The 288,358-nt window shown below is 42.4% G+C and overlaps 1 protein-coding gene, 2 long non-coding RNA genes and 1 pseudogene across 7 annotated transcripts; 1 reads left to right on the plus strand and 3 right to left on the minus strand.

Moving 5' to 3' along the window:
- Positions 1-81,421: 81,421 nt before the first annotated feature.
- On the minus strand, positions 81,422-94,291 carry LOC150003989 (uncharacterized). Its single transcript, XR_016512254.1, has 3 exons — positions 94,091-94,291; positions 82,167-82,239; positions 81,422-81,495 (listed from the first exon to the last, which is right to left on the minus strand). It is a non-coding gene; the product is annotated as an uncharacterized LOC150003989 (long non-coding RNA).
- A 13,520-nt stretch (positions 94,292-107,811) lies between these two features.
- LOC150003990 (uncharacterized) lies at positions 107,812-239,677 on the plus strand. Of its 5 annotated transcripts, none has more exons than XR_016512255.1 (9): positions 107,812-107,907; positions 113,552-113,754; positions 152,208-152,281; positions 153,690-153,773; positions 173,444-173,613; positions 183,370-183,477; positions 187,435-187,521; positions 204,484-204,688; positions 207,625-208,304. XR_016512255.1 is itself a non-coding variant. In XM_090282729.1 (8 exons), exons 6-8 carry the CDS (start codon positions 183,427-183,429, stop codon positions 234,755-234,757), a joined length of 333 nt encoding a protein of 110 aa, XP_090138855.1. In that variant the 5' UTR covers positions 107,812-107,907; positions 113,552-113,754; positions 152,208-152,281; positions 153,690-153,773; positions 173,444-173,613; positions 183,370-183,426; the 3' UTR covers positions 234,758-235,144. The 5 variants fall into 5 exon arrangements, 2 of the variants coding, with proteins under 2 accessions (XP_090138855.1, XP_090138857.1); XR_016512256.1 differs by having other exon boundaries at positions 204,484-204,629; XR_016512257.1 differs by lacking the exons at positions 204,484-204,688; positions 207,625-208,304 and adding an exon at positions 239,621-239,677.
- LOC150003991 (ribosome production factor 1 pseudogene) lies at positions 130,685-131,877 on the minus strand (annotated as a pseudogene).
- Positions 239,678-270,449: 30,772 nt separating the features above from the next.
- LOC150003992 (uncharacterized) lies at positions 270,450-270,995 on the minus strand. The gene is made up of 2 exons (XR_016512258.1): positions 270,809-270,995; positions 270,450-270,716 (listed from the first exon to the last, which is right to left on the minus strand). It is a non-coding gene; the product is annotated as an uncharacterized LOC150003992 (long non-coding RNA).
- Positions 270,996-288,358: the final 17,363 nt, after the last annotated feature.

The raw sequence follows: 288,358 nt of genomic DNA on the forward strand, positions 1-288,358 counted from the left end.
TTAACTTGAATGTCATCTGAATTAAAGGCATCACCCTCATCTGCTCCCTTTACCAAGCCTGCAGTGATCGAGACTATTGCAGTGGGGAATTCATAACACCATCGTACACAAAAACAACAGAGAAATTCCACTTGCATGAATCCTATCACTGTCAATGTAAAAGATACTCTCAGGGCTTTATTTCTTCAACTCCTTTTGATATAATGTCATCATCTACCCACACCCTCACATAGTCTTCATTCCTGCATTTATTCGTTCAATAAACACTTATCAGACGTGTGTGCCAGGTGCAAGGCAAAATGTAAGGTGCTTTAGGGTGTAAAACAATAAATCAGGCATGAGCATCTAACATCTAGATTTTAAAAAAATCAAACATCCACTTACTTAGTATACATATATATGAAACCAAGTACCCAAGCAATTGATTTTTGTTGTTGTTATTTGATTCATTTGTTTGCTTGTTGCCTCCATGCAGCTCCTAGATGCTTCGTAGACACAGCTAGTACGGGTGCAATTCCTGGAAACATCTTTTCTATCACAGTGCCCGAGAAGGATAGATAACACACTAGCTATGAAAGACCCCCAAAGAAGCTGTCTCTCTTGCTCCTGAAACATTTCCTATGATGGTACAATGAGAATTAGTGGTTATTCCCCAGAACTAGTTTTAATCTTTATTTGTCTCTGGTCTAAAATGAACTTTGAGAATACAGATGAAACGCTTTTATAGAAACTTTGAAGCACAGTAAAAAAAAAAAAAAAGAAAAATCTATTGAAGCGCAACAAGGTGGAAAAAGAGGGGAGGAAAAGGGGGTAGTAACCAAAGGAAATTTAATCATTTATATTAGTATTGCAAGGAATAACCCATGTTCTGTGCCTGCCGATTGCTCATGTACTACCAAGATAGATGAGGATGGCCTGTTTAAATCTACTGATGCTAAGATTCATGAGAAAATACTGATCACGAAAGATACTCAGGGAAATAGCACATCTCTTTTTAAAGTTCAGAGGAGAGCCTATGTACTACCTGGCAGCAGGTAATTTGACAGGTCAATGTACATAACACGAGAGCACAGCCCTTTCGGACCCTCTAGTCTGTGCTAAAGAGAGGCTATCGCCTCTGATGCAGAGCTGATGTTCCAGGGAAGATGCACATCGCTGCTTCCTAAGCTCCTTTCACTTTTATTTCCTTTGCAGAGCTATGAGTCAGTTACTTTTTCTCTTTTCCCTAACAACGGATTGTATTCCCAGGTCTGGCTATATCCCCCCTTCCTCCATGCCCACATACCAGTTTGACAATTTCGATCCCCAAAGATTAGAGGTGTGATGAAATGGGAGTGGCGGTGAAGAAAACATTGTAGCTGATGCAAGAAAATCCACCATATTAACACAAAATGCAGGTGAATTTATTTTTATGTATGACGAGCAGTTGTTCTGTTCAAGTATTTTGTGACATTAGCACTTGCTTGGTCCAAAGATAAGGACTGGGTGTTAGAGGAGACCCGAAAATCAAGTGCGATGGAGTTTTACTTGTTTGGTCTCCAGCCTCTTTTTTCCCTCATGAACCTATGCCAGTGCCCAAGGAAACAAGATATTATAACAAGCAAGGGAAAGAGTTTCAATAAGACTTGAAGGATCCAAGGTGGGCCTTCTTTGCACTGTATGCTCATGGGCACCAGAAATATATTTGAGAGAAATCCTTTCAGTGCTTCTTGAACTTGTGGGTAGGTGATATACACAGCAATAGACATTTGACTTCTGAATTCAGCCGGACCTGGGTCTGAATTAAGACCCTGGTTTTTACTTTATGGCTGCGTCACCGCACGCATATTACTCCTTGCTGTACCTTGTTTTACTCGCCTGGGAAATGGGATCACAGTCAGGATTACATGTATGAGGCAGAAAGGCGTTTTTCTTTATTGTTTTCTCATTTTCAAATCTATCATGACAAAAATTATTTCACCCCCAAATCTGGGCTTTAAAAAAAAAAGTTATTCTGAAACTTTTAGTTTGGGAACAGAATGCAGACTGATATAAGGGAAATTAGGTGATTTATAGTTCATTTAGTTCCATTATTATAAATGGGTTATATTCCAGAGAGTTATTTGTATGTTAGCCATCTAGCATGTTCCAAGCACTGAACAAATGTGAACTGCTGGGTGCCTTCCAGATGAAAATGGCATCTGGCGTTGCAGCCACTCCCACGGCAGATTGTCCGTTCTACCAATACCCGTGAAGACAGTGAATGAGGCAGAAAGTCACCTCTCCTAAAACTGACTCAAATTTTAGAAAGGTTTTTAATAATTTTAAATGCAAAGGCATATACTGCAATAAAAATTCAAAAAACAGTCTTCAGCAAATACGCTCATGTGCAAAATATGCCTTAAGGAAGATTAGAAGAAAATTCTCTCATCTCAGGTTGTTGTTCTGATGAAGACACTCAGGTTTATACTGTATTAAAACTAGGCATGGATTTTTTTCAATCAATAAATTACCTTTCCTATGTCCTCTATTCCCAAAGAATATAGCAGAGCAGGAGGTGTCAGGAGTCAGGCAAGACAGCTTGGGAAGTATGATCCTCGGTGGTAAACCAGGAAAGCAAATACAAAATATACATAGAAGCAGTGCATTTTGGAGATGAGACAGAACCTGTATATACAGTAGAGATAGTAAGGTTCCCTGTCCAATACAACAGATCAATGTTATCTAAATATCTTACAGAAATCAGGAAATGGGTGGGGAACCTTGCCCAGCACTCCCATTGTGTATTGGAGATGAGATTCCAGCATTAGACAAATGAGTATCAGAGTTAAGAAAAATCTATACATTATTGGCAAACACCCAGTCTGAAGACATCTTACTTCATTCAAGGCGGAGTAAAGAGAATTTTTAAAAATGGACATAAAGAATTACAGGAGAGGAGAATATAAGAAGAACATTTTTTTAAGTGATATATTGTAATCCAAAAGAAAATGTTTAAATTGAATATTTGATCAAATAAAACAAGAAAAGAGAAGTATCCATTAAATAGAAGAAGTAGCCTAAAATAAAAAGAACAATAGAATGGGAAGAAAAGAAAGTCGAATGAGTTAAAAATGCAGAAATACCAAAATTATAGTAGCAACATTACAGACCACGGTGGATGCATAAGAAGGTGAGAATATAAGCATATGGAAAATCAAATAGGGACAGTGGAGGAAAACCTGAGAAAACAAAGACATGAAAATAAAGAGAGAGAACAGGAGAGAAGATGGTCACTCAAGATCAGGAAAGAGAATAATCTACAGTTTTTGGATACTTGTTATACCTGAGAAAAAGAAATTTACAAATGCAACAAGAACAGTGATGGAGCCTTGAAGCAAAGAGATCTTCACTAAGCTAATGATTAAGGATGCAGATGGAAACAAATGTATGCTAAGCAAAATCAAAGAGCCATACATGTTAGACACATCCTGGTAGAAACATGGATTCCAAGTTCAGGGGGAAAAAAACCCTACAGACAGCTACATGGAAATTATGAAAAGGCTTCTTCCCACAGGGACAAAAAGTAAACTAGCTTATTTTTATAATACAATCGTCTTTTAACAGGGCACTGATCTATAAAATACAAGCTAAATACTACTAAGGAAATTCAACCATGAATAAAAGATCAGGTTTGGGGACTTGGGGAAATTAAGTGCTACGCAAAACGAAGTTCATGAGTCAAATACTTGTTTCACCCTAAAGGAAAAAAGACATAGATTGTTTTTGGTGCAATCTCATGACGCATGCAAACAATTTTAAGATAGCCCCTGTGGCCTCACATGCTGCTAAGCTGAGCTATACTTAACTTTAATTAAAATTTCCTTTTTCTTCCTCCCTCATCTGTATTTCAAAGATGACTTGGTTACATCTTTTTATTGAATCCATATCATCTTGAGCATCTCCGTGCATAAACAGAAAGCAAATGCCTCTGCTAATAGTTCCCCAACGACTCTTTCACCAAAAGGTTTTAATAAATTCGGAGACTGTTAATGTCTCCAAGATATTTATTAAGTCTTCCCTTATGTTCGGGATCTTTACGGACAGTGTGTTGAGTCCTATCTACTCGTTGTTCCCCGCAGCTCCCATTCTTATCCAAATTGGATGAATGTTCACTTTTTGGTTCATCGTCAGACAATGCTGTCTCAATTCATTATGTTTTGTCCACCTCCTGGTTTTCTGGTGGGCAATACTTGAACTGAATTCCATCAAGTAATCGCTCAAAGATGAGCCTGCATTATGCCAGGGTTAATGAGAGAGGCCAAGGTCTCTTTACAGCCCTGCCTCCTAGGGCCTTTTCATCTAACTACAGAGACTCGGTTCTCTTTGGGAGAGAATGCTGTGTGCAGATTACATGCCCTGCTGTAAGTCCTGAGCTGAAGTGGGCCTTTCCTTGCATTAATGCACTGCACTAGGAGAAAAATAATCATGATCAGCTTCACAGCACATGTCCTTAATGGCTTGATAAAGGACCACAAGGGGCATCGTGAAGAAGATGAGTGTGGAAAAGATTCCTTTTTATTAAGCTTAGCAGGGGAGGGAGGCTTAGGATATTCATTTCCATAGATAAACAAACAAGGCAAAGCAAAGGAACATCTGCTGGAAAGGGCCCCTCCAATGTGTAGCAGATGTGTTTCCACAACACGGTATATCCTAGAAGCGTTTTAGGGTTTAATTATTTAATTATTTCACCGAGCTGAGGAGCAAGGGGGTGGGAATAGGTGGAGGAGGCATATTGTAAATTTACTAAGCCTGGGAATTCAATTCTGAATGCAGCTTAAGCCTTCACATGCTGAAGTTTCTCTCGGAACATATGCTAACTGCTTTTTAATATACAGACCCCAACTGCGTTCATCCTATTGCATGTGTGGGGGTATTACTCTGAATCATCCTCTCCGCTTCATCCCCTCAACCATGCCCTCAGCTCTCCGTTGCGTCTTTGTAACAGCTTCCCATCTCTTCTGTCTGCCTTTAGTTTCATCCTGCTCAAAACTGTCGTCCATGTAACAGTCTTTCTAAAATGCAAATCTGATCACTGGAGCTATAAGACAAAACAGGAGGGGCCTGGAGTGAGAGATTAGGGAAGGCTTGGTTCAAAGCAAAAGGAAATTGATCCAGGCCAGGAGGGAGGAGTGAAATAAAGTAATGACAGCAGAATGTGTCTAGATGGTAGCCACGGGGTTCAGCAGAGAACAGTTTGAATCACGTGCAGTGTGCATGGAATTGAGGGTCCCCCACCCCGGGTGGTACCTTCTCCCAGGAAGGCACAGGTGCTACAGGAGGATGTCAGTGGAAAAGGCTCTGCAGGTTTGCTTGAAAAGCTGGTCAAGGAGAGAAGAAACATCTTACAGTGGCCCAGCAGGAGCCAGAGCAACCTCCTCTGGATTCCTTCTCACAGTCCACCGTTGCCCACAGGATGGAAGTCCAAGAACTGTAGCGTGGTTTACCAGAACTCCCAGTTCTCTTTCTCTAGACTCTTCTTCCAAGCTTCTCCAGTGTACTTGGCACTCTAGCAAGCATTTGCATTTCTGCAAGGATCTGTCTCTGTGATTTTGTAAGTCTTCCCTTCTCAGGCTTCACCTTAATGTCTATACTAGACAATAACTTTCTGCCAATACCCTAAAAGTTAATTTCAATCTTTTTCTTTCGGAGGCCTTCCCTGCTCACCTTCAAACCAATCTTTGTCAAGAATAGGCCCCACAATTAGCTTTCAGAAGGCCTGGCATTCTGCTCTATGTTCAGCAGTTATCATTTCATTTTTTAATCTTTTCCTCCAATAGGATACAAAATTTTTGAGGTCATAATGTGCTCGATTTACGTGTATTAAATGAATGAATGGCATGCCAGTATTGCATAGTATTACATGCTATGTAACCAAGTTACAGAGCACAAGAATTGAATGGGGTAGCTGAGCTATTCAGGGACATACCTTCCCTTCTCACCTATCAGAGTCAACAACTGTGGCCAAAAGCAAAGTAGGCTGAGGATTAGAAAAATAACAAAAATATCCCATCTTTATTATTTCACTTATGTTTCTCAGTCAATATTTCAGTTGCGATGCTTTCAATCACAAATGTCAAACAACTCATCTAAGCAAAGACATCTAGGGTTAGTTTAGCTTCCGAAAAGGCTTGATCAAGGACTTATGATGAATGATTAGGACTCAGTTCCTCCCATCTGCAAGTTATGTCTTCTTTCATGTTGGCCTCATATTCAGGCTCCCTGGAGAAGCCCAAGGCAGCTCAGGGTATAGAGCATCTTCACTGTTGTCCAGTCTGGGAGAAGACGCTGTTTCTCATTTAGGCATCCCAGGGTAAGGTTTATTGTACTGTCCGCACCATGAACCCATCGCCAAAGTGATCCTTATTGCCAAGTGAAAGTGATGTTCTTGTTATCCAGGCCCAACTTATATATCCATTTCTGTAACCTACTTCATTCTGAATGCATAGACAGAAAGTACAGGACAAAGTTGTCACTTACAGGTAGAGAAACTAAATAAACCAGGACACTTTTGAGAATGAGGGGGTTACTTTTAAGAATTAAACCAGGGCACAAGCATAAACTGCGCTGTCCAGGCAACCTACACATAGGAAAAGCAGGGCACCATTACCAGATACCATATATGTATACAATATATATATATATTACCATGTGTATACACATGGTAATATATTTTTATGCGTGTTATACATATGCATATGAGGTCGGTCCGGAAAAAGTCCAGCCAGTGCTAATATAACAAAAACAGTTTGTACAACATTGATGTACCCTGTCAGCCAAGGAGAGTGGACTAGAATGCACATGTGTGAACAATGACAACTTCACTGTACTAGTCAGTGGGGGTGGCAGACGCCATTGAATGGGCATGTGTACTGTGTGGCCATAGCATTCAAAATGACTGAGCAAGTAGAGCAATAAATCTGCATCAGATTTTGCACTAAGCTTGAACATTCCTCCATGGAAACCATTTACATGATTCAGAAGATTGCAGCTATGGGCAACTGGTGATTGGCAGCTTCATCCCAACAATGCGCCCATTCATGCGTCATGTCTCATACAGAGTTCTTTTGCAAAAACATCAAATCACCCAGGGGACTCAGCCCCCCTACAACCCAGATTTGGTGCCCTGCAACTTCTGGCTTTTCCCAAAACTGAAGTCGCCTTTGAAGGGAAGAGATTTCAGGCCATCTGTGAGATTCAGGAAAATACAACAGGGCAGCTGACAGTGACTGGGAGAACTGTGTGAGGTCCCAAGGTGTCTACTTTGGAGCGGACTAAGGCATCATTGTCCTCTGTACAATTCTTGTATCTTCTTCAATAAATGTCTCTATTTTTATTTATTTATTTATTTTTTATTTTTTAATTTTTTTCCTTGTATTTTTATTTTATTTTATTTTAAATATACTTTATTGATTATGCTGTTACAGTTGTCCCAATTTCTTTTCCCTTTGATCCCCTCCACCCAGTGAACCCCCTCCCTCCAGTTGTCTCCCCCTTAGTCCATGCTCATTGGTTGTGCGTATAGTTCTTCTCAACATCTTCCTGTCTACTCCACTCCCTCCTACTATGCTTGTTAATTCCTGCACCATCTCCCTCCCTTTTCCCCCTTCCCCCTCCCCATTGACCTCCCCCAAAAATGTTCCCCATATTATAATTCTTTTCCCACTCTTGTTGCCTACTTAGTTTGCCTTTGTTTCGGTTCCCTCGCTTCTGTCGTTGGTTGTTATGATACAGTTTTCATTTTCATGTTCATAGTTTTGCTCCTCTTTCTCCTAAATAAGTCCCTTTAACATTTCATATAACAGTGGTTTGGATCTAATGAACTCCTTCAGTTTTACTTTGTCCTGGAAGCACTTTCTCTGCCCTTCTATTCTGAATGACAGCTTTGCTGGATAGAGTAATCGTGGTTATAGGTTTTTGCTTTCCATCACTTTGAATATTTCTTGCCAGTCCCTTCTTGCCTGCAGAGTTGCTTTTGAGAAATCAGCTGATAGTCTTATTGGGACCCCTTTGTAAGTAATTCTCTTCTTCTCTCTTGCTGCTTTTAAGATTCTCTCTTTAGCCTTAATTTTTGACATTTTGAGTATAATGTGTCTTTGTATGGTTCTCCCTGGGTCCAGTTTATTTGGAACTCTCTGTGCTTCCTGGACCTGTAAGTCTGTTTCCTTTCCCAACGTAGGGAAGTTCTGCTTCATTATTCTTTCACATAATTTTTCAATTTCTAGTTCTTCTTCTTCACCTTCTGGCAACCCTATGATTTGGATGTTGGCCTGCTTATAGCTGTCCCATAGTTTTCCTCATTTTTGTCACTTTTCATTTCCTCTTTCTGCACTGCTTGACTGTTCCTTCCATATGTTCCGCTTTGTTAATTTGATCCCTGGTTTTCTTTCCCTCACCACTAGTTTCATATGTGTTTTCATTCATTTCAGCAGGGCTAGCCTTCATTCCTTCCCTGTCTTGTTTAAGATCTGCTGTTAGGTCTGTAAGCATTTGTATAACCAAAGCTCTGAACTGAGCCTCAGAAAGATTTCTTATCTACTGATCCATTAGATTAGATATTTGCTGTCTGGTCAGCTGTGTCACCAGGATCTCTATCATAATGTTTGCCATCATAACAGTTTTGTGTTTACCTTTGCTTCCTGTGTGGGGCTGTCACACATCCTATGCTATAGGGGGCAGAGCCCTGTGCACTCGTCACTCCCGGCGACCCTTTTCACCACACTGTGGCATTTTGTGTGGAGGCAGGGGTCCAAGATGGATTTCTGCCATTCACTCTCCACTGAGAGACCGGGAGCTTCTTCCTCTATCTCCACCCCTATCGTCCCTCATAGTCCAAGACAATAGGGTCTGCCTTCCCTGGCATTGGAATTACGAGCTGAGGGGTTTGGTCTGCAGCCAGGTGTGCTCCCCAGGTGTTTCTTGCCTCTCCTTAAACACGGGCATCTGTGCTTACTGCTGTCCCGCCGCTGTCACCGCAGCTGCCACTGCCAGCACAGCTTGACCTCTCTCTGCCCCAGCTTTACCCCTCCTACCCGTCTGGATGAGCACCACTTCTTTATAACTTCATACGTTGGACTTCAATGTAGTTCTATTTTCCGGAACTTCTGGTTATTTCTGGTTTTGCAGTAGATATATTCCTTCTTAGTTGTGGAGGGAGACAGAGCGTGTCAGCCTAGGCCTCCATCTTGACCAGAAGTGTCTCTATTTTTCCTATTGCATGGCTGGATACCTTCTGGGCAGACCGTGCATATGTGTGTATGTGTGTGTGTGTATGTGTGTCTGTCTGTCTGTCTGTGTGTGTGTATGTATTTACATTTGTATATATGTGAAGTTATACGTTGTTTTAAGACTTATTTTACATAATTTCACAGAAAGAACTCTGAACTACTTTAATGAAATATGTTATTAGTTTTACCTCTTCAAACTGGTAGATTACTTTGGGCAAATCTATTTACTTCTCAGGTTCCCATTTCCTTATTTTTTGAACATGGGTGCTTTACTGGGGATTTTTAGCATCCTCTCTGGCTCTAAAATTCTCTGAGATGGTATTTAGATTCCAAGGCAAAGACAAGACAAAACCCAGGTGGAGTGAGGGATGACAGACTATTGAGACAGTCCGATCACATAGTGATAATGTTTTAGGTTCCATGTGGCAGATTTGATATTTTCAAAGCCATAACAACTAAATCAATAAAAGCAACAGCCATGTATCAGTGCTTCTTATCTGCCAACAACAGCACTGAGCTCTTTATATGTTATTTCATTTGTCTTCACCCAACTCAATGAGAAAAGCATCATTACCCCCATTTTATAGATAAGGAAGCTTATCGCTCTCATCAGTCATTCACCTAATAGTTATTGAATGCTTACTCCATGCCAGACCTTGTTCTAGATCCTGAGGAAATGGTGATGGATATGACAATGTAGGTCTCAGACTTCATAGAATGATATTCTATGAAAGTAAAGCCATTAGGAGTATGCCTAACTCCTATTCCTTTACCATTCAAGGGCAAGGCCAGCTCCCAGAGTACAAGTCTATGGAAGGTTGTTGGCTGCTCATGGCTCCATCTCTGTGAGTTCACAGACAAGCCTCTGGCAGTGGGCTGGTGGTCATTACTGGTCAGCAGGCTGGAAGTCAGCAAGGAGCCCTGGACACGGGGTGAGGAAAGTGAGGACAACCTGGAACCTGTTAGCATCTCTGTATCTGTCCCTCACCCCCTCTATGCAGTGATGACCTTCAGAGAACAATGACTGCTACTTTGCTCCCACCTCTCAAATCTCATGCAAACTCTTCTGAAGGCCAGCCCTAACCTGATTCCATAAAGGAAGGGCATCCTGAGGAATTCAGCTCCCTCTTAGCTAAATTGACACAGCACAATACCACCAGAGAGGAGATAGGGTGGATGGTGGTGAGTTAAAGAAAGACAGACAATAAAAATTTTAAAATAAAATGAAAGTGTCAGTGCCAACATGTAGTTAATTACAATGGCATACTGCGCTATAGTCACTGGGGGAAAGTTTAGATGAGAGTTGGGAGTTTTCTCAGAGTTGGCAAGTAGAGAAGCAGAGATTCAAACCCAGGCAGTGTGGCTTTGAAGACAGTAATTTTATCTCCCACACAAATTCTTTGCAAACTTGAATAATAATTTCCTGAGGCAGGGGTTATATCTTAAAAATGCAAATTCTCAGGCACCTTCACCGAGCAATGGGATCCGATTCTCCAAGTCCTAGAACCTGTGGTTTTAACAACACCCGGGGTGGGATTTAGCAGACCAGTTTAGAGAATACTGTACCAGTACTTCAAAAAGAACAACGGGTTTCTAAAATAAACTGCTCATATAATTCAGCAAAATCCCTGGGTTAGTTTGAACCATGAGCCTTTCCATTAGCGACTACCTGTGCTAACCCAGTGCACCACAGAGACGGCTGTGCAGCTGAGCTATGACTTCAGCTACAACATGAAGTCTCCTCTATTTGCCATTTTATCTGTAACACACACGAGCCCCACAATGCACACATCTACACACCATCAAGTGTCCTGATCTATCATAGAACTCTGTGTGTGTGTATTCAGGAAGCAGAGCAGAGCCTTTTAACTCCTTGAAGACACTTGAAAAGCACTGTGTTTAGACATTTCAGCAACTCCTCATACACGTGGGAGGGATGGGGGTGAAAGTGGGCTTCGCTTCTATGGAGAGGCTTTCAGGCTTTAGAAGCACAGTCTGAAAGGGGAAACTTCACCAACAGAATAGACATCAGTCAACATTAATGAAAATGTTCACTCCCCTCAATGCTGAGGGCTTCCATAGGGGATTAATTGTTTAATATTCACAAAGGACTCTGAGGATGAAAAGACTCGCACAAAGACTGAAAATGAACACTTACTTTGTTTGCTTTTCTCATCCTGTGGTTGAATCTGCAGGGCCACCATGTGTTTGAAGTAGCTCCAAGATTATAATAATGATGAGCATACTTGGAGTTGGGAGAACAGAGTGAGCGTGGAAGAATAATTTAAACTCAGCTATAATTCTAGTAACTGCAAAAGCAAGAACTTTAGTATTAGAGTCCTGACCCTCTACCACCTGCGAGCTGTGTGACCCTGGGCAAGTTACAGTCCCTTTGTGAAATTCTATCTCCTTAGCTGAAAAATGGGATTATGTATCTCCTCGGTTATTGTCAAGTTAGAGGTGTTTTAAAAGACTTGGGTAGCGCTTGGCACATCGCTGGCAGTTGTGCAGTTATAACTATTGTGGCTATTGCCAATGTTTGAGGAGTATTTTAAATAAGGTTTCCAAAGCCTGATGCTGCAGAAGCCAACATTGATCCTAAATGAATTAAAAAGTGGCAAAAAGAGAAGCAATGAACCAGACCGACAGGCAAGAAATCTTTAAAATTATTTGTGTGTATGTGTGTGTGTGTGTAATAGAGATCTCTGTTATTATTTATTCAAGCTTAAATAACTTTAAGTCATTTCGTTCATAATAGCTTTATTTTTTCTTTGAATACCCCAACTAATTTCTTTAACATTGTTCTACTGTAAACTTCTGCTCAGAACCCACCTGCCACCTTTAATTTTTATTGCAGTTTGTCAAAGGTGAGGATTTAAGGACTTCTGTGAGTTGTTTGAGCAGCTGTGCATTGTGTAGTTTCTTGATATATGTATAGCGTAGCTCTAAGATACTAGGGAAGAGACACCTAGACTTAAAACCAACCTTGTCTCCATTTCATTTGGACATTGGGGATTATCTCCCTACTCTTCCCAAATTGGGAGCACTTCAGGCAATAAGGTGGGAGTTGGCAGGAAAGGGTAGGAAAACCCCAGTGTTTACTCTGCTTTGAATTCTACCCAGATGTCCTCCAGGTGGGGATTCACTGAGTACCGTGGCCCAGCTCCTGTTCACTGTCCTTTTGGGTCTGAGGCTGCTTCTCCAATTTCAATAAAGTAATGACTCCGGCGTGGGATTCATCTCCCTATAATGACCGCAACAACTCTATAAACATGATAGTGTGCATCTATGGATATTCAACCGTAATGCCATAGAGAGCAAAAAAGAAAACCAAGGATCTCCAAAGGGTCCATTTTCTCAAATTTAAACCGCATTGGTCTGTAGAGCACTGGTTTATAGTATACACCATCTGGCTTCTCTGATATGTACAAATTAGGTAACTTGGAATCCTAAAAACTGGAGTGTCGGAACGTAATGCCTGTAAGTTTGTGGCAGTGTCAGTGGCCTTTCTGAAGTCAGAAAGGACTTACGAAAAAGAATAGAAGCCAAGAGTGTCTGTTTTCCCTTGTATTAATTACCATGTTATAAGAGCAAGGCTTAAGAAGATAGCTTACAAAATCTTTAAGAAAAATTTCTCTGAGCCTGTTTTAGAAAAATAAAAAAAAAACACTACAGGGCCACAATAATTAGATTGGCATGGGGAGGGAATGGTCCCCACTCAAGAGCAATATCAATAATAAATAGCTCACCAAGAGAACTACCTTTAACATTAATTAGCTCTGTGATGTTAGGAAATTCAATTAAACTTTGGTGGCCTTTTTATTTTTTTCCCTTGCTTGTTTGTTTGCTCTTTTTCCCCTCTAAGCGAGATAGCAAAAGAACTTTTAATGAGACAAGTTACTAAATGTTGACAGGAATTTCTCTGCACATGAATATATTTCTCCAAGGACAAAACTCACCGTTGTCACTACTTAATTTCTCATGTCCTTCGTTGGGAGTGCAAGTGAGCTGAATCCTCACAACCACACACTGCTGGGGACAGATCAAAGGCAGAGAACTGGCAATAAATATTTGACACAAGTGTTCATAACAGTATAATAAACTGTCTTGCTTTGGTAAGAATTGATACCCACGGCTTTGCAAACTGGGGGTATGTAACTTGTATCCAGGAATACTCGGTCTGGAAATAATGAATAAGTTACGTAAGGAAGGCCGGAAGAAGCCATCCTGCATCAGCTGAGCACCCAGCCACAGCCCATCAGGACTGCTGATCACAAGCACCATCTGTAAGGTGTGGAGCCTGGCTAGAAAGAGTAGGACTCACTCCCAGTGGCTGCCGAGGAGGGTTCTACTAGGAATGCAGACGTAAGGAGATGGAAGCTGGGGCAGAAATCCAGGCAAAATAGTAGGGAAGGTATCTGTTAGTGGGAATTTAAGCTCACCTGTGTTTGGGAAAGCATTGACTATGCCACGACCCCTTTTCCCGAAGAACCAAGACTGTACATATCTAAGCTGGGTAGACCTCACAAATGAGCTCCCCAATTTCTGCTTTTAGCCAAGATGGAGTGATGCGGATCATATTTACCCCTGCACCTAAAACAAATATGAAATTAGACAAAATAAATAAAGCAATGATTCAAAGACAGTAGAGATGGGTAATGAAGAGCAGTGATTTCTGAGACGTGGGAGACCAACATTTTGGTGAACCCTACAATATCAGTAAGAGAATTTTTAAGCTCGGTTGGTACATAGGGTAAAGACATAGGCAAAGCTGAGTAGATTCCTTGAACTGAAGAAACAGAGCTTGGGAACACTGGAGTGGCTGTATTTTCAAGTCCTGGAGAGGAGACAGCTGCACAGAGAGAGAACTTCACACACCTGCGGAGACTCTCCATGGAATATCCAGCAGACCACTGATGAGTGAACACCTGTGAGGCAAAACACCTGAGCCCAGGGACAGACCCAGCCCAAAGGGTCTGAGGAGGGAGTACTTGGAACTCACGCAGAACCACGAATGCTGCCTTGTGCTATGATCATCCTGAGGTTAAAGAAGAACCAATAAGGAGCCTGAAGGAGAGGAGTGATGTGGTCATATTGACCCTTTAGAAACACAGCTTTGGGTACAATGTGCAAAAGTGATTGAAGGGAAAGAAACCCAAATCAAAATAAATGCACAAAAATAATGAGAAGCTATTAATTTTTTTCTTTTTAAACATGAGCGATTACTGTTCCAGGCACGGCACTAGGTAGAGTACCTGCATGGTCTTACCTTATCCAACCACTAACGAAGGTCAGACAAAGCAAATAAATTGCCCAAGGTCACAGAGTGGGTAAATAGTTGAACCCAGAGTCAAATTCAAAATCTGTACCTGGTCCGTACATCTTGCTGCTTCCTTCCTTGGTGATGGTTAAGTCAATCCTGACACTATAAATCCAAGTCCTGTATTTGTCCTAGGAGTAGAATTTAGCAAAGCCCTTGGCTTGACGCATGGCAGTACATAAAACAGTATTCATCTGACAATAATAACTTGCATGTGCTTCCTATTTAGTATCTATTTAGTCCGTGTGTTATACCTGCTTCTATGCATTTAATGCTCTCAACAAGCAAGAAAGGAGTCTATTTATTTTCCCCTCTGAAGAGTCCAGCTGCCAGAGCCAGTATATTAACCACCCAGGCCTTCACGGTTCACTGCCCTTGCATCAACGAGGCCTTGGACTTCAATGCAGAGCGGACATTAACAGCACACCGAAGAGTAATGTGCTGAGAAGAGGCAGTGCTCAGAGGAAAATAACATCACAGCTAATAAACTAGCTTCTCTTCAACAACTTCAAGATCTTTATTTAATGTACAAAATGCAGAGACCCAAAGTGATTCCTTAAGACTAAGAAATAGCTGGAATCTTAGCCAGGATAATGAGAACTTTGATTCTCTTTTCCTAAGAACTGCAGAATTTAAGTATCACGTGTTGAGACGTATTCTCCTGCTGACTTACTGAGCCCCGTGTTTAGTAAGATACACTGATCCTGTTGGGTGCCGCGCCCCATGAATGAGCCACTAGGCACTCTGAATCCGCAGCTGCCTGGCATATCTTCTGTCCACAGTTGTCAGCCCACTTCTCTTCTTTGCTGTGTAAAGTAAAAATCAGTCATGAATCAGAATGTGCCAACTTTTATGAAGCCACCTACTCTCCAGTTAAAAGAAGGGAGAGTGGACATTAAATTCTTCTTATTAACTCAAGAAGAAACAACAAAAGAAGAGTTTCCAGACCACGTAGCAGCCAATGAGGAGGCTGCATTTTAACGAAAGAAATGATAGTCTCCTTATTAAGACTCTCATTTTGTAACGTTGTGTGTGTGCGTGCACTTGTGTGTGTGTGCATGTTCAAAGACAGTATGGAGCATTACTGCATATTTTATTCAGTCCTATGAAATTTTCTGACAAACACTAATACAATGATCCCTCACTTATCGCGGGTTTTACGTTCCAGACCCCCCTGCGAAGTAGGAACCTTACATTTATTCTACATTCTTAAACCTACGTAACTTTAACAACATACATATACAGTACCGCAGAATCCCACGATGTAGTGAAAAATCCGCGATAAATAATTAAATATAATATTTTTTAAAATCTCGCGATACAGTGAGGCCATGACAAGTGAACCACGATATAGCGAGGGACTACTCTAATTGATTGTATAATGTTTTTTTCCTTGTCCCACATAGATCTCAGACTCTCTGTGAACACAGCTCAACTCTAGGAATACTCCACCAATTTATCTATTTTATATTTAAAGTGAATCCTAATAGTTTTCCATGTACCTGCCTTTCAACTTGAACATTCTCAGGTTGTTTTAATTGTTTGAAGTTCTTTCTTTTATTGAGTGAAAATCTACCTTCAATTTACTTCTACCCATAAGTCCTAATTATGCTTTCTGGTCCCAATAGAAAGATCAGCGTATATTACTTTATACCCTGAAAATGGCTTCAACATTCCTATCTGCAATTACCTTTATTTGATTCAAATTTCTTCATTTTTATTTATGAATGAAGTCTTTCAAGGAACAATTATCCACTGAGCACTGTGTTTGGTAGTGGAGATAAAACAATAAGGAAGCAAACTTTGTCCTGTTCTCATGTAACTTTCTATGCAATAGAAGAGCCAACTAAATGGCAATCGGAGCAGAGTGTGACATGTGCTAAGAAAAGGAAAGCTCAGGGGGCTGTAAGAGCATAAATGAGGGGCCAAGAAACCCTGAGCTCTGGAGCAGGGGTTGTCAAGGACAGCTTTCAAGATAAAGTAAAGCCTAGAAGAATGAGCAGGACTTAGCAGGCAGAGGGGTGTGTAGAGCAGAAGTTAGAACCATGAAAGTGATTCAGTAAAGAGAATAGAATGCCCAGAGGATGGGAGGTAAGAATAAGCAAGATCCATCTGTGGAGTGAGTGAGTGAGTGAGTGAGTGAGTGAGTGAGTGTGTGTGTGTGTGTGTGTGTGAAGCAGGAAGTGGGTACTAGAACCTGAGGACTTTTGAAGCCTTCTTAGGTGAGCTCAATGTCATTCCAAAGGCTTTGGGATGAACTGCAGCCAGGTGCAACATCTGTCATTTAGAAAGATCACCCAGCAAAGTCAGGAAACTATTACTCTAACTACAAAGCAAGATGAGGTAGGCAGAAATCAGGATGGTGTTGGAAGTTTTTATCCCTTCGTTGTGATGGTCACTCGTCTCGTTAAGTTCAATTTTTCAAAGTTCCTCAGAAGACTTAATACTCCAAAATTGAATAAGAATTCCAGTTATGACCTGAGTCATTGCAGAATAAAGATGAGTTATCACCTTGCTTGTTCTGGACACAGCAGAAAATGGTCACATTTATCTTGGGTCGCTGGACCACACTGTTTATTAATGTTATGATTGCAATAGACTGAAGCACATAGATCCTTTTCTGTGCTATATAGAAACATATTTCTTCCTCTGATAATTATACTATATTTCTTAGTTCAGGTACAAAAACCTTGCATTTATGCTTGGTATAATACATATATCTTAGGTTTTCCCCAGTATTCCAGATTGCTGAGAATGTTACAGATTTTAGCTCTGATATCCAGATGGTAGCTCAGATTAAAAGACTACAATCTATAAAGTCAGACAGACTTTGGTTAAAATCCTGCCCTGACAACTTAATTAGGTTTTTGGTGCTAAGAGACTTAACTTTTCTAAACGTAGTACTTTAAAAAATGCCATCTAAGATTGATTATATTATTGCATTGCATATAAATATATGTAATACCATTGTGAGGATTGATAGAAATAATACACATAAAATGCCTGCCACGTAGTTATTAAATGCTGGTTATTAAACTGTGGCCTCTTGGCTCCAAGCACATGCTCTACTTCTAGCTTTGGGATATTGGGCCAGAGTAACTTGTGTTTTCCAGCAGGTACACTTACCCTGTCTTCATAAACAAAACTTTATTAGCCCTTATGCTCTCTTGACTTGGGTTTTATTAATAGGGCTTTGGCTTAGGTGACCAAGAGCAGAAATTAACAGCTATTCAGAAGTTAACTCCCCATGAGAGCAAATACTGTTTAGCAAAGAATATTACTTACCAGGAACCCTTAAGTGCTTTACATGTATAAACACATTTTATCCTCAATAAACTTATAGGGAAGTTTGCTACTGTTATTATCATTAGCCCCATTATAGAGTGAAGCAGACAAAATATTATGCAGTTAAAAAATTGCATAGGTTTGTTGTAGGGAGTTGAATGGTGGTCCTTTAAATAATATGTCCACCCAGAACCTGTGGATGTGACCTTATTCAGAAAAAAAATCTTTGCAGATGTGATTAAGTTCAGAATTTCAGGAAGGATTATTTTTTATTAAGATGTACCCTAAATTGGATGATGTGTCTTTATAAAAGATTAAAAGGGAAGAAAAAGGATGTGAAGATTGAGGCAGGGATTTAAGTGATATATCTACATGCCAAGAAAAGCCAAGGACTACCAGTAACTGTCAGAAGCTGAGAGAGGGGCATGGAACAGAGTCACCTCAGAGCATCCAGAACTCAACAATATGACACCCTGAGTTTGTACTTCTGGCCTTCAAACTGTGAGATAGTAAATATCTGTTATTTTAAGTCACCACACTTGTCTTAATTTGTTATAGCAGCCTGAGGAAGCAAATACATTCATAGGGTTCATAAGCATAAAAGCTGGGAACTTGAACCCAGCTAGTGTGGCTTCCAGAGACCAGTTGTTCAACTATTAAGGTTTATTGCCTTCCTGTTCTGCAAAAAAAGCAGTTGAAAAGACTTACGCTAAATTCTCCCAGAAAGTGAAACAGAGGAGGTCAAAGCTGTAGGAGTGGAGAAACCTTATAGAGTTTCTCCCCTGGGAGTAGGAATTGAATTGGCAAGCAGGGAACTCAAGGTCTGACTAGTCAGTAGCAGTATTCTCATTGTCATGTATGATGACCATCCTTTCTTTCCCCTCGAGGTGACAATATTTCCAATGGAGTGCCTTGGTGATGTTGATGTGACAGAACCCTTGGAGGAGAGCTTGTAGAGCCGCAGGGAAAGATTATGAATCCAAGGTTGGCAACAGGAATTTTGTAGCCCTGGACCAAGCATACATCAGCTAGTATAAACTAGTTTAAACTCTCTAGGTGATCTACACTATGTAAGACCTCAGGACTTTTCCATAATCCTGGGGGAATGGATGGAGTAGACTTCTCAGTTGAGATTGAGATGGGCTTTCCTTTGGTGCCAGGGTAAAGGACCTAGGTAGATAAAAGTAAATTTGGGGAAATTGATGAATTAATGAAAGTGGCATTTTAAAGTTATAAGGAATAAACTTCATAGCTGATACCCGTACATATTTGTTAGCTCATACAAGATTTCATTAATGAGCTTCCATGGTTGGGTGAGAGGACATAGATGTCCTCTAGGGAATACTTGAACCATTGAAATTATCTGTAAAATGTGTGTGTGTCCATAACATTAAAAATGTACTTTAAAAGGTCCACATCTCTCAACATGGCAGGAACCACTAGCCTACATGAATTGAGAGGCACCTTCCAGCCCTGACATTTTATGATTCAGTTACTTTTCAATGGGATAGAGTAGGAATCGCATAATGCTTAACCTCAAACTACCAGAAAGGTAAATCGATGTTAAAAATGCACCTTCTATGCTCATTCTTGTTGAATAAAGAATATAAAGACCTATTCTGCTATTCCATTGTTCCTGTTCTTCTACAGCTGAAAAACCCTCCAAATTCACAATTTGTTGAATTGACCTGTTTTCTGACCTCAGGTCTCATGGGTTTTCAAGGTTGGTAGTTTGTTTAATCCAAGATTAAAACTAACAATGATTAAATTTGAAAATCAGAAGTATTCAGTTAGGTAACACCATTCTTCTAATTAAATAAATAACATAACTCAGAGTAGGAATTGAGGAAGATTTTATAATGTGCCCATAAAAACATCTCACTTATGTTTATTCCTCAGGATGTTGTAAGCGTCACTGCCATGCCAAGGCCAAAGTTGTGGGTCATGATGGAGATAGATGGGACTCAGGGGTCAGACAATTATGCAGAAAAATGGGGAATAGTGGGAGGGTTGACATTTAGAAGTCTCAAGTTAAAACTTCAAGTAGATGAGAAGATAGCTGGAGTAATAAGTTTGGCAGAAAATAGTGGGCATTGGTTAAAAATAGTCAAGATTCAGGAACAAGATTTTTATCATGGGAAGGATGGGGAAGGAAAGACGGACTAGGCAAGACCCTAATTCCAGTCCATTCCACTCAACCTTGTATGCTTTCTACCTAATGGCACTGGTGACAGAGAGGTAAATGAGACCCCCACCTCTGTCCTTGTGAAGCTCATGTTTTAGTTAGAAAAAGAAAGGGATGGGGGTTGGTTGGGAGGGGAGCTTCATGAACAAATAACTCATCCAATTTGATAACGGCTGCCACAGAGATATAAACAAAGTACATAAACAAGAAACTACTAATTCTATACGAGTTAAGAAGGACAAGAGGAGGGGATATTGGTTAGGAATGTGCCGGGTGCTGTAATAAGTAGACCCTGGTTGTAAAATAGCTCAAAACAAGTTTATTTTGGCTCATGTAATAGTCCTCAATGGCTGAATGGGTCAGTAGATTGACTTTGCCCTAAGGAGTGTTTCAGAGACTCAGGCTGATAGAGAATTTGCCATATTCAACACACAACTCCCCAAATCATCATGCGTTTCTCCTTATTGGCAGACAGAAAGAAAAAGAGCATGGATAAGCCAACTTGAGAGATTGTTATAAGCCATGCGCAGAAATGATATCACTCTTGTTTATATTGTATGGGAACATGGTGTACATTTCTTCTTCTCTGTTACCTGCCAACCACCCCAATACCTCTGAAAATTTTGTTTTTACAAATACTCTCTAAACACATTCTAGTAAAAGGAGAAAAGTAAAGACTTATTCATGTGCCCCCAGTGTTACATGTATTTATATCAAGGTAAATAATTGTGTGGCTGAGTTTTTGATGCTCTAGAGTATCACAAGGGCAATCAGTCTTTTCCAAGGGTAGAGGGTCAAAAAATTTAGAAATGTTTATGCTTTCTTTCATGCAGAGACAAAATAATTTGACTTGCTGATTCAATAAGGGTCCATCCAGGTAAACAAAAAACATGCCAGGTAAATTAAATGGAGAGACATTAATACAGAAAACCAGTTACAGAAATCCTGGCAGATACGAAAGAACAAAGGGAGAAGGTGAAAAAATTAAATTAGAAACCCTGGGAAGTCGCTCCTATCCCTAGGCCTGGGGGGGAAATGGGTAGGGGCTGGGCTACCGGAGCAGGAGCCAGGATAAAACATTGGGAGCGGGAATCAGAGTCACTGGCAGATGGGAACTGAGCCCATGCAGGGAGGAATTGGGGCGTGGGAGGGCAGGTGCTCAAGTCACAGAGGCACACTGTCCAAGGCAAAGAGAGGGGGGAATACCTGGGCTCTTCTCTTCTGCTCTTTTTATTCAGCCTCCGTTCCTACCGGCTCTTCTAACTCCTCCGTGGTGTTCTGGAACCTGTCCTCGCAGAAGCAGAGCAAAGAAAGGGCAGGAAATTCATCTGAGAGCAAGCAAGCAAATGATCGGTCACCTGCCTTACCTGTATTCAAAGTAGTTAATTCTTCTATCTAACTCAGTGATGAAGGATAATTTTTATTTCCTGCTTTGAAGGTTATAATGGCAGTGTGTGTGTGTGTGTGTGTGTGTGCGTGTGTGTGTGTGTGTTGGCACGTTGTTGTTGTTAGTTTCCTGAAGTAGTGGAAGCTTTAACAAGCTAGTTTAATAGTAAAACAGAGAATGGAAATTTTTCCTTTATAGGGTCTGCTGCTAGGTTAGGAAAAGGATAGAAACTTACACTTGAGAAATGAAATAGCCATTTGATGTCCTCAACCTGTATTTGAAGACTCTAGCTTGCAAAGACAGGAAAATCAAAATAATTAGATGGGTTTATATTTTCACAGTCCACTATGACAATGGATTGAATACTTCCAGACTTATCAAAACATTTCACAACTATTTTGTTGCCAGATACTCATTATCCCCTTGAACATTAGTTGATTCAGAGAAATGACTCCCCTTTTATAGGAGGACAAAGGTCTGGTAGGGAGTAAGTGTCTTAGTTTGGGATGGTGACATGTTGGAAATGGGATCCTTGCTCTCTCTTTTTGAATCCTTACATTCTTTGCACCAAGCAGGTATTTGGGACCCTAGAGAACTCCCCTGTTTCTCTCAGGTCAACCTTACTCACATTTGCTAAGAACTTTTCTCTCCTGGTGGTCTAGGGAAACCAATACTCATCAGGGACCATTGAGTTGATAATGGAACTAGAGACTCTCTCTAAATAGACCCTATATTAGCTTCCAAGGGCTGTCCTAACCAATGGGGTTTTAGAGGCTGAAAATCTGAATTCAAGATGCTGGCAGGGTCATGCTCCCTCTGGCTTACAGGAGAGAAATCTTGCCTCTCTTCTAGTCCCTGTGTTTGTAGAAAATTCTCATGTTCCTTGGCTTCTAGCTGCATCACTCCAATCTCAGCCTCTGTTTTCTGAGAAAATTAATATAAATGAAGCCAATTCAAAATGGAGTCAGAGCTGCCATCCCAAAGGAAAGGGCTTGCACATCTTGCTTCTTAACCCTTTGGAATGTTTGAACTGGGCAAAAGAACCTTTGAACCGGGCCCCACCAGCATTGTCTTACAAATCATGTTTATAGAGCTAACTGGAAGGCAACCCTCTTGACGATAAGGACTGATAATTAAGGACATTATTTAGAATCAGTAACCAACCATGTATAGCTAAAGAGGAACTTAGCTTATTAGCACCAATAGAAATTCCTTCCTTCTCTGCATCTAATTATTTCCCTTCCCATCATCATAAAATTAGCCCTTGCTTTTACCCCATAACTGTGACATAATTCAGGTTTTTTATGCCTGAACCTATGCCCCAAATCGCAATTATTTTTTTAATTTCAAATAGACACTTGTTGTTACTGACTTTGGTTTTTCATTTTTAGGTTAACACATCTCTCGGTCTTCCTCCCTGTGTGTGTTTCTATGTCCAGACTTCTCTCTTCTTATAAGGGCGCAGGTTTTATCGGATTTAGAACCCACTCTCATTCAATATAACCTTATCTTGATTATATGTGCAAAACCCCTATTTCTAAATAAGGTTACAGTCACGAGTTCCAGACAGACAAGAATTTGGGGGGAACACTTTTCAATCCAATACAAAACCTATGTCATGGCAAACTACACTTAGAAAATCCTTAAGATCAAGATAGGTTTTAGAAGTTTTAAGCATCAGCATTCTGTTTTTTATGCCCTGTTCCTAAGCTTTTTGAAGACGTCATTGTAGTTACTTTAAAGTAAAATATACTAAGCTCTTGAGATGGAGCAGTAAATATCAAGAATGCCGAATTTGGAGCGACATGAACTTGAGTTGGGTTCTTAGCTTGCTACCACCTGGTTCCATTGTTCTCTCAGTTTTTCATTTGAAAAACAAGAATCCTATTAATTGACATGCCTTCATCCCAAGTATGTTTGCATCACTACAAGAGTTAAGTGCACTGAAAATTCTATATGGTACAGAATTATAGGCTCTACCAGCATTATGAAAGGCTTTCATCACTTACTATTTTCAAAGATAATATAATCGGGATAAAAGGCAAATATGACATATGCTTCTGTTCGATCTCTTCAAATTCCAAGAAATCTTGAAGTTAAAAAAATTTGTGTAAATATTGGCATGTCCACCAAAACCTTATGGGAAGACACAATAAGCCAACTAGATGAATATGCAACTACTTTGGTTGAAGTGACTGTGCTGGGACAGAGCCACTGTGTTTTACCTCCACTGTTTTATCAGCCCAGACAGCCTTCAAGGCAACCCTGCAAAACTCTGGGGTTCAACGGAGCACATATTGGATGTCATTCAGTGAAAAGACATTGTAGATATTATAGTATTATCTGTTGACAATATTTTGATTAGAGCTTTTGATATTGCAGTCTTGGGAATGCAGAAATTCTCAGGCTCACATGTATGTTCAATGGGCATTGGCCCTCAGTAATAAAGAAGTTATTTCTGGACTCTACTCTGTCTCTTTGATCAATATGTCAACCTTGATGCCAATAGCACATTTTTTGATGCGATTATAAATGGGGTTGTTTTCTTAATTTCATTTTTGTATTGCTCATTGCTAGTATATAGAAATAAGATTGATTCTGTGTGTTCATCTTATATCCTGCAACTTTGCTGAATTAATTTGTTAGCTCTAATAGTTTGAAAGGATAAATATAATTTTACTTCTTTCCAATTTGGTTGTATTTTGTGTGTGTGTGTGTGTGTGTGTGTGTGTGTGTGTGTGATTCCTAATTTTTCTGGCTAGAACCTTTATATGATGTTTAGTATATGTCATAAAAGCAGCTATCTTTGTCTTGTTCCTGACCTTAGGGTGAAAGGTTTTACTTTTTTACCATTGAATATGATGTTCCTTGTGGGTTTTTCACAAATACCCTTTAACATTTTTGTGGCTGTTTACTTCTTTTTAAATTTTAAGTAAAAATATTTTTTAAAATTGTTAATTATAGTTGAACAATTATACTAGTTTCAGGTGACCGGCATAGTGGTTAGACTTTCATATAACTTACACAGTGATCACCCCAATAAGTTTAGTGCCCACCTTTAACCTGTAGAGTAAGTTACATTCTACTTTTAGTTTGTCCCATTGGATGATTTCTTGTTACAACTCTCACTATCTGGAATAAACTCCACTTAAATAAGATGTACAGTCCGTTTAATCTGCTCCCAGATTTGGTTTGCTAGTATTGTGTATAAGGTCTTTCCTTTTTAAATGAAATTAAATCAACTATAATTATATTGTAATGAAACTCATATTTGTCGAATGGCTTGGTATCAGTTAAAGAATATGAGTCAAAACTTCTCACTTAGGAAAATTTCAGTTTCTATTTGACCTTGAAAGTAATACCCCTACAGTCCTTTGAAATATACTATAATTTAGATCGTTTATGCACCTACACTTCAATTTCCCCAAAATTAGTCTGAGATCTACAGCCTGTCTTGCCCAGATGCGGATGATTTCATTAAAAAATGTACTGTTTGCCTTTGATATTAAAATTTCAGCTGTACCCATTTAAAAATCCTAGGGAGTGTCAGTTAAGAGCTTTAAGTTTGTTTGAAGGCCATCTTCTCAAATTACAGTGTCATAGACTTAGGTTCTAGAGTCAGACATGCCTGGATTTAATCAAGATTCAAACATTTGTGAGTTCTTAGACAAGTTATTTTAACACCTCTGTGCAGCTATTCCCTCACTGACATTCACATTATAACAATGGTATCTATGTAATGACATTCTCGGAAGCACTGAGTGAGAAACTGTAAGTAAACCATTTGGAATCATGACTGGCACACACTGAATGCTTAATTAATGATGGCTTTTATGATAATTATCCTATTGGATTGCAGATAATCAACTTCTCTATTCCCACTCAGGTTTAAATCTATTTAGGGAGCATTGGTTTCTTACTGAATTACCTGTGTCTGTAAAGTGTCTGTACACATCTCTGAGCAAATACTAAATAGAAGGAAAGGGGAAAAGAGGGGGATTGGCAAAACAATGATGCAGGAATAATGCTCTACTTCCTCAGAACTATGTGATGTAACCCTAAGCTGTGATGTCAAGGTAGCCCAAAAGTTTCTTGACTGGAATCAAGAGGAATGAGGTTGGGGAGGGACAGAGACAGAAGCAAGGCAAAATGAATGGGGTACCTTAGTATTGCCCACGAAAAATGTATTGTACATTAAATTAATTCTTCTGGTTTACAAATTGACACATCATTCTAAAAATGGTCATTTGAAGAGTTATTTAGTATATGCGATAGATTGTATTATGTTAAAAATAATTATATCCCCCTTTCTATGGTACCCTCTTTCTGGGAGAACTTTTTCGTTCTGTTGACATCAGTTTTGTCCATATGTCTGGCTTTCGCCAGTGAAAACTGAATGGCCATGACATGTGACTTCTCAGCAGAAATTGAAGGCGGTTTCATCTCTCTTTCTTCCTCTGTTGTAAGACTTGCACTGTCCAAAATAGAGGCTGCTCCTTCAGGCCATGTCTGAAAATGAAGGCAGTGCGGAACAGAGCTACAATCAACTTGCCATAGACAAATAGCCTGAAAGAAAATAAGACTTTGTTATTATAAGCCACACAGATTTGGGGGTAAATTATTGCTGCAATATAATTTTGCCCAAGGAAAAAAAAATGTCTTTCCAAAACAGCTAAAAAGTCATCCACAGAAAAATGATATTTGAGTGATGCAAATATATAATTTTCTAAGATTAGGACAAACCAGTATATGCACCTTTAAATGTGCTACATACCACATTCTCTTGAATTTTTAACTACAGAAAACTGATTCTAAAATTCATATGGAAATGCAAATAAGAACAACAACAAAAAAGCATCCAGAATAACTTTGGTAAAGAACAAAGTCTAAGCATTTAGACTCCCAGATTTCGATACATGTCATAAAGCTAGAGTAATCAAGATAGTCTGGTTTTTGATTAAGATAGGCACATCAATGGAGCAGAGCAGAGCATCCAGAATTAGACTCACACATATTTAGTCACTTGATTTTTTTTCAAGTATAGAAACAATCTTGTGGATGAAAAGTAGTACTATCAACAAATCATACAGGAAAAATTGAGTGTCGCTTGTAAAGATACAAGCTTCAATTCATTCCTTGTACCATATGCAAATATAAGTCAATATTGATCATAAACCAAAACCTAAATCCATAACATTTCTATAAAGACACATTGAAGAAAATTTTATGGCTTTGGTAAACCAAAGATTCTCATATATGATTCCAAAAATACAGTCTATGAAAGAAAAAAAAGGAGAAAAATGTGGATTTCACCAGAAGTTAAGAACTTCTCTTAAAATATAATGTGAGAAGAATAAAAAGACAAGTCACAGACCTGGAGAAAATATTTTCATATAAAATAGCAGATAAACAATGTATTTCCAGAATATAACTTTGTTCTTTAAATTTAGAAACTCAATAATAAGAAAACAAAAGGATGAAATACTTGAACAGACTTTTCACCATGGGAGATATATGAAAAGATTCTCTACTTTATTAATCATAAAGGAAGTGAAAATTGAAACAATGAGATCCCACTGGCCACTTACAGAAGATCTAAAATTAAAAAACTGACTATCTCAAGTGTTGACAAGGATGTGGAGCATCTACAACTTTCACTCACTGTTAGTGGAAATGTAAAATAATCCATACACTTCGGGAAACAGTTGGAAGTTTTTGAAGACATTGAATATACACTTACCAAGGGATCCAGCCATTTTATTTCTAGACATTTACCTAGAAGAAGTGAAGACAGATGTCCATAAAAACACTTGTACACACATGTTCACTGAAACTTTACCTCTTATTGTCATACAATGGAATATTATTCATCAGTGAGAAACAATGTACTATTGATGCACATAAATAAATGGGTAGACATCAAAATAATTATGCTGAGCGAAAGAAGCCAACCAAAAAGGAGTATATACTGTATGATTTTATTTATTTACAATATTGACAGAAATAAGATCAATGGTTACCTGAGGCCTGGAATGGGACAGGTGGGTGGGAGAGATTCCAAAGAAACATTAGTAAACCTCTGAGAGGATTGGATATTTTCATTATCTTAATTGTGGTGATAGTTTCACAGGTATATACATATTTAAAAATGCATAAAATTTTCACTTTTAATAATCCAGCTGATTGCATGTCACACTTCAATAAAGGTGTTTAAAATTTCTCACTTAATCTCCAACCAATAAGTTAAAATCTAAAAATGCTCACCTGAGGCCTAGACTACTAAGCAGCCAAACTCCAACATACAATCAGTATTTAGCAATTTCTGGAGTTTTTCATTATGTCCTATATCCTTTTAGGCATTATTTTACTCAGGAATAGTTGGCCCACTCATAACAGAGATAGTTTGGGGAGGACAAGTGACCTGTAGCTATCCTTGCTGACCTATAGGTCCATCCATCCATCTGTTCATCCACCTAACCATCTGTTGATCCATCTACCTCCCTGCCTTCCCTTATACACATTTACCCATAGACATGTAATATGTACCAACCATAAACTGCTCATTCTTCTATTCCTTAACTGTGGATGTGAAAACACAGCAAAACACAACAAATAGACAAAAATACCTTTGCTCTTTCTCTGGGAGCTTGAGATGTAGTAAAAACATGAAAAATTATCTTTATAATTACATTATCTTATGGATTCCCCAAAATGTACTTTCCTGGGGAGGTAACATTGATGTTCTTTTTCTAGAAAATCACTTAGGTAAAATTTTCCTATATACTTGAAAATAACCATTATGATCTTGACCAATAAATAAACAAGTAAATAGATAAATAAGTAAAGTCACCTATTATTCCAAATTCTTTTTACTTTACTCTCAGTTTGGGAGAAGTTTCCTTATACTGTAGTCGGCAACATAATGAAAAGCAAAGCATCTGACTGTCCCGTTTCAGGTCACTGACCCCTGCCTCTTGTTGCAAAGTATATGTCTTCTACCTCAGTAGGTTTCTACCTCCTGACAATGTAGAAAGTGGGAGAAATAAAAAGGCCACCCAGACCAATGATCTTTTTAGTGGTACCCCAAACTCCAGTGCAGTCTGCTACCCGATGACATTTACTGGTAGTTGGCAGAACGGCTCTCAGAAATGACCAAGATCCCCATTATGGTCTCAGACAGCACCTCCACATTAGAGAGAAACATGAGCTGCATAGATATGTGTTGAGGTCCAGCTGTAGGCGAGGCACTGTGCAGGGTTTTCAAGGTGAAGAACAAGGACATGCTTTCTTCCCTTTGAAAATCCAGCAGGGAGTACAGTGTGATAAACTGATGGGTTTTGCCCCTTGTTAGACACAGGGAAGGGCCTCCTTCTGCAACCCAGAGGAGGAAGTGCAGATTCTCTGGATGCTACTGAGGAGGAAAGAGCAGAAGGAATAGCCCCTTTCCCTTCTTTCCTCCCATTCCTAGCTTCTTTATGTGGGAGCAAAGTCGTCGTCAGCAGCCGTCCGTCTCGAGAGACGATGGCGTAGCTTCCTGAGAGTCTATCTGCACCACCGAGAATGGCTGTGCAGTCCGACTCGGGAGTGACAATCCCTGCCGCACTTGGTACAGGTGAAGGCAGATGGCCGTTGTTGCTGCTGCTGACGCTGCTTCTGCCTCGATCTTTTCTGGGCCGCCTCCTCGTTGCGCGCAGCCTCCGCGCGTGACGTACCTTGCCTGACCGCGAGCCTCCAGGCTAGGCGGTCGTCTGCTTGAACTTCCCATGTGTTGAGATTGATGAAGCATTGTGTCATGTCCTTTTTGCAGATGTCTTTGAACCGCAGTTTTGGGCGCCCTGTCATCCTCTTGCCTTCTGCTAGCTCGCCGTAGAGGAGGTCTTTGGGGATACGGCCTGCATCCATTCTTTTGACATGGCCGAGCCACCTGAGGCGTCTCTCGCTAAGAACTGCATGCAAACTGCTCATATTGGCTCGCTTCAGCACCTCGGTGTTGGGGACCTTATCCTGCCAGGCGACATGCAGGACGCGTCGCAGGCACCTCATGTGGAAGCTGTTGAGTTTCCTTTCGTGCCTTGCGTAGGTGGTCCACGTCTCGCTGCCATAGAGGAGAGTGCTGAGTACGCAGGCTTGGTAGATGCGCAGTCTGGTTTTCTCAGTGAGGCTGGAATTGTTCCACGCTCGCCGGTTCAGTCTGGCCATAACTGTGGCTGCCCTGGCGATTCTCCGGTTGACCTCCAAGTCGACTGACAGAGAGCTCGAGATGGTGGACCCGAGGTAAGTGAAGTCATTGACAACCTCCAGGGTGTATCCGTCGATGGTGATGCATGGGGGAGTCCCCGTGCCTTGAGCCATAACATTCGTCTTCGTCAGGCTGATGGCTAGTCCGAACTCCTTGCATGCGTGGGAAAGGCTGTAGCTTCAGTTTCACTTGGGAGCAAAGTAATGGGCTGGTATCTCTGGGTCAACGTACAAGATGATTTGGGGGGGTGTTATGGATGGTTGCACTTCAGAAAGCCTTAGCAATCCACTTGCCCAAACTCAAAGAAAGTTTTGCTCTTTCCTGCCTTTCTGGTTTATGATACACCTGTGAACTATAGCACAAGTCGAATAACTTCTTCCTCCCGTGATTTCTCTAACTGATGCTTACTTCCCCTTCAATTCACAAATCTGCAATATCCATCATCTCTTATGCCAACAAGTAAAAACAGAAGGTTAAGATGGAGGCTGGAGGTATCAGGTATGCTTTGGGACCATGAGATGGTCGGGAAAAAAATTAGTTATTACTCTGTTCGAACCACTTTATATGACATTATTGTGTAACATGATATAAATTATAACAGATTCCTTCTCACAGATTGGACTTAACAGGTGACCCAAATGGAAATCCTATGTGAATTGGAACTACTGTAACAGCATAATCAATAAAATATACTTTAAAAAAAAAAAAAAAAAAAAGAAAAAGAAATCCTATGTGAAATCAGCCAAAAAATAAAACAACAGGGGTGGGGAAAGATAGATAACGGAGATGAGGCTGGGATTTAGCATCTATTGGAGAAGTTTCTAGAGAATCAAGTCAGTATGCCCTATTGAGAACAGTGGCCAAGGAGCTACCTTTATCTATGAAAACAAAGGCCAGGGCTGCACCGAGTCTGTACCCGTCAAGTAGCTGGGGAGAGTGAAGGTTCTAATTCCCACATTTGGTCCAGCTCGGGGAGTAGTATTCTCCTCTAAACCTGCTTTCACTCCATTTCTGTTGAAGCCACGCTGGCCTTTGGCTCTGAGGTTATTTACTGCCTCCTCCTCTGCTGCCCACCTGGCATTTTCCTTTACTTACAGGAGTCCTAAGGACCCGAAACAGCAGCAAGCTGATTAAAAATTAATAAGAGCCTCAGAGGGAAAGTACCGAGATGCGGTTGGCTCTGTGATCGACAATTTTTTGAGGTTCTTTAAATACCCAATTATTTTCAGGACACCTACAGAACAGAAACCACAGGACATGGGAAATCAGTTTTCAGGCCAGAGGGAATATATTGTTAAGCAATATTCTTTTAACTTGGAGAATAGAAGAATTATATTTGCAGTACTTCTCTTTATTAACTCCCCCCACAGCCCCCCACCCCCCATATCACCACCTATTTTTTTTCTCTTTTATAGTTTTAGTGACTGCCCCAGCAGGAGTGAGAGGAATTTATCTTCAGTGTAAACTTCATTATTCTACAGTGGTTCTTCATCTGCCCGGGAGGTAACAATGCTATGTTGAAAAACAAAAACACACACACAAAAAGCTGTGAGTGAATTAAAATCAGGCGTGGGAATATTTGATGATATGTTACATCCCAACTCAGCCAAGACGAAAACTGAAACCTGCTATGGCAAGGAATTGAGATGCTCAGGTTTCTATTCTTATGTTTCTTTGGATGAGAAAGTGTCTTAAAGTGCCCAATGAAGGCACCTAACCATAAAATGCCCTCCAAATACTGTAACGATGAATCTGTCGGAAATCTTCCCCATACCACTTTCATTCTGCCATTTCCTAAAACCTGTATTGTGGTTAGTAAAATATTTATGTGTTACACTCCAGAAACATATTATTTACAATGCTCAGACAGAAAGGAGTACACACGATGGCCACATTTTCATTCAGCCATGGGAGGAAGCCAACTGCAATTGAATTAGGAACACGGAAATGAATCAGGCAAGGTGCAAATGATTTGTTTAGCCAGAAACAGGGCCGTCAGGAAGCTGTGCTGTAATGTGGCTCAAAGGAAAATCTGTGTATCAGTACCTTGCAACAGGTTGTCAACAATCCGCAGGCTGAGGGGGAGTTGTCAACAAAGGCAGGAAAGAGAAAGCAAAGAATGAGTTTTTAAATGTAGTGTTAATGGGATGTTAAATTATTAGCATTGCAGAAAAAAATCAAGCTACATTTTGGTACAGTCAATTGCACTGTGGCTTTCTTATAATGTGAGTGTTATTTTTCAAGCAAATCTAATGTGCCTTTCCACCAGTAACTGTTAACTTTGAAGAAGCAGAAAGCTCAGGAGATCTGAATTATGTTTGCGGAGTTGTCTAGCAGGTCTTACTGTAAATCAGTTAGCTGTCTGAAACAAATTCTTTGCGCTCTGTTCTCCTGCTGGAAGAAAAAAATTATTATGTATAGGTTCTGACATGCTACAATTACAAATTGGATGGTGAAATTACTTAGAAGAGTAAAACTAAAGAATAAGGAAAATTAACTATGAAATAATATGCCACTTAACGTTTACTGACCATTTATCAAGAGCTTTTATAAGGAAGATTTCTTTGGAACTCTGGTTGGCTATGATTTATGTGACTCATGCTTCTTAATACTATCATTTTATTTGTTTATTTGATTTGGTTTATTTTTATACATTTATTTTCTCTCTCTTTCTAAAAAAGGATTTGAGCAGATTAACCACAATATATTTCTCCGCATGGGACAAAAACAAATCAAATTTATTAGTTAAAAAGAGATTACCAAAAGATAACAATATAATATCAGTCTATTCCTCAAAAAATGTCAGTGACTCCCTGTTGCGTACTGAATAGAGTCAAAAATGCTTTTAGCACAGCGTTAAAGAACCCAGAGTCTGTCTCTAACCAGCATGATAGAAATCACGGGGAGTCTTGGAAATCTTGAATGTTGATTCCACCACTGGTCAATTGGGTCAGATTTGTCAATATACTTAGTCTTTCTGCATCTAGGAAACAAAGCACTAAGTTTCTTTGAGGAGTATGGTTCACGTTTCTGCGAAGGATATGGTTCAATCTGGCATTTTCTGATAGTGACCTCAACTCCAAAGCATTATCCTGACTTTCTAGCTTCTGTCACTCTTGTTATTGATCCTTGGTCTCCTTATTGCTGCCTTTCCAGGTTATCAGAGAGGTCTGACTTTCCTTTCTTGGGATTCCAAGCATCTAGCATGCTTCCTGGCATGCCTTGAAATTTGTGGACTCCACTCTTACCTCCTGCCTCGTTCTTGGGTTTTCCCACTGTTCATGCCAAGTTCTGCTTTCTCTTAGTATCTTCCCTTTCCAATATGCTAGAGTCAGACTAGGACTTTAAAGCAAGAAGAAAGGGAACTATGCTGGGTGCAGACACATGCTCAGCACAGTGATGCTCTCAAGTTGAGGTCTAGCCTCCACATTCAGGACTTCGGTTGTGGCGTTTTGAAATCAGCAGCCGTCTAAGGGATGCCGTTTGCTGCTTAGACGTTTAAGTGTCTACTCAATTCAATAACTTAGACTTTTTCTAAGCACAGCCTAGAATAGAAAGAATATACATGTACGAGAGTGTGTATGTATATAAATATGTTTGGGAAATGGTAGGCACTAGTCAACTTCCTTAGTAGTCCCCTGGGTTTACGATGAGTGTGTGTGTGTGTGTGTGTGTGTGTGTGTGTGTGTGTGTGTTTTCTGTGACTTCAGCAGAACTTCCCCTTTTAAAACTTAAATGTGATTATACATTAGAGACAAATGAAAAATGCTTTTATTTTTCTGTTATTCCTATTTGTCACACACCTGCTTTCACTGCCCGCTTATTTGGCCTAAGTTCCCTCACACTAGTTTTAAGTAAGAACAGACTAGGAATGAAATAAGAGTTGGCTTATCATTTTTGAGAAAAAGTTGCTCAGATAGTATCAATCAAGTCAATCTTGGGATTAATGACCACTTGGTGCCTGAGCTAAGATCACTGTTGTTATGTGCCTCTGGCTACCTGGGATCTAGAATGTTATTCTTTAAAGAGAACTCTAAAGGTGGGGATTCGGAAGTGCTTCAGACATTCATTTTTTGTGTAATGTTTCCACCGGCCTCAGTAGAAGAATTACAGAAAAGAGTCATTTCTGAGAAGGGATGGGTGTCACCACGGCAGTCTTTACAGGAGTGAAAGTGGAGTCTAGGAAAGGATGCTTTGGCCGAAGACAAAGAAAGGACAGATACATGCCAGGCACTCTTGTAGATGCCGAGTGTGCATTATATCATTTGGTTCTCACAATAACCCTACCCCGTTGGCATTGTTCTTCTTTGTGTGACACCTTAAAGCTGTTAGTGACTTACTAAAGCTCAGTTTCCTGTGGGTAGCAGAGCCAGGATTTATACTAGGCATTGTTAAATCTCAAAGGCGAGGTTCTTTTTCCCTGTATTGTTTCCGTAGCTAATTTTTATGAAGCCTTAGACCGTTCTGAGAACCAAATGGAAGCAATACTGTCTTTTCTCAGAAAAAAATGTGTACATAACCACAAGTGCATATGCATGCACACACACACACACACACACATGTTCCTGTATCATTTTCAGGGGCTCTTTGGCACCAAGAAGTGGTGTCTATGACATTTCCTGTTCATTGGAGGCAGCGTGTTCTAGTGGTTTAGGGAGCCATCTCTACAAATGTTCGCGTGGCGCTCCCTTGCTCTGCCATTTACTACATATGACACCTTAGGAAATTACTGACCTTCTCTGTGCCTCAGTCTCCTCACTTATAAAGCAGGGAGAAGAGTAGAATTAACCTCCTAGTGTTGCAGGGGAATTGAAAGAGTTTTTACATTATATGTGGAGTCCAAAGAACAAAATAAATGAACAACAAAACTGAAACTGACTCATTGACACAGAGAGAGACTGATGATTGGCAGAGGAGATGGGGTCTGCGGGACTGGGAGGAAGAAGCGAAGGGGTTAAGAAGTACGAATAGGTACTTACAAAATAGTCACGGGGATGTAAAGTACAGCATGGGGAACACAGTCAATAACATTGTGATAATTATGTACAGTGCAGGTAGGTACTGGAAATATCAAGGGGAACACTATGTAAAGCGTATGATTGTCTAACCACTTAGCTGTCTCCCTGAAACTAAGGAAAATTATATTGAAAGTAAACTGTAATTAAGAAACTTGAAATATTTAAAGCATAGAGAAGAACTTAATAGCCTGTTAAAGAAAGTAATAAAAAAATAACAAATAAGATAATGTTTGGTAATGTTTCAAAAACAGCAGCATTCACTTCACAAAAATTGCCATACCAAACATCCATTAAGAAATTATAGCGTACACAACTTATATTCTTTGTGACAAACTGTAAAACATCTGTATTGCAAAATGCTATCATTGATTTTTTTTAATTAAAGTGGAAATATATTTGTAAAATAAAGAAAAAGTTTTTACACAAAAGCTTTTAGAAGAGTAGGTACTTGAGAGTATTTAAATAAATGCTTTCTGATACTGTGATGTTGACTTCTGAGCAATACTTCTTCGAGGATAACCACAGGATGATAAGATGCAGCAGGACAAGTCCGGAGCATCCGTAATGACAAACTTGGAGGAGAAAAATCCATGTTTTGGACAATGCCCCTGCCAGGCTATAGAGATTGACTCTGAATAACAGGTCAGTAGAGACTGAGGAATGAATGCATTTTTATCTATCCAAAACTATTTTCATGACACTTGTCTCCTGAGAGCCACAATGCCGAGAAAGAGAGAACTAGACAAAACATCAGACACTTGTGACTTATAACTTCAGGGGAGAAAACATTTCAGAACACCCAGCAATTAATGATGAAAGAACATGTCTGTGAAGCTCCTTTGGGATGGAACAGGAAGCCTTCAGAAGGCAGCTGGTGTGTTTCCCTTTATAAGAAAAAGGTAGACAGGAAAAACTAGTGACACTTTCATCAGCTGGGAAAAAAGTAGTTCGGCAGTCATAATACTATGTAAACATAATGTGAGTACATTACTAAGTGTCTGTGCTAATAAATTTTACAGTAACCATGGTGATAAAAGGAGAAATGTCTAAGTATAGGAAAGTCTATATGTTACCTGTTTCCTGTATTATACAGTTTTTCCAAAACATACAGAGATTTTCCAACATGAAAAAACATAGTTTTATGTTTCTTGGACAGAGCAATTGGTTACTTTAGCCACAAGGTTATTGGAATAGATTTTTTTTCCACTAAAATGTTGCCTTAAATTCTCATACTATTTTATTTCTCTATTCCTTCTTGTATTCTTTTCCCTGTCCTCTCTTCCATCTCTTCATGTATTCAAGCAACCATGAAACATGTATCATTTAAGGCAGCATTGCAGGTGTGTGTGAGAGAATACAGCTGTTCACCTGGTATGCCCACTTAAGGGAGAGACATACCTACCAAAGTAAAGGTAATTCAGTTCTTCAAGAATTGATTCATAAGGATACCAGAAGGATTCTTTAGTCCAGGACTTTATGAAGACAACGCAAGGATTTCTTGGAAATGGTTGAAGTTTTGTACACTTAATCACTCATATTGAGTTCTTACTATGTGTCCCAGCTGGTCAGTTGTGAACACTCGGGCAACATAAAAAGATGATAAGGCACTGTTCCTGCCTTCAGGAGGTTCCCAATTAGCAAAGTAAAGCTGGAACGAGAGCTAGGATTTCTGAGGATAAATGCAGGGCTATTTAGAACTGCAAAACTTCAATGAAATATTTGTTTCACAAAATTTTTAAGGGAATCGCTGGAGTGCCCATTCAGAATTATTGTTTTACTATTTCAACACCAGGACGTCCTGAGCATTCGGAAATATCCATCTTGCCCAGAATACGCAGATGACATGTCTGGTAGATGAGAGACCTCACGGAGCCCATCCCACATGACTGCTTTATGACTAGTGCTATATATACAACAGCCTATGAAAACAAATAGCCCGGCAACTAAAAAATAATTAAAACAATCAAAATATTTGGTGTAGTATGTCTCAAAAAAGGCAATGGAAGCAGAAGTGGCAAAAGGGCTGGCTGTATTCTTGGAAGCCAGCAAAACTCTTTTTTAAAATTCCCTTTCTCCTTAGCACTTCCTTTCAATTTCTCTTTCACCTTCATAATGGTTCTAAATCTATTTCCCCACTACATTCACCTCAAAAACGTCCCTTCTCCCCATCCTCAGAAAGCAGCTGTCTCTCCCCTAACACTGGCCTCTCTGGCTCAGGTCTTTTGCTTTGTTCTGTGTGATCCTTGGCCTTTTGTTTTGATTTTTATATAAACAAAGGAGGATTCAGAGTTGACCTAGGAAGTCCTGTCTCTGTCCTCTAGGAGAAGCGAGAGACAGTGTAGACGCTTATGATTTAATGCCTCTCCTTTTATCCTCACACACTGGGATTTTTTAAATTGGAGTTAATGTTGCATGTCCTAGCTTCAGGAAGGTGCTAAAAGGCCCAATCTGCTTTTTTACTCACGTAAGAAATTGCTGCTCTGAGTCCCCGAGAGCATACCCATTATGCCTGGGTGTGCAATAGATTCATCGGGAGTTTAATACCTTTAGTAGCAGCAGAAATTTCCCCAGTAGATCCAAGCTCATGAACCTCACAGTATGGATTGCACAAGTGGGCTGGGAGGGGGTGGGCCAATGAGAGAGGACTTCCCTTCTGTCTCCCCCTCCTCTCAGAAGGAAGTGGGGAAGGTGAGCGTTGGAGAGTAAAGGTTTAGAAGGGTCTGGACTGAAAATAGACGGTTTTAATAATCGGAATGCTTGAAATGGCCGCTAACCCGTGGGAAAGGAAGATTCCACAGAGCAGTTAACAGTGTTGGTGGGAAGAACACATTAAACGTTTCTGGACCTCGCAGAGTTGAAGCTGATCTGTCACCAGGCAAAGCGTTCTCCCGACTGCACCGTTGTGACTTCTCTGCGTGTGTATGTACACGCATGCGTGCACTTTGCGGGCCAGAACCTCTCCTATTTTTTTTTTTCCTGCCAGCTGAAATTCATAATCATTTTTCAAGTTCCAAAACAAAAATGGCAATTTTTTTAGTGGAAATGCTATAAATTCGTAGATTATTAGAGAATTTAGAATCTTTACGATGTTAACTCCTTCCATCCAGAAATATGTTAGTTCTCTCCCTGTATGCAAATCTCTTGATATTATCAACAGAATTTCTTTTTGTTTCAGCTACATTCTGCATGTTTGAAGAGTCATTTATTCATTCATTAAATATTTATTGGACATTTATGATGTGCTAAGCACTGTTTCGGATATTGAGGTTATAGAAGTGAGGAAACCAAACATGATCTTTGTCCTTCTGGGGCTTAATTCCTACTGAAAAAAGAGAATGAAAGAAAAACAAAGAGCTGTTTTTAATAATCACGTCTTAGAATTTTACACACCTTGGCACTGAAATACCTGTGTGTACATTGTAGATTATTTCCTTAGGATAGAATTTCAGAAGTTAAAATCCTAGATAGATTATGAACAGATACGAAGTTCAATCCGTTTCTGAAAAGGCTCAGATTTATTAATATGTCCTTGGAGAAGTAATCAGTTTTAACAAGAGACAGCTCAATGCCACCTTTGGCACTTGTTAGCTTTTTATTCCAGTACACGGATCTTGGTTTTCTTACTTGTGAAAACCTGTAGTATGATTCTAAGGATCACAGTTTCACTCGTTAGCATAGGATTTTACCAGATAACATTTGTGACCCAGATGAAGCTCTTTCACCCTTGAGAAATAATAATAACAATGAACAATCCTAACAGCAACCAGTATTTCTGAGTGTTTCCCATGTTCCTTGTAAGGGCTTTTTACCGGATACCCATTTAATCCTCACATGAAAACCGTAAGACATGGTTATATACCGGGATGGCAGCCGAAATACTCATCAAGTGGTGCAGCCCAGGTACAGATCACTCAGAAATGAAAACTGTTGAAACAATTGTGAGCATAAGCATTTGATCATACCCATCTTACAGACGGGGAAACTTCCAATAGCTGCCTAAGATCACAAGGCCTGCAGGTGGCAGAGATGAATTTAAACAGTTTGCCTTCATAGACTGTAACAGTAAAGGATTTTTCTACACTACCTCCCAATCTCACGATCCAGCGGGGCTTCTTTACGCGTTTAATCTTATTTCCTTTGAAAGCGCTAGGCCTTGCTGACCTGGCAGTCTACCTGTGATCCACCAGGCCAGGCCATCATAGCTGTTCTCGTACTAACAGCGACCAAGCCCTTCCACCAAATACAGTTGCCAAGGTTTATTGGACTGAAGGCTAAAGTTGTGAGCCACTCTGAGTCAGAGTGATTATTGTCATTATAAGAGATAATAGCAGTTATTAAGAGTGATTTTGGTAAAAGCAAGCAAAAAAAATGAATTTATTTAAATAGTTCAATTAGGAGCAACATTAGAATCCAGATTTGGGAGGAAAATGACTCTGAGAAGGTCTGCAATAGAGCGAGGGTGATGTTAATGACAAAGAAACCCTCCCTAATGAAATGACATAAAATGCCATGACCTTGTCAACTCCACTTCACACTGGCTCTCTCGTCGGCAGCCGTCCGTCTCCAGAGACGATGGTGTAGCTTCTTAAGAGTCTATCTGCACCGCCGAGAATGGCTGTGCAGTCCGACTCGGGAGTGACACGGTATCTGTCTCCTCCCGTGTTGAATCGACATCTTGCGATGACGCTGGAGTGTCCTCTCCAGTGAAGCTGAAGCTACAGAGCCTGGGCAGGGTGATATGGAGGGTCTGCTGTTGCCCATGCAGCAGACCCCCCCTCTCTTCGCAGCTGAAGGATCCAAGGGAAAGACGGAGTCGATACAGCTTGGCTTCAGGTGCGCCGCAGGAGTTGCCGGTGTTGACTACAACGTCAAACCGCCTTAGGGACTCCGGCTCCGGATTTTCTGTCGGGGTTTACTCCCTTAGCCTTTCCCCTGAAGAGGTATGCCGCAAGGCAGCGGAGGTTTTTTGGAGTCAGAGTTTTCCTTCTCTGACAATGGGAAAACTAACTATGACGTCTGTTTCCTGAGGCAAAATAAATTGATTCAAATGCAGGCAGCAAAACAGATCATTATGATAGAGACATGGAGTGAGCCTAGAAACAGAGGCACACTTGTCTTTGCTTTTGACTGCAAGCGGCATAAAAATGGAATTCCTAGGGAGGAATTTCTGAAGCCACTCCAAGAGACTCATGCCACTATGATCTTGTGAAGTATAATCATGGTGTGTGTGTGTGTGTGTAGTGTTGTGTGCCTATATGTAGTGTGGTATATATGTGTGATGTGGTGTGTGTCTGTGTGTATCTGTATGTAGTTTGGTGGTGGTGAAGAAAAATATTTAATTTACCTGTTACACTTCTCAAACACACATACATATACATGCATCTCATAAATCCCTTATGAAAGAATGCAGATTCGGGAGAACAACATCCATGAATCCTCCCCTGGCAAACCTCCATCTGTATCTAAGCACTGACCTGCCTCTTCCTGTTCTAAGTCCAAGCACATCCTGTACTTTCTTTGTTTGCTTTGACTTTTACTTGTGCCTCTGATCTCCCTCAGTCAGCAAGTTATCTCTTGTTCGTGCCTTATCTGCCCCCATTAATATTTCAGAAAATGTAGTCTCCAGCTCCTGGCCTCTCTGGCTGACATCAGGACGCTAACAAGTGTTCCTTATTCTTAGTCCAAGTTGATACCCTCTATTGATCTTACACTGTGCTCATACAAGCCAATCAGGCACACGCACAGATCATAATAAAGGCACTTTTGGGACACTTCAGTACTATTCATGGTTATTACCCCTTTATTCGATCTATATTTATCATCCACCCAATAACTCAGGGGAAAAGTAAATATAAGAATTCTACTTCTGGATATACATCCAAAAAAAAACCCCAAAACATTAATTCTAAGGAATATATGCACCCCTATGTTTATTACAGTGTTATTTACAATAGCCAAGAAATGGAAGCAACCCAAGTGCCCATCAACAGATGAGTAGATACGAAAGCAGTGGTACACATGTATAATGGAATATTACTCAGCCATGAAAAAGAAGAAAACCTTACTATTTGCAATGGCATGAATGGAACTAGACAGTATTATGCTAAGTAAAATAAGTCCGTCAGAGAAAAACAAATACCATATGATTTTACTTATATGTGGAATGTAAAGAACAAAGGAAATAAACCAACAAAACAGGAACAAACTCATAGATACCACATGGAAGGGGGGGTTGAAGATCTGGGTAAAAAGGTGAAGTGATTAAGAAGTACAAATTGGTGGTTATAAAACAGTCACTGGACTGTAAGGCACAGTACAGGGAATGTAGTCAATAATATTGTAATAACTGTGTGTGGTGCCACATGAGTACTTAAGATACTGGGGGAGCACTTGGTAAAGTATTTGTTGTCTAACCACTATGCTATAAACCTGAAACTAATACAAAATAATATTGAATGTAAACTGTAATTGAAAATTTTTTTAAAATAGAATTCCAAGGTGACAAAATGTTTGGCATGTCCAAGAAGCAGAACGAAAACCAGTTTGACTGGAATATAGTCATTAAAGGGAAGTCCTGAGTGAGGTGAAATTGACGCAGACAGAAGAAAGATCAAGTAAGCTCTGCAAGTCATGGCACAAGTTTGCTTTTATCCTAAGAGAAATGAGAAGCCATTGAGTCATGTCAAACATGGCTGTAAAATATTCTGCATTAGTATTTAAAAGTCATTTGGCTGTTGTGTAGCAGGTGGTAGGGTGGGCTGTCTGTCATCTGAGCGCCACCACCGTGTCCTTCTAAGGTTGGTAAGTTTTCCTCAGAGTCACCTTCTATGTTAGGTTTGGGGCTAGATTATGCCAGGGGTGCCATGTCTGTGATCTCTGGAAAACGAAAGTGAATTGGGAGCTTTATTCTCTAGCGGTGAGGGCAGACAGATGAATATGCAGATGTGAGCCTCACGAAGCTTCCCAGCAAAGTCCTGAAAACTGCCTGCTTCGTGGCTGCAGGCTGAGACTGCTGGGGAGCTTCTCAGACACTCTGAGAACTGTAGCAACTCTCAGGAAAGCTTCAGAACACCATCAGATTTGATCATCCAGGCTGAGGTCTTCAGCATTGACTTGAACGGCTTCAGCATTTCTCTGGCATCTGCCCCTGCCCCTCAAATTTTCCCTTTGTTTCTGCGATGCATAGAGTAGTTTCTGTTTCCTGACTGATATAAAAAATACTGGAAAGCATTAGAAGCTGTGAAAAGACATAGGACATGATAGAATAGTGAGGAATGATGATGGATTTGAGATATAACTGGTAGAAGCACAGAAAATATTAACAAGTGGATGGGATGGGACAGTGAAGTAAACAAAGAATGGAAGATGTCTTTTATGTTTTTAGCTTGATGATGGTGCCATTTAATGGGATGCTCAAGTTTAAGACTGAAGAAGTTATGAAGATAGATAACCTAAGAATGGGGGAAAATCTTTGAGAGGGAGATAGCAGGCAAAGACCATGGACTTTCTGAAATTACATTGGGGCTTCTGGGCTTGAGAGGGATGCAGGGGGCTTTGGGGTCAAAGAGCCAGTTGGGTGAAGATATATTTTGACATTTTTATGCCTGAAGAGCTAAAAGAACCAAAATGCATTGAAGAAAAGGAATCAGGAAGCTGATTTGAGCAATCTCAGGAACGGTTCATTGGTAGGGAGATTAGGTTATCTTGAACTGAAGGAAACTGAGTTCAAAACCCAACTCTACCACATACTAGCTATGTGACTCAGGGGAAGTTAATCTCTTTGGGCCTCAACTTCTTCATCTGAACATTAAATACCTGGTCCTTAATTATATCCTTCATCCATACTGAGCAACTGCTAAATACTAGAGACTGAGCCAGGAAGTGTGTATATACATGCTCCTAAAGAGCACAGGTTGCTACTAATCAGATTGTGAGGGGCCCTGATCCACCCTTGGGAGTCAGGGAGAGTGTCCTATGCAGTGATGTTGGACATGAGCTCTGGAAGTTGAATAACAGTCCATTAGATAAGCACAATGGGAGTTTTTGTCAGCTGGGTAGGGGGCAGAGATGAAGAGCATCCCAGGTCACAGGCACGACATCTCTAAACACACTGGAACAGGATGCAGGAACATACATTTGGTAGTCATAAGGACCAGCGTGGTTGCTGCTGAAGGCCTGAGGGCAAAGAGAATAAGAAGACTTTTGGATTTCTTCTCCCTAGTCCCATACAACTCCCAAGGGTTAAGTAAAGACAGTAATTTAAAGTGGATATCTTTAACCAGCCAAAATCACACACACGACTTGGAAAGCACTTTCGGCCAAAAGTCCGTTACGGTTTTTTTCACATGATGGCTGTAGTGGTACTTAGTTGTCTTTAACTTCATTTGAAACAATTTTGTTAGATTGTACTGTGACAGCTGTCATATCAGTGTGCATTAAAAGAAAAAACGTATCAAAATTGGTGAATTTTTGTGTAACCATCTAATATTGCAGATGGAAGAAAATGTGCGACATCTTTTGTCATATTATGCTTTATTATTTCCAGAAAGGTAAAAATGCAACTGAAATGCAAAAGGAGAAAAGAAAAAGATTTGCTTAGTGTATGGAGAAGGTGCTGTGACTGATCAATTGAATGTGTCTAAAGTGATTTGCAAAGTTGCATGCTGGCGATTTCTCACTGGACAACGCTCCACGAACGGGTAGAACAATTGAAGTTGATAGCGATCAAATCAAGACATTAATTGAGAACAATCAATGCCATACCATGCAGGAGATAGCCAACATACTCAAAATATCCCCATCAGTAAAGTTATTGGTGAAAATGTAAACTGTGTCTTTTATTTTATGGAAAAAACTAAACGGACTCTTTGGCCAACCCAGTATTTGCCAAGTACTGCATTCAGCATCTACACTTGTTAGGAGGTGGTTGAACGCATGACACCCAACACTGGACAAATTACAAAGGCAATTTTTTAGTCACAGAGTCACAGATCAGGGGAGGACACCGCATGCTACTCACGGGTCCTGCGTGCCACGCAAGGCCATATGAAGGGTTACACTCAGAAACCCAGTGAACGAGTAGGGGTTGTGGGAGGCAGACTGTGTAGAATCAGGAGGGTGGGGTGCCCCCTAGTTCCTGTGGAAGGATGTGAGTGGCTTGTTTGAATAATTTCATGGGCTGGCATGAAGCTGAAACCTGCTGTCCAGAGATGAGCAGAACCGTGACTGGTCCTTTAATAAGGAGGATTATTTAGCTAAGGAACTTGATTCACAAGAGCAGAGCAGGGAAAGAAATTCGCGGTTAGGCCATGTGAGCCCTCCTGATTTTACATCATATAATATTAAATCTTAATTTTAGATCGTATACCACAACTGATTATTGTCCCACTGGAGAGCTACAGGTAGGCCAGGCAAGAGTGGGTTTTATGTTGGATTGTCTTATTGTGCTTCCAATTTATTACAAGAGTCTCTCCTTTTCCATTTCTCTACATTCCAATGCCCAGGGGAAGTGATACAAACTCGGTGGGATTGTCACAGCATAATGGGTGCATCTTGAAAAAGATTATCTGATGGATGACAGTAAATCATGAGCTAATATTCTGAGCATTGTGCTAAGCACAGTGAGAAATCCACAGGGCCTACTCAGCTGAACTTGACACTCTAGGAGGGGAGAAAAATCTTACACATGTGAGATGATCAGCCAAAATGTGTTTATAGTAGGAAGAAAACTAGAATCAGGCAATGTATCTGATCCTAGCTTGGCCAAATAACAACTGGGTGAATTTGGTCAAGCCATTTCAACTTCTGAGCCTTGGTTCCCTGGCTATGAAGGTAAAGAGACAGAGAAAATGTGAGCTGCATAAAAGTCTCTAAATATGTTGCCCAACTTGACTTGAAATAGCATCTTGATTCCTAAGAATCCCAACATTTATCAAAAAGCCAACGTGACCCTGTGTCTCTTGGAGATATATATTTTTATATGTTTGTTTTGTTATGTTTTTTTCTCAAATTTTTCCTAATCATGAAAATAATTCCTTAGGCAATTCAATAAAAATACAGATTTCTGGGCACCTCCCACTGAAGATTCTGAAAAGTGGGTCTTTAATGGGAACTTGTAAATGGCACTAGACATGAACTCACAAGGCCTGAGTTCAGTCAAGCCTCTGCTTCTAATTAGATCCATGACATTGGACAGGTCATTTGGCTTCTCATCCTTAACATGGAGATAAATAGGGTTGATGGGAGAATAAAATGACAGCATATACCTAAGTCAGCCGGCAACCAACCCAGCACAGTTCGGGTTTTTACTGAGCCAAATCTGAGCTCATAGTATTTGGGCTTAGGTTAGCATAATAAGTCCTCCATTTTCCTGTAGGAGTCATCAAATAACCATGGACTTGAGCGCCCTCCCCCCCAATGGGTATATAGACAGCATTTCAGCTCTGTAACTGACAGCCTTCTCTGAACTTGATTTCTCTGCTAGAATTCTTATAGCTGGAAAGGTTTTCCATCAAAAACACTGACTTTGTTGCTTCTGAGAGGAACGCAACTTCCATTACGCCATGAAGGAAGAAAGTTCACTGACAGAATATCTAGAAAAAAAGAAAGGGAATCTCTGCCCAGTCTCAACACTGGGCATTTTGAAGAGGCAATCTCTCCAACAATACCAGTTGCACCTAAAAATGATGAAAAAGAAAGACCATCTGCTGAGCTCCAGGTATCATCATTATATCAGCCCAATGTTACAGATAAGAAAAGCTGAGGCTTCACAAGATTAAATAAGTAGGACTTCAAATGTGATTCTAAAGGACACAAATGGAAAGCCCAGTATTGGGGCTAGAACCTTAGTCTCTCTCATTCCCAATCGGACATTCTTTCCAGTATGTCAGGATGGCTGTAGCAACCTTGTTTTATTGTAAGCGCTCAATGTTCAAATACTGATCTAGACCAAAGTCCTATGATGTGGGTGTATTGTTCGCTGACAGATGATGTGGGGAAACAAAGAATTGAATTAGAATTCATGATATAAACTGCAACTGACATCTGGAGCTGCTGAACCTTTGTCAAACAACATTTGACCCACCGGACAGCTTGACGTCTCCTAGCTGATGTCATTGGCATGAGGGACTTCATCAGAAGGGAGGAGAAGAGTGAGGGGTATAAATAACATGCATGAGTTACTGGTTGCTCAATAGCTCATGAAGAACAAGCCTTTGTGATATGTGGTGTCCCTCATCTGAGACCATAGGATGGTCATAAATGCCACGGAGTGACAAATGACTATAAAATCTCCAAGCCAGTGCTTCACGAAGCCAAACTCCTGAGCTTCAGCAGGAGGAAGGTCGAGCTGCAGAAAGACAGAGGGCAGCTGACTGCCCGCTGTGCGAACTCTTCACTTCTTCTTCAACACACTCCATCCTCCAGCATCCCCAGAGGAACTGCTTTATCCCAGGTGCCCACCGTTTATTTCACCTTTTGTCTGTGCTGTCCCCTGGCCTAGAATACTCTCCCCTTCTTGTCATTATAGCTGGAGTGACATGCTTTACTATTCAGGGCAAGCACCTCTTTCCCAATTAAGCTTTTCTCGCTCCCTCCAAGTTCGTTGTCTTCATCTGTACTTTCCTACTTTCTCATGCGTATTTTCTCTGTGCACTTACAGTGCACAAATAAAATGTGATTATAATTGTCTTTATGTGCTTGTCTTTTCTGCTAGCCTCTGAACTCCCCGAGGTCAGGGAATCTATCTTCTCTGTTTAAATCCTGAGTGCTTAACATGCAACCTAGACACTGGTGATTCTCCCATTTGAGTGTCTGCCTGAATCCCCCCAGACCCAGAGTTTCTGCTTCAGCCAGTCAGTGGCAGGGCCTGAAAACTTGCATTTCTAACAAGTTCCCAGGTAATGCTAATGGTGCTGGTCTGAGGACAAATTTTTAGACCCTCTTGCCATGTACCCCAGTTCGTTCTTACTAACTCCACTTCTGTTATGTTAAGTGGTTACAAGCATCCGTGACAGAGTTACCCAGATCTTGGGCTGAAATCACACTTCTCCAAGCTACAAGACCTTGGACAAGGACGTAAGCTCTGTGTGCTGTGGTTTCTTATTTAATAAATGGGTGCAATAAGAAAATACTAAAGCATTTATTAGGATGTTCCATGTGGCTTGAAGCTCCTGCTGGTTCTGAGTGGGATGTGGAAGCACCAGGAGGAGCAAGAGAGAGAAGGCAGGATGCAACAGTTCAGTAGTCCCTGAACGAGGGCCAGCCTCACACAAGGAGCCCAGCAGTGCCTTTAATTAAATACTACACACATTTACTTACTGAAGGATTTTATTTGCTTAACATAAACTGATAAGAGATCAGTAGGGCATGACAGCCTCCAGGGCCCTGGGAAGAATGTTTTGAATTTTTATACATCAATCATGCTATTCATACACTCCCCCTCTTCAATGAAGGCTTGCAGAATTGAGTCTGGTGGGTTTTCCACCAGGGCTTACTACTAAAACCCTCTCATTAATAAGTAATCAGCCTCTACTCATCTGCTCCTACGCTGCCCTCCAGAGCAGCTGTTTCCTCCGGTGTTGCGATTTAAGCTCTGCTATCAGTGATGAAAACAGATTTGTGTTGCTTCTTTCCTCATTAACCTTATTATGGAGTTTGGCTCCCATGATACACCCTTCAAAAAAATGTACCGTATTTAGAAAAGGGTGAAAACTTTTTTTTTTAACCTTGGTTGGCTTGATATTACTCAATATCTGGACAAAGAGTAAATGGAGTCGGTCAATTTTCAAATGATGGGTTCTAGAGGAGGGGATGCATGATCTATAGCCCAGCCTCTGATTCTTCCTGAGTGAAGAGAGAGAAACTTCAGAGAATAATAACGTAGAACAGCAATTAAACTGTGACTGTATAAAGCCAGGCATGAGGGTTTGTGTGTGGTGGGTAGAGACCAGGGATGCTGCTATACCTCCTACAATGCACAGCCCAGGCTCCCCTTCTCCCACCCTCTCCACCCCTCCCAATGCCCATAGTGCTGAGGAAAACCTTGATCTAGAGCCGGAACTCTTGATTCATAAAGTAAAGGATCTACAGCTTCATAGGGCTATCAGCACTTCAGTAGTCCATGCTCATTCGAAATGATCCCTATGGGCCACAGTTTGTCCTATGGGGACTCGGTGGGTGAGTCTCACCTTTTGGGGCATTGTGTTGGCTGCCTGAGACTTCTCTAGGAAAAAAATGGGAAGTACTCTGTCTTCCTGCTGCTCCGAGGAGAGGTTATAGCTTCGTATAGGAGGTCATGGAATGGGAGAGGGTAGGAATATTAGAGCCAAATCCTAAAAGGTAGGAGAAGTTAGTACAAGTGGAAGAGAAACCACCATACACATAGATCCAGGAGAGAAAAAGAACCTGGTATGTTTGAGGAACCAGCTATGATTTAATGTGACCAGAGTGGAAGAATGATAAGAGCTGAGGACATATCAGGAAGCTCTTTGTGTCCAAGTAAAGATCTTGGGTTTTATGCTGAGACCAATAAGAAATCAGTGAACACTTCTAAGTTATCCAAACATGGGCTCTTTCTCTGCAAACCTACCTAGAAACCCAATATCCTCACCCCAGGAATGTATCCCCGCCTAGTATCATCATTTCTTTCTTTAAGGATTGAAGTCCTTCCCTAGAGCCTCAGCCCAATGTGAATCCTGCATTCCCACTCCACCTAAGGCTGTGGGCTACCTGCTTGCACTTACAAGTATTAGGTCCTGGATCCTTGAGGTTTGAGGCCAGTTTGTTTTTTCCTAAAATCCTTCTGACTGGCTATTTCCATGACTCCTATAGCACTGTGCCCACCAGTGTAGGCTGATCCTCACATCCCTATCCCATCTTTTGGGGTAGCCCTCACTCTCCCCAAATCATCAGTCTGCCTCATGGGTCTTGCTGACCTACAGCCAACCAGACCACCACCCCTCTCTCTCTCCGGGGTGACCAGCTGTCCTGGTTTGCCTGGGACTGGGAGTGCTCTAAAATTGGGATTTTCCATTTTGAAACCAGAAAAGTTCTGTCAAACCAGCATGAGTTGGTGGCCACCCCTACCTGTCCCGAAATTGCAAGCAGCCACCCCCATCTAGTCCTGAGGTCAGGACTGTTGCCAATTCACCCTTGACTTTCCTGCAGTGTTTAACTCAGGCAATTTTGAGTTTTCAAATAGCTTTTCATCACCCTCTCACCCCCTGTCTCAGCGTCCCAGGCTGGTGGCACCACCAGGCAAATGTATAATTAATTAAGCACAAAGGCAGGGTGAAGATAACCATGAATTATTTTAAATCCAGCCTGGGGGAACCCGTTGTCAGTGGTTCAGGAAGGGAGGCAGCAGCATGGGGGTGGGGATGACACTTCCCCAAACATATTTCTTAAATATTGTTTTCTCTGTCCTCTCATTTATTTTTTTAGTTTGAAATAATATATACATCCTGATATCACCTTCAGCCTTGTTATATTATTTCAGTGCCTACAGCTATTTGAACTCCAACAGGTACATAGCAGCTAAACTTTTGTCTACATATTTCAACTTTGAAGTGAGTCAGCCTCCAGCAGGATGAGAACATCAAGTGAGATTTGTTTTCTTACTTGATTTCCCTGCCTGGCTTCCAGCTTTCACTTCTGGGGCTACATGAAGCCTGACTCAGCGGTGGACCAGGAAACATACAGGGTTAGAAAGGCAGAGGATGAAAAGCTCTCTGTCTCTTTGTGGCAGCTTGAAGATACTTTGCTCAAAACTGAAATGTGTCCAGGTAACCTATTTGAAAACATCCATTCACATCCCTACCCTCTTCACCTCCCAGGTATCTTCTCCTTGGACTGTACCCTTTGAAGAAAGATAATTCCAAATATACCTACAAAAGGAGCCCAATAATAAGTTTGAAATGGTTGTAGCTTGGGCCAACACTTTGGAAGTGAATGTTCTCCAAGAGAATTGATGGGACCCTAGGTTCATTACAATCTGGCCAATATCTGTCTTTCCAGACATATCACCCCTACCCACATACATATTATGCTCAGCTACACAGAATAATTCTCCAAAACCCATTAGGCCTTTTCATGCCTCATTCCTCTTTGTACTTGCTATTTTCATAACCCAAAATATCCTCCACACCCCCTTCCTTGCCTGCTAAATGCCTACTGATATTTTTAGGATGCATTTCAAATAGTATCCCTAAAGATTTTCTGGACTTCAGCGAGAAATTACTTATTCATGCCTCTTTGCTTTCTTAGCATGTTAAACATGCCTCTGTGTGCCAGACCTCAACCGTAAGCTTTGGAGCTTGTGCCAAACTGGAAATGTCTGGGAGCCCGTAAGGACATAGTATGGCAATGAAATGGAGTGTTGGCATAGGGGACCTGAAACTCTGTGTGAAAGGGGAAGTCGGGCTACTTTGGGACTGAAAAAAATATCTAAGACTCCTCAGAGGAAAATTTATTTTCTTCCTTTCACTTGCTAGTCAATCGTCATAGCTTATATTTTTGCTTCTCTAGTCCCCTTTCCCATGAGTCTTTTCCCAGGCGCAGGTAAACTCAGTTGCTAGTCACAGTGGTGGGAATGTCCAGTCATTGAACCTCTTCTCTCTAGAAGCAGTGATTGGTTCAAGGTACGGAAACATGACTCAAGCAGTCAATCAGAATCTTCCCTGGGACTGATACATAAAGAGTGGGAAGAGCCACAAGGGAATCTGGTTCAGAGTGTGAAAAAAGACCCAAGCCAACTAATGCTGCAGGAATTGCGGGCTGTTGCTATGGTAACAGTGACAGGCAAGACAGGCAGACACCAAGGAGCGAGTTCCTTGTCTCTAAACTTCTGCCTGTCTATCTCCCTCTAGTGTCCCCTGGCGGCAGAACCTAAGAGAAAGCCAACTGGCAAAGGGGACATTTAACTGGCAGGCTTCGCTCAACCTTACAGAACAGAGTATGGAAAGGTGATTTAGAGCTGAGATGAAGTAACTTGTCCAGAGAACAGACAAATTTGCTTTTACGTTAATGACTTAAATCCTCAAAGCAGTCCTGAAATAGGGTATCATTGTCCCCACTTCGTCGTAGGCAGCCGTCCGTCTCGAGAGACGATGGTGTAGCTTCTTAAGAGTCTATCTGCACCGCCGAGAATGGCTGTGCAGTCCGACTCGGGAGTGACACGGTATCTGTCTCCTCCCGTGTTGAATCGACATCTTGTGATGACGCTGGAGTGTCCTCTCCAGTGAAGCTGAAGCTACAGAGCCTGGGCAGGGTGATATGGAGGGTCTGCTGTTGCCCATGCAGCAGACGCCCCCTCTCTTCGCAGCTGAAGGGTCCAAGGGAAAGACGGAGTCAATACAGCTTGGCTTCAGGTGCGCCGCAGGAGTTGCCGGTGTTGACTACAACGTCAAACCGCCTTAGGGACTCCGGCTCCGGATTTTCTGTCGGGGTTTACTCCCCTAGCCTTTCCCCTGAAGAGGTATGCCGCAAGGCAGCGGAGGTTTTTTGGAGTCAGAATTTTCCTTCTCTGATGTGCCCTGACTGGAAGATCAAACCAGCGACACTTAGCTCGCAGGCCGACGCTCAATCCACTGAGCCAAACCAGCCAGGGGTTGTCCCCACTTACATTGAGAGAATAGAGTGAGTTACTTCTGAAACAGGATATAAAGCGGGGGGAGGGAGGTTCTCAAAGTCCCCGCCCATGGTTTGGGGGGTGGGGAAAGAAGATAAAACAGCTTTTAAGGTACTTTGCATATTCTGTGGCAAGCTGATAGCTAGATAATAGCTGAGCAACTGCCCAGGGCAAAAGGTGTACTGACTTGCAGGATTTAAAAGGAAGGGCAGGCAGCCTTGAGAACAGGAGAGAGCATGACGTAGGTGAGCCATGATGCAGGAGGATGCTGTAGCAGCCATGTGGGAAACAGCAGGCAGCTCCAGGCTGAAGTGCACCCAGCAAACCGCCCCCACCTCCACCCTCCTTTGGAATATGGTAAATAAAGACCTGTTTTCCTCAACACTAATTGTTGGGTCAACACCAAAGGCACCATGTGAATGAGCCCCACTTTGTTCAGTGACACTTCACCCTGGTCACACTATGAGTGAGAGGTGGTTCCCCCAGGCCAACCGATGCTGTTTTTGTGCCTTAGGCAGAGTTGATGCCCATTTGTGCAGAGTCATTTGAGATTTCAAAGTCACTGGTCAGTCACCTTGTCATCACCTTTAGGGGACATCAACTGTGAGACCCGTCCTGGGACTGTGTGATTTAGTGTGCTGAATGCACTAGGGTACAAAGTCCCCCAGGAAGTACCTACCCTCGTCCTCCAGGCCTCCCACCTCTCTGCCCAGAGAGGGGTTATCTCCATGATGAGTGTCTAAAACCTCGTGAGATAAGATAAGTTCAGCTGAGAGAGAGCCAGAGATACATTACTTTATAGGGCTTAAGTCAATTTCAGTTGTGTTTCCTCTGCCTCACAAGATAAGAAACTTTAAGCTATATAAGGGAGAAAATTAAAGCTACAGACCGGTTGGCACCAGGGAACTAAAAAGATCAAAGCCCCTAGACACCAAGAAATTGATGATATCAAGGGGCTTATGCTAATAAAATGGTTCAACACAGAACAGAGACCTTTGCGAGTGAAAGGTGTCCCGGTTGCCCGGTTATTACCAAGATTTCCCGATGATGTCGTCTGTGCTCTATAAACGTCTGTGAACCCTGAACAGGGAGCAGTGTTGCGCCTCACACAGGAGGCTTGCCTGGGAATAAGGATTTTAAATAAGGGCATTCAATCTCACTTTGCTCAACCATTTTGGTTTCCTAGAAATTCACTAGGAAGGCTCATGTTAGCCCAGCCAAAACACCATAGCCTACTAGTAACGTGGGTCTGTTTTTAACTGGCCACATGGAATAAAACTGCCCTTCAGAGGTTTGTCAGCTAATGTAATCTGGAATTCATTGCTGCCTAAACAGTTTTAAAAAGGTTACGTTTACATGATGTAAATTCCATCACAGTTTTTTTAAAAAAGGAAGAAAGTGTCGATACATGCTACAACATGGTTGGACCTTAAAAAGAATCAGTGACGTATTGGACCAAGCTTGTAAAAAGCCAAGAATTTAATATAAATTGAGAAAAAAAAATGTATTAAGTTGAATGGTAAAAGAAACTAGGAAATACATACATGAAATAGAACTTCTCTTTTACTCTGAATATTTTTTGTTACAACACTTATTACCAGCTAATGTTTTGTGTAATCACTGTATATTTTTAATAGACTTCATTAGACAAAGTCTAGACTTCAGTAGACTTTTTTAAGAGCAGTTCTAAATTTGTGGCCTAACCCTATCCACTCCTTATCTAGTCCCAAATCTAGGTCTCATACTAGTGCTATGGACTGGAACAACTTAAATCATATCTCTACCTAGAGCCACAGGAAGGCTATAAATGCATTGTGGGGTTTTATAGTTTCTGAAATATGGAAGGTATTCCAGAAGAAAGTATGAATGAAAGTTGAGCCAGTCAGCCATTTTCCAGTTTCACTGTATGGATAAGGATTGGAGAGAAGTCAGGTTCTGAATCATTGACCAGGCAGGATCTGTAGCCCCTTTTATTCTTTTTGATCACTTGACTCAGTCAATACATTACTCTATAGGGCTTAAGCCAACTTCAGGTGTGGTTTTTATGTCACTTGCCAGGGTCCTGATCCAAACCTTAAGCTTCCTTACAAGTCTAATATTCTATGATTCATTTTATTTTGTCCAAGAAACTTACCAGAAATGATTTTGGTGGGAAGGGAATGTAATATTAAACGGGAACGACCAAGGTCAATACTATGAATAACCTGGAGTCTGTCTCTTTCTTTCCCTTTTAGTCTACTATCTTCCTCAAACTTATTTTGGTTTACCATCCCTAGAGGAAGCAGAGTGCCCTAAATGAGCCATTTGGCAAGCTTAGAAAAGGTTTAAGCATTTTCAGTACCCTGGTAAGAGGACTCTAGGCCTAACAATTAGAAGTTCAATAGAAGAGGTCACAGGGTGTAGACAAAGGGATAAGTTGAGTTGAGCTTCTTTTCCTTGGGTGACATGATGGAGGTAAGATTTTGGGGGGATAGATGACCCAGTGGGAAAGGTGTACTAGATAAAAAGGAAACATGCTCTTTCTTTCAATGCAGTATAAATGCACTTTTATTAAGTTCTGGAAATACAAAGGCAAGTAACATAGAGCTATTAAAATAACACAAAGAAGTAGTTCCCCCATGTAGGGAGAGAACAGTAATGTTTTAGAAAGCACATTGAGGACAAACTTCGAATTTCACATTTTCATTGGGGATGAATCTTTCTTAAAAGAGTAGAAAGCTATGCTTTTGTTTAGATTTTCTCTGTTACATATTCTCCAAACACAGCGTCATTTCTCTTATTAGAATTTTAATAAAGTTGTGCATAATTATTTGTATAACTGCTTGGTTAATGTTCATGTCCCATGATGAACATCAAGTTCTATAGGGCCAAAGATGCTATCTAACTTGTTAACAGCTATATTTCCAGAGCTAGCACAGAGCTTGGAAAATAAGAAATTAGATAATTATTTTTATGTAGCTGAATGAAAAAATTGTCCTGATTTCAAAGTCAGAACAATTGCAAAACTTAGAAGCCATTACTTTTCAAACTTCCTTCCCATTCTCTACCTTCTAAGCAAAATCTTCCCCAACTTCCAAACTCAAGATTAAACAGAATAGCATCTTTCACCTCTAAAAATTCAGAAACTTAAATATCTGGAAAGTACTATGCTTTCTGTCATACTCATATTCCCTAACTACCATAATGTGATTGCATCTGCTGTGTGTCTGATACCCACATATTGGCTTTAACTATATGATTCAATTTGCCCTTTATCATTACCTTATAAGACTATCTTCTAAGATAGACACCACCACTTTGCAGATATGGAAACTAAGGCCCAGAGAATTTAAGTTAGAAATTGATAGAGCTAAGATATAAATTCAGCTCCTTTTAATTCCAAAGTTGGAGTCAGTCCCAGGCCGGCTGGGCATATCATTTCCCAAAATGAATTAGGCCACAGCTTCTTCTCCTCCTGATTTAACTACAGAGTAGCTGGTATAAAGTGTACTTTATCTCTGGCCCTAGTCGTTTTCCAATGTGATTTCTAGCAGCGCAATCATTGTCCCCAAATCCCATTACAACCAAACAGTTTGGACAAATGGAAGAGGTTTATTCCCGGTGGGATTTTACGGGTTGTAGGAAAAACCAACCGCTCTCCCTTGGAAGGCAAGACTTATGGTACACATTCTGGTGATAGGTCCCACACCACTGTTTGTAGCAGCGGTGTTTTATTTTAACTCTAAATCTCTAAAAGCTCCTTGGTGAAGTCATGGCAAACACTCTTGGATTTGTTTTGTCTTCGGGGTGGAATGGTAGCCCGCGCTTTCAAAGTTATGATCTCTCAGAGGGCTCCGCACCCCTCCACGATGTGACACAGTAAGAGCTGAACATTTTTATTTTTAATTTCCCAGTGACAATGACAATCTAGGCAACTCAGATGAAATATGCCTTTGAATTGCTAGGTAGTTCCACAGGAGGTATAGGGGCATGTTATGTTTTGATGCAGACATGTTCTTTAAAGGCAAGATGCAGCAACCCCATTTCCTTTAAATACCTGGTGAGAAGGTAGAATAGAATTGTAACTTTTCAGACACTATAATGAAAAGTGAAGGCCACAGTCAAAGACCTTTATTTTTCTAGCCTAAGTTTTGCTCTGCTTTCTATCGTCTGAGGCTCACGGGGTAGAATTCCCAGAGCTCTGTCAATAATGCGGCTCACTAGCAAATTTGATATGTTTTCTCAGCTGTAACAGAGCATGTTTGCACACAGTTCCCCAAGGGATCAGAAGAAGCCTGGGGGTTTATATTAGCATTTGGGAGACTGTGGTTACTATAAAATTTTCTGAGAAGGCAGAGAACACTGAATGAGAACCATCTGAAGCCTAAGTAAGCTTCCACCCAATTATTTCATCCAGTGTGCAGCTGCGCAAAGGTATTCCTCTGCAGAGGTGCCACAGAGACTTGGAAGTAAGAATAGTTTCAGATTCATCTGATCTGGCCTCCATTTTATAGTCTCATGTGGTCTGACCTAGACATGAAGTAAGGCCACCTATGGCATCCACTAAGAGGGTTTTATTTTAAAATCTATCATGGTTAAGGGATCTTGACTTTTGGGAGCTGTCTGTCCTATATTAAAGACAGGGGCGCATATTTGTAAATGACATGTATGACACCTACATATGAATGAAGCTCAGGTATCCAGCTTTCCTAAACCTTGGGATATCTAAGTATCTAAGTGTGTCCTCACCTTGGGAGACATCAAAGTCTATGAAAATTCTACTATCCTTTAGGAAAAACACGACACAGCCCTTGTCCTTTAGAACACTGTGGTACTTGATCTTTGGGTAATAATGCTGTATACTCTATAACTGTACCAATTTTCTAGCAAAAAAACATATCAGAGTATATGCTAGTATATTTAGGGACCAGGAAAGAAGCAGTGTAGAGTCAGGGTTAAAAACACAGACCTTGAAATCGACAGACCACAGATTTCATTCCAGTTTTTCAGCTTATTTTTATGCAACCTGGGACTTGAAGCTTGCCAAGGCTCAGTGCCCACATTTACAATGCAAGGATTTTAATACTATCTATCTTATGGGACTCTTGTTGGAATCAATCGATATACGTATGTAAAGTGTTTAAATGATTACTGTCTTGTTGCAGACCTTTAATTTCTGGTAACTGCTGTTGCCCTCACTTAAAGAGTCAAGATCAGTGCTGCCAATTGAAATAAGCCTTTGCCTACCTCCAGAATGACTGACAATTTTCTAAGTCCATCGTGAGTTTTTCTATGTTGCAATAACTTCAGGTATGACTACTTCCAAGGGGAAAGGAATTTACATGAATCTATCATTCACTTAAAGAACTACCTAAATTAAAAATACCACCAGATTTAAATAACTGAGGGATGATCATACACCTTCTCAGAAATACAGATTGAAAAATGCCTATTAAGATTAGTTTCTCTGATGTCCTAGCTAGCATTTTGCTCAAGAGGATTTTAAATTTCTCAAGGGATTGAGAAGAGAGAAAGAAAGTAGAGGGGGAAATCCTTTCTGCTCTCAGGCAGAAATTCCAAGAGGAAAACACCCGTCCTGTGTTGATCTTTTACTCTGGCTTTTCATGAAATGGACTTAAAGATCCCCTCTAGTTTTTATTTTACTATTTTCACCTACTGGGAAGCCAGGGAAAATTGCATAAGCAAGCCCTGATGCAAACTTCAAGCTATGTATCAAGAAGAATTAGAATGAAGACTGCAAATAATAGGCCTTCTCAGCTGCCTACCTCTCCCCTCAAGGCAGAATCAAGATTCTATGATGGGTTGCTCATGCTGTTTTATCAGTTTTCACTGTTTTCTCTATGGTGTTCCAAACCATTGTTTTTCATTTGTTTGTTTGTTTTTTTCTCAGCCAAAATAGCTGTTTGTCACACTGGCCTGGGGGACTTTCTAAGGTTATGATTATTTGGCCCCAGCTGTCTTTGAAGAAAGAATAATATCTAGAGCTGTGGTTATCAACCAGGGTGGTCTCCCCGCCTTCCCTCACCTCCCGCCCCAAGGGACATTTGATAAATATTCAGACATTTTTGATTGTCATGACTGGGTGTTGCTACTGACATCTAGTGGGTAGAGGCCAGGGATGTTGCTAAATATCCTACAATGCACACAAGAGCCCCATAACAAAGAATTATGTGGCCCCAAATGTCACTAGTACCAACCAGGTTAAGAATTGTGGTCTGGAGTGAAGACTTGCTCATGTCTGTGGTTAAAGAAATGTACTCAAGCTAAGGCTTTTAGTGCATTTAACTATTTCAGCCATCTTGCAGGGCAGCGGATGCCACACATGGACAATCAAGGCTTTCACACAATATTGGTCTAGATGCCCTTCTAAGGTTAAATCTCATTTGGTTAGTCAACAAACTTTCTCATGCTACCCCTGGGAGAATTGATTTGGAATCCTTAGAAATTAATTCAAACTTCAGAAACTTCATTTCTCAGTTCTCTTTGCTGATTCATGGAAGAGGCCAGCTTTCTGATTTTGTTTCTTTATTTCTTCATGATAATTTTATTGCTGGGCCAGCTGCTTCTCCATGACTTTTGGTGAGGGCTGCGCTTGGTTTTGCTAAATCTGAATCTCTGAGAAAATAGTTTAGGGACTTATTGCTTCTCCTTGACGTGGGTTCCTTAGGAAAACCAGTCCACTCCCTTTACAGGTCTCAGAGTTCCTTAGGGAATTAGAAGGTATACTTTTGCTGAAGAAGGAAATTCTCAAGTCCTATTATACCTTTCCCTGGGTCATAGGCAAAGATATCATTGATTCTTGCCATAGTCACCAAAGTCTTCACTAACATCACTAAAGTAATTTCTAAATATCTGCCACACATGACATCCCATTTACAGAAACCTCCAAAATAAAAGCATTTTAAGTAGGTAGCTTCCAGACCAGGTGCAGATTGAGTTTCCAGTTTTGACCCAGACATCTTCTGCTACAATAGCATGAATGCACTTGAGCAAGGCATTTTCTGCTTACACATATTTAGAACTTGGTACATATTATCTCACTTACCTACCTCACTGCTCACAAGAAAACGTATCCATATGAAGCCTGTTAGTCATTCATACCTCAGGATAAGGAAATACAACACTCACGTCAGTTAGCTTTTCTTTAATATCAAGGATACTATTAGAATCAAGGCTGAGGAGAAATCTCCCACTTGGCATTGCTTGAAATCTCACTGATGAATCAGAGTTAATGAGACAAGGAAGGAAAGAACAGTCTACTTTTCACAGAGGAAGAGATGATCATTTGGGGCTAGAAAGGAGAAAAAGTGAAAAGAAATGGAGGCATGGCTAGTAACTGAGTGAAAAACACAGAAGATGGAGAAGAGGAAAATTAGGATAGTTTCCCTTATACATAACTGTTATTCATGACCTCTTTCTACAGGATTTGCTTTCTCTAGTACACATTCGATTCTCTAAACCACTTTCCATACCTAGAATCTCCAGAAAAGGCAGAGAAGGGGGGCAAACAAACTATTTTTAAGCCCAAAATCCGTTCTGTTAAATTTTCTAAAGCAAGGTCTATTCTGAGAAGCATGATTAAGTATTTGCCAGCAATACTTTGGAGGCCTCTTCGGGGCAGCCAAGATGTCAAAATTCTAAAGATACCGCATCATTCTTAGCCTGTGACCTTCAAGGACATTGTCGCTCCTGTTCGTCCTTCCTTGAAGACATTCCAAGACTTCAGATTTTTGTGGTGTTTCTGGCAGCATCTAGCTGAATTTTTAGATTGTTAAATCTTAGTTGAAGACTGTCAGTGTGAAATGAGATTTATGCCAGCTTGTCTAATAGGCCTGACAAGCAACTCAAATATTATCCCAACCTAGAGGCTCTCACATCTACCAAGATGAAAATTAAGTACCACATGGGCTCAAGATGAGTATTTCCAAGGCGAAGTCTACCCCAGCTCCCATTCTCTTTTTCTGTGTTTTCCATAATCAGATAATAAGCATCCTGCTGAGAGAGAACATTTAAAATTCTAAGTAATGGGGTGCATAATACAAAAATAAAGGGAGGATCATCAAATGTGTCATATCAGTCATTTTAATATTCTTACAATGCTCTATTTCTGTACTGTTGTTTCCATTCAAAGCTGCAGTGGCAGTCCCTTAAAAAAGTAAATTTATGAAGCACCTTGTATATCCCAGGTACTTTGTTCATTATTAATGAGAACACAGGATAAAAACGGATATGATTCCTACCATCAAAATGGTGCAAAGTATGGTTTCAGATAACAATGAAAGACACTTGTCAGGGGAACATGGAAGTTATTACCAAAAATAAGCCCCAACAATCAATGGTATAAAAAGTTTAGGAACTGAGTGGATGTCTAGTATACCTAGCTGTTTTAGAGGGTTCTTTGAAAAGAAGATAAATCTTTTCTTAGGAAACAAAGGCAACACTCTGCTTTTTTTCTGCATGACTGTTACGCTTTTGATTTAGGAGGTTTAGATTATGAGACCTGGCATGACACAAATTATTGATGGTTTTGCCCATTGTTAAGTTAGGTGTACAACCCTGAACAAATCTTTGAACCTCAGCTTCTTCATTTATAAAATCGCAACAATGATACCAACTTTTGAGTTTCTTGGGAGACTACTTTGAACAAAATAACATCTGAAAAGCTCTTTTTCGCAGTGCTAGGCTCAGTCTCTATGTTGACTCGGTGGCCTTCATTTTGCATTTATGGTCTTAATCACCAGGTTTTTCTTAAGAGGGCCAAAAAAATTGAATAACCTTATTTAATTGCTTCTTTTAAAAGATCGCTCCATTAAGCTAAACAAACCCAACTGTAATAGATGTAACTATCGCTCCCCACAACTTTTGGGTCTGGCTGTGGGAACAAATGTGACGTGTGGCACTTCCAAGTGGAAAATACAGTTGTTGGTACTTCCACCTTCGGCGCACCCCCTCAGCTGGGGTGACTGTGGAGGTCGGGCTTGCTATGGAGACTCTGTGCTAAGCTGTAACAAGAAAAAGAGCTACACTGGAGAGGGCCCCAAATCTGTAGCAGGCTTTTTGCACAAGTAAGAAATAAACCTTTGTGATTTTAATTTAAAAATGGAGATTACCATAATAAACCTCAAACAATAACTCACATTAGTAATCGGTTTTCAGATGAGATTAAGAAGATTAATATAATATTATTAATAAGGGACTTCATGCTCAAGCTAAAAATAGAAAAAAATCTGCATGCTACCTGGAGACTCTTAATATGTTCCTCTCCCAAGCATGACAATATCTGACTAAAATCTCAAATAATAAACATCGATCATCTGAATTCTATAATGAAATGTAAGGTCCTTCTCAGATGGTGCTCATTAGATATCAAAAGATAAGGATATGAAGCCTAAAAGAGAAGAAAAAATTGGACTGTGGCACCCCATTCTTGCCAACAATGCCATCTGGTTTGGTAAAATTAATTCCTGAGTGAGAAACTCATGGAATTTCCAAGATAAACTTCTTGGAATCCTTGGGCCACCAGGACGCATCCTTGGCCGGAACGGTGATCTGAAAGTGCTCCAACAAACAGCGCAGCTTTCAATGTCAGCACCGTGGGTTACCTCCGCGGCTCGTTCCCGTAACTTCTACGTCTCTGGATGCAAGTTTCCCAGCCACAAGAAGGAGGTAATGAATCACTGATATCCAAGGTCTCTTTTAACACCTTATGCACCTATAACCTGTACTTTCAAATGAGAAAATAAAATATAAACCTTTCTCCCCATAAGCTAGAACTTGCTACTCTGGAACAGTTAAAACCCAGGATGAAATCAGAACATTTTTCTCACCTTAGACACTAACCAACCAATCACTGAGGAGTACTGTGAATTACCATTAGTGCCTATTGAGTAAAAAAGTATGAAAATACTCCAAGATAAAACCATCTTGAGGATAAGTTGTCCTCCTCATCTTTTTACATCCATGTATACTGTGCCCACATAGTAGACTGTGTTCCAAAATTATTTATTGAGCTGATAGATGGCTTGGTAATTCTGTGAATGGTTATATGGAAAGGGTGAATATTGAAGATATTTCCTTGGCATTTTTTTTTGTCCTATGTATGTAAAATTTACCATAGAGCATGCTCTTTACACTGACATAATGAGTATAAATTTTAAAATGCTCGAATAAGTCAAATGCAAATAGAAAGATGTAGGATTCAAGAGATCTTAGTTGTATTAATTCATGAGGTGATTTTGCAAAAATCACTTCACCTATTGAACCCCAGTGAGAGTTCCTGTGAATGTAAAATAGATGAAACATGAAGAATCTTTGAAAAATGAAATACATATTATAATTATTGGTAATCAGCCAAAGAAGAGCACCTTATAGTTATGAGAGTTAAGGCTCTTTCTCAGAAGCAGTGACCCCAAGCATCTTTTCTGGAAGCTGGAAATAATCTTGCAGGACCTTGAAACTTGCATTTTATTAGGCTTTCTGTTCTTCCTTGAGAAAAATTGCATTTCGGAATATCCCTGTCCTCCAAGTAGACATTGGTGTTACATTTTCTACTAATAACGTTGTGTGTGTGTGTGTGTGTGTGTGTGTGTGTGTGTGTGTGTGTGTGTTTCCCCCTCTCTTTAAAATTATTCATTCAGCTTTCACTTCCCTTACCAGACTCTAGATGTCAGTGCGTCCCCAGCCCCAATCTATGGGCTGTTTGTACACACTCACTCTATGCCAGGTCATCCCGACCTATTATTTCAGTAAGCGGATCACTCCCAAGTTTAGGTCCATCTTTTACCTTGACCTGGAATCTAGACTCTCATTTCCATCCACTTACCCAGGGTATCCAGTTGTGTGTGTAACGGGCACCTCAATCTCAACTAACTCAACCATTTGGCATGCCCATGTCTTTACTCGTCTTTGCAGAAAGCACCAGGTTCCCAATACCTAAGGCCCCAAACTCTGAAATTCTCTTTGATGTCTATTTTTCTCCCACACTCCACATCCAGTCTAACGATAGCATTTGGTTTAATTGCTCATCTTCCCTGTTTTCTCTCTCCTTGATGACTACACAAGCCACCCAACTGGTCTCCCAGCTTACATTCTTACTCTACTGTCAGAATATTTTTCACCATGGACATACACCTCTTTTAAATATGTTAGCCGGACCAAAGCATGAGCTTTGCCTGAGGTTACACCTCTGCTTGGCTTCTGCCTCTTTCCTCTCCTGTCTTCTGCACTCCTTGCTGGCTTTCTCTAGCAATACTTCCTTAAATTCTGCACAAGAATCCTTCGTTTGGGGTCAACTTCTAAGGAACTCACTGACTTGCATGGCCGTGAAGTCTACCTCCTATTCTCTCAAGCAGGAATAATGCCCTGAATTCTGGGTCCCCAATACTGACTTAGATGCCAGAGAAGCAGGGGCATGCAGTTCTCAGGCAGCCCTGTCTGGAGTCTCAGACCGCCTTCTTTCTATTATCCTGGCCTTTGGGGGTTCCCCATACTTCCGTCTTTAAAATGAAGGGATTGCACAAGACAGTTACTAAGATTTCTTCTAGACCCAACAATCTATTGTTCATAGAACAATAATAGACACAGTACCATCCAAGGGGCTCACAATAACCCAGAGTTTTCAAGAAATTAATATATTGTGCAGTTTAATAGAAGCATTTAGTGAAACCAAGCTTTTTGTTTGTTTTGTTTTGTTTGTTTGTTTTTTAGCCTTACAAAGGCTGACCGATTACCCAGACAGGTATGCATAGGGAAGAAAATCTTACAGAGGGTCCTATAGTTTAAGGCCTAATTTTCATCCTTCTCTAGTTAAAATAAAATTACTAATATATCCAGTGATATTGGAGCTCTTAGATATTGGATACCATTGCTAAATTTATGTTAGACTGGCCTATAAATACTAGAATAACAATGTATTCAATTACAATAACAGCAAAACAATTAAGTGACGGCCTGGCCTGTGCCCTCTGCTCACTGCATTCTCTTTCCATGGATAATTTAACAATATAGACATATTTATTTTCAGAATGTGGCTTAATGAGCATGGGAACAGAGCCAAGATATCAAGATATAGATTCATTCATTTGTTCATTCATCCAAATGTACTGATTTAGAGTATACCATGTGATAGGAACTTCTGAGAAATTAAAATATAAGGGTGAGCAATTTTTTAATTTGAAGAAAACTGTACATATAGTAAAATGCACAAATATGAATTATTTGGCTCAATGAATTTTTCAAGTCTGTATCTGTATGACTACCTTCCTTATTAAGAAATAGTATTTCCAACAACTAATAAAGTTCTCTGCTGCCAATATCTGCCCCAAATTACTTGACCATTATCCTGATGTCTATACTATTAGGTACATTTTGTCAGTTCTTAAACTTCATATTCAAGAAATTTATAGGCTTTATTCTTTTGTGTCTATCTACCTTTTATGAAAGCATGTTTTAAAGACTCATTCAATACTTTAATGTGTATAAGTTTATTCCTTTTAATTTCTGAGTAATGTTCCATTGTGTGAACATAGCACCATTTGTTTATTTATTTTCCTGTTTTTATAGACATTTAGTCTGTTTCCATTTTTCATACAATGAATAAAGCTACTATGGATCTTCTTGTAGAAGATTTCATGGACACATGCACTTATTTATCCTTGCTATATATCTATGAGTATACTTTCTTAGTCATAGAATAGGTGTATCTTAATTCTTCTAGAAACTTCAAAAAGTTTTCCAAAGTGATATTGATATTTTAAAGTCCCACGAACAACATAAAAGCGTTCTAGTTTCTCTCCGTTATTTATTTATTTCTGCAGTAAAGTTTTAACTCAGCAGGTGTGGGGTGCTCAAACCCTGCCCATTCCAAAAAATCAACTGATCCTTGACCAACACCTGGGACCTAACCTCTGAATCCTCAGAATCTGCTGCCTAAAAAAAGTGACTGTACACCTGTGACCTTGGACCATGCCAGGCAGTTTATGCTAACAGTCTGCTTTTTGATGGGGATCTTGACCTGTGCGGTATCAATTTGACCCCTTGAAGGGTCAGCCGCTTGAACACAATATGCCTAAGAAACCAAACCCCAGTAAAATCTCTGGACACCCATGCTTGTATGAGCTTCCCTGGTTGACAGTATTCCATATGTTTCATCACTCATTATTTCTGGGAGAATTATTCACTCTTCAAACAGTTCAAATGGGAGAGGACAAGCGGGAGCCCGTGCCTGTCCTCTGCTGGAGAGACCTATGTGTTTTTGACTTTGGTTAATTTTAATCTGTGTCTTTTCACTGTAACAAATCATGATCATGGGTATAGCAGCTTCTCTGAGTTCTAGAAGTCCTTCTAGCAAAGTACTGAATCTGAGGGTGCCCTGGGAACCCAGGACACAATATTTTAAAACTTAGCTTTTTTGGTAGTTTTGGTAGTTTACAGAAGTGTCTCATCATGGTTTTAATTTGCTTTTCTCTAAAGACTAATGATGTTCTGTATCTTTCCATATAATTATAGACCATTCTGATTTGTGCGTGTGTTTGCGATAGCTGTTTAAATGATTTATTATTTTTAACTGGATATTCCTCTTTTTTCTTTTTGATTTATGGAAATTCCTTATGTACTCTATGTGGGAGTTCATATCGTCGGCAGCCGTCCGTCTCGAGAGACGATGGCGTAGCTTCCCGAGAGTCTATCTGCACCGCCGAGAATGGCTGTGCAGTCCGACTCGGGAGTGACAATCCCTGCCGCACTTGGTACAGGTGAAGGCAGATGGCCGTTGTTGCTGCTGCTGACGCTGCTTCCGCCTCGATCTTTTCTGGACCACCTCCTCGTTGCGCGCAGCCTCCGCGCGTGACGTACCTTGCCTGACCGCGAGCCTCCAGGCTAGGCGGTCGTCTGCTTGAACTTCCCATGTGTTGAGATTGATGGAGCATTGTGTCATGTCCTTTTTGCAGATGTCTTTGAACCGCAGTTTTGGGCGCCCTGTCATCCTCTTGCCTTCTGCTAGCTCGCCGTAGAGGAGGTCTTTGGGAATACGGCCTGCATCCATTCTTTTGACATGGCCGAGCCACCTGAGGCGTCTCTCGCTAAGAACTGCATGCAAACTGCTCATATTGGCTCGCTTCAGCACCTCGGTGTTGGGGACCTTATCCTGCCAGGCGACATGCAGGACGCGTCGCAGGCACCTCATGTGGAAGCTGTTGAGTTTCCTTTCGTGCCTTGTGTAGGTGGTCCACGTCTCGCTGCCATAGAGGAGAGTGCTGAGTACGCAGGCTTGGTAGATGCGCAGTCTGGTTTTCTCAGTGAGGCTGGAATTGTTCCACGCTCGCCGGTTCAGTCTGGCCATAACTGTGGCTGCCCTGGCGATTCTCCGGTTGACCTCCAAGTCGACTGACAGAGAGCTCGAGATGGTGGACCCGAGGTAAGTGAAGTCGTTGACAACCTCCAGGGTGTACCCGTCGATGGTGATGCATGGGGGAGTCCCCGTGCCTTGAGCCATAACGTTCGTCTTCGTCAGGCTGATGGCTAGTCCGAACTCCTTGCATGCGTGGGAAAGGCAAGTGACTAGCTGCTGGAGTCCCTCTTCGGAGTGTGATGTCAAAGCTGCGTCGTCGGCGAAGAGCATCTCACGGATGTGCACCTCTTTGACTTTGGTCTTGGCTCATAGACGGGCCAGGTTGTAGAGCTTGCCATCGGATCTGGTGTGAATGAAGACACCCTCGCTGCAGTCCTTAAAGGCGTATTGGAGGAGCATGGAGAAGAAGATTCCGAACAGCGTAGGCGCGAGGATGCAGCCCTGCTTTACTCTGCTGCTGACTGGGAAGGCCTCAGAGGTTGCGCCGTTGTAGGACACCGTGCTGTGCATGTTGTCGTGAAAGGACATGACCACAGCAAGCAGATGTGGTGGACAGCCAATCTTCCGTAGCAAGCTGAAGAGTCCGCTTCGACTGACCAGATCAAACGCCTTCGTGAGGTCGATAAAGGCGAGGTAGAGTGGTTTATGCTGCTCGTGACACTTCTCCTGCAGCTGGCGTAGGGAGAAGATCATGTCCACTGTTGATCGGCCAGCTCTGAAGCCACACTGGGACTCTGGGTAGACGCGGGAAGCAAGGGTCTGCAGGCGGGCAAGAGCGACCCGGGTGAATACTTTGCCGACGACGCTGAGGAGAGAGATGCCCCGGTAGTTGTTGCAGTCGCTGCGGTCTCCTTTGTTCTTGTACATGGTGATAATGTTGGCGTCTCTCATATCCTGGGGGATGTAACCCTCCTTCCAGCAGAGACAGAGTAGATGGTGGAGCGGCTGTAGCAGGACTGGTTTCCCGCTCTTTAGGATTTCTGGAGGGATTCCGTCGCTTCCTGGTGCTTTCCCGCAAGCGAGGCGGTCGATGGCTTTGCCGAGCTCTGCCGCAGTAGGTGGGGTGTCTAGCTCCTCCATGACTGGTAGGTCTGGGGTGGCGTTAAGAGCAGTGTCTGTTACGGTGTTCTTCGTTGCGTACAGCTCGAGGTAGTGCTCGGTCCACCGCCGCATTTGCTGTTCTTGGTCAGTGATGACCTCACCTGTCTTGGACTTAAGGGGGGTGATCTTGGAGGGGATTGGGCCTGTTGCCTTCTTGATACCCTCATACATTCCTCGTGCGTTGCCTATATCGGCGGCTTCCTGGATGGTTCTGCACAGGTTTAGCCAATAGGTGTTGGCACAGTGGCGGGCGGTCTTCTGGACTTTGTTCCTGGCAGCCCGTAGAGCTTGAAGTGTACTGGGAGTGGGCGTGGCCTTGTAAGCCAGTAGGGCCTTCCTCTTAGCCTCGATCACGGGTTCCATTTCTTCCCAGTGAGCCTCGTACCAGTCAGCGTTCTTCCGCTCTTTCTTCCCGTAAGCAATAATGGCGGAGTTGTATATGGCGTCGCGGAGACGTGGCCAATTGGATTCGATAATGTCATCTGCCGCCACTCCCTCGCCGAGTGCATCTTCCATCTTGTTGATGAATTGCTGGGTCTTAACTGGGTTGCTGGCACAACTGGTGTTGATGCGTGGGCGACCCTTCATCTTGGAGTGGTGCAACCTCTTCGGCATTATGCGCACCTTGCTTACCACGAGGGCATGGTCCGTGTCACAGTCTGCACTGTTCATATATCTACGTATATTTATTTATATATACATATATATAAAATCTTCTCTCATATGCTATTCAACCCTCTTCCTTTTCAAGGGTTTTGGCCAAGATTGTAAAAACAAGATATAAGACATATAAGAGCAGCAATATTTGTCCTTTTTTTTCACTAATGTACACTAAGGACCTAAAATAGTATCTAAAAAAATAACAAGTAATTTATAAATTAGTAAAATGATTTGTAAAGAATTAGCTATATATTACTTAGTATATTTAGTAAATAAAAGGGAATATAATTGAATGCATGTGTTTATGTAAATAGTAACTTAATTTACTTTACTATTAAATGAGTAATTTGAGCATCTGGGCTCTGTTTTTTTAATCTCTATTTTACAGATGAGCAGACTAGTCATAAAATAGTTAAGTAGCTTGCCAGAATTATAAACTAGTAAATATCAGATCTAAGATTCAAACCCAGATAGACCAGCTCTTGACTTTATGATTTTGAACAGTATCTTTTACTGTTTGTCAATCTATCATTCTGATTAGTTATTTTTCTGCTACTTTTTATTTAACATATCATTTAATTGCATGATGATAAATTACCCTTTTAAGAGAATTAGTGCACATGCCAAGTTCTATTATTTTCTCATAAATGTGGATAAGAAACTCTATTTATGCTCTTTCATTACTAAAATTATGGTGTGCTTTTTTATTTTTTTCACCTATATTCAGATCAACCCAAAAGCAAAGTAATAAAAATACTTAACACATTCTTCAATTGACTGGCAAGATATATTTAGGTAAAAAATATATCTTCTAAGATAAATATTCTTCTTAAATTTGTTTTTCTTTTTAAGTCCTAAATTTATGCAATGTCATATGGACTAAGATAGGTAAAAATATTTTGAGGTTAAGATTTCTAAACCTTGGAGATAAAGTCTTAATCCAAACAGGTCAAGTACTGAATATTTCAGTTAAATGATTTTCTATTCCCCTGCTGGGCTGGTATTTTTTTCTATTACTCTCTTTTGTGCCTTCTGGATTTTCAGCCTCCTCGCTCTTTTATGTCATTTTCTATAAGAACAACATTTCACTCGCTTTTATCTTTTCAGTTTGAAGAGTTCGTATGCCTTGTCATTGTAATTCTACATAGAGAAATCACTAAGTTCTTTTTTAAACACCCCTTAAGCTCTATTTCTCTAATTAACAGTGGCAAAAAAACCAAAAAGTGCTGTAATGCATTTCTAAATTATAAGGGATAGAAGTCAGGACATTTTAATCACTTTCACCATTATCTCATCCCCTACAATACATATTTCCCAATGTTCATAGAAGTAATCTGGAATTGTAAATTGTTATTATTGTTATAGTCTTTTGTATTATTATATTAAATATATTGGGCTTGCAAATGGTACAAAAATTATAGAAGCACCAGTGTGCTCTTCCCCCAGTTTGGGAAACAAATCTTTATGAAGAAAAATGAAGGTTTTTCTATGACCATCAAAGTTAACTGCTATCCCAAATTTGTTTTTCCTTCCCTACATTAAAAATGGTTACTGCATATACACTTCACTATAACGTGTGTATATATATGAACATATGTATGTATACATATATGTATCTATAAACTACATATATTGTAGTGTTTTGTATGTTTTTAAGCCTTATGAAATGATATATTCTACAGACTACTCTGTGACTTAATTCACTCAAAACTTGTTTTGAGAGTATCTGCGCTGGTATATGATTTTTCATCTGGATCGTTTAAAAGAGGCATTGAATAGACTGGCCCTAATCTGATCACCTTCCTGAAAATGAACATTTAGGTTCTTTCCTGATTCTTGCTATCACAGACAGCATAGCTGTAAAGATTCATGTATATGCTTTCTTGCGAAAGGAACTCCAGGGTCAAAGCCTGAAATGGATCACTGAGCCATGGCTTTGACTTCATGTAGATTTTGACTTTACTGGATAGTGCCAGAATTTTTTTTATTTCTGCCATTCTGTTGCATATAAAATATTTCTATTATGAGTTTTATTTTTACTTCCCTGGTTGCTAGCCAGCTTGGACATCTTATTTTTTTATTGGCTATTAAGATTTATATATATATATATTTTTTTCTTTTTCTTTTTGGTTGCCTTTTTCTTACAAATTAACAGAATTTATTCTACTATTTATTCTAGATTCAAAATCTTTACAGTTACATGCATTACTATAATCCTTTCCAAATCAACTTGCCATTTTTATAATGCCCTTTTCTGAAAGAAGTATAAGATTGGAAAATAATCAATGTGTTCTTTTTTTCTTGAATGACTTAGGTTATACTGTGTCTTAAGATATTCTTTCCTTCCAAAGGGCATAATATTGTCTTCAAAAGTTTTACTTTACACATTAAGATATTAATTCACCTAGAAAGTATTTTTGTGTATTATGGGTGGTAGAACTACATCATTTTTATATGTTCATAACAAATTATTAAAGCAACATGATTGAATAGTCTACTCTTTCTCCATTGGGTTTAGTGCCTCATTTGTTATATATCACATTTCTGTGTATTTGTGGGTATTTTTCTGAGTTCTTTATTATATTCTCTTACTCTAGGTACCTATCAATTTCTAGCGCAATATTATATTTGCTTAATTATTATATGTCAAAATACATCTTGATGTCTGATAATGAGGCTTATATTATGGAACTTTGTAATCCAAAAAATTAGAAATATCCATTTTCTCAATTTTGATCAGACCCTTTTCATCTGAATATTGGGGTTTGGGGGAAATTCAGCTCAGAAAGATTTTCTTACATTAAGTTGTTTATTATTAATATTTCATAACATTTACCAAGTTGAATTTCCAATCTTAGTCCTCTCTGTCTAGTGCCTTTTGTTTTCATCCATTTATCTTTTTCTTTACTATTTCTAGAAAGTTTATCAATTGTGTTTTCCACATACCTGATCTGATATTTTATACTTTGAATTTGGCTTTTACTTTCCCTTTCTCTTCTGCCTCTTTCTTCTCCTTATAAAAAATCTAATGATTACAGTGGGTTCAACTGGGTAATCCAGGATAATCTCCCCATCTCAAGGTCAGTTGATTAGCATTCTTGTCTTATCTGCAACCTTAATTCTCTTTTCCATGGAACCTCACATATTCACAGATTCCAGGAATTAGGATGTAGACATCTTTGGAGGATCATTGTTCTGTTTGCTGCAGTCTCTTAGATGACCAAGACCTAATTTTACAAATCAGAAATTTGAGATCAATAAAATTAAGGTGATCAGCCTTCAATCGTAGAGCTAACTCTAATCTTGCTTGAACATGGATTGAAATTAAATATTACTGTCTCTCAGACCCAACTAATCTTCATAGAGCAGACCCAACACACATTTATACTATATAGACCATTTAAAAAGTTGAATACACAATATAGAAATTCTACATTCATTTCTCCTTTTAAATTCAAAATGCAATGCCTAATAATATTTTTAGTATACTTAGTGGCAGGAAATTGACAGCAAAAACAAATTATGAGACTGAGATTTTAATGAATATTCCTGACAGTAAAACTTGACAACCTAAACACTGATATAAGAAGGAAATTGTTCTTCTTATTAGATGCATATTGAATTTGCACACATCTAAAGGGACTTCCTGTCTCAGCCCTGAAATTCAGCGTTCGATCTTCAGGTTCAAGTTGAAACTGACACACTGCAAATACCCCTCTTTTTAAAATTAATCCGTGTCTAAGCTTCTTTTTCTTGGAAAGGTCAGCATTCAGTAATAACACTGAAACGCCTGTCTCTTTTTCAGGGAGGTCAGCTGAGGGAATGGCAGCTCTTGGAATCGTGGAGATCGGGACACCTGAAGCGGCCAACACATTGGTCAATGTGACACTCAGGTACTGACTTACTCAGTCACACCCCTTCAGGGATTTCTTTTTTCCTTCTATTTTGACTCCAGAAAAAAAAGGTGCTGTCAACTTCATGTAGAAGGTTATTCCATATTTCTACTTATTAGGTACATTTTTCATTCAATTCCTTTTTTTTTATTATACTCATAGATAGAAAGTGGGATGATAGCTACGGGGGAGGGGCATTAGGGGGTGAAGGGATAGAGCAAATTTTTCTTTTTTTTAAATTAGAACCCAACACTCTTAGTTATTATCATTCACTTCCAGTCATACATTTTCTCATGAACTTGTCTGGATAATTTTGATCTGTGAAAAGAAACAATTAGCTTCTGTATGCTCTGAAAAGCTCTTCAGCCTCTTTGGAGAAAGATGAGGAATGCAGAGGAGAGAGAATTAAAAGACGAACTCCATAGCTAAGTTTGAGGCCTGAGGTTACGACAGACCAGGATTCTTCTCACTGGAAACCTCAGCATCCCTCTCTTCAGGGCGCATCCAGGGAGCAACAGACATGGACAGGAAGGTTTGAAAAGGATGCTCTTGGGCTACTGGGGAAAGTCAATGCAATGTGATTCTACTGCAGGCCGTGAGGTGCTTTTCTAGGCACTGAAGACATTTAGCTAATAATGTACTTAGAAATATAAGTCTATTCATTCATTCAACAAATATTTATAGAATAGCTAGTACAAGCAAGGCAGTGCATTAAGTGTTAGGTGAGTAAACTTGAAAATTTTGTCAGGACAAGATGGTATAAATGTAGTTTTATAGATTTCCATTTTCATGTTTCCTAGCTTATTTACTCATATAGTTAATATTTTAAACCATGTCAGGTCCATATTATCCCTATTTTATTGATGAGGACATAAAGGCTCATGAAAAGAAAGAAATTTCTCAAGATAAAACAGATTGTAAAGAAGACAAGCAGAATCTGAACGATAAATTTAAAAATCTGTGCTCTGACCAGTGTGGCTTGGTGGATTGGACATCATCCTGCAAACCAAAAGGCTGCCAGTTCGATTCCCAGTCAGGGCACATGCCCGGGGTTGCGGGCCAGGTCCCCAGTTGGGGGCATGTAAGAACCAACCCATCGACGTTTCTCTCCCTTCTCTTTCTTCCTCCTTTCCCCACTTGCTAAAAATAAAGAAATAAAATCTTTAAAAATCTGCAAGTTCTGTTTCTCTTTGGCCTTTAGGTTAGAAAATATTTTCATCTGTATCCTCGCTAATAAGTCTTGTAAAGATACTTATGTTATCAGAGGTATTTTCATTTAAGTGACATTTAACCAAACTTTTAAGGATTCTTTTCTCCCCTCCATCAGCCATAGATGAATTTCCTACACTAGCCAGGGAACAGTGAATGACACAGTTGAGCGATGCAGCGCCTGAATTTTTATAATTATTTCTAGCCTAGAGTTTTCCTCCTTGGGAGGTTCAGAAGCATTATTTATACATGACGTTTTGAGGTTGGTAGCCCTCTTCAGAAATGTTCTTTTCTTCCAATGTCAAGGAAAAGAAAATCTCTCTGCATAAATTTTCTTTTTAATCTCAAGAACTCTCAGACATGTAATCAATTTTGACCCATTTAGAAAACACGGTCTCTGCGACCTTGGTAACCGTTGTCCCAACTTTCCCATCAGAGCCAAAGAAGGTCTTAATGACTTAAACCTCTTGTCAAAATGTTCTCCCTCATTATGCTGGTCTGGCTGGACGGTGGCCTAATTACAAAGGAGATTTTTTGGTCTTGTGTTTTGTCTTCTTGGGTTCCAGTGTCAAATGAGAATGCCATGCTTCTGCCAACCAAGGACAGGATGATAAATCAAAGGATAGGAATGTGCCCTGAGATAGCTTAAGGAGACTGTCCCTTTCTCCTCCGGATTCTCTCCTCATGTGAGGTCTTCTCTCAGAATTCTGGCTCTAACACCCAGCACTGCTGGGTCTCCTGAGTTTAGGTGCCTCTTCTGTCTTTCTCTAGCGTTGTCTGTCTTTCCTCAGATATTAAGGGCCACCAGGTCAAGTGTTCGTTTCTGCCTGGGAGACTCCTGATAGACTCTCCGATACATCTCTCTGTACTGTCTGTCGGCTTACACACCTCTTACACACCCCTCCCCCCAGCACTCACCACACTGTTGTCCATCTTCCTGAGTCCTTTTTCCTTTTTGCTCAATCTCTCCACCCCCGACCTCCACCCCCACCCCCCACTAGCTGTCATCTGCTCTGTTTCTAAGGATGCAAATAATTGTAAACACAGGCAAAGCAGAGAGAGGCCCAGGACCCAAAGCTGATCACCAGGTCTTTTCTTCCCACATCTGATGAGCTCTGGTCCAGGTTAAAAGATGCAATTTCTAAGATGTGCCATCACCTCGCTAACTCCTGAAGCTTCTCTGTTTTTGACCTAACTTATCCCACTTCTTCTAGGGAAGCACCCTCGTAAATTCATACATTCCAGATTTGTGGGCTATCAGCAATGCTAGACAACCAGGCACAACCTGCTAAAAGCATTCTTTAGATAAGAATTCTCCTGCTAGCAGACACCATTGAGTTTGATTGACAGGAGGTCGAGCATTAGTATGTCAAAAGGAGATTAGACAGGGTCACAGGCCTCTTTCTTTCTCAGGAGTGTCTCCCTGTCATCGCTCCACCACCACCCTCATAAAAGTGAGGGAAAGGATGGGAGACTTGCTGTTTAACTCTTTCCTTCCCGGCAAACAATCAATAGAAAATCAATTTTATCTTCTAAAGGCCACTACTGCACTCAATTCTAATTCAGTACACTAGTAAGAAACTGAGTAGTTGTTGTTTTGAATTCTTTCCTCCAATTCTCTGAGAATTAAATTGGAAATTCAAATTAAAAGTATAGAAATAAAGCAATTAGGAGGATCATTCTTTCTTGGTGTGCTAAATACATTTTGCAAAGCTTCTAGTTGGCTGCCTTGCCCGTACTGTACCATTAAATATGTACAATTCTAATTGTTAACATTTCACTCTTAAAAATGAAGGTTTCTCATCTCTCTAGAGACAAACTGGTCATTTTTTAAGTCAGATGAAGAAAAGATGTCCCATTTAGCTTGTCAGCTCCTGCTCTTTGATGGTTGTCTCTGGAACATGATGCTGGTCACGCCACCTTCCACTGTCCCCATTACAACCTTTTGCGGAACAAAAAGCCAGTGTATGCATTTATCAGCTCACAACAAGGTCCTACTGTCTGCTGTTTGGCCTAATCTTTAACCACCACGGGAAGGCAAGGGGAAGAAAAATAGATGCATAGTACAAAACCTATTCGGGGGTTCTAGTAAACAAACTTTAGGGTGGATCCTTTTTTAAAAAATGATCTAATTTGTTTTTCCAAAACAGAAATTATGCCCAGCATTTATAATGGCTCAGGCCTTGCTCAAGCCCCTTTCTCATACGTTTTAACGTTAGCATCCTCGATGCGATGTAACTGCAGGTAACAGGTGTTTTAAACCACAGTCTTTTCCTGGAGCTCATTAAAAGCTCTCATTCCTCTAATGATATTTGGGCCTCGAGTTATTCTTATTAGCATATACGGAGCAATAGATGCTTAAATGTCAGGTCTATTTACCGGCTGGAAGGATGGCTGCTGGAGAGGCATTTGTCTTCCGTGCCACATACTCACTGTGGCTAGTTAATTGTACGGCTCCTGATATCGGGGGCGGAGTTCTCCTGAATCCAGAGCTCTTTAGTCCAACCCAGCTTCAGCGTGGAGGATTCTGCTCTGGGTCACGCAACTTCCCAGTGAGTTCCTAAGTGGAGTGATTACTGGTGTTTCTGTATGGTCTTCCCCGCTGGCCAGGGGCACCTCCACTCCCACCCCCGGGGTGGGCCCTAAACCTGTGTTTTCCTGATCCTTGTGTTTCTGGCACTTGTTACAGAAGCTGGAAGACAGGGGCTGTCTAGTTAAGGTTTGTCTGCTTTAGTCTTCCCTCCCCTTGCTCCTTTCTATATCATCTGTTTCTTTTTAATCAATGTGTGAAAATTTTAGATTCAGCCTCCTTAATAATTCTCAAATCCAGCCCCTCTCAGCTCCATTCTCTTGTCACCTGAGTCAGGCCACCATCATCCTTCAACTGGATTTTTGGGCAGCTTTCTAAGGAATATTCTCCTCCTCCTCCTCCATCTATGCTCCACACGGATGCCAAATGGAAGCAAACTTTGCTGCATTTGCTGAAAACACTGTAACAATTCCACTTTGCCCAGCTCTTACCACGGGAAAAATTAAATCTATAAATTCCTCAGCAAGCACACAGGGCGCTTTTGAATCTCGCCCCTCAATATAGTCTGGTCTTATTTCTTACTTAACATCTCTAGGCAAGGCGTGGTTCAATCAAGCCAGGCTCCTCGTTCCAAGAATACTTTGCGTGCTTTCTTTCCTTCATGATGCCTTACTGCATGAGTTTTTTTTTTTTTTCTCCCTGAGCCTGGAATATTTTTCCTGTCATCTTGGCTTATCAAAATTCCACTCTTCTAGCCCAGTAGAAATGCTTTTAACATTTCCAAATTCTTTCCTACATCTTTCCTGTTTAAAAGAGTTGCCTCTTCCTGTGTTCACACATTGCATCCTGTGTATTCTGTTGGGGTTTGGCAGGAAGGCAGCAGAACAACAGGGTGAAAAACCCAAACCTGAAAACCGCCTGCTGGGTTCGAACCCAAGCTCTGCCACTTCCTGGCCTGGTGACTTTAAGTAAGTAACTTTATTTCGCTTCCTCAGTTTCCTCATCTGTTACATTGGAATGAGGACAGTATGCATCATAGCAGTGCTGTGATAATTAAATGACTTCATTGTCCAATACATTGAAAGTGCTCTGTAAGCATTTCTTCAATTAAAGAAAAAATAGCAGCGGAGGAACGGAAGAGCACTGATCTCTTAACTCTCAGATTAGTGGTTCTCCAAGTGTGATCCAGCAGCATCCGTCTTGCCTGGGAACTTGTTGGAAATTGAAATGATCAGATCCCACCACCGCCCCGCTGACTCCAGAACTTTGATCTTGGGCCCGACACTGTCTATTTGAACAAACTGTCTGGGTGATACTGATGCCAGGTTGAGTTTGTGAATCATTCCAAAGAGGATCTTTAATTTGAAATGCCTTTCAGTCCTCACCACCTACAGACGGATTACAATTCTCCTGTTCACAGCCATTGAAAAACAGACCGTGCCATTGAAGACAATTCTAAAAGGTTGCAGAGGGCAGTAAGGAATTAGGTCAGAAAGCTGGAAATGCAATAGAAGCAAAGTGTCCATTTGCATGAGGGAGCAAAGGATGCAAGACGGAAAAGCATTATGGAAAAAACAAGCCAAAATGTTTTATTTTAGTTCTTCTCTCTTAAAATCAGGGAGCTTCACATGGGTTAATTGTTGTAAAGATTACTTCATGACTTTTAAAAAATATTTCTATAGTTATTTCTATATTCTACATACTCTACATTTCTATGTATAAAATATTTTTACATTTCTTATAATATGTTAATAAGAAATTTTAAATGATCAGAAAAACGTTTTTGTAAAACCCTCTTCTCCACTTTGAACAATTAGGGATTTTTTAAAAAAGAATAACGGGAAATTTTACTGAAAGATACAACCAATTTAGTAATTCTCTCCCAGCAAAAATATGTGTGGAAAACTAAAATAAGGCGCAAGAGAGGCTGAATGTAGCACCAAGACGCAGCAGAGTTCTTTGCAAGACTGAATTCATACAGCAAATACTGTTGCCAAAACAAAAAGAATTATGAAATCTATTAGACACAGGAAAAGTATGGAATAACAAAATAAGTATCTGTACATGCCCCCACCACCCAGCTTAAGAAGTAATTTTTAAAGGGGTCAAAAGAGTCTATGCATTCAAAATGCCCTCTGGCTGTTAAAAATTTAACAGAGAAAGCACAGCACAGGGCTTCCCACAATAAATGTGTTCCCTTCCCTGCAAAGAGTGCAAACAAGCTCTCTGGCAGTGGGCGTTTCCAGACATAAGAGGTGTTTCTGGGTAAGTTTGGGGATGGTGACATTGTTACAAGTGAGGGAAACACTTATCACTGTTGTCTTTTCCAAAGGAAGTCCTGTGTTCTTACGGGAGACTTGTTCTCCTCTTTTATAAATAAAGATTTTGTCCTGAAAATGCTTTGGAAAGCTCTCAGGGATAATTCCATTAGTCAAGGACCGTACTCGAGATTCTGAGGGTGGAGGATGAATGGTAATTAGCTGTGCTGATTGTGAAGGTTTTGTGATCTCCACTTTTCATTCAAGCATCGGGGGACATACGGCCATGTGAACCTATAGAGAAATTAGCCAAACGTGTAAAATCAACGAAGTCTACTTTCTAGGTGCTCTTTTCTTGATTTCCCTGGAACTCTGGATTAATAAGTTAAATAGAAAGAACATAAAGGGACATAATAATCATAGCTACTTTTATTGATCAGCTTTCAGGTGAGAGTTATCAAGCTAAGTACTATAAAATATTAGTTTGTTTAAACTTTTTACTGACTCAAGTGATGGGTGTATTTCATCTACTTTTTCTCTAAGGAAATCGATCATAAGAGAAGTTGAGTAACTTACCTAGGGTCACAGAGTTGGGGAATAGCAGTATTGAGGTTCCAATTTGTGTGCCACCCAGAGTGTATTGTCAAAGACCAGGGATCCCCAGTTGTGCAGGGAACGGTTGACCAAGCGATAGCTCATCTAGTCCAATCTCTTCCTTTAACAGGGGAGCAAAGTCAGGCTGAAACGGGAAGGGATTTCTGCAAGGTCGCAGAGCTGAGGCTAGAATTCAGGATTCCTGGATCTCAGTTCAGCCGGTGCATGTCCTCTTTTTCTCATGTCTAAAATGGAAAGGCTCTTCTCTGCCTCTAAAGCCTGTTTGTCCAACCATCTTCCAGATCACACGATCAGCACCAGCATTCTTGGCACTGGCTACACTGTCATCTACGGAAGAGTAAAAAATGACCCAGACTATCACTCAAGAGATTTTTATATCATTGGTTCTGGGAGAGGGCCAGGCGTCCACACCGCCGCCACATTTGAATGTACTGTAGGGTTTTCAAAATGTACGAGAGCATGACTTGCTCTCCTCATTTCTATGTCCTGGACCTCAGATCTGAATCTTTCCCATCTTCGTAAACAGCACCACTGGAGGTTGCTTCAGCCAGAAACCTAGCATCCTTCTTTTATTCCTCCCCTTTTCCGTCCATCTACACTCAACCCATCAGCCTGTGTCAGCTGCTGGGTAACTATGTTGTTAAGAATGTGATGCATAGCTTATTATACATACATTTAGTCATGGCAGAGTAAATGTTCATGCTATATAAAATCTTGAAACTGTTGGATGCTGAGTCAAATTCAAAAATGTCTAAGATATCTCCTTGTTCAAGTCCTGTTTAAGCCTTTATCATCTCCAACTATCCTTTTTTTAATTTTTTTTCATTTTATTTTTTAATTCCAATGTGGATGCACCAATCTGCATTTCCACTTACAATGCCTGATTCTTCCCTTTACTCCACATCCTTTCCAAGGCTTGTTGACTTATTGATGGTAGCCATTCTGACAGGTGTGAGGTGATACCTCATTGAGGTTTTAATTTGCATTTCTCTGATGATCAGTGACGTTGAGCACTTTTTCCTATGTGCCTTGGCCATCTGTATGTTCTCTTTAGAGACCTGTCCCTTCAGGTCCTTTGCCCAATTTTAAATTGATTTATTTGTTTTTTGATGTTGAATTGTATAAGTTTTATATAAATTTTGAATATTAACACCTTTCAGATGTATCATTGGCAAATATAGCTTCCTGTTCAATGTGTTATCTTTTCATTTTGTTGATGGTTTATTTTCCTGTTCAAAACTCTTGTTTTTTGTTGTTGTTCTTGTTTCCTTTGCCCAAGGAGATATATCAGAAAAAATATTACTAAGAGACATGGCCAAGATTTTACTGCCTATGTTTTCTTCTAGGATTTTTATGGTTTTGAGTCTTATATTTAAGTTGCTAATTCATTTTGAGTTTATTCTTGTGTATGGTGTAAGAAGGTGGCACAGTGTTATTTTATTTTCTTTATCTGTCTAATTTTCCCAACACAATTTATTGAATAGACTATCCTTATCCCATTGTATGTTTTTGCCTCCTTTGTCAAATATTATTGACCCTACAGATGTAGGTTTATTTCTGGGCTTTCTATTCTGTTCCACTGATCTATATGTCTGTTTTTATGCCAATACGATCCTGTTTTGACCACTATGGCCTTGTAATACAGTTTGATAGCAGAGAGCATGAGTCCTTCAACTTTGTTCTTTTTTCTCAAGAGTGCTGTGGTTATTCAGGGTCTTCTGTGGTTCCATATAAATTTTTGGATTATTTGTTCTAGTTCTGTAAAATATATCATTGATATTTTGATAGGAATTGCATTGAGTCTATAGATTGCTTAGGGTAGTATAGGCATTTTAACAATATTAATTCTTCCTATTTGATAGCAAGGTATATGCTTCCATTTATTTATATCTTCTTCAATTTCTTCCTTCAGTGTCTTACACTTTTCTGAGTACAGTAGACTATTTTATTATTCTTCTTAATACATTTTGCCTAAGTTCAATCTTTTCCCTCTTGACTTAATTTTCCACACTGCCTTCAGAGCCATCTTTCTGAAACTCAGACTGGCTATATAATTTCCCTGCTATTCATAACTTTCAGAGATGGTCCAATGACTAAAGGATAAAGTCCAAAATTCTTATATATTGTGAATGATATATTATTTGATGTGCAGAACTCCTCCTGTCTCAGTGAGTCATAGTTATACTGTAATGTGACTTTGACTCCCATCCAGCTGTGAAGTTTGTGTCTGCATCCTCTTGATCTAGGCTAGCCTATAACTCATTTTGACCTGTGGAAGGTGACAGAAATGACAGAATGCAACTTCTGGACTCAGGCTTTAGGAGTCCTTGCATCTTCTGCTTTGGCTCTCCTAGAAAACTTCCCTTGGAGGCAGCCATGAAAGGCGGATGAATTAGCTAACTTGAAATGAGAGGCCATGTAGAGAAAATCAAGAATCTCAGCCACAAGCCAGCTGCCAAACACGTGAGTGAAGTATTTTGCACCTTCCAGTGAATCCAGGCAAAATCAACATGTATTCTCGCAACCGATCCACAGAATGATCAGAAATTTTAAAACTCAGAATTAGATGAAGATCTAACTCAAAAATAATTATGAAAGTGGCTTTGGGGCATAGAGTGAACCTCTCATCAGATTCCTAGAAAGCCCACAAAATTTTTAAGAGTCACATTGTTGAAAATGTTGGCAGTTTGAATTCAAAGAAACAAAGATAGTTCAAGATGGGCTCTCAACTTCTTATGTTCCATAAACAGGCTTCCAAAGAGCTAAACACCTGCAAACATGGGTCATCTGGGGTTTTTTTCTGTTTGTTTGTTTGTTTGGGGGAAACAGTTTTATTGAGATCTAATTTACATACGTTACAATTCACTCATTTAAATGTGCACTACAATAATTTTTATTGCAATTACAAGTTGAAACCATCACTACAGTCAAGTTGGAAAACATTTTCATCACCTCAAGAAAAAAATCCCATCCTTCCCAGCCCTAAACATAAGGCATTTCTTAAGCATTACTGTTTTCCAGGAATACGGAACGTAGGTAAGGTTCAACATAGTCAGTCCTTCCTTCCTTTTGTTCAGTATTAATGAATATAATAAGTTCCTAACAATTAAGAGACAAGTATAAAACTCCTGAATGAGATTAAGCAGGATCTAATTAACAGTCTTTCCAGGACTCTGGGTGGTGTTGTTTCTGTAAAATAAGTTGGACCATCTATTGAAAGGTCGTAGCACAAGTCAGTTGTTTTAGAATTTTAAAGTCTGTGCATATTAAATGGATTCCTGAAATGAAAAAAAAAAAGAAATATTAATATAAAAGTTTGAGTCATATCCTGTGGAACACAAGTCTAGTGGATTCCAAGAGGTTAGTATGAAAAAAAAAAATTTTTTGACTAAGCAGCACTGCTGTAAAAAGAAATAAAAACCACCCTTGTAAAAATAAGCAAAGACTATTTATTTATAGCTTGCTATACAGCAAGGGAGTCAGACACCAACACTTACATTTGGCAGAGTCTGAAGCAAACAGAACCAGGCATTTTGGTCACAGAAAGAGTAGTACTCAATAGGGACACTTGGAGATCTAGGAAAGAAAGGAGGTAGGTATGACATGAGATCAGAATTACACAATGTATGATCAGTAGATTGTAATAATTGGTAAAATAATTTGCCAGTTGATTTGTTTAATATCATTTTCCATTAGGTTCAAGTAGAAATGCCATCAGCTATATCTCCTTATGGCCCCATCTGATGATATTGGAATTGCCCAGAATTTTTATAATGGGATCCAGTGATGGATGGCATATCCAGCCAACAGTAAGACTGAGGACAGTGGCTACTGTTTGGTTTAATTTAAGAATGGCATTAAAATAAATATGTTCTGACCTAACAATTATGCAAGGAGGGGAAAAAAAGAGAGACATTGCTATTATATGTGGTTAATAACCAAGGGTCTATACAAAATGAACAGAAGAATGATGATTAGCAGATAGATTCAAAACAAAACAGGAATCAGACAGAGGTCCTACTCCAGCATCTTGGGCAGAAGCTGTTCAGTGTCTGAAGTCATCTGCTTGTTCTAAACACCAGCTGTATCTACAAGGTCTCTGAGTGTCCTCAATTGGAAGTGCCCTGCTGGAGTAGCCTTCCAATTGTGTGGAACTCTTGAGTTACTTCTTCAGCTGTTAAACACAAATCCAAGCATTGACTCTGGCATTTCACTGCTGCATTTGCTACATTTGTTGTTTACAGTACCTGATAAGGTCCCTTCCAATGAGGTCAAGAGCAGCTGTTTTCCTATGATGTCTCTTCCAATAAATGAAATATCCTATTTGAAGATGATGAAGAAATGGTTTAGGAAAATATCTTGGAAAGGTATCCTAACCCCACTGGTGAAAGAACTGGATATGGTACAAGGGTCCCTTGCAATATTTTTTCCATATAGCCATGCAGTAGAGTGGTGTCTAATACTGGAGTGTAATCCCCAAATACATGGACCTTCTAGTCTCTAATTCATAAAGGAATAATCAATGTGTCCGGAGAGAATGGCCATGAGAGCTAGTGAGAATACTTTTGGTCAAGGGAACTCAAGGGTTTCTGACAGTTTTGTTAATTTTTATTTAAGGATTGCCATTGGTCTTTTCAACCTTTTCAGGAAATTTCAGGTCATAAGGACAGTACAGTTTTTGAGTAGGGAGTAATGTCTCAACAGAATTACATCTTTTGTAATGGTTTCTGTTAATTGTGTACTCCCAATCACTTGATATAAAAGTTGGGGTTCCACGAGTTGAAAACACAAAATGAAGCAGCTTTTTATTGCTCAAAAGGGCTGTAGCTTTTCAGCAAGAAAACACTTCAGCCCACCAAGAAAATGTATATGCAATAACTAAAACATATTCAAGTCCCATAGATGTTGGAAGCTGGATGAAATCCATCTGCACCTGTTCCAAGTGCCATTGAGGCTTTGGGTCCTACCTTGACAGTTTTTCCAGGACTAAGTTGTGGCAGAAATTCAAATGCATGTAGAGTAATGAGAAAGCTCTAGTAGGAAAAAGGGAAGGCTTCAGGTAGGCCCTACCTGGAGTCCATTGGCCTGCAGAAGCTGGAAGCAGGCTCACTAGAAGTGGGTCCTATTATATAATTTGTAAGGAATGCATAGTTGGCTTTCTGTGGTGGTCCTAAGTTAGAAGTAGGGGCAAAAATCAGGGAAGCTGGCAATTATTGACCAGGTCATGATTTGAGGTTGTAGTTGGATTGTTAGACTGGTTGCTATAGAGGATGTGTGTCAGAGTTTTATTTTTATATGTGGTCTTGCCATTGCCTGTTTGTATATTTAGTCTCTTACCATTCACAGAATTTTTTGAAGTTATGATGTCAGCTGCATAGGCGATATTGTCCAACGATTGGTTACTTCTTTAATCAGGGCATGAGTGACCCAAGGATTTCACCAGAATTGTCCACTGAAATGATGAATCTTAGTTCTAGGCTTCTAACGAGACTTCATGTTTGAGCTTGCAATGCCTCTTCAGATCCTGAGCGCAAGGACCAGCTACAAGGCAATCTTAGAGTCCCAATAAGGCTCTGGAAGTTAGGTTCTAGTTCTCAGTGACTCCACATCAAGAAGGGAGAAAAATTGGAAAGCTTATTTTGGAAGCTTAGGTTAGTTTGTAGTCAGATATTGAAGGAGTCTGGAAGAACTGAAACTCTTGTAAGGATGGACCACCCCTGCAAGGGGAGAGAATCCAGTTCAATACAAAAAATAACATTTTTCCACAGTGAAAGAGAAAGCTTGGTTACCAGATAAGACAAAGTTTGCATATGGATCGGTCAACTGCAATTTACAGAGACGTGCATGATAGCTCAAAGACAATGAACAGGATCAGAATCTGATCATTCAGAAGAGCATGCTAGAGTTTCCCATTGAAACACAAAATTTCTCTCTATGGTCTCTCTGCCCCTTCGGGTCAAAGAAAATCTAAAACAAGATTATTCTCGATCACAAAATAAGGCTGGTCTCATTGGATGTGGCCTGGTCATTTGCATAGATGCACCAAGAATGACAATTCACCACATAGGTCTTAGATTTGCTTTGCTGGAAATTCCCATAAAGAATCTCAGATTGGACTTTGCAAAGCCTCTTAAGGATAGGAAGCCAAGCCAAGCGTTCACCATCACTCTTCACCTGCAGTACCCAGGGAAATGGTGGGAATTCCTCTCTTCCTGAGGCCCCCAAAAGAGCTTAAGTTTCCTGAGCCTGCCAGGAACTGACTGACCCTTCTTCACTCACCTGTGAGGCTGGGAACTCTGTGAAGCCAGTTACCAGGCCAGTCTTCCCAAGAGAGACTTTGTAAGCATTGGCCACACCAAGTCAAACTTAGTTCCTAGACGCATCTGGTCATGTGTGATTAAATGAGCATCATTCTCAAATATGACATTATAGGCAAAGCCTTGGTTGCATAACCAATGTTTCCTGTTATGTCCTATTAACAAGGTGGATGGTCTCCTGTTGAATCTATGCAAATAACTACGTTGCCATGAAAATAAGAAGACTCAGTAAGAGTTTCAGAATTGTGGGAAGGTGAGTCAGGGTAGAACAGATGAATGTTTCATTTCTGTTTATAAGAGCACAGTCCGTTAAACTATTATGAGTGATAGATCGCTTAAAAGAAAGCAGTTCCTTATATCCAGAATATAGAATGTTAATGGATCTGCACTATTCCAAACGAAGTTCTTATTCATTTAGTTCATTCAGTCCTATGTAATTAACTCTTGTTCCACTTGAGCTCGGGTCAGTCGTTTCATGAAGACATCTGCTTTCCAGTAGAGGTTTGGAAGTCCAGACTTGGTCCACTGGCATGATTTTATAGTTGTTTAAGCAATGCCATCAGAAGCCGGTACCCAAGAGCACCCAGCACAGTCCTTTCCCACCAGGCTCTAAGATCAGCTTTCTTTGTTGAATATGGAACCCTCTGCCCTCTAACTGATTGCAAGCGACATTGTGGAGGCATCAGGAATAAATAAAGCAAAGCTCACAAACAAGATATCTGTAGATGTCAAAAGACTAAAAATTGCGATTGTTTACTTACTGATATTTTTCAAAAGAGTGTTTGTTACAAGAATAATACAATTAACAAGTGTATCTGGTTGTTTCCATGACATGCACAATAAGGTCAATCTAATACAATTTTATACAAAATATCTATAAACATAAATATTTAAGTATTTTCAAAAAAGGTGGATATTACATCTAGTTTATGAAAATGGAAGAACAAGTCTTCACAGAGAAAACATGTTCAGACATAATACATAAAAATCCTGAGACTCTAGATGTCATATATATTTAGCACATTGTTAGAATATAATGAGAATATATCAAGATTATCAAGTAATGAGGGAGCAGCCAGGTGTCCCAGGAAATGACAGGCAGTGTTTTCCCCAGAAAACACTTTCTAATCATCCTTCCCATCTTCACAACCTCATTCCTCTTTGCTCATTCATCTCAAAGAACATATCCCACCGTAGATTTTTTTAACCTACAAGAATAATAAAATTTTGCACTGTATCTATGAAAAAAAAATTATCAAGTAAATTGATTCAGATTGATTCAGTACATCTGGAATTGGTTTTGAACATCAATAGATTTATGAAACTCCACAGATAAGTGTTGCCAATTCCCAATAGAAAACTACTGGCCTGCAATATACTAGATTCAACTTAAAAAAGTTACAACTAAGTTCATGGTTTAAAAAGTAACTGAAATTGTGACTAATAACACTATACTGCATTTGTCTTATAGGCAAAGCAACACCAGGACTTGAGTAAATAGAAACAAATCATGTTCAGCAAAAACATTGACAATTCTCTAGAACTTTCTCATACAAAATACAAGTGTTTAAATATTTATGTTAGTAACATTTTACCCATACACATTTAATCTAGGACAGGAAGCATTTCTTTTGATTTGAGAATATCTTTAATGCAACTCATCATCGGTAACATAGTAACCCTATTTCTAACATTTCTCTTTTTACAACGTGAAAGAACAAATCTTGGTGATTTTCCAGGGACCCTCTGGGAAATTGCAAAGGCAATTTTAGGTGGGACAAGCCTAATGAAACTTTGAACTTGACAACCATTAGGGCAGCAAGGCCCTCAATTCTATGAGAACTTCCTGCCTTTGAACTTGTTTGCTGCATCTTAGGTACAGACCCAGCCCTTGTACCTAACCACAACCAACATTTCCTGTTTTGACTTTTTTGTTCAGGAGGCTTTTAAAGTGTCAAAATACTCCTCCCACCTCCAGCCTTACCACCATCCCCCTACCCACATTCTGCAGCCATCTCTGCGTTTAAAAGACTTGCCCAACCATTGCTTCCCTGTGACATTTCTGACTTAGTCTCTGGGCATCTTTCTATTATAACACTCCCCCTCTCCTATTGCACTGTATTCTTTTACTGAAGTCTTTCATACTAACATCCAGATTGCTTTTTTTTTTTTTTTCTTTAACAGTAATGACACCATGACTGATGGAGTGATGACTAGCCCTCTGACCCTGCTTTTTTCGCCCAAGCATTAAGGCCATTTTATTAGTTCCTTTTCTGGCTGGGAGATCGGGATTCACACTGGTAAGTGATAACTCCTAACACAGCGTTCCAAGTGTTTGTCTGTTGTAGCATGGTAAAGACTTGGCTTTATTTTCCTTTATTTTTGTCTTTTTTTGAGTGTGGTTGAAGCCCCCGACTCTGTCCCCGGAAGTTATACCTGCGCTTAAGTCTTAAGGTCTTAGTGCCAATAGGTGTTATCGTGGGAGACTGTCAATCTAATCACTGCCCCTCAGATCCCTTCATTCTTGGGTGTGTCCTCCATCAGTATAGTTCTAATTTCACCCCGTTTCTTCAAAATGGCAGAACTTTACTAATGACCACTTACAATTTCAATGGCCTCTTTGGGGACCTTGGCGTCTCCTCCTTTCGTTTCCTTTCCTGAAATGTAGTCCCTCATGGCTCATTCTGAGCGCAGCTGCTGAATGCCCTGACACCAGGATCTAAGCCAAACAATGAACTGCTTGTAGTGTCTGGTCCGAAGCAACAGAGAAGTGTCTCTCCCACAAGAGTGTCTGTTGTTTCTCTCGAAGACCACTTTCCTGCCTCGACAACGTCTGAGACCTATCTTCTCTCATCTCCCACCCTCCCAGCTTCTCCTTTATCCTCCTTCCCACCCTTAAGCTCCTTGAATCCTTTGGTCTCCCGCTTTATCACCTCTAAATACCCCCCTCCTCTGTCCATCCTTGCCAGATCTTTGCTTTTTCTTTCTTACTCCAGCCCTGCACCCGCCTTGTATCACTCAAGATTTCAGCTCCTCTAACACTGTTAGGGCCCCCGAGGGGCTCAGAGACACCGAAAGCAACAGTCTGAGGTGGCAGAAGATATCAGGAAACGGGCTGGGTAACGTTTCCACTCAAAGGGACTTTGGGGACACCAGATGGCTGCTTGATCTCTGCTCTGTCCCCCTCCTGAAATTTAGCCCACAACCTCCATAGGACTGCACATCCTGGCAAAGGACATCTTAAAGGGCTCCTCCACAAATACTGGCAAAGATGCTTCAGCCTCACATTGAGCAAGCTACTTCAATTTGCCCCATCTGCGAGGAATATCATCTCTGTAAAAATGTAAAAGGGAGGCAGGGATGAGAGTCACCTCTTTTATAGGAGGCAGAGTTGTGTATTTTGGGGTTATGCCTAAACTGTGGCTAAAATTTTAAAATTAAAGCTATAAGTTCTCTATCTGTGTCCTTAGTGTGTGTGTGTGTGTGTGTGTGTGTATAATGCATGTGTGATATTTTTCTACCTACAAATTGTATTACCACATTATACTATAAAATTCCTTTAAAAATCACCTTTTATAATGGCTAAGAGATAAATAAGAGGCTCTAATTTTAAATACTCCTGAAATTCTCAGAAATTAAGAAAATTAAATTTCTATATATATATATATACAATGTAAAAGAAAAAGTTTTCTTACATAAAGATACCAAAATGTTTTAAAAATTGAAGCTCACATGAGATAAGTAAATCTTTGGCAAATGAGACTAGTTTGATATTATTGATTTCATAAATACATCTATGTCTTCTGAATTATCAACCTCACAAAAATATACTTTTATTCTAATTAGATATGTTTTTCTTAAATTTATACAGGCTTACTGAAACTCTTTGTTTTATAATCTAGATATATCGTTGCTTTATTCAAACTATAGGCTTGATATATGGCATATTACATTTCAGTATTATTACATCTGACATTTTTTCTGTAAAGAATATGTACCTCTATTTTTATAAATTGGATGTCATATCTGCTCTTCTTTGAAAATAAAATTAATCATCACATTTGTGCTTATTTTGCTTAAAACTCTTTGGCCTGACTCTAAGGGTCACATTTCCTTATCTATTGTATTGTTTTTATAGCAAACTGTCATCAAACTTTTCACTTTTGAAAATTGTCAAACATCCGTTAAGCGTGATCATTTTAAGTCTTCTGTCATCTACAGATAGTTTAGTGTTTTACTCGGATGCTTCGCAAAGAGCACTTGCAGATCAGCAATCAGCCTGAGTGCTTCGTCTTCAACCAGAAACTACAGTCTTGGAGTCCCAGGATCCCGATGGCATTGTTTAACTAACTTTGATTATTAGTAGGCTAAGTCAGGATTTCCAGAACTTCAGTTGAGAAGAAGAAAAATTTATGAGACTGCTAATCCAAGATAGAGTGAGGCAGGTTTGATGGCAGAGGACTGAGTGAACTAATTAAACTAAATGAATATGGACTTTGTTTGGAATAGTACAGATGCATTAATGTTCCATTTTCTGGATATAAGGAACTGCTTTCTATTAAGCAATCTATTACTTATAACAATTTAGCAGACTGTGCTCTTGTAAACAGAAATGAAACATTCATCTGTTCTACCCTGACTCACCTTCCCACAATTCTGAAACTCTTACTGAGTCTTCTTATTTTCACGGCAACGTAGTTATTTGCATAGATTCAACGGGAGACCGTCCACCTTGTTAATAGGACATAACAGGAAACATTGGTTATGCAACCAAGGCTTTGCCTATAATGTCATATTTGAGAATGATGCTCATTTAATCACATATGACCAGATGCGTCTAGGAACTAAGTTTGACTTGGTGTGGCCAATGCTTACAAAGTCTCTCTTGGGAAGACTGGCCTGGTAACTGGCTTCACAGAGTTCCCAGCCTCACAGGTGAGTGAAGAAGGGTCAGTCAGTTCCTGGCAGGCTCAGGAAACTTAAGCTCTTTTGGGGGCCTCAGGAAGAGAGGAATTCCCACCATTTCCCTGGGTACTGCAGGTGAAGAGTGATGGTGAACGCTTGGCTTGGCTTCCTATCCTTAAGAGGTTTTGCAAAGTCCAATCTGAGATTCTTTATGGGAACTTCCAGCAAAGCAAATCTAAGACGTATGTGGCGAATTGTCATTCTTGGTGCATCTATGCAAATGACCAGGCCACATCCAATGAGACCAGCCTTATTTTGTGATCGAGAATAATTTTGTTTTAGATTTTCTTTGACCCAAAGGGGCAGAGAGACCATAGAGAGAAATTTTGTGTTTCAATGGGAAACTCTAGCACACTCTTCTGAATGATCAGATTCTGATCCTATTCATTGTCTTTGAGCCATTTTGCACCTCTCTGTAAATTACAGGTATTTAATTGATATGGAAACTCTGTCTTTTCTGATAAATACTTAATTGACTTCCTCTTCGCTATGGATAAACTAGTTTGGATACCTATTTAAATTGGATCTGGATCTGTTAACATTGCATACATTGTTAACTCTTACAAAATCTTTCAATTCTTTCAATTTCCTTCAATACCTGGCTTCAATCAGTCTACCTTTTCTCCCTTTTCTTGACTTTAAGTCATTGAGATCTGAAACCTGACTGCCCAGAGCCTTACTGGGACTTTGGATTGCTTTGTAATTGGCCCTTTCCCTCAGAATTTGAGGAAATGCTACAGGCTAAAGCCTGAGAACTCATTATAAACCTAAGAAGGACTTATCACTGCAGTAGACCATGGATGGGTCAATTTATCCCTTGGCAGGCTGCTGTCTGGGTCACTAGGAAGTTTGGTGAAATGCTCCGGTCATGTATACCCTCATCAGAGAACTAACTTAGATGCTGGACAGCATAATATGGTGCAAAAAGCTGTGCTCCATAATTAATTGGTTTCATCCGCCAAGCTCTTGAAATTCCCTGGACTAGATAGCCTTAGGGTTCAACTTCAGGCTCTTTACTTTACTACTTCTCTTTGTATTAACATTTTTTTAATTTCTTTTATTTTAGGGATCCTAGTTTTAAGATGCGTGGCCTAATGGACACTGAAACGACTGGCCTTTGCCAACACACAAAACGTAGGGTTCACTGGTCCTCTAGGGACATCACGGAGAAATGCTGATGATTCAGCATCTCTTGTGTGACATATTTCTTATCTCCACACTGTTCAAGGGCAGTCTCTCTGAGCCTGCCTTGGACAAGAAGAGGGACTTACAAAGCTGATTAAACTTCGTGCTGGACACAACTGTGGGTGACTCTGTTGAGGACCACCAAGCCCTCAACTCCGTGTGAACTTCCTGCACTTGAACTTGTTTGCTCCATGTCAGCTCCAGAATTTCAGCGCCACATACGTAATCACACACCAACTTTGCTGCCTCTGCTTTTCCCTTCGTGCCATATTTGGTACAGTTTAAGGACCCCTCCCACGTACCGGCTTCAGCATTACCCCTCTCTTCCACGTCCCCTAGGCACCTGGCCCAGGCCTCTGCATCGGAAACTTCGCTGGCCCACACCTTGCCTGAAACTTGTCCGGCTCAGGCTTTGAGCATCTCCCTGTTGCAGAACTCTTGCTTATAGTGTCTTTCCTTGCTCACCTCTAGATTTAAGTTGTTTTCCTTGACAATACAATAGATATTTGATTTTTGAAAGGTAAAATATAGAAAGGTGTCAAGAAGTCTGAACACTTCACTCAGTAGGATTATGGATTGCTTGGAAACAATATTTTGTATCTATTTAAACAATACAATAATACATATCTTTAAAAGTAGACATACAGCAGTAATATGATTATAAAGAACTTGAGCTCTTTTAAGTGAAAATCTTTGTTCTCTTAAATTATCAAGGATATGACAAGGTTGACACAAAATGTAGAAAAGTATTCTGATAAGACCTTGAGTAGTTGTCTTCTAGATAGAGTAATCTAAAGGTAAAGAGAAATCTTTTACAAGCTTTTATTAAAAACCAATAATCCAAGGGAAAAAAGTCATTTTTAATAGAAAAAAAAATTAAGTTCCAGTTTTGAAACTAAAGCTCTTATTTAAAATCTAGTAAGTAAATTATTAAACCTAAGCCAATTTTGACTATAAGAAATAAAATTTCTTTTCCATGAACTATTTACAACTTTCTCTGTCAAGGAAGGTCTTTTATGTACTTTTCTCTTTCTCAGCTGGAGAATCTAATCATTTCACTTCAGAACAAAACTGTTCTCATCTTCCTTAACAAAATACACCCTGCTCCCTTGGCACGTGCAATTTTTCTCTCCGCTGCTATTGCTCCTATTAAAGTCTAATTCACATATATATCAATTATAATTTTGTAACTACAGTAACTTCGGTTGCACAGAGAACACCAGGAGGTGGTATTAAGAAACATTATGCACTGGATACTTGTGGAAGTAGCAAGACAGGTCTTACTCGAGCTACTACAGGAGGGAAAAGAGACTTTTTAGTAAGCAACTGAGCTCAATTTCCAGTCCAGCAAAGACAGCTGGACACACACAGCCAAGGAACAGAGTGAGGGGTCAGCGGATGGAAAATTACTAAGAAGAACTTGATTCCATATCAAGGATGTGGGGGTTCTTGCTAAACTGGCTTAACAGGACTTTAACAGGCCAGGGTCTTAGATATTCAAGGCAAGGGATGAGTAGCTTGATCAAATATGACGGGGTGGCATTCTTAGGATTATTTGCTAAAACTGAGTTTAGCAGCCTGAAGTCAAGACCTAGTCTACAGCAGGGCTCATAAGAGCCTGACTGAAGTTTGGTCAAGGAGGAAGTCTCTGTCAGTAGAAAATTGTAAACTATCTTCATACATCAGTATTTTCTAGCAGACTAGCAGAGCTTATAAATATCTGTCTCAGAACTTTCTGTAGCTACAAATATCCCTTATAGTATAACTTCTTAATGTGGCAGAAATGAACATGTCCCTTAACAGATCCAAATATATAGCCTCTCTGTAGAACATAAAAGTAGGAAGTAAAAAGTATGAAAAAGGAAATGATATTTAGTAATCAATGCTTTGGCATTTTATCTTACTTAGATATGTTCTAAGTATCTGACTAATTAACTCAATTTAGCATCAGTCCAAGGTTTTAAGTTACCAAAGAATTTTTAAAACTATCTTCAAGTTAACATACTATAAACATAATTACTTTTTAAATAAAATTTGTCAAAATGAGACAACTGCAGTAGAACAACAATTTAAAAACACGAAAATAAATAAAATGTGTCAGAAAAATGATATTTGACAAAATACAAATTTACATTTTTGGTATCTTAAAAATATAATAACTGAAATGACAGCTTATTACATCATCAAACTATCATAAGTTGGGAAAGAATGTGTCCAAGTAGAATAAAAACATATGTTTGTATTACACCTAATGATGATAACTCAGAAGATATAGCTGTTTTTATTACATCAATAATATTAGTTTCATTTGCCAAAATTTACTCAATTATGTGAACTTGAATTCTTAGAACCTTTAAGTTAGTGCCTATAAGAATATTTTCAGCACACTAAAAGTATTGGAAGTTTAATTTTTCATATCTGGAAGTCTTAGGAATATTGCGTCTGCCTAAGGCCTTATTTAACTCTAAGTCAATTAGAATAGTGCTATTTAAAAATGTTTATAGCGTCGGCCTGCGAACCAAGTGTCGCTGGTTCGATTCCCAGTCAGGGCACATGACCAGGTTGCATGCCAGGTCCCCAGTTGGGCGTGCGTGAGAGGCAACCACACATTGAGGTTTCTCTCCCTCTCTTTCTCCTTTCCCCTCTCTCTAAAAAAAAAAAAAAAAAAAGGTAAATAAATAAATAAAATTTTTAAAAAATGTTTATAATTTATAAGATCGAATACAGCTCAGCCATAAAAAAGAAGGAAATCTTTTCTTTTGCCACAGCATGGGTGGACCTGGAGTGTATTGTGCCAAGTGAAATAAGCCAGTCAGAGAAAGACAAATACCACATGATTTCACTTAAGTGTGAAATCTAATGAACAAAATAAACAAACAAAATAGAAACAGACTCAGAGAGGACAGACGGACAGCTGTCAGAGAGGAGAGGGCAGGAGGGCTGGGTGAAAAGGGGGAAGGGATTAAGCAAAACAAAAAAGAGGCAAACAAACAAGAAACCCTCTCCTAGACAGACAAATCTATGATCATTACCAAAGGAGATGGGGGAAGGCAGGTAGGAGAAGGTGAAGTGAGGACGTAAATGGTGAAGAGAAGAGACATGACCTGGGTGGTGAGCACACAACGCAATATGCAGCAATATACAAATGATGTATTATAGGCTTGTATGCCTTAAGCCTATATCATTTTATTAACCAATGTAACTCCAATAAATTCAATGTAAACAGTTTTTGCAATCTAATTTAGTAATACCATCTGACAATAGGAAAATATTACATACCCAAGACACATAAATATACATAGAGGCAAAGAACTTATAGCTTCAATTCTAAAATTTTAGCCCATAGGTCTGGCATAAATCCAGAAATACAAAATTCACTTTTCTTATAAAAAGAATTCTTGTCTCCCTAAAGGATATAAGTTCTTGATTGATTTGAGTTCAAAATAGGGAAAAGTAGATAAACAAAAAGTAAAAAGTAACAAACTTGATTTTCTGTCATCTTTTACCCAACAGGGGTAGGATATCTGTAAGCCATTTAATTCACTTATAGAGATTACCAAAAGATCAGACTATAAAACAAAAACAAACAAATAAAAAATCTTGGACCAGATATCAACTAAGTATTACAAAAAAGTCAAAATCAAATTCTTACCATGCTACCAACAGACAAGAGGCTGGCACATAGGACCAGAATCAGAGCTTACCTTTAGATCCCTGAGTTATCAGTCAAAAAGGGGAACACAAAAATCTCCAAGTGGCCTTACTACCTGACTGAAGCAGACTAGAATCTGAAGGCAAGTTATGATCCTGAGTCTTGGCACCAAAGTGTCAAAGACAAAAACAAAAACAAAACAAAACAAAAACAGACAAGTTAAGAGACCAATATCATTGAGACTGTTGCAGTAGGGAGCTCACCCCAATATGAACATCTTCAGTAATGTTCAGCTTTTTATAGGGAGCAGTGATGAAAATATGCAGATTGGTGGTTTGCAGTGTGGTTATTGCAAGCTGCTGTGGCAAGTGCATTAGTCATTTAAACAGGAAGTGGTTTTGAGCTACCTTAAGTGTGCTGGAATTTCAATTGCAAATGAAATCAATCATGAGACAAAGAACAGGAAGCAGAAGTGTCGATGTTTTGCTTTGTGGACAGATTCAGGCAAAGGGGGGAAATTTGTTTAGTTTTGTCAGTTTCAAGCAGAAGTAACAACAAAACTAACGATCTTATCTAGTCTAGTTTCTAGTCTTCTAGCCCTGAATGTAGGGTAAGTCTTGTTTGCTTCCCCAGCCCAGCTGGCTCTTCTGCATGGAATGAACTTACTTTTCATGCCCACTGCAACCTCTTTATATGTCGCCTCTCTTCCTCCCACTTCCTACCTCTATCCACATCTCTCATTTGGTCAAGATGCTGGTCCACTACCTTCCTAAATGGTCTTCTTCCTTCCAGTCTTTTCTCACAATCCGATCTCCACAGAGCAGTCGGAGAGAACTAAAACGAAAGTCTGACTTGGTTACTCATCTGTTCAAAATGTTTACTCTCTCCCTATTGCCCTTCAAAACTAGTGTGCACTGCACAGCATAGCATCCCAGCTCTCATGCTCAAGCTCGCTTCTTTCTTTTGTCAGCCTTTTGTAGACTCTGCAGTCTAGCTCTGTTGAACTGAAACTGGAAAAGTCAGCATTTGTGCTGCCTGTCACTACCAGAACCAATAAGTAGAGACAAGGATTAAATCTTTATGGGTGCTTGATTCAGATGCTGGCAATCTGAGAAGACAGTGAGCTCTGTACCCTAAAAACCATCTTAACATCTCAAGCCAAACTTTTTAAGAAGTAAAGAGTAGGTAAGGGGTTCGGTAAAAGGATAATAAGGTAAGAGTTTCAGTCCAGCAGTGATTTTCCTCATCGTCATCGGCAGCCGTCCGTCTCGAGAGACGATGGCGTAGCTTCCTGAGAGTCTATCTGCACCGCCGAGAATGGCTGTGCAGTCCGACTCGGGAGTGACAATCCCTGCCGCACTTGTTACAGGTGAAGGCAAATGGCTGTTGTTGCTGCTGCTGACGCTGCTTCCGCCTCGATCTTTTCTGGACCGCCTCCTCGTTGCGCGCAGCCTCTGCGTGTGACGTACCTTGCCTGACCGCGAGCCTCCAGGCTAGGCGGTCGTCTGCTTGAACTTCCCATGTGTTGAGATTGATGGAGCATTGTGTCATATCCTTTTTGCAGATGTCTTTGAACCGCAGTTTTGGGCGCCCTGTCATCCTCTGGCCTTCTGCTAGCTCACCGTAGAGGAGGTCTTTGGGAATACGGCCTGCATCCATGTAGCTTCACTGGAGAGGACACTCCAGTGTCATCAGTGATTTTCCTACTCTTTCTATATTTACTAACCAATACTTATTTATCTGTGTCAACCTCCTAGAGTCACATAGGTCATGTATCTCAGTTCCTGAAACAACAGCTTTCCACGTGCATTAATCACTTAAACCTATCAACTATAACTAGAGCTAAAATCTTTAACTTTTGAGTTCCCCTATTATTCCCTACTGTTAGTTTAAAATCATCTTATTACTATGAGATTAGTTTCATAGGGAAGCAATCATTTTGCTGTTGAGCATGTATGAATAAATAGCCCTTTCACATAATAGAAATCATCCTGCAGGCAATTTGACATGCCTGAAGGCATAAGATACATTAGTTGCGTTGTAATGCATTTCCACATCTGTTGAAATCATAAAACAATTTTCATTACAGTTGACAAAGGTTGCACACTCTCCAGCTGGGCTACATTAGTGATTTTTAAAGAAAAAATTTCCCTGTCCTTTAGAGTTACCATAGGTCCCCCATTATATTAATAATTTGGAGGCTTTCCAGGAGAGTACAAATGCCTATCAGACATGAAGCGAAAGTTTGTTCAACATAGGTTCCTCCTGCAAGACAAAAGTCAGAATTATTTAGAACATTTTTACTAAATATACCCCAATATTTTCATCTCATTTGAAAGGAATAAGTTCTCAAGAAGATGGGAAAAGAATATGTCATTGCTTACAAAAGATGACTTTCTGGTCTTCTTGTGGTTTGGCTGTCTTTGAGGACCTTCTTTACTCTGGGGTGATGAATTCAGTATTTTTATTCCTGCTAATTTTACCACAGTTGGAATGGTAAGCAGTACATCTCAAGGTCCAGTCCACTTTTTTTTAGTTGACTTTCTGGGAATTCTAGCCTCCAAGTAGCGAGTAGCAACTTATCTCCAAGTTCAAAGGAATGTAGTGAACCTGCAGGGGAGAGGTCTCTTATACAAGCAAGGTCACTAATCACAGCTAAGTTCTGACTTAGATGTTGTACATAGGTCTTTACCTTCACTTCTTGATCTATCTACACATCTCTCACCCTAACTGTAGCCTGAAATGGTCACCTATACACAATTTTGTAAGAATTCAATTGAATCTTACTTCAAGAGCTACCCTTATCCTAAGCATAGCAATAGGTAAAACTTGATCCCAATGGAGATGAGTTTCTTGACACAGTTTGGCTATTTTTCTTAAGGTGCAATTCATCTTCTCTGCTTTCTGAGAAGTCTGAGGTCTCCATGCCATGTGGAGTCTCTACCTTATTCCTAAAAATGTACTAATTTTCTGTGTAATTTCTGAAACAAAAGCAGGTCCATCATAGCTCTGTATGCTGCCAGGTAGGCCAAAGAAAGGAATTATCTCCTTCAGTAGAGCCTCCCATACCTATGAGGATTTCTCAGTTCTAGTAAGATAGCCTTCTACCCATCCTGAAAAGGTATCAACAAAGACTAACAAATATTTTCATCCTCGGACCCTCAGCATCTGGGTAAAGCCTATTTGCCTGTCCTCAAATGAGCACTCTCCTTGGTATTATTCCCCTTCTTTCTTCTGATGGGGATCTTTCTTGGGTTGTTCTTCTGGCACACAGCACATCTAGCTATTATTTTTCTGTTGCGTACCTAATTTTCTTTTTATTGGAGGTTAGTAGTCCTCTTTTCTTCTAGATAGAACTGTGTGCATGCAAAATTACAAGAGCATACCTTGAGTCAATATACACATTGACTTTCTTTTCATATGAAAATTCCAGTTCTCCTGTCAATGTAATCAGTTCAGCTTTCAGAGGTGCCTGGGGGTAAGGTCTTGGTCTCTACTCTTCCTTCAGGAGTCACAACTACATATCCAGCCTTTTTTTCCCTTTTGTCCATATAACTGCTTCCACCTACAAATAGAGTCCAGTCTGCCTCTCCTAGAGGATGGTCCTGTAAATCAATTCTGCTAGGATTTAACTTGCTTACAGTTATGAGGGAGATGGGGTTGTCAAGAAGAACTGCTTAGTACCTGCCCATTCTTCCAGAAGAAGCCACAAATTTCCTTTTTGCTCTAGAAGACTCAACACTTGGTGGGGTACATAAATAGTAATAGGCTGATTCTCAATTTCTTCTTGCCAGGGTCACTTTTCTTCTTCTTCCCATGGTTTCATAAGGAACTGCCAGGTGTGCTCTGGAGTTGTTGTTCTGCTGGACAGAAAGTGATTTGAACATGAAGTTTGGACAGCAAGTCCCTTCTCAGAAAAGGAATTGGACACAAATATATAAAAATTGATTAGTTAAAACTGTATCTTCCACAGTACATGCTAATGGCTTTCAGGGCTTCCAGAAATCCCAGTTATAGTTACAGTCTGCTGCAAGTACTCAGAGTTCTACTGACCACAGAATATGTTTCTCTGATATCAATTTTAAAAATTCTACAATGTCCCCCCACTGATAGTTTTATCCAAGTTTCCTGGAGGATGGCTTTAATAGGTCATAGTAATGATTATTGTTGGAGCCATTTCCTTTTCCAAGAATAATTCTTGAGTTCTCAGGCTCTGAATACCTTTTTCCTCACTTGGGACACTCATTTTTCCAGTGCCTCTTTCCTTTGCGATACGTGCATTGGTAAATGGCAAGCACTTTAGACTTGCCTGCCAATGGAATTGCCCTGAGGACTATTCCAAGAACATAGGGGCCACTTGGGCTTTTTTCTGTTCTCTATTATTATAAACTCTGAATATATTGCTTCAGTAGGTTGGGGAGCCCCATCTGGACTTTATTGGTGCAGTCTCCAAGCCTCTTCATTCACCTTATCCAATACCAACCTCCTCTCATCCCTGAGTAAAATACCCAGTAAAGCTTGTATGTCTGCCCAGTTTGGATGGCAGGTCACCAAAACTGATATGACTAAGGCAATCATTTTAGTAGGAACCCTATAAGAAGGATTTGTACTTTTCTATTTTAACAGGTCTGATGTAGAAAATGGAGCATGTGCCCAATAATATCCAGTGGGCTGGCCCTCTGGCCCTACTCCCACTGTAAGTCTTTGTAGGGACTATTACCCTGCCCTGGTAGGAGCTTGCCTTCTACCAAATTTGGTTCCCTGATGGATTCAGGATGGAGAGACTAGTTCAAGCTTACCCACTTTGGCTCCCTCAGCCAGTTAAGGAGAAGAATCCCCCAGGGCTTGAGGGGCTCTGGGACTCCTGACCATGATCACAGCAACCATGACATCCTGATATCCGTGATCCCTTTCTTCTGAGTTTCTGCTGTCTACCACAGGTAAAGTCCCTTTTCTCTGGGCCATCAACTTATTTTCTTTTAATCCAGCATTGTTATCTTTATTATGTAAAATCATAAAAGCTTGTACAGGAGGTATTTCATCCCATTTCCCTGACCTTTGACAAAAATACTCTAATTGAAATATAGTATAGTATAGTAATTTAAAGACCCGATCAGCAACCATTGCTCTCCTGAGTCCAGATTATATGTAAGCCAAGCAGTATTGTAATAATTTTTTTTTCTTTTTTAGTTATAGGTTCATAAGCATAAGTGGACCAATCAGCCAGAATTCTTCCCAAAGGGCTATTTCCTAGAATGGAGGCTCCCAACCCATTCTACCAGACAGAGTTCTATAACATCACACAAACCAGAAGGCGCCCTAGTTCTTGACAACCATTCTAAGCCATAACCCAGCACTATAATCCTGAACCAGAAAGCACAACAATTCAATCAAAAGGGAAGGCGATGAGGAGTGCCAAGAATCACCCTAAGGCCCTCCAATCCAGGCAGCCAGCAGGACACCCACTAAATATTTAGACTTACCAAAAAGTCCCAAAGGTATCCCACCAGAGTTACCAGAAAATAAAACTGGAAAAGTCAGTGTTTGTGCTATGTGTCATCCCCAGGACCAATAAGTAGAGACAAGGATTGAACCTTTATAAGTGCTTTATTCAGGTACTGGTGATCTGAGAAGATGGCGGGTTATTACTCTAAAAACATCTCAGCTCAAGCCAACCTTTTTATAAGGGGAAAAAGGTAGATAAGGGGTTTGGACAAAGATTAATCAGATAAGAGTTGCAGTCTGGTGGTGATTTTCCCAGTTTTTCTTTATCTACTTATCAACAATCTTTTATCTTTGTCATTCCCTCCCTGGAACAAGACGGCTCAGATACCACTTAAGATTCTTGCACACCCCCCGGGGCACAAAGGTTGAATTGCTTGTCAACCTTCTGGAGCCAAGTAAGTCAGGCATTCCAGTACCCAAAGCCTATTAACTACAATTAAGCTAAAATCTTGGACTCCTGAATGCCCCTGTTAGAGCCTCTTGCGGTTCCTCCACGCCCCATGCTTTTCTCTGTGACTAGACGCTTGCTTGTATGTTTTCTTCTGCCTCCAATGCCCTCTCTCCATCGAGCTAAGTCCTTAATGTGTGTATCCATGAAGTTTAGGTGATACCTCCTCTGGGTCCATCCCAGGCCCCACCTCCCCGCTCAGCCTTCCCAAGTCTGAATGGGCTGAAATTTCTCTATTCCATATTCTTGTCTTCATATTACTTACCACACCATTGGGGAACTTTATAACAATTTGAAGAGAGAGGTACAATTATTATCTCTGTTGCGTAGATACATAAATTAAGGCTCAGGGAGGCTGTCATTCCCAAAGATCATACAAGTGCTAAGTAGAGAAGCTGAGATTATGTTGCACAGAGGAAAGAGCCCTGGCTCGCTCCTTAAAGATGGTCGACCAAAGTTGTATTCTCAGCCCTGGTCTCATTAACCAAGAGATCGAAAGTAAATCACACTCTTTAGTCTTCAGTTTCTTCATTTATTGAATAAAACCCCTGATGTTCACATTGTTTATTTCTGTCTATCTGCCTGCCCGTTTGTCTATCTTGGAACATTTAACATACCCTGTTTTATTATTTTCTTCATAAGAGCAGTGACTCTTACAGCTCTAAAAGAGTAGAAAGTATGTATACATATCTCAGCTTCATTTCCATAGTTCCAGGCCACTGTCCTATATGTTTTTAATGTAGTAACTCATTTAATCTTTACAATACTCTAAGGGAGGTTTTACTTTTATCCTTACTTATTTCACACTTAAGGAGGTTACTGGCTCTAATCACAATTATATTCATGATGTCAGGTGAATCTGAAATTAGGTAGCCTGGCTCCTGAATCCATGCTCTTAATTGCTATGCTTTAAAGGAAGTAATTTAATTTTCTTCTTTAATCTGGGTCTAGTTTCAGAATGGATTTTTATATATTTTTTTATCTCCTCTTTCTCTTGACTCTAACTCTTGCTCTTATTCTGTGATCTGCATTTATTTTTGTGAAATAAAATAGTTTTTATTGCACTCTAAAAATTTCAAATATTAAATCTCATTTATATGTTAATATTAATTTATCACTGAGGAGCAACATGGAAAAAGTCAAGTCTTCTTTTAATTCTCAAGTTTTACAATCTTAAATGTGAAGGGTAGTTTCTCCAGAATATGTCTCTTTGGCAAAAGAATTACTATGAACTGAGGCAATTAAGGAGGAGCTATCAAAAAACATTCTCTGTCCACCCCCTATTTGCCTAAAAGCAAGATATAAAATGTCCCCTCTCCCCTCTCTTCCAGGAAGGCCCAAAGTTAAATCGCCAGAGTTGAGTTTAGACCTTTACCAGCCTGAAGGTGGCAGCAGAAAAATCTACGTAACAAACTTCACTAACTATCCTTCATCTACCATTAGCTTTGGTGGTGAGAAAACAGCTCTTCTGAGTTGCTGCCTAGTCATTTCACAGTGTGACAGCTGCTCACACCGACTCTGGATGTTTACGTAAGAACATGAATTTAGGATTTCCACCCCAAGGTCTCTGCTCTGCTTCTTCCAGGGAACCTTTTAAAATAACCATAGCGTTGAGCGTAGCTACCCAAGTGAGTGACCTTCACCCCAGTGGTCACCTTCTAAGTAATAGGTGCTTGTTACCCTGCTCTGTCTCCTGCTGGCTTGTGACATGGGGCAGAGGACTGCTCACTGCGCCCCCTCCCAGCCCTGTTTCTGGAATCTATAAGAAATAAATCTTGTGACTCCCCTTACTTTGTTCGAGTGTGTTAGAATTGCACCTTCTATCAAAATGACCCCCAACCCCCAGGGTTTCACTTCCCTAAAGCGAGAGCACAGATGCCGACCGGAATAGGTGGCTGGGGCCCCTCATTAAGACCATAATCTGCACATTCCTAACTTAATACACCCGCTGAAAGCCCGCAACACCCTTTTCTTTATATTATATTTGCTCTCACACAATTCGCTGCCCCTGGAGACCCAAAGTTATTTCCTTTGTCCTGTCATTTCTCTAAAAATGTCCTGTTCCCCTGCTCAGCAAGTTCTAGCCAAACCTTTGAGCTCCTCATCCCTGAGTTTCTCCCATGTATTTATGAGATATGGGTGTTAGCAAACATCTGTTTGTTTTTCTCTGATTAATCTGTCTTTGCTACGCAGCCCTCGCTGGAACCTAAAAAGGTTAAAAGAAAAGATTTTTTTTTCCTTCCCTACAAATTCAAGGACATAATCTCACACAGGTCCAGGAGGCAGTAAGTACAGTAATATTAAAGATACAAGCATGGGACTGACACGTTGTCTCTTAGACCTGGAGAAGTCAAGGGTTTAGATGGAAAGCAACATAAATCTAAGATGAGCAAAAAATTAGGCTGAGCATGGGGCCCCAAATATGCTCACATTGGCCAGCGGGACACAGAAAACATACAACACGTAGGGGTTAGAAGGGACTATAACTGAGTCCCTCACATTAAAAAAATAGAAGTAATTTAACAATTCAAGACTAAAACTAAGTGAAATATTAATTTTTAAAAGTAAACACTATGATTTTTAAAAAGAAAGCAGTAAAATATTCGAAGAAAAGTGGTCAATTAGGCATTTCATTGTGAAAATCTTAAGGTATAATGAAAGAATAAGGGAATTTCTGACAATCAGAAGGTGACCCCCAGAGATTTATACCAAGAAATAAAGGAGAGCAAGCCTAGAATATAAAAAGATTCACTCTTTAATGTGACTTTTATCATTTACTTAAAAACCTACAGTCAAGAAATACAAAGTGAACTGCCAAAGCCATTGCTTTTAAGCAAGTGTTTTCGGATTCATGCAATGGAATACAATACAATACAATACAATACAAGCATACAGTTTGAATTATGGGAAAAATAATACACATGGTAAAAAGAAATAATAGATGATAGATAGATAAATTTCAATAAGTGTGTGTTTAAAAAGATTAGTCACAATATTCCCCCAGAATATTTAAATTTGGAAAAGTGCTACTTCAAATCTGTCTCCAAACCAAAGGAGGCTGTGAACTTCTTGTTATCCACCTATGACAAGATGAGTATAGAAATTGAGAACGAGTCTTTAGATACTTCTATAGCAGTCCGACAAGGAAACTGAATGTCTGTTTCATCTGGTAATACAGTTTAGAGTTTCACTTTATACCTTTTTGTAATCTTTCTAGTAATTAATTTTTGTTATATTTTATAAAAGAAATATAGATTAGAATTTTTTTTTTTAAATTGCCCCTTTCCTATAGGCAGTTTGAGAAGCAAGTAACAAAATTATATTTGGTTAAGGCCGATGCTGTAGATTCTTCCCCTCTCTGCAGTTGTACAAATGCTTGTGTTCAATTCAGCTCTCATTTTTACCTTTCTAGGAATTATAATTGTCCACCCTCACAGAAAGAGAAATTAGAAGTGACCTGAGAGAAGGGAAAGACAACCTTTCTGCTTAGCAGCTATAGGCTAGAACTGTGAGACAAGCAAACACATTATGACTTCCACAGTCAGAGTTAGGTCAGTAGTTTGCCCATTTTTTACCAATTGTGCTAAGGTTATTATTATTATTATTATTATTATTATTATTATTATTATTATAACATATTTTGCCTCTTCACATAGTTTCTTCAAAACGTGTTGCTGGGTATCATTCAGTCACTCACAGATACCACAGGATAACTTCTTTCTATAAGTTCTAGGCTAAGAGGCAGCGAAACTGTGAGGACCCATGTCGACTCTGGGGAGGTGAAGTGGTGTCTGTGATTTGGGCCAGTCCCCCCACCCCTAGTTTTAGCGGCACTTATGTGGATGTGGATTGTCATTCGTGCAGGGCAGAGCAGACTTCCACGGGGACAGGTGGATACTGGAGGCCCCCAGAGTGCTGCAAGCCTGAAGGTTGCACCACCCTGTCACCTTCCATAGCTGCAAACCACAAAATGTACAGAAGATAATATCAGATTTGTTTGCCTTTTGGCCATGTTTTCTGAGATGAGACAAGGGCTAGCTTTCGAATTCACTTCTCAGAAAATAGACAAAAGGTAACTGACCTTAGAGAACATCTGCCTGGCCCCTCAGAGCACATTCTCGTGTGTTGGTCCACTGGTCTCGTGGCCAGCATCAGGACCCATGGGACCTGTAACGCACAAAATCTCTGCTAATTGCCAGACGTCAGGGCCATCTCGCTTTTAGACTGATCCTCTTACTAGTAGCAAATAAAGCCTTTTCTTCCCTCCAAATCTTTCAACAAGAGATTTTATCAGAATTCAGTCCGTCTTGTCATCAAGCAGTTGTTCCTCTAGGATTCTGTTATGTCCACCCTGCCCGTGAGCTGCAGTGTATATGCTAATGTTGAGTTCAGTGATGTGCCCTCCAGGTGTTGGGCAGAAGAACCTGAGGAGAGCTTGGTCATTATCTAAGCCCCACTTTCCAAGGATCCATAGCTCAGCACGTCTATCAGGATGTGTGGACGGGCCTCAGGACTCTTGTAGCCAGTTTTGTTTATTAACCTGACATCCTCTGCTAAAGAGGCTGAGGCCAGAAGGTTGCCCAGATTCCTGTTTTTCAGAGAGTAGGAGTAATCTGCTCATTTAAAAATACCAATGACAATCAAAATAAAAAGGTAAGTAGGAAGAGTTCTAAAACCCATATTAATATTTTAAAGTACGATGAAAATTAGAAGAATTTAAATGAGGTTAAAAGGGAAGAAAAAGTTTTAAATCATCTATTGCATATATAGATGCATGAAAAGAGAAAAGAACTCTAGTAAAAGCAAAAGTAAATTTATAGAATAGTAGAGAAAATCCAAAATGTGTCCTATATACAAAAGTATTTAATACCTTCTCAGATCTGTTAACTTTTATGGCACATTTTCTGAGAAGAGACAAGGGCATTGTGAACATCCTGGTAGTTTCTATTGAAAAGAATCTTTTCTGACTTTCAAAATAAAATATAACAAAATAGAGCCTACAAAGATATGTTTAATATAACAAAATGAATAAGTATATTCAAGCACTGGAAATAGTACCAAAAGAGTAATTAACTAGCTAAAATATAGTAATTCATGCTATTACTATTACTAAAGGAATAGCAACACAATAAGCTTACCCTCAGATATGTATTAAATAAATATTTAAAAGGGAAAAGGATGATGACAACATACAGTCATGAATAAAACAACAGAAAGATAAAATTGATATCTGATAATAGCAATACTACTAGTGCTTTGAAAAAAATTTATAAATTTATATATTTGAGTTTACTCAAATTATCAAAAATTGAAAAATATAGCAACTAACAAAACTTGAAATAAGAAATGAGAAATATAGTAATTTGCTTATACCTGTATGATATCTATTAATATTTTATTATGTCTACATTGATTTATATCAGGATCTGTCTCTGCAAGTGGATTGAGACCTTCATAGAAATGGTGGATGGGTTATGTCCAGGTATTCATAAATGTTTTTAAGGAGATGAGAATGTAAAGAAAAAAGAGATCTTTAAGTTACAAGATAAGATCAAGAGAATTAAAATATAGAATGTTAATAGTGACTTATTTACTAGATTTTTCCAGACATCTGAAAAAAGGAAGATAAGAGTGAACTAGGACTTTTGGAGAGATAATATGGGTCAGGCAACATGCCCAGATTTTTAGATTTTCAAAAAGAAGTATAAGAACCAGCAAGGAAAACATTGAAACACCAATTGTTGTGAATGATGTGCTAGTGTAACTAGAAAATAAGAGAAAAATGAATCCTAAAACAAATTAAGCTTTTTGTTGTATGATATAAGAAAACCCCAAGCATTGCAATTAAATTCTTAAGTACCAGTGACAGCTAGAATGTAAAGTTAATGGACTCTGTACCTGACAGCAAAAACTGAGTATTTATGAATTAATGCATTAAGAAATATATATTTATTTCTTACACACACACACACACACACACCACCACCACCATAAATGTACAAGAACACACATATCAATGGCTAGGGAAACTCTCCATGAGGTTGAAAGGCTTTAAAATACCTGTACTATTCTAGGTAACAATTTATTGCAGTGGTATTAGAATTTCTGAGTCCTATCCTTCCCAGCCACACTTCATTCTAACTTGTCCACCAGATTACTATATTGATTGTCCTAAAATAGAAATTTATGAGCCATCCAATGGTCCCAAACATCTTCATCTACCAGTCAGAGCACAGCAAAGGGTCAAAACACAGTCATGCACAATAGTCTCGTCCATTCTTGACGTAGCTCCACTTCCTTGTTAAAATTCACAATTATTGGGACTTTATTTTTTATTGTAGGAAGAACATTTACCATGAGACTCTTTTAATAGATTCTTAAGTGTACAGTGTAGCATTGTTAACTGTAGACATGATGTTGGCCAGCCGATTGTTAGAACTTCACCTGTGGAACTGAAACTTTGTGCCCTCTGAATCGCGATTCCCTTTGTTCTTTGCACCCCCAGCCCCAAGAGGTTTCAACTCTCTGCTTCTATGAGTTTAGCTAATTTTAGATGCCTCACATAAGTGGAATCATACACTGATTTTTGTGTGTCTGGTCTATTTCACTGAGAATAATGTCTCCGAGTTTCATCCATGTGATCTCACTTACTTTTATACCGTGTTTGGATTCCTCTGAAGTTGCCTAGGTACCGACCTCCCGCGCTGGTGCCACAAGCTCCCACCCTGCATTTTTTCTATTTGTGTGCCTTTCGTGGAGCTTTTCCAGATTCTTCCAACTTAGGCAACCTATCCCTTTATTATACAGCAGCAAGTCTTACAATATATGCCAGCCGTTTGCTGAAACCTTACCCCTCATTGTGACATTTCTGCAGGCTTCACTTTCACTACCATTTAACAGTCCATGTGCTTCTGCCTAACATTTCTAATTCGATTAAACGTGTCTGATACAATATTTACATCCCTCATAATATTTAACAGAATGTCTTACACATAGTAATTATGCAGTAAATATTGTTTAATCGATTGAATGGTAACAAACTCCTTAAAGGAACATTTTATTTACCTTAGTACCCCCAAGGCGTAGGAAGTACTTGACATGTAGTGAATGCTCAATGAATAGCAGGTCGTGTATGGAGAAAAACAGAGAGAAGGAAAGAATGAGATGATTTGGCTGAGACTATCCTGCTGAAGACAGAGGTCAAGTCTCAGTTTTCTTCCTTTGTAATAATTCTTTTTATTTGTCAATTGCACTTGACATACAAAGTTAGTTTCTCTCAGTTGACCTGGCAGCAGCAGTTGACTCAGCTGGCAGCTACTTCCTGCTGGAAACGTCTTTTACCAGACTTCTCGGACTCTCACTCTCTTGCTCTTCTCCTGAGCCACTGATTGTCCCTTCTCAGTCTTTTTTGCTGTCCTGGTCTTCTCCCAGCCTCTTCACCTTGAAATGCTTCAGGGATCACTCCCAGGGGTCCTTCTTCTCTGTGTTCTTCCTTAACACTTATTCCCTTAGGGGATCTCATTACTTCCTGGCTTTAAAAAAAAGTGTGCTGATAACTCCCATATATACATCTCCAACCTTGACACCTTCACTAAGTTCAAACCTATAATGTCCCATTGTCTACCTTCCACTGGGAGGTCAAATAAATGCTTCAAATTAGATGTATTCCTCTCAATCTTCCTTCTTGAGCCGGCTCCTCCAGCAGGATTCCTCATCTCAGTTAAGAAAAGAAACATCATTCTTCCAGTCTCAGGCATTCTTAACTATTTTGTTCTCAACCCATTAGGTAACACTTCTTTGCTCTGCCTATACAGATACCAACAACTGTTCACCTCCTGGCTCTGTACCAGCTGGATCTGAATTGTCATCATCACTCACCTGCACTGTTACAACAGCCAGAGACATCCTTGGAGAATGTAAGTCAGAGTCTCTCACTTTTCTTTCAAAACCTGCAATGGCCCTCCATTTCACTCATAGTAAAATCCGAAGTTGGTATGAGGAAATATCCAGCTGGACTTCCCATGTTTGGCTCTGACTTTATCTTCTACCATTTTCCCTCTTGCTCACTCCCCTCTAGTGACAAAGCCCTCCTTGCAATTTATTTCAGCCATTCATTGCTCCTTAACAATCTACCCCAAAACTAAGTGACTTAAAACAACGGTTTGTTCTCCTTGTGTCTCTGTATGTTGACTGTGACAAGCTGGGTAATCTTGTTTAAGGTTACTTGTATGGTCGCAGTCATTGTCAGCGGGGTCTGAAGTTCTCTGAAGGCCCAATGGCCTAGCCATCCCAGACAGCTCACTATCATGACTGACGCTGATGCTGGGCCTCAGCTAGGGCTGTGGACCCGAGTGCCACCAGATGGCCTCTCCATGTGCCTTGGCCTTCTCGCAACGTGGCAGCCAAGGGAAGACAGTGTTCTGAGAGTCAATGTCACAAGGGCAAGTATTAGAGGTTGCAGGAAGTAGAAGTTTCTGGGCCAAGTAAGGCCCACACCTGGAATTGGCACAGTGACACTTGAGTCATATTCTACTGGTTTAAGCAGTCGTAGAGCCTGGCAGAATTTAAGGACATGGAGAAATAAACCCCACCAGTTCATGGGAGTGTGGCTAGGCTGCAGTGCAAAGGAGCGTGTGGGGTGGGAGATATTATTGGGACAATCTGAAAAATACACCCTGTCATGCTATTTTACAAACAGGGCAGCTAATGTCTTACGCTACTAGCGTTGCCCTCTACCAGGAAGGTTTTTCCCCAGTACCCTCGTGGTTTTCAAGTCTTTACATTCTAACTTGTTTCAGCTCTGCTAATATGTCACCTACTCAAAGAGCCCATCTTTGATGACCCCATTTAACATCATACATAAACATTCCTCTTATGATCAAGTACTCATGATTGCCCATGACTTATTCATTGAATTCTGGCTTCACCAGCTTTATTCAGGCTCCTTTCCTCTCCAAAAGCCCCTAACATTTGTCTTGCCCTCAAGTTTCAACAAGTACTAAGCCACTAAGGTGCAAAACATCCTCCCTTCACAGCTAATTCTGAGAAATGAATTTGCTAACAACGAAGAAAAATATTTCTTCATTCAACCATCCAGTGATGCCACATGTTTGCCCCACCTGCTTGCCCCACTCCCCACAAACTTCCTGCTAAAAAAGAAAGCTATTTTCTTCTGTTTAGTGGTGCACTCTTCTGAGATGAAAGCATTCTCGCTATTGCATTAGTCTTTTTTTAAAAAGGTCTTATGGTAGGTGCTCAGAAAGCATTTGCTCATTTAATGGAAAAACTCTCACCTGTGTGTGATGAAAGCCGTCCTACTTAACACATAAAGATATAGAATAAAGTAATAGTCGCTACTGATCTTATGGGGTCTTATTCTCCACTCCAGATAATTGAGTCTCTGACATGTTCCTTGAGCCAAAAGCTTGTTTCGGTCATGTGGTTCCTATAAAACTCTTAGTAATGCTCTGCCGTGTTTTTCGTATCCTTCCTCACTCATTTCCCTCTCTGCCCTTGGACTTGGCTCAGAAACTGGAGCCCGGTTATTTGGGAACAGTGTTCTGTGATGCTGCTAGCTCGCCAGATTTCTAACCACTTTCTCTTGGCACACCCTTGTTAACTTGTATCGAGTTTATATCCTGTGTATTCTGACCCACTCGTCTAGACCTTCCCTGTAGCCTGCTACATGCTCTCAGCACGATATGGTCACCTAGCTGCTCCGGACCACCCTTCTTCCTCTCCAGCTGACCTGTCCCCGCAAGCTGGCTCTGACTCACTGGGCAAGGTGCCTTTGCTGATTTTCACTCCTCCTGGTTGTCCATATCCTTCTTTAGTAAATTAAGTTCCTTCTAGACTCGTCCTGAGGCAGAAGAAATAGAAACTTATTTTTTGCTTCCTGATCATGCATAGGTGATCATACCAAAAAAAAAAAAGTAATATTGGGCTAAAATAGTAGTTCTCAAAGAGACTGACAGCACACTGGTTTTTATGTTCTAAGTTCTTCCTCCATTCCTAAAGTCTAGGCAGAGAGAGGCAAAGGTGGGGACAAGTCAAAAGTTTTATGGTCATAATGAATTTCCATTCATGGGTCCATAACTCACCTGTTACTATATACTACTGCTCCTTTAAATAAAGTGTCAGAGCCCTGTTGGGATGAATGAGATACCAGGGTCTTGGAGCCTCACCCAAGCGTCGCCAATAAAGGGGCAATCTTCAACTAGATTAGAACTGCACAAATCCCCTGAGGTGCAAGGTTGAGCTGGAAATCAGTTGAAGAAAGTTGATGGGATTTCTGGATTTATGGAAGTTAGGACACTCTAAAACATGGGGAAAATATTCCGTCTCATCAAAAGATGAAAGTTCTGCTTTCAACGCTGCTTTTAGGAAATGCCTCATGCCGTCTTTTATATCTTCGTGTCTTGTTTCCCAGTTTTAGACTTTCAGACAAGGCAGGAGGAGAAAGAAAAGGCCCCTAGGGTCCAAGTAGTCAGCCTGGGTGCTCCCTTCTTCCATCCAACTGTCTATGGGTCTTGTCTATGAAATGTATTATACACCTACCCCATTGGGAATATATAGGTTAAACAAGAGGACAAATTGAAAATAGTTTTAATAATAAATTCATAACCAATTGCAGGACTACATGGTAATTTAGAGTGTAAAAAAAGAACTTCTGTAACTGAAAATATGCCTATATTGGATAATTAATATTTTAAATGCCATTTCTCCCAAATTAATATATAAATTAAATATATTTTAAATACACTTGAAAATGAACCTAAAATTCAACTAAAATAGTAAATGTATGAGAATACAGCTATGTTTGAGAGGGGGAAAAAAGGAATAATAAGAATTTGTTTGTTCTAGCTACTATATAAAATGTAATATTGGGCTAAAATAGTAGTTCTCAAGTGAGGACAACTGTATCCCCCAGAGGATTTTTGATAATGTAGTTGAGACATTTTTGCTTCTTATAACTGAGCTGGAGTGGGGGTGGGGGGTGAAGATACTGCCAGACATCCTACCATGCCTAAGACTTTTCTCTACCACAAAGAATTACCCAGTCCAATATGCCCATCGTGCCGAGGTTAAGAAACTGAGCTTTTAATGTCAGCTCGCTAGTCAAGCAGTCCATTAAGAGGTGAGAAAGGGGAGAATTAATGGGGATAAAAACTAACACTGCAACTTGCAGCCTCACTCAGCTGGGCTGGGTTTACTCGGACTGGCAAAAGCCCCCTTTCTCGGGCTTGATTGCCTCCCCAGCGCTGTTCCTTGGAGCTGACTGAAGCGGTTGAACCAGATTTTCTTGGGCCAGAACTCAAGGACAAGTGAACCTATAGAACCATTTCCCACCAGAGGAGAAATTTTGATGGAAATCAGAATAAAACTGAAATTTTAATTTTGAAATTGAAAGAAACTTTCCCTTTTAATTGAAATCACTGAGAAAAAAATAACAATCTTGTCATTCCTCAAGTAGGATCAGGAAATGATCCAATTTTAGCATCTGGAGTCCAAAGGCGGCCGAAGAAGCTGGAACTATTGAAACTATTAAAGGAATAGTAGGAGATTCAGGAAGAGAGTGATTATAGGGACCAGCACCTGAAAAGGCATAACATGATCTATCTCCTATGCAAATAAAATAATAGCAAGTACTTATATGTCAGGATCTGTTCTAAACACTTTATAAAATAAATATAAATTATTTAGTCCTCACAACAACTTTGCGACATAACTACTGTCCTTACCCCCATATTTCAGATGACAAAACTAAATCAAAGGCAGATTAAGTAACTTACTTAAATTCACAGGGCTAGTAAGTGGGGACTCAGACTTCAGATCCCGCTATCTAAGGTCTGTGCTAGCCATGCTATACCGTGCCTGCGCTTCTGGAGCCTACAGTCAAAAAGGAAAAACAAGGCCCTGGCTGCTGTGGCTCAGTGGATTGAGCGTAGGCCTGCGAGCCAAGTGTCGCTGGTTCGATTCCCAGTCAGGGCACATGACTAGGTTGCAGGTCAGGTCCCCAGTTGGGGGCGCAAGTGAGAGGCAACCACACAGTGATAAAAAAGAATAAGTAAATAAAAATTTTTAAAAATAAATAAATTTAAAAAAAGGAAAAACAAATATTAATCAACTGATCCATCAGAGAATGTCTAGCTGCAAAGTGAGTGGGGTGCTCTGAAGAAAAGGAGGACAGGCCTCTGTCAGGGATCCCCAGGAAGCTGACCTGGCCCTGGAGCACCAGTGTAGCGTGCCTTGAGTGAGGTGTCAACCAGTGGTCGTTGGCACCAATTTAACTTCAACAGGAATCTCCGATTTGACATGCAGTGAAGAAGAAAACTATTCGGTGCAAAACAGCTCAATTGTGATACAGCCGGCAGTGAAACACAACGGAGCGTGGCTGTGAGGCAGCCCTGGGGGCTGGCAACCCTGCGGCCAGTCCCCTCTCTGGCTACATGGTTCTAGTCTCCTGCTCGCTGACCTGCTCTGCTCTGCTCCGGTCTGCTACATTCTGTGCCAGCCTCTTCTGGCCTGCACAGGTCTGCCCTGCTCTGCCCTGCTCTGCTCTGCTCTGGTAAGACATCTCTGGTGTTTCAGCTCAGCCAGGGGAAACACAGTCTTCAGTCTCAGTGGAAAGGGAAAGTATGCTCACAGAGCCAGTGGGGAGCTGACTTATATAGACAGAAGTCTCGGTCCCTGATTGGTACCTGATTGGTCCATGCAAATGAGGACTCCAAATCCTCAGCATTTGATTGGTCCAAAATGTACTGTCCTGATTGGTCAGAATGAAGCTGCTCCAGTTGGTCAGTGAGGATGCTGACGGAGGTATAGCTGTGCAGCTCCAATGAGATGGGGAAAGCCTCAGTCCTATTGGTTGGAATAGGATTCCAGGAAGAGCCAGATCAGACGGCGGGAACACAGTGCAGGCAGGCAGGGAGTTCAGTGTGGGCTTCTCCCTGAAGTGCAATTTGCATGGGAGGCCCCTGTGTAGAAATGGCAGCTAAGCTCTGTTTTTAAAAATTTGAACCCAGTATGTATCTTCTTTCTCAGGATCCACAGAGGCGTAGGCTGAGAGTCCAAGGATGAAAAGCCTTTAGTGAGGTGACATAGGAGGGATGAGGGGGCACTTCTGGGCAGAAGGAGCAGTATTTGTAAAGGCAGGAAGGAGCAGACACTGAGGCTGCCAGGTGTGCTGAGCTCTGAGGCAGAAGAGCAGGGTGGGGGTGCATTGAGGCAGGAGCAGGAGGCCGTAGCAGACCAGGCAACCGATCACATCATGATCATGGTGCACAGGGCACTAGGAAGGCACTGAGGCCCAGGCAGTCTTTGATGTACAACTGGATATTTGGACTCTGCATAGGCCTTATATCTGGGTAACCTCCAGCAAGTTATCTCTATAAGCCTGCATTTCCTTAACTGCACAAAAGGCAATTGTAGTGCCAATTGATTTTTAAGATAATAGATCATGTTCCCAATACCATATGCAGCCTCTGATATATGCACGATGTGACCATATCTTTCTCCCATTTGATCCTCACAATGTGACATAGTTATTATTCCCCCCAGCCCATTTTGCAGATGATGAAATAGCCAGAGCCCAGACTACTTAAGAAGCCTAACAGTTGCCAGCAAGCGATGGAACCGTGACCCAAGCCCACTTCATTCTGCTTGCAAACCAAGCGACCTGCCAGACTCTGCTCTCAAAGGTGGTGGAGAGAGGCCCCATTTGTGCCATTGGAGACACACAGATCCAGAGGAGCCCCAGGCAGGTAAGAGAAATATTAAGGAAGCAGACATAGTCAGCGTGAAGAAGCCCTGCCTTTCCCAGCAGGCAGGGTGGGTGAGAGGGAAAGGGTGGTTCCCTGGACCAGCCCTGCTATGGAGAGAAGCCTCATGGTGGCTCCTGTACCTCTACGAGCTCATGTGGCTGAGAAGCTGGCATCCTGTTAAGGGCATACGATGATGGTTAAGCCAGTTCACCCTGCAGGGGTGCTCTGGCAGAGACAGTCCCTGGCACACATTAGTGCAGCTTCTTGGGTTGTAGAACACTTCAGAGACTGGAGCAAGTGTGTCATTGCTTTCCCAAAAGCCTTTTCCTCCTTCCCTTCTTTTTGCTGCATTCATCACAGTTTGGTGGGGGAGGGGATGGGCTGAGGTTCTAGAGACCACACCCTGGCTGATTTTGTCCCCTCGGCCGCCATGTCTACAGAATCTACTTATGATCTTGGAGTCCAGATTGAGCACAACCCTGTCACAGTCTATAAGCTCCATTCGCCCCCATATTCTTAGTGAGCATGTCATAGGTGTGTAATCAATAATTACTGAAATAGTATAGAGTTCGTGGGTGAAGCTCAAAAGGTGTATATTAGGTTTGACTGAATGGAGTTATATTTCTAAACAATAAGGTCTGACTCAGAATCCTCTTGCAATGGAGTGCGTTGTAATGGGCTTCTGCTGCAACTCTGAAGTCCTGAGTAACACTAACTATGCCGAGGAAATGACTAAAATGTGCTTGTTCTGAAGCCTCTCACACACACACTTCTCTTCAGTTTCCTCTTACGAGTTTTAGCAAGCTATGGAGCATTGAATAATTTAGCAAAGCTACTGAGTGACTTCTGATCTGCTGTCCAAGTAGGTAGACACTAAGGAACATGCATGGGCTTTGATTTTGTGTTATGGCCCCTGCAACCTCTTGGCAAGTCGTTTGGTGCTTCACTTAACTCTGAAACTATATCTTCTTCAGCAAGTTAGAACTGATAAGAGCCGCTGAATGGCCAGGGGAAGAAGTGCTGATGCAGTTGTAACGGGTCACACTTCCCGAGTTCAAGTCCTTGTACCATCACTGTGCTGATTTGAAACTCATTCCTGCAGCTGCTGGGCGTGTGCAGTGCCAACAGCTCACAGCCGAGTTCCAGCCCAGGAACTGCCCTCCGCTGGCCTTGCTCAAAGTCACAGCCCTTTCTGTGGGACAGTTTGCACGTGCTCAAGGGCTTGGCCCTCCTTAATTCAGAACAGCTCTGAAGGGCCATTCCAGCTCCAGAAAGGCCCGGGGGATCAGCTTCCACTTTGTTACAGCGGCCTTTGCCCGGTCCTGCTTGGGCACTCCCTGGCCGATGGTGGTACACAGAACACTGCCCAAGACTTTCTGCCTTCCACAAGAAAATCTTCATTTCAGAATCCATTTCCCGGAGTCCTGCCCATTCCTATGAAATTTACAACTCAGAGTGGAGAGTTCTTCAAAAGCCAAAGAGTTACAGAGATAATTACATGTGGCGGAATTGGGATTCTGATAAGAATCTTGTGATTTCAAGTCTAAGCCTCTTCTTGTCTCTGTCATTCTCTCCCGTGCACATGAAATGAGGCGGGAGAAGTCACAACACACCCAACCCGTGTCCTTTAGCTCCTCAGAAATCACCATATTCTGATGTTAGTGGCAATTTTTGTCAAGATGTTGGCCACCCTTCTGTAATGAATGGGATCTATCCAGTTTTCCCACCATGAAGGACAGATAGTCTGGGCCTCCGTCACATACACTAGGCTTTCTGAAAACTTGAGCTTAATTTCTATTTTTTTTTTTTTTTAATTTCTACTGAACTGATACTAAGGATAAGCTTGAGTGAGAAGAATTTGGGGAGTAAATAAGTTCTGAGGAGGTACTGTACAATATGATGACTATAGTTACCATTGCTGGATGGTGTATAGAAAAGTTACTAAGGGAGTAAAGCTTAAGAGTTCTCATCACAAGGAGATATTTTTCCTTTTATCTTTTCTTTTCTTTTTTTTGTATCCATATGAGATAATGAGTGTCAGCTGAACTTACCATGGTAATCATGTATCACATTTGTAAATCAAACCATCATGCCATTTGCCATAAACTTATACAGTGATATATACCAATTAATTCTCAATAAAACTAGAAAAAATAATGTGTGGAGGTAATAATACAGAAGAGCAAAGGTATCTGCCATTCATTCATTATTCACACTTTTTTTAAGGCACCTACCCATCCACCCACTGTCTGTATATTTTCTATGTGCCGTGAAACATTCTAAGCACTTTCCATACATGTTCTTCTTTCATCTTTACATCAACAACGTGAAGCATAGGAGGTGCTTGTCCAAGATGGGCTCAACGGGAAGAGGCAAATTGAGAAATAATCCAGGTGTCTCCAAGGGCCATTGTATTATACTGTCCTCCCCACGGGTCCATAGTTAAAGTAAAAGTTAGACTATGACAGTGATAGAAAGTAAAGATGCATTTAAATAAATGAGTCCGCAGGTTTCTTGGGAAGGCACAAGTTGGCCTTTGCAGATACCAAGACTCACTTTCAGAGCAAAAGCTCAGCAATTTCATTTGAGAGAGAGTGGCCTGGCCACCTTGGACTTGAGGCCTGTATTTATTATGTTACTAGCTTGTGACCCAGGCTACTTTACTTAACTTCCCTAAGCCTTCATTTTATCAACATGAGATACTTCATTGACTTACTGTAAAGCTTAAAGAAAGTATGAAATATGCCTATTCCATTACCTGATAAAATCATAGACGTTTAACAAATGATCCTTGACTTGAGCTAACTCAAATCTCTAAGTTGAAGTAAGAAATGTAGAAAAGCTTATCAATCACCTTCTCCGGTTTGTGTCTAAAAAAAGACTAAGTCAAAAGAGGACTTTGCTCTTGTCCTCATAACTCATGTTACACTACTGATCACGAAACACACACTTGCACATGTGCATCTATAAACATACACATGCATACACACACACCTACATGTGCACAGATACTCAGGCAGGAGTCACAGACTCACAGGGAAGAAATGCTTACAACATTTAGACACCATAATAAACTTTCACATGAAGTACGGTGCTGTTGTGTTCTTAATTAAAATCTCTAAAGAACTCCCGTTGACAATATCACCACTCAAAGCTGTTGTAAATTATTCAGGATACAGTGACTAAGAAACAATGCCCAGGCTTCCCATAAAATTTCCAAAGATTAAACCAGGAAAATGGGTAATAACTGGCATTTGAAATGGTACCGATGCCAGTTACCTGCAAGACAACCGTAAAATATTGGGGCGTGAGGTGCTTCCACAATGCCTCATTAGTCACTCGGTGTTCATTTTCTTGGTCAAAGTGGCAATTACATGGTGCAAACACTTAGCAGTCGTCATCAGAGGCCCTTTACCAGTATTAGCTAATTAATCTTCCCCACAACACCCTGGGCAGAGGCAGCGCAAGTCCTCATGGAGAGAGTGAGATGCGGAGGCCAAGAAGTAAGATGGCAAATTCTCTTCCTGCTGCATCGCCGGAGTGCAAGTTGATGCTCTCAACCTAAAAGCACCCAAGGGGATCCCCAGACAAGGGGAGAGACTTGCTGGGTGATATATGAGGCTAATGTGGTGAATTCTTGGATTCCTCCTGATCTCCAGCCATGTCTCATATACTGGCTGCACATATCAGCTCTTTTCCTTCTCATCAAGAAAACTTTTTATTTCAAACACATGAAACCAAAGACAGGCAAGGAATGATGCCTCTCTCTTTCAGCAAAGCCACACTTATTATATTAGAACTGGTCCATCACTTTTGGTTTCAAGCCAACTAGGAGGTCAAGAATTATTTCTGGATGTGATTGATTTGGGTTAGATGTAAATATAAAAGAGGAGTGAATTATATCTTTAATGTGGATTAAATTAGCAGGCCCTAATTTAATTCACATTAAAATTTTATAATAGCAATGAGAAAAGGAAGAAGAAAGGGGAGAATGAAGAGGAACAGAAAGAGGAAGAAGAGAAGGGAGAAGAATAAGATGGTGGGAAAGGGAACGGAGGAGCAAGAGCAGCATGTGTCAGGCATGAAACTCGGTGCTTTATCCACATTAGCCTTTAATCTTTACAGTAACACTATGAAGTGGGTGTAATTACCATCCCCATTTTATAGATAATGAAACTGGTGCATGGAGAGGTTGAATGGCCTCCTAGGCCCTATAAGTAGCAAAATGCTGAACCAGGCCTTGATCTTAAATTCTTCTTTTTTTTTTTTTTTTTTCCCACAGTACTGCCCTTAGGATGAGTTTCTTTGCCACCTTCTATCCAGCTCCCGACCAATTCCCCAGTTTCCTTCAATAGCAAGGAGCTCTTATGTAAAGACCAATACCAAGGATTTTACCATGGTATTGGGAATTTTAAAAATTAAAAATTACAGCAAATCCCCTAATGGTGACTGCAGCCTTGTATAAACCAAGTTCATGAACTATTCTAATACAATATAGAAAGTGTCACAGGTAAAGTGTGCCCCAAATTGGGACTGGCAGGAAGGTTTCATCTAGACTGTCAACTCTAGTGAATTAGTAGTGGCTACCTGGAATGACTTGAGAAGAATTCCAAAGTGAATCCAGGCTCAGCCAAGAAAGTACACTGTCATTGACTAGTAATGTGTGCCAGGATGGTAAGGGACAGGACCGTGATGAAGGCAGTACTGTGGGAGCAGAGGAATGGCGATGAACACAACCTTGGGAGTCACGGATGACTTCCTATGAGAAATGATGTCTGAGGTGATCCCCAAAGGAGAAGCAGAAAACACAGAGGTGAGGTGAATAGAGGTGCCAGTGGAGGAACAGAAGGAAATAGTTCTCCAACATAGGAACAGCCTAAGCAAAGAGTATGATAAAGAAGTGTATGTTCTGCAAACTTCCCGCAGTTGGGTATGACTCAAGTGTAAAAATGTAAGAGGTCAGGGTCAATATGACGTTGACAGGTGAACTGGAATCAGTTTGTGTGGGATCCTTCGTCTCCTGAGCTACTTCCAACACCCTGGCTCGGTTGGAAACTTCTCTGTCCAGCAGAGGTTTCAGGACCATGGTAGAACAAATTTATCCAGGATGCTGTATTTTGTCTGGGGGAAAAGAAGGTGGCTGTTCCCTCTAGTGGAAAAAGCACAAGACTTCCATTCCTCATGCCTTTTATTGAGAAGGGTAAGCATGGGAGATACAAGGTCAAAATTCATGAATCATCAATTAGCTTTTAGGCTCCTGGATTACCATTGACAGTTACTGATTACAGATATCAATATAGAAGGCACAGTGACCAGTCTGTGTCAGGGTCTATTAAACATCTTGATTCCATGCTGGCATTCGGTGCAAGCCTTCATACTTTCTTTGCTACAGTTGTTTATAGTTAACTAAGAGGTAAGAAAAGCAGGGCAAGTGCTAAAGCATAATATGTACTCTTTACACCCACTTCCCATGGGAACCCTCTGAATGGCCTTCAGTCCTGTCTGCCTCAGCCTTCCAGTTTTCTGTTGAGACTTAGAGGCCTCCTGGGAAGGTCTGACTCATGGCTTGGGCTACAACTCCTGAAATCACAAGGAGCAGTTCCTCACAGTTCCCCTTTGGTACACAGCTGATTTGACATGAGAAAAATTAAGTGATACTCTACATACGCTCATTTACCAGGGACTAGTTGAATGTTTTATATACCTACAAGTGTGGGTAATGGATTACCTGACCAATTCACATTCATGGCTAATTTTTAACATCAATCAAGTGTTTTCCACCACCTGAGAAAGTAAAGGCCAATGACATAGACAATATGATAAGCATAATTAGAAACATGAGGGTTAAACTATCTTTCGGTGGATATCCAGAACTCTTGAATATCCCCAGGAAAGGTTATTAAAACCAACTTCTTACTCAGTTGAGGAATCCCTACTTTCACATTTTTAACATAGCGTTTTTGAACATCTCTGAATAAAAAGGTTTGTGGAACTACTGCTTCCATTACTTAATAATTCAAACATTCTTTCCTATCAGGGTAAGCTGATATTTGCCCCCTTGTCACTTCCAATGCTGGTCATTGTCCTTTGCTCTGGAGCTAGACAGATGAACTTTATTTCTACAAATAGATGTTTTTATATTTGAAGAATTTGTTTCTGAATCTTTGCTTCTTTGGCCCAAAACTTGAAAGGTTCTCAACTGTTCCTCTTTAAAATTACCTTCATATTTCCCATCGTGTGAATGTCTTCTCCTTGATTTCCTCCAATTTTTTAGTGCTTCTCTTAGGCTATGGGCACCTAAATGTGGACAATCCTCTAGCAGTTGTTAAAAAGGATAGATAATTCCACATCCCTGTGGTGGGATTTTCTGTACCAAAGTCTTCTGTGCAATGGAAAGGCCACGGGTCCTCTGGGAATCAGTCACTTAGTGGACAGTCTGCTCTTATGAGGAAATAAAATAGTGGCCCAGGAATATCTACAAATGTTTATTGACCCTGAAGGATTCTAATATCACTTGAGTCTGCTCACAAGGAGAATATACATCCATATCAGTCAACTCTGCAAATTAGCCATAAGGGTAGTTCCTAAAATATGTTCATCATCAACTATCTTATGTGCCAGTCCTAATCCAGATGGCATTTGGCTTCACACTTACTGGTTGACAGAATGGAGATCTCTGAAAATGAGATTTGTCTGCCTTTTCTTCTTTATATGCATTTGGACTAATTTCCGGTCCCCTAAGTAAACCTTTCTGTGATTGACAAAGGCTTATGACAAGCAGATCTGCTGATGGAACTCAATATTTTCAGTTTTCTCTTCACGATGGTAGACATCCAGAACAATCTTAGAGATCAGAAACTTGGTGAACATAGGAGGATATCATATAAAAAAGGATGTAAGCAACATGGGTGACTCTCGAGAGCATTATGCTAGAAGAAACAAGTCAGACAAAGACAGATAATGTATGGTCTTAGTGGAATCTGAAAAAAGCCGGATTCATAGGAACAGATCAGATTTGTGGCTACCACAGGCAGGAGCAGGGAAACTGGGTGAATATATTGAAAAGGTAAAAACATTCAGTTATAAGCCCTGGGTATGTAATGTATAACATGTCTATAGCTAACAATATCATTTTGTATATTTCAAAGTTTCCCACAGAGTAGACTTTAAAAGATGTCACCACAGAAAATGGATGAGGTAATGGATGTTAACCAACTAAACCAAATATGGTAATGCTGCCACAATACACACATATATTTTCATTTTTGTACCCCTTAAAGTTATACAATGTTATAGTCAGTTATATCTCAACAAACAAAAAAATTAAAGAAATATGAAGGAAGGAGATAAGCATGAAGCCAGCATCAGAAGAGGCCTCTTAATGGTAGAGGAAGGAGGCCAGGAAATGTGTTGATAGACTTCATCCACTACTCACTCTCCAGAAACTAAAATTCCCAAGGCAAATACACACTTGGACAAATACAATTACTTCTGCAGTGGAAATCAACCACTCTTTCCTGATCCCACAACACAGCATGGAATGAAGCAGTGAGCACTGGCCACATAATCCACAGCCTTGGGCGTGAGGACTTAACTCTGCTTCTTATTGACAAAGCATACCAGTGCCCTCTCTGAACTTCAGATAATGGTAATTTCGGATAATAAAGTTTATCTCCTGAACTTCAGATAATGATAACTATTGGGTGAGCTTCAAGTTGTATAGGTTGGTGAAAATATTTGGTGCCGCTATGAAATGTTACAGAAAGGCAAGGCGTTAATGATACCCAGGTCTGCCTCATATAATTATTTGTGCATAAGGCCTGCTAGAATGTAAGTGCTAGACATCAGGAATTGCTATTATCTCAGCCCCATCCGTATCTAGCATAGTACCTGTCACGTAGGAGGAGCTTGATAAGTGATCTCTGAATTAACTGCCATTGAGTTGAATTACTAACCTGCATGACCTTTGAGGCACCAGTAGAATCTCACTGTACATCGTCACCATCACCTTGCTCAAAGCGACATGAGGAAGCGTGCAACAAACGATGAGTGAACCAACAAATGCTTTGAGAGGACTGGAGAAGGTGTTTCTCTTCTTCAAATGCACTTTAGAATCAGACTGGTTTGAATGTTCCCCAGTATATTCTAATGTATAATACAATCACGGTTGAGAGCCAATGACTTCAAATAATAGGAAAATAAGGAATAGCCCCACCCCCACCCCACCCCCGCCACTCCTTTTAAAACTCTGACTACTGTATGTTTTAGATTCTTGTGTGGAATCAAGCATTCTGAAATCTATCGGCACTCAAAAATAAAAGAACAATGTTGTTACTGCCTTTTAGAAAACACTGTTGAGAAGTGGTTTCCTAGTTGGCTGGCTGATGGAACCCTTGGCAGCTATCGCCTTGGCAGACACTTGACCTCAATATGGCCGAGCCATGACGACAAGATCAACCGCCAAGGCACTGGCTCATGACTTGTGCTCAGCCCTGCCTTTCTAAGAGACTGCCACCTTGTGGTCATTCTGCAGCAATGGTTATAAGCAGCTTCCTTGAAACAGGTTTAGCTCAGATGACCATATCTTTTATTCTTTCAGAAATTACATGCAAAGTCTAACAAAATATATTCTGATATTTCTGGGAAATTAAATGAGGAATAAAAGGTTCTGGATTCTCCATGGTGAAGAGAATGCTTCAAATATTAACACCAGGCATGATATAGAGGTTATATGTCGTGTCGTGTCGGCAGCCGTCCGTCTCGAGAGACGATGGTGTAGCTTCTTAAGAGTCTATCTGCACCGCCGAGAATGGCTGTGCAGTCCGACTCGGGAGTGACATGGTATCTGTCTCCTCCCGTGTTGAATCGACATCTTGCGATGACGCTGAAGCTACAGAGCCTGGGCAGGGTAATATGGAGGGTCTGCTGTTGCCCATGCAGCAGACGCCCCCTCTCTTCGCAGCTGAAGGGTCCAAGGGAAAGACGGAGTCGATACAGCTTGGCTTCAGGTGCGCCGCAGGAGTTGCCGGTGTTGACTACAACGTCAAACCGCCTTAGGGACTCCGGCTCCGGATTTTCTGTTGGGGTTTACTCCCTTAGCCTTTCCCCTGAAGAGGTATGCCGCAAGGCAGCGGAGGTTTTTTGGAGTCAGAGTTTTCCTTCTCTGAGAGGTTATATGAGTGGGTAATTTATTTATCACTATTGAATAGCAAGTGACCGAGATCAAGAAAAGAGTATTATCAGTAATAAACCAGGTTTCATTACCAAGGTCTAAATATTGGTTAGATCAACCCATTCATAAAGTATTACTTCCATGAGAAAAAAAGTAGATGAACAGTAATATGGCCGTATTCCCATTTCACAGGTTGAAAGACAGAGGCCCCAGGAGTAAATTATCTTGTTGAAGTTGCATAGCAAACTGCTAGATGAACTCAGACTGTGAAGTGACTATTTAAATCAAAGTCTTTAAAAAATGGAAGTTGTTCTCTTATTCTAAAAAAGCAAAATACAGGAACAAAAGTAAAATTTCAAGACCGTACTTAGATGTGTCTGTTGGTGGGGTGGAATACACACATACATTTATACACATACCTACATATTTTTTAAACTTCATAACAAGGACGAATTGGATGACAAAAAGTTTTATTTCATGAAAAATTATATTGTGTGATATGTTAAAGAAATACATTTTCTTCAAAGACACAAACTAAGTCAAATAGCTATATTTTCAAGTCTTATCAAACCTGCTCTAATGAATAGATAAGACTCCTTGGTAAAGGAACCTAGAATTCAAACACATGAAGTATAAATTAAATACTTCATACCAGCTTGATTTTTTAAGTATATTTTATTGATCATGTTATTACAGTTGTCCCAATTTTCTCTTTGACACCCTCCACCCAGTACCTCCCTTCCCTCCAGCAATCCCACCCCCCTTAGATCCTATCCATGGGTCGTGCATGTAAGTTCTTCAGCTTCACCCTTTCCTATATTATTCTTAACATTCCCCTGTCTATTTTATACCAACCAATTATGCTTCTTAGTCCCTGCACCATTTCCCCATTTCTTCACCTTCCCCCTCCCAGATGATAACCCTCCAAATGATCACAACACCTATGATCCTGTTCCTGTTCTGGTTGTTTGCTTAGGTTTGTTGTTGTTAGATTCATTTGCTGATAGTTTGTCATCGTTTTAATATTCATAGTTTTGATCTTCTTCTTACTCTTAAAAAAGTCCCTTTTACATTTCCTGTAATATTGATTTGGTGATGATGAACTTCTTTAGCTTTATCTTGTCTGGGAAGCACTATATCTGCCCTTTCATTTTAAATGATAGCTTTGCTGGATAGTGTAATCTTGGTTGCAGGTCCTTGCTTTTCACCACTTAGAATACTTCTTGCCAGTGTCTTCTTGCCTGCAAAGTTTCTTTTGAGAAATCAGCTGATAGTCTTATGGGAGCTCCTTTGTAGATTACTCTGTGCTTTTCTCTTCTGCTTTTAAGGTTCTCTTTTTACCCTTAACCTTTGGCATTTTTATTATGATGTGTCTTGGTGTGGTCCTCTTTGGGTCCAAGTTGTTTGGGACTCTCTGTGTTTTTTATAGCCAAAAATTATGGGACTTCATCTTCCCAGCACTGGAACTCTGGCCTGGGACTGGGATCGTTTGCTCCCAAGGTGTCCCTCCTGATTTTTATCCACCACACATGAATGTGGGGCCACCTATTCTGCCACCGCTGCTTCTCCATGCCACACTGAGCCTCCTTGCCTTACTGCCTCTGCCTGTCTCCATGACTCTGCCCCTCCTACCCATCTGGATGAATGTGGCTTCTTTAAATCCTGTTGTTGAACTTCCATACAGTTTGATTTTGTGGAAGTTCTGGGTGTTACTGGTTTTGAGATTTCATTGAAATTCTTCTTGTGGTTGCACGAGAAGGTGAAGCATGTCTGCCTATGCCTCCATCTTGACCAGAAGTCCCAGCTTGGTTTTTAAAGAGGGTTAAATGTATCAGAAGTGGAAAAAGCTATTCTGAGGGCCATATGGACCTGGATTTGCATGTCAGCTATTTCATCGTGAGCTCTGAGATCTTGCAGAATTTTCTTGAACTCCCTAAGCTTCAGTTCCTCACCTACAAATAGGAATGGTATTGACAACTTGCTAATAATTCTTATTGATGTTAAGTGAAAAAAAAAGTACCCATACAGAAGTCCTGTGACAAGAAGCACCAAAATATTAATGAATAAATAATCATTTTCCTTACACTATGATTTTATTAAAATGTTTAGGCTAATCGAAAAAATTTCTAATGAATGAGTACAAACTACGTTAGTACTAAATGACTCTAGACATCCAGAATTTTAAAAGGACACAAGAAACAAACCATTCACATCATTAGGAAAAAATATGAAAAGGGTGTTTCAGACAGCTGAGAGTAGTGGGGACGTGCTGAATGGATTACCACAGTCATCATAGTGGGTTAAATTGCACTCTTAGGTGCAGTTTTAGAGAGTAATTTATTGAGCAACAGCGTTAGGAAGCATCCCTGTACTCAGCTTCCAAAGACCCTCTACCTTTTGACTCCCACCTGGCTGGGTCATGAGCCAGCTGGTGTCTAGAAAAATAAATCTTGAAGGAACAGGGCTGGACTTGGATAACCACAGGTTGTACATTTAGAAATCACTGGTGAGGGATGCAGTTTCAGAACCTGAGAGACAAAGACTTCTCAACACAAAATCTCCAGGGCAAACACTAGATACTAGATACGTGAAACTTCTGTTGAAACTAGGAAAACTTCCTGAGGGCTACCTATAAAATACTTGGTATTCTACAAATGCCTGCATTCATCTTCTTCTTTTTCTTCCCTCCAGCACTAGTAGACTGAAAGAAGCACAGTGTTTGTACGATGAGTGAACACACAATTGTGACATGGGTAGCATCTGTACTCACACAGCACATGGGGATGGGGAGACTACCGATAGATGATCAAAGACTTTAAAAATGAAATGATTGCCCATTTTAAGAACAGATTCTACATATAATGACTTAAAGCACTTTAAAAGCTATTGGCATTAAAATCTGCATCAGGTTATTAAAGAGGATAAGATATTACTCGACATATCAAGAAATGTCAAAGTCAGTAACACAGGAGATGGGCAATTATGCTTTGTGTTATAAACTGGCAGATTAGATACATACCTATCAGGTGCAGTTTGAGGGGCACAGCAAAACCACAGAACCCCTGAACCTCAGAGGATTTTCCTATCAGAATTCAATGGAGCCTGACCTTTTTTCCCCCAGTTTAAGAGTCATCTCCAGAAGGGTTTTATTAAAAAGCAAATATGTTTGTTTGGAAGAAGCCTTTTTTTTTTTCTGGGTTACTTTACCATATAGAGAAAAAAAACTTGAACTAGAAAGAGGATGAAAGTTGAAAGAAAAAGAAGAAAGAGAAGGAAGAGAATTGGAGAGGCAGGTTCCCCGTGTCTCTCCCTCTAACCTCTATACCTGCACCATCCGATATGATAGTTTCTACTCACACGTAGCTATTTAAATGTAAGTTCACTCAAATTAAGCAAAATTAAAAACTTAGCTCATTCATCATGTTAGTCCTGTTTCCAGGGCTGAACAGCCCCATGAGGCGAGCGGTCCATGCAGACAAGGGACATTTTCGTCACTGTAGAAATTTCTATGGGACAGCACCACCCTACGGAGTGAGTCTTACAGAAGAACCACAGCACAGGCTTCAGAACTAACAGGCTTAAAATGTTTCTCGTATCATGTATCTTCTTCAATAAATGTCTCTGTCTTTCACAGTACGTGGCTGGGTACTTTCTGGACAGACCTTGTATATGTCACCTTCATGGGCATGTTAGTTTCTGCCCCTCCCATTCCCCCAAGCTAAACATGTTTATGCTTGAAGCTGTTTTGTGCATCCCAAGGAAGTATTTGAAGAAAATTAAAAATCTCTGCCAAAAACTATAGCCATCACCAAACTTGGTCATAAACTTTAATTGGGAAACTGATATTATATATCTTTATTACATTTTGAAAGCATGAATAATATATGTAATGGTCCAAGGGCTGAGCTATGAGTGTTGCTTTATTAGTCAAACATAAATGAAAGGGTACTGTATTATCGATTAGGGCCCAGCTTCTTTGGAAGACTGAGACTAAAGTCTGTTAGACCTCAGCTGGTGATTTACATCCTCAAACATCGTTATTCACAAGCCTAAAAAGCAGGCTGGTAACAATGCCCAAAGCAGTTGCCAAAACAACTTTACTCTGGATTTAGTATTACTGCACCGGGAAAAACGCCTATGAGGAATTTAATTAGCGAATGCCCTCATCCTCTTTGGCCCAAAAGAGGATGGACTTTCCTTTAACTCAGTCCTAAAGAATGAGAGTCATGGAATCAGGCCATACACAGACACAAGGAAGACACACACGTTCACAGAGGCTGAGTAATTATGCAATAATAAAGCCAATCAGGGGGTTACCTAGGGTCTGCCTAGTAGTTCATTCGTGTTTATTGAATAAATGTGAATAAACACACAGCTAGGATGTTCTAGATATAAATAAAAAGTATAGGCATGCATGTACACAAATTATATATTTATATTTATTTGCTTGTTTATATATTTTCCTTCATCCCTCTTCTCAAACAGAAATAGGCAGTTTATAGGAAAATTAATTGAAACAGAAAACTACCATCAAGGGAAAGATGACTCAGTATAAAATCGAAGGCATTTGAGAATTGTTGGGACTATGCTTTTGAATTGTTTCTGAGCTTCCAGGTGACGACGGCAATAATGAAAATGGAACAAACTGCGTGGCTTACATTATTCCTCTCAGGAGGGAATGCTTTTACTCTCCTAACTTCTGAAAGAAAACATTACTGGGGCAGGGGGTGTTTGCAAACCATGTATGTTTCTAACATCACCAAATCCCTAATCTAAGTACCATACGTACAGATTCCTTTTCTCTCATTTAGTTCTTACGCTTGTATCCTGCAACTTAGTTGGTCTCATCTATTAATTCTGGTAGCTTTTTTTGTAGATTCCATCTGATACCCTACATACATAATAAGGTCAGGTTTACTTCATCCTTTCCAGACTGGGTGCAGTTGCTTTTATTTTCCTTGCCTGACTGCACTAGCTGGAACCCCATTTGATGTGGAATAGAAGTAGAGAACAGATATCCTTGCCTTGGTTCTGATCTTAAGGGGAAATAGTTTGGGTTTTCACAATGAAGTATCATGTTAATTGTAAAGTTTTTTCTTTTCATAAATGCTCTTTAGCAGGTTAAATAAGTTTATTTTTTTCCTAGTTTGCTGAGAGTGTTTTATCAGGCGTTAATTTGCATTTTTTCTCTGCCTTTGTACAGTTTTCTCCCATACATGTACTCCTCAGGACTCAGCTGAAGACGAGAGAGAGAACCGTCTGTAGTGTTCAGGGTCCTCTCTGCCTGCTGCTCTCCCTTCCCCCAGTGCTTTACTCTGCAAAGTCTGACCACACTGGCCTTCTCGGACCCCCAAGTCCATCTCCCCAACACAGGGAGCCCACCCGCAACACAACATGGAAACTCAACACCGTAATCTGGGATAATCACAGGGCTCTCATTTCTTTCCTATCATTCAGGGATCGTTGTTCTTTGTTGTCTGGTGTCCAATATCTTAAGAACAATTGTTTCCTATGTTTTGTCTGGTTTTTAACTTGTTTTTGTAGGAGAGCTGACGTAGTCCCCATTATTCCACCTCAGTTGGAAGCAACAATCTGTCCTGGGGAGATTTTATACATGCTCGTTCTTAGGTCTTACTCTATACATCAATCATGGGTTAGCTCTTCAGAATCTGTATATTTTCAAAAGTCCCCACTAAATATCTTGGTTTCTGGCTTGTGAGCTACAGATTTACCCCTTACTTTATGTCTAAGGAAACCTGAGCTCTGTGGGGTGTTTCAGAACATGACTAGGACCATGGACTCATGTTCTCTGCCCCTTTAGCCTTGACTTCTGTGCTTTCCCATATATACAACCCATGTCCATGTTGGCTACATTAGCACTAATGCTAGAAATGCCAATTTCATGTTTTTTGGTTATGCTTAATATCTAAGTATTCAAAAGGCTAACTGTAATAGAAATTAGGTTGCTCAGTAGAAATTGGATGTTTCTTATCCTGCTGTAAATATTACAAGCTTTTAACAGATGAGCAGAGGACAGCGATAATTCTGTTATATATAAATAATCATTTTCTTAAAGGGAAAATCATCCAAGTTTTAATGCAGTGCATATTCAGCAAGATTGCTGTGCTCTTCTTGTCCTTTATGTGTTACTAGATACCTATCGAAGAAAGAACCACCTCGGTAACCGTGTTTCCCAAAGATGCTGTTTACTCTTGGACAGGCTCTCAAACACAGCTGGCTTGTCACCTCCTCTGTGATGTCTTCTCACAAAATTCGAATGGCTTTAATCTCTCCCACTCTTGAAAGTTTGTTGTGCAAGGAGCATAACAGTGTTTTAGCCTTCTTCACAGCATACTGAGAACGTGTACTTATGTCAATAATGTTTATATCAATACATTCTCATGTGAACTTCCCCAGGTATCCAATTTCATGCATATTATTAAGTGGCCATATCTGTTCTTCATATTCAGTTATTCTAGAAATAGTCAGAACTCTATAATATATGGTAATATATATTACATAAAGTGAATATATAATTATGAATACATTTATGATTATGTAATTTAAGTATGCATATAATATGAATATAGATTTATTTCTTCTCTGGTATTCTGTCTGGGAATATATGAAAAAATAGATAACTGAGTTATATTAAGTTTAATTAATATTAAACAGCATAAGTTGGCAAGTCCCCTGTTTCCTGTGCAGCCAGATTTCTGATCTCATGAGTGTCTAAACTGGCTTACAACGCCGTATATGTAAGGAATCATTTCTATTTGGGATTCTTCAGCACTGAACACATCCTGATACTACAGCTCCAATTTCTTAGGGTTGTCTGTGTACCCTTCAACACACCACTGATTTTTAGGGGGTCAGAAAAAATGCCTGTTGGCAGGGCCTAATTCCTCCACACAAATATTAACTCACTGAAATTTTATTCCTTTGTTCTTCAAGTCATCTTCTAAATTATTCATAGCCTGTCAAACTTAATGTATAAGAATAAGAATGGAATTTCATTCTAGTTCAATAGTTCTCTTTTAAGTGAAGTTTGACTGCTCTGAGGACTTAAAAAGTATAGGTGGGCTATGTGTATACCACTGCTGAAATCAAGACTATCCCACCAAGCTCAGTAGGGAATTTGACCATGTGCAAATGCAGTTGCTAATGAACTCAATACTCTGCAACTGAGGTTCAAAAATTAAAAAAATAAAAGAAGGTCTTCATCTATAATCCAGCTCAAGACATTGATCAGAAAATCCCTACTGTAGAAAGGGTACCCACAGACATATTTTATCTGAAGGGGCATTGGAAATCACCTAGTGCTGTATTTCTCAAATTCGTGGGAGAAAAGCATGGTCAGCAGAATTGCCTAGGGTGGTGAGAAAGAGCATGAAGGGTCCTGAACATATATAGTTTGAAAAACCTCCAAGGATATCCTTTCTAACCTTTTATAATTTATGAAGGACTTATCCAAACAATGCTTTATAGCCCTGGCTATAATTCAAACCATCTGGGAAGCTCTCAGAAATGCTATTCCCCAGATCATATTCTTTCCATGATCACTCCAAGAACTCCAGGATTGGTTTTTGTTTGTTTGTTGTTTGTTTTTTATTTGTCCAAAGAATCCTAATAATGTTGGGGAAAGAGGATGTACAAGCTGTCTAGTGTACCAGGACACCTTTTCTTCTTAGCTCTTGTTTGTTTGTTTTTTTTAACTCTTACCAAAATGACTTTTATTTGTACTTCTTACAGAGAGAGTGAGTGGTAATTCATGGCACTAGGTAGTTTGTCCAGACACGAAAGATGTCTTCTGTAAATACCTTTTTGAAGCATCTTCTCTCATAAATTAGAGATAGACCTGCTCAGCACAATCCAATACAATTCCTTTAGTACTTTATAAATGGAATTTTCTTCTACTTGTATCCATTTCCCGGGGCTTATGGACCCATTCATATTCTCTGTATTTAGAATCAAAAGTTCCTTTCTGAAGAGATCTTAATTTTAAGGTAAAACATGGTCCTAGTTCCTGAATTCCCACTTTCTTTTCACTCTTGAATATGTATCTATGAAATCTGAAGAAGATATAATCCTGCTGATTGTGGAATGTGGCAACCTGCCGTCCAATAAACTGAGGATTATGGGGAAAGAGAAATACAAACATCCGTCCAATAGAATGACCCAGGCGTGTTGTAAAATTATTCAGAATTCTTTCCGGTAAGTGTTCTGTGGGGTCCTTGCCTCTTCTCTTAATTTCTTTACGCAGACGAACACTGCTCTCTTTAAAATGAGCAGTTGGTCCAGTTGGCAAGTGACACAGAATTAATCCATTTGGTGTTTTACGATCTTCATTAATAATTATCAGATCCGTGAAATCTCTTGAGATGCACTGTGGAATAATTTTTTTCAGAGCCAGTCCTCTTCTGTAATAAACATGGGAGTTTGGTATAACTGTGGAGAGCTGTTCACAGAGTCGTACTGTTCTCCCGTGAGGTCTATCTGATGTTGTAATGAGCATCTTGGGAGAAGTCTGTCTGTTGAAGTAAGAAGCAAATTCATCTGTAGCTTCATCACAAGCAACCTCTTCATCAGTGGGGTCTACTGTGGTTTCATCATATACTCGCTGGTTGTCAATGGTCTTGGGTATAGGTTTTGGTGGAGCCTCATCACCAAGAGCCTCTCTCTCCTTTTTATGTTTTTTCTTAGCTGCCAACTTTTCCTTTCGCTGCTGCTGTTTCCACCGCGTGAACATTAAGTGTCGCCGCTGTTTGTTCTTGATCTCAGAAATGCTGAAGCCTGGAGGAAAGGCAGACGCTTTTGGGGGTGGGACCCCACCTTCCGTCGCCCCATCCTCAACGACTGCCGCCTCTTGAGGTTCTTGGGTAGCGCCTTTGCGTTTCAGGCCTTTCTTTCGGCTGCCACCGGTGTTCTCCATAGTGTTTGCTCCCCGGCGTCTGTACGGAAACTCTTCTTAGCTCTTGTTACTGTCACGAGTCTACAGCATCTCTAACAGTTGAAAGTTCCTGTCTGCAGATGTGGCTTAGACACACGTACTGTTATTGGTTCAAGAAAAAGGTATTCTGCTTCAGGGAGTAAGCTGTTTTCTCTTGATGCTGTAACCTTGTATGGTCACATGAGATGAGTGGCCTTGAGTTCAATGCCATAGCTCAAGTTCTAACGACCAACATCCACACATACTCATGGGTATTTTTGTGAGACTCATCCATAGGACCAGTTGGCACAATTAGGAAGAATTCTACCATCAACCACACACTGTACCCAGAACTAGATCTCTAAGATAGGAAGTCAGGTGTAACACTACTTAATTCCACTCCAGAAGGTCAGTCTTATTTCTTCTTACCATTTCCTAGCAAGGCAAGAATAAATAAAGATTTGACCATAAGAATTCAGAGTGCCACTACATTTGGGTGTTGCTGTTATTTTTTCTGCCACTAGACTCAGCTGGAAATGGTGGTTTTCATCCTTGCCTGTCTCCACAAGGTCAAAGGCAATTCATATGCCCCTGTCCATCTCTCAGCAACCTCCAGAACTGATTTCCACTTCCCCTACTTCTCTCTTTGATATCTAAGTCAATAATTACTTTCCCTCTTCCCTTTATTAGTTCATCATTCATTCAGTATTCATTCAAAAGATTTTCACTGAGCACCTTGGATTAGCCAGGCATTATTCTAGACACCGGGCATTCAAGGATGAACAAAAAATAATCCCTGCCTTCATAAAGGTTACATTCTAGTCCCAAGATCTACCTTATTTTCTGCCCCAATTATTGGCAGTTCAGAAAATACTTATCTTACTCATGACCCTGAATGTAATCTCCTAAATAAAACAGCAAAACTTGGTATATTTTCAAGGTCTAGACTCCTTAGTGTTATTTATAGTCACCATATAAAATTTAAAGAGAAAGAAAAAAAGCAGACTTGACACATTAGGAACAAAATTCCCTATTTGGAGCTTAAGAGTTGGAATGGGAAATAATGTTTGTGGTTGCAGTATGAAGAATGTTTCTTAAACCAATCACAAGCAAGGCTCTGTGGCTGGTTTAAAAATAAAAAAGCTAAATGTAAACCAATGGGTGATAAAATCTTAGGACTCAAGTAGAAATGCCACGGAATCCTTCTCGCCAGGTACAAATGCAAACTATTGGATAAAAATAAATTATGGAACTCATTGCTTCACCTTCTTTCCCTTCATAACATGATAATTCTAAAGAAGCCAGCTTGGCTCTCTTAGGTACCAAAGCAAATTAGGTCTTGGATGAGTAGATTTATCCAGAAATCCATTCACTGATGATGAAGAAAAGGCAGAACCTTGGAAGCAGAAACCACGTGGCTCTCACATATTGAGGCTGTAACAGTTGTCATGGTCCAAAGCCCAAAGGATGCTGAAGTCAAGAGCTTAGAAGAAGAGAAGCACCTCTGATAGAATAATGACCCAAGGGCAGTAGTGAGAGTAGAAATCCAGGGCAGGGTCTATGAAGACCTTTTGACTCAAGGCCTACATTGACATGAGTTCAGCTGAGAACCTCCTCCCACCACGTCCTGCCACAAGACCAGAGAGAACCAAAGGAAGAAGAGAATAGAAAGAGCAGCCGGGGCTGTGCAGTTACACCGGTCGTGGTTGGGAGCTAAGTCTTCATTTCGAATTGACAGTATGATTTCACCATCCTAAGGACCTCAGGGTGACAATTTGTTTTGAAGCTACAATTATCCCGTGATGCATCCTGCTTCTTCCCCTGCCATTCTGGAAATGCTAGAAACTGATGGAATCATTAGCAGTCGCCCTAGTCTCACAGGTGTCTTTGTCACCTTCTTCACCAGATCATCCCATATCTTGTTCTGCTTGGTGACTGGTGGGTGGGCTGTAACTGACAGAAGACTCTAAATTATCATCTTGTCAAACACAGGTTTAAACTAGGTCTGCGTGACTTCGCCGGTTTAGGGCAAGGGTTAAGAAATGTCTAATTTTACCAGAGGAAAATTTGCACAGGTGATGAGAGGAACAATGTTTTTATTATTCAATTCTGGATCTTGCTGAGATACCGGAAACACTTTACAGTTTTAAAACCTTTTTAAAAATCACTTCTCTTCAACTTTGTGTACTTCCTGGCCTCATTTATGGTCAGACAGACCAAGGCTAGCAGCTCAACTTTGGCACCAGCTGTGTGACCTTGGTCTAATTACTCATTTTTTTGGATGTCAAATTTCTCAGTGAAGATGATAATAAGTACCTTTCAGGGATTATGTAAAAATTAAATGAAATAATATGAATGTAAGGGTTTAGTAGATCCTATGCTCTATTTTAGTTTTTCAGTTAATATTTGCTTAATGATAAATGATTGCATGAATGGGCAATCAATAAATGGAGAAATATTTATTTCCTTATGTACCCTCATTCCTGAGTCATCTGAGACATAGACATGAAAATAAACAGTGTGTTTATTCTTACAAAGAAATTCATCATTTATAAAATGAGACATTATCTCATGTAATTTTCATAAAAATCCTTGAAAGACAGTTTAGGCAGAGGTTGCCATTTTCATTTTATAAAAAGACAATGTGAGGCTAAGGGCAGTAATTTTAATAATCCATATTCATATAGTTAAAAGAACGAAGGGTGGGAAGGAAGAAGGACTTGAGCCCAGGTCTTCTAACTTTATCTCCAAATTATTTCCATTTTAGAAAAGCCACCAGCCCATATATCCTTGAGCACTGAACCAACCCATCTGTAATCATTAAACCAACTGTTAACACAATCAAAATAAATATTTCCTTTCTGACTAAACTTGATGAATGGCATAATCTATCCACAGGATCATTTCTGGAAAACACAAGAGAGGCTTTTTCATATGAAGTTGCCAGCAAATGTTCAAGCTCAGGAAAAAAGCCATCTTGTGATCACCTTCAGCCATGCCCTCTCCAATGGCTTCTCGTGGAGCAAAGATTAGGTCATAGTCATTTCAACCTGTCATTCTTAGTGTTCTTACCTGCCAGTCAGTATTAAGAACAATTTCACATGAAGCCATGGTCAGGCTGATGACAAAGGAGAATGTTTAGATAAGACACCAAAGACATGGACTAACTCAGAAATTCCAAGAACAGTTAGCTACCTAAATGGAATGATATCCTGAAGTCAAGTAGAAAAATTAAATGAACAAGAGATAGATTAATATTTACTGAATGTCTACTACATGCTAAGCACTGAAGTAAAAACTCTAAATATGGTATCCCACTTAATCTCTCCACATACATAAAAGGTAGATATTTTTATCCCCATTGTACAAAAAAAAAAGATTCTGGAGTTAAAAAAATTTAGGTAACTTGTCCAGAATTCGTGGTTTAGCATCAATTAAAACACTGGTTTGTCTGAATCCAGAGCCCATATTTTATCACCTGATCAGAAATTCTTAACTAGCAATCTACTGTTCAGAGCAGAGCTGACAGGAAAGAAAATATACAAATATATGTGTCCCATTCTAGCACCAGTATTCTGATTCAGTACATCAAGAATGGAGCTCATAATTCCAAAGCTTTAACAACTTTTCTTGTTATAAGGGACAGGTAGGTATGAAAGACAATTCCATGTTGCCTACTCAGGGGAAAAAAAAAAAAACACATTTCTTAACAACAGGTGGAACTCGGCATATTTAGCACTTAGCTGGTGTAACAAGTATGGATTGCTCCTTGACACCTAAGGTGAAGGAAGATCCTATTTCTCTGTATTTGCAGATCAAATGATGTCCTTTCAAACTCTCCCTTATCTATGCTGATCAGTCATTTGTACAACCTTGAGACATGCTAGAAGCTCTCGGGATTATTCAAAAATTCAGAAGGGACCTTTACTTCTGGCCACTCACAGTCATCACCATTACTCAGTCTGTCACATAGCACTGATTCTTCTCATTTGCACCAGCCACAAAATCACCAGTCCTTCCCATAGATACTATGGCTCCCAGGCTGTGGTTCTAAACTCCTATCTTTCTAAGACCCTGACATTTCCGCTGTGCTCCTGGGAGCAATTCTAACTAACTCAAGGTACCTAGAAGCCCAATTATTCTTCTTAATCTCATGGAAGCTCTGTTAATCTCCTCCTAACTAGCCAAGTAGAGTCACCCTTATGTTCAACCCGTGGACTACTATCCACTAGTCTCTCTCCACATTCTCTCCTTAACAAGGAAATATAATGGTGAACAAATATGCCTAAAATATTTTAGGTCCAAGAATTATCAAATAGCATTATCTTTTATGGAAATAAAATAAGTCTAAAAATGCATGAGTTAGTCTTCTATCCTAAGGATGAACAACTATTTCCTCAGAGCAACAAAAACAAAACACAAGTTTGAGTCTTTCTATTCTGCTACATTAAATTCTCATTAACCCACCTTACCATACTGTTTACAGACTCCAGTGCAAAATGAGATGGTCTTCAAGTCAATGTGCATATGTCTGGCCATAACAGGTGCCTAATACCAAATTAGCAGAATGTGGTAAAACCAAACAACTACAAAACATGGCCCCTTTCTCACAGAGCCTTTCTGACCCTACTGGGAAATGAAGTATACATGGAATGACCCTGAACTTTCATCCATTGAGATTCTCTTTTCTGTTATTTACTACCTTGAGTACTCTTTGAATCCAGATTTTCTACCCTGGGGGAAAAATGAAAACATTGACATTATGGTACAATTATTCTCTTTAAACAACAGAATAAGGTATGACAAGGTACTTTGAAAACTGTAAAATTTTTATACCGATGTACCAGAAGTTCCAAAAAAAAAAAAAAAAAAAGTAGAGAATTTCTATCGCTGCATTATGCAATAACCTCACCTCCAGCTTCATCTTATTTTGCTACCATAATTCTTTCTTTCTTGCACTGTTCTTATCCACTTAGGCTTCTGTTTTATTGTGTTTTATCTTATTAAGTTCCATGTATTCAAGGAAAATGTTTTACATCCTATCTGTAATCAAAGGAGATATTAAATCAACAAACATAGAGGCCTTATTTATTAAAAAATCTACAAAGTGATGCTAATTCAAGTGCTGTGTAGGGGTACAAACCTTTAAAGGAGTTCAAAGATGGGAAGATTGAGAAGGAGATTAAGAAAGGCTGGATGAAATAGGGAAAATTAAAGAAGATCTAGGGAAAAGAGTAGGATTTGAACAAAAAGTCACATGTAATGGGCAATGGGGTTGCCTGACCAGGTCAGAGTTCATATTGGTGAGCAGTAAAAGACAAAATTCTGCCTTCAAGGAGGTGAAGCATAATTCTTCACTCTTTAAGTGTGGGCTGTACACAGTGATTCCTTCCAAAAGGTACATTTGGAAAACAGATTAAAAAGAGTTCACAGTGAAGAAAATTGACAAGCAATCCCTATGCCAAATAAGTGAAGTTAGCATCTATATTGATAAATCATGTTTACAGCACATGCTCTTCATATGATGTGACAAAAATAGCATTTTGCTACTTCTGTGGTCTTCCTCCCAGAAACCCATTACCCCAATCTGATCATGAGAAAAACATGAGACAATCCCAGTTGAGGAACATTATACAAAATTTCTGACTTGTAGTCCTCAAAACTGCCCAGGTCATCAAAATCAAGGAAAGTCTGAAAAACTGTCACAGCCTAAAGGAGCCTAAGAAGACATAATGACTAAGTAAGTGTAACATGATGTCCTGGATGGGATACTAGAACAACAACAAAAAAATACATTGGATAAAAACTTTAAAAATCTGAATCAAGTGTGAACTTCAGGTAATTCATTCATTACTTATAACAAATATGCTACATTAATAGAAAATGTTAATAATTGAGGAAACTGGGTGAGGGGTATGTGGGTACTATCTGTACTATCTTCGTAATTTCCTGTAAATCTAAAACTGTTCTAAGATTAAAAGTTAGTAAAGATAACATATTTTTTTAAATGATGAATGAAGGAAATAGAGGCTACTAAATGTCAAGGGAAATTGCAAGTATTTAGCCCAAGGTCATTGAACTATTATACTTATGGCTGAGTTAGAATCAGAGTTGAGATCTTCTGAGTGACTCCAGGTCCTAGCAAGGTAAAGCAAAGAATCAAACCAGGGGGAGATAATGAAATACTATGCTTAGAATATCTTCTTTCAACTAAAAACAGAGACTTCAACCTACCTACCCTTATGGTTTTTAGAGACTACGAGTGAAGCTCAGCCAATGACAATGCTCTAACTGATGATGATGTCAACAGGAAGAAAAGTGGAATGTATTTATTTCTTTTTCAAGTTATACATGTTTTCTCAAGTTGACTTAAGCTACATTAGACATTCCACCCTCAAGCCCTAGAGGAAACAGATTATAGATATGAAATCTCTATTTTGGCACTCGTGTAAACATTTCAAGATTTATAAAGGCATTGAGTTTGTCAGGAGAGCAGGACCACTGCTTCTGATGTCAGGTGTGATGCTAGCTTGCACATGCAGTGGTTCCTATCACTGGCCATATACTTGACCAGTGCTTTTTCATTAAGTCCTCACGATAATGCTATGAAGTCAAAGACATCACACCTATTTCCAAGACTGAGCAAACTGCCCTTCCCAAGGTTAGATGATTTGTTCAAAGTCATGCAAGTGAATTGGAACCCAGATATGCGTATTCAGAGAGCCATAGTGCCTTTCTAACTCTCTGCCCTTAGATGAATAATTAAATTTATTTTTCAAATATTCTATGATGCTTATCATGTGCTGAGAACAATTCTAAATACTTTACAAATATTAACTTTTTAGTACACCACTTACTAGGTAGGTGTTATTAATGTCCCCATTTTAGAAACAAAGGAACTGACTTCATCTTTCTGAGTCTCTACTTCTTTTTTCCATAAAAAAAAGATCTCTAAGAGTCCCCTATAGCTCTTGTAGTCACCAATTAAATAACAGACAGTATGTCTCAAAGTCAAGCTCCCAGCCCTATGCCTGAGACAAAGACCACTTTGAGGACTGGGCAAAATCTCTTGCTTTGGCACCCTAATCCTCAGTCCAAACCACTGGAGCAAAAACTCATCAAATTTAATCTTCCTTGGAAAAGTTATAGCAGAGAGATGACATCAGCTGACATTTGTGCAAGTTGCTATTTTAATACATATTCATTTGAAAGGATGCCTGAAAATATAATAAAGAAGTAAAGGGATCCAAAATGCTTCTGTCAAAAGTACTCAGTCTTTCATCTTTTCACTTAACAAAAAAAATAAAAAGAAAAAGAAGAGGGCGATAAGGGAGAAGGGAAGGAGACAAAAGAAAAGAGAGACAGAGAGGCAAAAAGAAAAAAAAGGAATGTAATAATATTTAACCTTGTAAGACCCTTCTAGAAGTTAATGATACACTAGATTAAATAAACAAGAATAATATTATAGACTGAGTGTCAGCTAAACCTGGGATCAAATCTCTCTTCCATCCCGTAAGACCACTGACAAGTTCTTTAACCCCTTTACGTATCAGTTTCTTTACCTAAAAAATTCAGAACAACATATACTTGATAAGATTTTTGTGTGATTAAGTGAAATTATGTATGTAAGGAGTCTAGTATGTGCCTAGCATGTAACAGGTGCTAAAGAAAAAAAGTGAATCCTTTGCCAGCCACTTACGAGGTGTCTCAGATAGTGGTAGGTAAGTCCAGGGAGGGAAGGTCTGTGAGCATAGTAGAACTGCAAATGGAAAAACTTACCTTGAACCATCACAACAAAAAGTAGTATTGGAATGGCCGTTCTCACAGCAGAATGGAATCAGGGTCTAAAATCACAGAGAAACGTGCACTTCTGCACTGAAGGAGATATTGGTTATCCCAGCTGACCCATTCTATTTCAGCTTCCTTAACAATGAGAGAGTAAAAGGAGGCTGCGACTGATTGCCTGTCTCGCTTTTCTTAGTTCCCCTTGTGGCCGTCCTTTTTCCCGATTAACTTGAGTAATCTGGTAGTCTGCAAATTGGTCCTCTTGGCTACTGGCATCTTCTAATCACTATCAGCCCATAAAATTAAGAAATATGTCTTGAGAGTTTCCTCAGTGACACTGTTCATTCATGTAAAATATCAACACCTGAGTCTAAAATTGCATTTTCCTTTCCATTTATAAGATAGGGGCTGTCTCCTAAGTTCAAATGCCTGAGACTTCCACCAGGTAAACTCTCAATAATTAACCTATTTACTCAGGAAAATCCTTCTCCCTTTACATTCTTCAGCCAACATTTCTTTCGTGCTCACAACATCAGAGTTTGCTACTAAAAATCTGGGTTCAAATTTATGATATTTTAGTTGTTACGCTTTCTGAGCCTCAATTTTCTCATTTAAAGTGTGGAGTTAAGATTATGTCTTCATAGGGAATCAAATGAGCTAATAGAGTCTAAATGTTCATCAGTGTCTACACACATTTATTATTATGTGGCAGGTGCCAACAATTTATTCATATTACTGTTTGTTGGCATCTCTGAGTTCTGTTCCTTATTAGTGCTCTCAGACAACATCAGTCTGAACTCATAATGCCTCCATATCTCCGACACCATATCTAAAATCCTGTCCTTCTGATATAGTTTATAGTTTCCTAATATGGGTGATTCTGACCAAGTCTTCCACCAAGAGCTTCTCAGAAAACTCTGTACTTGTGCAAGAGAAAAAGTCCTGCCCTGGCTTTACATAAGATTAAGAGCAGGAAATAAATATATTCTAACATTGTAAAGGAAGACATGGCTATTTGACACATTGGTTAATAATCAGGGAGAAGATGCCAGTAGCCAAGAGGACCAATTTGCAGATTACCAAATTACTCAGGTTAATCAGGAAGAAAGATGGCCACAAGGGGAGCTAAGAAAAGCAAGACATTCAACAGCAGTGCAGAACAGGTCTCTCACATTGTCAGGAATAACAAACGACATGAGCATTCTGGATTCTGAGGAGCTTATGGCTCTGTTCATACATTCAAATGGCATCCTTGAGATAATTAAAACATCTCAAAAACTAGCAAGTGAAGTGTCAAAGCAGATAACTCAATAGAGATGTCAGCTCTCTGTATAGCAGCCATCAAAACAGTGACTAAGATTTAAGACCAGAATGGTTTTCACTTTCCTTGGCCAATTGGTGGGATGACAATGACTTTTTACTAGTCTATGCTCAATAAAGTGTAGGATTTGGGAAAGAGGGAGGGGAAGGAAGCTGAGCTGCTTGAGGAATAACATCCTATAAAACTCTGCTGTGCACTGTTGCAAAGACCTAATTTTACCTCTTCTTCCTATGCCAGAAATAACTTTGAAAAATGCAAAGGTAATTCATGTTCTTCCCTGATTAAAACTTCAGAAAGGTCACATTTCAAAGAATGCAAGGTCTTTTGTGGCTTACCTTTTAATCATCAGATGAAGTTTTTCATGAGGCTTGCAGATAATTAATTGGCACCCCTTCCTTCCCCTTAACTCCATCCTTACCCTTTATCCATGTATGACCTGTGTGTTTCTCTGGGGATATTTTTGTAAATTATATGTCTTAGTTCAAGGTCCCTAGTAAGCTCCCTTTTTGTGGCACAGAACTCCAGATGCAATTTCCTGAGTGTTGAGAATGACCAAGGTATCTTTTGTTGTTAATGAGGTGACTTGGGGACAGCACCTAAGGATGGAGGCTGGTTGTCAGCGGAGCAAACCATGTAATTAGAGGTTTGGAACTTTCAGTTCCACCCTGACTGCCCAGGAGCAGAGAAGAGCTGAAGGTTGAATCAAGACCCAATGGCCAATGATTTAATTAAACATTAAACATGCTTATGTGATGAAGCCTCCTTAAAAGCCCAAAATGATGGGGTTCTGGGAGTTTCTTCATTGGTAAACACATGAAAGTTCTGGGAGAGCGGCATGGAAGTTCCATAACCCTTCCATCTGGCGGCTGCTGACTTATATTCCTTTTATAATACAACAGTGATCTCGAACGTAAAACGTTTCTCTGAATTTTGTGAACTGCCCTAGCAAGTTAATCAAATCCAGGGAAGGGGCCTTGGGAACCTCCAATTTATCAGTCAGAAGTATAGGTAACAATCTGGGCTTCTGAATGGTGTGTGAAGCAGGGGAAGGGAGGAAGTCCTCTTGGATGGAACCCTTATCCAATGGAATCTGATGCTATCTCCAGGTAGATAATGTCACTTGAATTAAATTGTGGAACACTGAGCTGGTGTTGGAGAATCACTTGGTGGTGTGGGAACATTGCAAGACAGTCTTCTCACAAAGCTAATCGCTGTAACTGCGGGGTATGCAGGGGGGAGGGGGAGGAGAAGAGGAAAGACAGAATCCCTCGCTCGGCTTATCTGCAGCCTTTTGCACTTCTGTGCTTTTCTGTGTCTGAGTGAATTGATTCCTGCATTTTCCAGAGTGACCGTGCCATGTGTCAAGAGCCAAGGGTCCTTTGTCTTATGGCACCGAGTATGCCAGTTGATATTGTATCAGTATGTGTTCTGATTGATTCTGGCTTATCTGTTCCCCAGTCTGAGATGCTGTGCTGACTCAAGAACCATTCAGGGAATGTGAAAGAATTTGGCAGGTTGGCCAGGACCATCTCTCACCTTATCTCACAAGTTATTGACAGACCTGAGGAGCGGATCGGGCTACTTAGGGGTAGGTGACAGTGGAGTCCATTTGATTAACAGTAACAAACATCAGGAGGAGAAAACATATGGATAAGAACAAAGACAAGGCTCTATGGCTGGAGAGTGCTGGAAATAGTGGGAGGAGGAGAATATCCAAGACTCCATATATAGTTAATGATTCACTCCATTGAACTTTCAGCAATGTTTTGCCTCAGAGGTTTACATCTCTCAAAACTGCTACCGCTTATGTGCGCAAACGAGATGAAATAATACCTACGTTTCAGGCAACTGTTATGCTACACTGTGAACCACAAGGCCTTCTCACGGTCATGCTGTCTTGTTTTCTGGAGTCTTCAGCATGTTCAGGAGTCATCTCTCTACTAGAAAAAGATGCTCTTCAAAACCAGATAATTAGCTTTTCCATGGGTCTTCCTGATAGCGGTATGGCATCTTGGTATAAGGACAAGGGGGCTTTACTGGGTGCATTTAAGAAATCAGAAGTAACCCTCTGGTGACTTACCCAGCTCAAGCTGATGTCACTACCTGTGTTATATCAGCAGTGCTCTTGTTACCAAACGACTTCCCTCTTCCACCTGTCCCTACCTGATGATTATTACCAGTTATGATAAATGGCTTCTCAACTCTTTGCCAAAGAACAAGGAACAATTTTTCAAGTTCATGTTTACAAATGAACACACTGTGAAGATAAAGGGAGGAGGATAAGAGGAAAATGTTCACATGATTTCCCTTCACCGATGATCCTAAAGTCTTCTTGCTCCCCTAGGTGGCACCATCCCATGTCTTCCTCTCTCTGAGCATCCAAATCCTGCCCATTCATTCGTTGAGAATTAGCTTGTAGACTACTTCATCCATGAAGACTTCTCTGACCATTCCACCACCATGCACTCTGCATGTCCATGGAAAAACTTGAGCAGACAGGCACAGCTTATCACCTAACTCTGGAATATGTGCTGCCTCTTTTCTGTGCCATCCAGCCTTTCTTTCCGTCCATGTTGAATAAACTTGAATCACAAACTATGAGATATGAAAAGGGAGCATTAATATGGAAATAACATAGGATTTGGAGTCAAGAAGATATAGATTTGAATCCCAGCTGCGCCACTTAGTAGCATTATTAGTTAAAAATTGATTAAACAAACTCACCTGTACTAACACTGGCTTGTACAAATAGGAATTCAATTTCCTCATATAGGTAAGGGTCTAGAAAAGGCAACCCAGGGCTGATGCAGCTGCTAGACAAGCACATAAAGCTGTCTTTCTTGTTCAAAATGCCTTAGAGTTCATCTTATTTTCGTATTTCAAGTTATTTAGGACAGATGCAAATGGTCAAAAAAGTTACCATTGATACTTGAATATTCCCAATATTCCCATGAAACATATCACACCCGCTAATGACTTTAATACAAATTCACTAAAGAATATCATATTAATCATTTCTTCCTATAAATATTTTATATTTATTTTGTGTTTATAAGTTGCAGTTTTAATTACTATTAACAGAAAATACATAACAAAAGCTTCCTAACAAGTAAAAAAAAAAATTATAAATGCTGGAAAAATTGGCCTCATTAACATATTTACAGACTTAATACATACTCCATTGGAAATTAATTATAGGACATTTATACAGGCATTAACATTTCCAAATCACTCTGAGTAGTGAGCACTTCAGTTCTTTACTGTCCACAGCTAGAAGTGACAGTCACTGAGTTTCAAAACAACACCCAACAAGCATCAAAAACGGCCAGTCTGAGATACTGCTGACACATTGTTCTGTTCCTTCACCTAAAGATGTTTCTGTTGAGTAAGTGTCCTTATGCTTCTTCTTCTCTTTCCTCTGATCTTCCTGCAGCTTTAGATTATGTTTCGAATTTCTTCTCTTCTTGTTCTCATTCTTGGGGGAGGAAACCAGTTTGCCAAATTCATAGGTAGTTCAAAATTGAGAATTGGATTCTCAAAAAAGCTCTCTACGTACTACAACACATAAACACCACAATCACTGAAGTTATTTTGCTGGGGTACTTTTGGATTAGAACCTTTCATGACATCTTTGGAAAAACTTCTTTTGCTTCCTTTTTTAACTTCCCATTCCACCTCTAAATACTCTCTTAGAATTTTGACAACATTTGATCGAGAAGGGCCTCTGAGTGAGTCCATCAGTAGGATATAAGGTTGTTTACAGATAGCAGGCTTTAAATGCCACTGTCCTATTTCTGAATGCCATCAAGACCCTAGACCCCTACTGTCTGATTACTCCTCCCTTCGAACTGTCCCTGCTTTCATCCACGTGCTTGTAGCTCATGGTTGCATGATGCCTGCTGAACTCTGGGTAATAGTGCTTCTTTGTTTTCTTTTTCTATTATAAGCTGGAGAAACCAGTACAGATGGAGAGGTGGATGACATAGAAGGGGCGGATATAATTTGCAGAATAGAATAAAACAGACATTTATCTTTCTGGCATATCCATGCAGAACTTTTTATACCTCATGTATTGTACCTAGTACATTATAATATACTTAATTTCACCCACTGTACTAGGATCTACTGAGAATCAGGAACCCAAATAATTTTCAAATTCAATCCTCTGCCTTTAGAACCATACAGAGGATATAGTTAGCATGTAACTGCTGAGTCATTGACTTGAACATTTAAAAAATAATTTAAAGTCTAAACCCTTTGAATATTATTTTTTAATTAACTTAAATAAGAAATGTAACATTATAAATTTTTAGAGTAACAATAATGTCTCCTACCTACTGTGTAAATTCACCTTTCTGCTGGTGTGGGTCAAGGGGAACTCACAGATGTTTCTTGCCATATTTATGTTAGATAATTAACAGACAGGGATTCTGGTGGCCCTTGGGACCTACCAGCTTGTCAACTCATTATATAAATAAAAAAACCCAAATTAATACATACACAGCCCAGGAATTTGAATACACAATGAGATTTTGAAACATCCCAAATTGTCTTAAAGCCTTTCTTCTTAATGTCTTTCTTCTCCTTTGAAGTATCTGCTGTGAAAGATGATTAAACTGCAGCTTATTGGATTGGAAACCAAATAAAGCGATGTTGTTTTCCTTAAAGCTAGATTGCTCACAAGGAACAGATTTCACAGTATTTTTTTTATCCTTAATAATCTCCAATGGACAGATCTTTACAATTGATCTGTCGAGGGTCAGTGAAAAATGAGCAGAACTCTTCCTACTGTTCCCCTTTGTGGGGCCTTGATTTCTTGTTGGCATTTGTGTTTTCTGTTTCCTCTGCGGAAGAAACGACAAGCAGCATCACAGGGAAGATTTGTCTGTGCCTTTCATTCCTGGAGCACTGGAGGAATGTCAAAGAAGATGTTCTTAATGGAAGAACATCGTTACCGATTCTCGGAATTCTCCATAGATGCATCGAATCCAGGCTGGCATGTGATTAAGAAAAGGATACTGATTAGTCAAAAGAATCTTTAATACAAACCTGTTCAGGGCTCCCTTTGGGGGGAGTTTGTGATTATAGAAATCTCTGAATCTATATAAAGGGGCTTCAATATATGTGCTGAACAACAGCAAAATACCCAAATAGACTACTACAGTCTAAGTGTTAGACCCTCAATACTTCCATTTCAAGAGGAAAAAATTACAATAAATAATTACAATGTATTTGAGGAAGCTTTGGCCTCCAGTCCTAAATACAACTTGGGGTTTATCTATTAAAATGGAAGGGACTAGCCCTGGCTGCTGTGGCTCAGTGGATTGAGTGTTGTCCTGCGAGCCAAGTGTCTCTGGTTCGATTCCCAGTCAGGGCACATGACTCGGTTGCACGTCAGGTCCCCAGTTGGGGACGCAAGTGAGAGGCAACCAACCACACAGTGATGTATCTCTCCCTCTCTTTCTCCTTTCCCCTCTCTCTAAAAACAAATAAATAAGCAAAACAACAAACTAATTAATTAATTAATTTTTAAAAGATTCTTTATTAAAAGAAATAGAAGGGACTGTTGAAACTTCTGCAAGACAGAAACACAGTCAGAGAATTAAGCCATTTTTTAATTAACACATTAGAACTTATCCAAGTCCTTGGTCAGCTTAAAATGGTCCCTTTGAGAAATTATAAACTTATTGTTACAAGTTGCCACAATGAGGATATTTTAAGTATCTCTCTTCTAGAATTCTTTTTAGAGCCTGAAATACATCCTTTTGAGTAGTTTCTGTGGCAATCATTACATCTTTATGCTCAAAGAGGGGGGGGTACTTTTGAAGTTCATTATACATTAGAAAATATCAAAAGTCACTCAGAGCTGAAATTGAACCAAAAGCTGGAGTGACTAAGGTGGACCACAACTCTAGTCTCACTTTGATTTTGTGGACGGAATTACTTAGCAATGCTATTAGAACCTGGTCAGAAAGGTGACCACCCAAGGAGGGGTCATAAAAATAGCCTGACTGAGAAAAGGTCAATAGTAATTGTATGGCCTCCCCAAGAGTTGTACTTTGAACAAAGAAAAAAATGCAAGCGTAAGTATGACTCTAGGCATGTTTGTGGAAAAGCTCTTCTGTTCATTTACTCGCTCACTAATTTTGCAGCATGGTCAGCAAGCATTGTCGATCAACTACCAAGCTCTGACCACAGTGGTACATGCTGGGGACATTCAAACAAATAGGACCCAATCTCTTCCCTGGAGTGCTCACAGTCAAGTTGGTGAGAGAGAGATGGAGTATTACAAAAACAGGGAAAGCTCTTTGATAGAGACAGGCCCAGGCATCATACCAGGAGACTATGTCCAGAAGAGTCAGGATGTCATCACCTATTTGAGGTCATGGACCCTTTGGTGAGCTGGCAAAACTTACAGATGCTTTATCTAAATAATATATTTAAATGCATAATGTAAAATATATAGAATTATAGGGAAACTAATTATGTTGAAATATACTTATCAAAATAGTTTTAAAATGTGGCCTTATACTGTGTATGCTTCTTGATTAATTTATTAAAATATGATCAAGTGGTGGACCTAATAATTACTGCAGTTACCAAATAATGAAGACTGTAGTCAATATTTTAAGATACTTGCAACAACTGTAATTTGGTATGAAACTACCTGTACTTTCTCTGGTAACTAAATCACAAATACTGCTATCACTAGTAGGATTTGTTAACTACATTCATCATTAAAAGAAATGATCAACTTCAGTTAGAAGTTAGTGAAAACAGAGATAATTTCCCCATCTTTAGACCCCCTGAATTCTATCCATGCATATGCTGGCGGATGGTAAAACCAGATAAGAACCCCTGTCTAATAGACAATACCCAAGCTAACTTAGTGGGTAGGCAGGAGAATCTGGGTAGAGCCATGGGGATTCCTGCAGGCACCAGGGGCTCTGTGAGCAAAGGCACATAGATAGGTAGGATAAAAGAAAACATGGCATCTTTGGGAAAATTCAAGCTATTTTCATTATGAATAACTTGTATTTTCATATTATTTCTAGTGCTGATGACTTATGATTTCATCTCTTTGTATTCATTGTATATCTGTGGATGAGCCAATAGATATTATCCATAGATAGTCTCTGTTGTCTAGGAGGTATGGGCTTTGGGACAACTGTCACCCTTTCTAGTCTGGCTTTCTCAACATTGCTTAGAGGAAGTGTACAAGAGGAAACCTGGATTCTAGTCCTGGCTTCTGATAGTCTTTACCTCTTGCTGTGAGTCATAATATTCATTCATGCATGCATTTATTCCATTAATACTTCTTGAACACCTACTATGTTCCAGGCAGTGTGTTAGGCACTGAGAGTACCCTGATGAATAAACCAGATTCTACCTTCAAGGAGTTTCCCGTTCAGTGGAAGAGTTATGACTTGAATGTGAATACCCACAAACACAGCTAGCAATGAGATAATGCATGAAAACTAGTCAGTCCAGTTCTTCGTGCCTGGAAAGCATCCAATAAATAATAGCTGTGTTTAAGTTCTGTTGGGCTCTTAGGGGGAAAGCAATGAATCTTTCTGGGGAACATCAGCAAAGGCTTCCTATTAAAGATGACTTTCCCTTTCTGAGCCTCACTTTCCACAACTATGAAACAACAGAATTTAGACTAAACTCTGGGTGACCTCGGATGCCCTCTCCTGCCATTTTGCCTCTCTTCAACCAGTTCCCGGGAGATAATCTCTGAGCCCCTGGCATACTTGACTGTCCTTGAACCTGAGGCCTTGGGCCACAGCAGACGGTTTATGCTGACAAACTGACTTATGTTGCATGCCTTTTTTTGCATGCCTGGGACTTTGAGCTACCGGGGGCTTGGAGACTGAGCTCCGGAGGTCATTTGCGCCGCTGTTCCATGCCTATGTGGCTGACCCTCCAATAAAAACCCTGGACACCACATCTTGAGTGAGCTTTCCGCAGTGACAATATCCCATCCATGTCACACGTCATTGCTAGGAGACTTAAGTGATTTGTCTATGACTCCATTGAGAGAGGACAACTAGAATCTTGCACCTGATCTCTGATGGATCCCACACTATGTGCTTTTTTCTTTTGCTCATTTTAATCTCTATCTTTCCACCGTAGCTGTAATATATGATTATAACAGGTTGTTTGTTTAGTCTGTGAGTCCTTCTAGGGAATCATCAAAACTGCATGGGTTCTTGGGGAGCCTCAATACAAGTAAATTTTTTTTTCTTACAATACCTTCCCTTCCTCCTTTAGTCCAAGTTGTTCTCTGCTTCCAAGATACTCTAGACCTTACACCATAGTCTATGACACACATATGAATTTATATCATTCAGTCTTTTAACTGCTTCATGACTGGGTACTTTATCCACCAGACTCTTAATTCTACATGGCCTAGCTTATATCTTATCCTTCCCCTAAGTCCCACGCAGCCAGGACTGGGCACACAGCACCCTCTTAATGCATCCTTGCTGCAATAAAGGGAATTGTCGGGCTGTGTATGAGAAAGTCAGCAGGAGGAAAAAAGGAGAATTCTTGCAGTTTGTCAACTGAACATGTTAAGGAGAGAGAAACCGGAGACTTTGCTTTGGTATAGAAGGCAAACAAGTTGGAAAGTAAAAGGATCAAGGCAGATTAGGTTGGTATGAGAAGGAAGCTGCCTAGAACAGAAACAGGAAAAATAAATAGAAATCTGTAGCGAAGAGATGACACAAATTGTATATTGGAAATAGCAGGATGAAAGGGGAGGCATGAGGAATGAAGTAATATAACAATAAGCCAGGTCCCGGCAGAGGCAGCTGTGCATGGAGTGGGGGGCAGAGATCATCTCTGCTTTTAAGGATTAGCAGGGAGGAGACAGCGACAAGATAAAACATGGACTCTTCGGGGGCCATGGCTGGCTCTGGCGCTATTGGGCATTCTAATGCGAATAGATTAGCCAGAGGTGGAAAGAGGAAAGGGGCTTTCTAGTAGGCACACTTTCTAATGAGGTCAAGTCTGGATTAGAGGGAAGGCCACCACAGGCCAGAGAGGACTTCAGAGGCTCCACAATCAGCCCCAGCGCAGGCTGATCGAGAGTCTTCCTGCGCCTGCAGACATTACGTTGCTCTCACAGAGCTCCTATGTGTATGTCCGACCCTGCTAGCCTACCAATGGCTCCGGAAGTTAAGGGACTGAGGAACCAGCACTTTTCTTCTTTACTTAGGGGCCTCACCATAACCCAGCATTGATGTCCTGTTTCTATTCAGTTCAACAAGGTCCTACGGAATGACAGACACCATGAAGCAGACTGTCCCTGCCCTGGACAAATCCTTACATCTCCCCAAGGGTAACCACAGATAGGTAGGTCCCCTACCCCATCTCTGCCTGGGGGTATTCTCCAGCAGAAGACATGCTTAGCCAGCTCACAGCACAGGCTAATACAGGGGAATTAACTCCCAGGAGCCATGCTTAACAAATGAAGGGTTCAAGTTGGGCAAGTACTCCAGCTTCCTTGACCCTCAATGGAATGGAACAGGTCTGAGGTGGGTTCTACAGAATGTATCATAACCTGCACAGCCGCATACCTATTAATGCTTTTACTCTCTTCCTGGCCGCATTCTGCGCCCCGAGCAGGGCTCTCTGGGACTGATTGCCAGATGAACTGCTTTCATTCTAATCCTCAACTCAGGGGCTGTTTTTAGAAACACAGCAAAGACATCGTGATGATGATAGAAAGAACACAACATTTTTTGAGTGCTTTCCTGTAGCTAAAGACGTCATAAGTGGGAGCCCCATTTAATCCTCACAACAGCCTGTCGAGGTAAATGCTGTTATTTTCCTTATTTTATAAGTGAGGAAACTAAGGTTGATAGAGGTGAAATAGCTTGGCCCAGAGCAGCGACTAGGAGCCGGCAGAGCCGGGGTCCAAAGGCAGTCCTGTCGGATTCCCGGTCACACCCCTTTCTATTGCACCGCACGTCCTTCTAGTGCCTGGCACAACATTTCTGATCAGCAGTGCCACTGTGAGATTGGTGGTTATTCAGGGTCATATTCAGGGTGTACTGGAGGGAAGGACACCACAGGCCGGGGGGCATTTGAGAGGCTTTTATAATCAGCGACCCTAGAGGAACCTGAATTCGCTACATCATGGAAGTGAACAGGGAAGAGCTTGACGACAGGATTGAGGAGGAGGAGTGTCTGAATCTGGTAACACGCTACCACTCACGGTGGTCACCTCTCAGCGCCAGCCCAGGAAGCCTGTGCCTCTGGGCCCCTGCTGCAGAGTCTGACACATTGCCCGGAGCGTGGGGTCGTGAGAAACTGTGAGTGGAGAATAATCAATGGCAGGGAGCAGTTATATCCGCATTCTGTTGAAATAGTTCAGACCCTAACGCGGACCTGTGGAGGTCTTCACGCATTTGGAATTTTACCAGGCTCTCCGTTCATAGCCCTCTGCAAAAATTCAGAACAGTGTGTTGGTATTCCAAAAGCCTCTGTGCAAGGCTTGATGGGGTATTGCCAGCTTACACCGGAGAGCAGGAGCGAGCTGGATCTGAAGAGGAGTTCCACAGAGAAACTGACCAGACACTGGGCCACCCTTAGTGGGGGCTGGGGACCATCTGGTCAATACATGTGCAGAAGTTACCTGAGCACAGTTGCAAATCAGGTAGTTGTTGGAATATATACTTAAAGGACCTGTCCAACGAGTGGGGTGTACATCTGAAACTAATATGATATTATATGTCAGTTGTAGATGAAAGATGGCTAGGGGGGTGCTGCCCTGAAGTCAGGGAGCAATACTTTGACAAAACATTGCTGAAGCTCTGGCCTTGGCAACAAAAGGTTCAACCTGAGGTTGTCATGTGAACTAGGGCTAAAAAGAGGGGGGGCTACATAAATATCCAACTATGGAACAATGAGTCAAAAATCTGGTGCAGAAAAGTACACAATGAGTGACTTTGGTCACTGGGATGGGGCCAGGTTTTGTTCACCATTATGTGCCCAGTCATTAGCACAGTACCTGCCTCTGGTAAAACCTCAATAAATATTTGTGGCTGAAATCAATGGATTTTAAGCCATGCTCAACACAAGATTTAATTAATGTCCCTATGACTGTTGATGCAATTAAAACTTCCTTCTTCTTCAGGACCATGAGCAATATAAAAAGATTAATTTAGCCTCTTCATGGGACCCCTATCTCTGGCTTACAAATGTACCTTTGTCACCTTCCTTCTATTCTCCTACAGAAAACAAGAGTCCTGACATTCAGGAGCCTTACACCATGAATCAGCAAGTTGATGGTCATTAACATTGAACTCAGGTATTCTCCCATTTTATTATGTGTTGGGCAATGTGTGTTTTCCATGAGACTATCAAAGCAAGCTGCAGGAAACCTACCAATGTGTTTCTGAAGTAGTTTTTTGGCAATCTATTCCCATCAGCCTCATGTGGTTCTGCACCTATTAACACATCCCTCTGAAATTCAGTTTCATTCCAAACTCCATCAGTTCAAAACCATGTGAATCAAATGCAACACCAAGACATTTCATCAAACTATTCCAATTAATTTCAACTCATTCTATTTCAGTTAGACAATTTCAAACACTGGACTGTATGTCATTCTTGCAAGAGCATACCTGAACTGATTTTTCACCCATCTGATTCTTTGCTTTCACTCCTCGTACCCAGTATCTCTCAACATGTTTACTATCATGCCTCTATAACATCTACAAAATCTCCTCAACTGCTAATAATTTGAGAGTGTCACTGTGTTGCTATGACCATCTTAATCACATCCCCCTTAGTAGCCATGTTTCCTCTGCAATCAGCATTATAACAGAGAGCCGGAGTTGTCTCAGGAACTTTATGGACCACCTGAGAGCAGATGAGAGTAGCCATTGTGGCTCCTCAAGTCTGACTCAGTGCAGCTTCTGTGGCCTTTTTCCCACGGTAACATCTTTTACCCTTTCCCCCAACTTTAACGTAACCTTCTGCCATCGTAACAATTCACAGCCTGTGATGAAAAGCTTGACCTAATGGTGGACATTTTCATGTTCTTTGGCCTGAAGATATAGAGGAATTCACACCTTTTGAATTCCTCTAGGCCAAAGAAAAGCCCACACAGTTACATTTCCTGCCTTCCCAACAGAAAGCTCAAACTAGCCTACGCTCCATCAGTCACATACATCTGGGTGACAATGTGGTCAGAATGAGAGTGAGGGAAGAACGCGTCACACCAAACCCCCCACAAGTGACGGGCAGAACTCTGAGGAGGCAGAGGAGGCTCTCCTGGAGGCTTTGCTTCCTGTCCAGCATCATCCATGAAAGTTGTGGCATCTGTATCCACTGGTGGTAGCAGTAGGGTCTCAATGGGAACAGCCAGGGAGGGCTATTGGGATATTTCCTGCCTATATGGTCTCCAATCATTATTTTCTGATCTTCTCAGAGGTTGTGTAAGATACATGCTATTCTTCAAGAATTTCTTGATTTTCTTAAACTGACCAGAGAGAGTAAATTCTGTTGCCTGTACTCTAAATCCTGACTGATACGGACCTGGTATTGCCACTTCTCATAATAAGGGTTCATTGAAGAACCATCTGTGTGCCATCCGCTCTCTTAAAATAGGTCAGTGTGTGAGCAAGGCTTGGAAAGGAACATGGGGAAATAATTAATGTGCTAAAGGGGTTGAGGGTATTTTTCTTAAAAAAACTTTTTCATGAATTTTACAGGATACTGGTTTTGATTTTGGCCTCTGAGAGATTTCATGTTCCCTTGAGAGTGATTCCAGACCAAGGAAATCAAATTGCTCTCTGGTAAGTAACACATAAACTTCCCCAATAAATTAAACCATAACCCTAAGTGAATCAGAGAAAAATGCTCTCCTTTGGCATCATCAGTCTTTCTGCAGCACCCAAGGCCAAGGATGAGAAGGTACAAATATAAATCTGGAAACAAATCCTGAAGCCTATATGTCATTTTAATGTTTTGGAGCAAAGAATGCACATGCACTTACCTAACACTCTTTTCTTCCCTTCTGGAATTCCTGCTTCTTAATAAAGCAAGAGAGTCAGCTCACGAGGTAACCCCTCTCCTTCTTCATTGGTGCATGAATAGCTCCAACTTGGCGAAACTAGGATTTCAAAGAGAAGTCAGTGAGGGCTGTTGAGTGTCCTGCCCTATGAAAATCTGAGTGTAAAATCTCCTAGGAACAACCAATGCCTCTACTATAAAATCACAGGAAACAAAGAGAAGCCCACAGCCTTGAAGTAAGAACATATGACACAGGCTGTTTTCCAACAGAACAGGGATGTTCTTTTGGGGAGGGGATGTTCTTAAAATAACATCAAGAAGGGATTTGGTAAGACTTAATTTTATCACAATTTTTCCCAAGTCCAAATGGCTTTATCAAGGACATGTTCTTTCTTTCTTTAACCTTGTGTCATAAGCAAAGCAAGTATTTATTGAGCAGATGGTGCTCTTAGAAATTGGTCTTTGAAATCAATGTATTATCTTGTGGGCATGAGAGATTCACACCAGCATCAATTAGAGAACACACCAAGACATATATAATGAAATTCTAAACTTGGTGGTGAAGTTACATGGTATAGAGGACAGAACTTCCTTCAGAATCACAAACTTGGCCTTACAGTCCAATTCTACCAAGCACTAATTAAGTGGCCTGGGATATGTCCTTTTAATTTCTTTGAGCTTCTGTTTATTTTTTTGTAAAATTGGAATAACAACAATAATAACCAAGCCTCGTATGTGTGAAAGAGTTGCCTCTTGCAGTGAAGTTCAGGTTTCAGAAAAGGGTCTGGAAAAAAGTACCCGTGGCTTTGACTTTCAGACAGAGACAATTTAATATAATTATAAAAGTAGTTGGAATATCCAGAGGCCAAATAACTGCCCTTTTTATGACAATGGGAGCAGGGGTGCAGGAACTGACAAAGTGCATATCCCTGAATCCTTTGGTCACCACAAAGAAGCAGGTGATAGGAAGCAGTTTGGAGGAGGTTCTTGAGTTGTGCCCCACTCTCTAGGTGGCTGTCTGTTTATCAAGGATCAGTATAGTCTAAAAGCATTCACTGTGCACACAAGCGAGTGTCATAGAACCAAGGTAATCCTTGTTGTCCTGGCTAAGCTATGGCCCCTCTCCACATGTAGAGGGGACTCATCTAGAAAAAATTGACCACATTTAAAAATTGACTATTTATCAAGGAAATCGCCCTTCCCAAAATGCAATATTTACTACATAAAAAATAAGAAAGAATGAAAGTGACTTAAATGGCAAAGAATACTCACCAGGAAAATATGGTCATGAAAATTGTAATGGTAGAAAAAAACTGTAATCAAATTTAGCACCATACAAATGAATGAAACAATTGTTCCTTTAAACAATGGGTATAAGTGCTGGCTCAGCCTTAGCTCACTGGATGAATTGATGGTTCCCACAGCTAAAGATTCATTTCGGTTATCAAGCAACTGCGAAGAGACTTACTCTTGACTTCAGACACTAGAGGAAATTGAGGCATTTCTCCAGGACCTCTCTGAGACACATGAGGCAAGAACCCCACCTGCATCAGAGCCAGAGCTCTATATATGCCTCTGCTCATGGTGAGGACAGCCAACATGAGTCCATTCAGAACCAGGTGATGAGTGCATTCAGAACCAGGTGATGATTCCCTTGAAGCCCACGGTGATGATTTCTGCATGTTCTAACATCCCTGGGACAGTCATTGACCAGAACTCAACAATACTCCCTATTAAAGCCCTTGATGTGACCCCTGGAGACCTAAGTGAGACTTTTTCCATGGACCAGAAGGTGATCTCCTTTAATCAGAGAAAACCCACAGCAACCTCCAGGATGACAGAGGTTACTGACAACACAAAGACATCATTCACAGATTGCCAAAAGACAACCATCCCTGCAGACAGTGTGACAATCTCCAATGAAGGCAGCCAGATGAAAACCCTCAGTGATGAACAGACCTGTGATGGAAACCAGATGACCTTCACTGGGGACCAGACTCCCTATGGGATCCAGATAAAGAACTTCAGTGATGACCAGACCTACTATTGAGGCCAGATGGCAGCTCTTAAAGGAGGCTATACAATGACTTTTACTGGTGATTAGGCCTTCACTGGGGGCCAGATGACAACATGCAGTGTTGACCAGACCATCTATAGGGGTTAGATGGTCACCCTTAAAGGGCACCAGATGACAATCTTCACCAATGACCATACTCTCTATGGGAGCCATACAATGCCATGTCAGTTGTCATCATTGACATACCCAGGGTTCCTGTACTTTTCAAGTTTCCATTTGACTGAAGGACAATCCCTAAAGAATGAGAAGTCAAAACCCAAGACCCAGAGATATCAGTTCCAGAAAAATCTTGATGTTTGAAGCCCTACACTTGCACATATCAGGACTGTGAGGAATCAGATTCAGAGTGTTACCGCCTCCAAATCCATGAGCACAAACACACTAGGGAGAAGCCCTACAAATGCAAAGTGAAGGGATGCACAAGGGAATTCTCCCATTCAGATGAACTCAACCGACCCAACAGAAAGCACAGTGGGGAGTGAACCTATCTGTGCACTCTGTGCAATAGGAATTTTGCACAATCTGATCACTTAAGGCAGCATCAGAATCCACAGCCTGGGACTATGAACCCATCAGCCCATGAGGAAATGAGTACAGCCGAAAACTTCTCCCTCCTACGACTTCGTTTGTTAGGTATTCAGCACTGTGCCACCACATAGTAGGTGCTTGATATTATTTGTACACTTTTAAAAAATTATATAAAGTTTCAGTAACTCAAGATGAGTAAGTTCTTGAGTTCTTAGGAATGCACTTAGTGAACAATATTTAATTTCTATATGAAGAAACTTGAAAACACTCCTAAGGACATACACATGCAAAAATCTAAAATGAGGGAAAGGTATGATGTGTTCTCATTATCAAGACAAGATATAATAAATACGTTCATGATTCCCACTTAATAGATAAATGTAATGCAATCCAGATAAAAATTTATAAATTTTACATTACCATAAATTTCAAATAGGCAATCTGGTTATATGCAAAGACAGGCTTTCAGTATATTCTAAAAATGAAAAGTGATGAGGTAAGAACTACTCTAATCAGACACTGAAATATTTTCTAAAGACTAACAAAATTGAAATGAATTATATTGTCACACAAATTTTAAAAACACTAGAATAAGATGGAGAACAGAATCAATATGTATTAAACCCCAGTACATAAGTGATACAGGTGGCTTTACATATGACTTGAGAAAACATGGGTTAAACTAGATAGCCATGTGGTGAAAAAAACTAAGTTATGTTTAATTCCAACTTAATTCTTCACAGAAAAGTAGATTTCAGATAGAGAAAATATTGAAATATTTTACAAAATTGTCAAAATTCTAGAGGAAGATAATTTTGAAATTCTAGAGTTGATTTTTAAAAATAATTCCTGCATGGTAAATATCTTTCTAAGTAAGGTATAAGTTCCAGAGACCATAAAGGGAAACAATTGATAATTTTTATTAATATTTTTAAATATATCACAAAAAGAAAAAAGAAGCTTGTGGGAATGAAATTATCACCAACGCTCAACCATAAAAAATATGCATAGTCCCATTATAGTGAAATATGCAGACATCCCTGTATGATTTATACCACTCCCTAAATATCAGACTGACAAAAGGTTAAAAAAATACTTAATAACACAATGGTTTGACAAGTGCATTTGTGGTGGGATTATAAGTTTATATATGCTTTATGAAGAGCCAATTGGAAATATCTATTACGTATAAAAATGTATACCCAGCAATTCCACTCCTTGAAATTTATCCTTCAGGTATTGCTGCACTTGGAAAAAATGATATATGTATACTGCAGAATTATGTGTAGTAGCAAAAGTTAGGCAGCCACCTAAAATTCCATCAGTAGAGAATTTGTTAGATAAATTATTGTGTGGCTGATAGCAATGAAATAATTTACAGCCGACAAGCGAATGAGAAGTTATTCTATGTATGAATATGAACTAAATCTTCGAGATATATTGTTAAGTAATAAAATCTGCATGCAATGTGTATACAGTAATATAATATGAATCTAGCTGTGTGGGGGGGTGTGTGGGAGTTTGAATATGCATTTGAAAACGCATAGCCTATCCCAGGAGGCACACACAAGAAACTAGTAATAGTATTTACCTCTGGAGAGGGGAAATGGGTGTCTAGGGGGGCAGAAGTAGGAAAAAGAGCTACTCTCTGCTCCCTCCTCACTTCTTCTTTGATTCTGCTAAATTTTGCATTATCTGGTCAAAACACTGATTTCTTAAACTATTGCCTCAGGAAATTGGGAGTAGATCAGGGACAGGGAAATCGGAGGTGTTTTTTTTTATTTTTTTTAATTTTAAGCTCATTTCTGTATTATTTGACTTAACGTGTTATTTTTATCTTGCTTTAAAAGTTAAGCATAAATATAAATTTAAATACTCTGTTCTATTTAAAACATTCTATCCCACTATTTGGCTGTTTGTGTCAAGTTTAAGAGCAGAAAATATGTCACTGGCGCTAAAATAGTGACAAAGTGTTCAGCATATTATGGGAACACAAAAAAAGAGAGTAATTAATTCTGTAGTTAGATGGATGGGTATCAGGAAACTTGGGGGTGGAAGGTTCAGGTTCACAGGCCCATACAGGATGTTAAATCCACCAGACAGACACCTGTATGAAAGCCTTGTAGGTACAGGATACAGCGTAAGCACAAACATGGAGATGCACAGAACATGACATTTTGGAGAGCCACAAGCGATCTGGTAGGGCACGAGGGTGGGAATGGTGGTAGGGGAGTGGCTAGCCAGCCACTGGAAAGGAGAAAGGGGGGTTGGAGGGAATATCACAAAGGGTCCTTTAATGCCACACTAAGGAATATTGACCTTGTTTGATACATCAGTGGAGCCTAAACTTAAGTATTATCCAAATTACCAGGAGGAACTTTGTAAAAATACAAATCCCAGGCCCTTCCCTCATATACCACGTCTATCTGACTTTCTGATGGATAGACCTGGGCATCTGTAATTTACAACTAAAATCCCTCTGCCTCAGCCATAGACAACGGAGAATCATCAGGATTCCACTTTGAGTGTTTAGGAGCACCATTCTGCGTGCAAGGAGAGAGGGACAGAACCAAACATCCCATTAGGAGGTGGTGAAGAATTAATCATATATACAATCTCACTTCTTATACCTGTCAGGCTGAAAATTAAGACCTCTTTCCAGGTACTTAAAATTCTGAATGCATTCTTGCCTGGGCTGTGCTGAAGATGGGATTGAATGGAATTAGGGGAAAGTAAGAGAAGAGGAAGAGCTGCTATTTAATCTCCTACCTTTTTCTCCCCGTCCTTCCCTCCAAACATTCTCATTATGTTCATGCTGTGAATACCTAGCCAGAAAGAACGTGAAAGACACCAGGGCAATCGAGCACATTTATTAAAGTTTCCTCTGAGAAGCAAGGATTCTTTTCTTGTCTTTTATTAAAACAGCAATAACTACACCCACAACCAGTCCATGTGCTCGACAGCAAATTTTGTGTGGCCTTCTGGACAGCTGATTCTGTTGCTGTCATCAGGTCCCAGGCTAATGCTAATGACACAAATGACTCTTGCCAGAAACTGGTGCTGATGCATTTCTCCAGAATCCTCCTTCCACTAAAGTTTTGCTTTGTTGATTTAACATATATCTGCTAAGCACAGAGGTAGGAAGACACATTAGACACGGGTCCTTCCCTAGTGATCAGTACATCTGCTGTGATTCCTTCATCCTGCCTACCCAGTGTCATGTCAGATCCTAGCAATGGAGAGCCACCTCAAAGTGGTGACAACCCAAAGGGTGAGTCTTTGGTAGAATCAAACTGATTTCAGTCTTGACTGAAACACAAAATATCTGAAAAGAAATTTCTCAATCATTTCGTCCAGCCTCCTCAATCTATAGGTGACAAAAGGAAAATGCAGAACAATACATTAGTTTGTCCAAAGTTACACAAGAGGCAAAGGGTAAAGCTCAGGCTGAATTCAGACAGCTTGACTTGTCCTCAGAACCTCATAGGCTGGGCAATTACAATAACTAACCTGCCTGTGGAGAATAGGAGCCAGGGTAGGCATTAGATTCCCTTCATCTCTTGAGGGTGGTGAGAGAATTCGAGAACTTTAAAGTTACTGAGGTGGGAAATATTGACACACAAGAGGGAGATTATGACTTTAGTTTATTCACATGCCTTATTTCTGCAACAATTACTGTCAATGATGAATGGTAAATAATACAAATAAAGTCCCAGATTTTTTACATGATCGTTGCCAGTTATCTGACCCAAGACACATGATGGTGAATGTGGTTAATTATGCTTGTTCTCCTCTGTGCTAGCTCCAGGCCTAACGCCTACCTACATTTCTTTGTTTTCTTCTCAAGTTTGGATCTCAAGACATAAAGCAGAGATGACAAATGCACAGCACGCACGCTACCTCTGTCTTGTCCACTACATTTGGCAGACATCACTTATCAGTCATAACGCACTTCCCGCCACATTGTACAGAGACCTTAGAATCAGTTCCCCACATAACTCTAGACAGTGGCTGTCAATCTACCTAAGATGACATAAGAATGCATGGATTTTGCGTGTTTGCCTTCCTACATCAAAACCTAGAATAGAATTGTTTTAAGGATAGAGTAGAAAGGAAAAGCAAGAGAAGTGTTCTATTGGGTAACACAAACCAATGGGCTGTAACACTGCCCAGAATCAATTCAGAATGATTCCATAAATGTTTACTGAGTGACAGCCCCCCACTGGATGAGGAGTATACTAACATGAATAGACAAATCGCCATCTTCAGAAGTTTCCATATCAGAGTTGGAAAGGTTTCTATAAACAGATATTTTTTCAACAATACAGTAATGATTACAGCTGAATAAGCTTCCACCCTTCAGGTAGGAATCCTGACTATATTTTTCACTGTTGTATATACAGCACCCAACATCATACCTGGCATGGACTGGAAACTCAATAATATTTGATAAATGGCTGAGGCAGAGATTAGAGAACTTAACTTTTCTGGAATAAATGGTCAAAAGCCTTAAGGAAAAAGTCAAACTTTTTATGACTCTTGAGACATCGGTACAAGTTCTCCAGATGAAGAAGGAGCATAAAGAGGACTTCTATTTATAATTTCACTCCAATATTATGATGAAAAACAAAACAAGTCATTTGTCCTTCATTTGTTCATAGATAACAATCATTCACTTCCCCAATGATTTAAAAGACTGCTTAATAAATATATAATACAGTGAAAGGTATAACTATGTTTTCATCAAAACTGTTGTAATCCATCTTTATTTGTGATAGATACTCTGGAAACTCCCAAATCAACAGTGCCCAAAGATTTCACCTAGGTACATGCTCACAGAGAGATCTTTTATCTGGTTTCTTTTGTGCAGCACTAATTAAAATCAATTAGGGTGGCATGTCATTTACTGGCTTGATTTTCCCAGAGCATAACAAAGAGACAGGAAAAACAACTTGAAGGGCAGTAATGTGCTACTTGTTCTTACTCCTGAAATTGCAGATGTCTGTTTCTAATGGATGAACAACTGAAATTTCAAAGCACTTACTTCAAGCATAACTAAATGCCTTCCATCAAGCTGCATTATTAGAGATTTGATTAACATGCTCTCTTCTTCAATTGTGCTTGAGAGAATTCATTCCTGGGGTTTCTCATAAGGAATACTTTCACTCTTCCTTACCTTTGAACTTTGATAAGCCTTTCATAGCCCACATCCCCCTCTTTTGTACTTAATGATATACACTTCTGTGTGGTATATTGTTTGTATATGCTAAATTGTGTGTCTCTGGCGAGCTTGTAGGTCCAAGGCAGAGTGATCAGGCCTCCTATTTCCTTTATGTCACACATTAAAGGAAGGAGAGGACAAAGGGAATAAAGGAGAGAAGGAAGGGAGGAAAACAAGGAGAAAGAGGAAAGAAGAATGAAGAATGAGACATGCACATCTTGAGCATCCATTCTCTTCCCTGCATGGGACGATGTGCTTTTATAGAACATATGTCTCTCAGTCCTTTCAAGAATACTGAAAAATAAGCCCTTCTTTTCTCTTAGGAGATAAGGATGCTGAAACACAAATCAGTCACCAGCTGAATGGCAGAGGCAGAAGGAAAACCCGGGTCTGTCCTTCATGTGTGCTTCTTCTGGAAAAAGTTGCCCTGTGAAAGACCCTTCTTGGGTGACAGTGATGGGAAGTCATGCTTGATACCGTCAGACTCTGACTTTCCCCCATTCCTTGGGTATGGGTGACTGAATGGGATTCCAGCATCTGAGGCATGGCCATATCCTGTATGAAAGATTAAGCCCTCCAGATTATTTTTGTTATTTGACCTAGAAAATGAGTTCGTTAAGTGTGAGACATGAAATAAAACTTAAAAATTAAGACATTCCCTGTCATGCCACAGAGTAGAATATGTTTACAACAAATGTAACCCATAAAGGACTTATATGTCTAAGGGTCAGGCAAAAGTAGACTTACAGTTGTTTAGATAGAAAACAATACAATACTCAATAAATAATCATACAAGAATAATCTCTGTGTTTTATGTACTCACAACTATAAATCTACTTTTTCCCTACCCTATATATAAGGGGAAAAAATCAGACAACATGATAGATAGTCAAAAGATTTGAACAGGTACTTCACAAAAGAGTATGTACTACATAGAAGGGCCATAGAATTCATCATCCAAACTGCGACCAGTTTTGAGAGTGAAAGGGAGCCCCACTCAAACCTATCCCAGAAGAACAGGAATAAGCCAGGACTAACCTAACAAAGGAACTACATTAGTATGGCAGTAATTTTTTCATAAAATTGAAACTTCTTTTCAGATTTCTTTTGCTTAGCAAAAACAAGTACTAATGTATGTCTTTTGTAAAAGCAAAGCGGCATGACTTTCAGAAAGTGGGGGACGCCCACATCGACTTCCTGGTGATACATCAGAAGGAGGATCAAAACTGGCATAAATTTCTTCTTCCTTCTTCACAATCTCATGCATAGGAAAGTTGTTCTTACTGTAGATCTTAGCCACGTCAGCATACATTTATTTCTTTTCTTTTAAGTCAAGATCTTTGGTCTTTTCACTTAAAGGGGGCACTTTGTGGCTTCTCTGTGGCATATCTGAATTGCCAGCATCACTACTCTTGCATTTAGAGGACGTTAGTAAGTAAAATAAGGGTGACTTGATCACAAGTACTATGATACCATGAAAGGTGGTCTGATAACAAAGAGCCCCCAAGTGTCTAACAGGCAGTGAGCATTATAATGCAGATACACCAGACAAAGGGATGATTCCTGTCCTGGGCAGGACAGAGTGGGACTCACAAGATTTCATCATTTGACTCAGAGCAGGGTATCATTTAAAACCTATAAATGGTTTATTGCTGAAACTTCTATTTAATATTTTTGAACTGTGGTTGATGGCGAATAACGGAAACCATGGAGAGCAAAACTATGGATGGGGGGACCATTATAGTTAGTTATTTCTCAGAACAGTAGGCATGAGAAAAAGCTACATAGAACTATCAGCGTGAGACCTGAAGAATGTTCTCCAGGTTATTCAGAGACCATGAAAAACATTCCAAGGCAAAGAGAACACGGAGGGGGAAATTGGAGGCATGTATATGTGTGCATAATTTGTTCATTCTTTTCTTTTGCAACCCAATCAATAAAAAGTGGAAAAATGTGGGTGACCCACAGACCACAGAGTAAATAACTCTACTGGTCTCCAGAAACAGCTGATCAGTTCTGTCTTCAGAGAGTGGAAAGGGGTGAAGAATCATCTAGACGGTACATGTTACCAGATTTAAAAAGAAAAAAAAAAGTTGTTGAGGATTAAGTACCCCAGCTCACTGATCTTCAGAGAGGGTCTTCAAATTGAGTTTCATAGAACCCTAGGGTGTGTCTAAGAGGAACTGCCACAAAAACCACCCTGGAGTGAGAGAAGGAAGGAAAACAGACAATACCCTGGGTCTCCAACCCTGATTTAACCAGAACAGCTCCTCTTTTATCTGTCTTCTGAGTTAGACTTTTCTGTGAGATTTTACTGAGAAAGTCATTTTTCATATAACTGGGTAGTTATTCTACTTTTTTAAAAATAAAGTTTTTAACAAATTCCCAGAATAATTCTATAGCCATTTACTGTACTTTTGTGTAGACACAATTTCATCACTGTAAGTAAAAAGAAAACTCTCCTGACTTTCATTTCTTTCTAATTATAATCTACCTTAACACCCCTAGTCTATAGCGAAGTAATAGCTCCTTGTGATTTTCAAAAGAAAAGAAAGACGTCTGTCACACTGGTGTCACAGATGAAGGAGCTCATCAGTGTGCTAAGTTTGGTTACCTCGCCTCACTCTCACATCCTGTACCGTGTGGGTTTTTTGGGGTGTTCTTTGCACTGGGAGCCATGAGGCCCTTCAAACATGTCTCTTGGTTGCCATGCTGTTTTGGTGACTGAGTGTGAGAAATAAAACATGATCTCCTGCTCCTCTCTCTGATTTCCCCATTTAGTCTCCATCTGTGACTTTATTTGCATGTATTTCCATTCTTTATTTTCTTTATAAGTCAAGAGACTTTATAGGCCCACTTACTGTTCCCACGTACAGGATGCCCCTGTCACTTCCGGATAGTGTGCATCTTCAGAGGATTCATTTCCTTCATCCTTTCCTCCAACTCTCCTAGTGTCACTGTTCCTCTCTTAGCAAATGGAATCTTATCATTTTTAGCAAAGCAATTTTGTAAGTTCTTGAAGCAATAAATGTATGTATGTATATGTAATTTAAATTGAACGGATATATATGTATGTGTATATGATTGTTACATTATACATATACACATATTTATAATGTGACTATATCACCTGTAAATAAAAGAAATATTCAATTCCTTTCCCTCACTTTTTAGTTGTAAGACCTTGGCTTCCTCAACTGTAAAATAGAAATAACTGTATCTAAATCTGACAGGGTGTGTATAAAGATGCATCATATTTGTGTAATGGGATAGCATGCTATAATTGATCTTCATCTCCTGCCATTGTTCTTCTGTGGCTTTAACCATAAACTGAGAAATTAATTTTAATTAACTGTGGTTGGAACTGCCATATTCAGGTGAGTACTGTTTTCCCACATGACTACCCTAGGAACCTGAAGTTTATTTCAACAATCTTTGTTTAACAAAAACTTATTGGCTACCACTATCTGTAAGGGAGGCATTGCGTTTGGAATTGAAATCGAAATATACAAAGTCCATGCTTTATTGCCATTTAAGGGAGACAAAGATCAATCAAAACCTCACATCATCGAATGTGTAATTACAATCCTGGAACAAGTTTTGGTTGAGAGATGTTTCCATGAGAGCTTGTGAGAAGGAGCCGACCCAACCTGAAGGGCTCAGGGAAGGGCCTCTGAGTTGGAATCTGAAGGAGGAGAAGTTAAGGATGCACACTGGGCTGAAGGAGGACCAGAAAGAAAAGACAACAGCCAGAGAAATGCCCTAGGAAGTTACAGACAAGGGGAACACGGAGAACTAAAGGAAGACCTTGAGTCAGGAGCACAGGCGGAGAGATGGGAGTGGAACAAGACTCTTGGCCAACAGTGACTCATCGGAGTGCCGTCTTTGGAGACTAAATACCTGTTTTCTCTCTGGCCTGCAATGATCCACAGCTTCCGCACGTGCAAAATAAACTCCCCTAAACGGGGCTGCAACAGTACTTTCCATTGCCCATGCTTCTTTGCAGTGTGACCTTGACATTCCCCCACCAAGAAGGAGAATATATTTCTCTACCCCCTGGAATCTGAGAGAGCCTATGAGAGCTTTGGCCAATGAGATATTGTAGAAATGATGTGCCAATCTCATGTGTAAACTTACCTGTCCCGGGAGCTTCTTCCTTCTGCCATCTTGGAAGCTATCACCTAACACGTAGGACTACCTTGAATCCACTATGCTGTGAAAAGTACAAGCCAGGGCCCTGGAGGACGAGATGTGATGGAGAAACTGAAAAAGGCCAAAGAACACCAAGGCACCAGGCATGCAAGTGAAAAGACATCTTGGGCATTAAGCCCGGTTGACTCTTCCGATGGCTGCAGCCCCAACTGCCACTATGTGAGAGGCCCCAAGTCAGAACCACCCAGCTGAGCCCCGTCATACCCCAAGAACTCTGGCATGTAATCATAAATGGCTGTGGTAAGCCCCTAAGTTCTAGAATGATATGAAATAACTGAGAATGCTAGTTTTGTGATCTTGGGAGGGTCACTTAATCTGCCCGGGCCTCCGTTTCCCCAGATGTCACAGAAAAGGCACAAAATAAATATTTGTTTCTTTCCTATTGTTTATCAAGGCGATGGCAGGCATCTTATGTTTGTTTTTCCATTCTCACACAACATCTTGAGAAGGAGGATGTGCTTCCTCTTGATCTCACAGGGATGTAAGGAAGCAGAGGCATTCATTATTGATGCCCCTGAGCATCTCACCTCCTTCTGGCAGACAGTAGCCTGAGAATCTCTTGCGCTGTCACTTCTATACAAAGATGAGAGACCAGCTTTCTGAGCTCCATCATGCCACTTTCATCCTGATGGAGATCTCAGAAGGAAAGATGCATTGCATCCACATACCTTCCCTGTAATCATTTCATACCTCCGGCTTTTGCATATTTGTCTGCTTCCAAAAGGGGTAACTTCTTGCAAACTACTGTCAGTGTGAATACCAAAGATGATGCATTCTTAGGATGGAGACCCTTGTAGGCACCTAGTATTCAATGAATATTAAATGATGCAGAGAAGGACGATGCTTTGTGTCATTTTTATTGGAAACTGTGTTTCAAAACTTCTATTTTCAAAGAATGTTCACGGAAAAAGCCACATCACAGTCATGAGGATGCTTGGTTTAAAATGTAGATTCCAGATACCAGTTGAATCAGAATTTCTTGGAGTGGAGGCTGAGAATTTGCATTTTTAACAAGCACCCACAGTGATTATTAAGAGCATTAAAATTAAAATTCAAGAACCACACTCTAAATTCCCAAGCTTCATTTGGAAACTATTAAGTGGTTAAGACTGTGAACAAAAATCCCCAGGAAAATTTTAGAAATTCTGGTGCCTTGCATACCTCTTTACAGAATGAATTATGTCTATGGACTTCTTCTGCCCTTAAGGATATAAACACTGCAGATGGCTCACTGATTTTTTTAATCTGTTTTTACTTAATGTGTCTAAATGTAAAACAAAAATGAAAATACCTTATTTTAATTTCCAAAGCTTCAGTAGAAGTGTTTATTTAAATGCCTGGGAAGTATTTAATGGTAAAGCATGGTTAGTTTTTTCCCAGATTAAAGATGATAACTCCTTTGAGTTGACCAGGTTCTCTAAATGAAAAAGCACAGAATTTAGAGGATGGCCTTGAGCGAATTAATTAACTTCTCTGACCCCCATTTACCTCGTCTAAGAGAATTTCTATGAGGATTACCTAAGGTCACCATATTGCACAGCTTAGCGTTGTAGTCTGTGCTGGGCACCGTCTGAACGTCTATACACAGAAGTCTTAGGAGTGAGTGAACCGATGTATGTGAAAGCCTGCCCTATACTGGAGGGATGCTAGTATGAGATGGTGTTGGGATGAATAAATCCAAGCTTTATTTGGGTCTATTAAACACGAACCTGAGAAAGGGATTGTGTAGAAATACAATTTTTTGATTGAAGCCGTTGCTCAGTAAGATAGCTGCTCAACCCAAAATCATATACACATGTGTATGTGTGCACATGTAGCCACCCACAAACATGCAGTCACACACAGTGTAGAAGATGCTGTAGGTTCCCTACCCATACTTTAAAGAGATTCTCTTTTCTTCTGGAAAATCCCTTGATTCCCATTTTTGGGGCAGACAGACTACTCCTTCAGTCTCTGGACATGCGGTCTGGGTAGGGCCCCACGCTCAGCTGCAAGGATGAAAAGCATAACCCGTGCATTAGCCTTAGTTTGCGAGAAGGGAAGGAGTGCCTGCCCCGAGCTGGACCGGTCAGAGTCAATCCCAGACCCGTGCAGGCGCTCCTGGAAAGGCTCGGGCTTCCCTCTGCCGAACTGGAGCTGCGAAGGGGTGCGACAGCAGCTGTTACTGCCGTTCAGTCGCAGGAAGGGTGAGCCTGCAGCTGCTCAGGCAGGGGAGAACGACTCGGAGTGTGAGCTCTGGGTCCGACCACACCAGACACAGAATTTTCAGCTGTGTAAGCCTGTCCGTTCCTCTTTCCGCCTTTTGCGTAGGCCTGTCTGGGTTGTTTTGCCATTGCTTGCACCTCACAAAATAAATGCTATACGCAGCAACCAGATCTACTATTTGGGCGACTTATACCAGGATTTTACTCAGTCCATTGTTCGCCTCTCTGCTAGTTTTAATTATTTTGATACATCAGATTTAACTATGGTGGATATATAATTTATCATGCATACCAGGACACTTTAGAGAGAGAAAGGGGTACTATCTGTACTAATGTCAAAACAAAAGCATAGTCCACAGCAAACTGGGACATATGCTCATCCTAATTATGACCAAATGGTCAGACTGTTGACAATATGAAGCTATAACCAGAGTCCATTTTTTAAGTAATTTGCTCTACAAGGCTCGCCAACGTGTTCCTAACACTTCGAACAATGTTCAGCACGAAAACAATATTCAGTATTTACTTAATGAATAAAGCATTTCAAAAACATACCAGTATATTCATTCATGTATTTCTTCAACAAATAGTTGAGTGCATTCTATATGCCAAGCATTGTTTTAGACACGGATGGTACAGATGTGAGTAAAATAGATAAGGTCCCTGCCCTCCTGGAGTTATTATTCTTGGGGAAAGGGACCAGACAATACACAAGTAAGCAAGTGAGTACTTTCTGGTAAGGGTACATGCTGGGGGAGAAATGAAACAGAGTGGCATCTGAGGAGAGAGACACATTTTCGTGTAAAATGATCAGGGTTATCTCTCTGGAAAGTCGACATTTGAATTAAAATGGAGCCAACCAGGCCAAGAGCAAGAGGGTCTCCCTACAGCCAAGATCAGTTCTCTGTTACTCTGCTCCGCTGCCCAGCCCAGCGCGTGCCCCACGTGGTCGTGCAGGGCTTAGGACTCCAGCCGATGCCCATGGATCAAACTTGAAGAGGTGCCAAAATGGTGCTATCAGTATCTCAGGATCGGAGAGGTTAGTTAGAGCATCCTGGGGTTCAGGGTGGCACAGGGAGGGGCTTCAGGGAGCAGGAAATGATGTTTAGTTAGCGAGTAGAGCAGTAGTTCAAGGCTCTCAGATCAGGCTCTGGGATCAGCTTCTGGGTTTGAATATTGGCTCCTCTGCTTATCAGCTTTGTGACCTGGAACACATAATCTTTGTGAAATTCACTATTTCATCTGTAAGACTGGGATATTAATAAATAGTATCCCAGTATGTACTCAGGGCTTAGCACAGAATCTGAGAAATAGCAAGTGATCAGTAAATATTAGCTAATATTATAAAATAGTAAGAAGAGACAGTAGCAACTTAAATATATTTGCTAGCGTTTCCCCTCAGGAATCTCATTGTATATTCGAACATGGGAATTCGCAAATGTATTTGTACCAAATGCCAGGCCCTGAAGGCTTGATGGAGGTGTTCTGCCATCAAACCAAAGAATGGTAATTTTTTCCAATAAACAGGGAAAAAAATTAGTTTAAGATCACATTTTTTTTTTCCAGTTTCAGGTTCTCTTTCCCAGATTTTTAAAAGTCTTTGGACATCTGCTAACTAAAGTACTAGCAGATGAGAAAATCAGAGAACAAGCCACAGACAAATATTACCAGAAAAACTCAGGGACAGCTGATCATGTTTAGACCAACAGCTTGCTCTTTTCATGGACATGTGTACTCAGGCTGTGGTTTTTACGTCATACACGGATAGTCAGATTGTCTGGAAGTAGAACTGTTCCTACTGCATATTCCAGAATTAAATATATCAGTATTTCATGATGTTCTTCAATGAATGCCATGTCTTCCAGATGCTCAATCTCCTAAATAAGTTCCAGAATCACTCTACAGAAAGTTAGTAATTCATCCTCCCACTCTGCCAGGAGCTGGGAAGTTGAGTATGGCAAAGATGCAAGAGTGCCCTGCCCCCCTCCCCCTCCCCCCCCCAAAAAAATAAATAAAAGTAAGAGAAGGAGACTAGGATACTATTATCTCCTTAAATAAGAAAATGAAACCCAGGAAATAGTTTATGATTTGCCCCTGGTCACTCAAGAAGCTGACAAAGACACAAAAACCAAAAATGACATTTCAAGGACCAATATTTCATGCAGGTCTCTGCTATGTGCCTAAAAGTTACTGAGCCTCCCAAGAGCAATGATAATAAGCCATGTGATTTAAGGAGTCTGACTGCAACATATTTTGAGGTTCCTAGGCCCAGAAGCATAGTAACTAAAAGGGTCTCAAAGCAGCAGGCAGCAGGCAGAAAGTGTCCAGTTCTTTTTAATGGATGACACCCAGGTGGCCACGAATTTCCTCGTTGCACTCTGCATATCCATCCAGGCCACTGTGTCTGATTACTCTAGAAAGTGTTCTCATCAGGTATGACTAGTGCCCAGCTCAGAGGCTACTTATTCCATGAAGTCTTTGATTGGATCTCTCCCTACTCCCAATATCTTCAGTGATGGCTTGTACCTGTTCTCCACGGGAGAAATACCTTCATATGCCTACATGCATTTTTTAATTGATGCCCTAACAAAATTACCCCAAATTTGTGGTTTAAAACAACAGGTATTTATTATCTTACAGTTCTGGAGGTCAGAAGCCCAAAATGGGTTTCACTGGGTTAAAATCAAGGTGTTTCTTTATGGATGCTCCAAGGAAAACTCTGTTTCCTTGACTTTTCCATCTTCTAGAGACTGTCTAGATTCCTTGGCTTATGGATCCCTTTCTTCTTCTTCCAAACTAGCCCCCGAGCATCTCTCTGACCCTGCTTCCATCATCACAAGTGTAAAATCGTCTCTGTTTTCAAAGATCCATGTGGTTATATTGGGCCCACCAGGATAATCTCTCAACCTCAATGTCCTTAATTTAATCACATTGGCAACATCCCTCTGCCATGCAAAGTAACATAGTCACTGGCTTTGGGAATTGGGATGCGAACATCTTTGAGCAGCATTATTCATCCTACTCACAGTCTGCCTTTGTATCAAAAGATAGTCTGTCCCGTATGCAAAATATATTCACCCTACTCAAGTTCCCCTAAAATCTCAACCCATTACAGGATCAATTCAAAATTCAAAATCTCATATAAATCAGATCAGTTCAAAAGTCCCAAATTTCAGTATCTATATCATCTAAATAAGTAAATGGAGACCTCTGGGTATAATCCATGCTGGGATACAATTCTCCATCTGGGGACTGTGAAACTCAAAGAATAAGTTATCTGCTCCCAAATGCAGTGCTGGAAAAACATAAAATGACAGTTATAGACATCCTTGTTCAAAAAGAGAAGAAAATGAAAGGGAAAAAGGAGTGAAGCAATTCTGAAATCCAGCCAGGAAAATTCCATTAGGTTTTGAGGCAGATGAATAATCATCTGACGGGTGTGGCTCCTCCTTCTGGGCTTGAAGTTTCATCCCTTGAGTTATTCTTACTTTTTTATCAAAGATAGTGCTTCTTGCTGCCAGTAGAAAGTTGAAGGCAGCATTCTTTGATTTAGCACTCCTTCAACCTAAGCTGACAATGATTCTTTTTTTATTAAGCATTTTTAATAAAAATTGAATTTTACATGCCATTTTAATGAAGAGTATAAATAAATAGTTTTTTAAATAAGAAATGCATTTTTTTCTCTCTTGGTAAAGTTTACTTTCTTAAGTCCTTTTTCTTTTTTCTTTTTCAATTAAAATTTACTTTCAATATTATTCTGTATTGGTGTCAGGTGTACAGCATAGTGGTTAGACTGTCATATACTTTACAAAGTGTTCCCCCAATATTTCCAATACCCTCCTGGCACCATAGATAGTTATTACAATATTATTGACTATATTTTCTATGCTGTAATTTACATCCCTATGATTTGTAACTAACAATTTGTACTTCTCTATCCCTTCATTTCTGGGTGAAAGAGGTAACAATGTTTCTAATGGTATAAAATCCTCAAGAACTTTATAGGTCTCCTATATATGTATTAGGGATTCACACACAAGTCTCATCTGTTTTCAGGTTCTTCAAAACCTACACATGGTTGAATTATGTCCTTCTACTCCAATAGAAACAGATTCAGTGCAGGGATGGGGGTCAGAGTCCCCTTAGGAGTATCTACCATGGTTCAACTCTCTTGTGTTCCTTCAGCATATGTATTAAGACAAGGGAGAAAACCTATTATACCATTCTGTATTCATAACTTCACTGTTTTTTATGGTATAAAAATCTATGCTTCATGGCTCCTCAGGGCTCTTTGATTTTGATACTCAAATCCAGGATTTTAACATTTTGCTTTTTCCAAAAGTGTGGTGCCTGAGCCTAAAAGCCTCTGCTCTGAGTGCCTAGGAGCTCATTCAGCTACTCATCTGGCTTCATCATTCCAGTCAGTATATGTAGAGAGTGCTCACTGACTCCTGGGTGTGGAATAATGATGCTGGGCAAGGAGAGCTCAGCAGAGTGAGCATTACATCTGTTAATAACGAGATTATACTCTAAACTATGTTATCTGACTCAATTCTCTTGGTAATTCTCAAGGTGGGAATTAGTATTTCCATTTTGCCATTGAAGGAATAAATATACGAAGCATAGACAACTTGCCCAAGGCACACCACTTAATGAACTGAGTGTCTAGTCAACATTTAGTCTGTCTAAATGGAACTGGAGTGAGCAATTCTTATAAGTGTCCAAGCCAGAGAGTCCTGACAACCCTCAATTTTTCACATTTTTCAAGTAAAAAAATATGGTTCATAATCTCTCACCCACAATTTCAGAATCCAAAAAGCTTGGAAAACTAGATGTGCTGCTACTGTGGTTTGCAAGTCTGGTTGCCAAAAAAAGAGCTGAACTGACATTTGATGCCAGTTTTTTTTTCTCAGGGCTTCTATCAGTCACATGGGCCTCCACTGTCAGCTAATATTTTTTGTTGAATTTTTGGTTGGTTTTTTTTTTTTTTGTGGCATTTACCTGCACTGTGAAACTTTCAAAAAATAAAAGTAGAAAAAACCCACGAATAAAAAAGAAAAGTGGGTGTTATTTTTATCCATAGCAACGAAAAGGGAATGGTTGCAGAAATTATGGTGTCTCTGTGAGATCACTTACCACAGACTATAATGTGGGAACCACCACCATATGCAATTCAGTGAAACTGAAGTATAATTTGTTAATGTTTTACAGTGACTATGACAGCAAAGAATTAAAGAAAAATGAGTGAAACGTTGCCTGCAGGGAAATATGAAGATCTGGAATTTGGATGTATTATATTTGAAAACAATTCTTGTATGCCACTGATTTGCTTGCTATCCTAAAACCAGCCAGTCCATTCCATAAAGAAGTACACATTGAAGGTGAGTATGAATATTCAAAAAGTTGGAGAAACTTAGCAAGTGTCATGGTGTAAAATATTTGAAAATCTGTGGTGAAAAACTTCTGTTGATCGTGAAGCAGCTGTGAATTACATGTATAAATTTGCTAAAATTGTACCTGATGAAAACCTTAATCTTTAACAAATTTATACATGGTGATGAAAAAGCTCTGTACTCTATGCTGTTTCTAGAAAAGCCTTAGCTATGGCTGACAAGAGAACCCTAGGGGGTTTAATCACTGAGTCTAGGCTGACTGTTTTTAGATGTGTCAATTCTACAGAAGAGGTTGAGCAGACAGTGGTTAGAAAGAGCCAACTTCCAAGAAGTTTAACTCGTATGCAGCTTACCTGTCATTACTGTGCAAACCGGAAAGTGTAGGTGAGCAGATAGATACCTCCTGACTGATTGAATACACACTTTGCACCCATGGCTTGAGTTCACCACGATCTAGACTAGAAAAAGTTGTAGCGTTCTACTGTTCCTAAACAGTACTCCATACATCCCTGATCTAAACTTCTCAAGGAAAACAATGTTTTGGGCCATTTAATTTTCCCCTTGGTTGTATGTCTGTGATCCAGCTTCGTTGGTCAAGAAATTTTACACTCCGCAGAGGGCAAGCATAAATTCCCACTCCAGCTCATGTTTTCCTTTAGCTAAATTCTTGCTGCACTTAACAAAGACCTAGAAGTCTAAGACATGCTAAAGGAGTTCCTTTGCCATTTCTGCTGTAGACAATGTTTGGAACAATGTTGAAACATCAACATTGGCAAATAGGCTTTGGACTAGAGAGATATTTGAAAATCAACCTGCAGATAAAGACTTCAACAGTTTAATCAGTAGTAAGAATAGGATCATGCCAACCTTCCCGGATGACGCTGAAACTTTATCAGTTGAAGATGTAAACAAACTAGAAGCTCACCCAGAAGTGCTGGGTACTGACACTACTGTGCACTCAAGGAGTGATGGGAAAATGGTAGAAATGGTGTTGAATGCAGGGAAGCATGAGCTCAAAACTGACAGCAACGATAATAACATTGTGAATCCAGATAAGAAGTTCCCACAGATCTCAGAAACAAGGCTATAACTCCACAGGAAATGGAGAACCTTCTCTCCTTCCACACCTATTCCTCACAGTTGACCATACATTTCATGAAAATATGCACGTACCTGTTGAGGTGGAATTTTTATCCTATAGGCAATTTGCAGAGTTCACCTAAGATGTGAATTATCTCCATTGACTCAACTTATTTCTATAACTTTACAAGAAACACCTGCAAGATGACATTAGGGGATATGAGGTGAAGAATGAGCAAATAATAGGATATGGTATATTCCTAAAATAAGTGTATGGAGAGGAATGTAGTGTAGGGCAAAGGCATAAGTTTTCTAGCCATAGTTGCCAGAGCCTGCATCCTGGTTTGGCCATTCGCTAACTGTATGACCTTGGGCAAGTTATTTAACCTCTCTGAACATCAACATTTCCTTTATTGTAAAATGAGGGTAATGATAGAAACTATTTCACTGAGTAATTATGAGAGTTGGTGAGTTTAAACCAGTTAAGACAGTGCCAGGCATATATTAAATGTTGCCGAAATAATAGCTATTATTATTATCCCCCTTGCAAGCAATACCTGCACTGCCCTCATTAGCCTGTGAGACCTTCTTCACCCACCTGCAAGGTAACAGATCGGGGGTGCCCTGGGCTCTTCAAGTTTCCATGATGGAATTGGTCTTGCTCCTACCATTTCCTTTCTACCCAAAGCAGAGACTTTGTGCCCTGCATATCCACTTGCTTCCTGCCTACACTCCTCAGGGAACTACCCCAGGTTTCCAGGAACATTCATGGTCTCTTCACAGTAAGTCGTGAAATGACCACCCCTTGTAGTATAATTAAGTAGCTCATCGTGAACAGAGGCAACCAGTGATTTTGCCCTGAAGATTTTTGCTCAGAATTGAACTAATTGGTTATGATAATTAGCAGAAATGTACCTCACTACTGCAGACTGACTAGAATATCATAGGCAGCTGCTCCTACCCAATGCCACACACACATGCAAGTCCAGCAGACATCTTTATTAGCATGTGATTCTGTCTGCTCTTCTAAAGTCATATGTTTTTAAGCCCCACTTCAGTTTCACAGAAGCCTCCTATGAGCCCCTGGGCTAGACCCAGTAACTGGAAAGAGGCCCAAGACAGGGGCCTGCCCTTGAGAAGACCCCAGGAGAAGAGTCTCAATCTATTTTACCCATGCTCTTTGCGTATAAACAGAAACCTCTCTTTTCCCATCTAATCCAACAGTTCAAATTAAATTATGAAGTGGATAAAGCCAATGCTAATAGATTAACATTTTGTTTTTTTCTTTCATAAAAATCAAATCACAGAAATGATAGGCTTTTTCAAACTTGGCTATCCCCATTTCTCAGGGACTTTGATACATCTCCCCAGGGTAACTTCATCACTCCTACCCATCATAGTTGAGAATCATTGACCTGGTTACTATGTCAGATCTTTCAGCATAAAAGAGAAGTGTTTCTCCTGGGGCTTTCTCAATCTGGATGCACAGAGAAAGAACAAGTCAGGGGAGACAATGCAGGCTTTGGTGGTGGACACACCTGGGTCCAAGTTCCAGCAGCTCTGCTCTTATTTCCAAACTGAAGAAATGGCCAACACCCGCCTGATGGGTTTGTTGTGAGGATTCAGTGAGATGTGTGAACTGATAGATGAGGCCAGTAACACAAAGAGGCTTTTCTACACAGAAGGGCTGTGCCAAGTATTTTACAAGCTAATCTACTGCTCACAGTGACCCTATGAGATAGGTACACTATCCCATTTTACATAAGGGAAAACTGAGGCTTAAGAATTAAGTCTCTTGCCCAAAGTTCTCAAGTTATTAAATGACCAAGAAGGGAATTAGATCCAGATCTGTCAAACCCCATGAGCAGTCTTTTGATCATTATGTTAGATGCCTCTCAACATGCATGTTAGAGCCCTTCCCCCTGTTGGCAAAACTTAACTACTTATGCTGAGATCCACCATGATGCTATTATATGAGCAGTGACATTAGTCTGCTCAGGTGGCCACAACAAAATACCATAGGCTGGGTGACTTCAACAACAGAAGTTCTGGAGGCTAAACGTCTAACATGAAGGTCGAGCCAGTTTGGTGTCTGGTGAGAGCTGTCTTCTTGGCTTACAGACAGACACTTACTTGCTGTGTTTTCAAGTAGTCTTTCCTAGTGTGTGCGTGGGAAGACAAAGAGAGTTAGCACTGGCATCTTTTCTTGTAAAGACACTAATCCTATCAGGTTATTTAACCTTAATTACTTCTTGAGAGGCCCCATCTCCAAATACAGCCACACTGGGTGTCAGGGCTTCAACATATGAACTTGCAGGAGAGACACAAACCTTCAGTTCATAACAGCAAGAATATTGGATTACTTCATCATTCTATCCTCCTTGCTTACTACTGCCCGACACTGAGTCGACACTCAGAAAATATTGGCAGAATAAATGAGTTAATAAATGAATGAACACAAAATAAGTCTGAATTAGTATAGGCCACTCATTCTAAACCTTTGCACCAGCAGGAAATTCATTTTATTAATTTCTTCCCATGGGCCTTCTGCTTTAATAAATTTTGTCTTCTACGCTGAGACTAGTAACAAATTGGTTTTTCCCATGTTTAATTAATCAAAGGCAGATAAATTGCTAACCAGTACTTCTAATCAGCATGAAATATGTAAGCTCTGTAACTGGCCTGAGGTGTTTAATTCCAGGCAAAAACAGATACAATAGCCTGTTGGCTTAGGTGCCCTTACCACAACTAATGAACAATTCATTACTCCTAAGATTTCAAATTCTAAAACTAACTTATAAACCTGTGGGCCTCTGGGGAGCCCAGTTTGGGAAACACTTGCCTGGTATGATCCATATCATACAACAAAGTAGCATTTTATCAAAGATTTGGTTTCCAATGTGAGCAATTAAGAAACACGTACATTTAGTCAAACTTACCTTTGAAAATGCATTAAATCACCCAGATGCAAGTTTTGTACATTCAGTCTTCTACAGGAATAAGTGGCCACAAATTTGCAGTGTGTGCAATAATACGCGGCACACAATCAAGCATATCCGTGTCAACCACAATTGAATATTGTGTTAATTAGTTATGTCTCATTGAATATCCAGATGCATGCATGGTTGAATTAAAAGTTAGAAGTGCATAGGATGTGACTCCATCATAACATTTTCATATATACAAAATATTACACATATATATTTAGCTTATAAAGGATAAGTAAATAAACCCTAATGTACTTCCAACCAGGCTTAAAAAATGGAATGTGCTGAAATTTTTTAATCCTATGTTACCCTCCTACTAGCATTGCCTCCATCTACCCTGCCCTACCTGAACTCTAGCCTGCATTTTGCTTTGTTTTTTAAGTCTAACACATGCTTGTATTACTGAACAATGCATTGCTTAGTTTCGCTTGTATTTGGGCTTTTTATAAATGGAGTCATATGCTACGTATCCATGTGATTTACATTATGTAAATATGCTTTGCCCAACATTATGTTTCTATGTCTGTGCATGTGGCTGTAGGAAGTAATTTTTCAACCTACGGTGTTACTTTTCCTGAATTTAGTTATTTTTATCTAATTTAGCCATGTAATACAAATGCATCAGCAGAGAACATAAATACTAATCGCTGCAACCAACAATCCTTGATCTGAGTGTTATTTAACAAAATAGAAGTTTTATTTTCTACTCATATTTACGTTCAAAGCAAGTGGGCAACCCTGCTGGGCTGCTGTCCTCCAAGAAGCAACTCAGGGATCTAGGCTCCTTCTATTTTATGATACCAAGGCCTTTAATGCTGGATTTCTGGTAGCCACCGAGAAAAGAACAAGAAAGGTTCCTTGGGGTGCAGGGGAGGCTAAGAAATGTTTCCTATGTGCTTAGAAAAGGAAATGAAGTTGCCGAAAATTACCATGGGCTTTGTCACATTTTAAATGCTATAAAAGAGTTCACCAGGCTGAGGAATGGAAGATTGGCTTGAACAGATTTAAAAGTTATCTATTCTAACTTTCCTTATTTTATCAGTGAACTAGTATTTTTTAGCACCAACTATATGCCAGGCAATGGTCAAGAAACCTCTATGGCATCTTTGATGAGGAACTGCCCAACCTTCTGCTTGAATACTTCCCAAGTCAGGGGGTCCACTGGCCCCAAGGAAGCAACAGCTTAGATTGCTTACTATTGATAACGCACATATCAAGAAGTTCCAAGTAATGACAAGCTCCAGAGGACTCAAGGTGACCCACAGGCTAGATTCATTATAGGGGGCACCAATGACGAAGTCATCTGTGATGATGACAATGATTCTACATTTTGAACCTGACACCCCACTATGACTTTTGGTCCTTTTGGTCCTTGTTCCAACAAATTGTCATATAGTGTTTTCCAAAGTTTGGATGTATTATATGTCTCCAAATCCCAAAATAGTTGAGCCAGCTGGGTTTTGCCTTAACCCAACTGTTCCCCGGTTTTTCTCTGTACTTTGCCCCACAAATACTCACATGTACGTGTACACACACATACTGAGGCCAATATGTTGCTTCAACACTTTACTTTTTAATATCCCATAGCACTTTCAATACCTAGCAAACTAGCACAGACACACCATATCTCTAACATGGATCTTTCCAAGAAGTATGCTTGATAATGTCAACAAACTATAGAAGATCAGGGATTTTTATAGGAACACAGGCATACACATTAAGGCTTACCTAGGTTTTCAAAAGAAGCATCAGCACAAATAAATCTCATTCCCAGAAAGTAATGCTGCAACTTTTCTTCGTTCAAAAATACTTTGGACTCAGTGACTTTTTACTCCTGTGACTTATCTCTTTTGTTGTCCTTGAGTTTGGAGTTTGACTATGAAATTGAATAACCATTTTGTTTCTGTGTGTACATGTATACATCTCATGGAAATATTTTAGAGTAACAGCTTAAATTCAGATGTGCTAGTTACGTTTAGGTTAGAGGTTAGCAAACTCTTTCTGTAAAGGGCTAGATAGTAAATGTTTTAGGTTGTGGGTCATTGTGTTATCTGTTGCAAGTACTCAGCTCTGCTATTACAGCATGAAAGCAGCCATATATGAATGGATATGACTGTGTTCCAAGAAACTTTATTAATAAAAGAAAGCAGTGAGCCAGATTTGGCCCTACCACCATAGTTTCTGACCCCTAGTTTAGGTCATAAAGGCTGTAGCCCTTGAGAAAGTAACAGAGTTACCCCAGAGTTGGGTCAGCTATTGGTAGAGATTCTCCCATCAGTCATCTGAGTGAAAGTAAAATAAGGAAAGGAAACCTGAAACCAGGCAGGAAAGGGCTCTCCTGGCTTTCTTTGAGCTTCACTTCCTGAGTGTCAACTTGGAGGATTGTAAACTTGCTGGCGGGTAAGATGAAAATTGCGTCCTCTGCCACGGGCTACATGGAGGCACTTGCAGACTTGGCAAAGAGGAAACCTTGAACTTCACTCCAAACTGAAAGGAAAGTGCACTGTACCTGATGAACCACTTTATCTAGCCCACGACCATTCATTTCTGGTCCCTCACACCTGCCCTGCTCCATTTTCTTCTATTGCCACCATGTCAACCAGAATGGGTCAAAAATCGTCGTCGTCGTCGTCGGCAGCCGTCCGTCTCGAGAGACGATGGTGTAGCTTCTTGAGAGTCTATCTGCACCGCCGAGAATGGCTGTGCAGTCCGACTCGGGAGTGACACGGTATCTGTCTCCTCCCGTGTTGAATCGACATCTTGCGATGACGCTGGAGTGTCCTCTCCAGTGAAGCTGAAGCTACAGAGCCTGGGCAGGGTGATATGGAGGGTCTGCTGTTGCCCATGCAGCAGACCCCCCCTCTCTTCGCAGCTGAAGGGTCCAAGGGAAAGACGGAGTCAATACAGCTTGGCTTCAGGTGCGCCGCAGGAGTTGCCGGTGTTGACTACAACGTCAAACCGCCTTAGGGACTCCGGCTCCGGATTTTCTGTTGGGGTTTACTCCCTTAGCCTTTCCCCTGAAGAGGTATGCCGCAAGGCAGCGGAGGTTTTTTGGAGTCAGAGTTTTCCTTCTCTGATGTGCCCTGACTGGAAGATCGAACCAGCAACACTTAGCTCGCAGGCCGACGCTCAATCCACTGAGCCAAACCAGCCAGGGTCAAAAATCAGATTCCTGATTAACCCTCCCACACCAGCTCCTCCTCCTGTCTCCCTCATTTCCCTCCAGCACCCTACTCCAAGCCAGTGTTACCTCTCCTGTATCACGTCTCTCAGAGATCTTATCACCCTCTATCTATTCATGACAACTTCCAACTGGACACCTCCAACCCAGACACTTCCCTGAGATCCATACACACCTTTTCTGCTGCCTGTTCAACATCTCTACCTTAGTGCTAACAGACATCTACAATTTAATGTGCACAAATTTGAACTCCTTGTTTTCCTCTTTGGCTCAGCTTTCCAGTAGTTTTCTTCATCTCAGTAAGTAGGAACTTGGTCCTTCCCATGGCTCAAACCAAAATCAATCTCTGTGTGTGTGTCTTGCTTGCTCTCTTTCTCTCTCTCTCCCCCTTCTCCCTTCCTCTTTTCCTTCTTTCCTCCCCCGGTCCCCATCCTATCAAACAGCACATCCTCTGGCTTTACCTTTAAAATGAATCTGAATTCCAACAAGTTTCACCCCCCTCTGCTCTGCCACATTGGTCCCTTGCTTCTTAGACAGTTCTAATAACGCTCTGTTCTGTTTCCAACTTTGGCTCCTGTGGTCTATTCTCAACCCAAAAAGTAGAGCGTTATTTTAAAACCGAAGTCAGGTAATGTCACTCCTCTACTCATAACCCTTCTGCCTCCAGATTATTTGTCTGATGAGCTTTGCCTACACAACTAACTACAAAGTGATAGAGAAAAAGAAACAGAGGGCCCTCACATTCACGGTCATTAGGAAGTCCAGGACGTTCATTCTGGTTTGGGATTTAACCAGACCAAAAACTTATGTTTTCTTACAGTGTTCACCTGCTCTGATGACAGCCAAATGTTCTATCCTTTTTCTTTCTTTGGCCAACGACCTTGGACTTATTACATGATTTGTTAGTCATTGTGGTGACTCAAACTAATTTTATAAGAAGTAGTTCTTTACTTTCTAAATATTTAAGGACTATACGCTTGCAATAAATGTTACTAACTCAATCAAGCTTCTAGTTCAAAAATGCTTTCAGTTATTTAAACTCACTTTGGCCTCACAATATTGATTGTGAAAAACAGCTAGAATGATTTTTGAATGTTTACTACGGTCTTTGTTTGCAGTGTTACCTCAGTTGATTATCAAAAGAAACTTGTAAGCTAGTTACTGTTGTCCACGTATTTTAGACAAGCAGCTGGAGGCCCAGAGAGGTAAAGTAACTTTTCCAAAGACGCAACTGAGACTGGAATTCAAACTTGGATCTGTCTGGCTGTAAATCCTTACTCTCTTTGATCTCATTATAGTGTTGCTATAAGGGAAGAATTAGCACAATGAAGCCAAAAGAATGAACTCTAGAATTGACTTAGCCACAGTTGAATTCTCACTATAGTACTGTGTGACTTTATATGAGTTATGATGCCTTTCCAAACTTCAGCTTCCTCATCTGAAAAATGGGGCAATTAATACCTACCTTGGAAGTTCTGAGGACAGAGTGAAACAAAGTACAGTATTCCCTCACTAGTCGTGGGTATTACGTTCTAGACCACCCTGCGACAGGTGAAAATCCGCGAAGTAGGAACCTTACATTTATTTTAGTATCTATATATATTCTGAGGCTTTATAAACCCTTCCCACACACTTACAAACCGTTCCCAGTCCCTTATTAACCTTTCCCACTCCCTTATTAACCGTTTCCACACTTTTATGAACACTGCTTATGTTCTCAAACATATTCTACACTCTTAAACCTACGTAACTTTAACAACATACGTGTACAGTACCGCAAAATCCCACGATATAGCGAAAAATCTGCAAGAAATGATTACATATAATATTTTTAAAAATCCTGCAATACAGTGAGGCAGCGATAAGTGAACCATGATATAGAGAGGGACTATTGTACGTAAATTGCTAACACATCTTATTTATCATTATTTCTGATCTGATAGGTGAGAAAAGAAAGAAAAATGAAATAAAGTGACTTAAAGCTAAATTGCTATAAGTGGAAGACTCAAGAAGAGCTTAAATTTCTGAAATTTTTCACATTCCATGTCATATACTAAAATGGCAATTTCACATGGCTCAACCTAACAGGTCCACTGTCCCAAGTTCAATGCTCTATTTACTGGACTGTAGACTGGACTTTAGACGAACACTTAAGAGCTGTAGTGTTGGCAGCTTTTAATAACTTTGGTATAGAGATCTGTCTCTAATGATCAGCGTTAGTAGGAGGAGAAAATGAAGACACCTCTAAATTTCACCACGAATTGTCAGCTTAAACCAACGCACATTTGCTAGCTCACAATTTCCGCAGGACAGCTCTGCTGGGAGATCTGCTTAGTTGCTCTCAAGGAAGCAACCAAGGTATCAGGCAGCGCTGCCATCTCATCTGAGGCTCGACTGGGAAGGGTCTGTTTCCAAGCATATGTAGGCTGTTGGTCCACTTTTGTTCCTTGTCGTTGTAGGACTGAGAACTTCACTTAATTGCTGGTTTTTGTCTAGGGCCCACCCTCAGCTCCTAGAGGCTACTCACAGCTTCTCTTCACCTGGGATTTTCCAATGGCAGCTGTCTTTATCAACACCAGCAAGGGAGACAGAGGCTCCAGCAAGGTGAGTTCTATAATTTTATATCATTAATCACATAATCACATCCATGTAGTCGTGGGTGTCCCATCATGTCAGCCATGTGTGGTTGGTTAGAAGCAAGTCACAGGTCCTACCCACACTCAAGGGGAGAAGATTACAAAAGGGCCTCCTGAAGGTAAAGATCTTGGAGACATCTGAAGAGTCTGGTCAGCACACAGAGGATGGTGACAGATCACCATGGGGACACAACAGTGATGACATGTGGTTGTAGCAAACGATAGGAGATGTTCGATGTCAGCCTACAGCTTGCCATAGGTTTTTTACTTCTGTCATTGACCTGACAAACTGGTAAGCAAAGTGACAGGTTCAAGCCAGGGATTTGAAAATCTTAAAGTTCTACACTTAAGATGTGTGTACTTTAGATATGTTATAACTCAATAAAATAGTTCTGGGATTTTTACTATCCCTTACAATTTCCATTTAAGTAGACATAATTTCTTTTTCCCATGAGTAGTATGCTGGTTGTGTAACCAATTTTTAGCACTGCTAGAGGCCTGATTATTTTTCTTATTGTTTTAAATAACAAAAGAAATTCTAATTTAGTTCTTATTCAACCAAACAAAACAAAAATTCCAATTTTAACATATTGTTATACCCCCTGAAGAAACTAAAAAAGTCAGGCATGGTTGTTTCATTTTAATGCTTCATCTCTTAAATAAGCTGACAAACAAATGACATATTTTGATTGAGTTTATCAAGTGTTTTTTTTTTTTTTTTTTTTTGCTACCAGCTATGTGGGGGTAATTATGGTGCTATAATTCAGTAAACATGTTCTGATGTAAACAACCATGAAAATTGCATTTCTGAATGATCCAACTGTGCCCGCAGCCTACTCAGAAGCTGTAATTTATTATTCAGACTAATAATTAAAAGTAATTAACTACTAGAAGCAATTAGAAATAGTAATTTCTTTTTTAACATAATGCAACGAGCTGCTTTTTGGGTGCGTGTTTGAATATTTAGCCATCAGTAATTGCTTTTAGAGGAAAGAAAGAAATGCAGCTGTTTAGTTAGCAATTCAAGATGCCTGGCACATGCGTCAGTCTGGCCATTAACATGGAGACTTGACAGTCACTGGGTAGAATCCTCCTGGAAGTGAGAGTTCTGTGACACACTTGGAGTGAGACTGTCTCGGGATTTTATATTTATTCAGTCATTGAGCACATGTACATTGGGTACCTGCTAGGTTTTATGTCACCTGTGCTGGGCATTGGTGACATAAAAGTGAATGCGATAGGCACAGTCCTTCCCCCAAGACAGTCACACTTTAGAGAAATATTTATTTATTTATTTACTTACTTGCCTACTTTTTTGTTTTTTATTGAGTTTATTGGGGAGACATTGGTTAATAAATTTATATAGATTTCAGGTGCACAACTCTATAGTACATCATCTGTCTATTGTATTGTGTGTTCACCAACCTAGAGAAATATTTAGATAAATGTGGTACATAGCATGATAGGGGACAATAGGGTCCTAATGGAATATGACAGAGAAGGGGTTTTGTTTTGTTTTTAACATCTCCCCAGAATTCTCTGATTGGCACATGAAGGTGTTAACTAGATGAAGAGAAGAGCACAGAACCTCTGGCAGGCAGGAGCAGACAGGGCAGGGGAAAGGGTAAGAGGTGGTATAGGCCCTTCCAGCCTGGTTGCACCAGCCGCATTCAGGAGTATAGTCTCTGTGTTAAGAACAATACAGAAGTGTCAAAGGATTCTAAGTTAAGCAAAGACACAATTAGATTTGCCTTTTTTTAAAGAGTCTTCTGGCAACTATTCAAGCTAGGATGTGCGAAGGCAAGAGAGGATATGAGAACCCAATAGCAGGCTGGGTCATGGGATCTCTAACCACAGCAATGGCTGAGGGATGGAGAGATCTAGACTGAGTCATGAATACTTAGGAGTCAAATTGGCAGTGCTTGATGATGGAGTGAATAAGAATGGGAAGAGGACGGCGCTGACTGGTACAGCTGAATGGTCTTGGAGCCATAAACTGACCTAAGGAATTACAAGAGTAAATTGGGTTGCAGAGTCAACGGATGGTGCTTTGGGGGACATGTTGATTTCAAGGTGCCCACATGCATCAAGGGAAGCTCTTAGGAGCTTGGATGACAGGCCACAGGTAGAGGTATATATTTTGGAGTCTCCTCGGTATATTGGACATCTAATTGAAAAAGAATTTAGAGTAAGGAGAAAATGGAATTGAATACTCAGCCTGGAGAAATGGCATCTACATGACTCTAGCAACTAAACATTTTGCAACTAAACACTTTGCATCTCTTCCCACATCTTCCCAGTTCTGTCTCAGGATCCCGAGCAGTGACTCATACGTGCTGACTCTCCTTTTCCTTTAGCCACTTCCATGATATTGCTCTGCCCACAAGTCTTTTCGTGGAAGCAACTCTGCTGCTACTGCTGCTGGTCCCAGCTTGTGCGAGACAAACGCTGCTTTCCTTCCTAGGGTGGTTCTGTTGTTTCCAGAGCTGCAGACCACGAAGTAGCCAAGCGGGCTTTGCTCTCCACAGCCTTCTCTGTGCCGATGCATCCGCGCTAAAGTAGATGAACGAGGGAGAATGCTCCTCTTGGACACTGGGGCACGCACTCTCTTCATCGGACACACTGCCTGTTCTCTCCTTCAGAACCAGGCACGATCAGGATGGCACGCTCAGGGAGCGGATGCCTGTACCAAGCGCCTTCAACATGAAAAGCACTAGGCTGAGAACCCGAGACTTATTTCTTCACTCATTTTCACCTTGATTTACACCCCTAGCCCCTGCAGGCTTCCATCTTCATCTCTCTCAGCAGGTGGCCACCTTTGGCTGCACTTACAGTGGAGATTTCATTTGGCTGAAAAATCCACCCAAGGAATGACAGACTGAAAGGTTTTATTTTTTTATTTTTATTTTTATTTTTAAGAATACAAACTGAACTCTCCATTGCTTAATCCGTAACAAAAACTTATGCACTATCGTGTGCTGGCCCCCTTAAGCAGATACCATGTAAACATATGCTGGAAGATCAGTTGCACACCATCTCTTTGAACAGTTAAACTCTTGACTTTGCTGTGATAACTCTGGCTCTATTTATAGTCATACATAGAGCTGGAAGGGCCATTATAGATCAGTTAATCTATTGTCGATTTTCCCACTTAAGACATGAGAAAATTGAGGGCAACCTGGCATTAGGGAACCCTATATCCTTACTACTTTCCTGTGTATCCACAGGTACTCAAAGGGATAGAGAAATTCCTATAACCCATCATCTGATATTTTTAGGTCTTTTATATAACCTTCTATTACAACCTATTTTGATTTTTTATGTTGATTTACTCATTGTTTACATTGATTCTGGGGACTACTCAATACCTTGTTCTGAGCAGAACTGAGATGCATCCAAACCAGTGGCATTCCAACAGCCAGAGAGCAAAATTGGCATGTCCTATCCCTTAGCTGAAACCACAGTCATTAGAGCTCAGCCTCAAGGCTTGGCCCTCATAACACTACTCCCATTGTTCAAGGACATTGTTAAATGTGACTATGCAGATCTCAGGGGTAAAAAGGCAGCAAAGATTGTGGGATTACCTGTGTCTTTACAGTAGAGAAGTGGAGATCTGATGACAGCTATAGCCTATGACAATACATAACCACCGTCATAATATTCTTGGGCTAGAAAGCCTTGTTTTCCAAGTTCCCTCAATGAAGGAGAGAGGAGTCACTGTGTGTTCAAGCCAAGGCTCATTATGTGTTAGAGAAAGGAAATACACTGAAGCTGTTTCAAAAGCACCTGGGGCCTTTCTTGGGAAGCTCTAACATGGGAACTCTAACATGGAAACCCACAGAAAGCCTAACACTTGAACACAGATAGATCTCACAGGGCTATAACTGGGAAGCTGAAAATGTCAGCTCTTCTTTCTGTCTCTCAGTCAACAGGTGGTCTCTCTGAACTCTGCATCTCTCTGGCACCGGCTGTCTCCTCTGATACCCAAGGCTCAGCTCTCCATGACTCCCAGGTAAGCATTCAATATACGGACACCTCTGTGTGTCTTCATTCACCAGTACAATGATTTACTCTGGGTCACATCTCCTTCTCTGGTCCAATCAGCAATGACCGGGGATGGGTTATGAGGCACATAATACAAACAATCCCAGAGGCCGGGTATGAATAGATTAAATGAGAAGATAATTGCATAAACAACTAGCCTGAGAAGCTGGATTTTTTTTTTTTTTAATGCTACATAAAAGTACCCATAAGGTGATGAGAAATAATGATAATATAACTAAGGAAGTTATTCCTATATGGCTCAGAAATTTCAAATGTTAGAAAAGTTTGCCAGTTTGTACAAGAACTGAGGTCAAACCTGCATTAAGATGAGCCTACTCACAACATGAAGCAGGGATGAGAGGCAAAATAGAAGAGGCAAAGGCAGTTTGTAAATCCTGGCCTGAGAATCATAGGGCCTTGTCTACAAGGTTCAGGTTGAATTAGATCCAAAGAAAACAATGCATTTCTCTCCAATTAGCATCCTTAGTAGAGGTACTTTTGGTTGAGACAAGCCCTAAAGGGGGCCAGGTACTAAAATGAATGAACAACACCTTCTGGCCAAGGATAATAAGCTAGGAATGCCCTTTCCCAGAGGTCCATCTCTCACAGCCTCCCACAGCCCTTCCTCACCCCATTTGTTCAGCACATTCCAATCACAGCCATTAGCTCTCTAGAGGTGCATTGATGTGAGAGGTGGTACCTGCAGAGGAGCCCTTTCTTCTCTCTTCCACACACATACAATGACATTGTCTCAGGTCTCCTCAAATGCAACTTAGTTCTTTACTTTCATGGACTCCAGAAGAAATTCTCTTCCTTAGACCACGCTACCCTATAGGGCTTCTTCGTGGGGCTCCAGAGTGGAGTTTGTTTAAATAAAAACTGACTTTCTAATCAATTCTCAAGGTCCTTTCAGGACATCCCCATTCCTATTTGATATTGATCTGCCATGAGCATTTGTTCTGGGTGTTTCTGTCCCAATTTCCGAAACTCTGCCACGGTCCGAAAGAAGAAATCAGTCTAGGAACAACATATTTTAAAATGTCCCCATCCCACTTAATAAAGTCAGAACAGAAAATGAGTTGGTTTGTGGAAAAGTTGTGAACATTGTCACAAAGCCTGACTCAAAAACAACTGTCATGTAATGAACGCAGCACAGCTCCAAGAAGTCAACACACCCAGCTCTGCCAGTTACCTGGATGCATGGCTTGGCAAACACCTGCCTCAAATGGCTAAAATGAAAATGAAGTAGACAATGTTGGTCATGGACCTAGCTCAGGAAGTGCCCCAAAGCTTGCCTCCTTCTCATTGTCTCTCTTTTCATAAATGAAATATTCAGCAGAAACTCAGGACCTAGAGAATGGAGCTATGGCTGTGGTGTGAACCAGGGCAAATGTGGTAAATTTCCATTTATTACTCATTCAAAACCCCTGGCTGGTTTGGCTCAGTGGATTGAGCGTCGGCCTGCGAGCTAAGTGTCGCTGGTTCGATCTTCCAGTCAGGGCACATCAGAGAAGGAAAACTCTGATTCCAAAAAACCTCCGCTGCCTTGCGGCATACCTCTTCAGGGGAAAGGCTAAGGGAGTAAACCCCGACAGAAAATCCGGAGCCGGAGTCCCTAAGGCGGTTCGACGTTGTAGTCAACACTGGCAACTCCTGCGGCGCACCTGAAGCCAAGCTGTATCGACTCCGTCTTTCCCTTGGACCCTTCAGCTGCGAAGAGAGGGGGGTCTGCGGCATGGGCAACAGCAGACCCTCCATATCACCCTGCCCAGGCTCTGTAGCTTCAGCTTCACTGGAGAGGACACTCCAGCGTCATCGCAAGATGTCGATTCAACACGGGAGGAGACAGATACCGTGTCACTCCCGAGTTGGACTGCACAGCCATTCTCGGCGGTGCAGATAGACTCTTTTTTTTTTTTTTTTTTTTTTTTTCAGATTTAATGTGTTTTATTGATTAAAATATTACATTTGTGCCCCTTTCCCTTCCCTCTGCTCCCCTCCACCCGGTGGCCCCCTCCCTCCAGTTGTCCCCCCCTTTTAGATTATGTCCATTAGTTGTGCTTACAGTTCCTCCCAACCTCTCTCCGTCTATTCCATTCCCTCCTACCATGATCCCCAATTCCTATATCATCTCCCTCCCTCTCCCCACTCCCCCTCCCTGTTGGCCTCCCCCCACTATGTTTCCCTTACCCACAGTTCCTTTTCCATTCTCGTTGCCTGTTTCGTTTGCCTTTGTTTCATCTCCCTAGCTTCTGTTTTTTAAACCAGTCCCTTTAACTTCTCATATAACAGTGGTTTGGATCTAATGAACTCTTTCAGTTTTATTTTGTCCTGGAAACACTTTCTCTGTCCTTCTATTCTGAATGACAATTTCGCTGGATAGAGTATTCGTGGTTGTAGGTTTTGGATTTTCATTACTTTGAATATTTCTTGCCAGTCCCTTCTTGTCTGTAGGGTTTCCCTTGAGAAGTCAGCTGATAGTCTAATTGGGACCCCTTTGTACATAATTCTTTTCTTCTCTCTTGCTGCTTTTAAGATTCTCTCTTTATCTTTAATTTTTGACATTTTGATTATAATGTGTCTTGGAGTGGTTCTCCCTGGGTCCAGTCTCTTGGGAACTCTCCTTGCTTCCTGGATCTGCAAGTCTATTCCCTTCCCCAAGTCTGGGAAGTTCTCCTTTATTATATTTTCACTCAATTTTTCAAGTTCTAGTTCATCTTCCTCATTCTCTGGCAAACCAATGATTCTTATGTTGGGCCTTTTATAGCTGTCCCAGAGGTTTCTGATCCTCTCATTGTTGCTTGCCATTTCCTCTCGCTGCATTGGTTGACTGCTTGTTCCTTCTCCATATTCCAGTTTGTTGAAATGGACTCTGGATTCCTCACCATCTGTCTCGTATGTGGTTTTGTTCCTTTCGTTATGAAAGTTTTTCGCTTCTTTCATATCTTTTTCCTGCTCTTTTGTGAATTCTGTAAGCCACCTGATGACAATGGCCCAGAACTGAGCCTCTGACGGGTTTCTTATCTGTTCATCTGTCAGGTTCTCTATCTGCTGCCTGGTGAGTTGTGTTACCGGGATCTCTATAGTTGCCTGCCTCATTTTGACAGATGCGTTTTGTTTTCCTGGGCCGGCTGTCGGGGGCAGGGGGCAGTGCCTGTGTACGCGTCACAAATCAGCGACCGGCCGGCGCCTGCCTGTCCGCGACCTATTTCGCAGCTCTGTGGTGCTTTCTGTGGGGGCGGGGGTCCAAGATGGATTCACACAGTTATTCAACTAGGAGACCGGGATCCGTCCTCCCGCCCCCCTGGGCCTCACTGTTCAAGGCGATGCTGCGGCTGCTCCCCAGCGCCCGGAGTCGCGCAAGCCAGGGGCTTGATTGCCTCCAGGATTTTTCGCCGCCCCGCCCCGCCGCTCCGCAAACAGCTTTGCCTTCTTTAACTCTTACCTGCCCAAATGGCACCGCTGGTTTATAACTTCATATGTTGGGCTTCCGTGTAGCTTTATTTTCTGGAATTTCTAGTTATCCTTTGTTTTAAAGTAGTTGTATTCCACTATAGTTGTAGAGGGAGACCTAGCGTGTCCGTCTAAGCCTCCATCTTGGCCGGAAGTCCCAGATAGACTCTTAAGAAGCTACACCATCGTCTCTCCAGACGGACAGCTGCCGCCGACGACGACTCATTCAAAATAATCTTTATTGAGTTCACCTCAATAGTACGTTCCTACTCAATGGTTTTTCAGGCCCATTATTGGATGTTGTAAGACATACAAAATTTAAAAAACGATTCTACCTTCCAAAAGCTTAAAATCTAATACATGCTTAAATATGTATATTTAAAAACATTAAGGTGTATGTCAGATCATAATTTGTGATCTAGAAGATGTACCAATAATTACCTTGGGATTTCAGAAAATAAGAAATGGTGTTTAGTTGCTACAGATGAAGAAGGAATGATAGGCTGGAAATAGAAACAGACAGGAAGTATGACACAAAGACTGAGTTAGGGTCACTAATAGGTGATTCTATGCAGAAGGAATGCATAAAAATATATCTAAACTTCCAAGTTTGGGAGATCTATCATACGTCAAGTGTTATACCAAACACTTTTCAAACATTTTCTCATTAATCTTCCCCCCAATACTGCAAGGAAGATACTGTATCTCCTGTTCACAGAACAAGAAACCATCTCTAAAGAGTAAGTGACTTGCTTGAGGTCACACAGTTAGTGAGAGCTGAACCCAGAATTTGAGCCCAATTCATCTAATTCAAGGGCCTGCTCAGAATCTCTGTGCTATGCACAGAAGAAAAAAATATGCATGATGTGGATGGCAAACAGAGAGTAGCCCAACTTAGCTGAAGTTTTAGTCTTTAAACATAAACAAGAAGAAACACTTAAGAAAAAAGGATGGGGAAAAAACTCAAGAAAACCTCCAATGATAGCTTAAGAGTTTGGGGCTTTGTTTAGTATTTCAGAAAGAATTCAGGAAACAGACACCAGAAAGATAATCTGTATGTTTTCCATTAAGGAAGGCTTTGAGCACAAAGGCAGAAAATGAGTAATGGGTTTATAACAGGAGTTTTCTCTTTTATCAGCAAATGGGTCAGCCAGTGTAGGCTAGGTTATGCCCCAATTACAAATAACCACAAAATAGTAGTGGTTTAAAACAATATTTCTGCTCATGTTGCATGTCTACTGAGGGTCACCAAGAGATCTCTTCTTCAACCTAGACTTCAATATCCATTGAAAATACCTTTTAAAAATGAAAGCAAAAAATACACTTGTCAGATGAACCAAACGTGATAGCTTGCATCCCCAACAGACTTGTGCATCAAGAAATGTTCACGGTAAGTTCTTTATGCAGAAGATAAATGAGGTGGGATATGAATTTGGATTTACAAAAGAAATAAGAGCTTGTGAGTAAATATGAAAGATAATTTCTCAATTTTCAAAATCTTTAGGATATACTTAGTGAATTTACACAAAAGCAATAACAAAGTAATATGCGGCTCAAAGTATATGCACAAGTAAAATGTGTGATAACCATAGTACAAAAGATGGGAGGGAGGATGACACTGAAGGGCAGTTACAATTTTTATACATTGCCTGTGAAGTAAGGGCATGATATCACATGAGGCTGGATTATGGCAAGGGAAAGCTGCATATTGTAAACCCTAGAGCAACCATTAGAAAATAAAACCAAAACATAGTTAACAAACATTGGTGACTAGAAATGGAACTCTAAAACATACTTAAAAGACCAAAAGAAGATATGAAAAGGTATAGAGAACAGATGGTACTGTAGAAAACAATAGCAAGAAGGTGGATTTAAATCCAAATATATTGATAGTAGCGTAAAATGGAACTGTCTAAACATTCTGACATAAAGAAAAATGTGTTCATTTTAATATGTGCAGAAAATACACTTAACAATTTTAACATGTATTCATGACTATAAAGTGAAAACTCTGAGCGAACTAGAAATAGAGGAAAATTGCTCAACCTTGTGGAGAATGCCTACAATAAGACCTACAGCCAATATTATATTTAATGGTGAAAGACTACAACTGTCATAGTTACCGGTGAAGGTCTGAATATCCTATTTAATGTGGAAGACAAGACGAGGATTTCTACTCTCAGAAGTTCTAAACACTGTTCTGGAGGTCCTAGACATTTCAATAGGGCAAGAAATAAGCACATAAACTGAAAAGGAAGAAATAAACCTGTCTTCATATACAGAGGATCTGATCATGTGCAAAAATCCTAAGGGACTTAAAAAAACAATTGAACAAGATGACAAGATAAACAGTCAATATATAAAAATCACGTGATTTCTACATACAATGAAAAATTGAAAATTAAAATTTTCAAAGCCATCATTTACAATGGCATCAAAAAAACATGAAAAACTTAGAGATAATTTGTAAAAGCATCATAAGGATATGAATAAACTAGCACCCCTCGGCCTCCACATCTGACTGAGATGGTAGGTCCTTCACGCACACTTAGTGCCAAAGGTTGTCATTCAGAAAGCATTCATGGAGTACCTACAATGTTTCTGGTTTTTCATTAAGCTCTGGGATGTGAGGATGGGTAAGATATAAGGCCCTCAGAGAGAGAATATCTCAAGTCAACAACACTGAGTACCCTGCCTTCAAGGAGACTGTGACCCAGTAGAAAAGACAAGACATACAGCAATAAGTGTATTAATTAGTACAAGACATAGAGCACTACAGATTGAAAATGGTACGGAGACCCAGAGGAGAGTGAGAAACTAAATACTGAATGTGATTTGTGCAGATGGAAAACCCATTCCAATTCTGCCATGCCTATGTTTTGTGTTCCCCACTTCAAGGCCACCGTGAAGTAGGTCAGCAAAAACAAATTCTACAATCCACCCTAATGAAAGCCTCAGACAATTGAAATCTTTCTTTTGTGTTTGACACTTGTCCTAGGGAAAGCCTGTTATGTCCTAACTCTGACAGAACACAACAGCCTATGTTTAAATATTCCATCTTCTCCGGTTGTCTTTTTAGAATGCACCTAATTCATCTTATGGGAGGCTAAAGATGTGGTCAGATTTCTTAGTGATGAAATCATTCAAAAGGAATCTGGCCAGCACATGCAAGATATTGCTATATTAATATTTGATTCATGGGAACATAGAACTGGTTATCAATAATTCATTCATCATTTAATATCAGGGACATGGAAGGTGCCCAACTGTTGTATTAGTTTACACATTAGAATGACTAAGATGTAGTGTGTTATTGCCACTGGCACATTTCTTATGTTACATGATGACAGTGTGGCTTATGAGGACTGAGATGATACATCTATTCTACCACCCACATCTATAAAGCAATTGGGAAGCAGCTCGACCAGCCCTACAGGGAGGAGTCATAAAGTGGATTGTAGACAAAGCATTTGTTTTAGTTTGGATAATTCCAGAAACCAAACTCTGAGATGGGGATTCAAATGCAAGTAGTTATTTAGAAGGTGAAAAAATAGTAGCAGAGGAGTGTATAAGACAAGAGGAGGCAGCCAATTAAAGGTGTGTTATCAGCCAGCTACCATGATGGTTGTCTGGAGTTCACGCCCATCGGCTCACTCTGACTGTCAGTGTAAAATACTTCTCAGTCATCACATCGATGGGATGAGGAAGTGGGTGTTTAAAAACAGTACCCATTAGTCATTGTTCCCTAAGTGTATAATTCCCCAACATCTTCAACTTTTCACATGGATAGGAAAAGCACACTCAGAGAGAAAGTTCTCAAGCATGGAAATGTAGGGGGGGCAGATGGAAATGGGGGATGTCTTAGTTTAGGCTGATTTAACAAAATGCCACAGACTCAGTGGCTTAGACAGAAAACATTTACTTCCCACCTTTCTGGGGGCTAGAAGTCCAACAAAGGTCTGTCCGATTTGGTTCCTGGTGAGAGCCCATATCCTGGTTTGCCAATGGCCACTGCCTTACGGTGTCCTCACATTATGGAGAGAGAGTGAGTCTCTTTCTCTCCTTAAAAGGACACTAATTTCCTTATGAGGCCCCCACCCTCATGACCTTATCTAAATCTCATTACCTCTCAGAGACCCCATCTCCAGACACCATTACATTGGGGGTTAGGGCTTCAACATAGGAATTTTGGAGGGACACAAACATTCAGTCCTTAGCAACACTGGTGGTATCTGCCACTAAGTCACAGCAGATGGTTCCCTATTCTGTCTCTCCTACCCAAACAGACAGAAGGGAAGGGAACCAACATTTATTAAGTATCCACTACACGCCAAACACATTGCATGTGTCATAACATCTAATTCCTACGATAAGGAATAGCCCAGTTTTTCCAAGTGGGTGAACTAGATGTCAAACAAATAAATGACTTACCCAAGCCAGGCCAGTCCCTGTACGTAAGAGAGGACTTACGCTCAATCCTTTCCAGCCTTATAGCTCACACCTTTCCAATAAAGGGCATTAGAATTTCCTTATGCGGTGGCATCAGGCCATGCTAACTCATTGAGATGCAATGTGCACACCTAAATTTTGACTGTTGGTTTTCCCACATTCCCAGTTTTTGTCTCATTTTCCTCCTGTCTAGAATGTCTTTCTCCTTTTATACCTGGTTGTCTAAGTTAGGCTGCCAGGGAATCTTAAGCCAGTCTTCAAAAAAGACTGGGACTTAGACAGGCATAGCCAGGCATGGAGACACCCCACATATAAGAATCGCATGCAGGTGGTCTCGGTACTTTTAATGAGTCTCTGCAGTGACGGTCACACACACCAGGGTTTGAGAGCCACACACAAGCAAACACCGAGACATGAGACTGTGCACAGATGCCCAGGAAAAACAGAGAGGACCCTTGGGCTCTAGCTGTGGTGGAACAGTCTCACAGGTGGGTAGATGCCAGTACAAAATGGCCTTTTTCAGCCAGGCTATTGGCTCTTGTCTCCTTCCGGGGACAGGAAGCCATTCCTGTGGATTTCTGAGCAAAGAAAGGGTCATACACTACTAAATGCTATTTCAGGAAGATTAATCTCGCAGCCATGAACCAAATGGATTAGAAAAAGGATTAGAACTGGAATACAGGAACAAAATATAAGAAGCATTTTGAAAGTTTCCTTGGGTCCCCAGGGTTTACCTTTTTAGTGATCCATTTTTCCCTTTTCTGTTTTAAATTAGGGATAAACCAAGCTAGCTTTACTCAAATCTTGAGCTGGGTTTCAAGTACTTACCTCTGGCAAAAGATACTTTTCCTGGCTTTGCGAAGTGTAAAATCTAGCCAGGCTCATTTCTCTTACTTTTCACTTATCACTCTGGCTCATAAGAGATTTGAAAGAAGTCTTTCCCCTTGCTATCAGAAAGTGTCTCCCCCCACACCTGATTGGTATGACTCAGTTGGTTGGGTATCATTCCACAAAGCAAAAGGTCGCCATTCCATTCTGGGTCAGGGCACATGCCTGGGTTTTCGGTTTGACCCCCAGCTGGGGCATGTGTGAGAGGCAACCAATCAATGTTTCTCTAACACATCAATGGCTCTCCCTCTTTCTCCTTCCCTCCCCCTCCCTAAAAATAAATAATAAATAAAGCCTTTTAAAAAAAAGAAAGTGTCTCCCCACCACCACCACTTTTATAATGGTAGGTTTTTAAATCAAAGCTAAAAGAAAAAGTTCTGGTGCCTAGAGAGCCCAGATGCTAAATATAGAAACCCATTATCTCATCTTGCCAGCTGAGTCACAAAACCTTCTCAGGACAGTGGTTCACAAAGCATGCTTGATGCTAACACACATGCATGAAACACTCAAAGGCTGGGTGTCTGAATCTACCAGTGCCCTGAGTGACATGCCAGGCCTACCCTTTATCTAAATAATGGGATAGAACTGGACAGTATTATGCTGAGTGAAATAAGCCAGGTAGAGAAAGACAAGTACCATATGATCTCACCTATAAGAGGAACCTAATGAACAAAACAAACAAATGAGCAAAATAGAACCAGAGGCAGGGAAACAAGGAACAGACTGATAGTGACCAGAAGGGAGGGGGAGGGGGAAAAAGGGGCAAAGAAGCCAAAGATACTAGTCAAGGAACAGGTATAAAGGACCCATGGACATGGGCATGGGCAACGGGGTGGGGATTGACTCTGGGAGTGGGAGGGTGGGTGGGACACAGGAGAGCAATGGGGGAAAAAATTGGGACAATTGTAAAAGAACAATAAAAAAGGCAAAAAAAATGTTTATAATAAATGCAATGCCTATAAAATTAATCTCTAAAATAAATAAGTTGTTCTCAGTCCTAAGAGCCATTGGGAAGACATCTCAACAAACTGCAGGCAGGACTGCGTTACTCTAAGCCTTTTCAAACTTTTAATGAAACGCTCATGTGAAATCCCATATACATATAAGTGGGTGCCAATCACTGGGCTCAGAGTCAGTGGCCGATATTCCCCTTTCATTACTGATGGACGTCCAGCCAGTGTTTTGCTAGCTAGGGATTGGAAGGGCCATTTATTGCAAGAAGAAAAGTGACTGTCAAATGAAGACCAAGAATCATTTTGAATGGCAATTTTCCAGGTGAGCCAAAACTTTAAAAATGACCTGAACTGAAGTAGTAGAAGTCACTGGTGTCAGGAAAATTAGATCAATATAACTGGAAATTTTCAATGAGCACCTGACGCCTCCCTTCCTCAACTAACTCAGAAGAAAATAAAAAGTAAGATAATGAACAGCAGGTGAAGGGTCAAACTATCACCTTTCCCATCCTAACACATAAGTCACCAGATCATCACGGTCTGGCTTCCAAGCTCTGTGTCTGCTCTGCACAATAGACCTCAGCACCTGTGCAGAAAAACAAGAGACGGATATAACAGGCCTTCATTGTCTGCTAAGCTGGGACCCTATTTCACAGATGTGTTTGGTACCCCTTTCAGAACAAACACACTATTAGTTTTAAAAGAATATACATGTCTTTTATTTCAATGGCATGTGATTGAAATTATTTCCATGGCTGGTAAGAGTGAAAGACACAAATATGTATCTCCATGGCCTGGAGGGATGAGAAATTAGTCAGATCATATCCCTCAATTCAAGGCAGAAGTGCAAGAGGTTCTTCTGAAAAGTGACCCCCGCCAGAGTGCACACGTTGCTGGTGAGGCTCTCGAAGGATGCAGAAAGGTGGACAGCAGAGGATGCAGACAAACTTCAAGCTTGCTTAATTCTGCCATTCCAATCATTTAGGCACCAGCAGTAACTTTGCCTAAATAAGCAGCTCCAGAAGATTTAAGAGACAAAAGCATTTTGATCTATTTATTTTAAGGACAGACCCTTTTCTAGTCCATTATAGCATCTAGCAGATGTACGGCCAAGATGGATTTGTTACTGGACTTCTCTGTACAATGCTGCAAATGGGTGTTGCTAATTATATACGTTCAGCTGGAAGCATCTCAGGTCCAGCGGTAGTTCCCATGGAGGCTAGGAGGTGCTTGGCAGAGGCAGCTAGCTACTGGCTTTGGCGGCCGAGGACAGGAATGATGTGGCCTGTTTTCCCTTTTCCTTTTCCAAACTATAGTTCAGATGGACAGAAGTTGCCTGTGCTTTAAAATATTTCTGCAAGGGGCTAGGCTGGCCTCTTTCAGTTCTGGAGCCTTGGTTTATTTACGTCTTTAGGATTTAGCGGGAGGACGGGGGTTGGATTTGACCAAAGAACGTGACGTTATTTGATTTATTTTATTCTATTTCATTGAGCTCTGAAAAATATAAAAAGATATTTTTTAAATAAATGTGCCATCTATTAGTTATGTTAATAATAATGGCTAATAGGCATGTCACCTTTTAAGAGAGGAGGAAATGGAGTCACAGGCATGCGTGGACGGGAAGAACCTAGAACTGAGTCCAGGCACTGAGTTGTCCCAGGGGTTTTCCAGAGCATCGCAGTGACCTGTGCCCCGTGAGAGCTTGCTGTAGGCACCTAGGGAATTTCATATTTCATTGATGTTTGAGAATGTCTCCTCGAGTACTTTATGAAGTTGCAACTGCTAGGAGCAGCAATATGGAGAAAACATGTTTGATGTAAAGCTTCTGAAAATCTCAACGCCAGTATAGACTGGCGTCTTCCCGTGCCTAATTGTCTCCTCCCTGTTTTATGCACACACCTACAAAGCAAACCCGAACCACAACCTCCCTCTGGTCTGGCTGTGAAAGACAACAGAGGTGTTAATAATATGTGAACTTAAGATCCGCCTGCTTCTTCTGAGAGATTGAAAACCAGCTGGAAGTTTATTGCTTCTCTTTGAAATGGTTGTTCCAACACAGAGCACACAGCTTTTTGGAAACTATTAGGCAGTTTTGAAAACAAGATGAGGTCAGGCATCTGCTCATGCCATCCCCGTGATGTGACGATGGACAACAGTCTGCCCTGAACACCCTTTGAAAGCCAGGCGCAGTGGTGGGGACTTGAAGGATGGTGGCAACTGGTGGCCCGGGCCATGCCAGCCATGCGGCTGTGCGCGGAGGGGGGGGGGGGTGTCGGCCTGCCTCGCACCCCAGAATTAGCTGTGCTGGGCGCTGGGGGTGTCCCGGCCCAGGCGGGGATCCTGCCCGCCCTGGCGGGAGGCAAACAACCAAGTGGGGCGTCTCTGCTCCGACAAAGGCAGGAGGGAGGCAGGTTCCGCTTCCCCTTCCTTTTCAGCCAGGCGCGGTGTGATCCCTCCTCGCTGCCGGACCCTCGTCAGCTATTTTCGGATCCTTTTGCGCGACAGCTGGAGGAGCGCGCTTTTCCTTTTACCCCTTTGTTCGGACTCCCACCCTTCTCCTCGCCGCACGCGAGGCTCCATCCTAGGCCTGTCCTTGGCCTCATCGGCCTTTTCCCGCGGGCCGCTGGCTCCTGCGCTGCTCCCTGGCCCTGCCTGGCTCAGCGATGCGGGGACTCTCCGAATCGTCGTTGGCAGCTTCTGTTGGTACCCTTAGCTCGCGGCTCATTAGAGAAGACAGCATTCGGGTCTTGAGAAGCAGGACGTAGCCTGAACCTCCATAATCAACGCAGGCCGCCCCTGCTGGCACGTGGGCACCGCCTGCGCCCTGCGTCTCCATTATAGACTGGCTTTCTCCCGCGCCTAAGGGGGGTCTTCTCCCTGCTTGATGAACACACCTACAGAGCAAACCCAAACCATAACCTTGCAATCCCGAAGTTCCAAACGCCCCCAAGCCGCAAACCAAGTTTCCCATCAGGCACCACCTTCGGCAAAATAGATGCAAGTTAGATATGTTCTCCAGTTTTCCCTTTCTTCTGCACTGATGATTAAAGAAAAGAAAAGAAAAGAAACACCCCTTGTCTCACTCCACACACATGTACACACACACGTACACATACACAGACACACACACGCAAAGCACCTTTAGGGGCCTGAATTTCGGTAGCAAATAAAAAGAGAAGGTAAAAAAAAAAAAAAGGCAATCAGTTGCAAGTCCCTCCAGAAGTCCCCAAGTAAGTTGGTTATTAATGGCAAGAACACCTGGTGTTTGAGTTGGACATGAAACCATACAATTGTGACCTCTACTAGCTTGGCAACGCTGCCAGAGACCGAATAGTTGGTATTCCCCTTGATGACAAGGGAAGAGTATTTTGGGACTAAAACACCCTGTATGTTTGCTACCTGGTAATCCCCACACATGTTTCTTTGGAGTTTTGCAACTCACAGGCCTCCAGCAACAGCTCGTGGGGTCCTGACAGGTGAGAGTTTGGGGATGTGAGGGTGGGCTCTGCCTAACCACTCACTGGGAGAATTACTTATCTAGCGTGGGAACATCTTGATTTCCTCAACGGCCCTTTAACTCCTCAGATCTTGGTGACTTGCCTGCTCTTGTACATTATTTAAACATTGTTCAAGGTTTTGCAAACCTACCTGTAGAGTTCTTACCTGTACTTCATGGAGCCTTATTTCAACGACATCAGATAAGACCACAGCTGCCACCCTCAGAGCTGTTTTGGGTGGTTGTGTTTAGGCCCAGTAGGTTTTGAGGAAAAGCCTTCCTGGAAAACCTGGGGCCCGTCCCACATCCTCTCTGTGAGGTTGAAGCCTTGTGTGCTGATTCCAGTCGGGGTATGAGGTGCTGGAATCTGCTCTCTGATTCCTAGAAGACTGCCCTGGATGTTATACTTCTGTAAACCCAGGTTTAAAGTGCCAGCAGATGGCCAATGTTAATACACTATATATGCATTGTGAGCTTGTCCAGAGCAGGGAGCCCATTGGCTGGCAGAGTTTCCACTCTGCCTGTTTCTGCTGGTCTGGTAAAGTCTGATGGTGCAAAGTCACCAGCCTCTGTGTGGCCCTGCGTCCCAGCGGGGTGGGTGTGGGGGAAGCACATTTCATCCAAACAGGAGGTGACCAAATGGACTATAACTTAACCTCCATTCATGCCTTCAGCAAATATTGTGCTTCTACTGTGTGCCAGGGACTATACAAGGTGCTAGGGACAGAACTGGGAATAAGAGGCAAAGATTGTTGCCCTTCATGGGGCTTAAACTCTAATGCGGGGACAGACAGTACACGGGAGAGACTTGGGATAGTGTGAGATGTGGTAACAGGAGAACAGTGCAGCAAGGAAGGTGTGTGTGAAAGTGTGGGGATCGTGGCCAGGAAAGACAGTTCTGAATGAAGCCCCGAGGGAGCAGAAGCAGCCAGCCATGCAGTTATGGAGGGAAGAGGGAACTGCAGTGGTCAAGGCCAAGATGGCAGAGAACACTTGCCTGCGGGAGACGCAGAGAGGAGCATGAGTGAGCAGGAGGCTGGCTCAGAGCGCAGGGTGGTGAGTCACAGATGGGCCAGCTTGCAAGGGCCATGGCAGACTTGCAGGCCATTTTTGAGGACCTTGGCCTTGAGAGAAGAGGCTTTGCGGGGTTTTGAGAAGACTATCATGACCTGATTTATATTTTAACAGGAGGGTGGTGGGTCCCGGGGGCAGTGAGAAGTGGTTGGATTCTGGATGTATTTTGAAGGAAGAGTTAGTCGAATATTTTTTAGATGGTTTGGATGTGGGTGTGAGGAAAATACTCAAATGTCTTCCAGAATTGCTCCCCAGAGTCGGGAATCCACGCTCTGCTGGGCTGTGCTGGCAGAGCTCTGGTAGGAATGTGGTAGAAGCAGTTCTCCTGGGCATGACTGCCTTTCAGCGGACCTTGAGCCTTGAGTTGGGAGCAACAGGTAGATCCTGAAACCAGGGACAGGTTTTGAAATTCTTACTGGGCGTTGGGTGCTACGAGCCCCAGACAGGGAGGACAGTTGGCCTAATGGCCTCTTGTGACTGCTGTAATTCCATCCCACACTGTGGCCAAGAGGACAGTGTTTGTGCAACGTCTCCTCTGAAGATGTCACAGTGTCCCTTGGGGGCTTTCAGGAAGGCCCAGCCGCTATGCTATTCCTTGGATTTCAGGTTGCTTATCACCACTTGTCTCCCAGAGGGACCAATGATGAGAGTGTCTCCACCTCATTGGCCGAACAACGGACAAGGCCCCAAACTCCAGTGCCTGGGGATGCTCTGGGGCGCACACGGAGCCTGGCATGAGGAGACAGGCCGCCTCGGCCCAGGGCATTTATGCCATGAGCCAGCACTGGCACGCCATGTGGGGGCAACTCATTCTTCAAAAGAGGCTGGACTTTTTTTCTATTCTTAATTTTTATTTTTTTAATTAAATTTTTTTTTCAATTACAGGTTACATTTAATATTATTTTGTATTAGTTGCAGGTCTCCAGCATAGCGGTTAGACAATCATACTTTACAAAGCATTCCCCCCAATATTTCCAGTACCCACCTGGCCCCACACACAGTTATTACAGTATTATTAACTCTATTCCCCATGCTGTACTGTACACCCCCATGACTGTTTTGTAGCCACCAATCTGTGCTTCTCAATCCCTTCACCAGAGAGACTGGATTTTTATGTAAAATCTCCTGTTTTGTTTACTGGTTTAATGTTTTTAATTAACTTTAATTTTTTTAATTTTTAAAAGATTTTATTTATTTATTTTTAGAGAGAGCAGAAGGGAGAGGAACATCAATATGTGGTTGCCTCTCACACACCTCCATCTGGGGACCTGGCCCGCAACCCAGGCATGTGCCCTGACTAGGAATTGAACCGGCGACCCTTTGGTTCACAGGCTGGCCCTCAACCCACTGAGCCACACCAGCCAGAGCTAACTTTAATTTTTTTATTGTACAAGTGCATAACAAAAATTTCCATCTTACCCACTTTTGTGGGGCTTGTTGTGGGATTTTTGCGGACTCCTAGTCCTTAGGAGTGTTTCTGTGATAATAAAAACTCACGTTCACTGAACACATACCTGGGTTATTTACTTATTATTCACAATCTTCTGAGAACCACGAGTATCCTCACTTAGATGTGGGACCTGAAACAGAGTGCTAGCAGGTAGTGAGTTTAAAATTAGAACGAGGTCTCCTCAACCTTAAAAATGAAGCCGTTCACTCTACTCAAAATACATCCCTATCATCCCAAATGTGGTCTAATTACACAAACTTTTGCTCCTCTCCTCCCCCAGAAAACTGGCAGTAATTGTAGTTTATCAATAATCAAGATGTCTTTCTTACTTTTCTGGCACTTCCTTAGGGGATCTGCTTTTAGAATATTCTAATTTCACTCTTGCAAAGTGCATTAGTCACTATGGAAATGGTTAATTCATTGATAAGAGTGATGATCTTTTATTAATAAGGATACAGCAGCATGCGTGCCCCATCATTAGTAACCCTGCAAAGAGAGACATCCCAGAAACAGTGACTAGCATTATAGGATTGTGGCCTTAGACAGCCTGCCCCGGAGGATGTAAATATAGGACAGCCCCTCCTGGCAAGACCATTTGGCAAATCCCCGAGGATTATGGAATACTGATCTCCTCAGACCTCATTTCCCAAACCTGCTACCAGCACAGCTGCCCGCCGGGCACAAAGTGGTCTTTGTCCTCCTGACCTCAACATCCCAGAGGGCTTTCAAGTGACTTGTGAGGTGGCCACACAGTTACGGGGCTTAATTAGCTCCCCCACCAACAGGAGCACTCCCTCCCCAAACCCCGTGGCCTTCGCACAAAAGCTGCAAATTGCTTTCCGACCTTTGAAGCCATCCCAGGAAGTCCCAGGCAGCCCTAAGGAAGAGCTTCCTAGCTGTGCCTTTAGTGCCTGGCACCCTCTGATCAAAAGCATAGGCAAAAGGCAAGAGGCCAGCCCCTGATGGGCAGTGGCTTTGGAGAAGCCCTGATGCCTGGAGCTCATCAATGCCAGCTGGCCGAGGGGACAACGAGGGGACTGGGCAGAAGCCCAGCCTCTGATACTGGCTGTGTGGATCTAGACATTCAGAGACAAGGCATTGCAGAAGCTCTGGATCCTCCCCTCTTCCTTCGTCTCCTCCTCATTCTCTCCCTCCTTCCCCATGCAGCTTTGGCATCCAAGCTTCCACGCTCGAAGGGCAGCAAAGTCAAGGACAAAGACCTTCTGCATCTGGAGCCCTCCTCTGCTTCCCCACCGGCTGTCCCTGTGTTCAGGCAGCCTGCATTTGAATCCTGGCTCTGACATCTTTTAGCAGTATGACTTGGGACTTGTTTCTTGACGTTTCAAGCCTGTTTCCTAGTCAGACTACCCGGGTTTGCGATCTAGCAGCACCGCTTAAAAGCCACCAATCTTGGGAAAGTAATTTTTGTCTGTGCTATGTGCCAAATGAGAATAATAATAACACCTGCTGCATAGGCAGAAGCTGGAGTCACAAGACCCCACCTGGGAGCCTGGAGTCATAGTGGGAGGAGCCGGGTAGTAGGAGCTGAGCTGTGAAGGCAGTACCGTATAGACACTGCTGGTGACATCCCTCTTCGGCTTAACAGCAGCCAGCAAACCGAACACCCTGGGAAATGCAGTTTGCAGGACAGCGCAGGACAGGGAAGCACGCCAATGCATGTGAGCGCAGACAGGAACAGGATAGCACGCTGCCCCATGGGGTTGCCTGCAGGACTGAATGAGCCACACAAAGCCCCTAACACTGGGACCAGCACCTTCCAGGAGATCAGCTCGTGTTCTGTGGCAGCTGGTAGTTGTGATAGTTCATTGCAACTGACCACAGGGTGCCCAGAGTAAACATGATTTATGGGCATGTCAGTGAGGGTGCTTCCAGGCGGGTTTAGCATCGGGATGTGTGGGCTCAGTAAAGCAGGTGGCCCTCCGCAGAGTGGGTGGGCACCGTCCAGTTTTTGGAGGGCCCGGAGAGAACAACACGGAGAGGAAGGAGGCTTCGGCCCTTTTCTCTGCCCCACTGCTTGCGCTGGGACCTCTCATCTCATCTGCCGTCTGCCAGGATTCACATCATCAGCTCACTGGTTCTCAGGCATCAGGTCTATACTGAGTTATACCGCTGGCTTTCCTGGGTCTCCAGCTTATAGACTCTGGGACCTCTCAGTCTCCAGAACTGTGTGATCCAATTCTTCATAATGTATCTATATTATGTATCTATATCTATCTCTATCCCCTTGCTTCTGCTTCTCAGCAGAATCCTGACTAACACAGCAGTCTCAGCCCTAATGTAGTGGGAGGGTATCAGGCTCTTCCCTGGGGTCACGAGGAGGGCATTCCAAGGACCCAGCCACAGGAGACTGTGGTGTGGCAAAAGGTTTCTTTGTGCAGAAGCCTGCCCCTGGGTTTCGAATGTCCCATTTCTGTCTGCCCCGCCATGGAAAAAGTCTAACCTTGTCCTCGGCAAGGTCATAATGAAAGCCAGTGTCCAGAGTTTCCGCTTCATATGAAAGCTCAGTCCTTGGGGGCCCACACAGTCTGCTGTGGGCTCCGGTAGCTGCTAGATCCACATGGTTGCATGTTCCCGGACGAGAGAGAACATACAAACTCTCGAGGGAGTGTATTAACTGGTGAGTGTGTGAACAAGGTGGGGGTGGGCAGGGTAGAGAGAGAGAGTGAGAGAGAGAGGGAAAGTACTTCTTTGTTCCCCTGGGATTATATATCTTAGGTTTGGAAAAGACCAGAGGCTCATGGTCCTCAGTTCATTAAGCTTTATGTCTAATTCCCTTTGCTCCTCTTTCTTTTATTACTACCTAGCTAAACACCAGTGGTAACAATGATAGTTGTGGTAAGAGAACTATGCAGAGAGCTGACCCCCGTGGCCACGCATGGGTCCCTGGCTGGCCTGAGCAACTCCGTCAGCCTCTGTAATGCTGCTTTTCTGAATCCAAACAGCAAAAGCCCTTTCTTCAGTTCCGGCTGCAACCCAACAACACACAGACGTAGAAACATCCCCCTCTGCCTTTTCATCTCTCTTGTTCCCAAAGCACAGACTATTGTCTAAAAGTGTCACAGAAATATGCCAGCTGGGTTCATACCAGACTGCAGCCCACCATTGCTGGTAGCACCTTGTGTCCCTAGGACACTGTCCTCATTATGGCCCCTCTCAGAAGATCACTGCCCCCCTTCTCTTTTACTGAATTAGGACCACAAAAAATTAATCTCTTCTCATACAAGTTAGCTACCAGGATAGTAGTTAAGGCTATAGACTCTGGAATTAGGCCTGAAACCTGGCTCTACACAGACTTGCTATGTCGTCGGCGGCGGCAGCCGTCCGTCTCGAGAGACGATGGTGTAGCTTCTTAAGAGTCTATCTGCACCGCCGAGAATGGCTGTGCAGTCCGACTCAGGAGTGACACGGTATCTGTGTCCTCCCATGTTGAATCGACATCTTGCGATGACGCTGGAGTGTCCTCTCCAGTGAAGCTGAAGCTACAGAGCCTGGGCAGGGTGATATGGAGGGTCTGCTGTTGCCCATGCAGCAGACCCCCCCTCTCTTTGCAGCTGAAGGGTCCAAGGGAAAGACGGAGTCAATACAGCTTGACTTCAGGTGCGCTGCAGGAGTTGCCGGTGTTGACTACAACGTCAAACCGCCTTAGGGACTCCGGCTCCGGATTTTCTGTCAGGGTTTACTCCCTTAGCCTTTCCCCTGAAGAGGTATGCCGCAAGGCAGCGGAGGTTTTTTGGAGTCAGAGTTTTCCTTCTCTGATGTGCCCTGACTGGAAGATCGAACCAGTGACACTTAGCTCGCAGGCTGATGCTCAATCCACTGAGCCAAACCAGCCAAGGGCTGGTATAATACTGACATTATAGGCAAAATAACTTAGTCTGAGGTTAATAAAACCTATGATAATACTGATACTGGAAATTCAATATATTGGGAAATTGAACTTAATCCTCCCCATAGAGTCATTTCTATGGAAACTAACTGGCCAGAAAAAAAAAAAAAGAAAAAAGAAAAAAAGAACTCTATGATATGTTTGGCCAGAAAAATTAAGACTCTCTACTATTTTATTATCCAGAGACTTGCTATGTAACAATGAGCAAATCACCTAATCTTGCTGAGCCTCAACTTCCCCATGTGTACAGTGCGTGGTTCGGATGATTAAAAGAAAGGCACCATAGAAAGCAATTAGCACAGTTACTGTAATTCATTAAGTGCCTAATTAATGTTAATTAGTATTTTCTAGGATTGTGTCTCTTCCCCCTTATCATTTTGTTTTCTTTTTTGCCTCTCTAGGGAGAAAATGTGTCCCTCCATCTTTGCAAGTATAAACTCACCTCCTGTTCTTCAGTAACATTGTTTAATTTTTCTCCATCAATTACCTCAACGTTTTTCAGTATTAGTATTCACTCCTATCCTTCCACGCTCAAATGATTTCTCTCTTTGTAGATAACTGACTCAAAAAATTCAATAGAAAACACAGGCAAATTATCTTCCTTACTAACACTGAAATAGGCATTACAACAATTCTGAGCATCTACTTTAACGTACTAAAATAATAAAAACAAATATATTTGTTCATTTTTTTTGAATGGCCAAGCACCATCAAGAAGACAGGGGAAAAATAAGTTTGGTGGTGGCCCTCTAAAGTGACCCAATCTTTGCAAAAAGCAGTTTGGCAGGTGGTGAGAGGAGTCATCACAATGTTTATACTCTTTGACCCAAAAATCACAATTTGGATAATTTATCCTGAGAAATTAATTCTAAAGGGGAAAATGTGCCCTGCAAAGATGTTTGTAGCTACCCTATGCATTGTCACTTGAAACTAGATGCAGCTATTGCCCAGAGACTGACTAACCTGCTCAACACTGTTTTCTTCGGTTGGGGGGAGGGAGAGAATGTGGCCCTGAGATGTGGCAATTACGATGGGAGACAGAAGAAAAGGACTGTGACCCATTGTTACCATAACCGTCTCCAAAAACTGTTCAGGCCTGAAGGGGACCACAGCGGGGTGATGCGAGCAAAAGGCAGTTAGAATCAAACAGCCGTGAATATAACAACAATAAAAACCACTCATCTTTTAAAACCATAAACTGGAAGCAGGCAGTAGAATTTTGATATAATTCGTGCTGCAGATGGCTGTTATTTGCTCTTACTTCACTCAGAAGATAGAAGAATCATTGCCGTCCTATTTGGTGGCAGACTAAGGAACCGTGATGCAGAGACAAAACTGCCATCAAAAACTCAGCCTCCAGCTTACTCAACAGAAAACCGCGCTACTCACAAAGAGGAAGGCAAGGATTTCTCTGAAAACCCCGAGGTGACTGGCACCGGGAAATTTTTTTTTGGAGGAGGTATCTCCTGAGCTAAAAGGAGAACTTGGGCGAGCAGAAATAAGGCGGGAAAGGAAATTCCGGCAGGGAGAACACTGGAAGGCCCGTGATGTAAAAGAGTGTGGTGCGTCCCGGGAACTGCAGGGCGCAATAGAGCTGCGTGGTGGCGTCCTGGAGGGTGGGTGCAGAAGAAGCCAGAGAAGGGAGCGAGTGCCTGGGCAAGGACAGCCACGGTGTCAACTGTGACCTCTAAACAGAAGGTTCTGGAACGTCCTGAAAGACTTGAAGAAGAAAAGCGATAGGATGACAACCGCAGACGAGATGAGGAGTTAATGATGTTTAGATGACTGTTTAACGCGAATTGTTTAATAGAGCGAATATGTATTGGAGGAGAAAAAAGTTAAGTTATTCTAAAAAGAGAGTCACTTCCTTCCCCTGTGCCTACTAATATTCTTAAGCCATGTACCCTTTATCTTGAAATAGTAAAAATACATTTACAGCAGTCCCTCTCTATATCGCGGTTCACTTATCCCGGCCTCACTATATCGCGGGATTCTTAAAAATATTATATTTAATTATTTGTCGCGGATTTTTTGCTATATTGTGGGATTTTGCGGTACTGTATACGTATGTTGTTAAAGTTATGTAGGTTTAAGAGTATAGCATATGGGACTTCCGGCCAAGATGGAGGCTTAGACGGACACGCTAGGTCTCCCTCTACAACTATACAGGAATACAACTACTTCAAAACAAAGGATAACTAGAAATTCCAGAAAATAAAACTACACGGAAGTCCAACATATGAAGTTATAAACCAACGGTGCCATTTGGGCAGGTAAGAGTTAAAGTGGGCAGTGCTGTTTGCGGTCGCACCCGGAGCGGCGGGCGGCGAGGAGTCCCGGTGGCCAAGCCCCTGGCCTGGCGGTGCGCGACCCGGCGAGGAGTCCCGGTGGCCAAGTCCCTGGCGGTGCGCGACCCCGGCGAGGAGTCCCGGTGGCCAAGTCCCGGGGGGTGCGCGACTCCGGAGCTGGGGAGAGCGGCTACGCAAGCCCCTGGCGGTGCGCGACCCCGGCGAGGAGTCCCGGAGGCCAAGTCCCTGGCGGTGCGCGACCCCGGCGAGGAGTCCCGGTGGCCAAGTCCCGGGCGGTGCGCGACTCCGGAGCTGGGGAGAGCGGCCGCCGCATCGCCTTGAACAGTGAGGCCCAGGGGGGCGGGAGGACGGATCCCGGTCTCCTAGCTGAATAACTGTGTGAATCCATCTTGGACCCCCGCCCCCACAGAAAGCACCACAGGGCTACGAAATAGGTCGCGGACAAGCAGGCGCCGGTCGCTAATTTGTGACGCGTACGCAGGCACTGCCCCCACAGCCAGCCCAAGAAAACAAAAAGCATCTGTCAAAATGAGGCAGGCAACTTTAGAAATACCGGTAACACAGCTCACCAGGCAGCAGATAGAGAACCTGACAGATGAACAGATAAGAAACCTGTCAGAGGCTCAGTTCTGGGCCATTGTTATCAGGTGGCTTACAGAATTCACAAAAGAGCAGGAAAAAGATATGAAAGAAGCGAAAAACTTTCATAACGAAAGGAACAAAACCGCATACGAGATAGAAGGAAAGGAAATAAAATCCAGAGTTCATTTCAACAAACTGGAATTTGGAGAAGAAACAAGCAGTCAACCAATGCAGAGAGAGGAAATGGGAAGCAACAACGAAAGGATCAGAAACCTCTGGGACAGCTATAAAAGGCCCAACATAAGAATCATTGGTTTGCCAGAGAATGAGGAAGATGAACTAGAACTTGAAAAATTGAGTGAAAATATAATAAAGGAGAACTTCCCAGACTTGGGAAAGGGAATAGACCTGCAGGTCCAAGAAGCAAGGAGAGTTCCCAAGAGACTGGACCCAGGGAGAACCACTCCAAGACACATTATAATCAAAATGTCAAAAATTAAAGATAAAGAGAGAATCTTAAAAGCAGCAAGAGAGAAGAAAAGAATTATGTACAAAGGGGTCCCAATTAGACTATCAGCTGACTTCTCAAGGGAAACCCTACAGGCAAGAAGAAACTGGCAAGAAATATTCAAAGTAATGAAAATCCAAAACCTACAACCACGAATACTCTATCCAGCGAAATTGTCATTCAGAATAGAAGGACAGAGAAAGTGTTTCCAGGACAAAATAAAACTGAAAGAGTTCATTAGATCCAAACCACTGTTATATGAGATGTTAAAGGGACTGGTTTAAAAAAAAAAACAGAAGCTAGGGAGATGAAACAAAGGCAAACTAAATAGGCAACGAGAGGGAAAGAGGAACTGTGGGTACGGGAAGCACATTGGGGGGAGGTCAACAGGGAGGGGGAGTGGGGAAAGGGAGGGAGATGATATAGGAATTGGGGATCAAGGTAGGAGGGAATGGAATAGACGGAGAGAGGTTGGGAGGAACTGTATGCACAACTAATGGACATAATCTAAAAGGGGGGGACAACTGGAGGGAGGGGGGCCACCGGGTGGAGGGGAGCAGAGGGAAGGGAAATTGGCACAAATGTAATAATTTAATCAATAAAACACATTAAAAAAAAAAAAAAGTATAGCATATGTTTGAGAACATAAGTAGTGTTTATAAAAGTGTGGAAAAGGTTAATAAGGGAGTTGGAAAGGTTAACAAGGGACTGGGAACGGTTTATAAGTGTGTGGGAAGGGTTTGTAAAGCCTTAAAATATATACAAATACTAAAAGAAATGTAAGGTTCCTACTTCGCAGGTTTTCACCTGCCACGGGGGATGGGGGGGGGGGTCTAGAACGTAATACCCGCGATAAGCGAGGGAATACTGTATTCAACCATGCTGCCTACTTTAGCTGCCCCTACCCACTTTTTTGGATGTGTGGCTGAGGTCTCCAGTTTATACCCTTCCATCTCAAACTTTGTCCCACGCCTCCTTCAGTCAGGCCTCTCCCCCTGTAATCCTACTGGACCAGTTTCCTCAAGCATCTCTGTCAAACAAACCAATGACTCATGGTTGCTATGAAACAGAAGCCATATGAGGTTCTAGGATGGAAGGGGATAGGCAGGCTGGTCCTCACACTAAGGCAGATATAATGCGGAGATCTGCCGGGGCTCACCCGCCCCGAGGAGAGCTAGATAAAATGAGCGCAAAACTCCGTGTGTTAAAGTCCTCCCCACGAGATTTCTAAAAATGACTCCAGAGATCTCCCTCCAAAGTTATGACTTTCTCTCCTTCCTATACTGCCTAGGCTGTCTCTGTCTGTGCCCTTGGTCAAGGGCAGGGCCATTCAGATGGGACACTCAGCCCCCTTTTATGAGATTCCCTCTCCCCACCAAGAAAAAAATAAAAGGTCACTTGGCACCAAAAGTTGGCACACATCATTAAATTTTCTGCAGAATTTATGGGGCAGGGAAGAGAGACCCAAGGGATATGCACATGGAGGTCATGCCAGCATGTGGAAATTGTTGCTGAGGCCATCAGCCATGGGCACAGGTCATACAGGATAGGAGTTCACTGCCTTTGCTTCACCTGCACTGTCTCCATTCATCTTCTTGCCCCTTTCTCAACTCATCACTGCTTCTCTCTTGGGAATCCCAAATTCTCTCTCCAATAGGCAGAGGCTTTCAGTATTCGGTAGGACCCCCTTGAAAGAGGCATGTCCCTGGGATTTCAATTCTGCCTGTCACTGACTCCATGGCTTAAGCTCTATGATCCTCAGATTCCTCTTCCATAAAATAAGGATAATCATCAGTATAATATTTTAAAACAATTGATGTGCTTTTCTCTTTTGCATTTCTGTGTACACAGTCTGTGTCATCAGTCTAAATGGTCCGTCTGCCATGCCTGGGGTAGAGGTAAGAAAATAAAGATAGGAAAGAATTGCGATCACTAATTTGAAACCAGACAATAGTATTGACATATAGGTTTTGTCAAGATAGAAATTTTTCTAAATTCCTTTGTTTCTCTCCTTTAATATATCAGGAGTTTTCCTGGTGTAATTGATATAGACTTTATATCAGGGAGGTCCCAGTTCAGTAGGAAGAAAGCACTGGAGAAGCTTGTCCTTTGTGAAGAGGACAGTGAAGTATGAGGAAGATGGAAGACAGAGACACAGGAGGGAGGTGACCCACAGTACCCCTGTCATCGGTCTCCAAGTCAAATTTCCAGAGTGGAGGACTTTTGGGGGCACAGGGGTGACTGGGAGACCAGTTAGGAGCTGACTGCAGTAATTTAGAAAGACTTAATGGAGACTTGGACTTTGATAACTGCCATTAGGGATTTAAACAGAGAGGGGTGAAACACGGATATGAAAAAGAGGGTTGCCAAGTGTTGATGAATGATTATCTATCTCTCCAGTTTACAAACCGTCTTTATAATCTGCTGCATTTGTTGCTTCTGAGATCATCTTCCTAAAATTCTCTCTCCTCCTGACTCCCATGCCCTCCTAGTACACAATCATTCTGCCTCCTCTCTGAAATCACATCTTCTGCCATGCTAAAGAGTTAGTTTGTTTTTTATGGCACAAGAGACTAAAGACGTTTTATAGCGGGGAGAATGGCTGCTTTGCTTCAGGGCTATTCTGATGTTTGCAACCCATTGGACAACAAATTTTACAAGGTTTTCTTAATCTTGTGAAGATGTCTGACAACACTACCCAACCCTGGTAAAATTACTGTTACAGAAGAGAATAACATAGTCCAAAGGGGAAGAAAAGCTCATTTACAATGTACCATTGACAGTTGATATTTTGTATAGTATAGTACTAAACATATTATCATTAACAATCATTACCTGAATGTAACTTGGTAATAAAAGAGGCTACCAACTGCTTTCTGTTTATTACTTTAGCCAGCCTAATATAAACAACAACCCCTGGCCTTTCTACGGAAAGAAACATTGCATGAAGCACTGTCTGATATCTGGCGGCCTCCGGGCATGTGAGTAATGCAGTGAGGTGTTACAGAGTCTGTACTGCACAGAGAAAAACACTAAGGATCAGAGAGTATGTAGGTTGGGATGCAAAGAAGGTAAAGAAACACCCTAGTATCCTTCCAGAATATACATTTCTACTTCCCATCATATGATTCCTCCCACATCCTCTGTGACTCCTGAAAAATTGCAAGGAAGAGCTCCACATCACACCAGCCACTCGCAATGTCCTTGGATGCCCTTGGAAGGATGTGCTCTGGGCTGAGACACCTGAATATTTCAGTCTTTTGGGGGGGAGGTACTTTTGTTATCTACTAGGGCCTAATCATGTGGGGGTCTCTAACATGCCCAATTGCTTGCATTCATCTTGATGGACAAGTATATTTACTAGAAGTCTTCTGGTTGTGAGTAACAGAGAACCAACTCCAACTTCCTTATGCAAAGGAAATAGAGGTTAATCAACCTAATGTAGAAGAGCAGACATGTAACAGGGTCTGAAGACAGGAGACCCACAGACCGGAGCTGCCTAGGCAACCACAGTGGTTTCCATCCCTGCTTTTCCTTCTGTGTTGCCTTTAGCTTCAACCACTACAGACTGGGCTTTTTTGCTATGGGAAACATGGCCACTGAATGGTCCCACGTCTTCTGTCTCATGGATTTGGTGACTTGAAATTGATAGTCCCCTAAATCTCTTCTGTCCCAATTTCAGAAGGTCCAAGGAAAGGAACCACTGGCCAAGCCTGAGGCAGTAGTCCATCCCTGGACCTACCCCAATTATGGCAAACCCTGTGCAAATCACTTGGTCAAAGATATGGAAAATTTCTAGAAAAGGGGGTTGGATATAAGAGCTCAAGGGTTGGCCACAAAAGAAATAAAGTAAAATAGACACTAACATCTGTTTTCCTCTGCCATTTTTTTACTGCATCACTTGCTATAGGAATATATATATTTCTTGTTCTCTTTCGTACTCTACATATAACTAAACTCACCCTTTATTTTCTGGAGCACTTTTACAAAGCCTTGGTTTACTCATTCTGATGCAGACATGCTGATTTTTATATTCGTTTACCTCATTCGCCACATTAGGATCACTTATAATTGTTTGGTCAACAGTCGTTTTGCACACCTCCCATATCCATGGTGTCATCTCCCTATTTGAAGTCATCGGTCTGATAGGCATAACTATATTTTCTCTGAATTTTTTACAACATCCTCAGCTTGATGATAAAAGGCACTTTAACAAAATAAATCAGCATATCTGCTCAGTTACTCCAAGAACACTGATGTGTCAGGCACCGGACTGCTTCCTGAGAGTAGGAAGGTTGATGTGGGAGAAGGAAGAAATACCCGAGATGCCTCCTAATGTCCATGAGAGTCTGGCAGGAGAGGCATCATGGGCACAAACTAAATCAGGCCTAGGAGTACCGCCGGTGATGTAGCCCTGGTGTATGGGAGCCCCAAGAAAGGAGGCACTAACTCAGAGAGGTAACTGAAAAGGAAGGGCAAAAGTCCCTGTACTGAGACTAAGATACACATCTCCTCCTTTTCCATCTTGTCCCATCAAAGAGACTGCTAGAGTCACAATGAAACAGGACTCAGAGTGGAAGAGAGATTCCCAAAGTCCCCACAGTCCATGGTTTAAGGGATGGGGGAAGGAGATGATACAGCTTTTCAGATACTTTGCATAGCTATGCCAGGAAGGTAGCTAGAAAATAGTTATGCAACCACCCCAGGCCAAAAGGTGTAGTGACTTTCCAGATTTACAAGGAAGGGCGGGCAGCCTTGAGGGAGGAGCATGATGGAGGAGTGTGATGGAGGAGCGTGTGGTAGCAGCCATGTGAGAAGCAGCTTTGCAGTCTGTAGTCAGGATTCGGCCATGTGGCCTGGACTAGTAGGAAAGCAGGCACGCTCCTGCTTTGATCATGCCAGCTAGAGCTGAATCTGAAGCCACCAAAAACTCTGCCTTGCAGACCTGGACTCTATCTGGACTCTTGGAACTTGGGACATATGGAAAGGACACTCTCTTAGACTTGGGCCTCTCCTGGATTTCACCGTGCTTTCCTGGACTGAGAGATATTCAGAGAATATCTCTGAATGATGACATTCAGAGATATTTCTGAATGTAAAAAGACATCTGTAATATGAAATGTCATCAAAGAAGAAGAAGAAGAAGAAGAAGGAAGAGGAAGAGGAGGAAGAGGAAGAGGAAGAAGAGGAGGAAGAGGAATAGAAAGAAGAAAGGAAGAAGGAAGAAGAAGCCTTTTTCCTCCCCTATCTAAAAGTACCTGAGACTGGACTGTGATAATATAGCAATGGCCTTTCCCATAGCTGTCCTGTCCCCAAGGCGGTCAAGTCTTCTGGCATCCCTGATAAATCTTTGTGTTTTTCCAAATTCAACTCTCTCAGCCCTCAGAGGATCACACTGATAGCCCTCACGGTATCTGCCGATTACAATAAACATGCTTTAAATTAAATCTCAGGTGCCACAATTTCCTTGTCATCGAATCACATAAAATGGAAGTGTCAAAAGTTGGAAAAAGTATAACTGTTTGACAATTGAAGGTAGAACCATAAGCTATAGGAATTTAAACCAGCTCATTTGGTCACACAATAGATGTTTCTGTTACAAGAAAAAACAATGTAGAGGATCTCACAACTCTCCCAAATCAAATTCATTGTGTTCGATAAAAATCCAAAAGGAATCCCATTGAGAGATGTAAATTTTTCAGACTACAGAGTCTGGCTAAATGCCAAACTTTCAGTCCTCTTACTCACCGATTTTAGCAATACAAGGTAAATAAAATGAGGTCTCTTTCATAAGAGAACAAAAAGGTCTTACTGGTCCCTGTATAATGCAAATTGCTCTGGCTAATGGTGGACTAATAGTTCGGTTACTTTAACATATTTGCAAACTGCACACCAAAACAGTATGTCCTATTATATATGAGTACGTTGTTAAGTTTCTCTTTCTGTCTTTATTTCTCAACTATGTTTTGTGGGGGTGTGAAGGAGGACAATCAGATAGCACACTTGACATCATTTTTAAGAGGTAAGGGGAAATGTAGCCATTCAGAAATAACTGCAGACCTCAAAATTATCCACTTGCCATTTCTCTGCCATTGTTGTCTGTCCCGGCAGGTAAAAGAGTGGATGAACATCTTGTAATAAGATTGGGAGTCATAGAAAAGACTCACGATTGCCAATTACACAGTATTTTAATTTAGAGATGCTTCTTGGGAAATGATACCTTCATTTGACATTTCCCTTGGAAAATAATGGGGTGGGGAAACAAACATTTTGGGAAGGTCTTGGGGCACTACTCAAAAACAGAAGCGCTAAGCAGGCTTGTGTACAGGGAGAGAGACCCTTGGTGGTCAGCTGGAACCCTGTTGTTTCGTGCTATTTTCCGAGTCATCCCACCACAAAGAAACATAGTCTACAACCAGAAGGACATGTAAATATTGTTTGAAGAGATATTTCTGCATGTAAGAAGACATCTGTAATGTAAAATGCCGTCAAAGAAAGGGATTGGTGTGGGGGTCGTTAGACACAGACTCAAGTCAGATGCCTAATGAGAAAGACCAGATGGGTGGTCCTCTGAACAAGTTGAAGGAGGAACCCCTGGGGCCAGCGATAAATGGCCAGGAGGGCCTTTACTCTGACCCAGAGCTGGTCAGAGCCCTGCCTTTACCTCACATGCCTCAGCACGCCAGTCTGTTAGCATCTAGGCACCAATTTTGCATCCGTAAATGAAATATTGGTGATATCTAGCTCAATGGAAAATATTCAGCACAGGGCCTGGTACATGAGAAAAGCACAGTTCTAATTAGCTATTGCTCTAGTGATAACAACAAATGCCCTTAGACCCAGGCAAGGGGGCCTACCTGATTAAGAGTGTTCTCCCTATTTTCTGAAGACACTTCCAGGTCTTGGGCGAATGATGTTAGCAGCCAGGGTGCATCAGACCTAGACCAGAAATAGACCATGCGTTCCATTCCTATTTTGAGATGTTCCGTGCCTCTCTATTTCCACTCCCCTGTGTGGAGTTGACCAGATGCCCCCTGGATCTCCAAGACTTTTTCCTAGTAAATTGTCCAGGAACCTAATGGCTAGTCCCCGGTTCTAGGAGGGCGGTCTGACAAGAGAACTGCTCCCACTGGCCACTGCAGTGTTTCTTTTGTAGGGCTCACACAAGATTTGTCCATCGGAATGGTGCTGGCATGTTGATTTGCGCTGACTCAAATTGTTTATGTAGACAGGAGGGTTGTAAAAAATACCCTCCAAAGCCCCTACACACTGTAGGGGCAGTCCTGGTAATAAGATGCTACCCATGGCATTGGCTACACTTCTTCTGTTCCCATTTAGGAAAGGACTCGAGAAGTTCAGGAGAAACTTATCAGGAGATTCCAGCTGATGCAGGATGCTACACAGGCAAGTTATTCCAAGCCCTTCAATTACTTCAAGTCAGCAGACCATGGAAGTTACTGGTGAACACTCCTAAACCTCAGCCAGCCTGGGAAGGTTTTTGACACCTAAATACATATTTTAAAAGTTACCACTAGTCCCAAAAAATGAAATTAAAATGACAATTCCACATTTTGTCTACCAGAAACACTTTCAAATAATTATCCCAAATACTGACCAACCTGAGTGAAAGAGGCACTCTTTCAACCAGATTGCTGGTTGTCATTTGTGTAAAATAGTTCGACCTTTGGGACAGCAATTTGGTAATACGTGTGAAGAGCATTGAAAATGCATGTGCCCAGTTATGTAACCTCGGGGAATCTAGCCTAAGGCAATTATCATAAACACAGGAAAGCTTGTCAACTTTTCTCTGCATAGGAGCTGGCCTCCATGTCCTTTATTTTTCTGTTTTGTAAGAACTTCTGGAGAACCAAGTAGAACATGAATTACACCTTAGGCTACTCCTGGTGACAGATATAATGAATTTAGCCGTAATTTTATTAGAGCTGGCGTTTATGGATTCTTTATTAAATGCCAAGCAGTGTGTGAAGTGTTATACACGGGCTAATTGATTTCATATTCACCACCACACAAAAAAATACATCACTTAGGATTCCTTCAACCTCAAGAAACAGGAACCCCAGCTCCACCACTTAAGCCATGAGGAAGGTTATAATAATAACCAGAAATCCAGAGGTAGGTAATAAAGTGGGTGGTGTCATCGAGAAAGCATCCACGTGCTCCCATCATCCTCTCTGCCAAACTCAGGCAACTTGTTCCTTTGTGGTCACAAGACATTGACTGAAGTCCAGGCCTCACATTCAGACCTAAGCGTCTGACAGAGATCACTCCATGTCTCCTTGACCAGAATGCATCTCGCGCCCATTCCCAAACCAATTCCTAGCAATTAGCATAGAAAATAAAGAATAAAATTTTTCATGAAGGTCGCAATAGCCTTTACCTCTCCCTTGTCCTACAAAGAAAAATCCTCTATTTTCCCAGGAGTTTTTCCACTCTTCCTCCTCTCCTCCACAGAAACAAAATTCCTGGTTGAAGGAAAAGAGACCAAGGTGATATACATTTTTTTTTTAAATAGGGATGTGGGGAAAGACACAAAACTGCTTAAGAAATGCAAAGAAGTAATCCTTGGGGGTGGTGCCTGGGGAGAGATGCTGGAGCAGTCACAAGATAGGAGAGAGTATTATAGTGTTTCAGGGGATAAAGCAGACCCTCCCCCTCTGATGTTCCCTGAGGAAGTCACATAAAAAGTGGATCTAAATTGCTTTTTCATAATTTTTGCTTTGCATATTTTTGTTATTGGAATGGTGTGTCCATTGGCATGAGCCCTCTCTGAGACTGGGCCAACGAATCTCTGGAATAGTGAGGATTACAATTGATAATGTAATGTGTTCTCTTCTGTCGACACCTGTAATGCACAATTTCAACTCTTAGGACAAATCATAGTTCTTTCACTCACTTACCAACATTTCTTGTACACCTACCAGGTGTCAGGGATGTACTGTATTGAGTGAAAGAGTACTAGAACATGCTAGTTTTCACACAGGCACACAAAAGTCAGTCCCAGTGAAGCATAAATGACGTTGTGGTTTTCAAGTATAGATTAAAAGCTTTGGAGATCTGGAGAAAGTCTAAGTGTTATTTAGCAGTTGATGTGACAAAATATTAAACTTTCATCCATTATGACTCAAACTCCTTCTCCCATATTCCCTCCCCGTTCTGTAGGAGAAAATCCTTGAGAAGGACCTGTAGTGGCATTCTATCATGATGTCTGTACTTAAGCCTTGTCAGATGCCAGAAAAAAATTACCCCCCATCACTCAGTGGCTGAGGGACGGCGCACCCTGAGCATCAGCGGAAAGCTCACACGCGGCTCTTGTCCATTTGCAATCAATGAAGATCCACAACACCGAGAAACAAGAATTGCACAGAAACAAGTGCCCGAAAAATAACGCATCAGGCTTCCCTGGGTGGCCAGCCTGGTTCACTCTCTGCAAAGAGACCCACTGCGATCGTCTAGCCACTCTGAAGGGCATGACAAATATCCAGCAAAGCCTTTCCCTAGCTCCCAAAGGTTATTAGGTAGGATGGAGAGAAAAGCTAAAGTTATAGAGGCATGACTGTCTGAGGGGCACAGTAAAATAGATATCATGGTATGAGGGCGAGGGGACAGAGCAGCTCTGGAGTTAGTTCAAGCTAACCCCTGCATTTTTCATGAGGCTGACAAGTTTAGGACCTTAGTCCCTTCAAGATATTTGCTACTCTGGCCAAGATGAGTCAGTCATTTGACTAACTATAAAATGAGGATATTATTCCCATAACAGAACTATTTAGAAAAAATTTAAATATTTACATGTGTGTGTGTGTGTGTGTGTGTGTGTATCTTTTATGTGTATAGATATAGATACAGATATATATGGCCCCCAAAGTATGTGATACATAGGATAATATAAATAAGTATTCTTTTACATTCTCCTCTTCCTCGTTAGTAAACATTATAATGTCTGGCATGTCAGGCACTTAGTGTCCCAAAAGAGGCTCAGAGGTGAGTACAAGACTGAGTGGCCACGTTTTCGTCAATGAGTCATTCAAATTCAAGTGTATCTCAGTGAACTGGAAAGTCTGGAGGTTAGGAGAGCTGGGCTGTGCTTCTCACTTAGCCACTCACAAGAAAGAATTGTGCTTTCCCAAATGTGAAGAGTGCTAAGGCTAAGAAACCCTGCCCCGGGGGAAGCCAGCGGCCGGGTAAGATTTCCATCTACACTGAAGTCACCATGCTGCAAGGAAATGCAAGGAAACTACTTGTACAGCCATAGCAGTCCCGATGCCAGACATGAGTGGAGGTGCCAACCTTGGGCATTCCCTTCCAGCAGAAGCGACGTGGAGAGACAGAGAACCCGGAGACCTCACTTGGAGCCAGCCTAGACATCTCCATCAGTGAGAGTCTCGCAGCGGAGGCCCACCCATCGGGAAGCTCGTCCACTCTGTGCTGCCTGAATTCATGACCAACAGAAGTGCCAGCACAAAAAGATGATGTTGTTCTGTGTCACTTAGTTTTGGGGTGCTTTGTTCACATCAACAGATAACCAGAACAGCCAGCAGCCTGTTCATCTTCGAGAAGAGATCAGAAATCGAACTTAAGAAACCATGCACTTGGCTTCAGGAAGACGCAAACCAAACACAGAGTGCTGCCTAAGGCAACCTCGGTCTCAGCGATCCCATGTAAAATAAGGATATGGATCTCTACCCCTCAAGATATTGAGAAAATTAAAGAAAATCAGGTATTTAAAGGTACTTAGGACAGTAGCTGTCCTAATAGAACCATTCAACAAGTCCGCTCTGGTTGGATTTTATCTCATTTGTCTTAAAAGTCCAAAATAAAGATGGCCTTTCTCTCAGACCCCCTTCAATATTGAGCAATTTAAATGTACATGAAGTAATTCTGCCTTAGAAACCTTCTCTCCCTCTACTCAACTCATGGAAATATTCCCTGCATATTGCTGCCAAAGAGACCATTGCTAGCCCTTACTCACCGAACTGGCCTGAGCTACGTATTTCTCTATGTCTCTATTTCCTCCTGTGTGAAATAAGGATACTAATAGGATGTCTGTCTCATAGAGCGGTTCTGTTGATTAAAGGAGATTAATACATATAAAGGCCTTAGCACAGTTTCTGGCACAAACCAGTCAATATCATTTTTATTGCCTGCGGGCCACTGCCTGTCCATAAACTTATCCAACATCTATGAATCCTAGCAGCGGGCATAACTGAGATGCAGCTGGGCCCATCACAACAGTGAAAAAATGAACTTTATCTTAACTTTGAATGATGCCAAAGGGACTGAACTAGGAAAGACAGGATGAATCTATTTCCCTTCTTCGATCATAATGAAAACATTCCTTAGAACCCAGGGCCATTTTCAGAAAGACAAGAAGGAAAATCATGTGACTTCTTCTGTGGTCAGGACCTGAGGAGTCCCCTGCTGTGTCAACACTCAGAAAACCCACCCCAGGTGGCCCCAGGTGGTGCATCTCTCAGTAACCCACGTCTGCCTTTTCACTTTTTGGCCTCATCACCTCATGTCCCAACCAACATAAAAAAATTGTTATGCAAAGATATAAAAAATATCAATTTGAGTCTATATCTTTTTCCAGGCCTTGGTAAAAGCTTTGTAAAAAAAAGAAAAAGAAAAGCAGTAACAACACCTGTCACCAAGAAATTAGGCTGGTCATTTAGATGCAAGTCCTATTTGCTCTGTCCCGGCCTGTAGAGTTTATTACAGCCCATGACCATGACCTTCCATCCAGAACACTGCTCGGATCATCCCTCAGGACCCTGCTCTGTGAAACCTGGAAGGAACAAGCTGCTACCCTAGGCAAATTTTCCAAAAGAAAACCCCAGTGGGGGCATTCTCCAATTCAAGAGGCCTCGTTGGTGCTCAGGAATGTAAATGAGGAGGATGTACAGACAGATATGATTGGCTTCTTTTGTGAATTGTGAATGAGGAGGAAAATTCTAAGCACTATTATTTGAAGGTGGAGTCTCTTTCTGGGCTATAAGCCTCTATGGTTTAAAATGAACCTCAGAATCTGTTCTTAAGGAAAACTGATTGATTTAATGATTATGCTATAAATTCAGAGAAATACCACACACTCATTAGCCACCTAATTAAAACATTTTGGTTTGGTTTTTTTTTCTCCCCAGGTAGGACATCCATGTAGAGCCCTGTTAATTCTGTACTCTGTCTGGTTTTACACACTCCACATAGCAGAAAGGCTGTGCTATGAATGAAACCAATGAAATGATTCCTAATATTTGGACAACAAAGTATTTTCATATACATGATGAGGGGTGTCATGTAAACATTTCAGCTCAAATTGCAAACCGCCCTCGTGCCAGCATCCCTAGACCCCTTTCCTGGTAGACTTTTCTGGATCACACTTGCCTACCTCTAATGTGCTTATATTTTGTTTTGCCTAAATAGAATGTAAGCTTCATGAGGGGCTATTTTTTTTCTTTCTATTTTGTTTACTGCTGTCTCCATTGAGCCCAGAATAGTCTCTGTGAAGACCAGTCCATGCTAGGCATTTGTATAAATCAGGATCCATCAGGAAACCACACCAGCTATTTAAACAGAGAGATTAAAATAAAAATTTGCTGACCAGCCATAACATTATTGACTTGATGACTAAATGAGCAAAAAGAGAATTCTAATGCAACTGTTTAGGTCCCAGTAAACCAAGGGAAGAGACTGAAATGATTAATTTTTTGATCAGAGTATAGCTGACATGCAATATTATATTAGTTTCAGGTACACAACATAGTGATTTGACATGTATGTACCTTATGAAGTCACCCTCACTGCAGTCCTTAAAGGCGTATTGGAGGAGCATGGAGAAGAAGATTCCGAACAGCGTAGGTGCGAGGACGCAGCCCTGCTTTACTCCGCTGCTGACTGGGAAGGCCTCAGAGGTTGCGCCGTTGTAGGACACCGTGCTGTGCATGTTGTCGTGAAAGGACATGACCACAGCAAGCAGATGTGGTGGACAGCCAATCTTCCGTAGCAAGCTGAAGAGTCCGCTTCGACTGACCAGATCAAACGCCTTCGTGAGGTCGATGTGCTGAAGCGAGCCAATATGAGCAGTTTGCATGCAGTTCTTAGCGAGAGATGCCTCAGGTGGCTCGGCCATGTCAAAAGAATGGATGCAGGCCGTATCCCCAAAGACCTCCTCTACGGCGAGCTAGCAGAAGGCCAGAGGATGACAGGGCGCCCAAAACTGCGGTTCAAAGACATCTGCAAAAAGGACATGACACAATGCTCCATCAATCTCAACACATGGGAAGTTCAAGCAGACGACCGCCTAGCCTGGAGGCTCGCGGTCAGGCAAGGCACGTCACGCTCAGAGGCTGCACGCAACGAGGAGGCGGCCCAGAAAAGATCGAGGCGGAAGCAGCGTCAACAGCAGCAACAACGGCCATCTGCCTTCACCTGTACCAAGTGTGGCAGGGATTGTCACTCCCGAATCGGACTGCACAGCCATTCTCGGCGGTGCAGATAGACTCTCAAGAAGCTACGCCATCGTCTCTCGAGACGGACGGCTGCCGACGACGATGACCTTATGAAGTGCTCACCATCTGTACCCATTCAAAGCCATGATATTGTTGGCTATATCCCCGATGCTGTACACTACAACCCTGTAACTTACTTATTTTATAACTGGGAGTTTATACCTCTTAATCCCCTTTGCCTTTTTTGGCCATCCCCCGACCTCTTTTCCCTCTGGCCACCATCAGTTTGGTTTCTGTGTCTAAGAGTCTGTTTCTTTTTTATATATTGGTGTGTTTGTTTTGATTTTTAGATTCCACATATAAGTGAAATCATACAGTGTTTGTCTTTTTCTGACTTATTTTACTTAGAATGATACCCTAGGTTCATCCACGCTATTGCAGATGGTAAGATTTCATTCTTTATTGCAGTTCAGTATGTGTGTGTGCGTGTGTGTGTGTATGTGTGTGTGTGTGTAATCACATCTTCTTTATCCACTCATGTATCAATGGGTACTTGGGTTGCTTCCATATCTTAACTATTGTAAATAATGCTTCAATAAACAGAGGGGTGCATACATCTTTCCGGTTTAATGTTTTGATTTCTTCAAACAAATATTCAGAAGGGAGCATTTTTGTCTTGTCCTGATCTTAGAGAAAAAGCTTGCAGCTTTTCACCACTGAGTGTGATGTTATCTGTGGGTTTGTCATATATGGTCTTTATCATATTGAGCTATGCTCCTCCTAGTCTCACTTTGTTGAGAGTTTTTATCATAAATGGTTGTTGAATTTTGTCAAATGCTTTTTCTGCATCAGTTGGAATGATCGTGTAATTTTCATTCTTCATTCTGTTAGTGTCGTACATCACATTGATTGATTTGCAGACACTGAATTATCCTTGCATCCCTGTAATAAATCCTACTGATCATGGTATATAAGCCTTTTAATTTATTGCTGAATTTGGTTTGCTAATATTTTGTTAAGAATTTTGCATCTGTATTTATCAGATATTGGCCTGTAATTTTTTTGGTAGTGTCTTTGGTTTTGGTATCAGGGTAATGCCGTCCTCTTAGAATGAGTCTGAAGGCATTCTTACCTTTTCAAGTTCTTGAAATAGTTTGAGAAGGATAGGCATTAATTCTTTAAATGTTTCATAGACTTTACCTGTAAAGCCATCTGGTCCTGGACTTTTGTTTGCTGAGAGTTTTTCTGATTACTGCTTGAATTTTATTACTGATAATCAGTCTGTGCAGATTTTGTTTCTTTCTTGTTCAGTCTTCGAAGATTGTATGTTTCTTGGATTTGTCCATTTCTTCTAGATTGTCCTATCTGTTGGTATACAATTGTTTATAGCATTCTCTTGTGGTTCTTTGTATTACTATGGTTTCAATTGTAACTTCTTTTTTACTTCTTATTTCACTTATTTGGGCCCTCTCTGATTTTTCCTTAATGAGTGTGGCTAAAAGCATATCAATGAAATAAATAATTGTTAAAAGTTGGAAGCTTAGAGAAGGGGACCTACGCAGCTGAGACTCAGACCTCAGAGAAGAGCACATTGCTGGGCTAGGGCTGGTGCCCCGGAGCTTAGAGGAAGACTCCAGGGACTCAGGACTCAGGCCTGAGGAGGCACTACCCTGCTGACGTCTTCAAGGTGGGACATGATGAGGCTGGAGCCAACTGCAAACTGGATTCAGCTGCTGCAGCTGCTTCTAGGGCAATGCTCCCAGGAACCATAAGCTGACAGAAAACTGCATAGAGCTCACAGGAAGAAGTAAGCCCCCTTTCCCCATCATTCACTCCACCCTAAATTTCAAGGCTAAGTCCAGAAGGAGGGTTTTGTGCTTAGAGGTAATAAAGTAATAAAGTTGTCACTAAAGTCTTCCAGAAGAAATAAATGAGAGAAAATAAGAGAAGAAGAAATCAGGAAGGATGGATAGACTACCGGATATTACTGAAAATAAATGACCCTATGGTACTTAAAGGGAGAATAATACCAATACCTACCAATGCTTTGGCTCTTACATTATGCTAAGCTCTTACACATGTATACTCTTGTACTCTTGGCAATTCTATGATATAAGATTTATTATTCACATTTTATAGATGATAAAGCTGAGAACCAGAGAGGGTTAGGGACTTGCTCAAAGTCACCGAGTGCATAAACTCTGAAATGAGGATCTGAACCCAGGTATATTTAGTATTAAAACCCATACTCTTCCCTCTCTGCAAACCCTTGCTTATTGGCTAGTGCGTATTTGAACAGTTAGCAATTTAAAAATGTAGGATACTAGGAGAAAGAGAGGACTTGGACTTTGCATGGGACACGAGTGGTCTGTGTGTGTGTGGACCCCAGTTTCAACTGTTAATGTAAACCCTATCTACATCCCTGAGGCCATGAGGCCTGGGGACCCTAAATTACCATTGTTTCCATCAGAAGCTTTAGTCAGGGAAATAAAGAAACAAGGAATGAGAGAAAGGAGAGGTTGGGAGAGGCAAGCCGAGGAAGGGGAGAGAGAGGATAAGGAAGAAGGAGGGGGAAGTGAAAGAGGGAAGAATGGAAGGGGCGGAGAGGGAAGGAGAAGGGGAGAATAAGAGAAAGAGGGGAAAGGGGAAGAGGAGGGGCAAGAAATCCCCCTGCTTGGCGGGCATGGAGCCCCGCCCTGCACAAGTAACTGCCTGAGAGATTCAGCTTTTCTTGTTTTCTCCCAACCGGAGCCAAAGAAGCTGTAATGAGGTTATTTATTCCCCGCAAGAAGCCCGGTGGTGACAGGTCCCTTTGCCGACTGCTCATAGGCTAAGCTGTCTCACAAACACGGGAAATGCCCACACCCGGCAATCAGGGCAGCTCATTGAAATGCGGACAGGAAGTTCGCTGGATGAGCGCCGCTGGGGCACAGTCATTACCAGCGATTAAATGTTGTGCGAAGAGATCCGTGAAGAGACCCAGGTTTAACAATATACTTTAGCCCCCGCACCCGCTGCGAGAAGAGAAAAGGAAAGACAGACACTGGACGAGAAAGCTGGAGTGAAACCAGGGCAGACTGTGGCTTGGGGGCTGAGCAGGGGAGCGCAGACAGGCTGCAGCAGCGAAGATTTGGGTTCGCTGTCAGGGAGCGGTAGGCAGGACACGGACGGATTCAGCTTTCTTTATTAAAGGGCCTCTTGATCCGGGCGGTAAAGCAGACCCAGGGATCAGATCTGGTGCCCGCCGTGGCTTCACCTCTTTTTTCTCACTTGTAAAACAAAAACAGTAACATCTATCTATTGGAATTGCCACGAGGATTAAATAAATGTGTAGTTTAAATGCTGAGATGACTGCCTAGCCTACGGAAATTATTCAGTTCGTAGGTATTTCTACCGTCGGCAGCCGTCCCTCTCGAGAGACGATGGTGTAGCTTCTTAAGAGTCTATCTGCACCGCTGAGAATGGTTGTGCAGTCCGACTCGGGAGTGACACGGTATCTGTCTCCTCTCGTGTTGAATCGACATCTTGCGATGACGCTGGAGTGTCCTCTCCAGTGAAGCTGAAGCTACAGAGCCTGGGCAGGGTGATATGGAGGGTCTGCTGTTGCCCATGCAGCAGACCCCCCCTCTCTTCGCAGCTGAAGGGTCCAAGGGAAAGACGGAGTCAATACAGCTTGGCTTCAGGTGCGCCGCAGGAGTTGCCGGTGTTGACTACAACGTCAAACCGCCTTAGGGACTCCGGCTCCGGATTTTCTGTCGGGGTTTACTCCCTTAGCCTTTTCCCTGAAGAGGTATGCCGCAAGGCAGCGGAGGTTTTTTGGAGTCAGAGTTTTCCTTCTCTGATGTGCCCTGACTGGAAGATCGAACCAGCGACACTTAGCTCGCAGGCCGACGCTCAATCCACTGAGCCAAACCACCTGGTATTTCTACCATGGGGCAACTAACAACAAATCAACAAATCTTTATTGTGAGCTTATTCTATCCAGGAACTCTTAAAGGAGTCCAAAGACAAATACAACCTGCTTTCTGACAGTAAGGCTCTCCAGGTGAGATAAGGAAAGGGGCGTGTGTTGAGCGCATGCCAGGCCCTCGCAAAGGTCACCAACAACTTTCCAGTCGTCTTTTCTCGTGGTTTGTTCCTGTGAGGCCTGCCCTCCCCGGGGCCGCCCTCCCTCACTCCGCCGCAGCCATGCCAGCCTTCTTGCTGACTTGAATACTCACTTGCTATCTCAAGGATTTCTGTCCTTCCTCGCCCCTCCCCCTGTATTAGTCAGGGCTCCTCAGGGAAATAGAACCACTAGTGTGTGCGTCTCTGTCTGTGTTCTTGTGTGTACGTAGAGATTTATTTTAAGGAACTGGCTCCCACAGTTATGGAGGCTGCCAAGTCCCAAATCTGCAGAGTGGGAGGGCAGGATAAAGAACCAGGAAGAGCTGATGCTGCAGTTCAAGTCCAAAAGCCTTCCTCCGGCAGAGGAGCGGTCTCCCTGTTGTTCTATTTGGGCCTTCAACTGACTGGATAAGGCCCACCCACACTAGGGAGGGCAGTTGTCTCTACTCAAAGGCCACCAATTTAAATGTTAATCACATCAAAAAACAACCTCATAGAAACATCCAGAATAACGCGTGACCACGTATCTGGCCATCGTGACCCAGCCAAGTTGACAGATAAAATGAACCAAACAACATACCTGGCATAGCTGATTCCTCAACTTTTCTGGTCTCACCATTTAAAGGCCCTTCCTACTATTCTCTCATTTTATTTTCTCTGTAGCAAGTTTCACTCTCAAAAATGAGTGTACTTATTGCTTTGTTTGCCTGCTTGACCTTTGTTGTCTCCCCCACCAGCAGCAGCCACATGACTTTAGGGACTTTGTCCTGGCCACCACTATACCCCCAGTGCATAAAACAGTACATGACACATACAGGGTACCATGTCAGCACGTTAGTTTGGATCCTCCAGGAAACTCTTGCAAAAATGGGGCTGGAAGTGCAAGAGTTGCAATGATGATGCCACCCGTGAAAGGCACAGGGATGGAGGAACTTAGGACTGTGATACCGCCCGGCATCTGTGCAAGAAGAAGGGGAGGACGAGGACCGGGTAGGAAGAGTCTTAGACTGCATTGCAGGCCAACAGGGAGTCTAGTAGAGGAGTCCCACGCCCCACAGCAATAGACTGCCACCTGCAATCATTGGCTGGCAGCAGCCCAGGAGAAACGTACCCTGGGTGTCCAAGAATAGGGGATCCAGAGGGGCGGAGGCTGGGCAATGAGTCACGCTCCCTTGGGAGGAGGTCTGAGTGGAGCATTTTCACGGCCACCGCAGGCACTTAGGGACTATTGAGTGATTGAATGGACTTGAATGGATGAATGTCCTCAGTCCACATCCTGCTCTTCTTTCCCGACACAGGCCACTGCTGACTGCCACCTCCCTCCGTCACCATCCTTGCCCCTTTACCTTGGCCCCTCGGTGCTTATATTCCTCTGGTTTTCCTCCTATCTAGCCCTTTGATTTTCCTCTCTGCTCCCTCATCCTCATCTTACCCATGAAGTAAAGGCATCCCCAAAACTACTACTCACTTCCAGGTCCCCTCCTTCTGCCTCCCTGTCCTGTGTGTCTGTGCCAGGCTTGGGATGAAAGACACACGTACAGGCATGGGCCTGGCTGGCGTCGGTAACAGCCGTAGTTTATGGTGCTCTCTGTGTGCCAGGCCTTTACTTCCCCTTTTATTCGCATGATGCTGCTTCTCTTCACTTTGCCCTGAACGAGGTATTAGTATCCCATTTTACAGATGAGGAATCGGAGTCTCAGGGGGGCCACTTCACCCAAGGTCTCCTAGCTTATAGATTGCTAGGATTCTAACTCAGATCTATACAACTCCAGAGCCTTTGTTCTCACTGTCCTGAGGGTCCTTGAGTTCAGAAATCGTGGCTTGTAACTTCATAGTCCTGTGGCACCCAGCACCGCTGAGCTCACAGTAGGTGTTTGGTGGGGCTGCTGGGTCTCTGTTAAGTTCCCCCGTCAGCAAGAAAAGGGTTAACAGCTCTGGCGGAGGGAGCCTGGCTCTGGGCAACCCATTCTAAATAATGAGCCTCTGGTGTTCTTGCTAATGACATTCTCCTCTCAGGCTTCAGGTCTTACTCACAGGAGTAATGAATTAATTAGTGAGGGTGAGTGAGAAGCTCTTTGAAGTTGTAAAAAGCCCAGAGTGCAAATACTAAGAAGAGAGACCAAGCAGACTAAATCAGACACCCTGTGAGGGCTGGAGAGTGGGCCACAAGCCTCTGAAGACCAGTGCAGTTGTTTGTAGGCATGTTTTTTGCAGGACAGGTCCACCCCATCCATATCAATGTTCTGTGTCTGAGGGAAAGTGACATTGATTGCTGTTGAAGGGTGACAGGTGGCCTACACCATCAAGGATCCACCTGCCTATTGTTGTTTCAGGACACCTAGACTGGCCCTTGGGTCTTGATCCTGGGTAGAAATAGTTAAGAGAGGCCAGTGGTTTCCACAGGGACACCCAAAAATCCAGGGTGATGTGAGAACTCTTGGTCACACCCTGAAGCCTGATGCTTCCAATTGCATCTGGAGGGCCAGACTTGAAGGTTCAAATAATGAAGAGTAGCTTCAGAATGCAGGGAGTGGTAGGGGCCCATGGACGCGGGGGTCCGAGGTAAGGGGTAAGGGTCTTGCAAGTCCTGGTCAAGCCACTTTCTGCCAAGACCCTTGACCAGTCCAATCTTAGGTATAATATGCACTAGCCAGTCTTGGGGGCCAACTTTCAGACAGCTGACATCCCCACACCCCAGAATGGTCCAGAGTCCCCCCAGCCTTTCTTCTATGGTCCTGAATTGAGGCCAGTGGAACTGGGACAGTACAGACCAACTCTTGAGACAGGGAAAGTCAAACCAGATTGCATCCTGGGTTGGCAGGGCTGGGAAGGGGACAAAGGGCCTACAGAGAGACCTCAATCAACAAAAAGTTCGCATTCATATCATCTAAGAGAGGCCAGCTTTGAATCCCCAACCTTGAAGCATATGGAGAGGTCCTTGGGTAATAACAACAGAAAGACCTCAACAGCCCCACCTCCTGGCAAAAAGGAAAACTATAGGCTGCTGAAGGAAATCAACATGAAGAGAAGCAACCAAACAGCTCAAATCAGAAGGACCTTCAAAAGGCCTATTCTAGGTCAAGGCCCTCATTTTACAAAGGGGAATACTGAGGCCCTGAGAGGAGAGGAGACTTGCACAAGATCAGACAGAATTCCAGGGACAGAGCTGAAGCCTGAAGCTTGTCATTGAAGGAGTTCCATAAAAGGCTGTAGGAAGCCAGCTTGTTTATTTAGTTATAAAGAAATAGGAGCTGAGACTTCATTCCCCTGACTGTGTCACCACATGGCATGATCACGTAGATTACTATTGTCTGCACTTTACAAGAGAGGCTTGGTTTCTGGGCTCAGGTCTTAGAGCTCCTCTTCGGGGGTGTTGAGTCCCCTGTTTGGGTTCTCTGACTGTAACACGGCCATGCCTGCTGGTGGACCACAAACTACAGCCTGGGAGATTTCTGTCGCCTCTGCCGCCCCTCCAGTCCTGTCTCTCGTCTGCATGGAGGAGGGAAACAGTGTGGGAGTTGTCCGTAAAGACCACCCTAATCTGCTCAGTTACAGAGAAGACTCATGATGTCTCCAAAGCAAGTATAGAGCTTGTTTTTGTTCTGTGACTTTTTCCAAGACTCGTAAAGATCACACAGTTGAACTTTTGGACTGTTCAAGGCCAAGCTGCATCTGATTTTTCCCACACTATGCCCAGGGCTGGATTCCACAAGGACACCTGCCCGGTGGTTCATTTAGAAATGGGACGGGCCCTCTCTTCTACGCGTGGAATGCTGGGTGCAGATCCCCAGAAGCCAGAGAACTCCATTCCCAAGAGGACTGCTTTCCTAAACAGCCACTAGCCCATGGCCTTAAGTAAGATCTGTGTCTAGCAAAGAGTTGCCACTCAGTAAACAAGTGGTGAGTGAATGGGTGGGTTGAATGCCCAAGATGGAGCATCCTGGCTTCTGTTACGTTCCCTGAGGCAGACTGGACAGCTGGCCTCCGTGACTTATTGGTCCCAGTCTTCTGCCTCTTGAAAGGTCAGTCATTCCTGGGTTCTCCTTGCTTGTCACTCTACAAGCGTCCCCACCACGACTTCCACTTTCATCTAAACGCCAAGGACTCCCAGATCCCTGCCTTCAGCCCTGTCCTTTCTGCAGGCCCTGACTGAATGGTGTCACGACCTTCCTATAATCAGGGAGGGATACATTCTCTCAATTTATCAGAAAGCCTATGTGCACCCCTGAATTAAACAAGCAGGGCTTTATCTTACCCACATATCAAGTATTCTGAAGGTAAGTGGTTGCTGGCATTAGTTCAATAACTCGATAATGTCAAGGCTGCTCTCTTGACTTTCTCTCCTGCTTATTGCTTCAAGGTTTCATGAAGTTACTGAACACAAGGCTGTAAGAAAGGAGGGAGGACTTGCCTGCTGTCCTTTTCCATTTTATCAGGAAAAGCATAATGTTCCCCAGAGCACCTGGCAGATTTAGAACCCAGGGAAAGACCTTCCCTTATGGCAAAATGCATCACACACAGTTGGGGTGCTGCGAGCTGGGAACAGGTGGGTCCCTGATATTGTCACAGAGGTTCTCGATGTCCGTGGTACACACTGTCCCCTGAAATCTATAAACTGCATCAGACCACACCTTCCACTCAACTCCATCGTCCAAATGGTTATCACATTCTGCATTTCCTGTTCAGACGTGCCTGTCCAATTAATTCTCTTCCTTCTGTCTCCTCTGACAGGGTCTTTACCATCCCTCATCTGGCTCCTTTAACAATATTGAGAAGTCCATTGATGATCTGGCCCCCATTTACCTCTGTCCTCATTTGTCCTCACTGAAACCACATTTATGAGCACACAAGCAAACACACAGACACGCACCTCTGTCATTGGCTTTGTTCCTTTACGCTCATCGCCCCTCCTCCCGCCTTGACCCTAGCCCTGCCCAAGCCCATCCTACCCCCACCAAATCCTGACTCTTTTACTCCAACGTATGTGTCCTGTCATCTCCTCCTTCAGGATGGCATAGATGACCATTCCTCCAGGAAGCCTTCTTTGACTCCCTGTGTTGGTTACGTGGCCTTCGTCTGTGCTCCCATAGTACCCAGTATGATGGCTTCTGCTTCCATCTAAACACTGATGGCTCCTAAGCCCCAATCTCAGCCCTGCCCTCTCTGTGGTTTGAGATTTAATGGTGTCACGACCTTCCTGTACCAATCGGGAATGCATTCACTCAATTGATCGAAAAGCCTGATACACAGCCCGGAGTTAAACAAACAGGGCTTAATCTTGCTCACGCATCAAGTAAGCATCAAGTAATCTGGAGATAAGCAGTTATGGGCATTCATTCGAAGGCTCAATAACATCAAGGCCAGCATCAAGGGTGTTCTCCTGACACTTTGGGGAGGTCCAATATTAATACTCTCTTCCCTGCCCAAGTCTGAATCCAGTGAGAAATAATTTATAGAGAACCAATACATACTTTTTTTTTTTTTACTGATGAAAACCAATGCTGGAAAATGTGTATTACAAATGTGAGCAAGTGGGATTCCTAATGCTGAAGCCCCAAATTAGACAGACTCCCATTCAGCTTCAGGGTACTGAGGCAGGCCCCAGGGCCACGCGCCATCTCCACAGGGGCAGCGCTGGGCACTGGCCTGCGTGTTCCAGGGTGGCAGCCTCCTCCAGAAGAGGGGACCAAGCACGGGAAGAAGCACTCACCTCCACACCCCGCACATAATTTTACTTCCCGCTGTGCCGTTCCCCAGCTCTGTGTCCCTGTTCCTGTCGCACGGCACGTCCCATGCATCTTGCTTCATGTGGTTTCCAGCGGGTCCATTCTGACTTACCCCTACCCACCCACTCATCCTCTGCAATCAGCGTTCTTCCTTAAAACCGCATCTCATCAGGGCACTCCCCTGCTCCTAGTCACCTAAAGGGAAAGGTGTCCTGCAGCTTCACATGGCACGTGGGGATCTGACCCCATCTGGCCCGATGCACCTGACCTCCTGCCAGCCAGCCCCCCCCTGCTGGGTTCCAGCCCCACCAGGCTTCCCCAGCCCTCCCTGGACAGACCTGCTCTTTCTTGCCTCTTCTTTTTTGCACCTGCTGCAGATTTCACCTTCGGTTTCACCTAAATATCCCCTTTTTGCTGCTTTCCTTTAAGACCAAGCAAAGTTTCTCTTTCTCTCCTCTGGGAAGCCATCTCTTTGCACCTGTCCCAGGGCAGGGAGAATATATTTGGATCTCCAAAAAGTATCTGGAATGCAACGGGTGCTCAGTAAAAGCTTTCCACATGGAGGCGTTATTGAATGAGTATGTGACCGATTGAATAAATGTAAATTTCTGGATTTATACATCTAGATTTTACATTTCTTACAGGCAGGAGCCATGCCTTTGCCTTGTGCTTTTCACACCACCAACAAAACTATGATGATGATGATGATGACAACGAAGACAAGAATCAGGGACAATGAGGATGACCACCCCTGGATCAGCAGGGCTCTTGCCCTCTTCATCATGCCAGACACACAGTACCGTCGAGACAGCTCTTCAGTCTCACGGATCTGTCAGTAGAAGTGAGTGGTAACGTGTCGTAGCAACATTTTGCAAATATAAAACACTCTCCGACTGGTGTCATCCCCAGGGGCAGGCCCCAGCTTTGAATGGAAGTGACTGTCCAACCATGTTAGCCGAGACTCGTGTTCTGGAATACACCCAGGGCAATGCCTTGTCCTCCGCCGAAGGTTTCAGAGCAAGAAAACGTTGTAGCTGAGAGACACAACTTCGCCCTTGCTGACCGTGCGTGAGCGCGAATCAGCACTGCTGCCCTGGACCCAGTGTCTGGTCGCGTCCTAGTCTTCCCTTCGGTTCATGACAGAGTGTCCGGACATGCCACCTGCAAGACGAAGCCGCCTTTTGTCTGTGTGGCAGTGGTGCTGGTCTCCCTGTGGGCCTGCACCCACCTGAGGGGCGCTCATCCTTTTCCCCAGTAGCAGAGGTCGGGGTCCAGATCTAACACTGAACAGCTGGGCTCTCTGTTCCCCTTTTCTTCTCCAGAAGGAATCTACGTTCCCTTTGTCCTTCAGATCAATGCAGTAAATGTATTTCTTCCCCTTACTCCCTCAGCGTGGGCCACACTGACCATGGCGTTGGTTCTGGGACGTTCTGGGCACACACACACCCACCTCAGGACTTGTACACTAGCTTCCTTTCTCCCAGAAAGTGCGACATGGCTCCCTCCTCACTGCCTTTCAGTCTCTGCTGGTCATGCTATTTACAATCACAGCTCCACCCCTACTCCCTGGCATTCTTGCCTTCTTTTTTTTTTTTTCCTGTTTTATTTGTCTCCAGAGTACTTATCACCTTCTAACACATAATGGAAAAGGCTCCAGCATTATGTTTGTCTCTCCCTGCTACAATGGAAGCCATAGGAGGCAGGGGGGGTTTGTTTTGTTCATTGTTCAGAGCAGTGTCTGGCACATAGTAGGGGCTTTATGAGTAAACGGCTTCCACACATGTTTATTGAACACCTGTTATGTCTCAGGCTCTAGGATTCAGAAATGAGTAGGACAGCCTCTGAAGATGCCACATGCCTAGCAGGAGAGACAAGCAAGAGAATAAGTCCACCAATCAGTAAGATGGGCAGAAACGGGAGGACAGTGGTTACCAAGATAGCTTAATCCACCTTGACCTTTAACCTTTGGTATGTGCTTTGCTTCAGCATCCTTTCCTCTGCTTCTCAGTGACCTGCAGTCACCCAAAGGGCCACCCAAAAGTCCCCATACAGGTGAATGGCCTGTGCCCTGAGGCCACTGGCTGAAAGGCCAATGGCTTCATCTCCAGGCACTTTTTTTCACCAGGATTAAGGAGCCTTCCCACCCAGATGTTCTCTGAAATCTGCTCACGTTTGGAAATGAACAGGGAACATGGCAGGATGCTGCTGGGTTTGGAGGCTGTCTGTGGTTCCAGCTGGTTGCATTTGACAACGGTCCCTTGAGGTCCGAGCACTAAAACAGACAGTGACCTCAGTCAGCACATGGTGCTGCTGCCTGGCTGCATGGCCACAAACTGGGCCCCGAAGCTGGGCACCTGCCATTTCTCACCTGGGGACACAGCAGGAGTGACTAAGCCATTGATGGGGAGGACGCTCGCACAGCAGGTCAGAGCCCACATACGCGTGCTGGAGGCCAGGACGGCGCCTTTACCTTCTCCCAAATCTTTCTCAAACCCCACCCGTTCTTGCAATCTCCTTGGCTTAAACCTCTGCCCCCATCACCTCTGAGCCATGCATCCAAAATCGCCTCCCCACCCTGCTCCCGGGCTCTCTCGTGGCCCGGCACCCACAGCAACTTCCCCTCATCCCCTAGGACCCAGAAACTGCCTTCCAAACTTGGCGGTTTGTCCTGCCTGGAAAATTCCACGTCCTCTCTTCATTTGGCTGAATCCTACCCCTGCTTCTGCCATTCCAAAGTCACCTTCCCAGGGTTCTCCTCACCGACCCCCATCCCAATCTGAACCAGATCCCTATCTCACTAATTTCTCCCCAAATAACCATCATGGGGTGCACATGTCTATCAGTCCATGAACCTGTTCACATGTCTGTCTCCTTCGTGGCAAGACTGTAAATGCCAGGAGGTCAGAAATGACATGTCTTATCCACCACTCTAGCCTGGGGACCTAGCACCCTGCCTCCAACGTGGTAGGTGCTCAATATTATTTGAATGATTAGATTATTGACTCTCGGGAAGGTGAACATTGCCAAAAGCCTCAAGCTGCCCATAAGAAGGCTCTTTCCTTCATTCATGAAAGAAGTCGGGGAAGCAATGGAAGAATCACAACTAAAAGTTGTGAACAGCCGTGTGGAACAAGTGCAGAACCAGACAGACCTGTTCCTGCCACATGCCAGCTGTGTGATCTTAGGAAAATGACTTCACCTCTCTGAGCCTCAGTTTCTTTCCAACAATGGAAAAAAATAATTCACTTTTGAGTTATTGATAGGATCTGGTAAAAGGAGGAACTGGAAAATATCTTATAAACCCTTAAAGCCCAGGAGAATTCATGAGGTCTGAGTGGAATGAACACAGCAGTGGGGGAGGCAGAGAGTGAAGGAAGTGTGCAAAGCCTGTTCCAGATGCATTGCACACTCATACACACCCGAGCAGAGGGCTGTGCTGAAGAGTGTTCCCCAGAAAGTCACATCCACCTGCAGCCGGGACAAGGAAATAGGGTCTTTGTGGATACAATCAAGTTAAGACGAGGTCATACTGGACTGGAGTGAGGCCTAAATCCAATGATAGGTGGATTTCTAAAGAGACAGAAGCGTGAACACAGAGACTCAGGAGAGAAGATGAATGAAGACAGAGTGAGGCACCTACAAGCCAAGCAAGGCCAAGAGCTGTGGGGAAACACCAGGAGCTGGAAGAGGCAAGGAAGGCCCTTCCCCCAGAGCCTTCACGGTGAACTCAGCCCTGCCCACACCTGCATTTCAGACCCCGGCCTCCTGAAATGGAGGAGAGCACATTTTCGCTGTTTTAAGCCACCCCATTCATGGCACGTGCTTACGACAGCCTGAAGGCACTAATATGCACACACCTGCGGTTTGCCATTTTGAACACCTCCAGGTGGCATGTGCACCCCTCCCCTTTGCCCTAACAAGTGAGCTTTGTAACCAAGGAAACAGCCCCAGTGCTTAGCCTTAAAGAGCTACCAGGAAGACCTCTTAGCAAAAGATAAAGAACAAAGACGAATTGTTCCCACTGAGCTGCCTGCTCCTTGGATGAGTCTTGTCAGTCTTCATGCCCCGGTTCCCTGCCAACCATGATGTAGTGGCGGTGGCGGCAGTCCCTGCTGTCCCTGTTGCTCGAAGTCCACCTGACTCTGGCTTTCCCCGCCTCCCAGCTGTGCACCATTGGAAGAACAGGTCCATCACAAGGTCAAAGTGACCGGGGAATAGTGGGCAGAAAGGACTTTTATTCACAGCTCTAGGTAAGCAGATTCCCTTTAAATGATCCCTAAGGAGAAACTGGCCAGAATATCTTGGATCAGGGTGACCACAGGAGGCCACCTCCCCAGCAGGACACTGGAATGTGATGTCCCTTTTCTTGATTGAATGTTAGATCAGAGACTAGAAGAGTAGTGAGCACATAGCAATGACAGAGGGACACCCCAACTTACCCACTCAGCCCACAGCTCGGACTTTAGCGTCCCTTCCTTCCACCTGCCAGCCACGAGGAGCAATTAATTCTTCCTCCAAACATTTCCGGCCCCTCACCCCTTGCTTCTGAGCACAGAGGTGAAATGAGTTCCCTGGTTCACGTACAACAGCCATTGGTCCTTATTTCTCATTAGGGAGGAGCCAACCCACCAAAGATGCTGAGTGAGGGTCGCTGGTCTCTGCTTCCCTCTCCACCCAGACTTGCAGGTAGCAGCGGCCTGAAAAGGTGTGTCTGCACTGTAGATACGGCCTTCACCTTGGCAAGACGGGGCTGTGGATAGGGAATGAGCAAGCCCACGGGGCCCTCATTACAGCCTCTACTAATCAGTAATAAAGGTGACCTTTCGGTCTCCATATCTTCATTGCATGTGTAGTTTCTCAACTAATTTGGGACATCAGCGATGAGGAGAGCTGCTATTTAGGGACCCTCATGACCTGGAGACATAGTCAGTTCTTCCTGTTCATGATAGTTCCTGCCAACAAAGTTGCTGGAACATGGAATTCGTGAATACACTAACCCACGGCTCCTAAGGAAAATACACACACATCCACATAGACCACAACCTTAAATGCTAAAAACAGCTCATCCTGGTAGATTTCATTTTTCTTATTTGACCAAAGAGAACACGAGGTTCGCAAGTGTCAAGTGACTGCCTGGAGGACACCCCACCGACAGGGACCAAGGCGGGGATTTGAACTCAGTCCGCTGGCCTGTGTCAGTGCCTCTTGCACGGTCCTGCCTGCTTCTTCTCTCCATCCTCTGCTTGTCTGTGCACGCGAGCTGAGACATGGAGCCAGAAGTTGCCTTGCTCTCCCTCAGCTGGGAAAGTACACACCAGCCAACTCAAATATTTTGCTGCTCTGCACATGGCCGTAAATGGCTGCAAAAGGGCCAAGGGTGTTGACGCAGGGGTTACCGATACATTTTAACAAGCAGGCGAATTGCAAATATGGACTCAGTAAATAATGAGGATCAATTGGATATTGTATTATTGCTCCTATTCATTCACTGTCCTCATGATAGGAGGTTTATACATCCCCACCCTGTCATGTGACCTGCAGCGCCTCCCTAGAGAGTATATGCCCTAGTTTTTGTCATCAGGCCTGGCCGTGTGACTTGCATTGGCCAGTGAAATCCAAGTGGCAGAGACATGTGTCCCCGGGGAGCCTCTCAAAGGATCTGCTTGGTTCTACCCAGTTTCTTGATCTTTTTCCTCTTCCAGGAGAACAACATGTCCCAGCTGAGGCTGCCCCCTCAGCCTGGGTCCTGGAATAAGTGATGTGAGCGAGGGCCCCACCTGTGGCCTTGTACATCACTGAGGCTTTGATGTTTGAAGCTGCAGCATCGGCAGCAAATGCTGACTAATGTAGACCCCGATGCGATGAACAGGTAGCCCTGTAGTCACAACCTACATCCTGTTGGTTAAAGGTAATAAAGCCTCCCTGGTCGAAACAGTGATTCGTGGGAACTCTACTTTCTGCTTCCTGCAAACCCACAGAGAGGGGAAGTCAACCCCATGCTCTGGAGGACAGAAAATGGCTCAAAAATAGGGACGAGGATTTCATCCTGTGGCAGCCTGGTCTGCCAGCTCAGGCCTTGCAGGAAGCAGGTGGCAAAACGGGCTCAGATGTACAAGAGATTCATCACTGGGGAGGGAGCAGGGAAGGAGCAGCAGAGAGAAAGGGGGCCTCCATGTAAGGACACAGGTCTCACGCCTGTGAAAGGAGAGGGCAAAGGAAAGGCGTCAACCAGGATGACAGGGAGTCCCAAGCCAGAGCTGCTCGTCAGGGGACCCTCGTGGTAAGCAGGTCCCCTGCTAGGCTTAGTTGCTGCCTGGGACCTGGCAGCAGCCTTCAGGAAGCACAGCCTCGGAGTTCACGGTCACGTGTGTGTGTCCATGGCCAGCTCTCCTGACAAAGAGCTGAGCAACGCGTCTCCACGGCCACCACACCCAGCGAGGTTGGGAGGGAAGGCCTGTGCTCTGCGCGCCCACGTAGATATGGAACATGGGTCTAAGGAGAGATATGCTAGAGATGAAATCCAAACGGCACCTCCCCACAGCGCTTAACTGGCCCCCTCTAACACGTGTGGTAGACTCAGCTCCTAGCATGTATTTCTATTTCTGTTCAATATGGGAGCCGTGTCATTTCGTTACACATACGCTCCGAATTAAGGAACTGCTGCTCCGTCAAAGGGAAGGAAACAGAAGGTGATTAGGCGGCAAGAGCAGGTGGAACCACAGTCCAGCAGAACCAGAACTCAGGTGACGCGCCTCAAACCCCTACGCAATCACCGCTTCCTTCCCAGGAGACTCGGGCAGAGGCTCCAACCCAAGCAACATGAGCTTGGTGGCTCCGAGCTCACCCATCTCCCCCTGACTTGGAAGAAATGTCCAGAGAGACTGTGTGCAGGGTCGCAATAGCTACTCTACCTCCTCGTTTCACACAGAAAGTAAATGACACCAGGCAAGGGGAGGGCCACACCAAGGGCCACAGCAGCAAATGGATACAGGAGCCCAGAATTTTCAAGTCTATCCAGGAACACCATGAGGAAACTGAGGATTCCCAGACTCTGCTTGTTCTGCGGATTTTGTGTTTATTGAGTACCTACTATATGCTGATCATTGCCATAATATGGCTGAAAACAAGCACTGGGGATCCTGCCGTCTCGGCACTTATGGCTTCAAAGCCATCCCAGGTGCAGTTCAGAAGCGCAGCTCCAGGATGTCCTGGTTTGGTTCCAAATGCGTAGAGGTAAGAACACAGCCTCTCCCTACTGTGTGTGAGCCTGGGATTCTGTTTCCCCTGTTAGTGAGGTCAATTACTCTCCTGCGGAAAGCTTTTCAAGACACTCAAGTCACTGCTCTTATTAATTACTGTATCAGCTGTTTTACATACCCTAATTATCTCCCCATGGCACTGACAATGGCCTTTGTAAAGATTTTTTCTTACTCTTTCTAGTTAAAAATAGAAAACATGAATATGTATATAGTTTTAAGTTTTTTCAGAATTTAAACACAACTCGAGCGCCATCTGCTGGTTGAAATGAGATTCCTCCTGTTTCAACTTGAAATATCCTACTAACAAAATTAATAGCAATAAACATAATGGTGTGTTTCAAAATAATACTTTTAAATATCATCTAGTTACTAATGCATTCCTCTGCTAAATATATCAATCCTCATATCCTGGAGTCCCAGACTCTAATTATTCTAAAATATTCTAATTATTCTGGAATATTTGTCATGAATATCAGTGCTAACACTTGGTAAGACCCATACACGTATTGGGATCCATGACAGCCACCAATGACATCATGAATCAGTCATGCAAAATATATATCCCCAAAGCACCTGCCACAGCCCAGACGCTCGGGCTACACGAGAACTAAGATGTGGCCCCTGCCCACAAGTGGCCCTCAGTCTGGTGGGGACAGATGATGATGATATGGTGAAGCCTGTGCTGTAACAGAGATGCATGAGGGACCCAGGAGACATGAGAGAGGACAGACATGGGGATTGTGGTAAAAAAGCAAAAGGAGATCAGGAAAAGTTTCTCAGAGCAGACGTTTGAGCTTGGTCTTAGTGGTGAGTGGAGAACGCACCCTGGACAGGGGACCAAGAGCAGTGATGGGAAGATGTTGGTGGGAACCCATCGCAGGGATCCAGCAAGGCCCCCTGCCACAGACCACGGAGCAGCACCTGGAAGGAGCGGCCACCCCCAGGGAGCCTCACCTGCCTTCGGAACACAGCAGCACCCATCGGATCACTCAGAGAATGATGAGGAATGACTGTGGGGTCCCCGTGGTCTTTCACAAGGGCAGCTGCTCCCCTTGGGGCCGTTGCTGGTGAGTCATGAGACAGACAGCTTTGATCAATGAAAAGTGAGAAAATATCCAAGTGCTTAAAGCAGGAAGAGGGAGCTGTGGGCCAAGCAAAAGAGAAACAAGCTTTCTTGATTCCATTTTGGGGGACCACACAAATCCCAGGCCAGCTGCCTCCTTGCCTGTCCCTCTCAACGAAGGGAGAATCTCCCTCCCACAGCTACATCAATGTCATAGGTCAAGTGGAATGTTCACAGAGCCTTTCCAGATAGACCTGCCCTCTGTTCTGCAACAGCACTAAAGCATCACCCTCTATAGAGAATCTGGGCCCACTTACTCTGGGCCCCGGGATCAGCCTTCCCGAAATCCAGGACTCAAGTCCCATCTTCTTGGGGACCTGCTCCCACGCCCAGTGCTGGCCTGGCTGGAACTCAGCAGAGCCCCATGTAGAAAAGGCTTAGGTGCTAAGAAGAACAGTGCAGAGAAGAATGAGACATCTCTGCCTCACCTATAATGTGGTCTGAGGAGCCCCCCAGACACCCTTGTGGAAGGCAGGTTTGTCCACCCTGCTCAGGTGAGGAGTTGAGGTTGGAACTATTCGTGCCAAGACTCTTACCAACTCAGGGTCACCCTGTCACTGAGCCACTGCTTCTCTGAGAAGGTGACCCAGGAAGTCCCACTTTGGCATGGCACACATGACTGAAGGCCCTGCCAGCCTGTCAGCTGACAGCACCCTGTGCTAAGGACCATGGAGATCCAAAGAACATGGAGGCATTGCCCTTACACTGAAGGGCAAGGGCATTTAAGAAAATGTCTGTACCAGACACGGTGCAGGTCCCTAACATGAATCATGTCTTTAATCCTTACAGCAACTACCGTGAGGTCAGGATCACCATGCCTGTCCTGTGGGCGAGGAAGCAGAGATGCAGGGAGGCTAAAAGTGTTTCATCAAAGATCCAAGAACCAGTAACTAGAAGATTCAGTCCCTAAACCTAACCAGTGCAGGTTCCTGGGCCCCACCCCAGACCAGCTGAATCAGAATCTCTGAGGGTGGGGCCCAGTGATGTGCCTCTATTTCTCTCTGTAATGTTGTGGTTGGTAAAGGGTGAGAACACCATCCTAATCCAGTGGCCCCAAGCAGGGGAGTCACGGTCTTCATGTCTCAAAGGACCAGTCATTTAGACCATGGGCAGGATTTGTCACCAGAAGCACGTGTGACAGAGGCAGTTGGCAAAGCAGTTGGGGACATGGTCTCTAGAGCCACATTGCTTGGGTCTGAAACCTGGTTTTGCTGAATATTGGCTGTGTCGCCTTGGGCAAGTCCCATTCCTCATGGTGCCTCAGTTTTCTCATCTGAAAAATCAGGGTCGCAATAGCACACACCTGAAGGGTTGTTTGGGGGATTGCATGAGTTAAAGGGGTACCAAGTTTAAAACATCGCCTGTTGCAGAGGAAACATATAAAACACTGTTGTCACCATTACATAATTATTGCCCAAGATGACACAGGGAAAAGGATATTTGATACTCTGGTCCCTGAAAGAGGTGAAAGGGCAGGCTTCCAAAGGACTTAACTGGATAAAGACAGAAGAGACTAAAATATCAGCTCTTAAGTTTCAGGACTGAGTCTTATGTCACAGTTTGTTATTCATCAGGAAATGTCACCAAGAGTAAGTCACGGTGGATGAGACAGATCATGACTCCTTCTGCAGGGCTGAACCACCTCCGAAGCCCAAGTCTCCAGGATCCTCTTCAGGTGAGGTATGTAATGGTTCTTCTTTAGCTGCCAGGCAAGCTGTGTATGCTCTTGATGGCCACCAGGGGGAGACAAAGGGGACCAAATTGTAAATTGACCTTACAAAATGTAAAGTTTTCTTTATTAAAAAATTGTTTTCTCCAATTACATTTTACAGTTAGTATTATTTTGTATTAGTTTCAGGTGTCTGTTAATAATTAGACATATTAATTAAACAATCATATACTTTTCAAAGTGTTCCAGTATTTCCAGTGCCCACCTGGCACCGTACATAGTTATTACAATATTATTGACTGTATTTCCTCGGCTGTTCTTTACACCATCATGACTGTTCTGTAACTACTCATCTGCATTTCTCAACCCCTTCACCTTTTCCACCCCATCCCCCAACTTCCCTCCCCTCTGGCAACTGCCAGTCTGTTCTCTGTATCTAGGAGTCTGTTTCTACTTTGTTTGTTAGTAGATTTTGTTCGTTAGATTCCACATGTGAGGTCACGTGGTGCTTGTCTTTCTCTGACTTATTTCACTGAGCGTAAGGCCCTCTAGGCCACCCATGCAGTCCACAGGTAGTAAGGTTTCCTTCTTTTTTATGGCTGAGTAATGTACCCTTGTCTATATACATAGCAGAACTTTCTTATCAGCTCATCTACTGGTGGATGCTTGGGCTGCTTCCATAGTTTGGGGATTGTACATAATGCTGCCATGAACACAGGGGTGCTTATAGTCTTCTGAATCAGTGTTTTGGGAATTGCTGGATCATAAGGCAGTTTCGTTTTTAATTTTTTTGAGCAACCTCCATACCGTTCCCATAGTGGCTGCATCACTCTGCCTTCCCACCAACAGTTGAAAGATATTCTTAAATTCCTGGAGAATTTGGGCCATTTTCCACTGCGTTCTTTTCACTCAGGCTATTTCCCTACTTAAAATGCCCCTCACCCTCAGCTGCTGAACCTTTTGTCAACCTTCCATTCAACTTCTTCATATTCAAACCAACTTCAAGCCAGGCACTGTGCTAGGACCATGGGAGATACCAAGAAATGTAAGTCATTGCCCTTACCCTCAAGGGTAAGATACAGGCATTCTGCGGGGCCACTAACCCAAATTGTCCCCTTTGATCCTTTTAACCACTAGAGTGAGTCACTGTTCAAGGCTCAGTTCAACAGGAATAAGATTCGTGCCACTATCACTAAGTGCCAGGCACTGTGCTGAGAAACTTATATAAATTAGCTTATTTAATTTTCAGAACTACCCAATGGGTAGATATAACTATGATGCCCATTTTATAGCAGAAGAGACTGAGGTTTAATGAAATTTAAAAACATCCTTGCCCAAGAACACAGAGCTAATAAGGGGGTTGGAATTCAGAGAGGAACACTTGGAGTCTAGTTATAGAACCAAAGCCACCTCTCTGGTCCTTCCACAAAGCCTGGACTCGTGGCCATACTATGTGCCTCTTTCTGAGTTACGCTTGTATTTATAGCCAATCCAAGACAGGGATTTGTACTTATTTCTTCTCTCACACACACAGGCAAATCCCACTCTCCCTCCCCACCCCATCCCACCCTTTTCAGGCTTAAGAAAGTTTCCTGAAGGCAATGATGCTCTCTCTTGCTTCTCTCTGTGTGCCCTGCATCCATTAGCCCCTCACCGAACACTGGGCACACTTAGCAGCAGAGACATTTCTTGCACTTGTGTGTTTGTTCTTTTTATCTTAAATTTTAGCCCTACGTGCTGGCTATGCCAGTTAATGCAGGTGTCCAAATGCGAGCCCCATTCCCTGATGTGGGCACCTTCCAGCTGGTCTGTGGGGTGCACTGACCTTAAACATCAGGCCTCAATGGGCTAGTGTAACGGAGAGACCACAGCTGACAAACCCACATGCCCAGGTCTGCCTCCTGGCTTCGCCATTTACCAAGTCCCTTCGCCTCTGTCTGCATCAGTTTTCTATAAAGTGGGCATCACCGTATCCATAAAATGGGTATATCCATACCACACAGTAAGCTGTGAGGATTAGGTATAATCCAGCACAGGTCTGACCGTGGCCGAGGTTCCCTAAACAGAAGCGCTCCCTCCCGTCACTGAAGCATTTCCCCAGCGTGAGACCAAGAGAGTGCCAGCCCCATCGGACCAATCAAGCGTTATTATTGCTGTTGTTGTTGCTCTTGTTGTCCTTTCTAGACCTGGGTAGGGACTGGGGACGTGGGCGAGAGGTGCGTCATGGCTTCATGGCAATAGGAATGCCCTGAGGAATTTGTTATAAATAGAGATTCTTGGGCTCCGCCCACAGAGATTCTCATTCAGTGAGGCTGGAGGTTTAACCGGTGTACAGACCGTGCTGACAAGGTGGTTCCCAGCCTGCCCTCTGAGGACCACTGTCCTGGGGTCCCTTGGTTCCAACATTACAAAGTCCACCATGTCCTCACCCCATCTCAATAGCCATAACTTACTTTTTTATTCGCCATTTTATTTCCATCCACATGCTTTTGTAACTTTCCATAAATCTATTTTTAAAGCATATTTTATCTCAGCCCCTTAAATGTAAATATATTGAAAGGAAATTAGGACAAGCAGCTCCCAGGAGCATGGGTGCTGAAATCAAAATTGCGCGACTGGAATCCCATCGCAGCTGGGTCAGTGTGGAGAGGCTGCTTGGTGCCCGAGTGTCTCAATGTGCCGTGTGTCCAAAGCAGCAGCATCATCATCGGGCTGTTGTAACGACTGAATGTCTTACTGTAAGGCAGTCACAACAGTGCCCGCGTGTCGTAACACCTGGAAAATGTAGTCATGTTTAATATGAGGAATGAAAAAAACAGCATCACTTGCCACAAATAGAAAACATCACCAAACGCCGTACATAACTGAGAAAAGGTGTTACGAGGTCACCCGTAAACCACCTAAAGCCACGTGTGCGTCACCGGGAGTGTGCGTGCCAAGCTCATGCAAACATTACTCCAGAACGGGCCAAGTAGCCATGTGAAATGGTGCCATCCCTGGGCAGACGGGCCTGGGCGCTATTTTGTTGTTGCTTCAGACCTAACTTCGAGTTTCCAGTTAACCTGAGTGTTGCGCGTGCCGAGGAAACACTTGCCTTGGAAGCCACTGTTTTGGTGCAGCCGGAAGGAGCTGGAAGAACTGAGCCCTCGTCTGTGGGAAACAAAGCCGCCTCTCAGAGCGGGTTGCTCAATAGAGGCTCATTAGCGCTCTGTCCTTCTTGGGCTCGTCTATCTGCAGATCTCAACGTGCCTCAAAACATTCATTATTGCTCACAACAGCTTGTCAGCCCAGAACCGCAGTCCCCATTCTGCAGATGGGAAAACTGATAGAGAGGGCTATTAAGTGACCGTGCTCCCGAGGGACTGCGCTATCAGGGGCCTGTTGAGCAAACAGGGTTTCGGCAAGAAGGAAAGTAATGACTCTGAAGATCCAGCACCTCCCCACGGGCCGGGTGTTTGCCCTGGGATGGAGACACACTTCTGGCAGGAGGTCCCATTGCTCACTCTGCTGTTCCCACGGCAGGGTGGGGACAGGACAGAGTCTCTGGGGAGCATTACAAGAGTCGGCCATGCAATGGGCATTTCATAAAGTCGAACTGGATTAAAGGGCGGAGGGGATTTTCCCAAAGGAGTTCAGTGGCTCCTTGCCATCCAAGTTCCCCCCAGAGGAGTGCAGACAAACGCAACAGGGTCTGGAGGCTAAGATGAACCTGGCTGTGAGGTTTATGACCCAGAATGACAAAGGCAGTGACCAGAAAAGAGGCCTAGGGCATGGCAGGCACCACATCCGGGGGAGTAAGAGGAAAATAAGATACCTCCAGAGAAGAAGTTCAACACTCGCACTGGGAATGTGTATAAAGAATCTTCGAAATAGTCATTTCTGAAATTTGTCCAAATCAAGTAATAGGACAGTTATTTAAAGATGCCTATAAAATCGTATAAAGAGCCCTGTCTGGTGTGGCTCAGTGGATTGAGCACCGGCCTGTGAACCAAAAGGTCACCCCTTCAATTCCCAGTCAGAGCACATTCCTGGGTTGCGGGCCAGGTCCCCAGTTGGGGGCGTGCAAGAGGCAACCACACATTGATGTTTCTCTCCTTCTCTTTCTCCCTCCCTTCCCCTCTCTCTAAAAATAAATAAATATAATCTTTTTTAAATCATATAAAGTTATCTATAAGTGATATAGCTTACAACCATACAATTTCTTTTAACAAAAATTGTAAATAATATAAATATTCAAAATTGGGAATTCTTTTACAGAGGTTATGGTACACCTATCTACTACACAGCTATTAATAATACATTTGAGGCTATTTAATATTTATAAATAAATGGAACTTCAGCATACAAAACTAAAAGCAGAATCAAAAGCTATCAAAGGAAACAGAATTCTATGCTTAAGGAAAAAATTAGTAGGAAATGCCACAGAAGTATGGGGATAATCTGGGTGGTGGAATTAAAAGCAATTTGAATTTTGTATGTATGTTTTTGGATTTACTAAAATTTCAACAGGAAGTATGTGTCACTGTCATTTTAAAATCTTAATTTTTTTTCACTTTTATTGTAGAGTTGTCAGGGCTTTCGTTAGGGACTTGCCCCACTTAGAAGTGTCCGTGGGATTCTGAAACAGAGCCACAGACTTAAAGAAGGAGATTATCTCTGTTGCCTGATGCAAATGGCCACATTGTTCCCAGCCATCGGAGTTTCTGAAAGGCATCACAGAACGTGAGACTGAACCCTGGATTGGCAGTCACTTCATCTTCTTCATCTAAAGTAGGAATAACCGGGCGTGCCCTGACCTGACCTCACAATGGCATAGTCTGTATAAATCACACTCCAGTGGGACCTGTCATCCCAAAGGAGATGTGATACATAGCATCCTAGGTCTTGGCCCAAAGACTTAAAAGCCCACCCTTGGTAAGGTCTTCCCTTCCGTGTGCACCTTTCCCCTCTATAGAACACCCACTGAAAACTAGTGTTCACAGCTGTGGCCTTTGAGACACGGTCATTCAGCTCCTGGGGACCTTCTGAATCACCCAGAAAGAACAAATCAGGAGTGGAATCCTTCGAAATGTGTAAGCACCCATGTTCATCATGGTGACTCTTGGTGAGGCAGGACATTGGGATTCGCTGAAATATCCCATCCCAGACTCAGCCGGATTAATGTAGGAAGCCGTTGGTAGCAGGTAGTGGAGCATATTGTTGCTTTGAAGAGCACTACCGATATTCAACTTTTAACACACGGTGCAGAACCTGGAGCTTCACTTTTCTACAGAGCCCTTCCTTTGTGTAGTGCCATCTGCGTTAGCCTTTCCCTTTGCACAGTTTCTTCCATGAAGTGGCCAGTGCATGTCTGACTTCATGAAAAACATGCTACTGCATTAGTGTTGCCTGACAGGCTATACCTCTCAATGTCTCTAGGCTAATAGTTCTTTAAAAAAATGCCAGAATACACTAGCTATAAGGAATGATGATTATAATAAATATTGTCCTCAAATCGCTTTGGGAAGTATAACTTTAACAAGCAGTGTACAGTTATAAATCTCCTAAGTCACGGGGATGGCCGAGGATCCTTTTTTCACGGCCAATGACACAGGACTAGTGGTCCAGGAAACACATTTTGGTCATCACTGCTTTGAGGCTCTGTGATGTCTACTGGACCCAAGTGACCTTTGCCTTCAGAAAGCGCCTGTTTAGCTCCATGCTGCCCAGTAAGAATTCTTCAAGGAGGTGTCTTCACAAAATACTCTGCATTAAACTTAGATGTGGTCAAGCCCTGAAGAATACTCAGGGGGTTTCCTGTCCACCTTTGTCCCCAGGATGCCATGCTTCTGAAGTGTCTTCAGTAACCAATGCACTGACAACCCACCATTTACCCCCCGCCCCCAACACCGCAGGTACACTGCTATGCTTGCTCATGGACAAGGGCTTCTGATTGCACAATTATCTTGTTCACAAACGCCTGTGCATCAGGGCTCACGCAATCTCAACGAAAGCATCAAACCACACAGGGGTCGGTCGCTGAATAAAACATGAAGACCTCACCGCCATGCGACGGGGGAAACGGCTTAACCTCTCTGTTCCCTCACTTATAAAAAGAGGAGGCTGGGTTCCCTTAACTTTCCTCCACTTCCTCTATGCTCACACTGTGTACATTTTCACCGAGCCAGATAAAGCAAATCCTCAGAGCTGTGCATACAGGGGAGGGGGGGTGCCAGCCAAGCATCAAGGGCCGTATCAGGTGCTTCATGCACATGACAGGTACTGCTATCAACACCGTTCATGCTGTGATTCCCATTTTACAGGAAGAGAAACGGAGGCTAAAAACAACTCTTTGTCTGAAGTTACACCGTTGGGAAGTGGCAGAACTGAAATAAGACCTTGGGCCTGACAGCCGCACTGCACCGACCGCGCCGAAGGCTCACGGTGAAGGGCGTGGCCACACTCCCTCTCTGCCCGCAGCACACAGTTCCAGTTGGTCTCTTTGCCCAGCTGTGCAAGGAGTTTGTAAGGTCCCCAAACCTGGAGATGAACAGTACAACACCAAGAGAAAGATACCAGTCACACGGGTCGCAGGCCCTTTGCTCCCTCTCAAATCCTGTGCTTAACATTTCTCATTCTTGCTAAAGGCAGGAGCCTTCAGAGCCTAAACAGGAGTCCCAGGGATGTCCAGGCTCTCGGCTCACACCCGGGGTGCAAGTGGGGGTGGGGTAGGCAGCCTATAGAGGAGGACCTATGGGAATTACTGGGCAGGCTCCAGGATGCAAGTTTCATGATCGTTGAATCACTTCCCTGGAGCATAAATTGTGGGCCCATGAAAAAATCCAACCACAATTTTCTTTTATCTCACTTGGAACATAAAGACACTTTTCTCTCAATCTACCAATGGAAATCTACAAATCCAAAGGAGCAAGCAAACAGCATTCCTAAACCGAAGGGCCTGAAGCAATGGCTCCCTCTCTGGTTGTGTATCCCAGGGCAGAAACACAACCTGTCTTCAGGAAATGGTGCTATAGCCTTGACATTCCTGACTTAAGAACATTGGCCATAATCTTTCATCTTATCTAGGGTCCCACAAGAAGGAAAAGATCTATTCCAAACATTCCAATGCTTTGCCAGGGATCGCAGGCCCCACCTATTTGAGGATTTTCCTTAGAATCTCCATTAAAGGGGACCATCTTTTCTCTATCCTTGTCCCTCATTTGGTCAAGAAAGGAAACCAGTGCCCTCCCCCCCCCCCCCCAAAAAAGCTCCTAACCAATGTACTTTTTTCCTCTGGGCAAATCAATTGTCTCAAATTCCACTGAAGAATCAATTAAAATAATTACCGGTCACCTTGTCTCTGACTTAGAAGTTTATTTACTGCTGTTTTGTAGCTGATACATTGTTTGGAGGGTTGTCTGGTTATGTTAGGGGTTGACATATTTGTGCTCTAGAATTTCTCACTCCACCTCTGAGCTCACTTTTTAGCCCTGTGCTTACACTTAGCCCCTGGCCCTGCTTTGAGAGTCCAGGGAGGTAAAGATACACCCAAGCTACAGCTGGGAAGCTATGCTTTGGCTCCTAATTCTTTGCTTTTTTATCCTCACCCAAGGACATTTTTTCATTACTTAGAGAGGAAGGGAGAGAGAAACATTGATGTGAGAGAGAAACATCAATTGGTTGCCTCCTGTACACACCAGGACCAGATCCAACATGCCCAGACCAGGGATCGAACCTGCAACTTAGGTATGTCCCTGTCCTAGAATTGGACCTGCAAACTTTCAGTTATAAGATGACACTCCAACCACTGAGCCACACTGGCCAGGGATAGCACCTAATGCTTAACTAAGTTTCTAAGACCAAGTTTCCTTCTGGACAGGGCATGTCCATCACCACAACATCAAGTACTAAGAGAGGGCAGAGAGGAAAAAATGGCACCTTTCAAATTCTAAGGAAAAACAAAACCAAACTGGAGACCCCTACCTTCACCCAGGCCCTTGATTAAACTGTTGAACAACACAGGGCAGGAATCATGCGTGTAATGTCCTCTCCTAAGGCTCATGTTGATGTGCTAACGAGCACTTTTAGGATAAGTGGTTATTCATGTAACTCAGAATCCATGTAATTTTATTTTCCACACATGACCTCAACTTTTCTGAAAAAGACCCCAACTTATCCATAAACGATCTCATGCTGAAATCCAGACACTGCTCATGAGGATATCATGAGACAACTAGTCTAGTCACCATATTCAGAATGAAGTCCTTGGCCTGGGGTGGTTGGCATATTGGTCAGGATGGAGCAGACTCTGCTGCAGTAACAGACAAGTCAGGAAATCTCTGTGGTTCTTCATAATACTGGGTTCTTCATACATAAAATCTATGGCTCTTCATAATACTGGATTCTTCATTCTTCCAATATAAGCCAAACAGGTCTCCATTTTCTTATTTTGCCATTTGAAACAGTGGTCTCTGAGGCTGCCAGGGCCATTGGAACCACACTACCTCTTGCTCCAGCTCACCACCCATTAGCAGGAAATTGTCATGTGGCTCCAACCAGGTACCAAGGACACCTGTGAACTGTTGGGGAGAAAACAGCTATTGAGTGGCACGAACCACATCTGCCACAGCTGTGGGTATGTTTCTGTGTGTGATCCCATGATCATGTTTTCCTTCTTCCGTGCTTGGAAACTTGGATCAACACTTGACTGTGTTTAATATTTCTAGAATGTTCTACACTGACATCTTTGGACAGACTCCATTAGCATCCACCACCGCAGACATAAATGCCAGTTCAATAGCCTAGATGTTCCAAAATATTTCTCAAGTTCTCTTCATGTCAATGAAAAAAATATCTAATCCTCTGGCCACTTCAGGATAAGGACTCTCAGTTCTGAACAGCATGCTTGACTACATCTGATTAATAAATTTCTGAAGTTATTTTTGTTGATCCTCCCACCCTTGATGCCATAATTTGCCTGTGGCAACATGTGTGTAGAGTAATGAGGCTTTTAGCAGCCAGTGGAAACGTGTTCATTAGCTTAATTATCCACACCTTCAGGTTGAGGGCAACTCAGGGCTGTCAGGATGCAGCATGGCGCCTGCGCAGGCTCAGGGCTGCCCAGCCCGGATGGCCTTCACTGGAGAGCAAGTGGGGAGGGGGGGAGGGGGGGAAGAAGCAGCAACACAGAAGGCAAAATGGCAAGATGGCAAGATGCAGTGTGATTACCCAATTGCATGCCGGATGTGCACGCTTGTATTAAGCACCTGGTATGGGTAAACCCAGGTAAGCAAGCACCACGGTGACGCTCGTCTGCTTGATCCTCAGGCACAATTCAAGCCCCCAACTTGGGACCAACTCAGAAATGTATGGATCCTCATCAAGACGATCCAAATGATGCTTTCCAAAGGGCTGCCCCCAGTATTTCCAGTGCCCACCGGGCGCCATGCACAGTTATTACAATATTACTGACTATTCCCCTGTGCTGTGCTTTACATCCCTGTGACTATCCGGTAACTACCCATCAGTGCGTCTTAATCTCTTCACCTTTTTCTCCTCCCTGCCCTCTGGCAACCATCAGTCTGTTCTCTGCGTCGATCGATGAGCCTGATTGGATTTTGTTTGTTTATTTTGTAAAGTATATTATCTAACCACTATGCTATACAGCTGAAACCAATACAAAATAATATTGAATGTGAAAAAATAAAATAAAATAAAATGGAAAAAAAAGATGAAATGATAGAGCACCAAGTCTCTTCTATTCTTGGACCTGTCTGCTTTTCTGTCTCAGGTGTGGTCCGCTCCCACGGTGGACCTAGGACTCACTGACTCAGAGCCTGCCCAGTGTGCCCGGGGCCCATGCTTTGCCTCAAATGACTCCCACTCTGCCCCCCAAGGACCTGGTCTTATTTCTGAGCCCCAGGCCCATGGGAGAAGTTTCTCCTGGTTCTTCATACTGCCCTCTCCTGCCAAGAGCTCAGCCCGCTGCCTCTCCCAGCCACCCCGCTGATATGTTCTGCCCAATGGGACCTATCCTTTGCTCATAATCCCAGGCATGGAGCTTTCACCTTGGCCTTTACTACCCAGTGGCTTACAGATCTCCCTGCTAGACCCAGGGCAAGACATAGACGGTCCTATGGGAGTTCATGGCTCTTAGGAGATAAAACTTGTACATGCAGAATGGTCCTTTCAGGAAAGGAGCTTCAGCACCTTGTAAATCAGTCTTTCCCAAACACAGTTGATTGTAGCAATCACCTCCTAAAGACAGCTGTCAAGGCCTCACGCATGAAGATTCTAATTCAGAAAATCTCAGGTGAGACTCATTTTTAACAAGCACCCAGGAGATCCTTATCATGTGGCAAGCTTGGAAAACACTAATAAACAACTACATGACAATATTTGGGACTATGATTAAACTTCCACAAGCCAGTCAAGGTAGAAAGAAATTTACGTATATTGACTCATTATCTCAGCAAACTTTTCCAGACAGGTGCTAAATTCCCATTCCACTAATGAACAAATCAAGGTCCAGATGCACTGACTAATTGCTCAAAATCATACATTTAGTAAGTGGCACAGCCAGGATTCAAAATTCTATGACTTCTAATCCGCATAAACTAAAATAACCTATTACCTAAAGCTCAATACTGGTGTAGACCAGTGGTCCCAGAGCTTTTTGTTCATCTAGCAAATACATTGATAACAAAATTTTGAACATGCACCTAAAATATATGTGTACTTTTAATTTATATATGCAACTATTATTCTAATCTATTATTGATGTAATAAAACATACATAAAGTGGCAATTAAAATGGCTGACATTAATATGAATTAAACAATTTTTAATAATTCTTATTTTATTTAGCAATACCTAACAACCCTTTTTGCTTTTCTGAAAAATGATTGAGAGCGATGTGATTTTGAACATGCTTTCCTAAACTCATATCATTCTTGGTTTAATCTTTATGATGTAGTGATTGATGTCACCCTGGCTGGTTTGGCTCAGTGGATTGAGCGTCGGCCTGCGAGCTAAGTGTCGCTGGTTCGATCTTCCAGTCAGTGCACATCAGAGAAGGAAAACTCTGACTCCAAAAAACCTCCGCTGCCTTGCAGCATACCTCTTCAGGGGAAAGGCTAGGGGAGTAAACCCCGACAGAAAATCCGGAGCCGGAGTCCCTAAGGCGGTTTAACATTGTAGTCAACACCGGCAACTCCTGCGGCGCACCTGAAGCCAAGCTGTATTGACTCCGTCTTTCCCTTGGACCCTTCAGCTGCGAAGAGAGGGGGGGTCTGCTGCATGGGCAACAGCAGACCCTCCATATCACCCTGCCCAGGCTCTGTAGCTTCAGCTTCACTGGAGAGGACACTCCAGCGTCATCGCAAGATGTCGATTCAACACGGGAGGAGACAGATACCATGTCACTCCCGAGTCGGACTGCACAGTCATTCTCGGCGGTGCAGATAGACTCTTAAGAAGCTACACCATCGTCTCTCGAGACGGACGGCTGCCAACGAGTGATTGATGGTTTGGTCATAAATTCAGTTTGTTTTGATTCTTGCTTTTAAGAGTTATCATAACTGGAAAACACAGCTCAAAAAGATATGTAGATTCAAATGAAAGAAAAGTAACATTGTTACCTTATTCAGTCAACTACATGCTTTTCAATTCCATCTTCCAATTACAACAAGATTTTTAGTGAAATTTAGCTAGTAACTTTCTAGCTTCCCCGATGATAATTCATTTTCCCCACAATTTACTGAATTAAAAAAAATAATTAGTTCCACATCCAAAAGCATTTCATTTGAAAACTTAAAACAGGCTAGAATATTCCATTTTAATCATTCTAGGAATAGAGATACAGGTTATATACATCATTTTTTTCTTTTGCTTTCACATTTTATTGCCTCTTTTCCATTTTTTATATAATCTTAAAATTTATCCTTTTATTTTATTTGTACTTGTTTTTAAATTATAGCTGATAGATAATGTTATATTAATTTCAGGTGCACAATATCGTGATTAGACATTTATATAGCTTATAATACAACGTATGTCACTTTTAACAATGGTAACACTGGAAGTATTTCAGGTCATCAGTGCTCAAATACTATTTTCGTAGAAAACATACCTTCTTTTTATTAAAGAATAATATGCACACAGGAAACTTCCCATAAGGGTATAGATCAATGTATTTTCATAAAGCGAGCACCCCCAGTTCAAGACACAGATCAAGAAATGGAACATTATCTGCGGCCCTGTTATCAAAATTCCTTTGTGCCTTTTCCAACTGCCCCTCCCCCTGCCCAAGAGTAACCACTATGCTAACTTTCAGGTTAATCTTGCCCATTATTTGTTATTGTTCTTTCACCGCGTCGAAGTGGAACCACACGGGAGGCACCCTTTTGTATGTCTGGCTCCCTTGGCTCAAAATTTCCTGTGTGAGATGTGCCCGTATCCCTGAGGTTGTCACAAATCATTTGGTTTTTTTTTTTTTTTTTTTTGGTTTTTCAATTACAGTTGTCCCATTTCCCCCCATTTCTCTCCCCCACCCAACCCACCCTCTCTCCCGCAATCATATCCCTCCCCGTTGTCCATGTCCATGAGTCATTTATACAGGTTCTTTGACTAAACCCTTCCCTTACTTATCTCCCTTCCCTCCCTCTCCCCTCCCCCCTACTGACTGCTATTCTGCTCTTTGTTCTATTTAGTTCCTTTGTTTGTGACAAATCATCTGTTCTCATTGCGCATAGTATTGATTTGTGTGACTCCCCAGCAATAAGTTCACCAGTTTCACTTCTGGTGAGCATCTGGATAATTTCGAGCATTCCCATATTAGGAAGAGAGATGCTATGTGCGTCTCAGTGTCTCTTTTTTGGTGAACACACATGTGCCTTTCTGTTGGGTAGAGCCCTAGAGTCGAATTTCAGGGTCATTGCGTTTGCTTAAGTTCTGCTTCTGCAGATCCTGCCGAACAGCTGCCGGAACTGGCCCCACGAATTTCCTCCCCCACCCCTGTGAGAGTGCTGCGTGCTCCGTGTTCCCATCCGCTCTTGGTATTGTCTGTCTTTTTGTTTTAGCCATTTTGGTGCAGAGGTGATGGTATCTCATTGTGGTTAACAAGTGTCTTTTGGAAAGCAGTTATTGTCTCATTTATCATTAAGTTGTAACTTTCACCCTGAAGGGACAACTTAAGTGCGTGTTTGTATTTTTTCAAATAGATCTGTTACAGTACACTCCCAACAGTCACTGACATCCTTGGAAAGATCAAATAACTTGGAACCCTTGATTTTACATTCATGTACTATTTCAAACACTTTGCCAAAAGAGGATGAGGGGGTCTGGGCTTGCACAAAATATTTTCAGGTGCACTCTATCAAATTACAAAGTATTGTAAAATCCTGCTATGCTTTAAACTTCTTGCCTTGATTAATGATCCGTATCAGTGACATCCTGTTGTGCTCTGGGCTTTGGTGGCTTTGACTTCTTGGTTTCAGTATCTTTCAATAGAAATACAGCAAAGAAATTTCACGTGAGGTGCTAGCTCAGGAAATTCAACTTTTTAAAAAAGTTCAGTCAACACAAATACCAAAAGCATTGCTTTTGTTAAGAAACTCATTTAATATTGAGAATGTATTTTTTTTGTAACTCTTTTCTTTAAGAGCTCACAAGGAGTCCTCCAATATATTTCATTATTGAAATGAAGAACCTAGAAATAATATAAACTGAAATACGATGGAAATAACTAATTTCAAGCAACTGTGTCACAGACCTCTGGCACTATTTGTCTTGATGTTCCTCCAAGGCTTTAGTGACAAGTTCTTACATCTTCCAACAATATCTAATGACCAAGAGTTCATTTTAATGTGTCACTCTATATAGTTTTCAAATATTTCTTTAGACGTTTTGTCATAGCAAAAGAAGCAAATGTTTGACCAATGGGTCATGGCCTTTCATTTTCACTGTTAAGTAATAAAAGTTCAAAATTATAAAACTTAATCCAGTTTTGTAAAGGACTGTATTGAGTATGCCATGACTTTGAATATGAAACAAAGTTTTTTAAATGCCTTGCTAATTGCAGTGGCTTCACACTGTCATTAGCCATTTCAAATACAATATTTACTCACGTGGAAAGTCAGCATTAATGACAGTGGGAAAAGACCACATTTCAAATGGTCTTTTTAATAATTTTTATAAGTCCTTTGACAAATTTCATGATTGATGTAATTAACTGCTGTTATTTTTAGCCTATAATTAGCTAAAGAGCGGCAAATACAAGGAGTTGCAGGTGTATCCAGTCAGCCACTCCTCTGCGGTTCCGCTGGGCTCACATCATTACTATTATCTCCTGCTTGCAGGTTCTTCACAGAAATTATTCAAATCCCTTGTCCATTTTGTGAGGATTAGTGAATGTGAAATGAGAGTCATGAGCTGTAAATCCACTTTATGAGGCACAAGCACAAATGGGCTGGATGGTTATAGGACGCGTACAGATTTCCATTTCAGGAAGGTTTCCCTTGCCCTGAAGTGTTCCTGGGAATAAGGGGTGCTCCTCGCACTTCAGTGGGGGAGTCTCAAACGTCGGTGCTCTGAGTGTGTCCAGAGCAGCTTGTCAGCCTCCCCTTTGGACAGACAAGGCATTGAAGTTGCCTCGAGAATGAGTGGGGACCGTGGGGACTGATGGCTTTGTGAACAGGCTCTGGTGAGAGAGAACACAGGTTCAAATTCGCCATCTTCCCTCTGCTTGAGCAAGTTACTTTACCTCTGTTTCCTCAGCTGTGTACCTAATCAGGGTAACTATTACTCAATGGAAATGACATCTCAACAGATCCGCCTTTATAAGGAAGAAAGGGTAGGGAGGAAGGAAGGAAGGAAGGAAGGAAGGAAGGAAGGAAGGAAGGAAGGAAAGGCCAGCCTCAATGCTGAGGACTGAAATTAATCAGAGATTTTCAAACGGCCCTGGAGGTCGCTGGGAGTGGCGTCTCTGTCTTGATTACATCTGTATCCACGGCATGCTTAGCACACCAGGCACATAGTAGATGCTTAAAAGTTATCAGTCATTGTAGTGGCCCCAGAGAGATACGTCCACATTCAAATCCCTGAAGCCTGTGACTATAACCTTATTTGGGAAAAGGGTTTTCGCAGATGGAAGTTGAGGATCTTGAGCTGAGAGCATCCTGAATTATCCAGGTGGACCCTAAATTCAATGCCAAGTCTCCTTATAAGAGAAAAAGAGAAGACACAGAACACAGAGGCAAGGGCCATATGAAGGCGGAGGCAGATATCGGAGCTCTACAGCCACCACTAAGGAAAGCCAAGGATCGCCAGAGCCACCAGACGTTTAAGAAGACGCAAGAAGCGTTCTCCCCTAGAGTCTTTGAGCAAGTATGACTCTGCTGACATTTTGATTTTGAACTTCTGGCCTCCGGCACTATATGAGAATGCATTTCTGCTGTTTTTCAGACACCAGATGTGTGGCAGGTTGTTACCACAGCCGAAGAAACTAAAACACGGATCCTGTAGGTGTCACACAACCATATAAAGTCTGTAATTATCTAATCCAATGATTTCCAAACCTAAGCTCTGCAGACCCCCCTGGGACCCCCATGATACGACAACAAATGTGGCACCTCTTTTGCATGTGCAGGTACTTCTAGTATTTTTTTGTAATTAAAATATTCTGAAACTTATTTAAAAACTAAGTTAAAATACTTAATCAACCAATCCTAAATTTATCCAACTCTAACCGTTAACACCGAGGGTCAGAGAAGTTACGTAACTTGTCCATGTTCTCTTGCAAGTAGAGGGCAGAGCCAGTCAGCAGCCCCACCTTCTTTCCTCTGCTGAGCTCCGTCTTCCAACGTCCTTGGAAAAGAAGGAGGAAAACATGAGCTTTGGTGCCATCATAGTGAAAGACAAGACAAAGTTGCCTTGATTATCAGCGCTGCCATTTAACATTCAACTTGAGGTTCCAACACGTTGGTAAGTGAAGATAAAGGAAGAACATGGAAAAAGGGAAGGAAGGAGGATTCAGTTTGCAGGGGTGTCCTGATCCTCTACAGGGGACGCATGGAAGGTGCCCCTCTATAGAGGCAGAACACTCCTCTTCCATGCACAGAACAGTTGGCTCGGCCTGCTTGTCACTGTGGAGTCAGACAAAAGTGCCTTCCATCTGTAGCCCCGTCACATATCTGTGTGACCCTGAGCAAACTGGACTTGTTTGAGCCTCTGTGCCCTCTGAGTAAATGGGAATAATATTTACCTTGCAGAATGGCGGTAAGAATTCAAATGAAGGACGTGAGGCTTAAATGAGATGACACAGGAATTCTGACCGAGGTTCTAGAGCCAAGCTGGTAGACTCTTGCCTCTAAACGAGCTGTAGACCTTGGGTAATTTGCTTTACCTCTCTGTGCCTCGGTTTCCTCATCTATAAAGTGGGATAATGCTACCTGCCTCAAAGAGCCGTTACAGAGGTCAGAATGAGCTCATAGCTATAAAGCACTTCAATGGTGCCTGGCAGGATAGTAACTGTAGGAGACTCCTAAGTGATTCAGAATATGGTAAAAAGACAGAAGGTGATTGCATAAGATGCACCAGAGTTGGTTTTAGCAGGCTAAAAGTTTGTTTTCCTGGCAGATGCTCCACTTTCAAGATTCTGAAAGCCTGGAAGCCTCCTCCCTGCCTGACTCAGTGTGGACAGCCTGAGAATTTGATGAGAAAGGTAAAACCCTGAGAGTTTCGTGATCGGTTCACATGACAGCCTTTCCTTCCAGGTGATGGATTGTTACTTGCCCATCTTGGCAACGCCACGGGCCTAATTGAAGGGTGTGCATATGCCCAGCCCCGGGAGCAGAACAGGTGTTGAGTAACGCTCTCTCTGTTTGCAAGGTTCCCCCTCTGAGGTGAGGGGACCCGGCATTCCTCAAAGGCCTTGCCAACCAGTGTCGGATTCCCATCACACTAGTCTGCAGGCCCGTAGTGCCTGTCAGCTGGTCACTGAGTTCTCTCGTCCGTTCTGACAAAAATGGTAAGAATAAGCACCCAGTATTGGCAGGCTCCCTGCTGCTAGGCACCAGGATCACAGACATGAGCTCATGGGAAACAAGATTGACAAATAGAACATTGCACGTGCTGTGAGGTGGGAACACAAAGAAGACAAGTCAGCTAACTGGGGAGTGTGAGTATCGAACAATTATGGAGCCTCTGCTATGTGCTCAGCATGACTCCAGGCACTTCATTATTAACGCATTCAACCCTTGCAATCTCTCTATGGGGCGGATGGTATCGCCCCAATTTACAGTTAAGAAAAATGAGGCCCAGAGAGGTTAAACCACTTACCTAAGGTCACACAGCTGGTAGGGGTAGAATCACAGAACCTGTACTCTCTGCCGCACAGACGGGGCTCAGGTGCCACTTGTTGGCGGCTCATAGCACTTCACTTTCGGGTCCTTAATTCCTTCCACGTTAGAAAAGAGGGGGATCTACCTAGCATGTCAGCACCGCATTCCTGTCAGGAGAGAGGCACTAATCTTACCCTCTGGGGACCCTGTTGCTCAAGATCATTGCTCTATGTAGGGTGCAATTTCAAGGAGCATGTTTTGCTCATGTATATATGACTCACATTCTAACAGGATCAGCCCATTTCTGACATTCGGTCCTATAGTCACTCCAACTCTGGAGATAGGTGTTCATGTCCCGTTTCTCTGACAGGAAGACGGAAAAGCAGAAGCCTGGTGCCCTGCTGAAATCTAATCACAAAACAACAAGAGCATGCAAAATTGCACTGTTAGCTTGAGCGTAAGTTGGAAAGGGTCTTATTGAGAAGTCCATTTACTGATACACGTCCCTTAGGACTCTAAGCCTTTCACACTTTAAAGGCACCCCCCACTCCCCACTGGAACTTTATTTACTTATTTATTTAGATTTTTATTGAACTTATTGGGATGACATTGGTTAATAATATAGGTGTCAGCTGTACAATCCCATACTACATCATCTGTATGTTGTATTGAGTGTCCACCACCCAAAGTCAAGTCCCCTTTTATCACCATTTATCCCCCCTTTTCCCTCTGATAATCACCAAACTGTTGTCTGTGTCTATGAGAGGATTTTTTGTTTTGTTTTGTTTTTTATTTTTTGTTAGTTTTTTTATTAAAGGGTTTTTTTAATAAGAAGCAAAGGAAGGAAGGAAGGAAGGAAGGAAGGAAGGAAGGAAGGAGAAAGAAAGAAAGGAAGGAAGGAGAAAGAAAGAAAGAAAGAAAGAAAGAAAGAAAGAAAGAAAGAAAGAAAGAAAGAAAGAAAGAAAGAAAGAAAGAAAGAAAGAAAGAAAGAGAAAAAGAAACATCTCTGTTCTTTGGCCAAAAATTTTCCCGAGACTCCTGCAGGGGAAGGGAAATCTAAAGCATGAAAAATAAAGTTCAAGGAACAAAGTCAGAACCCAGGCAGGTGCAGAAGGAATGAAGAGACAGGAGGGCTTAGAATAGTAACCCCACTCAATGGACAAATGAGACCCGATGAACATCGGCCTTTCCAGTCTCACCAATACAATTACAGTTCTGCTCTACCCATGAGGACACTTGGGTGAAGCAGTAGAGGGAGAGGAGGTCTGTCCCTAGCACGTTCATAGAGGACAAATATATTGATGCGATTTCACACATCTGTTTGCCAGGGCAGGAAGGTGAGGGCACCTGTGGAATATTCCAGAAATCACACCAGCCCCATAAGCCCGAGGGCAAATCCTTCCCTCCTTATTATTCGTCGTGTGCTCCTTCCATCTTTATTCATGCTACCAACACCTATGTGTCCCAGGCACACAGTGGGTATTCCAAGAACTGAAAGGGGGTAGAAAAAGAAATTGGTATACCCTGGTGTTTTATAAAGTTCCTGAGACTTCATGGTGACAATTCATCAGCAAGAACCAAGGCTGGATGCCAGGAAACAAGGCTCTTTCAAACAACCCTTCCCAGGCTCCCAGCCACCTCAGTCTCAACCCCAGCCACCTGCCTCTCCACTGCCAGCTTGTGCTGTGACTTGAGCAAGTCACCTGATTTCCCTGACCCTGGATTTCTTGCCAATTAAGATGATGGGGTTGCTGTGAGAACCAAGCTTGTGTAAACGCAGTACAGCGACCCGTGACGCTATGCATGCAGATGGGGTCCATATAGAATGCCCTGGGAGGGGCGGATCTGCCCTGCACTCCACCCAAATGGCAGCGATGAAGGAGAGGAGCAGGAGGATGACCACAGCCGTGACAATGCCCCTTGGAATTTCAGAGTACAGATTCTGTACCCAGGCTGAGCAACAATCAGGTAGAAAAGGAAAAGACCCACGGGCAGGTCATGCTCTCCGTTCCGTACGAGCACAGCTTGGTTTAAGGCATAACCCTAGACCAGGAGACACACATCATTGAATTTCTTTTTGCAAATCATTTTCAGCTAAGAATGGGTGGGGATGACTGCCAAGCCTCCAGACAATCATCATGTTGATTGGCTGCCTCTCTGCCCAGGGGCTCAGCAAGCCAGCCCAGATGGGCTCTCGTAGGGGCACCCGACCCTTCCTCTGGACCCATAGGGACGCTCTACCAGGATGTTGTGGCAGTCTTTCTGAGCCACACACCAGAGTGCTAACTAGGTGCTTGACTTAATCCTCACAATTACCCCACGCCATAAAAATGATTATCCCCGTTTTGTAGATGAGACAACTCGAGGTAACAGAGATAAAGGGACTTGTCCAAGATCACACTGCTAATAAGCAGTGGTCCTGAGACTTTAAGGAGGGCTGGCTCAAAGCCCTGTGTGCTAAGCACTATGTGAAAGGCAGAGGTAGATATTCCAGGGTTGACATGCCCTGGAATACAATACAACATGGCACGTGATAAATGATAATATACAAGGAATGGACTCTAGGGGCTCGATGGAAGGAACAATAAATTCTGACCCCAGGGTTCCAGGAAGATGGCATTGGAAGGGGACCATGAAAGGTGGCTGGAAACCGAACAGGAGAATGGGAGACGAGGGGGAGAAGGGATGGGCACCCGGGAAGAAAGACAAGCCCTGATGAAGGCTTGGGAGTCTAACAGCAGCTGACAGGTTGGCTGAGCACGAGGGCAGTGACCACATCACCTCCCTGCTTCGAGCTCCTTTTCTTCCTGGACGAGGTCCAGGCCTGTTACCAAGGCTCACCAGAACCTTCAGGAACTGGGCTTCTTGCCAAGCCATGAATGGCCACAGTCCTGCAGTTTCCCAAACGTCGAAGTCATTCTTACAAGGATGCATTTTCCTGACTCTTTGTCTACCTCCGCCCTCTGCATCCTTGAACTTCCATGATCATATCTTCACCCCAGGCAGAGTCAGACTCCCCTCCAACAGTCTGTTGAAGACCCTTCATGTTCCATATGATGGCACTTACCAGTCTGCGTGGTGCTTATGTATGTGTGTGTGTGTGTGTGTGTGTGTGTGTGTGCGCGCGCGCGCGCGTGCATATCTCCCATGGGGCTGTGAGCTCCATGAGAGCAGGGACCTTAATTTTTTTCCCCAAAGTGTAACACAGCAGCTGGTATAGGAAGTCTTAAGTAAATAAAGTAGAATAGTTGACTTGAGTAAGCGAATCAACCGCCGGAAATCAGAAATGAGGGGAGAAAGGCAATTTGGGTCCAGATTCTGAGTCAGGGTGGCTGTGGGCAGGGTTTTCAATGTCAGGTTAGTTTGTTCCTTTTTTACTGGGTGGACCATGGGGCAGCACTGGTGGATTTTGAGGAGAGGAGCAATGTATCCCATGGATCAGACAGAGAAAGACAGCAGGGCTGGAGGCAGGGAGAGTCTTTAGGTAGCTTGTGATGTTCCGGACAAGAAATGAGAAGGCAGCCTTTCTCCTCAATGGACAAGTCAGGGGAGGGGTGAGACATCGCCCTGTGTGCATAGGAACACTTAAGACATACTACTTAAATAAGTTGAAGCGTTGGCAGGAGCACCCCTGGGCAACCGCCTATTATATGACTAAGGTGCTGAGAAATCTCTGCTGATGGTCTAGCAGGACGCTGGCCGGCCGAATCTATCACCGCAAACCTCAGGGTGCTTTCTGGGAGCGCGCGTGTTATGGGCTGTGGGAACCTCAGGTCATAAAACGTTTGCCCAGCTGCTCAAGTGCCCGGCTGGGCAATTAAAGAGGATTCTTTCAGGAAGATCAAAAGGCTCTCGGGAGGTGATCTCAGGAAGCCTCCTGCCCTCCCTGCGAGGAAGGCAGAGTCAGGTCTCATTATCCTCATTTTACAGATGAGAAATCTAGGTTCCCTGGTGACTAAGTCCCTTCGCCTGAAGTCAAACAGCCAACAAAGGGTGGAACCCAAAATAAGTATCTTGGTCACCCAACTCCCAGGACATGGTCTCCCCAGAGCCTCCCATTTCACAGAAGATGGACTGCTGCTGGGAAATCTGGACCCACACCGGCAGCGCTAGGATATGGCTGGTCCGCAGGAGCTATTCCAACCACGTAGCACACACAGTGAGTCGGCAAGTACCCTATGCAACATCAGATGTTTTTATAGTCTTCTCATGTCAGCATTTTATAAAACCCAGGACCCCAACCTAACAAAAACTACCCAGTCACTCCGTGGCTGACCTACATGCAAACCATTTTAGCGGTCATCTTATAGGACTTCCGCCCAAGTCCCTAAAGTCAGATCTGCTTCAAATCCCCATTCTGCTCTCGCTATTCCAAGAACCAAAGCAAGTTACTTAACCCTTTGAAATCTCATTTCCTGCATGCAAGAACTGGAGATACTCAGAATACCTCTTTAGTTGGATTGTTGTGAGAGTCAGTGAGCTCAGGCAAATCAAGAACACAGCAGAGCCCCGCATGTAGTAATCAATCAATAAATATTAGTGATTATTAATAACATTGATCGTATGCATGCGCTGAGTTTGAAAAATAATTCTCCATTCTTTTTCTGTTTATGGTCTGGCTATTAAGGAATTAAGTCCAAATCTTAGTATTCGGCCAACTCCCTCCCTTCTGAGACAAGGAAGTTCGGTTTTACTCTTAAAAATCTCATCCACCTGCCTTGTACCTCCCTAGTCTTGCCATTGCTACCTTGTCACCAGTGGGCCCAACATCCAACCAGTTAAAGGCAGTCAGCCACAAAGGGAGGCCAGAGGCCTCTTCTCAGTTTTCTGGGGTCAGGAGTTCGGCCACAGCTTGACTGGGTTTTCTGCTTAGAGGCTCACCAGGCTATAACACAGCTGTCAGTTGGGCTGCATTCTTATCTGAAAACTCAGCTGGGAAAAAAATGGACTTCCAAGCTTATTCAGGCTATTAACAGAATGCACTTCCCTGTGCCTCTGTCACCAAGGACCCTGGCTTCTTGCTGGCTGTCAACCAGAGGCTGCCCTCAGATCCTAGAGGCCACCCCCCAGTTCCTCACCATGAGGGCTGATCTAACAAGGTTGTGACCTTAGCAGCCCACAAGGAGATTCTCTGCTATGACAGTCTTACGTGACATCACCAAATCACAAAAGCGACATCCCATCACCTTTGCCATATTCTCTTGGTTAGTCACAGTTCTTGCAGGCAATCACACTTGAAAACCACCTGTAATTCATATTTTTCTTTCAACTCCCCCTTTTTGGACGGAGCCATTTTTCTCAGCAATAAGATCCAGTTACATTTTCCTTGCCACATCTTAAAATAAATGGCTAGTGACTACAGCAGTCCCTCTCTTTATCGTGGTTCCCTCACTGAATCGCGGGATTTTTAAAAATATTATATTTAATTACTTATCACGGATTTTTCACTATATCGCGGGATTTTGCAATACTGTATATGTATGTTGTTAAAGTTACGAAGGTTTAAGAGTATAGAATATACGTAAGGTTCCTACTTCGCGGGGGGTGGGGGTCTAGAACGTAATACCCATGATAAGTGAGGGAATACTGTAGATGTTTTTTGGGGTTTTTTTAATTAATTTATTTTTTAACAAGGTTACTTTATTTTATTTTATTTATCTGTTTTTAGAGAGAGGGGAAAGGAGAAAGAGAGGGAGAGAAACATCAATGTGAGGTTGCCTCTCACGCGCCCCCAACTGGGGACCTGGCATGCAACCTAGTCATGTGCCCTGACTGGGAATCGAACCAGCGACACTTGGTTCGCAGGCCGACGTTCAATCCACTGAGCCACAGCAGCCAGGGCTTAAATGGTTTTTATCACAATTTCATTACCATCAAAATTCATTCCACCCCAACCTTGCCACCCATGGTCGGCAGCCTCTAACAGGGTCCCCAGTGATCCCCATCTCCTGTTATTCAACCCTTGTGTAAAGCCTCCCTCAGTGAGGGCTGAACCTAGGTACTGGTTACTAATTAATAGAATTTGGCAAAAATGATGTATCATATTTCCAAGACAAAGTTACAAAAGACTTGACTTCTGTCCTGTTTGCCCTCTCTCTTTCCCTCTTGCTTATTCATTAGGCTGAAGCAGCACATGATGTAGGACAGTCTACAGAAGGGCCCACGAGGCAAGGAAACAGGGGGGGCCCCCTGCCAGCAGGTCCTGGGGCACTGAATCCCTCGGCACAACAGCCAGCAGGAAACTGAATCGGAAGTGAGCTAGACAGCAGACCCTTCCCAGTCAAGCTTTGTGATGATTTCAGCCGTTCGAGAGGCCCAGAGCCGAAGGACCCAGTTAAGCCTGCGTTGCTGACCCAGAAAAACTGTAAAATACTAACTGATGCTCTTTTAAGCCATTAAGTGTGGGTGTAATTGGTTCCATGGCAATAAATAATTAATACGCCCTCGACCGCTGGTCTGTGTGTGCCCCACACTTCAGGAAACGTCATCCTAAAGGAACAATGTGAAGGCACCATTCCAATGGGGTAGGTGGGGTCCTGGTGAGAATCAAGGGGCAACTTGAATACAATAGCTCAAAATTTTCCTGATCTGCCTCTTTCAACCTGCCTGGGAGGTTGTACCAGAAGCTGTGAGGGTAGAGGCTGAAACAGAAGAAAGCAACAACAACAAAAATGGAATTATTTCGTTGACGTTTCCATGAGCAAGGTGGCCCTGCTTGGGGGCACATGCATGCAGCCAAGATCAACACAGAGAGAGGCATCTTCCTGCGTCGCGTGGAACTCAGACACCAGCCACAGCAGCCTTGGCAAGGTCTCCACAGCCTGGCTGTGGACATCGGAGCAGCAAGCTGGAGCCCAGAAAGAGAAGCATAAACACCACATGGGGTCACAGGGTCAGAGTTCACCTGCCTGCAGGAGCCAGCCCATGGGACTCCCAGAATTAACTGAGGTGAGATCCTTGGCAGGGAATCCTAGGTGGTAGCGTAAGAGACAGACGCAAGGTAGGAATAAGATCATTATAAGTATTTAGTGACAACTGACAAAGTGGAGGGTGTGGTGGGTAGGGTGACCCTGATCCTCCCCCAAAGACTGGGGTCTTTGAGGACTTATGTATAGAACGTATTTTCTTTCTAATGGTATTATAAGTCCCTACAGTTTTCTAGTGTGATGTTATATACTAGACACTTAGTAAGGAATATGGATGAAGAGAAAGACACAGGGGGCTTCCTTACTTAGAGATTTTCAGACATATCAAGTTTATGCTTCACCCTCTGGGCCTTGTCCCTGCGCTAGAAGCTGCTTTTTTGCAGGGATGGAGCCTGCATGTTCAGTGTTCCACAAGACAAAGAGCGACCTTCCCCCTCATCACACCACAACCGGAGCCTGAATCAAACCGTGGGGAAGTGCCGCCTCAAAACACCCCCAGGCTGAACCCACTCTTCAAGTTCCAGGGCAACAAGCAACCCAGAAAAATGTGGAGCAGGAGGAGGCTTTCAGGCATGTGTGGACCACTTCCAAAATATTAAATGACACTATTTTAAACCACGGGGTGTATTGGAGTAGTTTGTTATATAGCAATAGATCATTAATACCCCCTCTACTGATGGTGCCTGTGTGCCCCCACTTCAGAAAACACCATCCCAAAGAAGAGCATTAAGGCACCATTCCAGTGGGGAGAGGGGGAATGATGAAAAGTACAAGGACACCCTGGGGAAAGAAACTAGAGGAGAAATCAAAAGCCTTAGGTTCTGGTTCCAACTCTATCAAGACCCACCAGCTGTGTGAGCTCAGTGAGATCATTTCCTCTTCTGTAAAGTGGAATTAATGATAAATGTCATTCTTACATCACACTGTTATTATGAGACTCAAATTACAGAACCTGAGTGAAAGCTTTGTAGTACATGAGGTTATAGACCAAGTAAGGGATTATAATCATCAACATTATCATCATCATCTTTATTGCTGGCTGTTACGAGCAAAAACCAAGAAGAGGGCGAATGTATCAAAGTCCAACCAAGTCAACAGAAACCATTCTAAGTGTTTGCAATGGGGACGTTAACATGGGGAATGGGTTACCCAGGTGATGGAAAGCCTAAAAAAGACAAACAGATAATAACGGGGCAACTCAGAGATTGCCAATATCAGGAAGCCACTGCCACCCTTTAGCTGGAGGGACAAAGGTAGGAGGCAGGATCATAGGAACCCAAAGCCTGGGGTCGTTTTATGAGAAGTGGGATCTGGAGCCAAGGAAGAGCTGCTACCTATGCCAGACTCACCTCCAAAGGCCGAGTGGAGGAGAAACACTGTGGTTTCTCCTTTCCTGACACCCCTCGGTAATGGTCTCCTGCCTCCCTTGCCTGGATGCAGCCGGAAATCAGCTGATATGCGAGTGACAAATGGATCTGGGGCCAACAAGCCCTGGGCCACAGAAGCACTCTATTTAGCAAGCCGTGTAATAATAGGCTAGGAACGAAAGTAACATAACAAAGGGACCCAAAGGTCCAGAGACAGACTCCAAGAGCGCATGGGAATTATCTGGTCCCACCCCTCATCCTTCAGGAGAGGAAACCGATGTGACTTGCACAAGACCATGACACAGCTGGCCAGGGGCAACCTGGAGCCCAGGCATCTGAACTCCCAGAGCATAGGTCTTTTCGCAGCATTGACTTTCCAAGGAAGAGCAGAGGCCCTAGCATACAGCCTGGCACATAGTAGGACCTTGATATAAACTCCCAGGGATTTAAGAAGCAAGGACTTTGAGAAGTGAGCCAGCACTGCTCTTAGAGAGGAAATAAGTAATTATTTGAAATGGGAGCAAAATCCTAATTACAGCATGAATACTTCTTGAGCTACAATGAGTACATCCATATAACATAGTGGTTAAAGTCCCTGGCTCAGGGAGTCAGAAGGGTCTGGAACTGAATTCCTGCTCCATCATTTACTGAACCAGGCTGGGCATGTTCCCAAACTAAGCCTTAGTTTCCTCACTGATGAGGATCGGCTGAGGTCAGGCCTTAGCATAGTGTCTGATACTTAGTGATGGCCAATACATCCTAGTCGTAATTATGAAATAGGTTGTTATGGCAGTTAAGCAATAATCCTAAAAGGCATGTTTTACCTGTCAATATTTACATCCTACGAGAAGGAATATGCCCAAGACATGTTAAGTATTCAGTTACTATTTAATGAACAAGAGAAGGGGGTAGTGGGAGGGAGAGGGTATTGAACTGAGAGAAGAGATGCAGCTTCAGCTCGGTCACCACTAACGTTGTGACCTTCACCGAGTTCCCTTCTCGCTCCTTTTTAAGATGAAAGGTCATTAGATGATGTCTCAGGTCCCTTCTTCAGGATCCATCCCGTCCAGCCGAGAGGAGCCCACCTGCTCCAGATCATTTTTGCAGTGTTCCCTCAGATCCTGCAGGTGGTGCTGCTGAGTTAAGAAGAAAACCTGTTTTTCTGCAGCCTGGCTTCCAGCTGCCAAGTCTGTATTAACAGCAGACAGGAATTAGGGAACTCACTTACTTGTTGCTGAAAATGCCTCAGGCAGTAAACGACTCATTCCATTTCCTTTCTTGCCTGCTTGGCCTCTCCCAGTGCCATGAAAGCGCCTGGGTGTGGAGAGGCAGCTGGCTCTGGATTCCAAGTTCAGTTCCATCACTGCCGGCTGTGACCTTGGGCAAAGGCATTTGCCCTCATAGGGCCTTTTCTGTAGTCTGCAAAATGAAGGTAATGACACCAGCAGGTGAGTGTGTGGACTCAGCAGAGCACTGAGAAAATTATTTAAATAACGTTCACTACTGACACACACAGAACCTGGCATAGCAGGTGTTCAAGAAATGTTAGCTCCTTTCCCTTCCCCTCCTTTCTCATTCACTACACCATGCATGGTGCTTGGGGAGGCAGGAACAGGGTGTTGGCAGCATGCTGGGGAGGTGGACTTTCCGAGGCGGACTCCCTGAAGACATAATATGTCATCTGAGGCAAGAGGATGGAAAGAAGAGGTGTCCCAGGCAAAAGGGCCAGAAGTTCAAGGACACAACACAGCTCATCCAGCTCCCCTGACCGCCCCCCCCCCCCGACCTTGTCCCTTACAAAGGATCCACAATCCAGCGGCTCTGTCCTCTGAGCCCTGTGTCTGCCTTGTTCACACCTGTATGACAGCTGTCATCTGCCCAGGTTGTACATTATGTGAACCCAGCCATGTCTCTTGGAGGGCCCGAAGAGCATTTTAATTCAGCTCCATCTCCCCAGAGCCTGGTGAACCGATGCCTTAAGGAATAAATGAGCCAATGGAAGTGCCACAGTGGCATTCATTCTGTCTCTATTGGCTATCTCTATAGGTAGGCATCCTGACTGCTGGCCGCCAGCCATCTTTGCATATCTACTACCTGGTACATGGTAGGTGCTCAATAAATGCTTATTTTGTTGAAATCCAATTGCATTTTCATTGATTGTGCCTGGCACTAGAGTGAGCACTGGAGATGCGAAGATGTGTAGGGGGCCATTTGGGGTCTGCAGGGTTCGTTCTAGAAGAATGGAAGTACAGGAGCACTTCTGCGGAACTCGCTAAGTGCCTCTCTCACGGCCAAGTGCTCCACGTGTGGTCTTCTGCTGAATCCTCACAAAAACTCTGCAATCCAGGTGTTAGCGCCGTCTCACTAATGGGGAAACTGAGGCTCGGGTGGGGAAACTCACAGGAGCAGGAGGCAGAGCCAGCCTGAAAGTCAGGCGCCCGGCACTGGAGCCCTGGCCATTCACCACTTTGTCATGAACACACACGTGTGCGTGTCTATAAATGATTCAGGTGTGTGTTCAGTGTGAGCGAGCTGAGCAATGGGGGTGGCAGCTGGGGAAGATTTCCCAGAGGAACGTCAGTGTGAATTGGACTGTGAAGGACAGGAGTTTTCCAGACAGGATCACGGTGGCAGTGGGGAAGGTACAAGAGAGACGGGGGAGGGACAGTCTAGGCAGAGGGAAGGGAAGGGGTCCAGCAAACTGCAGGGACAATGGTGACGAGGAGACAGCACAGAGCCTGGGCAAGCTGCAGCTCCACTCTGGAAGGTCAAGCACAGGGTCCAGAGCAGGCCAGCTCCAGAAAAGAAAAACCAGACAGGAGACCCTACGAAGCTTCTTTTAGACATAGGTTCATCAAATAGAATGGCCCAGTGCCTCTGGGTCTTGCCTGCTTTTAGTCTGGACAATCAAAACACACAAAGGGCCCAAACAAACACTTATTCAACATTCACTAAACACCTACTGTGTGCCAGGCACTTACCACTAGACACACATTCTGTGCTGCTCTTGTCCTGCTATGAGAGGCAGTGTGACAGTTGAGGTGTGAATCTCAGCTCTGGTGCTCACCAGAGAGGTAAGCTTGAATGAATGATTTTTCCCCTCTGCGCCTCAGTTTCCTCATCTGTTAGACAAAAATACTGACAAAATCTGTTATGTATGTCCATTGTATTAAGTGAGTTAATTCACAAAAGGGCTTAACGTGGTCTGGCCGATAGTAAACACTTCACTGAATGTGGTTATTATAGACATGTGCTCCTCTTGCGCATATATTCCTTATTGCAAATCTACTATGTGCATGCGCTGGGCAAGAAGCTGAAGGTTTAGAGATGAGGACAATGGTCCCTGCATTCTCGTAAGAAGGAGGCTTACAGAAGACATGATTACAGCGGAGGGAAATAAATGTTATATTAGTAATAATAATAATAATGATAATAAAGGAGTAGCATCTGTGGGTGATTCACAGAGGCCAGGCACTGTATACGCTGGGACATACTGTTCCTCCTCACAGAGCTTTAGGGGGACACCATCATTGTCTCTAATTCCACTTGAGGAGACACAAGATCCCAGCCAGGGGTGCAGTTGGTGTCTGAATTCAGACTAGAGGATGGCTTGCCAGGTAGAATGCACAGAGCTATGGGGACACCAGGAAGGAGCCAACTCACCCCGCAGTGGGTGAGAGGGGAGGCCACGTCGAGGAGGTGACATTTGAGCTGTGACTTAAAGGATGTTGAGGAAGAGAAGGGTCCCAGGCAGAGCAGAGCCCATCATGCAGACATCTGAGGTGGGAACGGTGCAGAGAACAAGGCAAAGTGGTCGGGCCTGAAGCCAGGAGCTGGGGCCGGAGCTGTGTGTGGGAAAGGCCTTGAGTGCCAAGCTCTGCAGTTTGGACCTTTCCTGGAGGAGACGGGGCCGCAGGTCTCTAATCAGGGGGATGCTGAGCAAAAGGAAAAAGCCCCCCTCCTCTCCTCTCCACCACTCTCCCTGTCCCCAGGAAACTGGGCCAAGGCAGAATCATCAGGCTTCTAATTAATGGGCCCCATCAGGGAGCCTGTCCAGCTTCCATATGGCGCGTAAATAATTTACAGTGACGGAGCGTGTTTATGTGGGACGGCAGCCAGCCTCCTGGCTTCTCAGCCTCAGTGCCTCCTTGCGCTCGGCTGGCCGGCAAGGCCCCTGAGGACCCACAGGCAGGAGTCAGGGGCCCAGGAGTACCCAGACCCCCTCCGCATAGCTGTCCCCAGGGAGGCAGCGATTTCACAGTCCAGAAGGCCGCAGGGGCCCTCAGGCCTGGTTCCCAGGGAAGTCACGTCCACTTCCAACCCTGGGAAGGCCTGAAGAGGCCTTTCCTACTCTCAGCACTTCTTTCAGAAGCAAGCCTGAAAGGTATTACATGGTCAAGGGCACAGTCGGGCCAGCCCAGACTTAAGGAGCAGGGTGGTGAAGGCCCGTGGGCCAGGCCCCCTGACTTGGCCTGCAAGAGCTCACTCAGCTCAGCCACGACCCGGCTGCCTCCGTTTTCCTGCCCACAGATCAGGGTCCCAAAGGAAATCTCCGCAAATCTATGTGTCGTCTCTCCTCCAGCAAAAATTAAATCAGTCTACCAGATGCAAAAAGTAACTAGTACAACCGTAGTTGTGACGTTGTGATTTATAATAAGAAGTCTGTATTTGGTCTTCATCCCCAGGCCTGACACAGAGCTTCTAAAACCCTTGGAATTTCCTGAATGATGAGAGGAATCGAGGTGTCTTTTGTCCTATGAAAGAGGTAACTTTTGGAAAACCCCCAAGTCAGCTGAAGAAGGGGGCTGGTTGCCAGGAGAAACAACAGGGTGATGAGGAGATTCGAACTTTCAGCCTCACCCTCAGACCTCCGGGAGGGGCATGGGGCTAGATATGGAATCAATCACCAATGGTCAATGAATGAATTATCACATCTATGTAATGAAGCTTCCATACACCCCTGCCCCACAAGGAGGCTCTCGGAGAACTTCTGGGCCGGTGAACCACGCCCCAAACTTCACAGGGTCAGAAGCTCCTCCGTTTAGGACCTCACGCTATTCTTTTAACAACTTGGACTTGTGACTGGCATCTGAAGTGCAGGCAGCCTTGAGGGATGGAGTCCTCTGTCGTGGGATCTGATGGTATCTCCAGGTAGATAATGTCAGGATTCAGTCAAATTGTAGGACACTCAGCTGGCGTCTGGAACATTACCAGATGGTGTTGGAAAAGTACACGCATGTCAGAATTGGAGGCCGGATCCGAGTGGTAAAGCCAAAATAATGTCCAACTAAAAGTGCCCTGTGATCCATATTGAAGTCGCATCCAGCTCTGCTGTGACACCAAGGTCTGTGAGATGCAACTTTGCATCCAAACCAAGTTGGTGAGCTCCTGTGAATTCACAGGAAAAGTTTGAGATGAGTAGCAAGAAGAGTTTTTTCTCAAATCTAGGCAGAAAATGGGATCGCAAAATTGCTACCGGTTAGGATGAGTAAGAGAGCTTCCAAAGTTTACCTAGATGTTTGGATCTCATTAAACTCTTGCTGCAACTGTGAATTCTCTTGTTCAATATACTAGCTTATAATACTGAGCTACAGAAATCCTTAGCAGGGGCTTAATGATAAACACACACACACACACACACACACACACACCAGGTCTCATCACTCGTTGTAACGTTTCACAAAGTTGCCATGGACACTGAATTAGTGGGTGTTGTGCCTTTGTTCCCAGGGGCAATAGAGGGCGAGGTTCCTGTGAGCCCCTGGTTCCTAACCTAAAACTAAAAGGCCCTTTAAGGTGAGAGGCCACACGCCTTTATTTGAGTTCAACAAGAATAACTCTTCAGAAATCCTAAATTCAGGAAGAAGCCCAAATAGTGTTCTGATGGGGACGCAAAGGCAAAAGGTATTTATGAGAAAAGGAAGGGGAATAATTACATCCACAGAAGGAAAGTGTCTCCATTGGTGCAGGCAACATAACATCGTGACATTAATTCTAAAGAACGCTTTTAACTTTAGTCCAGTAGTCATAACATCTGCGTTCTTATCATCCCTGCAATCAGTTCTTTGGGCACAGTGTTGCGTTAGGCCCTGTCCTAAGGTCATTTTGCCCTGTTTTAACATTCCAAGGTTTGACGTATAAAATGTGCAAGGCAGCTCCAGCTCCATTTTGAAGGGGCTCCATTTATTAATTTTTTTGACATTTTCATCAACTAATCAATACATAGCCTTGTTTTATGTGTTTCCGTTTAAACACACGCGCGCGCACACACACACACACACACACATATTGATTACCATTGAACTCACAGCTAACAGCAATGTAACTCATGCTTGTGCAAAGCTGGGTGAACACACCTGTTTTCCCCAGAAGGCACGTCTCAGCCTTCTGTGCTTAGGAGCACTGGCCACTACCAAGGCATTATGCTTGAAGGAAATTTTAAATAATAAAATCACCCCCCCCCCGACCCAAACACAAAAATGCTCAAAACGTGGCACTAATAGACCACAGAAAGAATTCTTGTTTAGAGTGCAAGAGCTGAAACAAGAAGACAGAGGATCATTCAGCTGGGAACCTAAGTACTGGGTGAGTCAAAATTTTTCACTGCTCTGCCCATGTCCAGGAATGACGGTCAAAGGGCCATGAGTAGGATTGGGGTGGGGAGGGGGGCGGTCACAAGGAGCTATTAGCAAGTAGGCACCTTCACAAACATGGAATCCACTAATAATGAAGATCAGCTCTGTGTGTATGTACTTGACTGTGGTCCCCAGGAAAGCTGGCCCATCAGGAGCCCCTTGCCCTGGTTTCTCAGGGCTGTCCAGGGGGTGGGTACAGCTGGAGGTAACTGAGTGGCATTAATGCCACACTTTATGCAATGAGCACACAGCCGAAGCTTTCTCTGTGGACCATGCAAAATAGCAGACGCTGCCCTCTGCCCAGAAATTGTCCCGAGCGCTTCCTCCCCGTTAGTGACGAGGTAACCCTACGACTCCTCCAGCACCCTCCTCCTTGAAGCCCGGCCTGACTCGCACACAGGCAGCCGACCGCTCCCACCGCGGCACGGCCCTTTTGGACAGTGTGTGCTAAAATGAGAGCCCTTGTCTCGTCTGTTTCCTCACCTAGACTGCTAGACCCGAAAGGCAGAAACCAAGTCTTGTTTACTTTTGCATTCCCAGCACTTGGCACACCTCTTGATGACCAGGAGCTGTTGAGTTTTTGGAATCACTGAACTGCAGAAATGGCAGGGGCATTGAAGGTCGCCCAGCCCCAACATACTAAAAGTGGGGTCAGCGACCTAGTGGCGGCAGCAGCCTCATCGGCGAGCTTGTCACACATGCAGATTCCCTGGCCCCTCCCCAGACCTTCTGAATAAGACTTTCCGGAGCGGGGCCCAGAATATTCACTGCCCACTAAATTGTAGAAGTTCTGAGTGTACCCGCCTCCCCCCGCGCCTGTACAGATGGAATGCGGAGACCGAGTGGAGGGACCTGTTTCCCAAAAGTCACACGTCCGGCTAAGGGCAGAGGTAAAACAAAAACCCACCTCCTAACCCTTGATGCTGCGCCTTCCTGAGCATCCCACGGTGACCAGCCCTTCACAGGACACGTGTCTCCCGAAAACCCACATCTCTTGCTCATGGAGCTTCTCTGCTTCCCTCTTCCTTCTCCTCTCTCCTCCCCCTTCTTTTTTGCTCTCCCCCTCCCCCCCTACTTTCCTACTCCCCACGGCACCCACCCCCCTTTCTGGGGGAAGTAGCTTAAGCTCTCTAGTTCAGGCTATTCCTTCACATGGCAAATGGGAATTATCTTGCCCACTTGGTCATGGCAGATCAATCCAATCCAAAGGACATGTTACCTGCCAGGTGGTACTCAAGGCATCCCCAGATCTAAATTTGACTCCCGTACTCTCTGCCCCCCCCCCCCAGGGGAGGTTTTTGTGGTGGTTTGAGAAAACGTAGGGAAAAGGACTGGGGAGATTTCAAACAGTCCACTCAGAGTGCAGGAGTTATCTTTAAACTCTTTCTCCATCAAACTGTCTTCCCTCTGCCTGCTGCCAGCCCTCACTGTCCCCTCCCCCCGCCCTTCGGCTGTGACGACAGGATTGTTTTTCTCCGCAGTGGGCTCAGGGTTATACATACAGGCAACTAGGTGAACGTTCTGTGAGGTCGTTAGAGTTTCTCAGAATGAGTCATTTTTTTCAAAAATAACCAAACCTCTCGACATCACTTGATTTCAGCATTCTCGCCGGAGTCCTGTAACCTCTTTTGCAATCACATTCCTTCTTTCTCAGGCCTGATGGCACGGCCCCCTCCCAGCAGGGCTTTGCTGATAGACCAAGAAACCAAGCCCAGGATCTGCAGGATATTTAGGTTTCAGATGATGGGAGGGACACATCTGGAGGTGTACGAGATCGGAGAGGCTGCCCTGGCTGCTGGCCTGCGGTCCCTCGCTGCATTTTGACAAGCCACCCTGCGGCATGGCCTTCTCTGTCCTAATTAGGACAATAAGTAACGTTTGCTTGCCACAGTTTCACAAAGCACATTTTCCTTCCATCACCCCGAGCTGAATGTTAAAAGCTCCTGAAGACAGAAGTTGGATGTCTTGCCCAAGTTCTTACAGTTGACAGCGATGAGTCTCTGCTCACTGAGCCACATCACTAGTGGAATCTCTTCACTCATCAATACCGACAGGTAGGTTATTATTCTCCCCATTTTCTAGATGGAGAAACTGAGTTTCAGAGAGGTCACACAGTCATAAATGGCAACCATTTATCTTATTTATGGCTGAGTAATGTTTCACCGGACGTCTAGGTTGCTCCTATATCTTGGCTGCTGGAAATAATGTTGTGATGAACATAAGGATGCATATATCCTTTTGAATGAGTGTCATTGTTTTCTTTGGAGAAAGACCCAGAGGTGGCATTTACTTTTGTCTTTACAAGATCCTTGCACAAAAGAGGAAGTGGAACCTCAGAAGTCGTAAGTCTGTGTGACTCAATTCCTGTGTGAATGAAATACTTACACAGGCACCTAGTATCGGCTTTTTTTTTTTTTTTTTTTTTTGCTTCCACTTTAAGAATCCTGCTAGATGTCACTTTCCTGCCACCCAACTCCCTTCCTGCCACCTCGTCCCCAGGCTGGGTTAGATGACCCTCAGCCATGTTAACCTCGGGGCACACATTGCTTTCACGTTGAAACCTCCTGTTTATTTATCTCTCTCCCAGGAGACTCTGCACCCAGCCTTGTTTATCCATTTCGCACTCCAGTCTGTGCCCGGTGGCTCTTTGTATCTCTAGCGCTTAGCCAGAGCACCGTCCAGAGCTACCACTCAAGAAATGTTTGATGATCGCGCAACTTCACCAGTCTCTTACTCCTGCAGGATCCTTCGCTCTCCTGGAGTCTGTCCACGCACACCCCACCCAACAGGCCTGAGAACTGAGTAGTGCTCTCCTTCTGCCCGTTTTGAAGACACTGACGGACTCACCCAACACCACACAGCCAGGAAGGGACAGTACCCGCACAAGACCACAGTCAAGGAGACGGGGGAGCCTTGGAGGCCCCCTAAAACAGAGCTCTTCAAACCTGTTTTTAGCAAAGAAATCTTTGATTTTTTTTCTTCTTTCCCTAATGAAACCTTACACAAAATTATAATATAAAAAGGTTAGAGAAGGGCCTGCTCTTGCTAAAGGAAAATAGAAAAACTCAACACCTATCAGCTGAGCCCCTCAATCTGCACTCAGGAGGAGAAAGGGGGGTACGTGAACCCTGATGGAAAACCACTGATCCAAATAAACATGCTAGAACTCTTATGAGTACATTCCTTTTTTCTTAACTTATTGTAACTTTTTTAAATTTTATTTTTAATTATAGTTGACATATTATCATATTAGTTTCATATGTATAACATACTTATACATGTTACAAAGTGATCACTATAGGACGTCTAGTGGCCATCTGTCACCGCACATAGTTATGATGATGTTATAGACTCTATTTCCTATGCTATACTTTACATCCCTGTGATTTATTTCTGGATCCATGTTCTCCTTCAACTGTAGCATCCCCATTCCCCAAGGGGGTCTTTCTCATTCTGCTGTGAGCACCATGCTAAACGCTTTTGAGGATACCAAGTATGTTGGGCCTGGGTATCCACGGATCCACTTTGGCCCCCCAAGCCTTCAGTTTCCTGGTTTGGAACCTTGAGAAAGTCACTTAATCTCTCCCTGAGCCATATCTGTTTCATCTGAAAAATGGCCCCAAGGCTTGGATTGAATCAGAGGCAGTTGCTTCATGCAGGTAAACACTGGGTGCAGGGCTCGTCCAAGCGTTGACGGCATCTGCTATTGCATGGTTCTCCAAAACGCCATGTGGAAACCACTGGAAGGCCCTAAACTCAATTCTGGGTGCACACACGTTTCTACTTCAATGGTGAGGTATTTATACTTATGGCGACTTGCCTCATAAGTGAGTTGGGTTTACATTTGTGACAGTGAGGTTTCTGTTAAAGATACTGATCTAAGAATGAAAGAGTGGATTGACTCTTTCTTGTATACCAAGACGCGATGTTTCAGGTGGGAAACGGGTGTGGCCACAGAATGACACAGCCCTGAGCAGCAAGGGCTTGGGAGACCCAGACACCAGGAGCCAAAGAGAGTGAAGAGGGAGGAGAAACACAGGATGGGGAGGGAGGGGCAGAGAGCATCCCTCTGTGGGAGGCTTCTGTTTCCCCGCCTCTAACCTGCTGTCTCCGGAGGCAATGACAGGTGCCGCGCAGTGCAGATTATTCTGTCAGGCAGCGATATGTAAGTTGGAAGGTTCCTCGCAGGCCTCGAAGGGGAGAAGGAGACAAAGCAGTCTCAGGAAGGAGCCTCCAGCAGCCACTTTTTCTCTCTGCTTCTCGTATCTTTCTCTCAGTCTGAAAGGTGGAAGCTTGCTGGCGGTGACTGACTGGGTCTGCAGGAGCTTCTGGATGCCAGCTTCAAAGCCATCTGTGATTTTTAACCACAATAATAATCCAATGGGCTCAGTCCTTTCATGACATGGTTCCTCTGCCTTTTGGATCCTCATGTCTTGGAGAAGAGGGCTGGGCAGGGGCCATCAGCCCTCCTTTGCAGATGGGGAGACTGAGGCTCACAATGGCTGGGGTCACAGAGCACAGAGGCAGCAGCCCCTGGACTGGACCCTGGATGTTTTCACCCCTTTTTCAGTTCTCCTTCTAGAACCCTTTATTTCCAGAAACATCCAGTAAGCTGAGCCCTGTGAGGGCGGTGGTGGAAAGCAGAGATGCAATGCCCCTGACCTTGCAGACTGCCCTGGTCAGCCAAGGGCTCTGGTGGGCATGGAGCCTCATTTCATGATGGCATTGCCCAGGGCAACAGACTGCTAGGCCCAGCCAGTGGCACCCTTGCAAATTCTTGGCCAGGCACCCTAAGCTCTTGCCAGCATGCCGAGGCCTCTTGTCTTCCTTCTGTGGTTGGGTCACAGAAGGCAGATTCCCCATCACCTTCCCCTTTCCTGTAGTCCTAGAGCCTGTAGACTGAGGTCAAGTTCAGAAGTCTTGGGGCCACAGTAAAAGGCACATGGCGTGATGTTTTCAAAGTGATGGAAGGCCAAGGTTTAGATAGTCCCTCTCTCTAGATACAAACACAAAAAATCACATAACCTTGAAAGTTCTGGAAGCCATCTTGCAACAAAAAGGAAAGCTGGTTTTAAAAGAAATAAACATCATAAAAGGCAGAGTGAAGAAGTAGAGAATAACCTGGTCTTCTCAGGTATCTCTGAGCTGCTGGATCAAAGATTGCCTGAAGCACATGAGCTCGTCGTCGTCGTCGTCGGCAGCCGTCCGTCTCGAGAGACGATGGCGTAGCTTCCTGAGAGTCTATCTGCACCGCCGAGAATGGCTGTGCAGTCCGATTCGGGAGTGACAATCCCTGCCGCACTTGGTACAGGTGAAGGCAGATGGCCGTTGTTGCTGCTGTTGACGCTGCTTCCGCCTCGATCTTTTCTGGACCGCCTCCTCGTTGCGCGCAGCCTCCACGCGTGACGTACCTTGCCTGACCGCGAGCCTCCAGGCTAGGCGGTCGTCTGCTTGAACTTCCCATGTGTTGAGATTGATGGAGCATTGTGTCATGTCCTTTTTGCAGATGTCTTTGAACCGCAGTTTTGGGTGCCCTGTCATCCTCTGGCCTTCTGCTAGCTCGCCGTAGAGGAGGTCTTTGGGGATACGGCCTGCATCCATTCTTTTGACATGGCCGAGCCACCTGAGGCGTCTCTCGCTAAGAACTGCATGCAAACTGCTCATATTGGCTCGCTTCAGCACCTCGGTGTTGGGGACCTTATCCTGCAAGGCGACATGCAGGACGCGTCGCAGGCACCTCATGTGGAAGCTGTTGAGTTTCCTTTCGTGCCTTGCGTAGGTGGTCCACGTCTCGCTGCCATAGAGGAGAGTGCTGAGTACGCAGGCTTGGTAGATGCGCAGTCTGGTTTTCTCAGTGAGGCTGGAATTGTTCCACGCTCGCCGGTTCAGTCTGGCCATAACTGTGGCTGCCCTGGCGATTCTCCGGTTGACCTCCAAGTCGACTGACAGAGAGCTCGAGATGGTGGACCCGAGGTAAGTGAAGTCGTTGACAACCTCCAGGGTGTATCCGTCGATGGTGATGCATGGGGGAGTCCCCGTGCCTTGAGCCATAACATTCGTCTTCGTCAGGCTGATGGCTAGTCCGAACTCCTTGCATGCGTGGGAAAGGCAAGTGACTAGCTGCTGGAGTCCCTCTTCGGAGTGTGATGTCAAAGCTGCGTCGTCGGCGAAGAGCATCTCACGGATGAGCACCTCTTTGACTTTGGTCTTGGCTCGTAGACGGGCCAGGTTGTAGAGCTTGCCATCGGATCTGGTGTGAATGAAGACACCCTCGCTGCAGTCCTTAAAGGCGTATTGGAGGAGCATGGAGAAGAAGATTCCGAACAGACATGAGCTAGACTTTTTATTTATATAAGACAATAAATTCTCATACTTATATAGGTCAATTTGAACTGGGTTTTCTACTTTCAACCAAAAGATTCCTGATACTACCCCTTCATCTCTGAAATATAGTTTAGGGTTTTTTAATAAAGATACTATAATATTTTAATGCCATTATAGACAGTGTTTAGGCTGTGATTGACACCAGGTGAGTGTTGTTGACCTCATTAAGGTCAATGCAAAATATAAATGAGACTCTACCTCACCTCCCTACCACTCATACCCACCCCTCCCTGGCCCATTACAACACAACACAGTTTGCTACAAGAATGCATTGGTTTTAAGACATGTCCACAGATACTTTGACCTCCTCACCTCAAAAGATGGAGACTAATATTCTTCCTCTTGAATGTGGTCTGGCTTTAGTGACTTATTTCTAATTAATAAAATAAAGTAGAAGTGACACCATGGGATTTCTAAAGCTACATCACAAAAAGCAATATGGCTTCCTCTTAGGCTCTCTCTGGGTGCTCCTCCCGGGAGCCTGGCTGCCATGTTGTAAGGAAGCCCAAGCCACATGAAGAGGCTGTAAAAGGTGTCCTGCTGACAGTCCCAGCGACGGTCCCAGCCAGCAGCCTGCAGCCATGCTAGGCCTGTGGACAAACAGCCATAAGATGACGCCAGCCTCCTGCCTTCCAGCTGCCACCGCTGAAACGGAGTGGATCTGAGATGAGCTACTCCCTGCCAAACCGTTCCCAAATTGCAGACTCAGAGGCAAAATAAATATTATTTTATGACACTAAATTTTTTGATTTTTTTTAATGTAGCAATAGATAACTGGATCAAATAATTAGCTATCAAATAATTACAATGCCCATGTATGCTTTTCATCTCATCCATTTACTCCCTATTACATCTGTCATATAGTTGTGGTTGAAGCCCCCATTTTATAGGTGAGAGAACTGAAACTCAGAATGAAAGAAACCAACCAGCCCAAGTTTCCCTCAGATAGCATGTTACAAAGCTAGGAGTTTAACTCATTCTTTGAAGACCTCTATCCTTGTGAAAATAAGAACTTCAACAAGTATTTCCTTACTTACCTCTGGTGCTCAGGAGAAAGATGAGATCATGTGACCTGAAGGCCAGTCTGCTTCACAGGGAATAAACGTTGGTCAGGTCACCTCCTCCAGCCATCACATTGGTCACAGTGATTCTGCCCATTTCCGTCCCTCAAGCTACCTTACCCACAAGCCAGCAGAGTGACTTTTCTGAAATGCAAACATGTCCTTCTGGAGCCTTCAGTGACTCTCTCTTCCCCCAAATACAATATGACTCCTTAGCATGGCACCGATGCCCTGCCTGGCCTGGCCTGGCTTGACCTGGCCCTGCCCACCTCTCAGGCCCCATGTCTCCGCCTCCCTTCCAGTAAAGCTGCATGGTGGCCATGATGAATAACCAACAGACTCCCCAGACCTGCCACACACTGTCCCTATTGGGGGGGGGGGGGATGCCCTCCCTTCTGCCTGGTGTTGTGGACTAAATCTTTGTTTCTCTACTAAATTCTTAACCCCTAGTAACCCCTAGTGAAATGTGATTAGGAGATTGGCGGCCCTGGGAGGTGATTAGGTCATGAAGATGGAGCCCTCATGAATGGGATTAGTGCTCTTCTATTGTAAGAGAGACCCCAGAGGGCTCTCTTTTCCTCTCTGACATGTGAGGATACAGTGAGAAAACAGTTGTCTATGAACCAGAAGGCATTTCACCCTGCCAGCACCTTGATCTTGGACTTTCTAGCCTCCAGAACTGTGGGAAATAAATTTTTGTTGGTTACGTCACCCAGTCTATGGTATTTTCACTATAGCACCACAAATTAACAAAGTCACCTGGCAACCAGATTTTTCAGACTCCTTTGAAAAGGGAAGTTCATGCATAGCTAATACTCTGTGTACTCCCTGAACCTTTCTGGCCTCCTTTGCAGTTTGCTGGGACCATGCAGCTACCTCTGATCACTAGATTGTGAAGATAAGAATCAAGATTGTTAAGACCTAGGATGCCTCCTTAGTCCCTCACTTTTCTTGCTAGGAGAGACTGTGGAGGCTACTCGTTCCAGGTGTGACACTTTGTGTAATTGTGTAAAGCCACCAGAGCTTCAATGTCTACCAGTTACTGCAGCAGACCCTATCCCATCTTAACTAATACACACTCAAGAATTTAAATGGAAGACATACACAGAGAATTGGACACAAAAGGGTTTCATGTTCAAGTCGAAACTCTAGAGTAGGAACCAATGAGTTTTTGCTACTGGGCAGAAGAGGAGGCAACTCAGTTACGAGAAGTAGGTTCAATCCTGAACAATCTTATGTTGCCAAAGTACCTGACTGTCCTGAGGATCTTGTCTTTTCCATGGTGCTGGTTGTAGTGAATTTCTGATCCCCCCAAGAAGCTTGGCTCTAATGCTGGAAACTCCTTTAATCCCATATGTCACCTTATAATTACACCATTAGTTGAAGTTGCCTGAATGCCTCTGTAACCCAAAGAGGCTGCCAACACACTGTGCCTTTATGATCTGGCGTCTGCTGACTTTTTTAGTCTGATCTTCTCTACATGCTTCTTGAGTTTCTGAGGTCCCATCCCCAAGCACCAGACACCTTTGCCAAACTGACTCTGCCCTCTCATACCTCTAGGATGCACAGTTCTTCATCTAGGAATTCCCTTCCCACTGTCTCCTCTTTCTATTATAAGCCTGTTCATCTTTCCAACTTTAGTGCAAAGCCGTACCTTTCGGGAAGCTGCCAGTTTCTCCAGCTAAAATTAACCACTTCCTTTTCTTCACTTCCATAGGGCTCAAACTCTGAGATTAATTTTCATTTCTAAGGTAGGTGTAATAATTCTTACTTCAAAGGGTGGCTGAGAGAGTCAGAGGAAACAGTTTGTGAGAAAAGTATTTAAAAATTAAATGAACTATGTCAACATGAATTCGTACCATGACAGTTTCCTCCTCTAGGAGAGCATATTCCATTCTGGCTAATGTCATGGTTTGCTGTGTACTTTCCTCCTTTCCTTGTATCAGTGAGGGTATTTCTGGTTGCATAAAGGAACTCTGCCTACCTCAAGCACACTCTTTTTTTTAAGTGCAATGAAATATACGGATTGCATATCAGTTAAGAGGTACATTTGGCTGCAAGTAATGACATGCCCAAATACGGTGGTTTAAAAGAGTAGAGTTCTAAGTAAGAACCCCAAAGGGAAGTTGTAGCCTGATGTCACAAGTAGGGCTGTGTAATTTTCTTAACTCTTCCTCACGCTCATAAGGTATCTGCATGCTCCAGCCACCATGTCCACATCCCAGCAGAAAGCAGGAGAAAGCGGAACGATCCCCAGTAGCAATACACTTGCATCTCATTGGCTCAGTCACGTGGCCATCCCTCGCTGTAGGGGAGTCTGGGAAAGTGAGCACCGAGCCTTCCGCTTTCCGGAGTAGAGAAAACATAGCTTGAAGGGAGTTGGAATATGTGCTGAGTGAATCAACCTACCATATCTGCCACAAGAAAGCTCCCAGAAAGAAAAGAAAAGCTAGGCAAATGGGCAGCTATCCTCCAGGGGGCCGCTAACATAACCAACCAGCTCTAGCCATTCTCGGTTCAGGGGTCATAATTCACTTTCCCATAGTTTCATTTACCAGTTTAGGACAAGTGTTAACCCCTTGGACAGAAGGGTATAGGAACCTGGACTAGAAAGACCCCAGGGTAGCATGCAATGAGGGAAAGGGAGACCCCAAAACAAAAATGAGGGATGTGGGCAGTTGACAAACGAGAAAGTCCTTATATCTCCCTTATTAGGATGGGACCCCCCCAGATACAGAATCCCTGACTTTCTCACCAGTGAATGTGCTGCTGTCTCTGCCCAGCAAAATGATGCACTCAGCAAATGCATCGTGACTTGAATGATCTCATTCTTCGCGCTTCTCCTTGGTTTCGTTGTGTGTCCATTGTCCTTTTCATCCTCATAGAGACCATGATGGATCTTGAAGCCAGATAGACCAACAGTGGAATTTCAGCTTCACAAACCCTCTCTCTGTGACTTTGGTCAAAATACTCTATATCTCTACACCGCAGCTTTTCTATCTGCAAAATAGGAAGAATTAATCCAATTTCATGAGGCTGCTTTAAGAATTAAACAATATACTGCTTATAAAGCACTTAGTGCAGGGCCTGGCTCATAGTAGGCACTTCACCATCAATGTTCTACTGTCAAGTTCTGTGGGCGTTTTAAGCAACAAGAGTGGGATGAACCCCTCCCTACATCCAATCCTCCAATAATTCTGGGTCAGGTTCCTATAGACGGCTGGTTTGATAATCCAAGAAAAGAGCAAAGTTTTAATCTTTCTAGTTCATCCTAAAAATAGTTAGCTCTTCTCTGTACATCCTGTCAGCTCAGCAAATCCCATCTAGGGAACTGGGAGATTGTGAAAGGCCATCTTTCTAAACAGGGGTCAAATGTTCTTACCCGAGAGTAACTCACAGAAGATGTACATGCAGACAGACGGATGGCCCAGGCTGGGGTCTGGTGCCTGGAGCCTCAAAGATAAGAGGCAAACGGTACATCCTACTTCCTAGGGAGAAGAAATATTTTCCTCATATTTATTAAATCAATCATTCAGGTCATCTGAGAAAACAGTTACTGAAAGTTCCCAGCTCGGACACTGGCAAACATGAAAGTAATTGTAGATCTCCTGGTCAAGCAATTTATTGAAATCTTCAAGCATTCCATTATTAGCAGCAGCGACCTCACATTGAGTACTTTTTAGTTGTCACCCACAGTTCCAAAACTTTAGATACATCATTCACTCTTAATGTTTACCGTAACATCGTGACATAATTACCTTACCCCCATTCTGCTGATGGAAACCCCAGAGCACCTAAAAGTTAAATAACTTATCTGAGCTCTTTAGAAATTCCCTACCTGGAAAGTTTTCCATCGTTTCCCTGATGTTGGGGCTTCTCACTCAGGAAGGGTCACTGGTCGTCATAGAAACAGCATAGGAACTTAAATCTGGTGCCACTTTGCTGCTGGACTTTCTCCAGGCCTTCTCCTTGCTCAGGCTGTTCCCTCCTCCTGGCAGGTCTTTCCCACCAAGTTCTCAGAGTAGCTACACCGTCCTCATCTTTCAAAGCCCAAACATCATCTCTCAAACCTCTCTGTTTGTCCATCTCTGTTGATCCTTACAATCTGCCAAAAGTTATGACCAGCCGTGCATTTGGCTTCATTGTCTCTGTTCAATGAGTTCTCCTCCAAATCAGAAACCATGCCTTCACCGACTCTCTAGCTCTAGGGCCTGGCATGTATGTGTGGATTCAATAGGCACTAAACCCATAACACCTGGCACAGAGCCAGCCCATAGCAGGCACTTGGTGACCAGGTACAGAGTGGGGTTGCATGTGCAAATTGGCAAAATGAGACGGCGCCGGGAGAACTTTCTGCATCCTGGAGTTAAAGCCTGCTGAGAGGTCAGCAGGGGCTGTGAGCAGGAAAGACCAGCAGGTCGGACAACAAAGACTCTCAGATTTAACAACTAGACCACCCTCCACCTTAACCGACTTCGTCCTCTCCAGCAAGCTGCCAGGTTCCCCAGTTGCCACCCAGAGTAGATGAAAAGCAGAAGCTGTATTTACTATTTGTGTAACTTTTGGGGGAAACCACAGCATATGGTCTTAGGGCTTCCACACCCTCTTCTGCCATTCTCTCCCCATCCAGTTTTTTCTTCCCATCCACAGGAGAAAATCCAAATGTGCCTTGCTTTGAAAGTTTCATTCATGAACATC

The sequence above is a fragment of the Furipterus horrens genome, unplaced genomic scaffold (genome assembly GCF_987537825.1).
Source record: "Furipterus horrens unplaced genomic scaffold, mFurHor1.1.pri manual_scaffold_7, whole genome shotgun sequence".
NCBI lineage: Eukaryota > Metazoa > Chordata > Mammalia > Chiroptera > Furipteridae > Furipterus > Furipterus horrens.

What these genes read in the sequence shown, in the direction of transcription:
- LOC150003990 (XM_090282729.1), top strand. Translation starts at nt 183,427, where the DNA reads ATGGCAGCTGTCTTTATCAACACCAGCAAGGGAGACAGAGGCTCCAGC. An exon ending in GAGACAGAGGCTCCAGCAAG is followed by an intron (nt 183,478 to 187,434) that starts GTGAGTTCTATA and finishes TCTGTCTCTCAG; the next exon opens with TCAACAGGTGGTCTCTCTGA. An exon ending in CAGCTCTCCATGACTCCCAG is followed by an intron (nt 187,522 to 234,562) that starts GTAAGCATTCAA and finishes CATTTCTTACAG; the next exon opens with GCAGGAGCCATGCCTTTGCC.